At 35.1% G+C, this 288,358-nt stretch overlaps 2 protein-coding genes across 5 annotated transcripts; both read left to right on the forward strand.

Annotated features, from left to right (window-relative positions):
• Positions 1–26,159: 26,159 nt before the first annotated feature.
• LOC149543615 (uncharacterized) lies at positions 26,160–128,355 on the forward strand. 3 transcript variants are annotated; one of them, XR_016355668.1, is made up of 11 exons: positions 26,160–26,683; positions 27,733–27,887; positions 79,333–79,515; positions 124,837–124,908; positions 125,033–125,212; positions 125,319–125,453; positions 125,578–125,664; positions 125,803–126,028; positions 126,211–126,770; positions 126,905–127,333; positions 127,961–128,355. XR_016355668.1 is itself a non-coding variant. In XM_089798401.1 (10 exons), the coding sequence occupies exons 1-10, from the start codon at positions 26,392–26,394 to the stop codon at positions 127,217–127,219; spliced, it is 2,205 nt and encodes a 734-aa protein (XP_089654527.1). In that variant the 5' UTR covers positions 26,160–26,391; the 3' UTR covers positions 127,220–127,337. The 3 variants fall into 3 exon arrangements, 1 of the variants encoding a protein (XP_089654527.1); XM_089798401.1 differs by lacking the exon at positions 127,961–128,355 and having other exon boundaries at positions 126,905–127,337; XR_016355669.1 differs by lacking the exon at positions 27,733–27,887 and having other exon boundaries at positions 26,496–26,683.
• Positions 128,356–261,510: 133,155 nt separating this feature from the next.
• On the forward strand, positions 261,511–265,073 carry LOC149543616 (uncharacterized). 2 transcript variants are annotated; one of them, XR_016355670.1, is made up of 3 exons: positions 261,511–262,375; positions 264,447–264,731; positions 264,766–265,073. XR_016355670.1 is itself a non-coding variant. In XM_089798402.1 (2 exons), exons 1-2 carry the CDS (start codon positions 262,266–262,268, stop codon positions 264,655–264,657), a joined length of 321 nt encoding a protein of 106 aa, XP_089654528.1. In that variant the 5' UTR covers positions 261,511–262,265; the 3' UTR covers positions 264,658–265,073. The 2 variants fall into 2 exon arrangements, 1 of the variants encoding a protein (XP_089654528.1); XM_089798402.1 differs by having other exon boundaries at positions 264,447–265,073.
• Positions 265,074–288,358: the final 23,285 nt, after the last annotated feature.

Raw genomic sequence — 288,358 nt, forward strand, 5'->3', positions numbered from 1 at the left:
AGGGGTATTGCTAGGAATCTTGTTTTGTTTAACTTGACTTAAAAGATACTAGTTACATGTTCCCATATTAGTGATCTCCACTTAAAACATATACTAGGATTCATTTATTTGTTTTAATGATGTAATAGATATGACCTTAGTGTTTCATGGTTATGATACACAAGTAATGTAATAGTGTTAGAACGGTAATTTCATTATGTTAAGAAAGATAAATGTTGATACACATAGTTTGATATTGCAATGTTTTGAATATTTTATGGAAATGATTAGATTAAAGTTAATTGTATATGCAAATTATGTGATATTGGATCATTCTGCACTTATCTGTATGTATTCTATAATATTTCATTGGGCTACTGATGGTTAAGTTAAGTGTGCAAGAAATTTGAACCATGGAAATTATTCAAGGAAATAAGGTTCAAACCTATGTGAATATGGTAATGCCAAGGTGAATCTTTGGAAGATTCAAAACCTCATTGTATTGTGTTTATTTCGTAATGTGATTGTGCATGGGTGTTATAAGTTTAAAGATCATGATTAATTAGCAGCATGTCATCGTGATGTGTAAAGTATTTAATGTGTGTGTGTCATTTGACACTTGCATTGTCTATGTGTAAATGACATGTCATATAGGATTTTTGGGCATGAAGTCACTCAACCTAAACTTAATCTAATTATGAAATTAAGCTAACCCACCTTGGACAGTGTTAGGATGAGTCACCTTCATGATGGAATTCAAATTAAATTTGATAGGAACTTTAGAGAGCCTAAAAGTGGTTCCCAAGTGTTATTTTGGTGAAAATAAGTCACTCACATGGTAGTAGTATAGGTCGGGGGCCTAAATATAACCATAAGTTGGCCTAGTGGACTTAGGAGACCCTCTAAACTAGTAATTTTCAAGCCAATTCGAAAAATAGAGTGTCACATGACTTCTGTTCTCATTCCTCCACTTGGATAAATTCTTATTGGTAGAAAGGTAGAAGGGTGTAAGAGGGGTAGGTGAGAATGGAAGTGGAGGTCTTTTTAGGGAGCTTGTGCTAAAATTAGTGGTTGTTCACCCACCCTCTAATTATAGAGACACCTAGGGCTTGAGGGAAGAATCTTGGAAGCCAAGGAAGGAAAGCTCTTCATCACCATTCTTAACCATTACCTTGGAAGGAGGTTAGTGCTTCATGCCATGTTTTCTCTCATCTCATGAAAGTTGAAGATGGAAATTGCAAGAGTGTTTCTTGTAGGATCTATGTGTTTGCATATGGTGCATGTTGTAAATGTTTGTGTATGTGAGTGAGCATGTTGAATCTATTTGCATCTGGTTATGTTTTCTTGGATTGTGGTTGTGGAGTGAATGTTGTGTTGGGTGTGAAGGCTTCACTCACCTTGGGAGGGAAGAGAAGCCTTAGGGTGAAGGGGTTAGTTGGGGCTCAACATTGAAGTTGAGAAATCCTTCTCTTGGAGAGGGGATAGTTTTCATGGAGTACGGGCTCCATTGAAAATCCATATGCCTATATATTGTTCTATGGGAGGTATAAGTGAAGATTTGTGAAGAGGAGTAAGTGTTGATAGCCTTGTTGAGAGATGTAAATATTGATAGCCTTGGATAGCATATTTTTCATGGAAGCCTTGTTGGGCATATTGCAATTGTAAGATTTGTTAATGCATAAGGATATGGCATTCTCCTCCTTGGAGAACCCACCTTCACCCAATGTTTATGATTCCATTAGTGAATCATTGTGCAAACCTTGGTTGGGGTTGTAAAGGTGTTGTTAAAATGTTGTTTCATGTTGGTTCTTGTCTTGTGATGATGTTTGAATGTCTCCTGTTTGAGCCTTGTTTCCCCTAGCTCAGTGGGTAGTCTCCTTGAGGCCTAGGTTGGGAGGTGAGCCTCCATGGTTCATCATTTTTATTCCTCATTTGCAAGTTCTTATTGAAAGATCTTGGAAACTTGGAGTTCTTGTTGTCTTCCATGTGCATAGGAGGAGAAGACATTATTGCATTGAGATGAGATGGAAAGCAAACTCCATCTTGTTATGTGAGAATAACTGTATTGTAAGAGGATGTTATTTTCTTAGTTCAACTATCAAATGGGAGGGATAGGAGTATTCATGTGTAGTAAAAGGTATTTCCATTGTGTATATTTGATACGTTGGTTCTACCACCCTTTGTGTATCATAAAAATACCATGGAAGAGAAATTCATTGTAATAATATTGTTGTTTTATTGTCTTGGATAGGAATACCAATCAGGGATTTAAAATACTTGATGTTCTTGAGTGGTATGCAAAAGGTTGCCAAACGAAATTTGATATCATAGAAGAGTTTGTATTGATAGGAAAATTATCTTTGTTGAATGTTATTATCATCTTAGTTCTATTGCATACTAGTTGTGTATATATATTCAAATTGAATCTTGCATGAGAATACAATGTTAGTCCTTGAGAAATGGTTTCTAAACTTCATAAGTCATAGCTCAAAACAATTTAGTTAGTCATATATAACCTTGTCATGAAATGTATATCTAATGCATTAAGTTAATGTTTAAATGCTAAATGAATCATTAATCTAGACTATACTTAGCCTAATCAGTAACTCCAAATTATCATTGCAATAACCTATCATGAGTACCCTAGACTATAGAAGAAGAAAACCAAATAGATGATATAGAATGTATAAGATGTAAAATATAAAATGGTCATAGCTGCACATTTTATTCATTGGAATTTGTATGGAGAAATGGAAATATTACCCAGCTAATACAGACTATTAAAATAGTAAGGGAATATGCCAAAGTATATCCTGAATGAAAAAACAAGTAAAAAAAAATCCAAGGTAATTATCTTATGTACAAATCAATATCATTTTAAAATATAGGTAGTTAGAAAAGAATAAGGAGTCAATCCCCAAGTCAAGGTCGATGAGGTACTTGAATGAGATATAAATGATAAAAAAAAAAAAAAGAATTGACATCTCAAAATTCGCATAGCATAGTATCACATAATACTTAGCAAAAAAAAAAAATAGTGAAAGGGCTAGGGAGACTTCCCGAGGCTGACCACCTTGGAAGCCTCCCCAACACACACCCCCATCCACTCATGTGGGAAGTAAGGTGTCCAAGGGTTGCCTTGGGGTTTGTTTCCAACAAAAGGTACTTCCTTTTTAAAAAAAAGACAAAGTTTTACCTTTTTAAACCAATTCATTTATCAAAATTGCAACAAGGAGAATTTTTAGCCCATGTCACGTGGACCTAGGAAGGAGGTGGGAAGCCTTGGAAATGGGAATTAGGTGCCAGATTTGGGGGGGAGAAGAATTAGTATGGTGTTAGGTAGATTTAGGGGAAAAGTAATTGTTTTGAGAGAATTGTACCAAAAAGGGAATGTCATTTTGTTTTAGAATTAGAGTTTTTAGCTTAGTTGGTGCATGAGTTAGATATATATTAATGTAAGTTAGTCTAATTACAAGTTAGCTTGTGAATAAGTTAGAGAAAAACTTCAAGGTTAGTAAGTGGTAAGTATTATAAATGTAGTATGCAATTATAAAGGTTAGTTGGTGCATGAGTTAGATATATATTAATGTAAGTTAGTCTAACTACAAGTTAGCTTGTGAATAAGTTAGAGAAAAACTTCAAGGTTAGTAAGTGGTAAGTATTATAAATGTAGTATGCAATTATGTTCTTCTTAGAAATAATAGTGAACTAAAGAGTAAATATATTGGTTTAGAAAAAAAAAAAAAAAAAGTTAGAATGAAGTCATTGTCAAGTAAGGTGGGAATGTATTTTACTAAATAGGAATACTAAGATTTATTTAATAAATTATAAAGTAGTTAAGTTATAGAGTTTAGACAATTGATTTATAAGATAGATTTTGTGATTTGACTTAACTTATATATAGATACTAGTACATGTAAAAATGTCATGCCCAAATTATCTTGAACAAGACACACATACAATAATAATATTCAATTTTATTTCTTGGCAACAATTTAAGAAATAATTAAACTAAAATATATATTCATAATGTTGAAAATTTTTTTCAAATATTACAATCATAATTGGATCCTTTCATCAATTTACAAATTACATGAAGATCTACTTCTGATATTTTACATTACATAACTTTTACAAATGTGCATAAATAAATCATCTTCAAATCTTCAACAAAAAATGAAAAACTTCCAAGTTTTTCTTCAACACAATCCATATAGAAAACCTATACAAAACAACCTTGTAAACCATGGAGAGCTCACCTCCCAACCTAGGTCTCTAAGAGACCACCCACCGAGCTTGGAGAACCAAGACCAATCGGGTAACAATTAAGCATACACATATAAATCAACAATACAAGATACAACATTTAACACCCTTTTTGAGCTTACATAGTAGGTTACCAGAGGAACCAATAGAATGGGTGAAGGTGTGCCTAAAACCTCGAGGAGAAGCCAAATACAGAAAACCAAATTTGCCTTCACAAGGCATACAAAATAAATACCAACTCTCACAAACATTCTCCCCTTATCACCCCCAAAGTGTATAATAAAGTACTGGCACATGCAACCCATACTAAATGCTTATCCCTCTTCCTTCCAGGGAAGAGACTCTGCACTCAGGGGATAGGCCCAACTAACCCCTTCACCTGAATGCCACTTCTTCCCTCCCAAGGGTGAGTGATGTCCTTCCACACCCATAACATCACACTCTCAAAATTAAATGAAAATAAGGCAATAGAAATTCATCCACACCTAGCAATACCGCAGGGACAATGAACAACACACACATGCATCTATAGCAAAATTTACACATCTTTTATTTAGAAAAACAATACAACACATAATTTCCAAAACATGGCAAAAGCTCCAACCTTTCTCCAAGCCATGGTAAATGACCCAATTTGAGAAGAGCCCTCTATCCTCCCTTCATCCAATCTCCAAAACCAAAAATCTCTAAAACTAGAGAGTAGGTGAATGTCCCCTCTATTTTCCAATTTCCCTCTAAAAGGAGAACATTCCTAATTTTTCTTCATCATAAAAGAGAAAAAACACTTCAACTCCACCTAAGTTTCCCTATTTGGTTGGAATTATCAACTCACTAGAGATAAGGTAGGAATTTTGGGTAAGACTTCATCCATTTTCGCAATACTTAAGAAATGGGATTTTACAAGTGTTAGAAAAGAGATTTTAACTCTAGTAAAGCCAAAATTTAAGCCCTAACATATAGTACTAACATGTAGGTAACTTAATTTCACTAAAAGAACACTCTAAGACTCAAACAAAGCCCTCTAAAGTCACCCTAAACTTGGAATCCGAAATTTAATTTAATTAAAACCTTCATAAGATATTTGTATCCAAGGGTATGAAAACTTAAACATTTCTAACTGTTTAGAAATAAGGTTAGGGGTCTTTTGCCAATGACTCACTCTGACTTGCCACTAAACACATAACAACACAAGTGTCAAGTGACACTATAAATATACATTTAACATTACGAGTGGCAAATCAATTTTCACAAAATAAATATAATCTAAGAGATCCATTCACATTACATTCACAAAGTAAAATACTTAACAACGAGGTTAAGATCGCTTCATTAGATCTAACCTTGGCAATCTCAATTAGTACAAAGGTATAGTCTTGGTTCTCTATTTTAGCATGGATATCTCTTGCACACTCAGACCACATATTAGTAGTCCAAGATAAATAAAACATATGCATATATAAATCCCCAATCAATTCTATAGTCATAATTGAATCAAAACATAAGGCATTCTCAATTAAATAACATTTTTCCATTTCTAACCATTGTGCATATATAATATTACCATTATTGAACTAAACATGACATAACTGTTTTGCAAATTTCATGATTTTCATACACATATATAATCCATCTAACATTTATATTCAAATATAACTTCCTACTCATTAATAAAATAATCAACCAAGTACATGAATGTAACTAATCATTAAGCATCATAAATAAGTTCTAACATCCTAAATGATTATCATAAAATAAAGTATCCAATAGTCCGAGTAACAGTCCAAAATAGTCCAACATATAACAAGGTCTCAAAAATATAAAGTATCTATAATACAAAATATAAAGTATATAAAATGCAAATAAACTACTATGATATGCTATGACGGGCCAGGGTGAGGCCTCACATCCTCCCCCCTAGTCATGAACCTCCTCCTAGAGTTCATCAAAGAGGTATGGTTACTAATCTCTCTCATTTGTTTTGTGTCCTCCCATGAAGCCGTGACCTCATCATAACAATCCCACTGGACTCTAACCTGGTCCAGCTCCCTGCCTCGAAGTGTTAGGGCCCATCGACCCAAAATACAAATGGGCTTCAGAGCTATGTGATATGCTGGCTGTACTGAAATTAATAATAAAAAAAAATACAATAAAATAACAAGTCTAATGGATAATTAATATTTGGGGGCCCAGTTGGAGCGACTATTTAGTAAATTTCTAAAATGGTCAAGTGGAAAAAGAAAAAGGATAATACATAAGAAGTTCATTAAGAGGATACCAATATACAATTAAAATGAATATGAAAGATAAATAGAAGGGGAAGAAATGTATGAGGTAGATCAATTTGTTTTGAATGCATCATCTCCACACTCATAAACCCTAGAACTTTTGCTACTACATCAATACAAAAAATTAAAAAGAAGTATGTCAAGTATAGAAATTTAAGTAATGAGATATGATGGGATTAGAGGGTTCAATAAATAGTTAGGAGGTTCAAATAATAGATGGTTATGATGATACTTATATGTAAATTTCACATTGTAATCAGATTGTACATAGATATATTCAAGTAGAGTCCTAGGTATGTTCCTAATAGAGCCTTAAAAGTATGTTGGACATTATGCATATACTTGTAATTTGAGTAAGCCAGGTACATCTCCTTCTTAAGTCATCGAGTCTAAGTCATTTACATTGTTCCAAAATTTAGGAGTATAATGTATAATTATAATAGGATAAGGATTCGAACTTCATTTGATGGACAATCGAAAACAAAGGATCAACCATCCGTTACCAAGTTATAGATATGGTAGCAATTAGTAAGTAGTGACATTATTGACAAATGAATGAACTTATCCTCATTAGAACAAATTCAAAAAGTACCATACAAGAATTTCCTTGCTATCATAGTCATATTTAAGGAAAGCATTTGATTCTTTGGTGAAGTAATTGGTAAAGATCCTTACCACCTAGATTGAGATATAGAATAATTGTGGTCTTAGAAGACGGTAGATCAATGACTGGTGAGTCTTCAAAAAACTTGATATGCACACTTGGTCATAACAATCATACCTTTAAGATAACATTAACCTAATACCAGTATGAACTTCTTTGCTAACTATCATTGCCGTTGAAAACCTCTAAGGTATAATTTAATTGTTGTCAAAAAAAAAAAATTGTAGTTGTGTTTTTGCCCTATAAGATTGGGCATGACACTTACATTTGAGCTCCATAAGTTATTTCCTACCTCTCTTTTCCTATTTTTGAGAGATTTTGGGTGTTTTCAATCCATCTTTTATTATTGGTAGACCAAGCAAACATCCTCTACCATTTTCCAACATAATGTCAAATTCATCTTTCCCACAAATTTATATTTCTTCTAACCCCTCCCTTATTGTTTTTTCCACTACTCTATTAAAATGTGTTATGTCTTCCATTGATTTGTTTGGTTCTTCTTCTCCCCTATTGTCTCGTTCCATCCCCTATTGTGGATCTAGCTGTGGAGATGAGGTTGTATCCTCTTTGTTCCTAGAATTTGCTACTAATGGTTTGAACCTTCCTTCTATTTCCTTTCCCTGTATGTATGAGATAATTCTCCTTTCATTGGTACCTTTAGTGGATTTATCTTTATGTATATGTGAGAAAGGAATTTCATTACATTCTATATTTACTATTGTGCCTACATCTACAAGTAAGTTTGCAGGCTCTATCTCTTTTGTTGATATGTGCTTAATGCTTGAACTAAAAGTAGTATATTCATCCCTTGGTTGTATATGAGAATTGTGATTATCATGCCATAATGTGAGTTGATCACAACTATCATCACCAATTAAAGTGACATCATTGATCAAATAATTGTATGTCCTCGTGCTTTCTTGGAACTCTTCAATATAACCTTGATGTTGTATATATTTTTTACATTGTTCTACTCTATTTAAGCTTTGCTCTTGTCAATTGATACCTTGAATGCATGCAAATGCATTCTTTATGCTTTCAACATCTTGTGCTAAGATTTTAACTATCTCTTTTTCGTTAGTGGTCTCATGTTTATGGGTTTAGTGTTTCATTTTTACTATATCCTTTTGAATTCAATCTACTTGATTGAAGGTCTTGTTCTAGATACTAGTTTATATCCTCTTCTAAAATGTCTCCTTCCTCAAAATCCCTACTAGACATGTGGATTTTACTGGCTTCTCATGTATTAGGTACGTTGAATCATATCTTCTTCGTATTTTGATGTAACTATTGAGTGTTCTATCCTTTGTCCTTCTTTATTATGTGAATGACCACCTTCTATATTTTGGATCAAATATTCCTTTATAATTTCTCCTTCTTCCACACCCCTGGTTGGTATGCGAATTTTACTACCTACCCATGGTTTTGGTGATCTATTGCTCACCTTACCTAAATCTCCATCTGACACTAAGTTTTGAGGAACCAAATTCTTATTGTAGTAGGCCTCCCTCTAATTTTTTTGTTTTGTTGTTATAGGAGACATCTTATGAGGTTTGATTTTTTATGAAGGTAAGAAATAAAATCATACCCATAGTCTTTTCTTGATTCTAAATTATACTTGGCTATGTTTCAGATGTGACCATGAAAGCATGTGACTTGAAGATTATATATTGATCTATTAGTGATCATTTTGATGGGTTCAAACTCCTGAGTATGAGCCCTAATATTGACTAAAATTTTGATTTCATTGGATTCCTTATAGTAGGGATCAATTCCTAGGATTTCTCATATGCAATTTTCTATTTGTTTCACTATTTGATTATGAAATAATTCTACTAGAACACTCTGTAGCATTAACCATGTAGTAACCATTAGTTTATTTACACTTTCTACATAAAAATTGGGTGCTCGCTCTATAAAATTAATGTTATAGCCTTTATAGAAACAAAGGGGTTCATTGATTAATTCATTCCTAACTACTTTGCTATTACAATATAAGTAAAATGAATAATCATAGAGGGTGGAGATACTTATATGGCTTCCAAATGTTGTTTTTAATCCATTGTAAAATTTGATTTCTTTTCCCTGGGAATATTCTAGTAAGCAAAGAGGCCTAATGCATTACAATCAAACCAACAATCTTCACTAAAGGGATTGCTAATAATTATTGTGTTTTCATCGTTCTTTTTCCTATTGTTACTAATTAAAAATAAGAGACTTGATTCATTGTTACCCTTAATAGCTATATTGGACTTTCCATCGAGGTTTCCTTTGCTTTGTACCACTTGTGGTGCTTTTTTGCCATTATCATTTTGTTATTTTTCTTTATTATTCCCCTTAGGGTGTCCTTATATGACATTTCTACCACTAATATTTTGCTTATTATCTGCCACTATTACTTGGAAGCCTTGCTCACAATTAAGTTTAAAATTTACCTCACCCTAAGGGTCCATTTGGTTGTTGGAATAGGACTGGAATAAGAAGAGAAAATTAGAATATGTTTTATATTCGTTGTTTGGTGCACTCAATCATAATTGGGAATAGGAAGACACATTCCAAATTTGCCCCTAAAATGAGCATATGTCTATGCCAACAAATATCTGTAATTAGAATAGGCCATTTTTATTCCCAATCTGATTTGCCAAAAAAAAAATTAACAATTTTTTTTAAAACGATTTTAAAATAATTTTTATATAACATTTTTAAAAATTATATCTATTTGTTTTAAAAAATGAAATAAATTATATTTCTCATTAACTTCAATGAATAAAATAAAAATGAAAATAAATTAACCTTTGTACCATTATTAAAAAATTAACCAAAAAATAATAAATTAAAACAAAAAACTTTATGGAAAATATTTTTAAAATTACAAAACTTAACCTTATTCCTATTCCATTTTTGTACAACCAAACAATGGATTAACATATTCCCAATCAAATTCCAAGTGAACCAAATAGGATTGGAATTGTCATTTTCTATTCCCATTCCCATTCCATTTTTCTATTCTGATTTTCAATTCCTATGCCAGCAACCAAATGGACCCTAAAGGATGAAGACTTTGATTTGTGACCATGAGAATAGAGTTGTCCTTCCAAATTCCATAATGCTTATTCTTCCAATATTTAGTTGGGCTTATTCTTCGATTTGGGGTTGGAGATATTTGTTGGGCTTTTGTATCAATAATAAATGTATCTTGGATTCTAATAGATGAAGCAACCATAACAAGATATCTAGTAGTACAATTTGTCACTGCTTTGTGATAGTAGAGCTTAGGGCTTCACATTTATTTGTAGTTGTAAGTGGCTCACTATTTCTGCAATATTTTATTTTGCCAAAAATGAATGCTTGACTATTTAGGTTCACTGAGAAGTTCATTATGTTCGATGGCAGGGCCATTTTTTTATCAATAGCGTGAGGATGTTTTTTTATAATTTTTTAATTTAATAGATAATAAATAATAAATAATAAATAATATAAATACATATTTTATTTATATAAGTGAAAAATATAGCACACTTTAATACTACAAAGTTAAATCTTATTTTTAAAAATGATTCCATATTGAATATTTATGTTTAGATCTAATAGAAATTAAATTAAACATTAATTAGCACATTTCACCTCTATAAATTCGATGTATATAACCTTTATATTTTAATATAACATACAATCTTTATATATAATAGATTAATATATACAATAGATTATGTATCTAGAAAAAAACTCATAATTTCCTTAAAGCTCTTTAAGGCTACAAATCTAATAGGCAATCACCTTCCAAAAAAATAGTTTTTATGATAATGTAAATTTATTGCATGTGTATACTTTGGAAAAATCCAGGAAAATAATTAAAATATAAATACATAATTTTAATCGGTCTAGATAAAATAATAATTAATAATTGGTTAAGCAAAAGTGATTGCATTAGTATATAGCCTATGCCAAATACTAACAAGTGCCACTGAGTGGCTAAGTACTTCCCTCTAGTTATTTAATTAAGCATAGTTATATCATTTGAACTGATGAAATGTGCAATAACGATATTTTATTATATTTAGTTAATAATTTTTATGCTAACATTGATATATGGTGATAGTTAATTTGCAATGTTGTCAACATTTCAATTTGGTGTTTAATCTCATCTTTTATTTTATCATTTGAGCTTATGTAATGAATAATTTTATATTATAATTATCTCAATGTAATAATTATAGATTTACTTTGTGTTAGATAGATGTATTGAATGTTTAAATTATTTTTCACCTCGCCCATTCATGCCTTCAAATCATAAATACTTTATTGGACATCAAGATTTCACTTTGGTGTTTAATCTCATCCTTAATTTTATCATTTGAGCCAATGTAATGAATAAGTTTATATTATAGTTATATTAATGTAATATGTGTGTGTGTGTGTGTGTGTGTGTGTATTCTTGGTTCAAGGGATCCTTAGGGAAAGAACCAATAAAGAAAACCCTAATTCATCACCCAGATACAATGTTATATAAATCTCTAAAGTAAAACCTAACCTTGGTAATACAATACAATCACAAGCTTTGTAGCACCCTAGTCACATAACGTTATGAACGTAGTACCCAAAACCCCCAAATTGGACATACCTTTGTGAATTTGAATATCAAATCATGTTGCAATTCCATCGAAGAGATGATGAATTGTTGTGAGCCACAAACAACCCACAACATGGCATGATAACCATTGTGGCAAACAATGGATTAGTAGTCATGTGTATAAGTTGCCTCTGATTTCACCAAGCTACATAATTAATTAAAGTTTGACACAAAAATATTCATACTTGTTGAATCAATGTCAGGACCATCACTTCCCCATTTGGATACAAGATCTACCACTTGGTTACCCTCTCTGAATGTGTGTGAGAAACAATAAGATTCAAAGAAATACAATGATTTACAAACATTAATCATAATGTACTTTAATTTCCAATTTGTAATTCTTTTGTGGATGCATACATTTATGATTATCAATGAATCTCCTTCCATATGGAGTTTTGTAAGACAAAATTTCTTTGCAACAACCAAACCATGATGCAACCCATATGCCTCTGTAAGATTGTTCGTACCAATAGGTAAAGAGACACACTTGAAAGCAAGAATTTTACCCCACTGATTTGTAAGACATACACCATAGCCTAATTGTCTAGGATTACCCCGAGAAGAGTCGTCAAAGTTCATCTCGATGCAATCAAATGAAGGAAGCAACCATTTGATATTTGATCTATCCAACCTAGGCTGATGACATGCATGCATCATGAAAGGGGGAATTTTAATGTTGCTTCAAACATTTAACAACTTACCATCCATTGTGTGAAATTGTAATTGTAAATTTATCTTTCACAATTTCATAAATAGATTTTTCTATTCATGTGAGAACACACTCTATTGACATTTTCTCATTTCTAAATATTTGTGTAATAATTATATTTTTACTTTGTGTTAGTAGGAATTTTTAATGTTAATATTGATATATATTGTGATAATTAAATTTTAGTGTTATTATCAATTTAGGGTAAAATTATTTTTGTGTAAATAATCATATAATATCTTTCTAAAGAAAAATATGTGCACTATAACAAAAATTTGATAATATTTCTTATAATCAAATGACTTTCATAATTTCACAATGTGTCAACCACTAGGTAAATTTAATTCCCTTTATAACTTATTTAAATTAATGAGAAATTAATAACCCTTAAAATATTTAAATTATGAGATTTTTTTTCTTAACAATTCTAATAATAATATTTCATTATATAGTGGTGTCCTATTATGGTAGTGTTAGTGAACAAATTGTCTTTTCCTACTAAAACAACAATTCAATATATCCCCAAGGCTCAAAAAATCCAATAAAGTTCATAACAGTTGGGTAAACATTGTGTTATTCGTTTCCCTCTAAATTTCACAGTACAACTCGCTTTACAAAATATTTATCAATAAACTCAAAGGATCAAAATTAACTAAATGCACACTTTTGCCAAATAGTGCATAAGGAACGCTCATGTACTCTTGGGTACTAAGGTAATGATTTACATACTCAAAGATTCAATGAATGAAAAGCTCATAGTCTTTCTACCAACAAGAAAGATTTAACTAAGGAATTTAAACTTTACAATAATTCAAACTAATTTGGAAGAAGATAAATGAAAATGAACAATAAAGAAATATCAGTAGATGTCACACAGAACCAATCATCACAACTCACAAAGTAGCCATAATTGAAAAGTGTTACACACCAAGTTTTATGGCATGACAAAATGTGATAGATATATATTCAAAAAGACTTCTTTAGTACTAAGTCATTTAAGAAAGCATTTCAAAATATATGACTATCTGTCTATCGCTACTTCCAAATAATTAACTTAAAACAATACTAACTTTATCAAAGTATATTTTGGCTTCTAAAAATCTAACCCCTAACTAACTAAATGCTCCAACATTTATAATTCATTACAAACCCAAAAAGGCCTCCATTAAAGCCTAGCCTTTTGGTTGTAAATAGTTGCAAGGACAAGAAACAATTTTAAAAATAGCTTGGAAAACAGAATAAAAAATAACTGCTCCTAACTAAATGCCATCGCCAACATTCCCTCCATTTGCCATAGTCTGCTTCACTAGTTTCCAACTCCTGAAGGCATTTGTGAATTTCTAAATTGCATGGGAGTGAGGATTATTTAGACTGAGTAACTTTGATCTTCAAGCATCCTTTTTCCATTTTAGTTCTTTAATTCTTTGGCTTTGTCTTGGCATGAGATTCTTGTTTAGATATAACATCAATTTGATGTTTGCTAAGGTAGTGAAGTCTCTGGGGGTAGGTGTGTCATTTTCTTTGATCTATGTCACAACATCATTGAAGTTCTTGGTCAAAACCTCAAAGTCCATGTTACCATCTTCGAATTGCAAGATTTCAATAGGATTGACAACCTGCATGTCCTTTAGGAGTTCTTTGTGCATTCTTGCGATTTCAGTTTCCACTATTCACATTTCTTCAGTGGCTCCTTTGAAAACTAACTCCTTCCATCCCATATTGCTCTTAAGAATGAAAAAGCATCCATGAATCCATAGTTTTCATGGGGGTTTCATTTAGAAACTCTAATACCCTGTATTTTTCAACTTCATGAACCTGGAATAGAAAGGCTTGGCAGCGATTTTGGTTGGCTTCCCAAATTGGCACGAGGGTTTGAATTTCACCCAACAACTCTTCTCCTTTAATGAATGTGGTGGTAAAATCTAAAATGAATTTATTGCCTTCCTTTACAGTGGATGCCACCCATTCCTGTATTGCATCTGAGAGCAATTTACCCCTTTGCATCTATTTAACCAACTGTTGGCTATCTGAGGAATTGGGATCAAAAGATTGTGGGGTTTGGACCAGTGGAAGGGTGCCTAAATTCATCAGTGAATATATATAAGTTGCCATGGTGATTACCAGTGCCTTTAACTCTTTCTTCTCCTTGTTGTCCCTTTCTGATTAAGTTAGCATATGGTTTGTAGAGAATTTGAAGAAATGATTACTAGTGTCTCTGGTAATGGCCCCTAATTCTACAGTGGTGACCTTAAAGTCTTTGACATCAATTTCTCCAGATCCATCTTTCTATTTGTATGTGGCCACTTTTTATATTACCCTTCCAATCATTAGATCTTTGATCAACTATGCATCACTCTTCATCTTTTAACTCTTAGAACCATGAGTCACATACTTGGTGACAATATCTTTAACAGATGTAGACATAGGCTATAGGGTTTGCTTCTTGCTAATAGAATTAGATAGTCATGATGGAATAGTAGGAGTAGTGGTCATCCCCTAAATTCCCCTGGGAGGAGTTATGAACTTAGGCTAATCCAACCTAGGAGCTTCTATTAATTGTACATCACCATCCTCAGTATCTAAGAAGCTGAGTTCTTCTCCCAAGCCTTGTCCTTGATACATCATTTTCTCTTTTTGAATCTCCTGTTGCATGAGTGGCTTAGACTTAGTCTTTGATCTGGTTCTAGGGGTTGTACTTTGTTTAGGGGATGGTGTTCTTTTCTACTTAAAGGGAGCCGAAGTACTACCAGCAACATGAGATGAAATTGATATGTCAAAGGTCAATGTTTCAGAGAAAAAAACTTTCTTTGGAGATTTTCTAGTTTGTTTTTCATTGATAGCCTTCATGTTTCTTCTTCTCAACCAATTATGTATGTGAGTAAGGATAGATCTGGTTCTCAAATTTATATCATCTTCTTCCCCTCGGTTCTAGTCTACCTCCAACTGTTTTAGCTCACTTGCTTCTTCCCATCCCAATTCAAAAATATCCAAACCATCCTCAACTACTCCTTCCAACTGAAACTTCAATTTGAGAGAATTTATTTGTAGGAGTGTTAATCTTGAATGGTCTTTCTTTATCACTTCTTCTTCATCATTAAAATCTTGCCATAAATCTTCTAACTGTGGAATCGTGGGTGATTGACCCTTCAAACTAAGTAATTTAGCCGCAAAACCTTTGCTATCAAAATTTCTCCTTCCTTGGTAGGATCCAAGATTAAAACTGAGCAAGTTGCTTCCAACGACTAAGGCATTAATCATGTTCTTGCAAGTTAAGTGACCAAGCTTAATAGGGAAAACATACTCCCAGTTTTCCTGAGGTAGATTATCTTTAATTACTAAAAACAACTATTTACAAATTTTAGCTACGACGAAACAATCTAGAGCATAACGAGGCAATTTTACTGGTTCTTCTTCAAATGCTCCTATTCTTAAGTATGTGAATTTAAGAAATTGGATAAAATAGCTCCCATAAATCTGAACTAGCTTTTGGGCCTCTAGGGATAATTTGGGCATGGGTGCCTTTTTGAGGTTCAAGTGCACACTTTCTATCAGCACATCATGTGTTTTCTTAAAATCCTCCAACACTCTATCCCTTTGGAGCAAAGGACAATACTAGTAGACAATTACGTCTAAACTCCAAGTTTCATGAGGGAGGGAAGTAATATTGCTAACACAAGCAATGCAATAGGTCAAATAGGAAGATATGTAAAAATCTTCTCTAGACACTTTAGCATGTTTTAGCTAATTTCTCATTGAGTTGGCTATCAATTATGCTCAATCGAACAACTATTCTCCCTTTAGAATGATTTCTACATAACGATACATCCAATCTTCAAAGAGAAAAACATCTAAAGGACCCTTAACCAGGTGCAATAAGACCATGAGGTCATGAACATGAGGTTTTATATGATCCCTAGTGATTATTTTGGTGAGTCTTGAACTGCCTTTAGAATTTGTTTCTGTCCACTTCCTAGCCAACATGTTATAGTATTTGTCTAGGCTTTCCTGATACTCAACTAAAGACTGGGTAGGATTAAAAGCAGCAAAAGTACACTCAGACAAACACAAGACTGATGAAATAGTCTCCCTAGATATGGATAACACTAGTTCTCCATCTTTGTTCAAAATGCTCTTAGTCCTCACATCATAGTGGTCAATACATAACTAGAGTAACTCAGGACTCAAAAGGGCAGGGGGAAAAGTCACAACTTCAACCAAACCACTTGTTAAAATCTCTAACCAATCATTAACTTCGTCGACTTGTTTAAGAAAATTTCCTTACAATTTCTCAACCTTGACACCCTCCAAATTAGTATCAGAAACGACATGCCTCCTACACTCCAAACTAGAAATGTTTCCAAAGAAATGTAGAACAAACTTCATTTTAAGCAAAGGAAATAAAAACCCAACACTACCCTTGTTCTTCGAAATACACACACAGAGAGGAAAGAACAAGGCGTTTCTTGTGTTCTCACCTATGATTTGCTAAGAGAAAACTAGACCTTTTTCCTTCACTTATGGCTGCTCCTCCTTCAATTCGCACTTTCGCATGATAAAACAATGAAATAGGAAACTCATACTTTAAAAGGAAAGGGGACATACTAGTGAAAGTACTACTCCATTATGAGGCATTCATGGAAATTTCATTGCGGCTTGATTTGCACACTCAAAAATGTGATAAGACACCTTCATTAAATGATCATCCTTCACAAGTGTCCTGGTAATAATTACAAATTTTTGACAAATAATCCAACCCCCAGACGAAAGATTTGCCTTTTTCAATCATGATGACAACCAATCTCATGTCTCAAACAAAAATTAAATCTGACACGATCACCAATCATTACTCCTGACATCTCAATTAGTTTCTTGGGAATCGGTCATCCTTGGAGAATCATTAATGCTTGCTCAAAAAATCTTCAACAATTGAACTACTTTGAACCACTTCGAACCGAGGTTCGAAGAGGTTCAAACAAACATCTTCATTATGCTCAACGGGTCCCACTTGCAAAAAATAGTTAGTATCAAAACCTTTGGTTGAATTACTTTGAACTACTTCAAACCAAAGTTCAAAGAGGTTCAAGATACGAGAGTTGCGATGGACATCACAGGATTATTCCCTATATGCAAGGATCGGTGAGATTCATAAGATATGAGACCGAGAAAGGCTTGTTCAATGTATGACCTTGGGCTTCAAAAGAAATCGGAGAAAGTTTAAAATATGGCAACTCAAATTAAGGCTAACAGGTAGTATTATGCTAATATATGTAATATTAATAAAAATACATAAAATAGATTATTGATAATCAAAATTAAATATTAATATCACTTATATATATATATATATATATATATATATATATATATATATATATATATATATATATATATATATATATATATATATATATATATATATATATATATATATATATATATATATATATATATATATATATATATATATATATATATATATATATATATATATATATGTATATGGTTTTAAATAAATATTATTTTAAATTTTTATTAGACCATTATAATTTTGTGGAAAACTCATTCAAAATCATAAGCCTAGAGTAGCTTCGAATATTTATAATTATGATAATGTGTGAATTGCTAAGTATAAGGCGATAATGACAGAGTTATGGTAAGAGGATTAATTTTTAAAAAAAATCTACATTCATAAATTGATGTATAAGAGTTTGATTGAACAAACTAATTAAAACATATAAAAATGATGTAACAAAATTATAAAGTTAAAAATTGGTACAACATTTTTTAGAAAATGTAATATTTATATAAAAGAACCAATAAAAAAGAAATTATAATTGGTATATCAAAGTTCATTTAATAATGTGTTAACGTTACGAATTCAAAATATGTCACAACAATACTTAGCCTACTGGTAGGAACTAATAAATGCCAAGTCAAATAAAATATATAATTTAAGAGCTAAAAACCAAGGTGAACATGATTTCCAAGAGGTATATTCAGCCATAAAGCAATGAAAAAATTACAAAACCCAGTTCCTTAAAAAGAAGTTGTTGTTCCTTTTGTAGTTGTCAACACACAACTAATTAAATAAATCCACAAATCTATCAAGTATTGGCTTTAGAGAAAAATGCAACTTAAAATTCAATCCAAAAGAACAACAAATGCAAGGACAAAATGTAACTAAGCATAGGAAAATGCCACCTTTGGGAATATACAAAAAACAACATCTAAGGCCAAAACCAACATTAAAGAAATCATAACTAAACTCGAGTCTAAAAGCATATATTGAATTACCCTTATTTTATATTGTTTTTGTTTATATGTTTCTGTAGCCCGTGAATATGCTTGTGAGAAAATACATCTTTTGTTAAGTAGGAGGAGCTCATTTACACATATAGTGTGTGATTAAATTAGCCCCTCTAAGCAATTCATTTCATTGCAGTTGCTAAATTAGTATGAATCAATTTGAAAAGTTTCTATTATAGTTATGTAATATTAAATCAAACACATTGTTATCAGTCCTACTCGCACACTATGAACAACTTACTTATACCTTACATAATTGCAATCTTACCTTGTTAATAATCAAGAAAGAAACCCAAAATACCTTTTTATGGTTTTATGGGTTTACCATTTAGATTTTAAATTATAGTACAAAACATCAAACAATTTTTAAAAATATGCTTGACTATTGAAGCAGTAAAACATATTTAGCAATTGAAAGGGTAATAGACTCATTGACCTATCCCTATGGTTATCCCTTACCTTTTAGAAACTATTATGTAAGGTGGGTGGGATAGGTACGATATATTTCTATAAGTTATGTTATTGACATGATTTGTTTCTAAATGTAATTTAAAAATATTTATAATCAATCATCAATAATTGATAAACAAATTATTGTAAATTTTCAATAGTTATTGCATTATCATTCATATATATATATATATATATATTGTTTCTGATCCTCTACAAAATGGTAAATCGATCGCACTCCAAGTTAGTTCCCTAAGACAATACTAATGCAAAGCAAAAAATGATGCTTCGAGACAATGTTAGACAAAATGGAAATGACTTCCTTGAGGAAGTTGAACGTATGATAAAAGTAACTTGGGGATCTTGACCAAAGATAGTTACCTATCCATAAATGCCAAAAATATGTCCAAACGACCCAAACATTAGCGAACATAGTAATTTAGCATGTCCCAACCCATGGGGGTTCTAGGACTTAGGATTTATGCTTACAACTTACCAAAAATAAATGTACTTAGAGAATAAAAAGCCTTCAAAAGATCTCTTCAATCTCAATAAGTATAATTTTTTCCCATGGGAACTAGCAAAGGTCTGGAAAGTGGCTACCACCCCCTTAAATTTGGAACATATATGTAATCCCTCCATGTAAATTCACTAAGTGGCAACCAAGATAGAGGGTAGTATGAAACAGAACACAACTTCAAGCAGGCTTTAATTTAAATCCTTACCATATGATTTCCAGTTCGGTTGATAATTGATGAGCTAGATATAGACATATCATACTTACATTTAATAGGAAGACTTATAAGCACAAACTGTTTGAAACTATTTTGCAATTTGTTTATGCAAATGAATATACATATACCAACATGAAAAACTTGCCTATATTTGAGTTGCTAAGAGATATAAGGAATTAAACACTACAAAAGATAATGATATAGAATAATTTATAGTGTTATTATATAGAAAATACAAATATTTATCCTAAACAATTGTAAATGAAAAGGCCAGATCACAACACCATTATTATTATTTTTTTTCCATGGGAGTTGAGGCAACAAATCCCTCTTATGTGGTTTAATACTTCATATTAACCTATAGGAAGAAAGCTAGCTTTTAATTACCACTGAGAAAACCCTTTCAATGCTCTAGTCCAATCTCCAAGTGTTTGTCATCATGAGTTGAAGTGATCAAGAAATGATGTGCATATGTAATGTAAGACTTGGAATGAAATTAACAAAGATTCTTCTTTTCTCAAAATACAAAACTTGACTCTCCCACTAGAATGGACACATTTCATCACATTGTATATTTAGTATTTGGTTATAACTATATGTAGCACACAAACAACACTAAATATTACGATTTTAGTAGTAGTAAATATTTGGTAGAAAATAAAAGAAGTAATGAACCTAAAAATTTAAGTAAACCTACTGTCACAAAAAAATAAAAAGAAGAAAAAAATGACAATTTTTTTATGTGAAAAAATTCTCAAGCTCCCACAAATAACCTATCAATTAAATAAATAATAATAATTACACCGTAGGCGTTCCCTATTTGAATGTGAGGAGCAAAATTTTCCATCTGACAATCAACAATCGTGGAGAGACAATGACTACCATTGAAGTATTGTTAAGCGTTGATCGATGTGATTTGACACATGACTGTTCCAAAACAAAGAAATAATCTAGTCCGTTCATATCTGATCAGATTTTATTAAACGTTTGCTTTCTATCGCGAGCTCCACAAGACGATTGCATGTCTGTTGAAGACTTCTTTTTGCAAATTTGACAAGAGACGGTGATCGATAAAGAAAGAATACTATCCAAACCATCTCTTGCGTTTACATTTTATTGGTTTTGATTGGGCATTTGTCACAGACTTTTTCCTATCATCAATGTGTTTAACACAATGCCTGAAAGAAGTTTCCAATCATGGACTGAAATTATTGCAGGATATACATAGAGTAATGGATTTGATGAAAAAGATTTAGAAACTTTCAAGAAAATTTAGTTACCATGTGTAAAGCCAGACTCTACATCCTTTGTCATTTATCCTCGTTGCCCATACTAAAATGGGAGATTTCGAAGGGGGGGCTAAAATGGGAGATTTCAAAGGGGGAGTGAACATCCATCGAATAGAGAAGTTTTGTCTGCTTTGGTAGGCATGTAAGAGAAATGTGGAAGGATGAGAAGCATATGAATAGTTTGCCAAAATGCCTCATGATATTTCATCTCATGGAATTCTATGATTGCAAAATATATACAAAATGGATTTGTTGAAAGTCTTTAAAACCAGTCAATACAATGGAATTGGAAGGCATAAGGATACATTATGTAATATCTATTCTGGCATCCCATGCCTATTCCAAAATGGGAGCTTTGGAACAGGAAATGAGGATTCATTGAAGCATAGAGGCAAAAAGAATGATGTCAGATGTCATAGTTGCAACTGCCCTGCTAACCATGAATGCAACAAATTTTAGGTTAAATTACTAATTGTTGAATCTTTTCTTAATTTACAACTGGTTAGTGGACTAAAGCCTGTTAACTTCTAGATTATGACAATCGAAGAAATCATTATTTTTATTGTTGTCATAACTATATTACAAATTAGTGAAGTTATAAGTTAAGTGAGTAGATTTTCAAAACCCATATTAATTTTTTTAAATTTTTAGGATGTTGATTGTGTATTTGGTTTAGGTAATCATTTTGGTTAACACTTTAAATCATTATTACTAAAAATGAGAGGACAAGAAAAATATACGATGATTTGTAAAGTAGGTTTAGTGATTTTTTATTGGAAATCAATTCTCTATATTTGTTCAAAGTTCCTTGAATGAATTATAATGTGATCCTATTGGAAATAATTTATGTCAGATGCATTGAATATGAGTTTATATTTTGACTGTTTATGATGAGATAGGTACTTTGCAACGTCAAGATCGCCATGAAGAAAGATGGCTCAAACACTAACTCCACCACTAGAGCGTGCACCTCATTTTACATCCCGATAAACATCATCGCAACTGGTGAGGACCTAATACCCCTACTGCACGGAGCTAATTTCATATATCAATGGTTGAAATCATTTCATAGCGGTAGATGACAATCAGAGTCATTTGTGTCGTTAGATGGGATAGACGATTTCAATGCTTTTTAAAAAGTGAATCCACATCACTGTTCTCAATGCTTATCCCCTGAACCATGTTCCCTCCTTCATGGATGTCTTCTCGTTGCTCCATGTACGCAGCCACAAATATTTGATGTGCTACAGAAGATTAGGCCCACCGTAGTTCACAGAATTTAGTATTTTGTGGAAGACCAATACAGAAAAAAAACCCTCATCAAACCATGAAAATATAACATATCTGTAGATATTTTGTCTGACTGACTTGAGGTACGTGGCAAGTGAAATTTTTCATTCCAACACACTCTTTCACTTCACTTAAACTTTTTTAACTTACAAATCTGTGGGTCTTTCTATTGCTTTATACGCTTGTTGTGATAAGTTTTTTGCAGCTTTAAATTTGGAGTAATGAGAGAATCAACAAATCAGGGGCATCTGGAAATGTTTGGAAAGAAGACGTAGTAGCAACAATAAAGGCATGTTCACACTTCGGCTGGGTCTCAACGCCCTGTCAAGAGAGAATGTATAAAACTCCCACTTCTTAGAGAGAGTGACACAAATCCTCAACAAATTATATCAGCGACTGTATATTTTACTTCAAAATTTTGGACTTCAAATAATTAAAGTTCTGGTTTGATTGTTTAGTTGATCAGTAAATTTTATCTAAGAATATAGACATTTAGTGTACTTTAGAGTCCTTTATAAGGACGCTACTCTCTTTTTGTCACGCAGTTTCCTATAATTATCTTAGACTTACGATTCTCTATTACTCAGACCTATGCATTACGAATTCCATTCATACGCAAGTGGTCTTGCAAATATGTGTAAGTGAAATTGTGCTTATAATCTGGCAACAAAGAAGTTGACAAAGACAATTCATTTATGAGGAAGAAGATAAATATTGGAGTGGACGAAGGTTGAAAACAATTGAAGCTTCATTTGAGAGAATATTGGGAAAAAAAATTACAGTTACAAATTTCCATTTCTGGCATTATTCATTTATTAATACAATAGGATAAAGAAAGTTACTGAAGACCCCTCACTTTCCATAATCTAGAGAGGGATAGTTATAGAAGTAGATAAAGAGACAAACATATAGAAAGAAGATAGAGACAAACACGTATAGATGATGAGAAGAGGAGATCTAGAGATGGAGGTAGAGATATACAAAATATAGAGGGGAGGAGAGAGAAAGAGTGAGATATAGAGATATATGGAGAGCCGGATAAATATGCATGATAAATATGTATGAGAGAAGAAAGAGAGAGATAGAGAAATAATCCTGTTAACTTCTAGATTATGACAATCGAAGCAATCATTATTTTTATTGTTGTCATAACTATATTACAAATTAGTGAAGGCATAAGTTAAGTGAGTAGATTTTCAAAACCCATATTAATAATTTTTAATTTTTAGGATGTTGATTGTGTATTTGGTTTGGGTAATCATTTTGGTTAACACTTTAAATCATTATTACTAAAAATAAGAGGACAAGAAAAATATATGATGATTTGTAAAGTAGGTTTAGTGATTTTTTTATTGGAAATCAATTCTCTATATTTGTTCAAAGTTCCTTGAATGAATTATAATGTAATCCTATTGGAAATAGTTTATGTTAGATGTATTGAATATGAGTTTATCTTTTGACTGTTTATGATGCGATAGGTACTTTGCAACGTCAAGATCGCCATGAAGAAAGATGGCTCAAACACTAACTCAATCACTAGAGCGTGCACCTCATTTTACATCCTGATAAACATCATCATAGCTGGTGAGGACCTAATACCCCTACTGCACAGAGCTAATTTCATATATCAACGGTTGAAATCGTTTCATAGCAGTAGATGACAATCAGAGTCATTTGTGCTGTTAGATGGGATAGATGATTTCAATGCTTTTTAAAAAGTGAATCCACATCACTGTTCTCAATGCTTATCCCCTGAACCATGTTCCCTCCTTCGTGGATGTCTTCCCACCGCTCCATGTACGTAGCCGCAAATATCTGACGTGCTACAGAAGATTAGGCCCACCGTAGTTCATAGAATTTAGTATTTTGTGGAAGACCAATATAGAAAAAAAACCCTCATCAAACCATGAAATATACCATATCTATAGATATTTTGTCTGACTGACTTGAGGTACGTGGCAAGTGAAATTTTTCATTCCAACATACTCTTTCACTTCACTTAAACTTTTTTAACTTACAAATCTGTGGGTCTTTCTATTGCTTTATATGCTTGCTGTGATAAGTTTTTTGCAGCTTTAAATTTGGAGTAATGGCGGAATCAACAGATCGGGGGCATTTGGAAATGTTTGGAAAGAAGACGCAGTGGCAACAATAAAGGCATGTTCACACTTCGGCTAGGTTTCAACGCCCTGTCAAGAGAGAATGTATAAAACTCCCATTTCTCAGAGAGAGTTACATAGATCCTCGACAAATTATATCAGCGACTGTATCTTTTACTTCAAAATTTTGGACTTCAAATAATTAAAGTTCTAGTTTGATTGTTTAGTTGATCAGTAAATTTTATCTAAAAATATAGACATTCAGGGTGTTTTAGAGTCCTTTAGAAGGACACCACTCTCTTTTTGTCACGCGGTTTCCTATAATTATCTTAGACTTATGATTCTCTATTACTCAGACCACATTACGAATTCCATTCATACGCAAGTGGTCTTCCAAATAAGTGTAAGTGAAATTGTGCTTATAATTTGGCAACAAAGAAGTTGACAAAGACAATTTGTTTATGAGGAAGAAGATAAAGGTTGGAGTGGACAAAGGCTGGAAACAATTGAAGCTTCACTTGAGAGAATATTGGGAAAAAAAATTACAATTATAAATTTCTATTTCTGGAATTATTCATTTATTAATACAATAGGATAAAGAAAGTTATTGAAGACCCCTCACTTTCCATAATCTAGAGAGGGATAGTTATAGAAATAGATAAAGAGACAAACATATAGAAAGAAGATAGAGACAAACAAGTACAGATGATGAGAAGAGGAGATCTAGAGATGGAGGTAGAGATATACAAAATATAGAGGGGAGGAGAGAGAAAAAGTGAGATATAGAGATATATGGAAAGCCGGATAAATATGCATGATAAATATGTATGAGAAGAGAAAGAGAGAGATAGAGAAATAATGTGTTATATATAGTAGAAATGAATATGGGACATATAATGTTAATATGTATAAAGAGGAGGGTGGCGATAGATAGTGAGATATAATTAGAGTGAATATGTGACGTAAAATTAATAACATATAGATGGAGAGGGAGAGGGACAATGAGAGGGAGAGATAAAAAGATAGAGGTAGAGAGGGCGAAAATGAGAGATTAAAAAGGTGTTAAGAGACAAGTAATAGAAAGACGAAGAGGGGGATAGATAGATATACATAGAGATTGGGTACATATGTAAAGAGAGGGGGTAATGAGTTGGAGATAAGGGAGGGAGATAGAAAGGATACATATGTAGGAAAGGGGAAAGGGGGTGAGAAGAGATAAGGAGATAGAGACAAAGGAGGGAGAAAGAAAGCCCCATAGACTACTTTAGCCTCGTGCACCCCATTAAAATCTGTCACATCACATCACATCTATATATTTTGGTCTATATTTCATATTTTTCAGCAAAAACAAATATTGTAAAAAAACTTCGAAAAAAAGCCAAAAAAATCTCAGTGGACGAGAGGCGACGTCAGTACAGCAGAGGCGGTTAAAAAAGATGATTGCTTCCAACCATTATGGTCCTAAAAAATTGTATAATTCAAAATTATCAAAAACCACAAGGAGATATCTCAAAAATTACTGAAACGATTTTTATTTCTTTTAAAGACTCTCGAATCAGTCTTTCGATTTGAACATCATCCAGTGGGGATATCCACAGAGATTCACGTATTTGCCCGGTCGCGGTTGTAACTGATAAATCAAATGACTAGGAAATGTTGAAAACAGAGGGAAGCTTCCCCCGCTTCAATGGCGACTGTCTCTCGTTTTCAGTCACCATTTCAAATTCAAATCCCTTCAAGAAACATTTCATGCCAATTGAAAGGAAGAGGCAAAGGAAGCTGCAGATTTCAGAGCCAGGATAGTAGTGCTGTAAATGTGGAAGTGGGAAGAACGGATAAAAACAACAAAGACAGGGACAGAGACAATTGGGATGTGAAGGATAGCGCAGAGCATTATAGAATAGAATTATGGGGCGCTCCGTATTTTGCTATTAATCTCCATGGAAATGTCTGTGTCCGCCCTTCCGGCACTTCAGATGGTAGGAGGATATTTGTTCCCTTTACTTTTCTTTTAATTGTAGACAGATGGTATGCCTTATTTTTTAAACCTGTGTATTCTTGGGGCATGTTTTGGATAAGCATTTTGGAACATACCGTTTTTCTAGTAGCCATTATACTCATGCCCAGGTCTTTATGGCAATGAAACTGCCCTAGCCCAGGGACACCAAAACCTTTCGATTTGTAGGTTTAGTTATGTACATCTTTATTGCAGTAAGAATTGGAACTTGGGTTATTTTCTTATTGCTGTGCGGAAATAGAGGACGCTTTAACGTTTAACTATTTCAAAAATTTGTAACCTTTTAGGCAGCTGTATTCCGTAATATGACGAATATTTTTTGGAAAAACATTTTAAAGTTTTTAAGCAACGTTCAGCTGTTGAAAATTTTATCGAGTATTTTTCAGAAAATTTCTGTTTAAAGAGATTCTGCAGGGTTATGTAGCTTGTACTAGCGTGCCCAAATAAAGGTTGGTTCTATTTTGAAATATTTAAAGATTCTTTACTGGGTTATGAGCAGCTCAATTAATTGCACTGGGAAGGATTTGAATTTGGCTTATGCTTTTACTAGCGTTCACTATTAAAGGAAAATTGTGTGTCTCAATTATTTCACGAATCTCTACTGTTTTATGAGCAATATTATTCTATTGGCAGGAATTTGAATTTAGGTAATGTTTTACTAGTGTGATTGATCAGAGCTTGGTTCTATATCGGAACTATTTAAAAGGAGTCACATTAGAAACGACAAGATTTGATGTTAAAAATTATTTACAGAAGACTTATTCAAGGTTCGTAGAGCGTTTTTAACTTTCTTGCTACTCTTGTTACCTTCTGTTTTCCTGAACATGTATAAGAACATATATACAAGGGTCCTTTTGTAACCATGCGGTCCTACAGATTGATTTTGCTCCCATGGATAGAATTGAAGCAATCTTGTTTCATTTGCGTTGAATGACAACTTTTCAGACATATGATTATAGTCCATTTTGTTGTTATTAATTGTTTAAAGATTATTTGAACTGACTTAAGCAGGTTCAGATGAAATTGACATTATGAATTTAATTGATTCCCTACAAAGATTGGATGTGAAGCCGCCCATGGTTATCAGATTTCCTGACATATTATTTCATCGAATGAGAACATTGCAAGAATGCTTTAAGAAGGCCATTTCCAAATATGATTATCAAGTAAGATGAAAACCTTGTATTTTTCATTTATTTTGGGAAGTGAAATAAATTTCTTTGTGAAGCATGCTTGTTCAATAATTTTTGTTTTCCAGGCAAACTTTGGTTGAATTTATGGGCCATCTTTTTGATGTCACTGACACTGAAATTGATACAAACATGTTACATTGTAGCTTTGCTATATGTCTGGTGGAAGTTGATTTATACTTTTATGAGTACCTCCCATTACATTGCACTAAATTCCTTCAATATTTCATCATGGCTAATTAATATTTATAAAAAAGGAATTGAATAAACAAAAGATGATGCTTCAAGCATTCTCAAACCCTTCTGCAAGGTACATAAAGGTTAAACAATTTGGCTTACCATTAGCAATGCCAAGAAGAATCCTCCTTTCATTAGGTTTAAGCTTCGAGTCAACATCCAATTGCAATGGGAAAAGCCCTCTCCCTAGGATGGCAAAGTTAAGACTGTTGGGCTTAAGGTGATTGCTCTGAATGGGATTGGTACATAACCCCAGTTGTGGAATTTAGCAGCAGTTGAGCCTTGACCTAGCCTGATTACCCTTTCTCATGGGTGTAGTTGTCATTTATTTATCTGTACTTCATATGTAAGTTTCAATTGTCTTCTAACTTATTTTCTTCATGTAAGCTACTTTCTTGAGTCTCCTCATTTGTTTTTAATTAGTATACCTTTTATACAATCATTGTATGTTTCCTACTACTCAAATAGCGTTTGAGCATGCATCATCAGTAATTACCTTTCATTCCAGGCTTCTGAATTTTCTTCTAAAGCTTGTAGCCCTGCTCCATAATAGAATAGCCACCAGCACATAAATATTGTCAGAAATAAGATGGACAAATTACGAGATGTCAGTGTATACCCAAGGCTTAAAATAATGCCATATTAAAAAAAAAGATTCTAAGAGAAATCACCACATTGATATGTGAATAATCAGTAAGATGGGTTCAGGTGTAAAATTGGTTATACTCTGCTCTGCACTTATTCATGAACCAAAATGGATTCAGGTGTACACAGAAAAAAATGGAACCAAAGATTTAGGCAAGTATGGCAACCCAAAACTATTGACCACATACCTACCATACAGCTAAATCTGTAAGGTGAGTGTGTTGTTCTTAATCAATGATTACTCCATTTTCAAAAATTTAAATGTTGGTGCTATGTATCAGAAGATTTTGCACTTTGTGGACAAGGGCATTATATTTAAGGGACTCTATATGAATTACCAAATTAATGAAATGTATTGGGTTCACCATGTTTTCCCCTTTCACTGATTGACTGGTCTCCAACAAATCAACATAAACAATGATGGATGCTTTGTTACATTGTGTCCTTCCCAAGAGGTGTCTTTTTTTGATTGTAGGCACTTAAAGTTTTCTTTCTCATTTCAACCTAACATCATCACACTTCCTCTATCCTGCATCATTCCTTCACTAATGAATTGAATAACAGTCATATTTCCTTAAATAGTGTTAGGATTAATAGGACAAATAATAATTACATGCAAATATAACCAATATCAAAAAATAATAAATTGCACAAAAGAAAACACAAGACAAAGATTTAACGTGGTTCACCCAATCCTTAAGCTATGCCCACCAAACAACGAGTCCAATATTCTAATTATCCAGTGATTACAACTTGATTACAATACGTAATCCCTTACAGCTCAATAATGCCACAAGAAGCTACAATCTCATCATAAATAATGAAATCCCTAACCCTAAGCCATTTCATACAAGATTTTTTGCCGCTTACAAAATTAGGGCTAGAATAAGTCATCCAATAAAAAAATAGAAGCCGATGCCTTTTACAATAATAAAGTCGGTCAAGCTTTCAACCATTGTGGTGGTGTTGCCCCTCGACCCCACCCTGCACTTGGGGCTCTGCACCAAGACCTTGCAAGGGGCGCTGCCCCCAAACCCCCGTAGTAAAATTTGGGGGAAAATTGTGTTGAATAAAGTGGGGAAAAATTAACCTCTGAGTCTGATTAGGCTCCACATCACAACAAATAGTTAATTAATTAAAGAATACACGCACACACACACACACACCTGCACCCACCTACACACTTGCACAGATGCGCACCCATACCCACTCCTACACACATTGCCCCCCACACACACATGTGAATTCATCCTAGCTGTCTTTCTCATGATCAAATCCCAGCTATCCATGCCCATGGCCAAAAGTCTATATAAAGCTATCTCTCCAAGGGCAGCAATCCTTAAGTAGAAATCCAAGTACATGTTAAATTGAGGAATCTTAATATCTTATACTTGAGCAACAACATACTGCCAAATCTCTTTCTCTCTCTCTTCTTGAGAATATACATAAATCAAGGAGCTTGGGAGGAGTTTAGATATTTGTTTGTTCTTCATTATGTTTATGTCACTTCTACTCAATTGGAGTTTGTTGTAGTTTGTGCGTGTTTGAATGCATTTTTCATGTTTAAGGCTTAAAATTAGCTCTTACATTGGTAAACCGTTCCATTGCTCCGAATGCTTTGTAATAATCCAACCTCTTAGTATTCCATCTTTCATAGTTATAATGTGCCCAAATAGTAGTAGTGTTGATTCTCCTTCCACCTCAATGGGGAGACAAAGCTGCAAAAGTGGTAGAACTGTCAAATTTCTTTAAATTGGACCTATGTGCTTTGGAGAAGGCACATAAGTGTATAGTATAGTATAGTTGTCTATTTTGAAGTGACCTATTTAATTGGGAGAGAGTTTTTCTAGCATCTCTATCTATAAAGGAATCTCCTTTAGTGTCTCCTTTAGACTCTTAGAGTGACCTCCAATTGTAATTGTGTGTGAATTTTTTTCTTGACTTCATTCTATCTTTGATTTATTTCAAAATTTTCTTTCAATACTTATAATCTTCTTACTGTCTGAAAACATTTCTTGAAGCATCGGTAATATAACGTTCTAGATGCCCTAATTTATGAAATATGTTGGAATATATCTCAGCAAACCCCTTAGTGGAATATATATGTATCTATACTATTCAACGTACAATGGGTGTTATAATAACAAGTTTCTTCTGTATCCTACTTAAAATGAATAATATAACACTGTAGATGACCTTCAAAGTTCTTATTGGCAGTTTTTGTTTATCCATCATTCCAAGGTTAGTAATTGTTGGCCATGGATAAAGTAGTATCAATCAACTCAAAAGTTCATTTAAAGTATACAAATGATCTTTGGATCCCCATCCCTCACAATTGTTTTGGTAGTCAACATAGCTTAACTTTCAATTAATTTTGGCTTCATTAATGATATCAATAGGGACAATGTAAATAAGCTAATCAGTCAACAACCATGGTAATGCAATTCATTCTGGTCACTTGAGGGAATAAATGATGAAGTCGATGTTGATAAATTGCCATTTTCCATCGTGATATAAGTAATGGCTGAATAAACTTGGAATTTCAAGTGTTTTTACTTTGTAATTCTCACATACCAATACAAAATTGTGATTATCATTTTCAAACCATTTTGTTTTTAGGTCTTTCCTATTTTATGCATGAGTTTTTGAAGAATGCATCATGCTACATGGATAGAGACGTGAACTTGGATCATTAACTTCATCTTAAGAACTAATTGGTTCATTAATCTTATCCATCTCCTTAAAATAAATAATAACTTATCCTTTTGATCTTGCTTGGACCTCTCAAAGGCAATCTGTGTACCTAGTGTATCAAAACTGCTCTAGTTGCTGATCTTGAGGCAACATACTCAAACATTGATGACAAGGAAACATATTGGAATAAGTGAGAAGAGACAAGCAAGCATAATCCCATAGGGTTTTTGTGTAGGAGCACCCCTCCCATGATGTAATAGAATAGGTTTGATTAAGCCTAGGATTTCTTAAGGGTCATTTGATCCATTTGATGTAATACAAGAACCTATTTGTAAGGCCACTCGGCACAAGTTATCCTTATAAACCTTGGAGTCAAGTTTGGTCAAAAGGCTCACAAAGAATGAATTTTATGGTTTCTAGGCATCCTAGGATGTTTAGGGTAGAAATAAGTTTAGTTTGAGTCCTTGTGAAGTCATAAATGATAAGTTGCCAAAATATTGACAAAATGTACATAAGTTGCATAGCAACTTTTTATGCAAAAACACAAACCTTTTTAATGGCCCATATGGATTCAAAAGTTGGTTGTAATGGTTGGGATAGGTATAAATAGCCTTGAGAAGGTTGAACCAAGGGAGATTGAAGTATTGTATGAAGTTGGTGGAGTTTTGAAGCATTAAAACAACGAATTTCCTATGCACTTCTTTGTTTTTCTGTACTATACGGTTACCCCTGGATTGACACATGTGATCAATTGGCATGGTTAGATAGAGATCTATTTAACCTTTCTATTGCATTTGGTTTCATACCCTGAAGTGAAGACATAAGGAAGATATTGTAAGTTTTCTGAAGGCTGCACTAAACCCTCTCCAAAATAAGGGTTTCTCAAAGATGACCCCCTAACTTCCTTTATCACCATGGGAATACGATGGCTCTTGGGGTGAAGCAAATAGGGGATGTGTTGTAATATCCTTGTCATTAAATAACATAAAATAATATCTTTATTTGGGGTCCCGATTGATTTATGTATATCTCAAGCCCCTCTTTAATTTTTTATAGGTGTAAGTGTTTGTCATGTCATGTGTTGGCACATTGTTTCTCCCTCAGTAGTTTTCCTTTGACGGGGTCTATATGTCCGTTAGATTAGTTGTTGTAGGTATGTGATCTAGATTATTTTCTTTGTATTGCGAATTCGAGTTGAAGTTCTCTGTTGTTTTCCATTTTAGAAATGAAAGATCTTACCTACTTGGCTGTTTTGGTTTTGGTGGGATTCATCCCTCACCCTATTCTGTTCTTGTATTACTTTGCTTGGATCTGGCAAGTTTGAACACCATGTATAGAGATTCTGTTCCAGTTTGGTGTATATCGTTGTAAACATTCTGTGCATTGGGTATATTATGAATGGTTGGAATTGATACTGTTGCGAATATAATAATTGCATTCAACATTCTACATATTTTCAACACCTACTTGTTTATCTGTATTGCATGACTATTTGACACACAACATTGACTTTTTCCTTTCCTCCCCATATTGTACAACTTCTATACATTCAATAGACCCTCAATTTTAGTTTATCTTGTACAACCGTATGGTCACCTAGTTACTCGTATTGCCTCACACTGCACGACAAAGTCAATATTGTACGATAAAGTCAACCTCACCTTTAGTACCCCATACCTTGCCAACCGTACTGCCCATGCCTCCCACCATACGACCAAATAGACTACTGTATAGATTTGATATTGCTATCGTACGACCTAGATCCACTTGCCCTTTAGACTGTAAAACATTTTCTATTGCTCCCTCACTTCTGTATGACACCAACAACTTGACAAGGGTGGAATAAGGTATACAAACTACATAGGAGGACCTATGTCTTCCATTGCTAGGAACAAAACATTACAGTGATATTAGAGCCAGTGATTCTGCCAGCTTGTGGAAGTGAATGCAAGTTTATACTTGAAGGAGAAGGTGAGATCGCGTCGTTGGTAGAATGGTAGATTCTCATGATCCTATGACAAAACTCATGAATCTTTTAAGAGAGCTCAGTGTTGGGTGGATATTTTGCAACCGATAGTTTTGTTAAAATCTAGTCACAAAATAGGTAGACCAACCACAATGTATGAGACAAAGTCTCCTACCTTAAGGAGAGGCTCCCCCATCTCATCATTCCTTGGATCAACTCAAGGTAAGCAAGAAGTTGAGAGATTTTTGTAAGGTGTGTTACCAATATTCTTTCCTCTCAACTTTTAGGAAAGAATCCACTTACCTGCAGAGTGAGTAATTGGTAAGATTAAATCTCTAAACTACACTTCTATCTAATATCTAGAAATGGTGATACTGATAAATCAACACCAACTCAAAGGCTGATTGGAAGCACACCGACTTGGCTCAAAGTCCTGATTGTCTAATTTATAAGAAAAATCACTACCATTGGGGTGCAAAGACTTCCAGAAATAGATGATTTCTATTCAATAACTCATTTTTAGTTTTAATCTATTCTATAAGAAAAACCTCTACCATTGGGGTGCAAAGACTTCCAGAAGTAGGGAAATTCTTAACTATTTTTCATGAATTTGAGATGGTAATACAAGCTACTGTTAGAGTTTCTAGTCTATGTATTACCACAATCACTCCCAGTCAAAGTTTCGACTTCGATTGATTTTTAACTCGCTATGCTCTATTATTTAAACATACAATAAAACATGAATCAAAGACAATAAACACAAATTATAGTCAAAGCTTCCAGTTTGTGCTATCACAATTGCTTCCAGTCCAAGCTTTGAATCCAATTTTTTTATTTTATTCACTTTTCTTCTAAATTGGTACCACACAATCAAAGTTATGCTTGCACAAGTTTGGCAGAGCTTTTTTTTGTATACGATAAAAGATGATTTTTACAATGGGGGGTGGCACTTCTTATGTAGGAAAATAAGTGAGAGAAAGGAGGAAAAAGTGGGAGCAACTCAACCACTTTGTCCTGGCAAAACTAGGTGAGAAGAATTATTGGATTACATGTGACGAGGACATGCAATCAAATTATATGTAATTGCATCACATGCAATCCATCTTCTGCAACTACAAAGCTGAAAAACAGTTAAAGAAAATGTTGAAGCTATTGATTTTGAATGAATTAATCCTGTAGGCTATTAGCAAAAGCCTTATTTTTTGTGATAATCTCAGGATCAGGGATTTCTGTACGTGCCATCGCATTCTCCTTGATGAATTTCTATTTGTCATTTGAAAATTTGATGTGATCAAGCTTTTTCTCGTTCGAGTTGTTGTGAATTCTCCTCTGTAGATTGACACATTCTGGAGTCTCTAACACTTTGAAAACCTTCTTGATGGAGTTTGGGTGTAAACTCAGAACAACTTTCCATCAACACCTTTAACATTTTTTTTGAAGCATAGTGCTTGATGCATGCCCACACAAACTTAGGTTCTTGGACAACCATTGGGAAAATTGAGACCAAATGATTACTGCTTCTTTGGATTTGACGCATATCTTCTTGACGAGATGTCTTTGTTCTTTGAGGGTATTCTGACATATCTTTGAAGAGTGGGCCACAACATGAAGATGAGAACATCTTCCAAGGAGATTAAGTCCTTGAGAACTTTGTGATTTGAGTGTTGATGATGGGTCTGTGAAAGGTGAGTGTTCATAATATGGATTACATACTTATTGAACACATTTGGTGGATGGAAATGAATGAGGCAGCTTATATTTTGCGCAAAAAATGGCCAAAATCAGGTTTAAGAGGGTGGATTGCATGTGGGCAAATAAAGGGCTTTTGTTGGGATGACCAAGAATGCAAGTTGGAAGCATATGAATATGGGAAAAATGATGATTTTGGTATTTAAAAGAGTGACCTTTCACCAAAATCGGGTTCTCTAGATGGAATTACATGTAGTAATAATGGATCATTTTTGCTTGAGGTAAATATGTAATTGGGTTCAAAGGATGTATGGTGAAGGCATGTAGATGCACTTGCATTCTTGGATAGCATTCTTCAACTTTCTTTCAAAAAAGTAACCAAACAAGCAACCAAACAAACAAACAAAACTAAGAACAAAATAGAAACATACCTCTTGCTACTGACTCAAACATGACAAACTTTAAGATGTTCTTCTACATGCAATTTTGTTTTTGGAGCTTGGAAGATTTTCAAGCATTTGTAATGAGAAGATTTCAACTTATATAAAGAAAAAATGCAAAAGATATGGCATGCTTTTGAACAAATGGACAAAAACAAGCCAAATAATGCAACATAATAACAAAGCAAACAAGAAATGCAAGCAAAGCTGAAATATTTTACTTGGAGCTCAATGAGTCAAAAATGGAGGAAAGAGAAGTTGAAATGAACAAGTCTTCTCCAAAATCGGGTCCTCTAAGTGCAAATGCATGCAACAACTGAATAGCTTTTGACCAATTCAAAGTTGCAAATTGTAATGACCCTGCTCAAATCTGATTGAAAACTTCTGATTGAATGCTCAAGAAATTTGTCAAACACTTTGCATACAAGGGTCATACGACTGATATAACTTTTCAGTTTGCTAAAATGACTCTTTTCTTCAATTTGCATCAATAAGAATGCTTGCAAGAAGACTCCAGATTGTCTAAACCATGACCTAACATGAATGTGCAACTAGTTTTGGCAATATTCAATGCATATATATGATCTAAGCATGAGAAATGAACACCTACAGCCAACTGACATTTTTACAAACAGTTGGTATGCAAACTAACTAGCTGATAATAAATGATATTGAATTGCTCAAATGACACCAGCAACTATTATCTCCTTAATTGCAATGAAATTTCTAATACAATGCTAATGAAATATGGCCAAGACTCTTGGCATTTACATGGATTACAAAATATGATAATGTTGGTATAATGCACACCTACAGCTGAAACTTATAACACCTAAAATGCAATGTTAACATGAATGATAAACAAAGGAACTTGGAGAAATGATGATGCCTTCGAAAAGAGCTGATGAAAGAATCAAGTTTCAAGCAAAATGAACTTCTCTTAAGCCCAATCGACGCTTTCACCTAGCCGCTCCCGTTCTTGCCTGACAATACTTTAGAAAAATAAATACAGCCTCTAAGCTCCTCGAATTTGTCCTTGAAATGATTATCTCAACGATAGAAATTGAATGCAACAATACCTAGAACCATTAAATACCTCTAAGTGAAGATATGAACAAAAATATGTTTCCAATGATGCCTCGGCAGTAGTATATCAAACTTCTAAATAAATTGTAGATGCTGCAAATCACCTCCTCAATGCAAATTCGTTGAAGACTATGAACTCCAAAAAGTCTCCAAAGCAAACACCAATCAATATTATACAAAACTTGGCCAAAGGCTCCAAAGTTTTAACCAATGAAGCAGAAATAAAAGTTTGAAGTAACTTTCTCCCCAGCTGCAATAATTCAAGTGATATTTCACACCCTCAAAATTGCCTACCAATTGAGAGTTTTCATTCTCAATGGCCAATTGTGACTATTCCAGAAACCCTAGGCTCCACAACCATCAAACATCAACATCAACAACAACAAATCTGCCTATTGAGAATGAAGCTCTGGATGCCTATTTATTCTTTTTTCTCCACTTTCTCCAGAAACTTCTAGAACATTATTTTATTTATTAAGTGACTTTATAAAATATTTTATAATTCAAGTCACTTTATTAAATTAATTAAATATAAAGTTACCTTTTAATATTTGTTTATTTGATAACTTTATAAATAATTAACTTAATACCACTTATTTATTTAATTAAAACTATGTTCCCCGGGGACGCGTCCCCCCCCAAAAAAACCAGCGTTTTGAGGACGGGGACGTCCCCGTCCCGGAAACTTCATTGGGGACTTGCATTTGTCCCCAATTTTTTAACACACAAAAAATTTAAAAAACTAAAAAAAATGTCACTTTTGCCGTCCCCATTTGCCATCCCCTGTTGTCCCCAAAATCGGCAAAAAAAATTGCCGTCCCGGAAACCCGTCCCGCTGTCCCCTACCGTCCCCGTCCCGGAAACTCGGGGGAACATAGAATTAAAATAATTAATTAGTCATCCTCATAAAATATTCATTATTTTAGACAACTTAATTAACTTAATTAATTAAATCAAGTTACCTCCAAAAAAGGGGACATGACACAAATGGTAATCTCCAAGGTCAAAGACATAGGCATTTTTGCATGTATAAGGCAATATGCAAGTTAGAGAACCCATCTTTGCAAAAATGTTTTGATGTAATGCATGTAGGACATTTTTTTGGAAAAAATGTGCCCTCCAAATGCACAAGTATGGGTTGTTTTTGATGTCCTTGGTAAAAAAACGTGATTTTCACATGCCAAATCTTGCAACAAAACTCCAAAACACTTTCTCCATTTGCAAATGTATGGGCTGGAAGTGTAAATTTCTGGGCGTTTTTGACAAAAACGTGCCCTTTAGATGCATATACATGAGCTGGTTTTGGTGTTCTTGGTGAAAAATGTGATACTCACATGCATATAGATGCATTAAAACTCCAAAATGCCTCCTCCAAATGCAAACGCATGCTGGAAATGCAATTTAATGGGTGTTTTGATAAAAGCGTGCCCTTGAGATGCCAATGCTTGAGTCGTTTTTGGAGAAAAACAGCAAAAACATGGTCTCCAATGTTATTTACATGCATATCTTTGCCAAATCACACTCTTAGTGTGCTATTGCATGTGTTATTTCTATTTCAAATGCACTTGAAATGCAAGTTTGAGTCAAATCGGACTCTTAGATGGCGATTGCATGTAATGTTTGGAGAGAAATGCATGTCTTTGGTGTAAATCACACTCTCCCAGCCTCATTACATATTTAAAATATGTAATAGATGTTAGGCCTTGGGCGTTTTTGGCTTGGGACTGCAAAAATAGGGTCTGAGAGAGTCATTACATGTGCATGTAATGCAAAATTGCACTCTCCAAGGCGCATTACATGTTACATGTTTGGCTGGAAATGCATTATAAATGTAAATCAGACTCTTAGAAGTCCATTACATGTTTCAAAATATACTTCTTTATTTGCCTAAGTCCACAACTTGGCTTCCTAGAGAAAATCACACTCTCCAAGTGCTATTACATGTGATGTTGCATGTAGAAGGGAGTTTTCATGTAAATCGAACTCTTGGAAGTCCATTTCATGTTTAAAAATATGCTTTACTATGTCAAACACATGTACTTTGAAGCCAAAATCGGGCTCTACAAGTGCATTTGCATGTAAACATGTAAAAAAGATATGTTATTGAGTTGCACAACTTAAATGACTAACTTAGCACATCACTAATTTTTTTTTGAGTTAATATCACTTAAAGGAGTAAAAAATAATACTTACATTATATAGTTTATGTATCATGTGCAAATATTATTAAAAAAGTAATATTTCACTTAGATGCTTTAAAATAAAACATAAAGTAAAACTCAACATTAAATTAGAACTATATAGTGATAAAGTCACTTAAGTGAAAATTAAAAGCATAAAGTGCACTATACTCAGTTAAGTGACAAAGTATCTTAAAAATATAACATAAAGTCATTATAAGTTATATTTTTCAAAAAGTGAATGTCACCATTAAAATATAACATTTATATTTTAAATATGCAATTGTGTCTAAGAGTCCACTTTTGGGCACTTAAATGGTTATATCTTTTGACTACTAAATCCTATTAACCCTAAGATATACCAAATCGAAGGAAAAATCGAAAGCAAGAGATTGGACGAACAAAAAGACTAAAAGCAACTAAACATATTCAAAAACACAAAAAAAGACTTTGAAGGCTTCAAAAATCAAGCGTAAGCATAATAAAATGAAAAACAAAAAGGATTTGATGAAAGCCTTTAATAAAAGGATTCATTACATGAATTGGGAATAATCATTTGATCAATCTTGGCCAATCAAATGGTGAATTATCTCATAGAAACGTGAAACTCTATTGAAAAAGTTTCGTATTGTTATCTACATTTTGTAGTGACAAAATGCAGGACAACACTCAACAAAAACCAAATGTAGATCAATGAAACCCAATGGCTTATGCAAAAAGCATTACAAAAATTGGCTGAGGGAAAAACTGACGCAAGGAGGGCATAGAATAACTAGGGCGAAAGGCCCACCCAACAATCCAAACCAACCTTGCAGAGTTAACACAACGGAAGCAAACACACAAAGAGAACAACACCACAAAGAGAGAACAATATTCTTTTATTGAAACTTGAAATGATCAGCATACATGCCTAGCTGTAAGGCCTTCTGGGTTACGACCAGATACAAAATATATTCAAGATCAAAGATCCAGCTTCAAATTCGCACATTCCAGTTTTGTTCTCAAATCATCTCTCAAAACTTGCTTAACTCTAAGCCTAAACGCTCTATTTATACTTGCCAAAATGGCTTATAGATCATTCTAGAACATTATATAATAGCATGGCCAACCCAACAACGGTTAGGAAAAATCCCAAGACAAGATCTTAGCATAAATGTCACGAACAAAATAAATCCCGCAAGTTGGCTTGCACCAAAACGCAGAAATCACGTCCAAAATGTTGACACTCGGCATAAATAGGACAACTCGGTACATGAAGAATAGCTCAACACACACTATGGAACTCGACACATGAAGAATAGCTCAACACACACTATGGAACTCGACACACACTGCAATGGTGAGATGGGATAACACGTGAACCCGAGTGTTAATATGACGTAGGATAACCTCAACTCGGCTTAAACTGCAAAATTACTGGCACTTGGCAATTGCTGCAACTCGACAATGATTGAAACTTGGCAATAACTGGCAGAATGAAAACAAATGAGTAGGATAACACGTCAACCCAAGATGCTCTTGCATCAGACAACCAGGGTAGAAAGAAATGATTCTCTTGAATCATGTAAGTGTTACAACCTGAGTTGAATCCAACTTAGATTGAGAAATCCATTTAGCATCTTCAACTAGTCTGTTTTTCCACTTCACCAAATATTCATAGTATTCTTTTCCTCTTGTGCTTTTACCAACTCTCTGATCCAATATCTGTTCAACCACTTTAATCTGCTTCTTAGGATAATCATCAAGTACGACAGTTTCATCATCTAACTCATGGTACTTATACAAATTAACAACATTGAATGTAGGAGATATATCCATGTCATCAGGTAACTCAACTTCATAAGCATTTCCATTGTCAAACTTCTTCAAGATCTTACAAGGTCCAAACTTCTTCATCTTGAGCTTACTGCATGTTCCAATCGGAAATCGTCCTTTCTTCAAATGAACCATCACCTCATCACCAACTTCAAAAATATGATGTCTTCTAGACTTATCAACATTCTCTTTGTATTTCTGATTACTTTGTTCCAATTTCAACTTCACTTCCTTATGCAACAACTCCATAAAATCAACAAATTCTTCTCCTGCAACACTTCTTTTCTCTTTACTAGCAACATCTCTTAAATCTGATACACTCCTCTAGGCTTCATTTCGGTAACAATCTCAAAATGTGTCTTCCCTATACTTCTATTCACATAATTATTATATGCAAACTCAGCTTGCGCTAATACCATCTCCCAATTATGTGTTTCATTTCCAACAAATCATCTCAACAAATTACCAAGCTTCTATTCACAACCTCTGTATGTCCATCAGTCTGCAGATGGAATGTAAAACTAAATTTCAGCTCAGTGCCCATTTTCTTCCACAAAGTCTTCCAAAAGTAACCAATAAACTTGCTATCTCTATTAGAAATAATACTTCTTGGTAATCCATGCAATCTAATAATCTCTTTGAAGAAAAGTTCAGCAACATGCTCAACATCTAATGTATTCTTACATGGTATAAAATGAGCCATTTTAGAAAATCTATCCACAACAACAAATATAGAATCATGGCCCTTTGCTGTTTTAGACAATCCAAGAACAAAATCCATACTAATGTCACTCCAAGGTTTCTCAGGAATAAAAATAGGTGTATACAATCCAATATTCTGACTTACTCCTTTTGCATCTTGACAAACTTCACAACTCTTTACAAATTTTTGGACATCTTTATAAATCTGTGGCCAATAATACTTCTCTTTCAGCAAACTCAATGTCTTATCAATTACAAAATGTTCAACCAGTCCACTACTATGCTTTTCCTTAATTAGATTCAACTTCATAGAACTTCTAGGAATACACAACTGAATATCTTTGAACAACATACCTTCTTGAATGAAGTATTCATCATACTTACTAATGTAATCTGTCAGATTTGGTGCTTTGCACTCTCTCCGTGCCTTAGAAAAATCAGGATCAGCATCATACAACTCTTTCATTTCATCAAAACCAAGAACTTCAACCTTCATTTTAGTCAATAAAGAACGTCTTCTACTCAATGCATCAACAACTTTGTTAGTAACTCCACTCTTATGCTTAATCACAAATGTAAAACTTTGCAAATACTCAACCCACTTCATATGTCTCTGATTCAATTTATGTTGACTTCCCAAGTACTGTAAAACTTTATGATTAGTATACAACACAAACTCTTTAGGAATCAAATAATGTCTCCACTTCTTCAAAGCTTGAACAAGGAGCTGACGATCGATAGCTGTTCCAGTTTATTGCGATGCTTAACAAGTAGTCTTCATGCATGCAGAGTTGCCTAAATAAACTATAGCCCTTCTAGAGATATCGCCCTACAGGCCCTCAAATTCTATGGGCAGCTATAGCCGCAGGAGAAGGCAGTATTGGTGCAAACTCTGCATGCATGCATAAATCACGTCTAAAGTCCCAGAGCAAAGATTGTAGGGTCGAGTGCCTTCGGTTGGAATAGAGAAAATCCTTCCAAATGCTGCTAGTAGGCAGTCCTTCAGAGAAAAACTTATTCTCTTTTCCCGTGCAGTCTCACTATATTATGGACGTAGTATGATTGATGGATGATGGAACAGCATAAAACTCTTGATCATACATAGAATACTTCCTTTTAGCATCATTCAGTTTCTCACTAAAGAAAGCAACAGGTCTACGTTCTTGACTTAATACAACTCCTATTGCACTACCACTTGCATCACATTCAATTTGAAATACCTTATTGAAATCAGGCAAAACCAATACAAGTAATTCAACAACCTTTTGTTTCAAAGTCTCAAAACTCTTATCAGCTCCATGTGTCCACTTGAATTCCTTTTTATCTCCTCTCATTGTCTCAGTCATAGCATTACAAACAACACTGAAATTTTTTATAAACTTTCTGTAAAAACTAGCCAAACTATGAAATGATCTTACCTCACCCACATTCTCAGGTGTAGGCCATTCCAAAATTGCTTTAACCTTCTTTGGATCCATTCTCAAACCATCAGCTGAAATCACAAATCCCAAATACACAATCTCGTCGTGCATAAAAGAACACTTTTTCAGATTAATCATCAACTTTTCCTCTTTCAATCGTTGCAATACTTGCCTAACATGCTCAAGATGTTCTTCCTTAGTCTTGCTAAATATCAGAATATCGTCCAAATAAATAATCACAAATTTACTCAAAAATCTTTTAAAAACTTCATTCATCAACCTAATGAAAGTACTTGGTGCATTAGTTAAACCAAAAGGCATAACCAACCATTCATAAAACCATCTTTTGTCTTGAAAGTAGTCTTCCATTCATCACCTTCTCTAATTTTGATCTGATGATAGCCATTTTTCAAATCAATCTTGGTAAAATACTTTGCTCCACTCAAACAATCCATTATGTCATCCATCCTCGGCATAGGCAACCTATATTTCACTATGATCTTAATAAGAGCTCTGGAATCAATACACATTCTCCATTCTCCATTCTTCCTCGGTGCTAATACAATAGGTATAACACATGGACTCAAACTTTCTCTGATTAATCCCTTTTGCAGCAAGTCGTGCACTTTCTTGTTAAGTTCTTCATTCTTTGTAGGTGTCAATCTATATGGTGCTTTGTTCGGCAAACTAGCTCCAGGAGTCAGATCAATACAATGACTTATGCTTCTCACTGGTGGTAAACTGTCAGGAATATCCTCAGCAACAATATCCTTATACTCGTTCAACAATTTTGTAATTTCTATTGGTACTCGGCTACCACTAGCTTCTGTCACTAGGTCATTACCAACTTCTGTTGCTCGGTCATTACTACCAACATTCGGTCCTCTAGGAACTACAACAAAACAGACTTGATTCTACTTCTTTTTCAAATTGTTTCCCATTAACCATACAAACTTTTATTGCGTTACAATTAACCTCATTTGGACTTTCAATCAAAGGCAACAATATTTGCTTCTTCCCATTCACCCAAAGAGTATATTGATTCAATTTTCCATCATGTATAACATATCTATCATATTGCCAAGGTCTACCCAACAAAATATGACAACAATCCATAAGCATAATATCACACAATACTTCATCAAAGTAATTCCAATCTTGAACTTCACAACACATTGCTCACTTACCAATATCTTATGCTTATCTTTGATCCATGAAACATGATAGGGTTTGGGATGTTTCAGCCTCTGCAACTGCAACTTTGTAACCAACTCTTTTAATGCCAAATTTGTTGAACTTCCACTATCAATGATCACCTTGCAACATTTTCCAGCCATCTTACATCTGGTTTTGGAAAGACTTCTTGAAAGGACAAGTTCTTCATTCACTTCCCTTATTACGTAAGGTTTTCACCATTAGATTTTCTCCAGCCTCAGGTCCACTTAGTGAACTCTCAATGTCTTCTTGTATCACAATATTTCTATTACCTTGCCCACTTTCAGAAGATCTACATTTAAAAGATCTATGCCCTTCTTTACCACATCTAAAACAATTACCATGAAAACCACCTCTAGAATAAGAATTTCCTCTTCCTCGGTAAGAACCAGTACCACCTCGGTATGAACCTTTCCACTCGGTTTTGTCTTTGTCATCATTCTTCCATTCATATTTGCTTTTATCCTACACAAAATTGTCAGATCTGCCACCTTCACCATAAGATCTTCCTCTGCCTCTGTGGAATCTACCACCTCTACCTCTTTGTCTTTGTTCATGCTTCTTTGTCAAGATCTCCTCAGCTTTCAAGGCATATTGATAGGCTTTTTCCACGCTTTCCAATTTCACAAAACTTATTTCATCTTGAATTCCAGATCTCAATCCATTTATGTACCTTACAATATTCTCAACATCATCATCTACATGTCCAGATCTGATGTCCAATCTATAGAATTCCTCAGTATACTCCTTCATAGTCATGTGTTTTTGTCTCAAATTCTGCATCTTTCTCAACAAGCTAACTTGGTAATCAGCAGGAAGGAATTTGTTCTTTACCTTGTTCACCATTTTCGGCCTTCTCAACATCATCATCCACATGTCCAGATCTGATGTCCAATCTATAGAATTCCTCAATATACTCCTTCATAGTCATGTCTTTTTGTCTCAAATTTTGCATCTTTTTCAACAAGCTAACTTGATAATCAACAGGAAGGAATTTGTTCTTTACCTTGTTCACCATTTTTGGCCAAGTTTTGATCTTCTCCTTTCCTCTCCTTTGTCTATCAGTTTGCAAATTCTCCCACTATAGTGAAGCATGACCTTTTAGCCTGGTAACTGCAATCTTCACCTTCCTATTATCATGAGTGTTTTCATACTCAAAGAACTTCTTCATATCAGAGATCCAATCCAACACAGCATTGGTGTCCAACTTTTCATCATATGGAACAACTTCTACAATAGGCTTTGAATGTGCCCTAAACAATACTCTCAACAATCTTTCCTCATCTTGATCTTCTTCAGGTTCTAAATTAGGGTTTGGTACTACTGCTTCATCATCACTCACATCCTCAAGATGCGCTCCTCTCCTTTGGGCTGTCTCGACAACATCTAATCTGGCTGCAATTTGTCTCAATGGATCTAGCACGACATTATCGACATTTCCTTTGCCACAAACCATCTTCATAGATCAGGTTCCTATAAGATCATAACCCTCTACAAGTTATAGGTCAAATCCACAGATCTGTAACCTACAACCAAATCCGAATCAGGGTTCTACATGACCCAATCTCCACAAGGATGAACCTCAAACTCTAGTACCACTTGACGCAAGGAGGGCATAGAATAACTAGGGCCAAAGGCACACCCAGCAATCCAAACCAACCTTGTAGAGTTAACACAACGAAAGAAAACACACAAAGAGAACAACACCATAGAGAGAGAACAATATTCTTTTATTGATTCATGAAATGATCAGCATACATGCCTAGCTGTAAGGCCTTCTGGGTTACGACCAGATACGAAATATACTCAAGATCAAAGATCCAACTTCAAATTTGCACTTTCTAGTTCTGCTCTCAAATCATCGCTCAAAACTTGCCTAACTCTAAGCTTAAACACTCTATTTGTACTTGCCAAAATGGCTTACAGATCATTCTAGAACATTACATAATAGCAAGGTTGACCCAACAACAGTTAGTACAAATCCCAAGACAAGATCTTAGCATAAATGTCACAAACGAAATAAATCCTGCAAGTCGGCTCGCACCAAAAATGCAAAAATCACGTCCAAAATACTGACACTCAGCATGAATAGGACAACTTAGCACATGAAGAGTCACTCGGTATACACTAGGTAACTCGGCACATGAAGAATAGCTCGAAACACACTGTGGAACTCAGCACACACTGTAGTGGCGAGATGGGATAACACGTGAACCTGAGTGTTAACATGATTAGGATAACCTCAACTTGGCTTAAATTGCAAAATTACTGGCACTCAACAATTGCTGCAACTCGATAATGACTCAAATTCAGCAACAACTGGCAGAATGAAAACAAATGAGCAGGATAACACGTCAACCCAAGATGCTCCTGCATCAAAAACAATGAGAGAACAAAATGGGCATAGTAACAACTCTGTTACAAGAAGGACAAACCCTCAACCCTCTCGCTCTCAACCTTCGATGCCAATCTTCCTTCCAAGGACAGAAGCACCACACAATGAAAGAGATCCTACTTTTCAGGAAATGCAAGAACAATTTTGAGAAGATTGGAGGAACGCCAATATGGAAGGTGATATATCCTACAAAGATTACGTTGATCTAAGAATGAGATATTCAAGTAGGGGAAATCGTGGTTATTTTAATGATGATCTCAAGAGAATGATTGAAAAAATAAATTTATGACCATTTGATCGATCTAGAGCCATCACTACACAGGCATAGGTTCTGAAGTAGACACCTATTTTCAGCTCAACACAATTTTCAAAGAGGAAACACTCAAGTTCGTAGGACTCCATTTGGAAGGAGTGGCACAAGAATGGTGGCACCATGGATTGGTCGCTCTTGCTCACGACCAAGTGACCTCTTATGTCGAGTTCATTGGGAAACTCATCGATCATTTCGATGGTAAGGATCTTGAACTAAACTTCAAAGATTTGGCGTAGCTAAGGCAAACAAGTATGGTAGACAATTACATCACAGAGTTTCAAAGTTTATTAGTATTGGTCATAGAGATCTTTGAGAGATGTTGAATCTTGTTATTCATGGATGGGCTGAGGGAACCCTTGTGAGGCTGGATCAAAGGGTTCAATGTGTCTACACTCAACGAAGCTATTAAGAAGGTACATGACATGGCTGCATCTTCCTCCAAAACCGACATAGCTACTCCAACACCTCCCCTACAAGAAGACAAATATAAGGAGCTAATTCAAAAAAACCTCTGTTGGATGAAGACTCTCGACAAGAGTTCCAGAGGAGAAAGCTTTGTTTCACTTGCAAGGAGCCACGGGAACCAGGTCACTGTTGTGTTGGGAAGGGGAGTATTCATTACATTGAGGTGTTTTCGATGACGAGGAAGGTCAAATATCTAGAATAACTGGTGAATAAACTAACTAGGTAGAGAGCATAAATGCACTTGTACGAAAAGGTGGTTCTATTACTACCCTCACTACAATAGATCTTTAGGGTCCATAGCACACTTCACGAAAAATGAGTCATAGTCATGATTGATAGTTGCGCCACACTCAATTTCATCAATTCATCACTGGTCACTAATAAGGCCTTGCACGCAGTAGAGCATGGAGGATTTGAGGTTAAGGTTGTTGGAGGGACCTTGTTACCCTGCATTCATGTGATTCCACAACTCAGCATTGCCATGGGAAACTATACCTTGACAAATGATTTCATTGTCATAGATTTGGTTGACAATGATATTGTATTGTGCATCTAGTGAATGGAGACCCTTGATCAGTATACCCAAAGCTTCAAGAGGGTGGACTTTTCATTCAAGACAGATGGCAAGAAGGTGCTGCTAAGAGGAATGTCAAATAAAGGACTGAGGGAAGTCACAATCAAGAAGGTGGAGGCCATTTTTAAACAAAATATGATCCCAAGATGTAACTTCAACACTGCGGTGGCAAATAAAAATGTGACAGCCAACACTTTACCCCATTCCTTGGATGATTGGCAGGCCCATCTGTTGGTTGAGTACTCCAAGAACACTTTTGCATGTCAGTTGATGAATGGCTATTTACAGGATGAAAGATATAAAGTGATTGATGATATATTTTCTACGGCGATAATATGTATTTGGTGCCTAATTCCAAATTGAAGAAGCTGGTTGTAGAAGGCTTTCCAGAATCAGATGTACAATTGCTTGAGGGCAAGCAACTTTTGGGATAGGAGGATTGTAATAACCCCATCATTAAATAAAATAAATAATACCTTTATTTGGGGTCCCGATTGATTTATGTATATCTTGGGCCCCTCTTTAATTATAATAGCTCCGTAATCAAATAGAATAAAATAATACCTTTATTTTTGGTCCCGATTGATTTATGTATATCTCGGGCCCCTCTTTAATTGTAATATCCCTGTCATTTAATAAAATAAAATAATACCTTTATTTGGAGTTTCGATTGATTTATGTATATCTCAGGCCCCTCTTTAATTTTTTGTACGTGTAGTTGTTTGTCGTGTTTTGTGTCAGCATGTTGTTTCTCCTTTGGGAGTTTTCCTCCGATAGGGTATATATGTCCATCAGATTAGTTGGTGTAGGTATGTGATTTGGATTATTTTCTTTGTACTACGAATTCCAATTGGAGTTCTCTGTTGTTCGCCATTTTGAAAGTGAAAGATCTTCCTTGCTTGGCTATTCCGGTTTCGTCAGGATTCATCCCTCACCCTATTCTATTCTTATATTATTTTGCTTGGATTTGGCACGTCCGAGCACTATCTATAGAGATTCCATTCCAGTTTGGTGTATATTGTTGCAAACATTCTCCGCATTGGGTATATTATTAATGGTTGGAATTGATACTGTTGCAAATATAATAACTGTGTTCAACTTTTTACATATTTCTGAAACTTACTTGTTTATTTGTACTGCATGACTATTTGACGCATGACATTGACTTTTTCCTTTCCTCCCCATATGGTAGGGCTTTTATAAATTTCGTACACCCTTAGTTCAGTTTAGCCCATATAGCCATACAGTCACCTAGTTAGGTGTACTACCTCACACCGCACGACCAAGTCAACACCGTACGACAAAGTCAACCTCCATCTTCAATACTCCTATATCTCACCTTGCCAACTGTACTATCCACGCCTCCCACCATATGACCAAATATACTACCGTACGGCCTAGATTTACTCGCCCTTCAGACTGTACACCATCTTCTATTGCTCCCTCACTTCTGTACAACACCTCCACGTACTTGACAAGGGTGGAATAAGGTATAAAGAGTACATAGGAGGATCTACGTCTTCCACTGCTAGGAACGAAACATTCCATGTGTATATTAGGATTCCTAAGTTTCAGAATAGAAAGTTAATGTTTTCTATTTTTCCGACAAGGCCCTATGTTAAAGTGTATATATATATATATATATATACATACATACATACATATATATATATATATATATATATATATATATATATATACATACATACATATACATACATACATACATACATACATGTATGTATGTATGTATGTATGTATGTATGTATATATATATATATATATATATATATATATATATGTATACATATATATATGTATACATATATATATATATATATATATATATATATATATATATATAAGTACCATTCATGTATCTGACCATATATATATATATATATAAGTACCATTCATGTATCTGACCATAGCTATCATATATATATATGTATGTATGTATGTATGCATATAAGTATAATTCATGTATCTGACCATCATATATATATATATATATATCAGTGTATATACTGGCATACACACACACACATATGTGTTTGGACAGATTAAATATGAATATTCATGTTCTATATTTATTTATTTATTGATTGTAGATGATACACACACACACACACACACACACACACTGACATGCATACACACACATATATCTGTTCAGACAGATTAAATATGAATATTTCATGTTCTATCTTTATTGATTGCAGATGATATTAAATCAGATTAAGTCTGATTAATCTCTCCATGTTCGGCAATCATATTTATATAGTATTTAGTTAATAATGAAGTCTTAACTAATCCCAATTAATAATCATGGTTCTTCTTGGTAATGAACCGATGCATATTAGAGACATGTCCTGAATGGACTTGTCTCCACCATGTGGAGACATGCCCATTCGAGGACATTCCTATTCAAATATTATATATATCCTTGAAATGATCTGCCTAGCTGCGTAGAAATATCGAAATTCATAAATATTCATCTAGAGCAGATTGAGCATTATCAGAATCATACCAGACTTGAGATATTCAGTATTTGTAAATACTAAATACTAAAATTGTATCCGTTCTACATTTGGTATAAAAATCAAGATCCACATTTTCTGATATAAATCTGCATATAACAAATCAGAGATTAGTAACCATTCTATTCTGAAATACAAAAGGTATTCATCACTTTAAATCTAATAGAAATCTAATCTACATTTACATGGTATCAGAGCTTCGTTAAGGAAGATCTGATTAGATCTGAGAATTCAGATTACTCAAAACGAATCAAGTAACCTCTTGGGAGCAGATTGAATCTCCCATGATGCTGGAAGATGGATAGTCTGCAATGTGTTTGGTGCGAGTCATAGTGACGTCTAAATAGCAAGTCCTCTTGCTGTCGAGGAAGTGAGGAATATTGGCAGGTTGGTACTTTCACGATCCTTCCAAGTTGAAAGATATTGCTGAAGACAAGGACTAAATTATTAGTGACTTCCAATGTCGTACCTGGTATCATCGATTCATCACATGGCTGATTACGACCTATTGATACATTCAAGATTTCGATCATCTCTATTCATGATCTGAAATATACAAATGTCTGGTGCAACTCCACAACTCAACTTCCATGCAGATATATTCCCATGATGGAACTGACAGGGATGTACTCCTAGGACAACTTGCACCATTGTTGATCTCTTCCACGTTGTGTATTTTGCTTTTGAGTATTAACTAGAAGAAAATGACATCAACGACTTCAATACAGTTTACACAACTCAACCAAAGTGTGGATTGTTCATTTCAATAAGAAATGGAGCCTAGTTTCTGTCATGAAGGACTCTACTGTCGTCATGGTTTCTAACTAATTCACTATGCTCATTGTTGCTTTACATATAGACGTTCTCTATCGAGAGGTCAGAGTTACCATGTATAGGAACTGGTTTAGAAATTCTAACCAGTGCAGACCACATTGTAGGTACATCAGATCAAATGCATATGATCATTGAAATGATTTTATGAGATTTCCAAAAGAATTGTGTTAAGGCCTGTAAATTGATGCGGTGGCAATTCATGATCAATACTTGCAGACATTCCTTGGAAAGTGATATATGGGAAGGAGCCTGTGCAGAGCACTTAGTTGCTGGGCACAAGTGTTTTGCTTGGTACATACAGCAAAATTTATTTGGACCCCAGATATTATGTCTTGGTCAATGAACATGGGAGCATTATCTTTGACTATATTGTAGGCGATTCCGATGATACTCACTATGCCTTGCTTGATTATTGCAGGAAACTATTTTGCTAGGTGTGAGAACTGTTGTTCTGCTGATACTACCAGCTAGTTCGAAGGCTAATGGTAGATTTCCAAACATGCTCATCATCAAGAAGCCAATTTGGGATGAGATTGTTATTGCTAGTATTAGTTTGTATATCTATTAGAGAAGAGAACACAAAGATATGTTGTTATGATTCACTATGGAAAAGGAAGAGCCTATACAAATTGTGATAATTTTTCTCAAGACATGGAATTAACATTCAAAGGGAGTCTGGAAATCCATTAGAAACATCCTTGGATGAAGAGCAAAGCGGTCAGAATGTGGGCTTTAGAGGGAGTAGGTGGAGGACCCACTTTAATTTATGTTTGAGGCAATTAGTGAAAGATATGAACCAACATTTCAGCAATGTGAAAAGGTGGTAGCATCCATGGATAATAAGGAAGATAATAAGGCTCAGGATTTTGTCAGGGAATTTGAAGAGTCTCAGACCGGCATACATTTTATCTATCAGATCAAAGTCTTAGATCTCATCACAGTCACACTTATTTATATGGGCTACACGGATGACTAAAATATCGCTTTGTTTTGGCAAATCTTGGGTTTGCACCACTATGATTTGATGCAGTAGTGGTTTTCTCTTATTTGGGTCTGGGCACTCACCATTAGCAGCCCATGTTCATGCAAATGTTGGATAATTTGGGTCGACTTCATAGTTGATATCCTTATTTGCAAACTCTGTTCATTGGCAACAGCTTATACAATGCATTTAAATGGAGATGATGTTATAAGTTTGCAGCTCTCGTATTTTGACTAGGTCTTCTAATTTTGGCTGAAGATTTATTTGATTGATCTTGATCAAAGTCATTGACTGATTGGAATTTGCATAACTGAATTTGTGTGGGAATGAACATGCCTGCCCCAAGGAAAGCAAAATGATTGGCACATATAATCAAGTCTGACTTCTATGTTCCTAGATGGTTACATCCGTTGACTGGGGATGTACTACAAGTTTAAAGAGATAAGTATTCCTTATGGTTGAATAATGGTCTTCTATCCTTCATGCTGTTATTAATTCATGTTATATTATTTAGTGAATCATGTATGATTCAAGCATTGCTATTTCTCTTGGACTTTTATTAATCTCTGTGAAAAAGATTTCAGGATGATACCAAAGTTCGATTACTAGATGTGTCTGAGATTCCTTCTACCAAGGAGTAATTTCTTTTCATAAGAGGGTTCATGTAGATCATGTAGATGGAGATCATGCAGATTGCTTCATTGATACACTTAATTGTCTAATGTTCTTGACTTACTTGGCTACGATTTTACTGTCCACGCAGTAGGTGGTCGTACGGTGGGTGGGAAACTGCTTCAGATGTTGTATAGTGCAAAGGTGTTGGGCCTGCTCAAGATGTCCATACGGTCCTTTGGATATCCATACAGTGTAGGGATGTGAAGCCATATGGCTGGAAGGGGAAGGCCATATGATATAATGGTGAGGGCTGTACGGTTGGGGAGGATGGCCTTACGGTGCAGTTGGAAGATCGTATGGTCAGGGAAGGATGGTTGTACTGAGCAGTTGCAAGACCGTATGGTTGGGGAGAACGGTCGTATGGTGCAGGAGGTAACCATATAGAGTGCAATCAGGGGGGATGTACGATGGTGTACAATGGAGTCAAGAAAAAAGAACAAAACATGTACGAATGGATGCGGAGATGTTATTAGCCTTAGTTCTGCCAAGTAAGATACACAATAAGATTGAATACGCTCAAAACATCAATTTGGAACCAAGACTCTATTATGCTTACAAATAATGATAGCACTCTGATTTGCCAAATCCGAGCCAAACAATACAGACAGAATAGGGTGAGGGTTAAATCCCATCGAAACCGGAGAAAGCCAAGTAGGGAAGATCTTTCACTTCCGAAATGGCGAACAATATTGAACTCAAACAGGAATTCGCAGCACAAAGAAATAATCCAAATCGTATACGAACTACTACCTACATGCCGTGCTTAAATACCTTTTGGAAGAACTTTCCAAGGGTTTGCAAAGATAGTCGATGGCCACACCTACAAAAACAATTAAATAAAAATGGGCCCGAGATATACTAAATCAATCGGCCCATACACAATTTTGGTTAATTATTTATTTTATGACGAGAACATTACAGTCCTTCCGTCCTAAAATTTGCTTGTTGTCAAGCAAATGCAATGCCAGATGCTGCAGAATGCGTTCACCTTCCCAAGTTGCGTCGTCCAATGGCAAGTGTTTCTAACATACCAAGTATTCCCTTATGGTATGGTTTCGTAGAGTCTTCTCACATATATCGGTGATCTCGGCCGGTTCCAATAGGAGCTTCCCTTCTTCATTGAGCGGTGGAAGATCTATGGTTACTGCGATGTTTTGTCCCACAACTTTCTTTAGGCAGGAGACATGAAAGACATTATGGATGCGATTTCCTTCCAGAAGTTCCAGTTCGTAGGCAACTTCACCGATGCGGTAGGCTACACGATAATGACCATAAAAACATGGCTTCAATTTTTCTTTCCCTTTTACCTTCAATGAGGATTGCCTATATGACTAGAGTCTGAGATAGACCAAGTCTCCCACTTCGAAACTTCTTTCAATCCAGTGTTTGTCGGCGTACATCTTTTGTTGATTCTGTGCCCTTTGTAAGTTCTCCTTCAAGGATCTCAGGATGTCTTACCCTTCCTGAAGCCTGTCCCTCGCCTTTGGTGCGTGGCTGTCACTCAGTACCATGTTGATAAATGAAAGGGGTTTATACCCGTATAGTGCTTTGAAATGGACATGTGATAAGTGGTATTGTAACAATATTCTCCCATATGCATCCATTTGACTCATGCCTGTTGCTGTGCCGAAACGTAGTTCCAGAGGTAGCCTTCTAGCCACTTGTTCACAGTCCATTCGTCTGTTTGAGGGTGGTAGCTAGTACTTGGCAACAATTCTGTTCCTGCCAACCGAAACAATTCTGTCCAGAAAATATTGATAAACCGACCATCCTTGTCACTAACAATGTTTTGGGGTAACCCATGTAGACGAAATCCTTCTCTAAAAAATAAATTGGCTACCTGCGTAGCCTAAAAATCGAAGGAGATGGCGAAGAAGTGTGCATACTTCATCAGTCTGTCAACCACCACAAAGATACAATCCTTCCTGTTTACCTTTGGAAGTCTGGTGATAAAGCCCATAGAGATACTTTCCCACTTTTGTTCTGGTAAAGGTAAGGGTTGTAGTAACCTAATAGGTAAAGTATGTTCGGATTTGTTTTGTTGACAGACTGCACACTCTTGTATGTACTGCAACACATCCCTTTTAAGTCCTTTCCATGAAACCTCTCTCTGAGTTGTCTATAGGTTTTGAGAAAACCCAGGTGTCCGACCAAGGGTGAGGCATGTATTTCCTTTAGGATTTTTTGCTTTTGTTTAGATTTAGGCACCAAGTATATCCGATCCTTATAGTAAATGATGTCATCCACCACCTTGTATTGGTCATTCTGAGTGTCACCATCCATTAGCTTACATGCAAATGTGCTTTTGGAATATGCCACCAATAAGTGTACCTTCCAGTTAGCTGAAATTTGAGATAGTAAACAGATGGCAGGTTTTGTTGACAGGGCATCTGCAACCACATTGTTCTTTCCCTTCACATATTCAATGTCGAAATCAAAAGCCTGAATCTTACTTACCTATTTTTGTTGCCTCTCGTCCAGATCCCATTGCTCTAGAAAATATGTTAAACTGTTATGATAGGTACGAATGACAAACTTGACACCTACCAAATATTGCTAGAACTTTGTTAGTGCATGCACAATGGCCAACATTTCTGTCATAAATGGAATATAGACGCTCTGCTTGTGTAAGCTTCTGACTCTCATAGGCTATAGGGTCTCTATCTTATACTAATATCGCGCCAATGCCTTCTCCGGATGTGTCACACTTTAGAATGAATGGTTGTGTGAAATTGGGTAAGGCGAGAACTGGGCAAGTGCTCATTGCTTCTTTTAACTTATCAAAAGTGTGTTGCGCTCTTTCATTCCATTGGAAGGAGCCTTTCTTAGTCAGCTTTGTTAAAGGTGCACTGAGCTGAGAGAAACCATTTACAAACCTCCAGTAATAACTGCACAGTCCCAAGAACTCTCGCAACTTAGAGAGCGATTTTGGTGGGGGTTAATCCAGGATAGCTTGAATCTTCTCTTGGTGGACCTGCACTCCATATTTACTGACAACGTGCCCTAGGTAAAATATTTCTGTCATTCCAAATTCACATTTAGATTGCTTGGTGAACAAGGACTAAGTCTTCATGATCCCTAGGACTTCATTGAGGTGTCTCAGGTGTTCTTCCCAAGTTTTGTTGTAAGTAAGAATATCATCAAAGAATACCAACAAGTACTTACACAATTGTTTGTTGAAGATGTGGTTCATGCAAGATCGGAAAGTAGCTGGTGCATTTTTTAATCCGAATGGCATGACTAGGAACTCATAATGCTCGCAGTGACAATAGAAAGCCGTCTTCTCCACGTCTTCTTCCCACATGTGGATTTGATGGTATCTAGAATGAAGACCTATTTTAGAAAAATAAACCACACCATGCAGCTCATCCAACAATTCATTGATTCTGGGAATAGGGTATCTACTTTTAATTGTCTTCTTATTCAGTGCACGGTAGTCCACACACATGTGCATCGTCCCATCCTTCTTTTTTACCAATACCACTGATGATGCAAAAGGGCTAGAGTTGGGATGGATCCATCGTTTCTCGAGCAACTCTCCAATTGTCTTCTCGATCTCATCTTTGAATTTATTGGGGTGACGGCATGGCATGGTGAAAATTGGTTTGGTGCCAGCTTCTAACTCGATGGTATGCTCAAACCCGCGACGGGGGGGTATGTCCGGAGGGATGTCTATAAAAACTTTATCATGGGTAAGATATTTTGAAGATTATCATCTTGGTTGGGTGTCTGTTGTCCCTTTATAGGTTCCGTCGAAACGAAACAATGTGCAAACTATGCAATGTCTTTCGGTCCCTCATTGGCCATCCCACGAAGAACAACTTTCTTTCCATCAACAACAAAAGTGAAGGCCATCCACTTGAAACTTTGTGTGTATTCATCAAGTGTCTCCATCCACTGTATGCCTAGAATAGCTTCCATATAATCTAGGTCCACTATAAAGAAATCCTTTGTCACTGTGGGGTTAGCCATGGTGATACTTAGTTGGGGAACAAGGTGCATATAGGGTAAAAGTGTTCCTTTGGTGACGACCTAGAATCCTGCATGTGTCTTAGTAGGTAGACCTCTTCTTTTCACCAAAGATGAGTTTATGAAGTTTAGTGTGGCTCCGCTATCGAGCATCACAATGACCCTCTGTCCTTGAAGAGTTCCTTGTACACAAAATATCGTACATCTCGGGCTTCCAGCTAGGGTGATGGTTTCCCCACGCCGTACCAATGAGGCGATCCTCTCCGTATGATTCAAATTAACCATTTTGGAGTCCTTGTGGGGTGGTTGTCTTGTGTGGGTAGATCCTCCTGATCGTCCTCATCATCGGATACAACTTCAATGTAGTGTATTTTCCCTTTATCGAGGCATCTGTGCCCAAGTTCCCATGGTCCCTTGCAATTGAAACATAATTTCTTCCTTCAGAGCTCTTGTCTAGTAGCTTTGTCCAACGAAGGCTTCTTCGGCAGAGGTTTGTTATCTTTGTCCCTTGGAAATACTGGCAGTTTGTAGTGTAACCTCAAGAGGATGATGTCGATGACGATGCCATGCTTCATGACTTTTTTATAGCCTCCAAAAGGGTGACAGGATTGAAACTTTTTACCCAACCCCTCAATGGTTTTGTCAGTCTGTCCATTAACAACACTATTCGTCTCCTTTTGGAAATGTCTGTAACTAAAATATAGAGTTTCTGAAATTCTGTGATGTACTAGTCGACCAATCCAATTTGCCTCAATTGTGCTAGCTCTTTGAAATTAAGTTTTGGATCTTTACCATCAAATCGATTTATAAATCTATCAGTGAATTCTGCATAAGTATTTACTTGGTCATGCCCCAAAGTGATAGTGCCATGATGCCACCATTCATGCGCCACTCCCTCCAAGTGGAGTGCTACAAATTTAATTGCTTCTTTTGGCATTGGATTAAGTTGGAAGTAAGTGTTGACCTTCATTATCCATGCTTGGGTAGATATGGATCCGGATCCATCAAATGGTGACAAATTTACTTTACTCAACTTTCTTTTGAGATTGTCATTAAAATATCCTTGGTTTCCGCTTCTGGAATATTGAATTCTCAATTTTGCGTAGTCTTTGTATGATATATCCTCTTCCAAGTTTGCATTCTTCCAGTCATTTTCAATTGTTCTTGAATTTCCTCAAAGGTTGGTTGTCTTCCTATGTGTGGTACCTCCGTCCATGTCGGAAAAATCGACATGGAAGGTTGAGAGCATGCTGGATGAGGTTTCAAATTTCCCAAAACCGAGTAAGAACTATGACCATTTTGTTCCCCAGATATCTTATTGTCTACCAGTTTTCAGAGAGTTTCTTCCATAAGTCGCTGAGTGTCATTGATCTGTGCCTGATTCCTCGAAAGATCCCTCAATAGTGCCATGACTTCCGCAAGAGTGGGTTCTTGATTTGCCATTCTATCAATTGAGTGGGACCTTCTGTTTCGGCTATATACTTTTATTCACTGTCCATAGGTTGGCATGATCTTTGGCTCTGATACCACTGCAATGTTCTTGACTTACTTGGCTACGATTTTATCATTAATGCAACAGGTGGCTATATGGTGGGTGGGAAATTGCTTCAGATGCCGCACAGTGCAAAGGTGTGGAGCCTGCTTAGGATGTTCGTACGGTCTTTTGGATGTCTGTACAGTGCAGGGATGTGAAGCCATATGGACAAATGGCAATCACGTTATCATTGCGACTTGTTCCTATTAGTATCCTGTCTTGCCCGACTGGAATGAAGTTACTCCGCCATCACTCGTATTCCAATATGAAAATGCCGGCCAACATTGTCTGCCATTAATACTCAGCTTTGTCAAGCATCTAGAATGTCTCGTACTCTATAGAATTCAATACCAAAGCTTGCTACTTGCCGTGGAATTCCAACAATTTGAAAATCAATGCATGAACTCAACTCTTATCTCTGAATATGCAACGTGAGTACTAGGTTTGCATCTAGTCTCACTACATTCCCTAAGAAGTTTTGTCCTTAGGAAAAATCCAGTCACATTTAAGAAACCATTAGGATTTTGTAGGAATATCATATATTCGTGGTAACAAACCCAACGCAAATGCCTTCCTTTATAACTTCAAAATGAGGAGAGGTATGAACAACTTATCGATGTGGGATAAAAGACTATTTCATCTTTTAGTCACTTAAATCATTTTGTCATAAAGTGACTTTAAATAATAAAGTACTTTATATTTCAACTTAATAAAACAATGTGACTTTAAGCTTAGAATTTCTGCTTTAAAATCTCTTCAATTGAAACCAAAACTCTTGTGACTGGCTGACATCCTAAAACTTATGCCGTTAGCCTAACTAGATGGAAAGATAGACCAACTAGGCGCCATTATGGGTAGCGCGTAGAAGGGGACATTACACACTAGAATGTAAAACCACCCTGGACTTTGCTTTTCTTTTATTTTGCTCAGTCTAGAAGACATCTAAAGGTGAAGAGGAGTTTAGCGTCTCCCTTGTCACTGCCTTTATAAACATTTCTCTTGGATTATTTTCTGTATGTATCTTTTCCAACTTCAACTGTCCATCATCCAAAACTGACTTAATGAAATGGTACCAAATTATATGTTTTTTGTGTTTGAATGTAGAGAAAAATTCTTTGCAAGATGAATGACACTTTGGCTATCCGTAAACAAATAATTGTCCATTTGTGGGTGCCCCAACTCTTCCATGAAAAATTGAAGCCACTCATCTCTTTGGCTGCCTTTGTAGCAACAACATACTCTGTCTCTATAGTGGATAAAGTATTCACCTTTTGTAATTGAGAAATCCAACTCATTGCTGTCCCACAAACATTAAATACATATCATGTAGTACTCCACCTGGTATCTAGATTGCTTGTCAAATTTGAGTCAATATGTCCCTACAAATCAATAGTAGAGCCCCCAAGATGTAAACATTTACTGGATGTTCCTCTAAAATATTTGAGAATCCATTTGATTGCATTCCAATGCTCAATCCCAATGACTCACATACCTGCTAACGATTCCTACAACATGTGCAACATCTGGTCTGGTACATACCATCATGCATTAAGCTCCCTACAGTTGAAGCATAAGCTACTTTGGACAATTTACCTGCCTCTTCTTGTGTCTTTGGACACATCTCGTTAGTTAATTTCAATTGACCAGGCAAAGGTGTGCTGACAGCTTTGACATTCTCAATAGAGAAACGCTGCAACACCTTCTCAATATAATCAGCCTAAGATAATGTCAATGTTCTCTTTTTCCTATCTTTGTGAATTTTTATACCAAGGATTTGTTTTCTTGCCCCCAAATCCTTCATAGCACATGAATGTGCTAATTGTTGTTTCAAGCCCTTCATGTGATCCATGTTAGACCCAAATACAAGTATATTTTCAATATATAAACATAAAATAATGTAGCTGTCATCATCCAACCTCTTAAAATAAACACAATGGTCTAAATGACGCCGATTGTAACCATGCTCAATCATAAAACTATCAAATTTAATATACCATTGCCGAGGTGCTTGCTTCAAGCCATATAAACTTTTATTTAATGTCCACACTAAATTCTCCTTAGCCTTGACTTGAAATCCTCATGGCTGTTCCATATATATTTTTTCATCCAAATCACAATGAAGAAAAACTATTTTAACATCAAGCTGTTCCAAATGCAAATCTTCAGCAATACTTAAAATAGTACGAATAAAGGTCATTTTAAAACTGAAAAAAATATCTCATCAAAATCAATACCCTTTTTCTGTGAAAATCCTTTTACAACTAGTTCGACTTTAAATCTTTTCTTACCTCCATCTTTTTCTTTCATCCTGTAAAGCCATTTACTTTGTAAAACCCTTTTACTTGTAGGTAACTTACATAAATCCCAAGCCTTTTTTTTAGCAAGGAGTCCATTTCTTCTATTTTTGTAGATTCGCACTAAATCTTTGAATCCACATGCATAGTTTCATCATATCCTTTAGGTTCACTAGCATCTGTTAAAAAAATATAGAACAAAGAAGGAGAAAATATTTCTTGAGGTTTGTTAAACCTTGTTAACCATCTAACATTCGCTGGGGTTTGTGGTATTTGTTGTTTCAGTTGTTGCAGAGTATTAGGGACTGTTGAAACATTAGTCGTTTGAGTATTATCCAACACTATATAATCATTTTCTTTCTTCTCATGCTACTGCAACAAATCTTTGTACAACACTTTCTTATTGAATATGACATCCCCACTTCTTACAATTTTATAATTTTCAAAATCCCAAAGTTTATAGCCAAATTCATATATGCTATATCCAACAAGTACACATTTCTTCCAGCTTGGTTCTGTTTTTAGAATCTATATGTGCAAACGCTTCACAATCGAAGGTTTTGAGACAAGAATAACTCACCTTCTTACTAGTCCATGCTTCCTCTAGAACACCACAAGCCAAAGGAGTAGAGGGACCTTTATTGATCAAATATGCAACAGTATTTGACAGCCTCTGCCCGCATGTTTATGGGTAGCCCAACATGCAACCTCATACTCCTTGCACTTTACATTATTGTCTTGTTGATGTATTCAACCACTCCATTTTCTTGTGGATTTGTTGGACCAATTTTCTACCTACGAATTCTTTTATCGGAACAATAATCTTCAACTCTTGGCTACAATACACACCACCTTTATCAGATCTGATACATTTTAATCTTTTACCAGTCTCACTCTCAACCAAGTTTTTCCATTTTTTAAAAGTTTGAAATATATTAGATTTTTGTCTAAGGAAATAAATCCATATTTTCCTAGTTACATCATGAATGAATGTAACATGATACAAAGAGCCACCAAGGGCAGATACCTCGGCTGGTCCCTATATAGCTATATGCACAAGTTTTAACTTCCCATTTTTCTTTTCCTTCCCACTCTTCATAAAAGTAACTCTCTTTTGTTTTCCATACACAACTTTTACAAAAATCCATATTGACACATTTTTGACCCTTGTAAAACTTTCTTTGAATGAAGTAATTTCATCCCCTTTTCAGTCATGTGCCCATGTCTGTTGTGCGATGGTGCTTTTTCAGTCCACAACAACTGTTCGATGTTCTTGCTCAATTGCAACAATTGATCCCGAACACCGTTTTTCCTTTGAAACAAGTAAAGTAGAAGGAACAATATTACCTATACATAGATATAAGGTGCCTACTTTCACATCTTTTGCTATTACTAAGGAACGTTTTGAAACCTTCCAATTTTTATCATTAAAAGTAACTATGCAACCCTCGTCACCCAATTGCCTTACTGAAATCAAATTCCTAACCAACCTTGGAACACGTCTTATCTCTTGTAGTAGCCAATGATTCCCATTCTACAACTTAATCCGAATTCTTCTCTTTCCAACAATCTGATAGGGATTATTATCTCCCAAATAAAGTAGCCAAAAATATGCTTGAACATAATCAACAAAATAACCTATATGGGTTGTAGAATGAAATGAAGCTTCTGAATCTAAAACCCATGAATCATCAACATTTTTTTAAGAAAGAAGCAAAGCATCCTCTTCGGATTTATTACTCACCACATTTGTCTCTTTGTTTCCATCTTGTTTGTCGCCTTGTTTCCATCTTGTTTGTCTCCTTCATTGTTCTTCTGAGACCAACAACCAATATCTTGGTCCTCCGGACTGAGACTTCCTTCACTTTGATTTTCCTCTTGATTTCCCATGATTTGCATAATAATTTCCTCTCATTTGTTTTGCTTTTTCTTTGTATGTTCAAGATACTTCCTAATGTAGATCCATCTGAGCTTTTTCTATGAGTTTCCTCACTTAAAATCACACCAATAAGATCATCGATTTTTAGGGTATGAGAACCAGAAACAAAATTACTCACAACCATGATCAAGCCATTCCAACTTTCAAGCAAAGAACACAAAATCAAGAGAGCCCTAGTTTCTTTGTGATGATCTTGTTCCATTATGCCTCTCAGGAAACTAGATGATGGAAGGAATTGTGGAGGCCGTACAATTTGAATGAGAACTGTATGGTTAGGTGTGTAGGTCAAAATGTCGTACGGTTAGAACAATAGGCTGTACAGTTAGGACAATAGGCTGTACGGGTAGACAAGAGACTCTACGGTGAGCTATTGGGTGTGTGGAAGTGTACGAAAGGATGTCGTATGGTAGTCACAAGGCCGTACAATATTGGGTTGGTGAGGTGTACAATGGGGATGGAATAGATAGGAGCGGTTGTAGGGTGACCTTGATAGGTGAAGAGCGTGGCGTGAGGGATGAAGAGTGAATCAACAATAAGATGTACTCGCCAATAATGATAACGCAAATCATATTATGCACTCAACACGAAATGAGAAATTAGTACTTGCATATACTAGAAGTTGCAGCCTTGATCACAAAATAATTGCATACAAAGATGGTGCTCTAGATGTTGCACACCCGAAGCAAAGTAATACATAGACGGAATAGGGTGATGGTTGAATCCTATCGAAATCGGACTAGCCAATTAGGGAAGATCTTTAATTTTCGAAATGGTGAACAATACAAAACTCCAATAGGAATTCATAGTACAAAGAAATAATCCAAATCGCATACCAACTACTACAAACATGCTGTGGTTAAATACCCTTCGAAGGAACTTCCTGAGGGTTTACAAATATAGCTGATGGCCAAACCTAGGGAAATAATAAAATAAAAATGGGTCTGAGATATACTAAATCAATTGGCCCGTGGACAAAGGTTTTGATTAATTAATTATTTTATGATGGGAACATTACATTCTTCATCAAAATTAACATTTATAGAAGATAATTGATTTATAACTTTATTAAACTCATTAAAATGATTAGCAATAGATCCACCTTCTACAATCTTCATATTAAATAAACGCTTCATGAGAAATACCTTGTTTAAAGCGGAAGACTTTTAATACAACTTTGCTAGGGTTTGTCAACTCTTTAGTCTTCTTTGCTTTCGTGATATTAAATGCCACCGATTATGCCAGAAATAAACGATTACTTACAAGTGCCTTTCTATCAAAAATATCCCAGTCCTCATCTGTCATATTTGCATCTTTCTTGGCCTTTCCTCCCAATGACCGTCATGAATCCTTCTAATAAAGATAGTCCTCCATTTGTATTTTCCATAACTGAAAGTTCTGCCCATTGAACTTCTCAACTTCAACTTACCCTTGTCTCTCATTGCTTCCACTCAATCAAGGATAACCAAAACAACCTCGCTCTGATACCATTTGTTTGGATTACAAAGACACAAATAACAATTGTATGTAAATATAACAAATATCAAAAAATAATAAAGCTCATAGAAGAGAACACAAGAAACAATGATTTAACGTGGTTCACCAAATCCCTCGGCTACGCCCACCAACAACGAGTCCAGTATTCTTATTATCTAGTGATTACTACTTGATTACAATATGCTATACCTTGTAGCTCAATATTGCTGCAATAAGCTACTAAATCGTCATACTTCATAAAATCCCTAACCCTAAGCTATTTTATACAAGCGTTTGCAACTTACAAAATTAGGGCTTGAATATTGTGACCAATAGAAATTTAACTCTCGATGTGTTTTACAATAGTGAATTCATTTTTGGCTTCTAGGATGCAACCCCTTAACCTCGCCTTGTGTAACATACTATTTTCTTGAAGTCCTTTTTTTTAGTACTATAGTTCAAGATATATTTATATTCATAACCGAATGACAAAGTGACAATTATAACAACTACTTCACATGAAAGAGAAAATTAACGAACTTATTTAGATACTTGCAATTCATAATTAAAGAGATCAATATTGAACTAATCTAATTCACATGAAATACAGTTATGTCTTCCACATCTATTTCTCTTCCATTCCTAATACAAATTTTCAATGATAACATAAGGAATAACAAACTTAAGTATCATGATTACATAATAATATGTCAAATGATAAACGAAAAATACAAAAGAATCATGTACCAGATATGAAGTAGATGACAGTTACTGTGTTGAGCAAGCCTCGACGTCTGGTGGAGAGAAGAAGCATTGCCATATATATATATATATATATATTCCTTATTCTAACTTTCATATATATATCCTTTCCTTTTCTTTATCACGGACTCAGTCTTATGTATTACTTCATCACTTCTCACTAGTCCCCTTTAAATCCATATATTTCAATCTCCTTTTTTTAAAAGTTGATTTGATTGAACTGCTTTAAGGAATAACTGATACATGAATTCAGTCTAACCTAAGTTGTTTATCTTCATTACTTGATTTTTCATAAGTCACGTCATTTAGAGACACCATGTCATGAACACAATATTCCTCAACATGCTACTGCGTGGTTATGATTTTGTCTTTTATTTGATCTGCTATGACTAACATCTCTGACAATGACAAGGGGCCCACAACATCTTCCATACAGTCCTTCATATTAAACATTGCAGTTTGCTAGATGTTGATTCCTTCCAAACCATTAGCAAATTTTGCTAGTCATCGACCAACATAGAATGAGATTTCTGTTATTTGTCAATAATTATTTTTACTTTGATTTGAATTCCAACCGATGCTGAAGACTTTCGTCAATACTCTGTTTAGTGTTTTACTGTTAAGACTCTCGCTAGGAAACCGCGATGACTTAGCAAGTTGTATCCATTGAATATGTATTTATAAAATGGCACATGACGTATAGGATTTCAAACTGTATTCTAGTGGCTGACTGGGTGTCTTATTTTTTTATATCGTTGATTTGCTTTTGACGTATGAAGTCTCCCGATAGCACATGGTTCTTATTAAATTCAGAAGTTAGTCGTTTCATCATTGCATAACCACGATACTCCTGTGATACGGATTTTATTGTTTTAAGATTCATGGATTCTATTGCTCAGTATAAACTTTTACTAATTTATGGAGTTTGGTAACGTTTTTCTGTGCACCTGTAGACCTCCGTCGTTCCTTATTTAATCTTTACTTACCTCAATTTTCCACGTAGGTGAATAGGGTCTATGACTGTAATTAGTAATATATATTTTATCGAGCCATTCTATCCATTGCTTGGCATTGCTCCTACACTCCCATTGCTGTTGTGGTGTATGTTTCTTTGTGTCCAAGTTGTGATATCAGATTGACCTGAGATTGATTGGTTGATGTTATAACATATTCATTTATAACTTAATGATGACTGTGTATTCCTCCATGGCTACTGAGTACGTTCCTTCAAATCTCCTGAGTGTTGTTATCCTTCATCTCTAATAAATCCTTTCATTCAATACCTTTGTTTGAAGATGTCACTGCATATACACATGTTGTTGTTTCTTCTTTCCACCATCATACCCTCCATTGCTGTTCATATTCAGTGTTGGGCAAATATCATTTCATGATGTGTTGACTGGGATAATTGTCTTCTGTATGTTATATTCTTCATATCTCATATTTTCAGTTTTATAAATATAACAGATAAATAAATCTGTATATATAGATGGCATTGTTCTTCCAACGCCATCTTGACTTTATCCATACTGGTTGTATATAACTATTAAACCTGCCTGAATAGTTAATTTCTCCATAAGATATGCATATGGTTGATATGCATATGATATCCATCCATCGTTGTTAATGTAATGACAGGACTTGTATTTCTCGCTGACCATTTCTGCATACTTGATGATCATTGGCAACAAAGTCTTCATCAGAATTTGTTACTGTTGTATCTTCTATGTAACTATCTCAGTCATCAAATCTAAATGTCTGAATGTATATTTTCCAAATCTGAATGTGTGAGAGTATATTTTCCAGATCAGTATATATGCCTATTATTTCTATACTTATTAGCTCAATTAGTATCATTCATTATCTTCAATATGTAGGTTTCACTATTCTATGACATTGACTAAGTGTCTTGTCCCCTTTGACATCAATGACAACATCTCTATCAGTTCTGTCCTCCCACCCCTTTATCTTTACCATTCCGGTCCTTATGGGTGCTTCCTAGGAGATCCCTTAAGTAAGTTCAGTTCAGGTATCAATTTGCATTTCTAAATCCAAATCATTGTACATAATTCTTATCATGCATCCAATGCTGTACTTATCTCAGAGGCATATTGCCAACACCTCTGTATAAGTTAGCGTATTTTATCAATATGCACAGTAAGTACTTTGGTGCCTTGAAACATCATATCATAAACAGAATTTTGTAAGTAGCATATGCTTGGCGTATTACTTGCAGTAATTATTTGACAACATAAGAAGTTCACATCTATGATATCATCATTCAGTCCTTCTGCAATAATATAAATGCTGGAATAATATAATGCATAACTTGCTTGAAGGATGAGTGCTGCCTTGTGCGGATAGAGATTGCTATCCTCATCTGGTAGATGTAAAAGAAAGTCTGCAAAAATGGATGCTAGAAAGGACCCGAGGACTCCGATACCACAACGCTTGGCTTTTAAAGAATATGGAGCTTGTGCACAATGCTAACTGCTGCACTCGCTGTATATGGCTTATGTCTAATGCTGTGAGAATGAAAATGAATTGCAAAGCTCAAAAAAATTGGAAGAAGAATGTTCGAAGATTATGGCAAGAGATATATATTAAAGAATTCGTATATGCATGCTTGGTTACAAGAAAAGGCTGAGGTGGTGGACACATAGCTAGGGATCGGTTCCATAAAGAATTGTATTTCCATTGACTCATCAAGTATAAATAAACTCCATCGGTTATAATATATGAAAAGAACATTTGAAAGATATAAAGCCCGATGGAAAGTTAGGAAATCGTGCAAATCTATTGGAACAATAATAATGATAATTATAAAGGTTCTCCCTCCAAATGATTTTTAAATATATCGGCGTCATGGTATCTTTGTCACCTCTATTTGTATGTACACATATTCATACATGTGCAAAGATTTATTCATTTATTTCTTTTGTATCATTATATTGATTTACGCGCGCACACACACACACATATACATGTGTGCAAGTATAGATGTCAGGATATCATGGTGTCAATATAGGAAGTATAACAAGAGGCTCGACAATGATCTTAGATAGAAAAGATAACAAATCTATATTATTATTTAAATGCTTATTGTTTTTCTTGATAAGCGTTATGAATTGACATGTTAGCTCATGGTCGTCCATGGTATACTCTTACTTGCCTAGTTGTTAAATCCTTATAAGATGCTTAGAATCCACACCTGATGGCCTATTGTGGACCTTTAGTGCCCCAACCCTAGCTCCCGTTTTGGCAATACTTCCCCCCCTTTGTTGTGTTTTGCAACCAAGAAGAATTTCCACGATAGTAACATATTACTTAATATAAATCAAGGTAACTATAATCAAAAATCATTTTTATAATCATCATAACGGCTAACCACCATTTCAAATAAGCAACTAACTTTTAAAAAGATAATAAATATTTACTTTTTGTTAAAATTGTAACCAATAACTAACATGTCATCTTCACATGAATTAAAACAAACAACCATATTTCCATTTCACATGATCATAATATTCAATTGATTCACTAGCCAACTGACATTCACATGAATTATGTAACGGCTACATGATTATTTAAATTGGGAAAAAATCTGGGATGTAACACTTTGTATTGCGACAGGGAGTGCACTTGGGGCCACTGACCCCAGAACCTTGGAAGGGGCTTTGCCCCTTGACCCCAGCTAGGGCTCTGGGTTTTGGGGGGGCACTACTCCTAAACCCCCGTAGAAAAATATGGAGGGAAATTGTGCCGAATGAAGTGGGGAAAAATTAACCTCATAGTCTGATTAGGGTCCACATAACGACACCCCGTAGTATTTTTGAACAACATTGTGAGAAGAGGAAGAGGAAGATCTTTGATAAAAGGACCTTCTATGCTGGCTCACTGATCTAGAGTTGCTAGAAGAGGGGACCAAGCTAATGCTTAGCACCATGGGCTAGTTGAATTGTGTTGAAAGAAGTAATGAGATGGGCGACATGTGGTCTCAAGGGGAGCTGGTGCTGAATGAAGTTGTCCTGAAGTCTCAAAGCCTCTTGAAGATAAAGCGCAAGTCATTACTCATCAATGTATTTGAAAAAGGTGGAAAGGGACTCAACTCTTTTAAACAAGCAATGGAATCTCTCTCTAATCTCATAGTAAATAGGGCAACAAAAGATGAAGTGGAACTCAGTCCCAACATCCCCCAAGGTACAATGCTGACAAATCTTGACCTCTCTAGCAATCTGGTGGGCAGTCTGGATGCAGAGCTGATGAGATCTCACTCTGAAGGAGCCAAGAGAGGTGCAGAGAGCATGCAATCAGCAATGGGACAGATATGATGAAGGGACAATGATCCTATCTTGGACCTTAGGAAAGTGCTCCGCATAGAAGGTGCTGAGGCCTCTACTGGAACAAACCTAGGTAGTGCGGGCATATTGTCTATAAATGTCCAATCTAATATTTCTGTTGAGCTCCTTTCGTGAGGGAAGAAGATGAGAAAGGGCATACAAAGAGTAACTGAGCAAGAGGAGCCGGTCAAGCTAGATCTTGATCAAGCCAAGGAGAGCCGCAATCTGAGCATACCAACACCTAGCCCTACTAGAAGTGTCAAATGCCATAGTAGCTTTTGAGAAGTGGTAAGCAAGATAAGAGTACTTGTCTCGCCCCGCTGAGGAATCCACAAAGCACTGAAGATGGTGTAGGAACCAAACCAGGTCAAAGATAGTGTTAAGCCTGAAGGGGTGGGCACGAAACTCAGCGAGGACAATATTGTGGGGCGTGTGCTGCTTGCACTTGATTATGTGCCTCAAAAGAAGGCATTGCGCTGTCCCAACCAATGCCTAATCTAAGTCCAATAGAGAGGGCCCCCAAATGATCGAGCTATAGAGTACTCTTAAGATAAATATCACATTTCTGAATTTTTCATAACCTATTAAATTTTTTAATGTCAAAAAAATTAACATTCAAGGTTGATTTCAGCTCTAGGACTGCTATCTCTTACTTGCAGCATATAGAAAAGTTGTAATTCAGTTGTATAGGCTGTCCATAATGGCATATTCATAGAAATCCATAGGCCTACATCTTGGACAACTTTCTAAGATGGGACTGTGCACCTCAATAGATGGTACTCTGCTGAATATCCTCCAATAACTATGTAAAGATATAAAGCTATGCGAAGCCTAATTTGAAGAAGAGGATCTATTTTTCAATTGAGCTGTAGTTGTTGCACAGTTTGTGTATTTTTCTCACATCTTTGTTCATGTTGTCTCTGTGTGTGTGTGTGTGTGTATATATGGCATGAAAATCTCTTCTATAGCTGGGTATTGTATTTTTCTCCAATCAAGTGACATTACGTGTTGGAATCTAATGAATCAGGAAGTTGGAGGCCCTGGATTCTGTGGATTACATTGTTTGCTGAAGATTCTCTAATGTTACTTAGTGTATATGTAACTATTATGATCCATATCACATAATAAGTGTCACGTAAACTTTTAAATGAGTGTAATCATTAAAAGCAGCAGTTGCATGTCCAGAGAAGACTCTTATTGTGAAAAGGCACATTGTTTGAGAAGAGGCATATGTGATTTAGAAGACATATCAAAATGACTCAGAAATATAAGACGGCAAACCTGTTCAAGATTGTTCTCTGGACACAAAGACACTCGTCATTATTGAATGACTACTAGTCATCTTTCATATATGGGTTGACATCGTTTTGTGGTGATGGAACAGTTATGACTAGCTTCATTTTAAATACATGTGATAAGTTCTGAATTGATGAATGGTATTGGGTGGAAACCAGCAAATGGAGGAATATTTAATGGACAACCTCTGACGGGCCCATCAACTTATATAAGATCCACAAGATTCTGTGCTTTCCGTTGAAATATCCATGAATATTTCAGAGGATCCAATATGTCTGAGAATCTTTAACTGTCAACTATAGCTCAGGTCCAAACCATCAAACTTAAAAATCCTCTTCTTAGATCTATAATCATATATAATCACATGCTTCACATTCCCTGATTGGAGTCATACTTCTGAGACTCACTCAATGTGTAGTCAAACTAATTTCATTCGGATCCAAATAAGAATACCAATATCAGAGATTGGGACATATTAAATGGAATTTATAAGATTTACAGCATAGAACTCGTTATCAAGACAATCATTAAATCATTAAAAAGAGATATTATATTGAAATCCATACAATAAGTAGGGTATTGAAGATTAATTAGATGCTTTTAACTTGGAGCTGCAACAATATGATAAAGATATAAGACTATTTATACATTGCCAAGCGAGCAATTGAACTCTAAGTAAAGAAAAAAAAAAAAAAATAAAAGGGCCAAAACTTTCATAACCGTATGCGGGATTCATAAGTCAAAATGATGTTGGCTTAAGTTTGGGTAGAATCATATTCCTTGATTCTCCCATGAATACTCAGTACTAACCCAACATATCTAGAACAAGTTATCTATATTTCAATAGGGCCAAATGCATTAGGTAGTCACAATTGACATTTATTGAGCATACCCTGTAATGTTTGGTGTAACCTGGGGTATATCTTAAACAATTTGAATATTAGTTGACATGATAGTTCCTTCAATGCCTTATCAAAAGTTACAGTCTTCAAGCTACTGGTATCAGGCAGAGATATTAAGGGTATATTGCAGAAATAGCTATGTCATTGGGTTTACACAGTAAAGTATAATGATTCAACAACCATAAGAACATTTTCATGCAAAGATCAGAAGTTCATATACTGTATTCTGATGAATCCTTAGGATGCTGCAACTTGTGTTCGTAGCTAAGAGACCATATGAAGGGATATTGCTTAGGACTTCAAGGGAGTCACAACTTCAGTGATCTCTGTGAGATTATTTGTGCTAAATTCAACATCAATGCAATCATGAGAGTTGGAGGTTTGGAGGATCAAATTAGTTAGTCAAAGGATTAATCATTTGAAGGGTCCGATATATGCATACTCTATAATTAATTGATTGAAATAATTAAAAGGCATATTAAACCAATGATCATAAGAAACTAATTGATGATTCATATGAAAGATGATCATGAAATATTGATTATTAAGAGAGCCTATTTAAAGATCAAAACGCAACAAATTCTTTATGATTGTGAGTAACTGGAAATACTATAAACAATGGAATATGTGAGAATTTAACATTGTTGGGGGGAATAATAACTAATGTTACATTCCCATTATTTGATAAATACTTATCTGGAGGCATTTTCTGATTTGATGCATATAGATCTTCATTGAAGCAACTTGTATCAAGGATACAGAGATAAGTAATCATTATCTTTGAGTATTACATTTACCTACCCACTGTTGTCTCTCTCTTATTTGGAATTCTATACATACTATAAGATCTACTTGCCTTGATCTTTTTCCTTTGTCTTTGGAGATGTTCTTCCAGGAAAAGGAGGTTGGTACTTTACACATGCTATTGAATATTGCACAAAACTCAATCTTATGACAGTGGCTCCAAAGATGTTTTCATCTAGAATTTATTAGTCATTTGATGATCATCTTAAGTGAGGCTCTTGAGGAAATCTTCTATATCAAGAGGGAGAATGATAGTTCATTAAAGACAACCTTGAACAAAGAGAGGGAGCAAATGGAAGATATGCTTTAGTCAAAATTTTGATGATCTTGATCGTATTGATTTAGATGAAGTAGACCATGTCGAGATGGATTCTCTAGTGATCATGTATGTAGGATGGAAGGCCTTATGCTATCAGGATACTTGTTGAACTAGGTAAGCATGACACGACTTGCTGCCAGGAGATTAGAAGGATGATATCAGATTTAGAGGGAGTCTGACACTTTATTGGAGACAACCTTATAGGAGGAGGTCAGAAGGTTGATATCAGATACAGAGGGAGTTTGACATTCCATTAGAAACAATCTTGGACAGAAGAAATCAACAAATTGAGAGCGAGAAGTTTGAGATGAAATTCCTTGTAATGCATTCTTCTTTGTGGGAGATAAGTTTGAGGTGAAAGCCCTTGTTCCACGCTCTAGGATTGCTATGGTATATCCACCCTCTAACTTGGTTCATGGTCGATATCACGAGAGTTATTGTTTTGCATATGTGGATTTTGTCATGAAAGGTGACGATCTTTCATTGATGTATTTGTGAGGTCGCTATTGTAAGGTGACGATCTTAACAATGGCTTGACTTGTTATCATGATAGACTACATTAAGTTGTTTTCCTAGAATGTGGTGGAGATCATGATAACAAACATATTTTGATAGTCTACATTAAGTTGTTGTCATGGAATGCACCAGAGATAATGATACTACATTTTTTGTTCTTGAGTTCTTGATCTATTATTATGATAGACTTCATTAACTTGTCCTGGAATGTGCCAGAGATCATGATAACTAACATATCATGATAGAATACATTAAGTTGATATCTTGTAGGGTGTTGGAGATCGTCATACTTGTCATAATGGAGACTACTTTGTTGTCCTTGAGATCAAGGTTGTTATCTGATAGTCTACATTCAGTATTGTCCCAGAGTGTGTCGGGAATTAGATAACTAATATCTTTCTAGGATATGATATTCTTGTTGATAGACATCTTGGTGTTGATGCTAGTGCTCATATCACAAGAATGTGAGATTGATAAGATTGTTCAGAATTAGATCACCATTTTGTCAGATTGTTGTGTTGTTTAAATCCTCCCTCGCTAAGAGGGAGTGTTGGTGAAATAGCATCAGTCGAATTATATCTGATTTGATGGATATATGTTGATATCCTTAGATATGCCATTCCAAGAATATCATATTGAGATGATATCTCTCTATATGCTTGAGAGTATAATGTGTTCTAAATGTGTTCTATAACAATCCTCCCTAGCTAAGAGGTGGTACATTGATGTTGTAGCTTAAGTCAGATTGTATTGATATGAAGTTAATCTCCAATGGTTAGTGGTTAAACATTATAGCATTTGATTAATCATCAATCATATATATATACATTGTTGTTAATAATGTCTAATGGTTATTAACTTACAATAACCAATATTGATTTACATAGAGGCATGTCTATTCATGAGGCATGTCTCTTCTACTCCTATATATATGCATTTGGATCTGCACTTGTAACACACAGAAATATAAAAGTGTTATTACATTTGCATTGATCCCGTCTTTCAACATGGGCAAGGCCTGTTTCATCTCCTTTCTTACTCCACAACAATTTTAATTACATATATCATTATGTTTGCTACTGTTTTACAAATTTATCAACCCAAAACCTAATCATCATTGATAAAATGCCATTGAAGTATAGCCTATTTGCTAAAAGCTTAAAACTATCAGCACAACACTATCTTAGTATTTACATTCATTGTAGTGCTTTTCTATTAAGTCTCCTCATAATTCATTTGTGCATTGGAGGCATCATATTTTGTTGTAGACAATGCACCGCAATATATGATGGACCTTTGTTTACTGAGATGGAGGGTGAGCTATGGTAATTGTTTTGTTATTTACATGAAGGTGGCCAAGATGATGTTAGTGGAATCTAAAATGCAGATTTACCAACCTACTATGTCTTTCTTTAATGTACTGGATAGTCTATTTAATCCAAGTCACAATTTCGTAATGTCTCATATGAAACCTCAATATTGTTAAAAAATAAGATAGAGAAAACAATGCCTTTGCAAATTTTGTTGCTTGTTTGCAATTTATTTGATGCATGTAAGAGATGTTCTATTTTGTAAGATATTTGTTGAAGTCTCTTAGTTCAATCAGTTTGGTTTTAGGCCTGTAGCTTTTTGCATTTCCAGCTCTTCATTCATTCATTTTGTGGGATGTTGTATTTCATAGTCATCCTTTCAAATTGCATTCTAGTCAATCTTTGCAGTTTTTATTAACTTTGCTACAATTGTTTTTGTCTTATGTATATTGTAATGTCCTCTCTTCAAGATCAAGAAATGGATGCTGGAACCTGTAACAAATAGTTAGTACAATATAAAGAAAGAAAATATATTGAACAAGTTAGTAATGCTGAACTAATTAAGTACAAGTCTATATACTACCCTTGCTAACACCTCCTAATCCTTCAGAAGAAACTCTTCTCAAATAATCTAACCCTCTAGTGAGAATTGCTTCTTAGTTAGGTAATCATCATGTGAAGAGCATCTCCCTAAGGCCTCTTGGGATCTCTTTTATAACACTACTTGGTAGAGATCCCACCTCTAACCAAGTCTCTTATCTTTGACATATGCATATGTTTAACCAGATTTCCTATAAATCTCTCTCAGAGACCTTGGTCCGACATTCATTTGAATGTCCTCTAATTCTCTGGGTCTCTTCATGAGAACTTGATATTCCTTATATGAATACCCTCTATTCTCTAATAGATCTCTTATGAGAGTTATTCTACTCTCATCTCTATCAATGAGTTAATTAGATACCTTACCTCCGTAGATGAGATTGTGTGCCTTTGGAGTTTATACACTGACGAGCTCTTCAATTCTCTTTTTTATTAACACTTCATTGATATTACCTCTGTACTCAGATGAGGTTACTGCAGATTCAAGGGCAATGGATATCGTTATTCTCTGTTACTTATGATGGCTATTTAGTTGAGGTTATTGGTTGACCAGCTACGTTCTCTATCTCCTGTTGTTGATGGTTTATAGTTGTCTGTTCAACAATGATCGACTCTTCCTCTCCTGTGATGTGATGCGATAAATGGGAATTGATTTGGTGTTTTAATGAACTCCTATGGTTGGCATTTGTCATTTTATATTATTCGTTGGAGTTTGCGGTCCAAGTTTTACTTCGTTTTTTTCCTTGTTCAATATCGACTTTTATTATTTGTCCTTTCCTGAATAATTTTCCTCGATAACCGTAGTGTTGATGATGAGTATTGGAAGCTTATTGGGAGTTATGGACGCTGACGATAGTAGTATTCTGATTGCAAGTGCCTTTTCTTCCCTCCTTATCTCATGGTTCCAACCTCCCTATATAGGTAAGCGTATAGATGCTCCAAGGTTGGTCAGTCACGTCACATGGCATATGCAACTATTTGTTTATATGGGGATTTAATTTGCATATTTTATAATATTTGATAATTATATATTATGGAATGAGATTTAATTATTTGTGCTAAGGATGGGTTCAATTCATTATTTAATTGTGCATTATAATTGTATTATTATTATTAATACTTTTAAACATTGATAATTTTTATTATTAGGGATTCACATATTATGTACGTATCTCAAATATATATAAATGGGATTCCTTGCATTTATCTCAAATTGTTGTAACAGAAGGGAATGTAATCACAATCCATTCTAGGGTCAAAATTAGAGATAGTTAGGATTATTAGATTTAGTTGTCTTCGATTGAGTTAGGGCAGATTAGTAGAGTTTCAGATAACTCCAGATAACCTCAAATTCCAAGCTAGTCACTGTTTTACAGTGCAAACACCCACAAAACCATTGAGTCTTATCAAGGATCCTTATAGCAGATAGTAGCCTTGTACACACCTTGGCTGACATTTGGTTTAAATTAAATGATGCAATTTGAGAAAGCAACGACATTGCACATCATTTGGAAGGGTGGAAATGAATGGAACAACTTTCTTTTTGAGCAAATTGGCCAAAATCGGGGTTTAGATGGGGGATTGCATGTGAGCAAAATAGGGCTTTTACTTTGGATGGTTTAGAATGCAAGTTGGAAGCATATGGATGTCTATAGGAAGAGAGTTTTTATGTTAAAAAAAGTGAACCAAAATTAGGTTTAGGAGATGCAATTGCATGTGGTAAAAACTCATCATTTTACTTGGTGAAAACATGTAATCGAATTTTGGAGATGATTTGACATATTTAGGAATATGGAGTTTTGGATGTATTTGGGTGATGGATGAAAATGGAAGATGAAAGCATGGAAATGTACTTGTATTCTTGAGGGAAGATCTCTAACTTCTCTCCAAAAATAAACCAAAACAAGCGGCAAAATATATACAAGAACTTAAAAACAAAAAGAAAAACATACCTCTTGCTTTGACTAAACTTGATAAACTTCAAAACATCACTTTGCATGCAGTTTCATTTTTGCAATGAGAGACCTTTTGCATATCCAAAGAATTTAAGTTTCAAACTTTGTTTAATAAGTTGAAGCAAAAAACTAGGACTGCATTTGAACAAATGGATGATAAAGAGCCAAAGAATGCAACAAAATAGCGAAGTGATGAAGAAATGCAAATAAAACCGGATTCTTGCACGTACTTGGAGGGAAAATACCAAAATTTGGAAAACGAAGAAGTTGGAATGAACTTATTATCTTGAAAATCGGGTTCTACAAGTGCATTTGCATGTAATGATCAAATGCCTTTGAAAGATTCAAACCTTAGCTTCAAATCGGGTTTAGAAGATACAAAATGTTGCCAATGTTGTTGAAAATGTCTTCCTAGGTGCAGATCACACTTTTTGGAGTGATTTCCATGTTTGAAAACATCTCAAAGCAAATCGGGTTCTCCAACTTACATTACATGTGCAAGTATTTGATGCAAATGCTTTGAAATTTCCTTTTCTTCTAACATTTTTAGGCAAAACCAGGTTTAAAAAGCCTTATTGCATGAAATGCCTTTTCTACAAGGCCAAAATCGGATTAGAAACTCTTTTTGCATGGACATTTTTGCCTTGGAAGAGCTAAATCAGGTTCTCCAAAGTCAAATGCATATTTTAAATATGCAATGAAGATGCATATAACTCATACCCATGTCAAAATCGGGCTTAGAAGAGTGTATTACATGCAGTGCTTTTGATGTAAATGTATTCCTAAAAATTTCTCTTTCCAATGTCCAAGGCAAATCGGGTTTGGAAAGAGCCTTTGCATGCCGCATTTTTCATTGAAAGAGTGAAATCGGGGTCTCTAGAGTGAAACACATATTTATACATGCAATATAGATGTATGTAAATCACTTGAAAATGAAAATCGGGTTCTCAAGAGGAGATTACATGCAGCGTTTTAATCTTGAAGTCCAAAATCGGGTTCTCTAAGTGAAATAACATATTTAAAATCTGCAATGAAAACACATGTAACTCATCCATAGACCAAAATCGGGTTCTCTAGAGCCCATTGCATATTTGAAATATGTGTTGTGAATGCATAAGTCCTAACGTTTTTCCTCTTTACCTCAAATTGGGTTCTCCAAGCTCTTTTACATGTTTAAAATGTGCAATGGAAATGCATGTAAGTCAAAATTGGGTTTAGGAAAGCCCATTGCATGTGACGTTTTGTATTGCATTTGACCAAAATTTCATTCCTTTGGAAAATCAGGTTTAGAGGAAGTGATTGCATGTCTTAAATAAGCAATGCACTTGCATGCATTTGGACACCCAAGCGAAAATTGGGCTTGGAAAGGATCATTGCATATTTTCATGACTTGCATTTACATGTAAATGAAATCCTTTGGCAAATCATAGTTACAAGATGCCATTACATGTAATGTATTTACTGTCAAAGAGGAAAATCGGGTTCTAGTGGATGTATTACATGTATTTCATTTCAAAAATAACATGTAAAGGTGTTGCATCACTTAAGTTTTCTATTCAGCACAGGTCTATTTGATTTTCTTAAGCAAATATTACTTAAAGGGGTTAAATACACATCTACACTATATATTTGACATATTATGTGTTAATAAGCTAAAAAAGTGATATTTCACTTAAATGTTTTAAATTAAAACACTAAAGTAAATCTCAACATCAAGTTAGATTATAAAGTGATAAAGTCAATTAAGTTATAAATTAAAAAGCAAGTCAACATCAAATTCTAACATAAAGTGCACTATAACTTTAATCATGTAAGTGATAAATCTAAAGTGCTAAAGTAACTTAAAAACATAACATAAAGTAATTTTAAGTTACATCTTTCAAAAAGTGCAACTCAAGATTAGAATACAAGGCCAATATTTTAAATATGCAAGTGAACTTGATAATCACACTTTTTGGGCACTTAATCTTTAATATCTTTTGACTGACAACTCCAACTAAGTCCCAAGATATCTCGAATCGAAGGTAAAACTGAAAGCAAGAGATTGAAGGAAACAAAAAGATAAAAGCAATCCAAACAAACACTTAGAAATGCAAAAAGGGACTTTGAAGGCCTCAAAAATTAAATATAGGCTAACAAACTGGAAAAATGACAAAGACTTTACGAGAAGCTTCATCAAAACATTTTATTATATGAATTGGTGATGATTGTTTGATGAATTTTCACGCATAAAATACTGAATTACCTTGGAGAAATGTGAAACTTAATTGGAAAAGTTTCATACTGTATCTCCATTTTGTGCATCACAAAATGGAGCACAACACCTATCACCAAGTTGCCAGTACCATACCTGCTGCCTAAGAAAAAAACATTAAGACAGTGGAGGTAAGTGTGTACCACCTGCTTTGTTGATGCGAGCTGTCTACTTTCCATGCATGATAATATATGTTTTTAAGTGAAATTGATAGTTATTATTATAATACATCTTGAATTGTAACAGACTGGGAGTGGGTTTGATATATTTTTCTTTTGTTGTGCAGCAATCTTTTCAAGGAATCTTTCCAATAAAGTGTAATCATGATCCCTTTCTTTTAGATAATATTGTTGAGTTTGGGGATCAATTCAAATTTGGGTTGGAGGTTGGGTCAAAGCCAGAACTTCTTATCGCTATTTCCAAAATATGCTGCAACAGAGATGGGCTTCTCATCTGCAATGGATACAAGGTATTGTTTCTTCCCTCACTACAATCATGAAGGATAATTTCATGTTTGCATATGTTTATAAAAAATTTGAATTTAAAAATTTGAATTTTTTTCTTCCCATACTTTTTTAGGATACGGAGTTTAAAAAATACTGTCTGTAGATAGTGCTTCTTTTGTGTGGTCTTATTTTGGTCATCTCTCTCAACTATTAGACATTGACATGGCTGCTATATTCTTGGATCCTATTTACTGATTAATCAAGGTTCAAATCAGTGGAAACTTTATTGATTTACTAAAGTGGAACTAATTTCTCAACTTGTTTAGTGTGGGGTGTTTTGTTGCTCATTGAAATTAGAGGGATGTAACTAGCTGTTTATAGTAGATTCCCTAAATCACGTCTTTGGAGATGAAAATACGAGCACCATACATGCATACATGCATACATGCATACATACATATGTCTTGAACAAGAAATGTCCCCAAAACAATAGATATAACAATTTAGAACTATTGCGAAGCATTTTCTGATTCCATGTTATGGAGCATTCTCAGAAATGCCTATACTACATTATTTACTATAATATCTGTGTAGATATTCAAATCGGTTTAATCTGCTTAACCTGAGAGAGTCAGTCTTGTTCAGTTCAATTTTGTCCACTTCAAGTGACACTAGAAATAAGCGAAAATGGGATCTGACAAGGTATTTGTAGGAGTCGATAATTTAAGAGCTCAGAAACATACTACTTATTTATTATACCAAGGCCTAAACATGCTGAAGACCATTTTATCTTCTTAAGGATTGATTTATTCTTTGGCCAACAATGAAATTCCAAGTTGGAGAACAGTATACCTAGAAATGCTTAGGTTAAATCTTGTTTCCTAAGGCTTCACATTCAAACATGAAATAATGGGCAGGTGACTGGCTGTTTGCAGAATGATGGAGTTAAAATGCAGAAGAAGTGAATGCAGAATTCTATTTTTGGGAAGTAAGTACATGAGAGAATTAATGTCTTTAAAGACATTTTATTTGACTCATGATAGGCTTGACGATGGTGCAAGATATCTTGATGTTTCATTACTCCATAAAAATAGTTACCGAGTCTTTGGAGATGCAAGTATCAACAGCATAAATCAATGATGAACTGCTTTGAAGCATTTGCTATTGTTTCTAGGATTCGAGCCATAGAACATTAAACATTTGTTTATTGAAAATTAAAGACTTTCAGGTATTAAGGGATTCTAGCTCAATCTACCTAACTTGATGGACTTGGTCTTGTGGAGGTTAGTTTTGTACACTAAGTATGAAAACAAGACAAGATCTATCATCAAGTCCTTTCTTGCATCACTATATGTACATTTAGGAGAGGATCTTTATGCTAAGGTCTATGACATGTAATGATTGAGGAATTGATCCTTGAGACATTTTTGGAATTGGAATTTCACAGTTGCAAGTTGCAATTCATTGTACCAAGAAACACTTAATCATGTAAAATGAAAATCCACAACTTCTAGACGCGTGGATGTTGCAATTCATGAGTATCAATAAGCACTTAGTGAACGTCAAATGAGTTGACATTCACGAATGTCAAAAGAGTTGGCATTAAAATATCAAATGAGTTGATATTCAAGGTCAAATGAGTTGACATTCTAGAAACCATTTTTACATTGAGGTAATATGTTGTTAATATCCTTGTTTATCCTCCCTAGCTAAGAGGGAGTGTTGATGTTTGGTAGCTTCAGTGGATTAAACCTATGAGACTAGTATAAATATACATATATAAGTGTGATATATATATATATATATATATATATATATATATATATATATATTTAATATATGAGATATTATATATATTTGTTATTTTATTAATTATAATGGATAGACATGTCTCATGAGGAGACATGTCTCTCCATGTGTCATTTGCAATACATATAAAAGGAGATCAATGCATTTGAAAAACATATACCAATATGGAAATGCAATTACATCTTGAAGCGATCCTCATTTATCAACAATTACTTTATATTTTCAAGTGTTCCATGTGTAGATATTTGTTGATCATCGTCAAGATTGTGCAAGAGAATCCATTTACATTGATTGCTTGAGGACAAACAATTTGGGGAAGGACGGATTGTCATGTCCCCATTTTGAAATAAAATTCAATAATAAATATATAAAATATGAATAAATAATAATGATGATTAAATATCAAGGTTGCATAGGGACATGGGTTCTTGGGTACTTAGGGTACCAATACAGGTATATGTACGGCTGTTTTTCATAATAGGGGACGGGGGTACTTGGTTATGTCAATCTTTATTTTTAATTACACTTTTATATTCATAGAAAATCTGAAATTATGAGTCATGACAATGGTTTTCAAAACAAGAATAGTGATAAAGTTTGCAAATGTAATGTATTGTTTTCAGTTTCAGATTTGCTATATGTTTGTAATAATAATATATGATAAATGTTTAGATGCATAATAGTGAAGACAGACTTTAAACATGAACAAGAAGATTATAAATCATATGGTAATGACATATTGCAAACAATAAGCTTCTAACTTGAACAATGAATTATTGTTAATCAATATTTTATCAAAGTTTCAAACTGATTATGTATTGAATTAAGCTTGATAAACAACTGATACACAAGCAAAAAACCGTAAAAATATCAGAAATCTTAGTCAAAGTCTTTAGCTAAGATGCTCTCCATTGAGTACTTGGTACTTGACATATGTGTATTTGGTACTTGGGTACGTGGGTATGAGTACCAGGGGTGTGGGTATGAGTACCCATGCAACCTTGTCAAATATTACAAAGAAAAAACATAGAAGGTCATTAAAGATTACCACTATTACACGTAAAATAATATTAATATATTACGATTACATTTTTAATTAAAATAATTATAGTATCACAAAAAGAAGAATTAAACTACTTAAGTTCTATGATGTATCTTGGGCCCAAAGGCTGTTTACCTATCAAAATAAAATAAAATAATTATAATAATTTAATAATATATTACAATATGATTAATTAATAAATAATAATATTAAAGTAAAATATAATCTATAATGATATATTTGGAATAATTTATTAAATATGAAAATATAAAACAATCAATACAATTAAATATAATAATATTACAATATATAAGTTTTACAAATATAATAGTATTAATATTAATAATATAACATAATAATACAAAGAGATTAACGAATGAAAAAACACAACCTTTCTATGGAATACTATAAAGAGAAAGATACTATCACAAAAAAAAGGCATTCATAAACATTTTTATATCCGAAATCTTGTAAAAATAAAAATGGTCTAGAAGGATCATTACATATGAAGCATATTCAAGACACAAGGCATACATTAGGAAGGCACACATGAAGTAGATATGCTGAAATTATGATAGACATGTTGCAAGCACATACATATAAATAAATATGAAGCATAGACATGAATACATCTAAGACATGGAGTATATATGGACATCTAACATCATGAAACACACAAATAAATGCATGTAAGACATGAATACTGTCATGCCCAAAATTTTGAACAAGACACACGCATACACATTTACATAATATTCAATTTTAATTCTTGAAAACAATTTAAGAAATCATATCAAATTATTAACAGATTATTTTGCTACAATTTTTCAAATACTTTTACTCATTTTCAAGAAATATTTAAACTAAAATATATTCATAGTATTGAAAATTCCTTTCAAATATTATAATCATAATTGGATCCTTACAACAATTCAAAAATTACATGAAGATCTACTTCTGATCTTTTACAATACATAACTTTTACAAATGTTCATAATAAATGATCTTCAAATCTCCAATAGAAAATGAAAATCTTCCAAGCTTTTCTTCAACACATATCCATTTATAAAACTTGTACAAAATAACCCTGAAAACCATGGAGAGCTCACCTTCCAGCCTAGGTCTCTAAGAGACCACCCATCGAGCTTGGAGAACCAAGACCAACTGGGTAACAATCAAGCACAAACACATAAATCGACAATACAGTATACAACATTTAACCCCCTTTTTGAGCTTACACAGTAGGTTACCAGAGCAATCAATAGAATGGGTGAAGCTGTGCCTAAAAACCTCGAGGAGAAGCCAAATACAGAAAACCAAATCTGCCTTCACAAGGCATACAAAATAAATACCAACTCTAACAAAATTTCTCCCCTTATCAACCCCAAAGTGCATAACAATGTATTGGCACATGCAATCCATACTACATGCTTATCGCTCTTTCTTCCAGGGAAGAGACTCTGCACTCAGGGGATAAGCCCAACCAACCCCTTCACCCTAAGGCCACTTCTTCCCTCCCAAGGGTGAGTGATATCCTTCCACACCCGTAACATCATACTTCCAAAATCAAAATGAAAATAAGGCAATAGAAATTCATCCACACCCAACAATACAACAAGGACAATGAACAACACACATGCATCTGTAGCAAAATTTACACATCTTTTATTCAGAAAAAACAATACAACACATAGTTTCCAAAACATGGCAAAAGCTCCAACTTTTCTCCAAGCTATGGTAAATGAACCAATTTGAGAAGAGCCCTCTGTCCTTAATCCAATCTCCAAAACTAGAGAGTGGGTGAATGACAACTCTATTTACCAATTCCCCTCTAAAAGAAAAACAACTCCTAATTTTTCTCCATGATGAAAGAGAACAGACACTTAAACTCAACCTAAGTTTCCCTATTTGGTTGGAATTATCAACTCATTGAAGATAAGGGGGGAATTTGGATAAGTCTTCTTCCATTTTCGCAATACTCGAAAAATGGGATTTTAAAAGTGTTAGAAAAGAGATTTTACTCCAGTAAAGTCAAAATTAAAGGCCTAACATGTAGTACTAACATGTAGGTAACTTAATTTCACTAAAAGAACACCCTAAGACTCAAATAAAGCCCTTTAAAGTCACCCTAAACTTGAAATCCGGAATTTAATTTAATTAAAGCCTTCATTAAATATTTTTATGCAAGGGGATAAAAATTTAAATATTTCTCATTGGTTAGGAATAAGGTTGGGTGTCTTTTGCCAATATCTCAACCTAACTTGGCATTTAAACACATAACAAAACAAGTGTCAAGTGACACTATAAAATATACATTTAACATTACGAGTGGCAAATCAATTTTCACAAAAAAGAATCTAATCTAAAACATCCATTCACATTACGTTCACAAGTTAAAATACTTAACAACGAGGTTAAGATCTCTTCATTAGATCTAACCTTGGCATTCTCAATTAATACAAAGGTATAGTCTTGGTTCTCCATTTTACCATGGTTATTTCCTGCACACTCAAACCACATATCAGTAGTCCAAGATAAATAAATCATATGCATATATAAATCCTCAATCAATTCTATATTCATAATTGAATCAAAACATAAGACATTTCTCAATTGAATTACAAATAACATTTTTCCATTTCTAAACTATTGTTCATATATAATATTACCATTATCGAACTAAACATGATATGACCCTTTTGCAACATTTCATGATTCTCAAATATATATAATCCATCTAACTTTTGCATTCAAACATAATTTCCTACTTATTAATAAAATAACCAACCAATTACATGAATGTAACTAATCATCAAGCAGCATAAATAAGTTCTAACATCTTAAATAATTACCATAAAGTGTCCCATAGTATTAAATAGTCTTAGTAACAATCCAAAATAGTCCAACATATAACAAGTTCTCAAAATATAAAGTATCTGAAATGCAAATAAACTGCTATGCTATGCTATGATGGGCCAGGGTGAGGCTTCACATCCTCCTCCCCTAGGGATGAACCTCTTCCTGGAGTTCATCAAAGAGGTAAGTGTACTATGCTCTTATTTGTGTTGCGTCGTCCCATGAAGCTGTGACCACATCATAAAAGTCTCATTGGACTCTAACGTGGTCCGAAATCTTGTAAGAATAAAAATGGTCTAGAAGGATCATTACATATGAAGCATATTCAAGACACAAGGCATACATTAGGAAGGCACACATGAAGTAAATATGCTGAAATTATGATAGACATGGAGCAAGCACATACATATAAATAAGTATGAAGCATGGACATGAATACATCTATGACAAGGAGTATATATGGACATTTGACATCACAAAACATACACATAAATGCATGTAAGACATCAATACATGTAAGGCATGAAGTGATACACATAAATACATGTAAGACACATGCTTGTAAGGCATGCAACATACACATAAATACATGTAAGAAATGGAGCATAAATACAGTTAAGGCATGAAGCAATACACATGAATACACAAGGCACATAAAACATGTAAGGAATGATGCAATACACATAAATTCACATAAGACACTTAAATACATAAGACATGAAACAAATACATAAATAAATACATGGAAGACATGAAGCACACACAAGATGTGAAACACATGTAAGTATTAAAGTAATATTGTAATATTCAGTATAATGGTCATGTAAATAATTTTCTTCTAATTTAGCCAGTTTTTTTAACATTCTATTATTTAAGTTGTTATTTTAGTGACTTTCTATTTTGTCCTTAGTTCTCAATTGTTTTTGTTATGGAAAGATTTTGTAATTGCTTATTTAATATCTCACTCAGTCATAATTGAATATCTCAGTCAGTCATAATTTCTTGGTTTTAGAACTGATATTGGTTTTTGGTAAATTTTTCATTAACATTTGTGGTTTGATTTCCTAGAAAATTTGAGGAAATTTCTAGAAGTCTTTTGCCTAATTTTTTTAAAAGAAAATTAGTGGGGGTTTTTTTGGTGGAATTTTTTACAGAATACAATTTGTGGTTTTTCTTGAATATTTCGTGAGATCTTCAGTTGATTTTTTGCTTGCTCTTTTAAATAAGATTGACGAAAAATTGTGGTTTTTGCAGAATTCTATACTGTTTTTTTACCAGAAAAGTGAAGTTTTTTAAAGATTTGAAAGGATTCTTTGTTCTTGTGACTGAGGGATGCTAGTTTGTTTTTATCTCAATGGGTTTTGCATGTGTTTTTCCTCATAAATTGTGGATTTTTTGATCTAAAAGTTATTTTTAACGATTTTCTCACAAAATAAAGTGTGATCTCAGCATTGCATCTAGGATTTGACTATTTTCCACAAAATCATGATGCTGTTTTGTAAGAGCTTTTGATGATTTTTGGCAAAATTGTGGTTTCAAGTGTTTTGCTGATTTTTTTATCAATGAAAAACAAGGTTTTTGAGAAGCTGATCACAGTTTCCGTGTTTTTGGATAACGAGGGGGATGGCTTCGTTACCCAACATTAAGCTGGAAGACACTAATTTTGTTTTTGTTCTTGGTCATATTAGGAAGTTTTGTAGAAAACGGTTGGCTAATTAGAAGTCCAACCAAGGAGGGTCTCAAAAGTAGGCTCATATTGCAATGTTCTGAAGACAAGGAATCATGGCCAAATGACTTGCAAATAATGCCTAGTCTTTTGTAGGAATTGTAGCCAAATGAAAAACTCAAACAATAATTTGGTTGGTCTTTTACAACCTCAAAAATTGCAAACCATTGAAGAATTTTCGTTCTACATTGAAGATAATGACCGAAACCTGAATCTCAAGCTCCAAACTGCAATCTTCACCATAAACAAAGTCAAATTCTTACAAGCATAATGGAATCGATCCTTCTCTTAGATTTTTGTAAGTCCTTTACAAAGTCGATCATGAAGCTTCTTAATCACCTTTCACATAACTAAAAACATATTTGTGTTTGTTTCTTTGGGTGTTGACTTCGGGAAAACTTTTAATGAGCTACTTTATAATATATTCATTCAATGCACTTTATAATTTGACTTTATAATCATTATATGTCCTCTTATAATAAGGTCATTAAATGCTGTCATTTTATAGTTTGACTTTATAATATTAAAATCCCCTTTAATTATAAAGTGTTAAAGATGATGCTAAATCGATATTGAAAAATACTGAATATAGATTTACAGGTCTGAATCTGAACTAGTGTTTATTCGATCAATGTATTGCAGTCTTGATCTGAAGAGATATAATCATTTATTGATTTCGATGATTATGATCTCTTGAGGTAGATATATATATATCCACACCAATAGTCAAGACATCGGTGGACATGTCTATTCATCCATGAAGAGACACGGTCTTATAATTAACAATTCACTAAAGGACTTGATCGTTTAATCAGTAGTGATTAGTTAATAAACAAATCCTAATATGATCTCTGATCTGTATAAGGTAATTGATTATTTGCTCGATCAATACATGATCGATATTATAGCAATAATATAATGCTCGATCCAAGAGAAATATAATTTGATGTCTTAGATTTTCATACTCAGTTTGATAATGATAGAATCATATTAATAAAAGGATGATCGCTAATGCTGGAGTTCCTTTTCAGCTAAGGCTTCATTCTCTAAGGCTTCATTCTCCAATATATTAAGCTTGTCCCAAAGGTACACACAACTTCTCTTCTTACATGAGGCTTGGTGAGAATGTCGGTTATCTATTTTTTTAGTGATCATGTACTTTAACTGAAAGTTAGAGAAGCCATCTCTGTTGATCAATTGTATATTGTCTTTGATGTTACACAAAATGTCATATCTTTACCAGTCAGTTATGCTGAGCTCACTTGAGCAATGAAGACAGTTTCCTATGTTTGCCAAGTTCAGAGGATAGTGTCTACCGAGTTCACTCGGGTGTCGAAGAGATGTTCGTGGAAGTTGAGTGTTAACTGAGCTCACTCGGGTAACAAAGGAAAGTTGGATGGAACTAGTGTTAACCGAGCTCACTCGGTTACCAAAGGAGGTCTACGAAGATGTAGTGTTAACTGAGTTCACTTGGTTAACACAGGAAAATCATTCTAGTGTTAGTGTCTATCGAGCAGGGTCGGCTAACAAAGGATTTTCTTGTTTTGGCATATTGAGTTTAATGGATTTGTTTGTTGGTTCTAGTCGACTGAGGAGATGAATATTAATTATTCAAAGTTGTATTCAAGACGACTTGACAATGTCTATGGTATAAGTATAAGGTCAAGTTGAGGATTTAATGAGAGAGTGTGAAGAGAAGAAGATGCTTAGAGGAAGTGAATTCAAAGGATAAGCAAAATGTTTACCGTACAGGTAAAGTAAATGAACGCATACAGAAAATAACAGCAGAATAGTAGCATAATATTCGCAATAGTAAGTCAATGATTTACAATGATACCAGACGGGATATAAATACTATTGCCGAACCTTCCCGAAGGAGTCCGTCGGCCACAATTATTCTATCCGTTACAAACTATTTACTGCCGGACCGTTGGCTACGGAATACTGAAACACCGTCGGACCGTCGACTACAGAAACATCGCCGGACCATCGGCTACAGAAACACCGCCGGACCGTCAGCTATAGAAACATCGCCGGACCGTCGGCTATAGGATACAAAATACCGCCGGAACCATCCAGTCGGCTAACACCATCCCCCCCAAAAAGAAAGGTTGTCTCCTGACGACTGACAAAATATCTGAGACAAATTAACAAACAATATACATTAACATAGTGACTACAACAAGAGAAATCTGCTTCTGTCACATCACTTCCACATTCATCCCGTTTCATCTGTAGCCTTTGCTAACACAATACTGTCTCCTGAAGCTGACCTTGATAGCCACCTGTGCTGCTTTCTCTGTTTTCAAATCCTCGGTACCCTAAGCCAAGTGTCGCTGCACTGCCTCCAACCGGATGATCAGCTCCTCCTGAGCTCTCTACGCATCCACCAAGACAACCTCACAGCCAACACCTGCTCCCACTGCCTCTGGTACACAGAAAGTCCATGCCTGTAGCAACTTCAACTCTGGTCAGACTCCCACGACTGATATCCACCACGACTGGGGGTCCAGGGGGCAATGCCCTCGGCAGGGTCGAGGGGCAGCGCCCCTCGCCGCCAAGACCAAATTAACACTTCGCAACCCACACAGGAATGCACGGATCACACCATTTTTGTCATTCTTTGACGATTCTGCACTCTTTTTGGCAACCACGGATGCGTCCCCTTCCCTTTGGCATCATCTGTCACTCATTCTGAAAACTTGATTTTGATAGTGGTGAGTATTCCCACCTGTCACGCGGGTGACCCGGGTTCGATCCCCGGCAACGGCGCGAAATGTTTACCGTACAGGTAAAGTAAATGAACGCATACAGAAAATAACAGCAGAATAGTAGCATAATATTCACAATAGTAAGTCAATGATTTACAATGATCCCAGACGGGATATAAATACTATTGCCGAACCTTCCTGAAGGAGTCCGTCGGCCACAATTATTCTATCCGTTACAAACTATTTACCACCGGACTGTCGGCTACGGAATACCGAAACACCGCCGGACCGTCGACTACAGAAACATCGCCGGACCGTCGGCTATAGAAACACCGCCGGACCGTCAGCTATAGAAACATCGCTGGACCGTCGGCTATAGGATACAAAATACCGCTGGAACCATCCAGTCGGCTAACACAAAATATCCTTGTTGAGTGTCAAAGATTAATCTGATCAGAAATGATCAAGTATTCAAGCTAGAATTGAGATCTGAAATCAACAATATAGTTGCATCAGCAATCAAGTTATATCATTGTTACTCTCTAACCATTGTAGCAGTGTATCAAATATCTTAACCAAGTTGGCTTAACAAGTATTTGCCAAATCCTCTAACAAGGTGGCATTTCTAGATTGAAGTGTCTAAAGACCTCTAGCAAGGCCACTCTTGATAGGGTGATTAAATCCTCTTACAAGGTCACACCTAACAGTGTGTTTTGTAATCTTTAACAGGGTTGGCTCCTAACAGCGCTCACTTTAGAAGAGTGAAAATCAGTAACTAATTGCAATTGGTGATTTTTTCCAAATTGAGTTTTCACATTAAATCTTAGTGTTACTTGTGTTCATGTTGTTTCTTTTATGTGTATGCAACTAAGTTAATTAAGGTTAATCACAGTTAGTATCTTAACATCTACATGTTTAGTATTTGCTGAGTAATAGTTCATAGTGCTTGTCGAGTTGCCACATATTGTTAGTGTTAATCGAGTGCCTATGTGTTAACTAAGTAACAACAGTTTCATCAGACTTGATGTTTTGTATTGACATCTAAGGGATCTGAGATTTATTTTAGTGGTAATTGATTCACCCCTCCCCTCTCAGTTACTCTTATATTTCCAACAATTGGTATCAGAGCTTTTTTTGCTTGCAGAGAAGGTTTCAAGGACCTAAGCTAAAGATCGGGATGTCTTACATGAGAGAGATTTCCAAGTTGAATAAAGATAATTTGGAGTCATGGCAAGAACTTATGAAGCTACATCTAGCAACCATTAGTGATTCATGTCGAAAATATTTGAATGCTAAGTATAAGGCGCCTACTGGAACAATGACTGTAGAGGAGATTGCTAAAAAGAAAAATCATAATATCATTATCATTGACATTGCATCAACTCTTAACTATGCTGAATTTGATGAGGTCAAAGGATGTTCTACTGCTCATGAGATGTGGACAAAGCTAAAGGACATCTATGGAGGTGATGATAATGTGAGAAGAGCCAAGGCAGAAAGCTTGAGAGGTTAGTTTGATCAAATGATAATGAGAAAGGATGAAAACATTGCAAAATATGTTGAGAGAATCAAAGCTAGTGCCAATGCAATCAAAGCCTCTGGAGGGACAATTGAAGATGTGACAGTGTGATAAGGTACTCAAAACCTTTCTTCCTATCTATGCAATCAGAGTGTCAGCTATTCAAGAGATGATATGTGATCCAAATAATAAGACAACCTTGGATGCTCTAGTGGGAAGATTGACAACATTTGAGCTAGATAACTATGATAATTGTGTTCCTAGTTCTAGTAATCTTGAGTCTGCATTTGAAGCCAAGTTATCACTCAAGAAGAAAGTTGCAAAGTCGAAAGGAAAACAATTTGAAAGTGAAGAGGAAGACATTTCTGGCAGTGATCTTGAAGCCATTGAAGCATTGCTTGCAAGGTGGTATCCCAAAGGCAAAGGAAAACACAAAGGTAAAAGTCCTCTATAATCTATTTTTCTTGTGAAGAAGTTGGTCACATTGCTGCAAGGTGTCCAAACAGAGAAGACAAAGATGAAAAGAAGAGCAAGTATAAAAGAAAGAAGGATTTCAAAAGTTACAAAGACTACAAGGACTAAGGTAAGAAGTCTTGTTTTATGGCTAAAGATTCAAATAGTAGTGATGATGATGAAATGGTCTATATTGCTGTAAAAGATGAATTTGATAATGAAGAAGATAAAATGGCACTTATCTCTCATGTTAACAAAAATGATACATGGATTATTGATAGTGGTTGTTCTCATCATATGACTGGTGATAAGACAAAGTTTGAACATATGGAACACTATGATGGTCGAAGTGTAAGATTTGGAAACAATGAGCCATGTTGCATAAAAGGAAAAGGTTGTATTTCTCTAACCAATGAACTCAAATGTGATAATGCTTATTGGGTTGAACGATTGAAACATAATCTACTGAGTGTGCCATAGTTGAATAACATTGGATTCAAGGTAGAGTTCATGAATGGGAAGGCCAAGCTGCTAGATGGAAAAGGAAATCTAGTTGGGTTCGGTAAGCAAACAAAAGGTAACTTATTCTACCTAGATCTTAGTGAAAGTTCATGTTTCATTGCTTAAGTAGAAGAAGGCTAGTTATGGCATAAAAGGTTATGTCATGTAAACTTTGATAACCTGATCAAGATAAACAAAAACAAAAGAGTGAGAGGTATTCCTAGTTTGAGGAAACCTGATATGGGCCTATGCAAAAAATTGTCAAATTGGTAAGATGGGCAAGACAAGTTTTAAGAGCAAGGACTATCATTCTGAAGAAGTCTTGGAGCTGGTTCATACAGACTTTTGTGGACCTATTGGCATTGAGAGCTATAGTGGAGATAAGTACTTTATTTTATTTTTTCATGATTACTCTAGAATGATGACAGTAATGTATCTAAAAGATAAATCTGAAGCTTTTCAAAAGTTTAAGTGGTATTTGGCAAGAGTAGAGGAGACATGAAAGAAGCTGAAATGTTTGAGATTAGATAGAGGAGGTGAATTTATTTCTAATGAATTCAATGAAACTGCACTGAAAGGGGAATCAAAAGACAAGTATCAGCCTTTGGTACACCTCAGCAGAATGATATAGCAGAAAGGAGGAACAGATAATCATGGATTGTGCAAGAACTTTGATGATAGAAAAGAATGTTGCAATCAAATACCGGAAGGAAGCAATCAATACAACAGTTCATACCTTGAACAGAGTACAGTTGAAGAAAGATTCAAATCAGATTCATTATGAACCTTGGTATGGCTACACCCCTAGTGTAAGTTACTTGAAAGTATTTGGTAGCAAATCTTATATTTTGAAGGAGACTAGGAAACGTAAATTTGATGTCAGTGATGAAGGCATATTCTTAGGATACTCCAACAAAAGCAAGGCATACAAATTTTTGAATCTAACCACTCATATGATCATAGAAAGTGTATATGTGAAGATTGATGAATTTGTAGGAAGTAGTGAAGAAGAGAGCAATAAAGAACCTGAAGATTACATAAAGTTTATTTACTTTGAACCCAATAAATTGCCTAATCCAATTGGAAGTCAGCAGACTTCACCTCTCGAGTCCCCAAAATCTCTAGAAGCACCCGAGTCACAGTCTGAAGGACCCGAGTTGCAGTTAGAGGTTACCGAGTAGCAACCAGTGCAACCTGAGTTTGAATCTGAAAGACCCAAGTTACAAACAGTGGGACCCGAGCATGATGTAGAAGATCATGGTGAGCCAAGTGGAACAAGTTCTAAATCCAAAGTACCTGTATTAGCAAGATATGTTAGAAGGCACCATGCACCTGAGCAAATCATTGGAGACAAGTCAGATGGTACAATGACAAAGAATAAATTGAAAGGTACATGTTTGCTTATTGAATTTGAACCTAGAACAGCTAAAGATGCTTTGGATAATGAAAGTTGGATTGAAGCAATGAATGAAGAGATAGAATAGATAGAAAGGAATAAGATCTGAACTCTTGTTCTTAGACCCAAGGATAAGAATGTAATTCCAGCACAAAGTGGGTTTTCAAAAATAAGCTGAATGAAGATAGAGAAGTTTCATGAAACAAAGCAAGGTTAGTATGCAAGGGTTATTCTCGAGAGAAATGTATTGATTATGGTGAAACTTTTGCTCCTATTGCAAGATTAGAAGGTGTTAGGACCTTACTTGCTTATGCTGCATATAAAGGATTTAAAGTATATCAGATGGGTGTTAAATCAACATTCTTGAATGAAATTCTTGAAGAAGTTTACATAGATCAACCTAAAGATTTTGTAGATCCTAGCAAAATGGATATGGTTTGTAAAGTGCACAAAGCATTGTATGGTCTCAAGCAAGCTCCTAGAGCTTGGTATGAAAGACTTCATAATGACTCGATGAAGATTGGTTTTCAAAGAACAAATGGTAACAATAGCCTTTACATCAAAGGACCAGACAAGAAGATTGTGTTGGCAGAAATCTTTGTGGATGACACTTTGTTTACTGGAAATGATGATTTATGCAAAGATTTTTCAGAAGAAATGAGTAAAGAATTTGAGATGTCAATGTTTGGAGAAACCAAATTCTTTGTTGGCTTGCAGATTCAACAGAAGAAAGATGGTATCTACGTTACTCAATCTAATTATATCAAGGAGATACTAAAGAAGTTTGGAATGGGGGATTCAAGACCAGTTGGAACACCTATGTCTACTGGACATAATCTCTCCAAAAATGATGACTTCGAGGAGGTAGATCAGACCACATACATATCAATGATTGACAAACTTCAATATGTTGTACATACTAGGCCTGATATTACTCTTGCAGTTGGTGTGGTGGCAAGATTTTTAGCTAATCTTAAAGAAAATCATATAATGGCAATAAAGAGAATCATGAGGTATCTGAAGTGTACTGAAGACTATGGATTATGGTACAAGAAAGGAGACAATTTGGATTTGAAAGCCTTCACTGATGCAGATTGGGCAGGAAGTGTTGATGACAGGAAGAGCACCAGTGGTGGAGCATTCTTTCTTGATAAGAGACTAGTGTCTTGGACAAGAAGCAAAATTGCATTTCTCAGTCTATAGCAGAGGCAAAGTATGTTGCGGCAGCATTTAATTGTTCCAATATTGTTTGGTTAAAGGAACTGTTGGCAGGTATGGAGGTAGAAATCAAGGATCCAGTGGTTATCTTCTCTGATAACACAAGTGCACTTAATATATCAAAGAATCCTATGATGCATACCAAGAACAAACACATTGCAATAAAATATCATTTTCCGAGAGAATTGGTGCAAGACAATGAGGTAAGATTGGAATATGTGAATACTAAAGAACAATTTGTAGACATATTCAAAAGCCATTACCTAAGGATGCATTCTTGTATCTAAGAGGTAAGTTAGGGGTTATTCCCCTATCTAAAACTCACTAAATGAAGTTTAGTGATGCATCAACCGGAGCATGTTGAAGATTAGTCAAGTTGATGTAGTAATGAAAAGGTAGAATGCATATGAATCTGTACAAGTACATTGATATTCACTGAAGATGTCAAAGAGGGAGAGTTTGGCTGTCATATCACAGAAATTTTGTTTGAAGATGTCAAAGTGGAAGAATTTGGTCTGAAAGTTTGCTATCAGAAGATGTTGAAGATAGAGTTTTCTGACAGAGGAAGAAACTGAAGTCAGAGGGAGTTCACACTGATAGAGGGAGTTCTCATGGATGAGAATCAAAATGAAACTAATGATATTTTCCTTTATTTTTCTCTAAAATTTCATTGTATTATGACATTTGTTGCCATCAATGCCAAATATGGAGAATGTTGATCAATTTTATATTGTCTTTGATGTTACACAAAATGTCATATCTTTACTAGTCAGTGTATGCCAAGCTCACTCGGGTGATGAAGACAGTTTTCTATGTTTGCCAAGTTCAGAAGACAGTGTCTATCGAGTTCACTCGGATGTCAAAGAGAAGTTCATGGAAGTTGAGTGTTAATCGAGCACACTCGGGTAACAAAGGAAAGTTGGATGGAACTAGTGTTAGCCAAGCTCACTCGGTTACCAAAGGAAGTTTGCGAAGATGCAGTGTTAATCGAGTTCACTGGGTTAACACAGGAAAATCATTCTAGTGTTAGTGTCTACCGAGCAGGGTTGGCTAACAAAGGATTTTCTTGTTTTGGCATATCGAGTTTAATGGATTTGTTTGTTGGTTCTAGCTGACTGAGGTGATGAATATTAATTATTCAAAGTTATATTCAAGCCGACTTAACAATGTCCATGGTATAAGTATAAGATCAAGTTGAGGATTAAATGAGAGTGAGTCTGAAGAGAAGAAGATACTTAAAGGAAGTGAATTGGAAGGATAAACAACATATCCTTGTTGAGCGGCAAAGATTAGTCTGATCAGGAAGGATCAAGTATTCGGGCTAGAATTGAGATCTGAAATCAGCAATATAGTTGCATCAACAATCAGGTCATATCATTGTTACTCTCTAACCATTGTAGCAGTTTAACAAATCTCTTAACCAAGTTGGCTTAATAGGTATTTGCCAAATCCTCTAACAAGGTGGCATTTCTAGATTGAAGTGTCTAAAGACCTCTAACAAGGCCACTCCTAATAGGGTGATTAAACCCTCTAATCGAGTCACACCTAACAGTGTGGTTAATAACTTTTAACAGGGTTGGGTCCTAACAGGGCTCACTTCAAAAGAGTGAAAATTACTAATTAGTTGCAATTGATGGTTTTTCCCAAATTGGGTTCCCACATTAAATCTTGGTGTTACTTGTGTTCAGGCTATTTCTTTTATGTGTGTAGAAACTCTGTCTAGTTAAAGCTAAATCTAGCATAAATTTCTTTCACATTGAGTGGTTTGACAATACATCCAACACTTTCCAAGCAAGCATCTGATACCACTGTAAAAATTCTATGTATGCTCTGATAGAATTATCTATGTGAATGAACAATGTTACTATGTCTTTTTGTTTTTATTAAATTTTCAGAAGATATACTAACAACACATCTCCAACATTACTTATAATTTTAAATGGAAAAGGAAATACAATTTACATGTATTGAATTCCAATTTTAATTTAATACTAGAACCTGATTTCTTCCATAGCATAATCCTTGATGTTGCTAGCTGAATGGAGAGTCCATAATTAAACTAGAGGCAACTACATTACTCCCTATCCCATCAACGCAAGCCAAGACTCAATTGCACCAGTCTGCTACGATTGGTATTGCTTTGAATGCCAATCACAAGCAATATATTCAATAATGTCCAGGTGTAATGCAGATCGCAGACTACACAAGTTGGCCATAGGTCAATTCTAGTGTGCCAGGTCTGCGGTAGATACTTGCCCAACCTATTGTCCTTTTCAGCAACCCGCCAATTCGAAGATATGTCGTTCATACAGAAATCAACCCCACATGCTACTCTAGACTTGAAATGAGTCACAAATATGCCCCAAATTGAATCTTAATTTCAATTGCTAAGTTTGTAACAAAAATTCAGTCAACTTCCTTCAGAATATTAATCTTCGTAGCCAGAGTGATTATAGTTGGAGAATTCGACAACTGTATACTCAAGCACAATTGCCAATGAGAATCTCAGAATTATAATGCCAATCTCCAAGACACAGATTGTGACAGATAGGAGATTTGACCAGTGAAACCACTATACATCAGCAGTGACTTCAAACATTAGAAACTCAGAGACCCTTATACTTCAGCAAGGGCTCACAATTTAGAACTCAGGAAAAAACCACAAAAGTGATAATTTTTTTTTTTTTTTTCAACTGTGCTTTTCCCAATGAAATGAGCTCTCATTTATAATCTTTTGTTGGCCAAAGTTTCCTAAAAAACTCCACTTTAGAGATTGTGGAAGTTTCCCAAAAGAACTCAACACTAGAAACTTTCCAACATACTTTTTAGAAATATCTCTTAATGTCATTATTATAATAATATAAATATTAATAATGCAACTTAATAATCATTGAATAAATAAGAGCTCATGCAATTATTAACCTGATTTATTGTAGGTGACAACCAATTGCCAAGCCACCCACTGTACTGCCAAAAATAGCAATTGCCAATAATAGACTTTCTAAAAATAGTAAGTTTACAACTGAGACCCCCAAAACACCCTGTTAGCTCGCGCGGGTCACTATGATGAGCTAACTCCATCAGTTGCGTAGACCTGCCAAAAACGAGGACATTGCAGTCCTCCCTCCCCAAGATTGCTTGTCCTCAAGCAATCCGGCATCATACAAAAACCTCCACCGGGATCCCATAAGAAGCAAGTGATGTCCCTGCCCTCACTGAACAAACAAAATGCCAAAACCATCAACAGAACTAGTAACATGACCTGCAACACAACACCAAGTACCTGTGCTAGTGATGTAAAGGTCAGAACATCATTAACAGACAAATCCTTAGGAGATCAACACACTTTCCTTCATTATGCCTACACAATCATCTTGTAGACAATCCAACTTAGGCTCAGACCAACTCTATACCCAATGCAAATCCTGAACATGTGAGTCAAATACCAACCTATAAATACTCATCACAGTATAAACTTTATCATCAGTATGATCATCTTCGTCGACATCCTCATGTGGCTATGATGACTGATCTTCAATCTCATTAGTGTAAACCCACATACCATGATTTGCTGCTCCCTTTGGCCTCAACGTGCAAGTATGACCTTTAGAGAAAGGCCCCTTGCACCAATAGCAAAGCTGACGCCTCCTCAAATCCTCTCTCAAAGTGACATCTAATCTCTCCACTAACTTGCCCTTGTTCTCAACAATGGGTGGAGGCTCCTCATCCTTAGGCAGAAGAGCAAAAGATTTCGAAGAAAACTTGCTTCAAGAAGAGGACTCCAAGTCTCGTGCCTTCCACATTGCTACCTGTAGAGAAGATGGGTCCAATGACTTCACCCATCCACAGAGTGGCTCAGACAATCCCTCCATAAATAACATTACTCGATTGTTAGCATCCTCATACAAGTGACATCTCTTTGTTTATTTCATTATGTAGTATGTGGGATGGAAAGAAGTTCGTGTATGAAAATTGTTGTTTTTTCAATACATTTGCGTTTTTGATACCAACTCATCCTCGGTAATCTCATAGTATTGGAATGGCTCCAAATCATTGCTGACCAAGGAAATGTTGCCTCATCACACAGTCCATAGGCAATTGAAGAGTTGACAAGGTCAGCCCACAAAATGAAAATCGCACAGAATTGTTCCAAGGCTATGCAAGACTATCTCCCTCTAACTCAAATACGAGATGTCAATTGAAATATTAGTTGCAAAGAAAAAAAATTGTTATTCATCCATCTATGACACTTCTGTAGCTGAGAAATTTACAATGGTGTTGATCCCATCTTCAAGCATCATCATCATATACCTTCTATGACATAGATCACATATCTCTCTAGGCTATTGCATAGAGTGGTGTTGATGGATTCCTTATATATCATTGGGGGTGTATTTAATTTTCCCTTCGAGCGGTCCGTCTATTCCTATGGATAGTAGAGGAGCTACAAAATAATGGATTTGGATATTGCATATCCATGAGTTTCCCATACTCTGCGACCATTCAACTTCAGTGACAATACCTTTCCCTGTACTCTTGTGTTTTCACTAAGCAAAGTTTGATTAAAGGATTTGACTTGTGTTCTATTGCATTCTTCTTTTGTAGCCTTCTGTGGTTATCATTATTGGTCAATTATAATTGTTATTAGTTCCTTCAATTATTGATTGCTTAATATACAGAGAATTAGTCTAGATTGATAAATCACTTAGTCTATTCAACCATCCCAATGCGATCAAATTTGACATTGGTCTACCATCGGAACTGCTGAAAAGATTTATCCATTGCACAAACAAGACAACTCACCCCATTGTAGAATGGATACCAGACAATATTAAAACATGAATTCAACTTTACTAGTATAAACATAAACATTCATTACCATAAGTATACCAAAATTGGTGTAATGTTCCCTCTTGGGTTCACTATTTAATTCGCTATGGTTCCCAAAATAAACCTTCGAATAGATGTTATTTATAAATATTGCCGATTGTAATAAAAATCGCAATTATAGTAGTTTATTTATTTATTATAAGATATACAAAGTTTATCTCCCGACATAATATGTTCTCCTTCAACTATATAATAGAAGATAATCACTTCACATATAAAACAAACGTTTTTTTGATGAATAGTCCTTTTCTTTTAATAAATAATATACTTAGTTACAATTCACAAAAAAGGGCCGAGGGATACAAGATCACCCCGTGAAAGTTCACCCGGTTGAAGTCGGAATCAACAACTATTCATCAAAAAAAAACATATAAGAAGCAACCCTCAGGTAGCTAAAGCAGTGCTAGCTAAGGGGGGTGGTTCATCCCGATCATGAAATCCCCAGTCATCCTTGGGATTGGCAGCAGGCTGGGAATAGTCCAGCCGTTAGTAGCATCGTCGAGGGCCTGGTCAACATGTTTGGTAACAGGCTGTCGAGGTGAGATAGCCAAATCCAAGCGAAAGGGCCATTTACCAGAAACAACACGCCGAGCACTAGGAGGGGGAGCCATCAGGCCCTGTGACCAGCCTATGCCACCACGGGGCGGGGAAACCAAGCGGCAAAATCGACCACCATCGCCATCGTTGGGAGAGCAGTGGCGGGAAGCTTGTGAGCGTGGCGTATGCGAGTGGCGGCCAAAAGAGCTGTGCCCCCGACAGTGGCCCTTGGGTGGCGTAGTATCAACCGAAGCATCAAGAGGCACTTTGGCAACCGTACAAGGGGCATTACCCCAATGATTGAGAAGCTCCCGAAGGTGGGCCACTTCCAGAGCCACCTTGTTGGCTTGCACTTGAATCTGCATCATTACATTGTTACAAATGCATGCTTTAGTGTACATAGCAACATTTATGTCAAGAAAACTGTGAGTGAAAAGAACAACATTTTTATCTTTCTACAGAGTGAATAAAATCTCCATCTTGAAAGTATGCCAGATTTGGGTAAATTTTCTAGGGAACCTGGGAGAATCACCCAAGATAACCATATGCCAAGAAAAGGGTCTAGGTTGAAACAGCTTAAAGAAATCATGAATCTAATGCCAATAGTTTTGAGCACGTCTAAAGAACCAAAAAATATGCAAAAAAGACTTTGGTTGCCCACAAAATGGACACCAAGGATCCGGAACCCCAAAATGCTTGAGCTGAGGCCCAAGGGGAAGACCTTGAAAAGCCAGGGACCAAGCAAAATGTGCAATCCTGGGTTCTGTAATGGCACTCCAAATAGTATCAAAGCGCTTTCTCCACTGAGAAAGGGAAGACTGCAAGTGCTAGCGTTGGTTGAGGGTATCCACCATCAACAGATGGGGAGAAAGCCATCGATACCCCAAACTTGGCTTGCAGTTGGTAAAGGGAGTGGCAGGATACCACTTCCAGTCTGTACACCAAGGTCGAACAGACTGAATACCCACCTTTTGAACTAAGTGATTTGGAATTGTAGACAACAACAAATCGAAAGTCTGCCGATCTGAATGGGCAAGACGGAATTGGACTTGCATATCTTCTCAGGATCTGAGACTCATGGAGACCCTGGAGAAAAGGTCTTTAGGAGTCTTGACGCCACATTTGGAAAAACACAGAGCACTAGCACCTTGAGTCTTGGCTCGAGGAATATCCTGGATGGAAAATAGAGGAGACCACCAAATGTTCTGCTGGTTCAAAGAGAGCCCATAACGGAACCCATCACCAGACTAGCAAACCCAAGGCTTGATAGCTTCCCAAGCTTTCCATATGCTCTTGATAACAAAAGAGCCCTGTATGTGCATGGGTTCTCACATGATGAGATGGGTTTGAAAGCCAATCCCCTTCCATGCAGGCTTGTTAATAGGGACCCAGAAGAAATGCAACGTCGAACTAGAGTCTTCCAAGCTTCATCTCCAGTAATGGCACATATAAGCCATTTTGCACAAAGAGTGAGGCTTTGCTTCTGTGTGGAGAGAAGGCCAAGGCCTCCAGACTCTTTGGGGAGACAACAAAAATCCCAAGCAATTCTATGAAAGACATGATGGTCGAAACCAGAAGCCCACAGAAAATCACAGAGCAATTGCTCTAATTTCAGATAGGAAGCTTTGGAAGGAGCCCACTAGGAAGAATAATAGACATGCGTAGCCGCCAGAACTTTAGAGCAAATCTGAATTTTTTCTGCAAGAGAAAGGGGTTTAGTAAGCCAATAGTCCAGCTTCTTTGCAATCTTGACAAGCACATCGTTCCACAAATCAACTGGTGAAGCTTGAGAGGAAAAAGGAATGCCCAGAAAGTGGAAAATCTCCCTGTGCATGACCCATTTCCATTCAAACTGGTCAAGCTAAGGCGGAGTTGGCAAAAAAAAATTGACGGTAACAGAGCGTTTTGTGCCATTGAATAGTAGAGTTAGAGGCTTGACAAAAAGTGTCCAGGCATTTCAAGGCATTGGTGATGTTTTCCTCATCCTCCAAAAGAGTGAGAAAGGAATCATCAACAAAATGTCTATTGACCAAATGGGAAGAGGAATCTGGTAAGGAAATGCCACGAACCAAACCTGAAGAAACGGAGTGGGCTAGCAACCAAACCCTTCAGCAAGAAGAACATATAACGCTGGAGCCAGAGGGCAACCTTGCCTAGTGGAATGAAAGAGCCCAATGGCTTCAGATCAGGAGCTATTGATAGTAATACAAGCATTAGCATCTACAAAAAGTATCTCCATAGATTGAAGAAAATTGGGACCGAAACCTAGAGCTTGGAACATAGCCAAAATGAAAGGCCATTCAGTCTGGTCATAGGCTTTGGCAAAATCAATTTTCAAAAAAATAGACGGCTGATTAGACTTGCGAGCCCACTCCATGCCTTCCCAGACAACAATGATATTGTCAAGAATATACCTGGACTTGATAAAGCCAGTTTGGTCTGGCCGCACAATTAAAGGAAGGAGATGGCGAATTTTAAGAGAAATTGCCTTAGCAATGATCTTATAGGACACATTAAGCAGGGTGATGAGACGCCAGTTACAAATATCCTCAGGATTGCTACCTTTGGGTATGAATTTGATCTTTCCTTTGTTGATAATAGCTCCTAAGCTTTTAGAATGATAGGCTTCAAGTTAAACTTTGTGCAGGTTGGGACCAATAGATTCCTAGAGGTGTTTGTAAAATTCACAAGGAAACCCATCACACCCAGGGGACTTGTCATTAGCCATGGAAAAAACTGCCTCCTTGAGGTCTCGGATGGTGAGAAGCTGCTCATAGAAAACACGTTGCTCAACCGCTAGGCGGTTTGGAGTAACAAAAATACACTTTCTGAGGGCTTCTCTCGAGCAACCGAATTTCCCTGCGAAGCAAACACATTTTCGTAATGGTGAACAAAAGCTTGCAGGATGTTAGGGAGACTAGAGATAACAGAAGTACATTGTTTGATTTTTTTAATCCCAAAATTGGTATGACGAGCTCGAAGAGCTTGGAAGAACTCCTTCGAAGCCTTATCGCCAATCTCCAACCAACGGAGGTGAGCTTTGATTTTGGCCCCTCGAGTAGCATAACTATCCGCAACTTGTTTGTCATGACAAAGTTTGGCAAGCTGAATTTGCAAATCAACATCAAAAGGGTTAAGGGTGAGAGCCTCAGAAGCTTTCTTGAGAGCCATGGTAGTGGACTCATAAGATTGCCTTCCGAAAACTGCCAACTGCCACCCATAGATGTGCAGACTTTGAGTGGTTGTGGTAATGGCATCATTCCACCACTGAATCCACCCTATCTGAGATGCGGACGTGGCTCCAAATTCCAGACACGTAGGATATGAGCAATAGTGGAAGCATGCATCAACACTGACATATTGAGAAAAAACTGAGTCCCGACAACCTGCTGGACAACTGTGTGCCACGAAATAGGAAAATAAATGGGATAGTGGTTTGATAACGTCACATCTGGCAAAGGAATGACAGGTAAATCTTGATCCTCAAAAAAGAAGAAAAAAGATTATGCAGTAATCATGGCACGATTGAGATGTTTTAAAATGTGGTCAAAGTCAGTTCGAAAGTTGGACCAAGTGTGCCAAACCCCACTATGATGGCGGCGGTTAGTATTGGGATTAAAAAGGTCCAATTTATTATGCATGTAGTACCAGGCTTCCCTTTCTCCAGCTGTCCAGTGAAAAGGCAAAATGCTGTCTTTGTCAGAGGCCAACTCAACCATATTGAAGTCACCACACATAACCCAAGTAGCTGGAGGCAAGTTGTTAGCCAGGCAGCCCCACAATTGAGATCTTTCCATAGCATCATTGGAAGCATAAACATTAACTACTCCAAAAGAATGTTTGTTGATAGAAAGCAAAAGCCAAATTATTCTGTGCATGGGGTCATAACCATGTGAAATAATAGCTAAATGAAGACGAGGCGATAGAAGAGTAACTATACCACCCATACCAGATTCGTGCTGAGAGGAAAACATAATGCCATCCGGCCAAATGATGCAACATGCAGAAGAAAGCATGAAACCAGAGATTTTAACTTTTTGCATATAGAGAAAATCTAAATTACCAACTCTATGATGGGTATCCTTGACATAGTACTTTCTGGAGAGGTCGGCAAGACCTCGCACATTCCATGATAAAAAAATCATGAAAATTCTTCCATGTCTTCCTCGTCCTCGAGAGAGGAGTAACTATTTTGCAAGAAAGTTGAAACTTGGTTAAAGCCATAAGGAAAATCCTTTGGATAAATAGCCCGACATTTCTCCTTTGGTTTCTCAGCACGTCCGGGAGGACTAGAACGCCGTACATTCTGAGTCGCAATGGAGGAAGCAACAAGAGGAGTGTGAATCACAACCGAGGTGTTAGCCCTTGCGGTTGCCTTGATCCCTTGGGAACTACCAAGGTTTGAAACCTATGAAACACCATGGTTTGGTTCCAAAAAAACCGCTTGCATTCCTACAATGGCTAGGGTTTGCGCTCCTGTTGAAATAGGAGGAACCGAACCGATAACCGCATATGACTGTTTAGGAGCAGAGGGGGCCTAGTAGAGGGGGCCTCACCCTTGCGCCCAATAGTGGTCCATGCTTCTTTTTGCTTCCCTTCTGCTGGTTTGATAGGGGCCTCTTTAGGCCGGGGTTTAACTTTGGGCACAACCAAACGGTAATTCCTAATCTTGTGTTCTGCTGACTGGCACCTATAACAGGTGTTGTTCTGAGAGAATGTTTGAGAACCAATCTGTATCTTCACAGAACCCTTGAGATCCTTGGAGAGATCAACCTCAACGCATACACATTTCTGAGGACGAGCATTGAAAAAATATTCATGTTCCTTTGCAATAACTTTGCCAAGAGTACTGGCAATGGACTCAATAAAAGGCCAGCACAGCAAGGGTAAACCCGAGAACTCAATCCACATAGGAACCATAAGCTTTTTGTCGTCAGAGATAGTGAAATCTCTTGACCATCTTTGGAAAACTAGTAGGGATGAACGCATTGACCAAGGACCATTGCTAAAAACCATGTTTGCCTGAGACGGGTTGGCAAAGCAAAATAAAAAAACCTTTGGTAAGGTTTTGCACAGCGTCAAGGCGGACTCCACTAGGAGTGTAGCTCTTGTTAACCCATTCTCGGAGCATAGCTTCAGGAGGAGTCCTAAACACAAAATACCCTATTAAGGTATGTTGTTCTACCCAATCACAGGCAACATCAAATTCTTGCAAAGAAAGGATAATATTAGGATTACCTCGTGAAAGACCTTCGGGACGAATTTGCAAGGACATTTGTTCAATAGAGGCACCATTGCTTTCCGAAGTAGCAACGTGAACACTAGTATTAACAAATGGGTCACCACTGGATGGTACAACTATAAACTAGCCTAAAAACTCCCGCAGTGAATGTGGTTTGACAGGTGGAAAACACAGAAGGAAAGCTTAGACAGAGAACCATTTGCAAGGAAACTCAAAGATCGCATGAAACCCTAGCAGAGCCAAAAAACCCCAACAATTACAACTTTTCCAACAACAAACATTTTCAATATTATGCTCCCTCTATAATAATAATAGTTGTTGAACTTAAATAGATGAATTGTCCTTTTATCCTCTATTTGTCTTAGATGTATTTGTATTGTGCATAGACCTCTTACTTCACTTTAATCTCCTAACTTAAATCTTCTTATTCTCTTGCAACCTGATTATTTGTTATTGCTGCACTTTATTTGAATGTTTTATATGTTCCTTCTCCTTTATGGGGTTGTTCTCTTTTAAAAAAAAACCAACTCTCATGTCCCTTTTTTCATTCCATCGAGCTTTCTTAAATATGGCTCCAAACGGTACTTTCATGCACAACCGACACCCTTAGTACATGGTGATTTAATAAATTACATTATGTTATATGGTTTCTTCCTTTTAATATTTAGGATAGTTTTTTAGATTAATAACTATTTTTAGATATTATTATTGTTAATATCTATATATGGAATTGTAATGGAGTATTATTATTATTATTTTGAATAGACAATAATATTTACTAATTATTATTATTGTTAATAATAATGCTGTTCAATTATTAAGTATTATTATAATATAATATTATTTCTTTTTTAATAATATTTATTGTGATTACTAAATGTCTACAATTATCAATATTACAACAATTCTTTGTTTATCCTATTTATTATAAGTGTTCTTCACTTCTATTTTTATTAGGTATATATATTTATCATAATCAATTTTTAAAAATTATCTCATATATCTATATGAGATAATATTAATATATTTTAATATTTCTGATCTTATATGATTCAGGTGGGTCATGACAGTCCAACCTTCTCGAGATTGCTTATTCTCAACCAATTATAGTTAACGCAAACCTTTTTATGGGGTGTTTTTATATACAATATGACTTGAGGAAATGCAAAGCATACAAAGGTAAACATATGAGTACACAAAGCATGCCCACATTATACAATTAAATGCATGAAAAAATGATGTGAAGAGCACACGATTATACTGAGGAGGGGTGTGAATCAACATAATAACAAATTTTCGAATTTAAACTTTTATCCAAGATTCCAAACAATTAACTTCAAAATGCTGAAATGAACAATTATGCACATGAACACTATAACACAAGATTTATGTGGAAACCTAATGTGGGAGAAAACCACAGCTAATAATTACTTTCTTATATAAACTGTTCTTTTACAATTGTTTTGCAGGCCACAACCTATTAGAGGGTATGACCTCTATGTTTATGAGCAACGACTCACTGAAAGCTCCAACTCTCACACTTTGTAGGCTCTGACCTACTGGAAGCTCCAACTCCCACACTTCACAGGCTCCAACCTACTGGAAGCTCCAACTCCCACACTTCGTAGGCTCTGACCTACTGGAAGCGCCAACTCCCATTGTTTGTCTTTGTGAGCACCGGCCCACTGCACACAAACTTCTTTTTCACTTTGCCAATGTTGCTTACTCAATTGATGATGGATCTTTATAAGTCTCTTCACCGAATCTGCTATATTTCTTCCACTAATATATGAATGTCCTTTATATCTTCTATAATGTTTCGTTCTCGACTTCACTTGCTTAGTACAAAAACCTAGAAGCAAGTTTGAGAAAACACGAAATTGGCTATGTGGTATGTTTAGATAGACTGTACGGTAGGATTAAGAAGAACAAGTTGGTCGTAAGGCCTGAGAGGGATGCTCGTAGAGTAGAGATGAGTTGGAGGTAACCGTACGACATGAGCATGTACAGTTCGACCATACGGTCTGTGTGCAGTGTAGTTGGCCGTATGGATTGGATGGTTGTTGTGGTCATATGGTCTGAGAGTTACAGGGCCATGCAGTCCGAGAGTCGCAGTCAGGTCATACAGTAGAGTTGGGTGTTGTATGAATGATGGTTATGGAAGTCAGTTTGCCAGGAGTGTCGTTAGGGTGATTTGCGTCTTGGTAGGAGGGAGGAGGATGATTGAGAGTTTTTTCACCACTGAGTGAGCTACAATCTCAGATGCTAGACCAATGTCAATATATTCTCCAGACACCAATAAATGCCTGTACAAGTATTTGCAATCCAATCCTAGATATATAGATATATGTATTTGCAAACAAAGATGGTGCGCGGATTTTCCAGATTCGAGCATGTAGTACAGAGACGGCATAGGGTGAGAGTTGAATCCGACCGAAACCGAAGTAGTAAAGTAGGGAAGACCTTTCACTTCCGAAATGGCGAACAACAAAGGATCCCAATTGGAATTCATAGTATAGAGAAAATATAATCAAAATGCATACCAACTACTACCTACATGCTGTGCTTAAATACCCTTCGGAGGAACTCTCGAGGGTTTACAAAGATAACTGACGGCCACACTTACAACAACAATTAAATAAAATGGGTCTGAGATATACTAAATCAATCGGCCCATAAACAATGATTTGATTATTTATTTATTTTATGACGGGAACATTACTGTCCTCCCATCCCAAAATTTGCTTGTCCTCAAGACAATGCAATGTCGTATGTTGAAGAATGTGTTCACCTTCCTAAGTCGCGTCGTCCATAGGCAAGTGTTTCCAACGTACCAAGTATTCCCCTAAGGTACGGTTCCGCAGACTCTTCTCCTGTACTTCAATGATCTTGACTGGTTCTAACACAAGCTTGCCTTCTTCATTGAGTGGTGGAAGATCTATGGTTATTGTGATGTTCTGTCCCACGACTTTCTTTAGGCAGGAGACGTGGAAGACATTGTGGATGGGGCTCCGTTCTGGAAGTTCTAGTTTATAGGCAACTTTATCGATGCGGCGAGTTATACGATAAGGACCATAAAAAATGTGGCTTCAATTTTTTTTTTTCCCTTTTGCCTTAAAGGAAGATTGTCTGTATGGATGGAGCCTGAGGTAACCAAATCTCCCACTTTGAAACTTCTCTCTATTCAGTGTCTATAGGCGTAGATCTTTTGTTGATTCTGTGCCCTTTGTAAGTTTTCCTTCAAGAATCTTAGGATGTCTCTCCCTTCCTGAAGCCAATACCTCGCCTAGGTGCGCAATTGTCACCCAAGACCATGTCGATAAATGAAAGGAGTTCATACCTGTACAGTTCTTTGAAGGGTTACATCCCAATAAACATGTGATAAGTTGCATTGTAACAGTATTCCCCTTGATGCATCCATTTGACCCATGCCCGTTGTTATGCTGAAACGTAGTTACAGAGGTAGCCTTCTAGCCACTTGTTCACAATCTCCGTCTGTCTGAGGGTGGTAGCTAGTACTTGGCGACAATTCCGTTCTTGCCAATGAAAACAATTCTGTCCAAAAAATAAAGAGAAACCAACCATCCCTATCACTAACAATGTTTCAGGGTAACCCATGCAAACGAAAAACGTCTTTAAAAAATAAGTCGGCCACCTGTGTGGCTTGAAAATTTGAGGAGATGGCGAAGAAGTGTGCATACTTCATCAATCTGTCAACCACCACAAAGATACAATCCTTTCGATTTACCTTAGGAAGTCCAGTGATGAAGTCCATAGAGATACTTTCCCACTTCTATTTTGGTATCAACAAGGGTTGCAACAACCTGACATGTAAAGTGTGTTCGCATTGGTTTTGCTAGCAGACTGCACATTCCCGTATGTAGTGCAAAACATCATCTTTAAGTCCCTTCCATGAGAATCTCTCCTTGAGCTGTCTATAGGTTTTGAGAAACCCTAGGTGTCTGACCAAGGGCTGGTGTGGGGTTTTTTGTTAATGTGGGTTGGGTGATCCTAAAAATCTTTATCAAGTTTATGATTTTAAAAAATAATATTTGTACTAACTGCATTCCCAAATTTTGGTTTCAATGTATATACAGAGTTATTAGTAATGATTTTTAACGGTTTTGTAAGAATTTGGTATAGCTCTGATACCATGTAAGAATTTGCCTAAGGCAATAATTCAACGCCAAGATCAAGAAGCTCAGTAGACAACACAAGAGAGACAAATGATGATCAAATGAGAATGGATATCAGATGATTGGATATCAGATAATTGGATATCAGATAATCGGATAAATACGTTATAGAAGTGTCTTGTATATAAAGGCAACTGATATGACTAGGAGTCAGCAAAGAGATAAGCATAATAACTAAGCACATGTCCACCAAGAGTGGAGTATCCTCCATTGTGCATGAATGTACGTGCAACAATGAGAGGATAAGAATGCAAAGGTGCATCTCATAAAGAGATGTAGTAGACAACATGTGCTCAATTGGAGTGCAAACTATTGTGTTGTCTACATAACAACTCATATGAATATGCAAACCCCTAGGTGTCTACATGACAACTAATATGCTAATGTATTAACCTAAGTAGACTTAAGTAAAGTGTAATTAGTAAATACTTAATTACACCAACACCCTCCCCTTAAGTGCAACTTAGGGGAATGCACTTAAGCTCAGAAAAAACTAGATGATAATGCAATATGGGTCTCGGCTACTAGGCCATGTTAGGTACCCATGTAAAAAATTTAAAAAAGAATGCAAGCTCTCATAAAGCGAAGAGAGAGAGAAAACCTCATGGGAAAAACCCTCCCCCAAAAAGAGATGAAAAAACAAGATGCATGGATGGATGAAGCAATTAAGACCCTCGCATTACAACATACATCATGTATCTACAATAGAGAAGTATGAGAAGAAGAAGAAGAAGAAGAAGAAGAAGAAAGAAGAGAAAGTAGTCCTCCCTCACTACAGAATGCCCATCAGTGATAGCTGCTCCAAGATGAATGTAGAAGCTGATCCATGACTGTTGAATAATGTTCCTCCCCTTAGGAAGAAACATTGTCATAGGTACATATGAGATGCTTCCCCCAATGTGTAGAAAGAATCCTCAAGATGAATGGTCTCTCTGAAAATTGCTCAATTGTCCCTGTGCCGATACTAACGGTCACTCTTTCCAACACTGTTGAAACGAACAAGTTCGGATCTAGTAAGGATGGATGTAGAACATATCCCAAAGAACCAATTGTCTCCGTAAATGATAAAGAGACCTCTTGCAACTGCTGTACATAAGGATCCACAATCATATCAACCTTGTAAGACTGATCATGTAGAGAATGGACAAGAGGGTCAGAGTGTTCCCTCGCAACAATTGAAAAAGGATCTTCTTCATCAAAGAGAAGATGTATATCATCAATAATGTCTCCCAAATCTGCTATGTAGGACTCCACAAACAAACCTGAAATATCTGTCAAGTAGTCATCCCCTGATGCTGCAACTGGAAGACAAGGTGTACCCAATTGTACTGAATTACATGTACCTATCATTGGAGCAATGTATGCATGTGGAATTTTCTGATGTTGTGACCTCATCCTGCATCTGTCAGAAGGATCCCCCACAAGTGAACCTGTTGAATCACTATCACTGTTGTCACTATTAGTTTCCACAATGTATGAAGTATGGAGAGGATTAGAAGATAAGCTAGGTGAACTTTCCTCAAAGTGAACATTCCTCTCTACGAAATCTCATGAGTCTCAGGATCCATAAGTCTATATGCCTTAACACTTTTGTCATATCCCCATTTTAAGATAAAATTTTAATAATAATTAGATAAGAAAATGTTATTAAATAAATAATGATAATAAAGTTATACTTATTAAACTAGGAAATAATAATAATTTAACTTATATTATTAATAAAATAATATTTAGTATGATATTTTAAATAATTAAAAAATAATAAATTTTCAAAAAGTAAATAAATAAATAAAATTAAATACAGGAGACAATATTATAGAAAGAATGTTAATTTTCTAAATAGAATTTCATAATAAATAATAATAAACACAAACAAGTAAGTAAATAAATAATATAACATAGAGTAATATAAATTAACTAAATCTAATGAAAAGTCAAGAGAGATTTAATAAATAGACACGACTTCTTAAAATTAAGATATAAAAGGGAGGAGAGTTTATTTTAGAGAGGGGAGAAAAGGAAGAGAAGAGAAGAGGAGTTCAAAAAGGAAAATGGAAAAAGAAAAGTAATATGAAGAAAATAAGGAAGTGACTTTCTAAAGAGGTATCAATGACATTGAAAGGATGTGAGTCTTTGATGGGGTCATAATTATGAATAGTTGTGACTCTTCAAAGGACTTGTATTATGAAAGGTTGTGACTTTTGGAAAAAGAGAAATAAAATAATATAGTTTTTCCTTTCCTTATAATTAAAAAATGAAGAATTTTGGAAAGCAAATATAGAGTTGAGATAATCTAGAAGGAATAATTCAGTAAAATTCCAACTAAGGATAGAGCCACATGGACCAAGAAAAGAAGAAGATAAGAAAGGTTTGTTTATGAATTATATTTGTTTAATTATATTTATGAATTTTTTTATGTTAATGAATCGTACTTGTGGATAATATAGTGTTAACTTATGAGGTCAATACTATGGTTACAATGTTACTTGTAGCATGGAGCATGCGAGATATTTAAGATCTCCATTGTCTGCCATGGCCGAGTGTCGATATCGTAGCATGGAGCATGTGAGATATTTAAGATCTCCATAGTTCGCCATGGCTGATAATCAACCTACTAGAATATTCTGAAGTCGTCAACATATGCATATGTGAGTAGCCTTGGACAGAGGATGCCTATCCAAGAAAAATCTTAAGGGGTGCACTCCCGAAAAGACGACAAGGTAGCTATGAGCTAGGAACCTTGACTTGGAGATGTCCTTGAGATTGGGGTTAAATTAGAGGGTAGAGTAATATAGTTAGTTTTGTTATAATTGTGATTCTAACATTTATTTTGTAGGTATTACTTGTCCCTAACCCACCCTAATAGTGGGGATAATAGAACTTTCTTCATATCCAATGAAAATACTAGGCCTTAGCGGTGGTGCCTTGCATTCCCTTGAAGATATGTATTCCCATGCTAGACAACCAATGACTCTGAAGTGTTTCACAACTAGTTTTCTTCCGCACCATGCCTCAAAAGGAGTCATTCCATCTAAGACATTATGAGGAGACCTATTAAGGATGTGATTGACACTACTTATAGTTTCTACCTCGAGTGATGGATCAAGAGACTTGGCTTGAATCATACAACTTGCCATTGACTTAAGAGTTCTAATCCTCATTGCTGCAACACTTGTTTTTTGTGGACTAAATGCTACAGGATTTTGAAGATCAATACCCTCAAGTTCACAAAAGTCTCTAAGTCTTGAGTTCACATATCTACTTTTATTGTCCATATGAAGAACCTTGATGGCTTTACTTGATTGCTTCTCAACATGACTCTTGAAGGCTAGAAACTTATCAAACACTTCATTCTTGTGATCAAGAAAGTAGACCCATGTGTAGTGTGAAAAGTCATCAATGAAAGTGAGGACATAGAGACCCTTGCTAACTGATGTCACTAGAAAAGGGCCTGCTAGAACTGTGTGAACTGACTCAAGAACAACTGATGCTCTCCAAGACTTCCCTTTGTCAAACTTCTCTATTAGATGCATATCCATTGAACAAGTCGAACATTCACCCTTATAAAAGTTGATTGTAGGTAGACCTTTGACCATATTTTTTGAGCCAAGTTGATGAAGATAGCGGAAGGCAAGATGTCCATACCGCTCATGCCATAATTTACTTTGTGATTGTGAATGTGTCAACAAGGCATGTGAAGGAGACTTAGGAACAAAGTGGGAGAAAGAATAAAGCCTTGTGGCATGATTAACTTTACCCATTGCAACCAATGATCATGCTTAATATTTCGCACCATTACTGAATCAGGAAGGAACTCAACTTTATTTCCACCTCCGCAGTGAATGATTTGGTAAATTAAAAGGAGATTAGTGCTAAGGTGTGGAACATAGAGAACATCTTTGAACTCTCCATTTTCCATCTCAACTTGTCCGTTCCATTCAACTTCCACTTGTGTATCATTCCCTACAAAGATGTGAGGTACCTTAGATTGCTCCAATGAAGAAAAGTGTCCTTTTGAAGACCCCATATGATGCGAGGCACCTGAGTCAAGAATCCATTTCTTTGAAGAACTTGAACATGCCATAAGCGCTTGCCCTTTTCCCTTTGAAGTGGATGGATTCGAATCCTTGGAAGCATTTGGCACATTGATTTTGGTCTTCCTAAGTAAGTTTTCCAACTCTTTTATCCTCTTTAGTCTTGCAATGATGCTCATCATGATTTGGTTTCTTGTAATACGTACAGAATAGTTTATCCTTCTTGTTTTTGTTTCCCTTCTTATTGGAAGAAGAATTGCCTTGTTGTGAGGAGGAAGGTTGTTGCGTCTCTGATTATGATTTTGGCTTCCACTGCTTTTTCTTGTTGTTGGTGAAACTTTTGCCGCCTTGATTTGGTTGGTTCTCATTACTAGCCACCAATTCCTTGGACTTTGATGACTTGAGGATTCCCATATCTATCAACTTGGATTGTTTCAACATTAACATTTCTGCAAATGCATCAAATGAAGACTTAGTGAAGGCACTTCCCATGGTCAACTTGTGAGTGTTGTAACTCGAAACAAAAGATGCATACTCTGAAGGTAGCCTTTTCAAGATGTGATGAATCAATCTACCATCCTTCATGGGATTACCACAATCCTTAAGTAGTGCTCTCAACTCATTGGCTTTGTTGACATAGTCTTGAATTGTGTCAAAATTCTTAGGATCCAAGAGAAGTAGATCATTCTCAATTTGGAATCCCTTTTCCTCATCCACCTTACCATACAACCCTTCAAGTTTGTCCCAAGCACCCTTGGCATCCTTAAAGCTAGAAATGTGGAAGAAAAGATCTCTATGAACACAACTCCTAATAATTCCTAAAGTGTCGTTGTCTTTAATTTTCCAGTCAACTTGTGCATCAACATTAGTGGGTTTTACAATTGTACAATCGACATATATATTTAAACCATTTTCCATTAGTCTACTCCATACAATATCTTTCCATGTAGTATAATTGTGTGAAGTTAAAAGTGGAGTTTTAGGTGAACCCATGATGCAAAAAAGAGCACAAAAGAGAAAGAGAGACACAAGAACACAAGACACCCCCCCCCCCAATCACTCAATCAAAGAATCCCCACCCCCATAAAGATCATTTGGCACTTTATATTTAGTGCGGGTACAATAGCCACTTGCCAATTTTGGGCCAAAGTGGAACTCTGATTTTTGATATTTACAATTGAAAAGATGAAGCTATAGTGGACTCAAGTACATAAAACACCAGATCTCCCAAGGATCTAAATTAGTTACAAGTGCAAAAATAGGCCAAAAATGACCAAATTTTGAAAATACTATGTCTACCCAAAATTACTCTAAATTGATACTAGATCTGGAAAGTAGACAAAAAATCATACACTTTAAAAAAAATAGCACCTGAATATGTGTCCATATGAGCCCGAATGAAGCCTCTGAAGTTGTAAAAATTGGAATTGGTAATTTCCAGAAAAATTCAGAATCAGAGATCACAAACAACCTGCAACAATGTGTAGATCACGAAATTCTACCCCAAAACAAAAAAAATTTGCTCGAAAAAAGGAGTCCGTATGAAGGAGATATCGTTGTTTGAAAATCACCTCTGTAATTATTTTTCTTGAATCGCCGCCATCGCACCTCCAAAAATCAAATGACTCTAGATTTCACATCAGATGTTCGATTTTGATGAAACAAAAGTCAATTGGGGTTTTTTTGACCTTCTGAATGTGATACCAATATCTGATTTGCACTAGCAAGCTTCAATCTTGACCTGCAAAAATAAATAAAAAATCTCTCCAATGGTTATGCAATGGAACTTCTATGGCTCTGATACCATGTAATAATTTGGTATAGCTCTGATACTATGTAAGAATTTGCCTAAGGCAATAATTCAACGTCAAGATCAAGAAGCTCAGTAGACAGCACAAGAGAGACAAATGATGATCAAATGAGAATGGATATCAGATAATTGGATAAATACATTATAGAAGTGCCTTGTATATAAAGGCAACTAATATGACTAGAAGTCAACAAAGAGATAAGCATAACAACTAAGCATATGTCCACCAAGAGTGAATTATCCTCCATTTTGCATGAATGTACATGCAACAATGAGAGGATAAGGATGCAAAGGTGTATCTCATAAAGAGATGTAGTAGACAACATGTGCTCAATTGGAGTGCAAACCACTGTGTTGTCTACATGACAACTCATATGAATATGTAAACTCCTAGGTCTCTACATGACAACTAATATGCTAATGCATTAACCTAAGTAAACTTAAGTAAAGTGTAACTAGTAAACACTTAATTACACCAATAGGTTTCAACTTTTTAGGTAAAGGAATCCTAACCAAAATTCTAAGGTTATTTTTTGCTAAATCTTTTTCCACTAGTCCTTCATATTTTTCGAGAGTATTACCAATTTGAAAGATAATCTTGCTATGCAAGAGTTCTAATGGGAATTTTGGAATAACAATTGATTTGAGAATAGAGACATGTTGAAGGAGGTGATGCAATGTTAAGAGTTGATGCATCAACTCTTAACTCATAATATCATGATGATTGACATTGCATCAAAAGATTCCATTTGGAGGGAGACTCCTAGATAGTGATTAGTGAGACTCCCAGATAGTGATTAATGGTAGAGCAAAAGGAAGCTTGGATGCTTGGTATCTCGATAAGTACATCAGGCAAATCAGAGACTTGTTGGAGGAGGTTGATGAATTTAATGTATCTCTTGTGTCTAGGAAAGCAAATGAGCTAGCTGACAAGCTTTCATATATTGGGGTGGCATGTCACATGATTGACAATCTGGCAATCATTGAGTTTTTCAATGACATCCCTTTCTGCGAGTTAGCCTCAACTATGGTGGCAAAAGTTTGTACCCGAGGCAATTATTGTTTGGTGATGCTAGCTCGTCCTAGGTATCCGGTACCAATCCTTGGAAATCTACTTTTATGGGAATAGAGGCGATGTATTTCACTGGCATTATGTGAGTGGACTAGTGGGGGGTACGACGACTGAGAGTATTGTATGTCTCAATCTCTCTAAGATTTGTGCTTGCATCTTCTAGAGGCATCCATGGGTTATTTAATAGCTCTCCCACACATGCCTTTGGCACCCATTTCTGCCACTAGCTTTTGTTTACAGAGTGTCATTTGTAACCTATGGAGGCCATATTCTCTCTCGCGAAGGATGGACAAATCCCTTCCTTCAAGGGTTCCATTTCAGTTACCTAATTGCGGCACATTTTCAAGCTTGATGGGGAGCTTTTTTGGGAGGCACTAAAGCTTATGTTCAGTGAGCACTACATGGAAGTTGACTGGAGACCGAGGTCCAATTTGGACATGTCTTCTCTATTCTTGGCCTTAGCTCTCATGGTGGGGTGCTCAAACGCAGAGGCGGTGTACGTGATGAGGGAGTGCGTCAAGCCCAAGTGGGGGGTGGTTTTGAGGGTGTGATCAGCAGGTCTGAGATTGGCATTGGCATCCACATGGAGAATCATCCGTGGAGGTTGATTGGGGGCGGGCCAAGTGAACCGTTGTTGGTTTGGTTATCCACGGATCTTGCTGAAGTTCTTCTTCCTTCTGTTTTTTGGGGATGTCACAAATTGCTTCTTTTCCTCCACTACCTGAACCTAGAGCGGGCATTGGTGGGAGACTGAGTGGTGAGGAAGTGCAAGAAGATACCTATGTGACTTAATGCACCCAATGGTGAGGATGGGTGGCCGCTGATTTGAAGGAAAATTCCCCCTCAGCAAAGCAAGCAAGGCTCCAACACGTTTGGTGGGTTTCTTGTGGGTGATTGGGTGTGGAGGAAGCGGTGGGTACTTTTGGTTTGCTAAACACGAGTGGTGTGGTGGCTAGTTCTCTTGCTCATTCTGTTCAGATTCCTATAGTGGGGGTGGATATATCTGTGATTCCACAACACACTCCATCTCAAACTGGAAGGCTCGTAGTCGCGCGATTTCTTTGCCAGATCAAGGAATCCCTAGCTTCTCAAGGGAGGAAGTTGCTTCTTGATTCAAGTGAGCCTATTCTAGTTTCTTGGGTATATGTTTGTGGGCATTTTTGGATATTGATATGTAAAATGTAACCCAATATATGGGGGTTTAGTTGTTGTTGCATAGGTAGGGGTTTTGTTTGGGCTTGGGAGTCTTTTGTGGATAGCCCGATTTTGTGGTGCATCCTTGATATTACTCGTAAATTTTTTCGAATATTAATACAATTAACTATTACCGATAAAGAAGAACCAATCAAATCAATATTTGTAATTAATCATTGATATTAATATCAATTTATTAATGAAATAATTATTTCTATTTATAGTGCTAAGCGATGCCATTAACATTCAATTATAATATTTATAACGTTAATATAAATCAAAACATAACTTAATAAACTAAATATTATTAGTGAATAAAGAGCTCTAGAGAGCTTGAGTCCCTGCCCCGTGGAAGGGTTAGAAGGATCAAGACTGCATTGTGTGGATATATGTGGAAGATCTTGGGGAGACTCTAGTTTTTAGAGGGAATTACTCCTTTCTTGATAACTGGTTAGCTCTCTTTGATGATTTGTTGATGTTGAAACATATGGTGATAAAATGACAAAATGTTTGTTGGTAAACTATTATAGTATGGTGCTTATCAATATATGTTGTAACAACTTTTTATATTGTTATAATAAAGTGGATTCAATAGTCTAGACTGTCTAAACATGATTAGTGACTTAGGGTTATATTTAAAAACAAGATTCTAGATGTTGCATTTGAAATCTTAGAAGGTTTTAGATGTTAAAAGTGTATAATTTGAGAATTTGTATTCATATATTTTTAGAAAATTAAATATATAAAAACCAAAATAATATTTAAACAATCTATAATAGAAAAGCATAAAATTATTTTTTAATTTAACTATGTAATAATTGTCAGCAATACCATTTTCGATCACTACACTCCATTCAAATAAAAAATATTAAAAATAAATAACTAAACAAAACAAATTAAATAAAGTTATTATAATAAAGTCATCACAAACATTAAAGATTCTCTAATCAAACAAAAGTCCTGTAATCAAACTCTTAAATAAATAAAGAATACAAACAGAAAATAATAAAAAATATCAAATTTTAAATTCAATGAAGAACACTGTATGATTTGAGTTGGGGAAATTAAGTGCGTGGACAATTTTGATTCGTGCATAAGTCAGAAAAGATTGATCCGGAATTTTTCATTTTCTATATAGACAATAATGACTTGAGGTAGAGAATGTTTGGGTTAAATAGTTTTGTCATGACAAGGGAGAAATCACTGTAAAATAGCTCCTAATTTGAGGTGAATAATTTGACTATGTTGCGAGTGCAGAGCATCGCCATTAAGGCCTGGTCAGCGCAGAGAAAACCTTTTCCGGCTTCCAAGTTCCTGTAGTAGTGCGGATTGAATGATGAGGGGCTTCCATGGTTCAAAGCCATAGTTGGATTTTCCTCTGTGTGCTTGCTGCAGATGTGGCTTAGATGTCTGAGGAAATGACCTTCCATAGTGGGGTCGGGTCTCTTAGTGTCATTAAATTGTCAAATGTTTCCTTAAAAAAGTTGCATTGGGCTCTTCCGATGGCTTAGCCCCCAACAGACTGAGCATTTCCTTCACTGTAAACTTTTTTTTCCCTAAATCTGTGGATCATGCTATAAATGTCAATGTTCGGAGAAGGAAGATTGTTTCTGCCTGACTAACAAACAAGGTCATATTGTCTTTGCACCTTGTTTTTACAAGAATGAAGGGCCCTTTTGCTTGCCATACAAATCATATTCCAGCTTCACAAACCAAAAAATCAGAGAAATTAAGATGTTTCTAAAAATGTTTGGCGCTCCTTTTGGGATAACACTCGGCTTAATCACTTAATTGATCTCCAATAGGCTCAACTCCAAGCCCATCCATCAAGCAATGACATTCAAAATTCTCTTAGTCACAATTTATTAAATTCTAGAATTTAGAATAGAATTTCAATTAGAAGGTCTAAAATTGATGTTACCATGGTTGTTAGAGTCAATCAATTTATGCCTATAAAGGCTAGTCTGAATGGCATCCCTGAGATCTGAATCCGACAATTTCCCAAACTCTTTGGCATCTAATGACAGCCTAGGATGGACTAGACTATTGACGCCTTTCCATGGTCTTAACACATTTTGAAGCCTGGCCAAAATCTGCAGAGACTGCTCCAAATCCATGGCGTCTTTCAACAATCCCTACTTCTGTTACCCTGTTTGCTGCTTTTTTTCCTTTTTTCATTCCAGCAAATACGATTTTTGCCTAGGAAATTGCGCAGGGGCCAATCAAAATCAAGAAATTAGACTGTTTTAAATGAATAAAAAAATATTATGTCCAAAACCTTAGGTTCGAACAATATATTTGTGGCTTGGGGGGCTAATGGGAATATTAGTTCCATGCCTTATATATAAGGGGGGGGACTAATAATAATTAGAAGATATGATTCCAATTTAACATGTGGAATCTATACAATTTGACACCTTACATGTCACAACCTTTTGCATGGTGAACTGAATGGTATAGAATATTATGTCCGGATATTGAATACGACACTCATCAATGGGTAATACAAATAAGTCACCAAACAACATATAAAAATAGTCTTAAATGAGCGACTGATATTTAACTATCCACTGATTGATGCACAAAAACTTAAATAAAGGGGATCTTAATAAAAGCAAAGAGGGTGGCCTTCTCATTGGCTCAACTCATTATTGAAATGATGACCAAGTATAATTCCATACTCTGCCACCATGGAATTTCTGTAGACTCTGTGGAATACAGAGCGATAAGGAGGAAACAAAAATACATCAAGTGAATTAAGAAAACCCACGAATGGGAAAAGACCAAAAAAGATATGCAAACCAAATCATATAAAGAGAGGGGACACATCAGCACCAAGACCCCTTAATACATAATGTAGGACAATATTGTAAATTATATTCTCCTGAAAGGTAAACTAGCCAATCAATGAAATGATCTAACTACTCCAACACTCTTGGCTGTAGGCCATTCAACAATTGCTTTAACCTTCTCAGAATCCATCTTCAAATCTTCAGCTGAAATCATAAATCCTAGATACACGAACTCCTTCATGAAAGTACATTTCTTGATATTGATCAACAACTTCTCTTTCTTTAATCTCTACAATACTTGTGTCGGATCCAACAAATGCTCCTTACTCTTACTGAAAATTATAATATCATTGAAGTATACAATCACAAATTTAACTAACAATTTCTTCGATACCTCATTATTAGCCCCATAAAAGTACTAGATGCATTGTTCAAACCAAAAGATATAACCAACCACTCATACAAACCCTAATTACTCTTGAAAGCAATCTTCCATTCATCATCTTCTCTGATTTTGATTTAATGATAACCACTCGTCAAACCAATTTTGGTAAAATACCTTGTCCCACTCAAATAATCCATTATGACATCCATCCTAGGTAAAGGAAATCTATATTTCACTGTGATTTGATTTATAACTTTGGAATCAATAGACATTCGCCATTCTCCATTCTTAGGTGCCAATACTGCATGTACTACACAAGAACCCAAACTCTCTTTCATCAATCCTTTTAGCAATAATTATTGCCCTTGTCTACTCAATACTTCATTCTCTACATGTGTCATCCTATGCAATGCGTTATTTGGCAAACTTGCTCAAGGAATTACATCCATACAATGACTGATAGTCCTAGCAAAGGGTAATCCATCAAGTACATTATCCGGAATCATGTCCTCAAATTCTGTCTGTCTGTAATTTCTTTTATTCTCAGTGGTTGCTCATCCACTATTCCCAAATTAGGTTTCTTAGGAATCAAAAGAAAACACACATTCTTTCAAGCCATCTATGAATGTCCTTCCCTCAACTAAACAAACTCTTATTGTGGTACAATTCACACTCTTAATCTTCTACAAAAGGTAACAATACTTGCTTCACCCCATTATCCACACTAGTATACCTATTCACCATCATGCATTGCTTGTCTATCATACTTCCATGCTCTACCCAGCAAGATATGACAAGAATCCATTGACATAATATCATAAAGAACTTCATCATGATATGACCTAATCTTCAATTTCATGTGACATTGCTCACTTGCTAGAACCTTATGCTCATCGTTTATCCATGCTATTTGATATGGCTTCGGGTGCTTCATTCTTGGTAATTGCAACTTGGTAACCTACTCCTATGATGCTAAAGTAACTTGAACTTCCACTCTTAATTATAACTTTGCAACACTTCCCTGCAAATTTACATCTGGTCTTGAAAAAACTCTTTCTCATCAACAATTCTTGATCAGGTTTCTAATTACATAGGGCTTTCCTAACCATTAGGGCTTCTCCATCTTCCAGTTTATTCATTGATTCAGGTAACTCCTCTCTCACAAATGCATTTCTGCTACTACTACTGATCTTCTTTCTTGAATTCCCACAGGTGCCCTCAATTGCTCTATGACCTTCTACACATTTAAAGCAAGTTCCTTTAAACCAATTTATGCCCCCTCTTTTGTAACCAATACCTCTATTACTGACCTCCTCTTCGTTAGAATGAAATCTCTTCTTTCCATTCCAAGTTTTCTTTGTTTGAATCGGAATAAGATCTAGCTCCTTTTGCAAAGGATCTACTTCTGTCTCTCTGGAGCACGCCACCTCTTCCTCTCTATCTATGTTCATGCCTCTTGTTCAACTTTTATTCTGCCTTCAAAGAAAATTGGTATGCTTCCTTAATTCTTTCCATTTTGACCAAACTAATTTTATTTTGAATAGATGTCCTCAAACCATTTAGGTATCTAGCAATTCTTTCAATCTCATCATCCATATGTCTAGGTCTAATATCCAACCTATATAATTCTTTAGTGTATTCCTTTACAATAAAATTTCTTTGCTTCATGTTTTTCATTTTCCCTAAAAGCTTACTTGATAATCACCAGACAAGAATTTTCCTTTCAATTTATTCACCATCTTATTCCATGATTTGATTTTGTCTTTTCCTCTCTTTTACCTTTCTAACTATAAGTGTTCCCACAATAAAGTTGCATGTCCTTTCAACTTAGTGCTAGCAATTTTCACCTTCTTATGTACGTTTGTACTCTCATACTTGAAATACATTTCCATCTATGTAATCCAATAAAGCAAGTCATTCGAATTTAGCTTATCATCATAATCAAGCATATTGAAATGTGGTTTTGCGTTAACCCTAGTTAAGGCTCACAAGAATCTTTCATCCCCTTAGTCAAGTACATGGTCTTTGTTTCTTGTAATTGTTTCTTCAGCTTCTTCATCACTTACATCTTCAATTAGGCTTCCTCTTCTTTGAGCAGTCTCCGCAACTTCTAATCTACTTGCCATCTATCTCAACATGTCCACCACACTTGTATCTGCTTCTCTCCTTCCTCGAACCATTTTGTCAACTCTCTACAATTGTAGGCCAGATCTCTACTTTGCCACTCTACAACCAAATCAACTTAGGGCTTTGTAACAATAGGTTCAATAATCAGCTCCACAAGGAACACAACCTTTCTCTGATACCACTTGGTGCAATCACAAATGGAGGGACCTCAAAGAGATGTGTTCAAATGTGTAGCAAGGGTAAATACAATGGAAAACAGCAAGAGATTGAGAGAAAAATGCCAGATATGCTTTCATTAATTCTTCAGCGTATTCCTTTACAAGAAACTTTCTTTGCTTTATGTTTTGGATTTTCCCTAACAAGCTTACTTGCTAATCACTAGAGAAGAATTTTCCTTTCAATTTATTCACCATCTTATCCCATGATTTGATTTTGTCTTTTCCTCTCTTTTACCTTTCTAACTATGAGTGTTCCCACAATAAAGATGCACGTCCTTTCAACTTAGTGCTAGCAATTTTCACCTTCTTATGTACATTTGTGCTCTCACACTTGAAATACTTTTCCATCTCTGTAATCCAAACAAGCGAGTCATCCGAATTTAGTTTACCATCATAATCAAGCATATTGAAATTTGGTTTTGCATTAACCCTAGTTAAGGCTCTCAAGAACCTTTCATCCCCTTATTCAAGTACATGGTTTTCATTTCCTACAACTGCTTCTTCAGCTTCTTGATCACTTACATCTTCAATCAATCTTCCTCTTCTTTGAGCCGTCTCCACAACTTCTAATCTCGCTTCTATCTATCTCAACATGTCCACCACAGTTGGATCTGCTTCTCTCTTTCCTCGAACCATTTTGTCAACTCTCTACACTTGTAGGCCAGATCTCAACTTTGCCACTCTACAACCAAATCAGCTTAGGGCTTTGTAACAATAGGTTCAATAATAAGCTCCACAAGGAACACAACCTCTCTTTGATACCACTTGGTGCAATCGCAGATGGAGGGACCTCAAAGAGATCTGTCCAAATGTGTAGCAAGGGAAAATACAATGGAAAACAGAAAGAGATTGAGAGAACAATGCCCGATCTGCTTGTTAATTTTATAGGATCTCTGATAGAAATGATAACAGATCTATATCAGACATTACTTACTCTAGGTGACTTGAATGCGACAGTAGATGCCTTCAGAATGCTTCTAATATGCTGTGACTGGAATGTCAATTGCTGACAGGAATGTAGTTTGTAATCTGCAATGTTACTTTGTTGATTTTGGGACTGCAAGTATGTTATGTCTTTCATATTGCCTTGTCCACCAATGAGAATAACTATATATACAAGTGTGAAGAGTTATGACTCCGTAGGGGCATGACTCTATGTGGTCAAAGGCCACGTAGGGTCATGACCCTACGTGGTCATAAACTAATGTTTGTTAACCATAAACATACAACGGTTTAATCATGCCTGATAACATGTTCGATAATGATCTCAATGCTTATTGAATGAATTACCTTCATTAAATGATTTATCTGTACTTATGAAGGTAATTCATTTAGAAAAAATTAAATTTTGGCTCTTTAGATTCAGTGAATTCTCATCAAGCATTACTAATTTGCATTAACCTGAATTAGTTCACCTTTTCTTCAGTTTTTCCCGTAAGCTTGTTCTAATATATTGATGTATGCATTTTAGTTTATTGGGAGGCATGCAAAATTTGTTATGTAATTCTGTTAAATTGTCTGGGCCCGACTCTGACCTATAGGTATTATTTCAATTTATTAAACATCTATTTGTCTTCAACTTTGTTAATTTGTGAGCATCATGTGTGCTTTTGCAGGACAGGAGTTATATTGAAACTGCTCTATTAGCAATGCGATTGGGTATTAAAGTTGTACTAGTTCTTGAACAGGTCCTTAGCTTATCTGTTCTTTTACTTTTTGATAAGTTATCATAAACATTTTTAATTTGGTATGATAGGTCTTATTGATGTTCTTTTTTCAAGGATTCTTCTTTTTCATTTGTGTATTGATCAGATGGAGGAGCTGAATCTGGTGATCAAAACCAGCAGAGCAGTGAAGGTTCAACCAGTAATTGGACTAAGAGCCAAGCTTAGCACCAAGCACAATGGTCACTGGTCTGGAACTTCTGGTGATAGTGGGAAATTTGGACTTAGCATCAATAAACTTGTTCAAGTTGTGCACAAGCTCAGAAAAGTAGGTTTCGCATCTTTTCTTCTGCTTCAGTTTTCATAATGTAAGTGTATGTTCTGGTAAACTTATAAGATGTTTGAACAATCATGATTGTTATCATGCCCTGCAGGAAAACATGTTGCAATGCTTGCAATTGCTTCATTTTCACATTGGTTCTCAGATACAATCCATTTCAACTATAAAAGATGCCATAGATGAAGGGAGTCAAATTTACTGTGAATTAGTTCTGATGGGTGCCCCTATGGTATGGCCCTGGCTTTAATTAGTTAAATATAAAAATGATATCATCTGAAGATATGTAGTATCATAAAAAAAAAATGTGATAGACTTTTCTTTTCTTATACAGTGCGTTTATCTGATTTTTGCAGCATTACATTGATGTCGGAGGTGGGCTTGGGATTGACTATGACGGTACAAAGAGCCCATCTAACATTTCAATCAACTATAGCATGCAAGTGAGAGACATTTTGTTTACTAATTGGTTAAGCAAGACTGGAACTTTTAAAAAACAATCACAGTCCCAATCTATATAGTTAACAGATCATTATGTTTCCATATAAGTAACATTGTGATTGAACCAAATTTATTTGTAGGACTATGCAAACCACATCATAGCTGCTTTACGGGATGCCTGTTTTCTCAAAGGGATTTCTCAGCCAATAATTGTAACTGAGAGTGGGAGAGCTTTAGCATCGCATCATTCAGTCATTGTGTTTGATGTATTAAGTGTCAGCCAACGGATGCAACCAAAGCTTATTAGTAAGAAAAAGAGTTTGGACACAAGTAAAGTGCAAAGTGCAGATAAAGCAGATTATTCAGGTATGATTACTTTCAGCTAATATAAAACTTCTGGACTAGAAATTTGAACTTGTGCATCTGTATATTTTGATTGAGATATGACTTACTGGAGAGGATCCATTATGATTAATTTTATCAAGGTTGATTTAGTTGTTCAAACTTCAAATGCTAATGAAATGACAACTTTTATGAGAATTATACAGGTTCAGTTATGCATGCAAGTATCAATTGTCAAGATGACTGCAACCCTGTGTATGATCTACTGTCAAATTTCCATGAAGTCTCACGAAGTATGTGCAATCAAAACTTTTGGGAAGCTTTTAATGATGCAAAGCAGTTAAAACAAAAAGCGGAAAACTTGTTCAAACTTGGTTTCCTCAGTCTTGAGGACAGGGCACAAATGGAAACTCTCTATGATGCAATTTCATATACGTTGTTGTACAATTATAGGGACTCTGTTTTGCCAGATGAATTAGAAAAGCTTAAAAAATCGCTGGCTGCAACATATCATATCAACTTATCCATTTTCCGATCTGTACCTGATTCATGGGCCATAAGTCACGTTTTTCCTGTCATGCCTTTACATCGGCTGCAGGAGAAGCCAACTGCACAAGCAACCTTGGCTGATTTGACATGCGACAGTGATGGAAAGATAGAGCACTTTATAGGACCTAGTGGGGAAGTTGAAAATGTGCTTTCTGTGCATCATTTAAGTGAAGGACAACAATACTATATGGGGTTATTTCTGGCTGGTGTTTATCAGGTCTTCTTTAACCCTTACATATTCTTCTCTTCTAGCACATTTCTCGAGTCTACTCTTTGTTCTGGAAACATATTTCTTTCACATGGAAGGATTATTTTTGGTGCTGATTTGATCTTAGTATAATTCATGTTCAGGAAGTGATGGGAAGCACTCATAATTTATTTGGAGGAATAAATGTCATTCATGTGAGGTCAAAGGCATTAAACAATATTGGCAAAGCTAATGATAGCAAAAGCAAAGGGCAATATACTTTTAATCAAATAGTGGAGGGCGAGACAACTCAAGAAATATTATTTTCTGTCCAACACAGTGGAAGCAAAATGATTGAAGATCTGCAGAGGGAAGCTGAAGAAGCTGTTAGGAAAGGCTGTTTGTCTATGGAAGAAGCTGAGATACTTATAGAAAATTACAAGTGTAGCCTTAATTCTTATCCTTACCTCACAAAATAAATGGATGTGATTTAACCCCATTTCACATATTTCTATTCTTGTGGAAATTAATGCTACTTCCATACGGTGAATAATTCGGCATTTTCATGTGGCAGATTGTGCCATCATTTAAAGGTAATTTTTGGACAGCCCTCAATTTTTCATCTGAGCATTTTATAATTTAAAATTTAAAAGTAGGATTTGTTTGCAGAATTGTGGATTCTTGGTTGCCATGCATCCATGGTCACCTATTTCCTGGCAATTCTTATCTTTCTTTATACTTCTCTCTCATATCTTATCAGAAATTTGCTTGTTTCTTCTCATGTTTGGTGACAAGAACAGAAATCTCATCAACGTGATTTGTTAATTATTAAAACTGTTTTCGATTTTATTAGAAATACAAATTGCATACCTCATATGCATTGCCAATGTGTTCACATTTTTTTGTTAATTGGAAGGAAGCCAACCCATATACGTAAATGTAATTTGGTAAGCATATTAAACCGCTTAAATGCTGAACTATTATAGATTTTATATTTTAAAAAGGTTAGAATGGAAAACACTTTGACAATCGGATCTTCTTTCATTTAAAAAATCATAGCTGAAACTACGGAAAGTAACTTATACTGCCTTAACATAATGTGCTCTTGAGCAAACTCATGATGCGATATACATACATAAAAAACTAGAAACAACAAATGAAAATTTCATCATGAGTAGATAATGTAGGCTAAAGCTCAATTTGCTTGCTGTTTGAAACAGAGATTCTAGTTGCTGACTGGGATTGGAAAGCCCTTACGGGGTTCTCTTCACTGGTGCGTATGTTACATTCTATTTCTGTCCATTCCACTTTAAGGTGACATGTACTTGCTTCCAAATGAGGCAGTATATTTGCCAAAATATGAAGGAAGCAGAGAAGATGTTATAGATTGCAGAAGTTGACAGGAAAATGCGTAGGTGGGTGGAGGAAATCACACAATTGTCGATCTAAAGGTAAGTTTCAAGTCTACTGGTGACACAATTGTTGATCTAAAGATAAGTTTCAAGTCTACTGCTGATCAGGTTTATGGAACCTTACTATGCTCAGCTCCATGTTTCCATGTAACTGCATCTACTTAAGAGGAAAACAATCAACTTATAAAAATTTTGCTAGCTAATATGGTTTAATATCTATGCCTAATTATGTGCACACTGGTTAATAACAATGAAGTTAGACATGTCAGTTAATAATTGTATTCACTACTAACAGATAGCTAGGAATTTCAGAGAAGAAAAGTACAGCAGAGTATAAAAGGAAGAAAAAATGTTTACTCTTTTTATATATTTTATGTTCTGGAATTATTACATTCTAAAAAATTAGAACCCGAGAAGCCAACTGAAGAGCTTTCTAAACTTATGCTGTGTGACTTTTGTGCCTATTCTATTTTAACTATAATTCGAGTGATCAGACTATGTACGCTTTTACCATTCTTCCCAACTCTATAAAACATTGGAGTTTTTGGGACGGATGTTTTAGCGAATGGGGACATGTTTTTGAGATGGGTATGGGTTGAAGCCAAAATTTAGGGGATGGGACCTTAGGGAACGACGATTAAAAACATAGGGGATATTTTTTATATAGAGACAAAATTCAAATATGCATATCATAGCATTGATAAACCATTCACCATAGACATTTTAGAAGATCAATACATGGAAAATTATCAAATAAAAAATAACTTTTTGGATTGTGTTTTGCCTTTCCCCAACTTACTGGAAAAAAGGGGATGGTCAATAGTCTTTGCGTCCATGTTTCGTTTCTAGGACAGGTACGAGCCCAAAATCACAGGGGACACATCCCCGTGGAACCCTGTTTGAAGATAAGGTTTCCACATGAATGTTTCAATGCTCAGGTTACACCTTTTTGCATATTTTGTCTATAAATTCCAAAAAACACAATAACCATGGCTCGTGGACTCCAAATTTAATTTGAAGCTAAGGTTTAGTGCAGATGTTTGCAATCATATTTGATCTAGAACAATATGGAATTCTCATTATTTTGGATTTCATCAAGAATTAGATTACAATAAATAGGGATATGCTTTGTTCTACCTTGGTATGTTGGGTTTTTACCAGTTTTTTTTTACAGATGGAGTGACGCTAGCATGGAGATGATTTGATATAGAATAATGTTTTGATCATCGTGGATTTCTTTTGGAATCAAATTACAATGAAGAAGGATTTTCTTTATTCTTCCTTCTTATGTTGGGTTTTTGAAAGCATTGTTTGTCTTGGGTACCGTTATTTTATTAAATATATAAATATTTGATTTAAAAAAAAAAGAATTAATTAAAACGACAAAATAAAACATAAACAAATTAAAACAAATTTGAAATTTCAATAAGCACAATAATGATTCACTCCTTTAACCTATGTATTATAAGACAAAAATCGATATAGGATTAAGAGTATATATTCTTAGTTTTATAGTTATAGTTAGGAATCTTAATTTTGAACTTTGCTATTTTTTATTGTGTTTGATGGAGGATGTCAAAAGTTTAAAGGAAAGATAATGTTGAAAATTTTAGAAAGACCAAGAGATTAAGGATTATATGGCTTAGAATTGGATCACATGATAACATTGTTCTTATTGATAGGATTATTATATAACTCATTGCTATTCATTTGGAAAATTTTGATCAAGCTATGGTGTGAATAATGAAAACTATCTTTTCTATGTGAATAAGGTATGCAAATGAATGTATTGTCAATTTGTAAATTTTGCTAGTACGATGCTAGTTTTTCCTTGTTTTGAAAGAGCCTTTGAACATACAATTTTATGATCAAATACTTCAATAATATTCACAATTTGGATTACTTCCATATGAGCAATCTCTCGTTCAGTAACTTTTGAACTTGATTTTGAACAATAGCAATGGGAAGAGTTAAGATTTGTCTTAAATCTCCTCAGACTTCAATTGGCAAGCCCAGTCTCTACTTATAGTATAAGTGCAAAAGCTAGTTGCAATGTATCAACTTGTCATGAAAAGTTAAGTTCTTAGTTTGATTAGTACAATGTCTTGTCTTGTTTGTGGTTTTGCTAGTTTCATTTTGTTTATTTTTTATGTTTGAAGTAAGTATTGATATTTGGTGTAGAACATTGATTGCGAATTGTGTTTAAATGCAAATCTTTTTGGGGATTTTCTTGTTTTATTTAGGTAATTTTATATTCTTTAGTATTTTATTATTTTATTATTATTTTTGAATATATAGAAAAATAGTTTTTGTTTTGAAATGTTGATATTTCATTTGAACTAAATCAATCTATTTTTAAAAATAATACTTAATAGTCAGTTAATACTAATCACACACATATGAACATATACGCATATTAGATTTCAAAGCGTAGACTAGTTGTATTTTATATTTCAATATTTTGATGTTCAATACATCCCACAAATAGAGTTTAATCTACTATACTATAGGAATAACTCTTAATTATATAATGAGTGTTGTACAAATGCATTATCCAATCCCAATTAATTTAAAATCTATAATAGCCAACACATTATTATTTTAATACATGCAAATCACTACCATTGATTCTTAACTACTTTGGCTGACATAAACATATTCTCTCCCTCTCCCTCTTTCTTCTCTCCTTATTTTAACACAAAACATCAATTGAATTATAAAAGTATAAACTTTTAAAAAACCATGAGGAGAATTCTAAACAAATTAAAATTATATAAGTAAATTAAAATATGTTAATAATGCTAATATTCTATTGAAATATTATATCTTAATATAGCATATAATTTAAACAATAAATACATAAATAATCATATTAATATTGTTAGCTAATAAATGTTAATAATTAAGATGACTGTATATTTTAAGAGTTGTTTATTAATTAAGTTGATAGGCTTATATGTGGGAGCTTTGTTCTTAGATTTTACAATTTTTTGTAGGGAAATTGTTAGCCCTAATCGTTAAAATTTATTTTTGGCTACATTAGAACTGTTTTCTAACTATTTCAGTAGTTTCTCACATTTCCATTTATTTATTTCTATTCTTATACCACATAAATTATAGAAATAAATTATTTTTATCTTCTTCCCTTTTTGTTTTCATTGAATTTGTTGCATCACATAAATAAATTAATTCTTTTGTCATTTTACTCAATGATGTTCTGGTTGTAATGGAACCAACACAAGAGAAGACATTGCAAAGAAACACTAGTTTAGAGACATATTCTGATACACTCAAGTATACATCGAAATAAATATGGGTTTTCCCTTTTCAAAAGTGGCTATGTATTCCTCGAATTTGTCAATATGCATATTCAAATTAGAGAAGATAATTGCTTATTTTGTTTTTTATTTCTTAATTAATTGGGAGGAGTTGGCAGTAAATGTAGTTATATTCATAGGGAGATGAAGGAACTAGATAAGTTGTAGCAAAAATATTGCAAGAAACGGGGAAGGTGTAATTTTGGGTAGTTGCAAGGTTGTTGGTTGTAGCTTTCTTCCTTGACTAGATTGATCAAATCTCTGATAACGAGAGTTCATTCATAGATGCCTCAAGACAATAAAAAAGCTTAGGTTGAGCTCTATTGTATTTTAATAGATTGTCCCACTCCACTACTACCATGTGAAATAGTTTACTATTATTTTGTTTGTAACACAAAGAATCATCCCTTTTTAAAAGTTGTCAGATGATCTTATAAAAGCCAAGATTATATGTCCAATCTATCCATGAGAAGGAACTGGAGAAGATAATGCAAGCATGTGTAACATTGTTCGTCCACACCCATCTATTTCTTTGTTAAGCTCAGGTCTGTGTTTTAGAAGCGACACCTTAAAAAGTATTAGGTTGAGATTTTGCAAAAAAGTTGTAGGAAATGTCATAGAAAATCAAGAATAGAGGAAAGCCAAACCTCAGTGTAACACTCAACACTCAACAATCTTAAATATCTTTGATATAGTTTGTATGCATTTTCTTTAGATCAAATTGAAACAAAATTATATGAAATTTACAAACATCTTTTCTAGATAAATCTTTACTATTTACTAATATGATAATACCCAATATTTTTATATGATAAATACCATAAATATTTACTATTTATATATCCATGTGAGAGAAACACCAATTGTATGATTTTCAATTATGTAACAAGAAAGGATTGCCTATCCTAGACCCTAAAATTAAGGGGTGATTGTATATTTTCTAAAACTTTGTAAAGATACTTGTAAATTGATTTAAATGTAAGGGATGATATGTGTTACACCCAAATTTTTGGCTTAGTTAAAAAATGTTCATATAGTCATTGAGGTTTCATGTGAATTTAGTTGACAGGTAAAATTAGTTATGATTCATGTGAAGATAACATGTTAGTTAACTGTTATGGTGTTATTATATCCTTATCTTGAAAACTTGGAAATTGTTTATTCATTATATATTCATAGGAAGTGATATGGTGGTTAGTCGTTGTGTTGGTTTACGAATAATAAATTGTTAAGGGAATTGTGATTATATTGAGGAATATGATAAAATCACGGAGAATTTCATTTCCTTGCATGAGCACGTCGAAGGTGCGAAAGCATTGCTAGAAAGGAATTAAGCACATGGGGCAACACCATCATTGGCCAAATAGGTACGAGTTGTGAACTACTATAGGTAAGGGAAAATGGCTAGACAAGCAAGAGTGTACATTGGTCGACCATGAGCTAACTAGTTAAATTATATATATCACTTGATAATAAATAAATCATTGAGCATAAATTGAACTATGAACAAGTTGGTACCTTTGTAATTGTGTTATCTCAGTTGGAACGTCCTGGAGTTTAAAGCATGTCCTAACATATTGACACCATGATACCTAAATATCTACACATGTACATACGTGTCTATGTGTATATATGTAAACCAATTATATACAAGGACATATACGCATACCTGATATTTGGCATTTATGTAAGAAATATATGGTTGGGGTTTACACATGTACATGTATATACATACACACAGGTATTTTAGATACCATGATATTATACATTAAGACAATATTATTGTTTCTTTCATCCTTAGCCAAAGTCTTATGTTTTTTTTTTTTTTTGCCTTGAGCGACCACCTTGCTAATTATTCCTTTGGACTTTATGTCATTCAGTGACCTTTATTATATTTATATATGTGCCACATGTTCGACTGGTCTTTGTTTTCTTTTATAACTTCTTCACCGCCATCTTTCTTGTTTTAATTTATCGAAGCTTGAGGCAGTTTATGGATATGATGAGACTTACACCATTGGTATTACATATCTTAGCAAGTTCTATATATGGGGTTCTTATTGCCGATGATGGGAGTTCGATAGCAATATTTTTTCCAATCCTTTATGGCTTTGCAAATTAAATCCTTGACTCAGTCACATATTATATTCACCTTGCCCAACATATTGTAGTCGTACACTACTATTCACATTTGCATATCAAAGGCATAGTTGCATGTTGTAAATCCATTTGCATATTGAATGCACAGTTGTACATTGTTAAGAAGATCAATTCAGTTATAGCCATAGTCGCATTTGCCTGCAATTTGTACCTTATTGTTTCATAGGTACATATGATTGTAAGGATCCATTGTGATAATTGCATATTTTAGCAATGTTCTTCAATGTTAATGTGCTCTATCTTAGACAGTGCCATGGGCTGGTTTAGAATGCTTCAATATTTACCTTCTTTCTTGAAATCTAGAATCGGGGTGCTTCTAGCCTGGACATTCTTCTTTCTTTTAAGATCTCATTATGATGTAAGAACCACCATCTTATCAAAAGACCTTCTTGTGATAGCATTTTAAATGTGAATGCATTTACGGTTCCACCATGCATATATTCTTTACAATTTTGTGTATGTTTTGATACTTGATGCACCAAAGTGTCTTTACTGCACACATCTATGTTTGTCGGCTTATATAGAGGCATTGACAACATGCCTTTGAGATAAGTACAACATATGTCACCATGATAATCTACTTATGAAAATGATATCAAAACTGTAACTAGAAACAAAACTGGAACTTTAGTCAAGGGATTTCATAGTAAAGCACCCATAATGACCAGTATGGTTGAGATGAAGGGTGGAAGGAGAGAATTTCCCTACAATAGCAAGAACAAGATGAACTAGTAACTTATAATGGCAATAAATAACTAAGTCATCTCATGGTAGTCCAATGTTTAGATCTTGATGCCTAGTCAAGCGATGGGTTGAAACTCTAGTACTAGGATGCTCGGTGGCTTGACAAGGTGATCCATATCTATTTTTGGGTAGGGAGGGCCTTTCTCAATTGAGAATGTGTAGGGATACGTTAATGGTCTATGGTTGGGAGGTTAAGCCCTTGATAATATTGATTCTCCTCTCTACCAGATGTCAAGGCTTGCACAAGACAGAGATACGATCTACATTGAATATCTTATGGTAACATGTATTTTACTTTTATGATATTTGAAATTACAAGTTAAAGATATGTTAGATTGATTAATATCGTTGAATCAGACACCCCCCTTCAATGAAATAAGCTTTTCCTCTTTAATATAATTGGTAAATAGTTAGATTAGTTAATTCTCCAATTGAACATGAAATATATCTGTATGCTTGAGATATGCCTACTTGATGGATGTTATAACTGTCCTTTATGTGAATAACGAAAATGAACATATCTTTTAACTATATGTTATTTCCATAGTTAGCAATAGGAAAGAAAATGAATGATACAATGGTATTTGATACCCTAAATGGTAATAGTGATTATGATACATTGGTTTAACTATTTTTGCCCTAAGTGGTATATGTGGACTAACTTGAATTTTGCAAATGTTGTCTTGGGCAGATTCCAGTTTTGGAAATTAGGGTATTGAAAACTTAAAATCCTTAACTTAGTTTTATTTGATATGACCTTCAATTGTTAGATATGACATTTTAATTTAACTAATTATAACCATTAATCTCTTTCATATGAACATGTAAGATAGCTTCTATAACTTCATTCTCATGAATGTGAAGTAATATTTGTATTTTTGATGTTATGCTAGTTGTTAGTTATAAGGCCCGTGAAGAGGGGGATGTTATAGTATGCCCTCCCAAAGACCTCTGTTAAGTGACTGGGACATAAATGTCCCAGGCTACACTAGGGATCTCCTTCCCTGTTCTTTTCCTTCAACAGGGATAATTGGTAAAATATTTTGAATATAATATATAGGGTTCTTTCCCTTTTACAGATGGAAAAATTAAAAATAAATTATATCCATACTATTTTTAGCTTCAAAATGTTTAAATTACTTTTCATGAAAAAAAAACAAAAAGGTTTGAGGAGACTTGTGGTAGAAACAAACAAAATAAACAATTGAAAGATGTACATGCAAAGATTTTTAGATTTTTGAAATGTCAATGATTTAAGAAATCCATTTTTTATAATATTTCGTTGGGATGGTTTCCAATCGTCCTAAGTTTTAATAAGGTGAAGCTTTCTATCATTACCATGTCCACACACAATGGACTTGGTACTTTCCGCTGAAGTATACACATTTCTTAAAATTTAATTTAGCTAATTGATTAAATATAAATTAATTGTGTTTAAATTAATAATTATATACTTGACAAATTATAAAATGATGTGCTAAATTATGGAGGTAAATAATGTAAGTTTTGTACAATTTTTGTTAATGGTCCTTAGAATATTTAGGACAGAATATTAATTGCTTTGGAGAATAGTATATTGTTTTGAAAATTGTTTTATATCCTTGCTATAAATCGCCCAAGGTAGATATGCTAGAAGTGTAGACTTGTATATTGAATGTGTGCCTTCTATCCACTTTCAAACCCCTTATTTATAGTCTAAGGGGCATGTCCTTAGAAGGGACATGACCATGTCTAGGTCAGTCTCAAAATAGATTACCATTCAAAAATTGACACCCCTATTTGATGACTAATAGTTAGTAATTATCTAACTACAATTAGGCAGTTGAACATTAGTTTAATGTTCCCAAATAGATGTCGATGCATATGAAGTCATAAATTTATTTAAAGGCTAATTTAGTTTTGGGATATAACACGCTTAATCAGATCTTTCGATCTGAAGAAATTGATAAGTATATTATCAGAGTTATTCAAGGATTAACACTCCCTCTTAACTTGATAATCATACTGAGAAATAAAATATCTAGCCCATCAATTATGATGACTAAGCATAGATTGATACTCTATATCTATCTGAATCTTCTAAGCGTGTGGTATCATTGAACACATGATACTTTGTCATATTACTATACCTGTAATATGACTTATTACCTACTCTTGTGATAACAATATTGCATGGAATGCAATACACATGATAAAATTCGGAGATATTAAATTCTTCCTTTATCTAAGTTGTGACTCATAGGTACTGACAAGCCTATATCACAATATGATCCTGAGTTAAGATCTGCCAATACACAGGATAAAATCAGGAGAATGATTAAATTCTTCCTTTATCCAAGTTGTGGCTCATAGGCATAGAAATGTCTACATCACAATGTGCTCTTGAACTCATCTAGATCTGCCAATAATTTCCTACTGTTATAGAACATTATCTCAGAGATCATCATCTTATTTAATGTCTATTTATTATCATAGAGAACATCACCTCTTTAGATAATAAGTACAAATGGTGAAGCCCATAATAGTCAATAGCTTGACAATAATAATTTAACACAAAATTATTTTATTAATAATCAAAGAATACGAATGAGTTATAATTCAACCATACCAAGTCCTTTTCTGAAGTGATCTATCTTCACTCAAGAGAGAGATTTGGTAAAAATATTTGCTGTCTGATTTGTAGTACAAAATGTATCTTAATTTGATAATATTCTTGCCTACCATGTCTCTTACATAATGGTAAGGAATTTCGAATATGCTTGGATCTGTCATGGAAAATTGAATTCACAAAAAGCTTGATACAACTTTGATTATCACAATGAATGATAGTGGGGTTCATGGGTTGATTAAATAATCCCACAAGTAACCTTCTAAGCCAAACTTCTTCCCAAGAAGCCATTGTAGCTGCAATGTATTTAGCTTTTGTGGAACTTTGTGCTATCGATGCCTGCTTTCTGCATATGCCTTATATCATTGTTGAGCCTAAACTGAAACATCCTGAAGTTCTTTTCCTATTAGTAACACTTCCAACTCAATCTGAGTATGTGAATCCATGTAAGTCCAAGTCAACTTTCTCATACTTGAGCCCAAGGTTAAGAGTGCCTTGTAAGTATCTCATAATTTGTTTGACTACAACCAGATGAATCTCCTTTGGCTCACACATAAATTGACCTAAGGCATTAACAACATAGCAAATATCAAGTCTTGTATTTACCAATTACATAAGAGACCAATCATCTATCTATAAATATTAGAATCTATGGAGGGTAATTCTGCTGTTACTTCCTTAAGTTTGTGTAGATTAGTCTCCATTGGAGAAGACATAGGTCTACAATTCTACATTCCAAATCCCTTCAAGATTTCTAATGTATACTTTCCTTGATTAAGTATGATGTTGTCAGAGTTTTGTCATACTTATAGTCCTAGGAAGTAATGAAGGAGTCCTAAATATTTCATCTCAAATTCTCTGATTAGATCTTTCTTGCATTGATCTATAAGATGATCATCACATGTTATTAGTAAATCATCAACATATAGTATCAAAATTATCATATCATCTTTATCCTTTTTATAATAGAGATTTGGATTAGCTTCATTCTTGGAGAATCCTAAATTGGTGAGATACTTATCAATTCTTTCATACCATGCTCTTGAAGCCTATTCTACCCCATAGAGAGCTTTCTTGAGCCTGCAAACAAAGACTTTAGGGTTATGAGTTACAAATCTTTCAAGTTGTTCCAAATATACCTCTTCAGTAATCTTTACATTCAAAAATGTTGTTTTTACATCCATTTAATGTACTTTCCATCCCTTCGATGCTGCAATAGCTAGGACTATTCTTACAGAGGTGTATTTGGGAACTAGAGCAAATGTTTCTTTATAATGAATTCCCTCCTTTTGAGAGAATCCTCGAGCTACAAATCTGGCCGTAAATTTTTCAATGCTACCGTCAACAACATGCTTGATTGAAAATATCCATTTAGAGGAAACAACAAATTTTCCCTTAAGCCTTGGAACAATTTCCCAAACATCATTCTTAATAATGGATTGGTATTCTTTTGTCATAGCATTCTTCTAAGCTATATGTTTAATAGCATTTGAATCATTGGTTGGTTCTGATTTAGATAAATCACTCATGTTTGCAGCATAGTTGAAGAATCTTTTGGGTCTTTTACTTTATCTGAAGGTTCTAGATGGTGCAACAAAGTCTTGTGCTTCCTCTACAGTCTTAATAGACCAAAGTGGTATTTTCTTAAGATTTTGAGTTTCCTCGATTAAAATTTTGAATTTCACCTTCAATTTCTCCAATGTTCTCCCTTTGAAACTAAGGTTCATGATTTTCTTTACAACTAGGTATATGTGAAGGATCTTCAAAACTTAGGGCTCTTTTGAATGGTAAATCTTCTTCAGATATTACATCCCTACTAAGTTCAATGTTTTTCTGACCAGATATGTAATTTCTATATGCTTTTGATGTTTCACTGTATCCAACAAAAATACCTCTTCTTCTTTAAGGTTCAAGTTTAGTTCTTTTCCCTTTAGGAATATGAATGTAAACATGACACCCAAATATTCTAAGATGACTGATATTTGGTTTAAAATTAGAGAAGACTTCCTCAGGAGTTTTATCTCCGAGGTGGGAGTAGGGGCATTTGTTTTGAATATAGACAAAAGTAGATGTGGCTTCTGCCCAAAGATAGGATCCTAAATTTTGGTTAAGTAACATAGTCCTTGCAGCTTCCACAATTGTCTTATTTTTTCTTTTTGCTACCCCATTTTGCTAAGGGCTATAAGGAACCATACACTCCCTCTTAATCCCTACTTCTTTACAAAAATCTTTAAACAAATCTAAAGTATATTCCCCCCCATTACTAGTCTTGAGAGTTTTAATTTTGTGCCTTGATAAATTTTCAGTTAAGGATTTGAATTCTTGAAATCTTTTAAGGATTTCTTTTGATTCTTTACATTTCAAGAAGTAAATCCATGTCTTCCAAGAGAAGACATCGATAAAGAGTACATAGTACAAAAATCCTCCGAGAGAAGGAACATGCATAGTTCCACATAAATATGAATGGACTAATTCTAAGACATTGTTAGTTTTTCTAGTGCTATTTTGAAATGGACTCTTGGTGTTCTTACCTAGTGTACATCCTTTGCATATGCTTGAATGATCTTTATTTAATTTAGGTAAACTAGTAACCATCTTCTCCATAATCAATAAGGCTTTGAATTTTAGGTACTCTAACCTTCTATGCCATACTTCATTTATATTAGCAGCTTCATGGACTAAGGCTTGAATAGGTTCAATATTTAATTCATACAAGTATCCCTTTCTTTGACCAATCAACTTTGATTTCTTGAATGAAGAATTTTTAGACCAGGTCATTACTTTACCGTCCATGAATGCAACCTTATGTCCATCATCTTCAAGTGTTGTAATAGAGATTAGATTCCTCTTGATTCATGGTACATAGAGTACTCTTTTGAGATGAAGAGAAATACCCAACTTTTGTTTCAAGGTGTGGTTCCCAATTATGGAATTATCTATAATGTTCCCGTCATAAAATAAATAAATTTAATTAAAACTTTTTTAATGGGCTAATTGATTTAATATATCTTTGATCCTTTTTTAATTTAATTTTTTATGTAGGTAAGTATGGTTGATAGCTATCTTTGTACACCCTTGGAAGGTTTCCTGACAGAAATTTAAGCATGACATGTAGGTACTCATAGGAATGTGATTTAGATTATTTCTTTATTTTGCAAATTCCTGTTGGAGTTATGTAGTGTTCACCATTTCAGAAGTGAAAGTTCTTCCTTATTTGGTTATTCCTGTTTCGGTGGGATTCAACCCTCACCCTATTTCGTTGTTTATTGCTTAGCTTGGATCTGACAAATTAGGGCATTATTTTTATGTGGAAATACCATTATTATTTGGTAAGAAGTGTGTATCTATTGGCACTTTGGCTTCTGCAAGTTATTTGTGTTTGATATATTGCATTTGCATTCTAAGTGGCATTGTTGAATTCCTTGCATCACCTTAGCCTTTTCGCACACCATCTGTTACACACAACACACAAATTACCCATTTGTACAACTATCAAATTGTCCTCGTGCTTCACTCATCCATACCGTATGGCCAAGCTTTTAATCACATTCACCATAGGTTGTCCCTCCTTCCTACCGTATGGCCAGTTACATACCCCCTCGACCGCACGACCCACACACTTTGTATGGTTATCACCAAATTGTCGTACGACCTTCAAGCCCACCGTACAACCTCCATACGTACCATACGACCTCATTCATGTTTGCTACCTGTATTTAACTGCCCATGCCAAACACTGTTTAGACGTACTTTTTGTTGTACAACTTCCTTGCAACCCCTCCCATACAACCATCAGGAACTCAGGCAATCAGAACATCACAGTGGTATCAGAGCTATTGATTCTGCCCACCTGTAAAGGTGAATGCAAGTTTATACTCGAAGGAGAAGGCGAAATAACCTTATTGGTAGAATGGAAGACCATCAGAATCCTAGGACAGAAGTCATGAATCTTTTAAGAGAGTTGAATAGAAACCAAATGTAAATCAACGAAACCCAAAGACTTTTGCAGGAAACTCTACAAAAATTGGTTGAGCGAAAGACAACAGGAGAACAAAATGGGCATAGCGATGATTCTATTTCAGAAAGGACGAAATTTCAACCCTCTTGCTCTCGACCCTCGATACCCATCTTCCTTCCAAGGACGAAAGCACCCCACAAAGAAAGAGAGCACACTTTTTGAGGTAATGCAAGAAAAACTTTAGAAAGATTGGAGGAACACAAATATGGAAGATGATATATCTTATAGAGACTATGTTGATCTAAGAATGAGACATTCTGGTGGAGGAAATCGTGGTTATTTTAATGATAATCTCAAGAGAAAGATTAGAAAGGTAAACTTATCACCATTTGATGGATCTGGAACCATCACTACATAGGAATGGGTTTTGAAGGCAGACACCTATTTTCAACTCAACCTGATGCCTGAAGTGGAAACAATCAAGTTCGCAGCACTCTATCTGGAAGGAGTGGCACAAGAACGGTGGCACCATGGATTGGTTACTCTTGGCCACGACCAAGTAACATCTTATGTTGAGTTTATTGAGAGACTCATTGACCGTTTTGATGGGAAGGATCTTGAACTAAACTTCAAAGATCTAGCTCAGCTAAAGCAAATAGGTACAATAGACAATTACATTACTAAGTTCCAAAGGTTATCAATATTAGTCACAGAAATCTCTGAAAGACGTTGAATTGTGTTATTCATGGATGGGCTGAAAGAGCCTTTTAGAGGTTGTATCAAAGGGTTCAACCCGTGTGCACTCAATGAAGCTATTAAGAAGGTGCGTGACATGGTCGGATCCTCCTCCAAGACTCACTTAGCTACACAAACACCATCCCCAGAAGAAGACAAATACAAGGAGCCAATTTAGAAAAACTCTCAGTTTGATGAAGATTTTAGGGAAGAGCTCTGGAGGAAAAAGCTTTTTTTTTTTTACGTGCAAAGAACCATGGGGGCCTGGTCATTGCTACCTTGGGAAGGGAAAGATTCATTACATTGAGGTGATGCCTGATGATGATGAAGGACAAATACCTGCAGTGACTGATGAAGAAATTACCTAGTAGAAGAGAATAAATGCCCTGATACAAAAAGAAGGTTCCATTGCTACCCTCACTACAAAGACTGGAAGTGGTATCTTTAGGGTTCATGGAACACTTCATGGACAATGAATCCCTATCATGATTGGTAGTTGTGCAACGCTCAATCTCATAAATTCATCTTTGATCATTGGTAAAGGCTTTCGCATAGTTGAGCATGGAGGACTTGAGGTTAAGGTTGCAAGAGGAACCTTGTTACCTTGCACTCATGTGATCCCACGATTACAAATTTCAATGGGAAACTATACCATGAGAGATGATTTCTTTGTTATAGATTTGGATGATACTGATAACATTTTAGGCATCTAATGGTTGGAAACTCTTGACCAATACACCCAAAGTTTCAAATGGATGGACTTTTCATTCGAGATGGATGGCAAGAGGGTACTGCTAAGAGGAATGTCAAATAAAGGATCGAGGGAAGTCACAATCAAGAAGATGGAGACCATTTTTAAACATGATTTTATCCCAGACTCTGCAAGTAAAAACAGGTCAGTCAACACCTTACCCCATTCCTTGGATAATTGGTGGGCCCATTTATTGGTCGAGTACTCCAAAAACACTTTTGCATGTGAGTTGATGGATGACTATGTACATGATGAAAGATAGAAAGTTATTGATGAAGTCATTTACTTTGGCAAAAAGATCTACTTAGTACCTAACTCATAATTGAAGAAGTTGATTACGAAAGCTTTTGTAGACCTGGATTTGCATTTGCTTGAGGATAAGAAAATTTTGGAACGGGAGGACTGTAATGTCCCCATCATAAAATAAATATATTTAATTAAAATTTTGTGAATAGGTCGATTGATTTAATATATCTTGGACCCATTTTTAATTTAATTGTTTTCGTAGGTTTTAGGATTAAACCATAGACGTAAATAACAATTACATGCAAATATAAACAATAACAAAAAATAATAGATCACATAGAAAAGAACACAAGGCACCAAGATTTAACATGGTTCACCCAATCCTTGGGCTACATCCACCAAACAACAAGTTCAATATTATTACGATCTAGTGATTACAACCTAATTACAATCTGTAATCCCTTACAGCTCAATATCGTAGCAAGAACCAATTTTTGCATCACAACTTAATGAAAATACCCAACCCTAAGCCCTTTTATGTACTTTCTTGATCAACCACCACAAATTAACAATCTCCCAATTGGGGTCTGATCAAACTCCACACTAGACAACAATCTCCCACTTGGAGACTGATCCTGTAGCAATATCGGTACGACATGGGGCTCCCACTAGATCAAACCACCCTGGACTCTATTGTTCTTTTATTCAGGTTCAGTCTAGAAGACCAACCAAAGCTGAAGAGGAGTTCAACTTCTCCCTTATCACTATCTTTGTAAACATATCTGCTGGATTGTCATCTGTATGTATCTTGTCCAACTTTAACTGTCCATCCTCCAAAATTGATCGAATGAAATGGTACCACAACTGTATGTGTTTGGTCTTTAAATGCAGAGTTGAATTCTTCGCAAGATGAGTGACACTCTAACTATTTGTAAACAAATAATTATCCTTTTGAGGGTGTCCCAATTCTTCCAAGAAGAATTGAAGCCCTATCATCTCCTTGGCTGCCTCTATAGTAACAACATAATTTGCATTAACCTTCTGTAACCTAGAAACCCAACTCACGACTGCCCAACCAACACTAAAGACATAACCTGTAGTACTCTGCCTGGTATCAATATCCGCTGCCAAATCTGAGTCAACATAGCCCTGTAAATTAGTAGTAGAGCCCCCAAAGTGTAAACACTTACTGGATGTTCCTCTCAAATATCTGAGAATCCATTTGACTACATTCTAATGCTCAATTCCTGGATGACTCATATGCCTCTTAACAACTCCCACTGCATGTGGAATATCTAGCCTAGTACATACCATAACATACATCAAGCTGCCCACAACTGAAGCATAGGGTACCTTGGACATCTTATCGTCGTCTTCTTGTGTCTTGGGACACATCTCTTTAGTCAACTTCAAATGACTAGGTCAATGTGTGCTGATAGCTTTAGCATTCTCCATAGAGAAACGTTGCAACATTTTCTCAACATAATCAGCTTGAGATAGCATCAATATCTTGTTCTTCCTATCTCTGCAAATTTTCATACCAAGGATTTGTTTTGTTGCCCCCAAATCCTTCATAGAAAATGCATGCGCTAATTGGCATTTTGGCCCCTTAATGTAATCCATGTTAGACCCAACTACAAGCATATTATCAACATATAAACATAAAATAATGTAGCTATCATCATCCAACCTCTTAAAGTAGACACAATGATCTGAATGATACCTACCATAACCATGCTCATGCATAAAACTGTCAAATTTCAGATACCACTGCCGAAGTGCTTGCTTCAAGTCATATAAACTTTTTTTCAATTTGCTCACTAATTTCTCCTTACCTTTGACCTCAAATCCCTGTGGCCGAGCCATACATATCTCTTCATCTAAATCACCATGAATGAATTCTATTGTAACATCAAGTTGATCTAACTTCAATAGCCACAATACTTAAAACAGTACTGATAGAAGTCATTTTAACAACATGAGAAAATATCTTATTAAAATCAATGCCATTTTTTTATGCAAATCCTTTTACAACTAACCTAGCTTTAAATCTTTTTTTACCTCCATCCTCTTCTTTTAACCTATAAACCCACTTATTCTGTAAAGCTCTTTTACCTTCAAGTAGCTTGCATAAATCCCATGTCTTATTCTTCAACAAAGAGTCTATTTCATCTTTCATTGTAGACTCCCACTGAATCTTAGTATCCACCTACACTGCTTCATCATAACATTTAGGTTCAACAGCATCAGTAAGTCAAATTGAATACAAAGCGGGAGAAAATCTTTTTGGAGGTCTAATTTTCCTTGTTGACTATTTAACATGCACTAGTGTGTGGTATTTGTTGTTGCAGTTGTTGCACATCATGAGGAATGGCTGAAACATCATCTTTTGAAGTATCATGCAACACTACATAATCAACTTCTTTTTCTCATGTTGCTGCAACAGATCTTTGTACAGCATTTTCTCATTGAATATGACATCCCTGCTTCTTACAATTTTATGATTTTCAAAATCCCAAAGCCTATAACCAAATTCATTAATGCCATATCCAATAGATACACATTTCTTTGACTTAGCTTCCAGCTTGGTTCTATTTTTAGAATCTATGTGAGCAAATGCTTCACAACCGAAGGTTTCGAGAAAAGAATAACTCACCTTCTTACTAGTCCATGCTTCTTCTGGAATACCACAACTCAAAGGAGTAGAGGGGCCTCTATTAATTAAATATACAACAGTATTGACAACCTCCGCCCAGATGTGTAAGGGCAACCCAACATGCAACCTCATGCTCCTTGTATGCTCCATTATAGTCCTGTTCATGCGTTCAACCACTCCATTTTCCTGTGGAGTCCTTGGAACAATTTTTTGTCTACGAATACCACTAGTGGAGCAATAATCTTCAAATTGGTGACTGCAAACTCACCACCATTATCAGATCTGAGACATTTTAATTTCTTACCAATCTCATTTTCAATCAAGCATTTTCATTTCTTAAAAGTTTGAAGTACATCAGATTTATGTCTAAGGAAATAAACTCATACCTTTCTTGTTGCATCATCAATAAATGTAACATAATACTGAGAGCCTCCAAGGGAAGATGCCTGAGTCGGTCCCTATACAACGGTATGCACAAGCTCTAATTTCTCCTTTTTGTTTTCCTTACCAGTCTTCACAAAACTCACTCTCTTTTGTTTTCCATACACACAACCTTTACAAAAATCTATATTAACACATTTCAGACCTGGTAAAACATTCTTTGAATGAAGTACTTTCATACCTTTCTCACTTATGTGCCCAAGTCTGTTGTGCCACAACATTGTATTAGAATTTACAACAGCTATTTGTTCTCCCTGCTCAACTGCAGCAATTGTTTCTAAACATTAATTTTTCTCTGAAACAATTAAAGTAGAAGGAACAACATGACCTTTGTGATATGAATATCAGGATTTAACATGACCTTTACAAAGATATAAGGTGCCTACTTTTACACTTTTTGCTACTACAAGGGCACCTTTTGAAACCTTCCAATTTTTATCATTAAAAGTAACTACACAACCCTCATCACCGAGTTGCCCTGTTGAAATTAAATTCCTACTCAGCCTTGGAATATGTCTAACCTCATGTAGTAGCCAATGATTCCCATTTTGCAACTTAATCTTAACCTTTCCATTTCCAACAATCTGACATGGTTCATTATCCCCCAAATAAACAAGCCCAAAATCCCTTTGGACATAATCAATAAAATAACTTCGATGAGGTGTAGCATGAAATGAAGTACCAAAATCTAAAACCTATGATTCATCAACACTTTCTAAAGACAGAAGCAAAGCATCCTCTTTGGATTTGTTACTTACCACATTTGGCTCCTTGTCTCCATTTGGTTTATCTCCTTCATTTTTCTTTCAGTTCCAACAATCTTTCTTTTTATGCCGTGGTTTCCCATAGTACCAGCAGTCGTGTGGTCCTCTCGAGTGAGACCTCCTCCCCTTTGACTTTCCTCTTGATTTCCCAGGATTTTCAAAATTATTTCCTCTCTCAATCATTCTGTCTAGACTTTGTGTGTTCAAAGCACTCCTTGATGTAGACCCAATTGAGGATTTCCTACGAGTTTCTTCACTCAAAATAACACAAATCACATCATCATATTTTAAGGTACTAGATCCAAGAATAAAATTACTTACAACCATTACCAAGCCATTTTAGCTTTCAGGCAAAGAACACAAAATGAAGAGTCCTAATTTCTTCATCAAAATTGATACCCACAGAAGATAACCGACTATTAATAGTATTAAAGTCATTTAAATGATCTGCAATAGATCCACCTTTTGCCATTTTCATATTAAATAAATGCTTCATGAGAAATACTTTGTTTGAAGTAGAGGGCTTTTCATATAGCGTCGCTAGTGTTTTCATTAACTCTTTTCTTGTCTTCGCTTTTGTAATATTAAATGCCACCGATGGTGCCAAGCATAATCAAATGCTTCCAAATGCCTTTCTGTCTAAAAGATCTCAGTTGTCATTTGACATAGATCCCTAATTCTTGGTTTTGCCTTCTGACGACTTCCATAAATCCTTTTGATAAAGATAGTCTTCCTTTTGCATCTTCCATAACTGAAAGTTTTGCCCATTAAACTTGTCAATTCTCAACTTACCCTCATCTGCCATTGGTCCCACTCGACTGTGAGACTCCCACTCAACCGTGAGACTTTCTTGCAGAGGATAATTGAAAGAACAACCTCGCTCTGATACCACTTGTTAGGATTAAACGATGATTAGAAATAAAAATTACATGCAAATATAATCAATAACAGAAAATAATAGATCACACAGAAAAGAACACAAGACACCAATATTTAACATGGTTCACGCAATCCTTTGGCTACATCCACCAAACAACAAGTCCGATATTATTACAATCCAGTGATTACAACTTGATTACAATCCATAATCCTTTATAGCTCAATACTGCCACAAGAACCAATTTTCGCATCACAACTTAATGAAAATACCTAACCCTAAACCCTTTTATACAAGTTATTTTATGTCGCTTTAGGGTTACAACATGTTGGCCATATGCACAATACAATACTTTATGAAGTATGTAAAGTATTTTCGTGATCAATCACCACAAACTAATAATTTCCCACTTGGGGACTGATCAGACACCCCAAGGAATTTATGAAGTATGTACAATACTTTCTTTGTTAGTCACCCCAAAGAATTTATGAAGTATGTACAATACTTTCCTAATCAGTCACGACAAACTAACAATCTCCCACTTGGGGACTGATCAGACTCCTCACTAGACAACAGTAGGTAAGTATGGTCATTGGCTATCTTTGTACATCCCTGGAAGGTTTCGTGGTGGGTATTTAAGTATAACATGTAGGTAGTCGTAGGTATGCGATTTGAATTATATTTTTATTTTGCAAATTCCTGTTGGAGTTCTGGAGTGTTTGCCATTTCGAAAGTGAAAGATCTTTCTTATTTGGCTATTCCAGTTTCGGAGGGATTCAACCCTTAGCCTATTTCGTTGTGTACTGCTTAGCTTGGATCTAGCAAATCAGAGCATTATTTTCTTGTGAAAATATCATTATTATTCAGTAACAAGTGTGTATCTATTGAGATTTTGGCTTTTGCAAGTTATTTGTGTTTGATATATTGCATTTGCATTCTAAGTGGCATTGTCGAATTCCTTGCATCACCTCAACCTTTTCGCACACCATCTGTTACACACAACACACAACATTACCCATTTGTACAACTATCAAACCATCCCCGTGCTTCACTCTTCTATATCGTACAACCAAGCTTGTAATCACATTCACCACAGGCTGTACCTCCTTCCTATAGTACAACTAGTTACATACCCCCTCCACTATACGGCCCAGACACCCTGTACGACTATAACCAAACTGCCATATGACCTTCAAGCTCATCATATGGCCTCCATACATAATGTATGACCTCATTCATGTTTGCTACTCATACCTAACTTCCCATGCCAAACACCTTACGAATGTACTTCTTGTTATACGACTTCCTTACAACCCCTTCCGTACGACCATCAAGCACTCGGGCGATCAAAACACCACATTATCACGTATGGTAACTTCATCATTAACTTCTTCTGATATTGAGTCTAGTACTTCTTTGTATCATGTAATGTGTTGAGATGATCCACTATCAATTACTCATGCTTTGCTTGATACTTCATTTGATAGCGTTGAATATAGTACATAATTTTCAAGATCATAGTCTTCTTTTGTCTTAGTTACCTCTGTGAAATTTACTTCTTGTTTCATATTCTCTTGACAGTCTAACTTGTAATGTCCAAGTTTCTCACATTTGAAGCATTTGACTTCAGATATGTCCCTCTTGGATTTGTTATTGCCTTGAGGGGCCTTCTTCTTCTTAAAGTGTTTCTTCTTTCCCTTGTAGGAATTTGTATTGAGAACATGAAGTTCTTCATCTCCATTTTTCAATTTCAATCCTTTCTTAAGTTGCCTAGATTCTTCTTGAAGGCAACCTCTTTTAAGTATATGGAAGTCTGGGAGTTTGTCTCTAGCACTTACTCCTTGTGAGAACGTTTTCCATGAATTCGGTAACCCATCTATAGCCAAAAATGATAGCTCTTTGTCTTCAATTATGGTCCCTATACTTGCAAGTTTATCTCTTAGACTAGCCAACCTTAGGAAGTATGAATTCGTAGATTCTCCCTTCCTTATTTTTATATGATTTAGTTGCCTTTTTAGTGCAAGGGTTCTAGTTGCACTATTAAACTCATATGAATTTAATAATGCACTCATGATATTAAATGTTGTCTGATGTTTTATTAGCATGGTACAATTTCATTTTAAACTCCATCTAATATGATTTTCATGGCTTTTGTGTTTCCTTTAATCTATATAGTTTTATGAGAATCAACAACAGGTTGCTTGGATTCCTTATCAACAAGCTGTATTACATCAGTCTTGAAGGTCATCATAATTCTGAATTTCCATGCAATGAAGTGTTCTTTTCCATCGAACTTGTCTTCAAGTCTGATTGCGTTGGCCATTGAAGGTAGAAGGATGTTTGCTTAGATATGTTTTAAATCTGATTATCAATTTGCATAGCCAAGGTTTGACTACTAGAGCTTTGATACCATGTAAGTTTTTTGCAAATTTTGATAAAATAATATTGATGAAATATCATCTTCTTGCTGGTAATGATCCTTGTAATATTTAGGATAGAATATTAATTGCCTTGGAGAATAGTATATTATTCTGAAAATTGTTTTATATCCAGGCTGCTATAAATCGCCCAAGGTAGATATGCTAGAAGTGTAGACTTGTATATTGAATGTGTGCCTTCTATCCACATTCAAACCCCTTATTTATAGTCTAACCAAGGGGCATGTCCTTAGAAGGGACATGGCCCCGTCTAGGTCGACCTCTTTGCAAAATAGATTACCCTTTAAAAATTGGTGCCCCTATTTGATGACTAATAGTTAGTAATTACCTAGCTACAATTAGGCAACCAAACATTAGTTTAATGTTCCCAAATAGATGTCGATGCATATGAAGACATTAATTTATTTAAAGGCTAATTTAGTTTATGGATATAACATGCTTAATCAGATCTTTTGATTTGAAGAAACTGATAAGTATATTATCAGAGTTATTCAAGGATTAACAAATAAATGTATTTCATTTTTATGGTAAATAATACATTATTTTTTGTTAATTAAAATTATTTATGTATTATAAATGCAATTTTTCTATTAATTAAATATTTTAAAATTTATGTTGAATTTATACTTTATTTATCAAATTTTATGTCTAAGATAGGTTTTTAATTTGTTTTATACATGTATATTTGAACCTACTAAATGTAGAATTTCTTTTAATTATTTTCCTAACTTATATTCATTTCTTTCACTCTTTTTTGATATTTAAAGATAATAGTATTTATAATTGCGTCAAGAGGTTGATACCAACTGAAATGATGTATATAAACGTTATGTGAATAAGACATAAATGATGAGATCCTTGGTTAATAAAAGTGAACTAAATGTCATAAATACTAACACATATCATCACATTTTATAAATTATATATTTAATCAATTCACGGAAAAAATATAAGAGTTGAGTTGGCTAATTTTTAATTTAAATATTGTCAATGTGATGGTCAAGTCTACATCAATAAGGTCATCTTTATCATTGTACTTTTCTACAATCAATTTTGAAATAAAATTGTTACAAATGGTTTTGGAGATAATATACCCACACGTCTAAAAATGCATGTTGGATTATGTTGCTTCTCTATACTATTAAGTCGAGATATTTTTTTCAATCATGTAATATTTCATTCTAAAATGTTTATTGTTCTTCATTTTAGGTTTTTGAAATTCAAACTATTATATTTTATGTGTACACTTCTATTGGCTTATTGTTGCACGAACAAAAATGTGCAACTGCTACTAATGTTTTCTTTTTAATGGTGAGTAGAAGTAGAATGAAGAAGAGCATAACTGCAAGTGGTGAAAACAAAGCGATAAGAGACCATCCTAAAACAATATTTGAGTTACTTATAGCAAGGCCTCATCAGAATGAGAACAAGTGTTCTAAACAAGTGGTGGAAATTGTAGTAAGTTATAACAAATAAATTCAAGTGATTCAAGCACAATAGAATTATATGACAAAAGATTTGGTATAACTCATACTTTGTTGTCTCATTGTCATGACTTTGGTTAGACATTAAATATTTTTTTAAGGAAACAGGTTCCAAAGGGCCCTTGAAACCCTATATATAGACACGAGATTAAACCACTAAGTCCATATCAACTAACAAAGACAAAACAAGATAGGGGCAACCACTAAATAAAGGCCAACTGCAACAAGACAAAAGACAACAACTAAAGACCGACTAACAACAATAGTAGGAAATATAAAAGACAACAAGCAACAGAGAGACCAGAGGGGACATTAACCCATGTTCTTAAGAAGCTCTACATGTTGAATTTCCAGCTGATCCATTTGACCAATAGGTTCTTTGATTTGCAGAACCTCAGTTGAAGCAAGAACGACCATCTTTCTAGTATTTGACCTAGTCCTTTCCTTGGACTCTATTTACTATCAGTAGGAGCATCCAACTCCTTAGGGCCTTTGATGATGGCCTTCTTACTAGGAGAGTTCTCCAGTTTTCTAATGAGAATCTTAGCATGCCGATTAGATGGCTTAAGAATATTATAACTTTGATCAACAATGCTAAGGAGTACTTAATACTATTTACGTTGTTATCCAACTCTAGAACTTTAGCCTATATATAGCCTGTAGAAAGCCACCATGCCCATTACAGATCTTGCACCAAGGCTCTCCTTGTCATCAATAGTTTCTTTTATGATTATATTCTTTTTCCTCAATGGACACCATCGTATCTTTTATGTCATTAATCTCATGAACCAACCATTTGATGGACCTAAACTTGTCCAAACAACTATTGCGAGCATTTTTAAGAACATCCATGTTCACATCTTTATTGGACTCACTTAGAATCAAGATCGAGCACTAAATTAGTTCACTTAAGTCAACCTTACCCAACTTCACTTCCTTAACTATTAGATCAATTTTTTCTCTTGTGATACCAAGCCTCACTAATTTCATATCGATGTTTTTCCAGACAATCTTCCTTCCTTTGGGAAGAGAACCAAAACTATACAAGGCGTAAGTGGATCAATAAAAGGAGGTTGATCTTGTATCTAAGGAGAAGAGTTCATATCCTATTTATCCTCTTCACTAGGAGGGGAGTCAACCCTATGCTGATACTTGAAATTCAGAGGAATAACCAATCCCATATTATCACTCTTACTTCTTTGCTCCTTTTGTCTTATCCTAGAGGGAAGGAACGTCTTGTCAGTTCCCACATGTTCAATATCCATGTCCATCTCAACATCATCATCCTAATAGTCGTCATAGGAAATGACAACTTTAGTTTGTTTCTTTATCACCTAGGTTTTCTTTCTAGCAGGAACCCCTTTGCCTTTTTTCTTCTTGTACTTTTCCCCATTTTTCTTCTTACTAGAACCCACTTCATCTTCTTCATTTGTATCCATATCATCTTCCCCCTCCACATATTCCTGATCAGAGGAAATATCCATATGGATTTTCTTCTTAGTTGGGGTGATTTTCTTCCCTTTTGTAACAGAGCCTATAGGGGTTTTTGAAATTGGGCCCTTTTCCTTCCCCTTGGATTTGGAAATCTTCTTTTCCTTTGAATGCATGCCCACTGTCTTCAGTGTCAGAATAACCTTGAGAGTCCTCAGACCCTTCCTCCTCATCACCCATCGCACCTTTCTCATCAATGAGTTTTGCAACAAAATGAGCCTTAATATACTCATAAATGAGTAACATCATGCCATCATGGAGAGGAGGGTTAGTGAGCTCTTTATCTCTCAGACCATTAATGCTAGAATTCATGAAAGAATACAAATATAAAGGAATTGAAATCTTAATGTCATGCCTAAAGTGGTTCGGCAGAGCAGAGTTATATGAGCAAAACCTAGAAAAATGATCATCCAGATTGACATAGTAAACAATGGCATGGAGAACGAACCTCAAAAGATTCTTAATTCAGATGGGTTCAAAGTGGGTTTTACCTTCAAGTTTGGCAAGGGCTTCACACTCACCCGACTCCTTAGGGAATTCATCAATACTAGCATCAAAAAATTTATGGTCCCTGTACAATTTCCTTTCGACAATTAGAATGCCCTTGACTTTGGAAATAAGCTCCTCAATCACATTAATACTATGACCACCCATATTGAGTTTGGCTTCATCCCAATTCTTCAAGAGCAACTTTGTGACATCCGGTCTGCCACCATGAAGCCTCTCCGTGAACGTAGTCAGGCCACCTCTTTGTAAAATACTCCAAGCCTTCGTGCAATTTCTCCTTTTTTGACAATTAGGCAGTTCCCTCCTTCGACACTGACCATCAATCATTTTCTATCAGTTAAATCTATCACATAGTAGGCAAATCACACCAAAAACTACAAGCAGTTAGATGAAAATGAGAAGATGAACGAAAATAAATGTCTAGGCTCTAAAGAACATCTAGAAAGTGTGCAAAGAAGTGGAGTAATTAATTTGACCCTCCTTACACCCCAATGGACATCTCGTAATCAACAAAAAATTCTTTCTAGGTACTTCCATATTTGTTAATAATGACCCCTACTTTACGATTTATTATATTATACTCAATGCTTGGCATGACATTCGTAGGCAAACTCCTTTCACCTTGCCACATCAACTTTGAGTCACTCTTCACTGCCACATTGGCAATTGAATCAACAAACATATTTGATTCCCTATAAAGATTAGATATGTGAACTCCATCCATGGTTCTAAGGATATCTCTCATTTCCTTTATGACATTTTCAATAGTCCATGAAGGAATCAACAAAACTTTAAGGCATTTGATTATATTCATAGAGTCTCCCTCTAGCCAAAGCGTAGTAACACCAATGTCTTTTTCCAATTTGGTGACCTGAAGGGCAATCATTTCCTCAACAAGGTGGTTAGTCTAAGTAACAAGTAGGTTGTACATTAAATTTTGCTTGTTAATTATTTTCCATTTTGTGATTGAATTTTAGGGTTTTCATATTTAATCTAATTTCTCAATTTGGATTAAAGGTTTTATTTATTTTGGATTCAATTAAGTTTAGAGGTCATGTGGAAGGGGAAGTGGTTGAAATTTTTGAGCTTATGGAATAGTCTCATATTTCAATTGAAAAATCTAGATATAAAATTTAAATTATCAATTAAAAATATATGTATTTGATAAATATTTTATAATTAGAGAAATTTGTGTCACTTTAAAACATATTTTGGGTTGGAAATTTGTTTTTATTGGCTAAGATATGTATTTTCTATTTTTCATCTATGGATTCCATTTTTTTGAAGAAGAGGTTGGAAGATTTTTACCCCTTGATCTAGCTTTTCGATTTGATATGATATTTTATGGGGAAACACCGCACTATTTGTGTTCATGCGTGAATAATAGGGGCCTTGATACTTCTTGTTCTATACGTAGATATGTAATACTTGAAATGTTGATAATTAAGGTGAATGGACCTTAACGATTCTAGAGCATTTATTGATTATTATTTTATATTTTCTCATAGTTTTTTGGTATTTATACTATGAAATAAGATTGCTCCATCATAAGGGTTGTAAGTCTTAAGAGTTGGTACTTTTTCCTTGTTGACACCTTTAACATTAAGTTATTAGTTGGACAAAAAGATGACGATCAAGCGATATAACATTGAAAGACTATTTTTGAGAATGTTAGGATAGATTTTATGATACCTACAAAGGCTAAAAATGGGGTGGACCATTTTGGACGTGTGCATAAGTTATAATGACATGTGTACAAGAATCCTTAAATAATTTATTTATAGTCTACAATGCATTTAAGACTATTTCCTATTTTTGTGGGGATTCTTATCACAATCTATAATAAAGTGTAGCTTCATGTTAGATACTATGTTTGGAATGTATGGGTTAAAAGCATTTTTAGCATGATATTTTGGAACTTTGTTTTAACCCATCGTAACGTTTTATGGTCATGTCTTGAGCTCCCATGAGTCTAAATATAGTGAGGGGTTGAGATGGAAATAAAATGAGCTATTTTGTAGGTACGCAAATGTTGCTGAATTGAAGCAAGATTGATGAAATTTCTATGTGATATAATCTCCTTGACTAGTAATAAGAATTGTTTTCTTTTCTTGGCGGAGCTTATTCCTAAAAGGGTTTCTCCATATAATCACATTGTTATGCTCAATTGTATATGGTGTTCTTCTTTTATTATTATAACTAATTTTATTAATGTATTCTAAACATTGTTAGATCTAATTTCACTACTACATTTGGGCCCGACTCATGATGGCAAGCTGTCACAATTGGGATAGTCACTTGTCGCCTAAGCGAAAGTACCATGAATTGGCTCTTGTCGAATAGGCATCGAAATTTTATTGTCGTAAATTGTGATGGCAAGGGCATCTGTTGCAATTGTAATGGATAAAGTTGTCGTAACTTGGAGGAAGGAAATGGCAAGAGTTCATCTTCACATCGTCACAATTGGGATAGTAAATCATCACAAAGACGACGCTTTAGGACTTTAGTCTGTCATCCCAATTGTGACAACAACGGTGTGGGAGTGTGATGCAGGAGCATCCAGAGGTATAAGGGCAATCCTGTGTCACCCAAAAAAATGTACTTAGACTTAGTTTCTGTTTCATGTCTTTACATTTTTGGATACCCATTTGGCTCAAATAAAGGTTCCAACTCTCATAGTTCAACTATCAGTGCGTTTGAAAATCTCGAAAAATAGGAGCATGTATTTGGGCCATCATTTCGGTAAACTAGAAGGTGTGAATTGGCTAGATGAATGTAATCATGATTTAGAGCATTCCAGAAAAAGAATCAGGTCAATAGGCCCCACAGTTTGAAAGTTATTGCAGTTTTTCGAGTTTTTGAGACCTCCTAAGAATGCTTCAAAGTCAGGTTTGGGGCATTAAATGACCTCAAAAAGGGTCGAAAAATGGGGGACGAGCGAAGCTGGTTCATAGGGCTATAAAGCGCTTCGAGAGCTTTTCGAAAATGTAAACGGTTCGTCAATCGAAGCTACGGTTCAAAAGTTATGCCTCCCGGAAGTTCGGTTACCGTTTCTGGATTCTTCTAGATTTGCACCGACTTCTAACACAGCTTTCAGAACCTTCTAGTTCGTCGGTGGATGCCTACTAGCACTTTCTAGAATGTACTCCTAGTCCTTAACCCTCCGGGGTCTATTTAAGGAGATTTCTGGCATTGTAAAAGGCAGTTCGGAGTGGAGTTTGAGAGGAGGTGCTAAAAGGAGAAATATTCTCCAGATTTATGCTATTGTAAGCCCTTAGGGCATGTTCTGAAGTTTATTTTCTCTGTACTATTTGTACTAGCTTAATTTCTCAGTTAATATAATTTCCCTTTTCTGTTGTGTCCATTCTGTTCTTGGGTTGTGTCCCCATCAAGTGGTATCAGAGTGGGTTTTCCTGAGTGTGTAGATAGAGCGCCGACTGTGAGGCAATTTGCACCAGGACTGTGTGGTTGTGGGTTCGAGTTAGAAGATGCCTCCACGAAGAGAGCGTGGCGGAAGGGCCAGAGCTATTGATCCTGAGGAGGTTAGAGCCCTCCAGAGGCAGGTACAAGCATTGCAAGAGGAGCTTCGTAGAGGAGCAAATGTTGCCACAGGTGACAATAGTGAGGATGACAATGAAGAGGAAGTAATGGGACCAGAAGAGGAAGTTGACGGGGAAGTTCTGAATCCTGTAGAGGAAAGGCTTTTTAGGGCCATTACTAAGTTTGGGAAAAGACCTACAATTGAAGTGGGTATATTTTCAGGAAATCTGAAACCAGATGAGTTGATCGATTGGATCAATGAACTGGAAGAATACTTTGAGTATGAGGATATAAGGGACCCAGATAGGGTTAAGTTTGCAAAGGCCAAACTGAAAGGCCATGCCAAAATCTGGTGGCAAGAGCTTCAACTGGAAAGACTTAGAAGAGGAAAGGAGAAGATCACAAGATGGGATCGCATGGTGGACAAATTGAAGAAGCAGTTCATTCCTGTGGACTACGAGCTTGATCTGTTTAAGAAGATGCATGGGTTAAAGCAAGCAGGAAGATCAGTCCAAGAATATACAGAGGAGTTTTACCGACTCTTGATTAGAGCGGGGCATGCAGAAGCAAATAAGGAGAAGGTTGGTCGTTATATCAGTGGGTTGCGACCTAGCATCCAGGAGGAATTAAGTCTGGTAAGAATGACCAGCATTGAAGAGGCATACCAGTTTGCCCTACGAGTTGAAGAGAAGCTGAATAAAAGGTTTGAAGGAAGACAAAGAGGGCGCGGTCAAGGAGGAAGGGGAAGTGGTAGATCATTTGGAGGCCGCAATGAAACCCAAAAGAAAAATGAAGATGTGGGTACTAGCAGAAACCAGAGGAATGAGGGTTACAACTGCTCCCATGATCAAGACTTTGGAAATCAAAGAGGAAGAGGTAGAGGACGTGGACAAGGAAGAGGAGGCTTCCGTGGTACCTGTTTCCATTGCAGTGAAGAAGGTCATCGTGCCTTTGAATGCCCTCAACGACAAGGAAGGACAGATAGGAGAGCTGAGGGCCAAGCTAGGGTTGCTCATGTGGATGAGGATGCACAATCATCACATTCAGAGGATGCAGAAAGAGGAGAGACCTTGGTAAATGAAAGAGTCCTACTAAGTGGTGAGAATAAACCAGGACAACGAAGGAGTTTGTTTCGTACCAGATGCAAGTGTGAGGATAAATGTTGTGACGTGATCATTGATGGTGGTAGCACTGATAACCTGGTATCAGAAGAGATGGTCTCTAAGCTAAAGCTCAAGAGGGAGAAACATCCCCAACCCTATCGGATTTCTTGGGTAAAAGATGATCATAAGGTCCTGGTAAGTGAACAATGTTTAGTAAAATTCAAAATTGGGAGTTACCATGATGAAGTTCTCTGTGATGTTATTTCGATGGATGTTTGCCATCTATTGTTGGGTAGACTATGGCAGTTTGATAGACATGCAATACATGATGGACATGCAAACACATACTCTCTGACAAAGGATGGGGTTCGCCACAAATTGAAGCCCATGAAAAAGGAAGGTGAAAAGGTATGTAGCAGTGCTAGGATTTGTCTTGTTGATGGAAGGAAGTTTTTAGATGGCATGAAACATCAGCATATGTGCTATGCTTTGATTCCTAGGAAAGATAAAGAAGGTAGTAGTGAAATACCATTTGAAGTTTCAGACTTACTAGAGGAATTTGGAGATATTATCTCTGATAATGTTCCAGATGGATTGCCACCATTAATGCAAATCAGTCATCAGATAGATCTGATTCCAGGAGCTAGTTTACCTAACAAGGTTGCTCACAGGATGACTCCTACTGAAACAGAGGAGCTAAATAGACAGGTTCAGGAGTTGTTGAGGAAGGGCTTGATTCGAGAGAGCCTGAGTCCATGTGCAGTACCTGCAGTACTTGCACCAAAGAAGGATGGAGAGTGGAGGATGTGTATAGATTCTCGAGCTATAAATAGGATAACCATCAAGTATCGGTTTCCTTTACCAAGGATGGATGATCTTATGGACTGCTTGAGTGGAGCTCAGTACTTCACAAAGATATATCTGAAGAGTGGCTATCATTAGATACGGATTCGAGAAGGAGATGAGTGGAAAACAACCTTCAAGACCAAGTAGGGTCTTTATGAGTGTTTAGTCATGCCCTTTGGATTGACGAACGCCCCAAGCACCTTCATGCGGCTCATGAATGAGGTACTTAAGAAGTTCTTGGGAAAATTTGTTATTGTCTATTTGGATGATATTTTAATTTTCAGCAAGACTTTGGAAGAACATTTACTGCATATTCGTAGTGTCCTTGAAAGGCTAAGGGAAGAGAAACTGTTAATTAATCTGAAGAAGTGTGTCTTTGCAAAAAGGGAGTTAGTCTATTTGGGATTTGTTATATCACCTGAAGGTCTCAAAATGGATCTAGAGAAGGTAAAAGCCATCTTGGAATGGCCTACTCCAAGGTCTGCTACTGAGGTAAGATCATTTCATGGTCTGGTTAGTTTTTACAGGAAGTTTATTAAGAATTTCAGTGGCATATGTGCACCCCTAACTGATACAATAAGAGGGGATAGAAAAGAGTTCAAATGGACTGCAACAGCTGCGAGAAGTTTGGAATTGCTGAAGAAGAAGGTGATTGAACAGCCTGTGTTGGCACTTCCAGATTTTAGAAAAGTATTCCAGGTGGATTGTGATGCTAGTGGTAGCGCTATTGGGGCTTGTATTAAGCCAAGAAGGTAAGCCTATTGCATATTTTAGTGAAAAATTGAATGATGCAAAGAAGAAGTAATTTGTTTATGATCAAGAGTTCTATGCAATAGTTCAGGCCTTAAAAAAATGGAGGCATTATTTATTGCCAAAGGAATTTGTTTTGTATACTGATCATCAGGCATTACAGTACCTAAATAGCCAAGGTAAATTGAATCAGAGGCATATGAAGTGGGTAGAATTCTTGCAGAGTTATACATTTGTGTTGAAGCATCGAAGTGGAAAATCTAACAGGGTTGCAGATGCACTAAGTAGGAGACAGTTGTTGCTTACAACAATGCAGGTTGAAGTAGTTGGGTTTGATGAACTCAAGAATTTGTACCCCAAGGATCCTGATTTTGCTGAAGCATGGAAAGCTTGTAAAGAACTTGTTGCTGTAGATAGAACCAAGTGGTTAGACTATTTGATTCAGGATGGCATGTTGTTCAAAGGTAGTCAATTGTGCATTCCAAGGAGTTCCATGAGGGAAAATCTGATTAAGGAGAAACACAGTGGAGGGATGGCAGGACATTTTGGTTGGGATAAGATCATTGCCATTCTTAGAGAACATTATTTTTGGCCTCAAATTACATAGGATGTGAAGAAGTTTGTACAGAGTTGCCAGGTTTGTCAAGTTGCCAAGGGGTTTAGTCAAAATACTGGCCTATATCAGCCATTGACTGTTCCATCAAGGCCATGGGAGGACATAAGTATGGATTTTGTTCTTGGATTGCCGAGGACACAAAGGGGTAATGACTCAGTATTCGTGGTGGTTGATAGGTTCTCCAAAATGACACATTTCAGTCCATGCCACAAAACTCATGATGCTGTCCATATTGCAGACTTGTTTTTCAAAGAGGTGGTAAGACTACATGGTCTTCCAAGGAGTATAGTTTCTGACAGAGATACTAAATTTGTGGGGTATTTCTAGAGGACATTGTGGAAGAAGTTGAGAACAAACTTGAAATTCAGTTCCACGCATCACCCACAGACTGATGGCCAAACAGAAGTGGTAAATAGAAGTCTGGGCAATTTGCTGAGATGTTTAGTTGGAGATAAGCCCAAGGGATGGGATTTGATTCTACCACAGGCAGAGTTTGCTTATAATAACTCTATAAATAGGAGTACTGGAAAATCACCATTTCAAATTGTATATGGGAATAGCCCAAGGACTGCACCAGAATTGAGGAAGATAGAACAAGGGGAGAGGACAAGTGCTGAAGCTGAGGAATTTGCTGAACACATCAAGCGTCTACATGAGGAGGTTCAAGCACACATTATCAAGATGAATCAAGAGTATAAAGCTAGGGCTGATCAAAGGAGAAGACATAAGGAATTTCAAGTAGGGGATCTAGTCATGGTGCACTTACGAAAAGAAAGATTTCCAGTTGGTACTTACAACAAGCTGAAAATGAAGAAATTTGGCCCCTGCAAAGTTTTGAAGAAACATGACTCAGGAAATACATATGAGGTGGAGCTGCCATATGGTATTCACATTTCTCCCATTTTCAACATTGCAGATTTAATAGAGTATCATGATGATGGTGCAGATGAGGAGCTAGTTTTAGAGCCATGTCCAATTCCTGCTTCTAAGAAGGAGGAGATAGAAGACATTCTAGATCATCGTGTGGGTAGGAGTACCAGAAACAGGCAGTATGAAGAGTATTTGGTCAAATGGAAAGGACGACCGATCGAGGACTCAACTTAGATTTCAGCAGCTGAGGTTTCCCATTTGGGATTTCCTCTACCATCTATAAAGTGACAGGGTCACTTTTCAATCTACCCTGGGTGTCTGATGCAGGAGCATCCAGAGGTATAAGGGCAATCCTGTGTCACACAAAAAAATGTACTTAGACTTAGTTTCTGTTTCATGTCTTTACATTTTTGGATACCCATTTGGCTCAAATAAAGGTTCCAACTCTCATAGTTTAACTATCAGTGTGTTTGAAAATTTCAAAAAAATAGGAACATGTATTTGGGCCATCATTTCGGTAAACTAGAAGGTGTGAATTGGCCAGATGAATGTAATCATGATTTAGAGCATTCCAGAAAAAGAATCAGGTCAATAGGCCCCACGGTTTGAAAGTTATTGCAGTTTTTCAGGTTTTGGAGACCTCCTAAGAATGCTTCAAAGTCAGGTTTGGGGCATTAAATGACCTCGAAAAGGGTCAAAAAATGGGGGATGAGCAAAGCTCATCCATAGGGTTATAGAGCGCTTCGAGAGCTTTCCGAAAATGTAAACGGTTCGTCAATCGGAGCTACGGTTCAAAAGTTATGCCTCCTGGAAGTTCAGTTACCTTTTCTGAATTCTTCTAGATTTGCACCGACTTCTAACGCAGCTTTCGGAACCTTCTATTTCGTCGGTGGATGCCTACTAGTACTTTCTAGACTGTACTTCTAGTTCTTAACCCTCTGGGGTCTATTTAAGGAGATTTTTGGCATTGTAAAAGGCAGTTCAGAGTGGAGTTCGAGAGGAGGTGCTAAAAGGAGAAATATTCTCCAGATTTATGCTATTGTAAGCCCTTAGGGCATGTTCTGAAGTTTATTTTCTCTGTACCATTTGTACTAGCTTATTTTCTCAGTTAATATAATTTCCCTTTTCTGTTGTGTCCATTCTGTTCTTGGGTTGTGTCCCCATCAGTGTGACAACTATTCATCATAATAGTCTGTTGCAATTGTGAAGGGTATGTGATAGAAATGTTGTAGGAGTGATGACTATCCATCAGAACAAGTCATCGCAATTGTGACAACATGTTGAATTATTAAAAAAAAAAATATTGGTGGCAAACATTGAATAAGTAGTCCGAAATTCCCCATGAGGACATTACAAAGAGGCACACAGTCAGCTATGATGCTCTAGAGAAGAAAGAGAAGGCTATGTTCTTGGATGCAACATGTTGCTTCATTGGAGAAAGAAGTGTGGCCATTGCAGCATGGGATGCTGAGTTTTATGGAACACTTGGTTGGGGAACTCTTTTCAACAGATGTCTTGTTGAGGAGGATGAAGATGGTTAGATAAGAATGCACGATCAGTTGAGGGACATTAGGAGGGACATTGCAAATGGACAACCACCATACCGCCTTTGGTTTCCAAAGCAGCTTATCGAGGTGATGTCAATGCCTTCTTGTATGGATTTATTATTCATAGCATGGTCTCAAAATATTCCTCCTCAATAGATGAAGTCAATTCCTTCTTTTTATGGCTTTAATAATCATGGATAGGGCACCCACCTTCTCCAGTTATAATGAGCTCTAAAATGTTTCTTATGTTTACTTTGATAATTCAAAAAGCAATACAAGTATGAGGAATAATAATAGATTCACACAGTTAGTTGTCATGCAATCATAGGTTAATGTTGAGCTTCACTTAGTTTTGAGAATAGTTTAATATTCTCTACTAATTAGGGCCAACCATGTGACGGTGGAAGCTCATTTGGTTGCACCCCCACCCCGACCACCCAGCCCCCCTCCCCAACATCTAAATTTCCTGCTAACATCTAAAATTCATTCATTCATTACTAAAATTCATTTTTTCCATTAATAAATTCCCCGTTAACATCATACCATTGATTTGATAAACTTGAGGATGCCACTCTGAATCAAGTATGCAAGTGCAATTGCATTCTATATGCATGGACAATTCATAAAATCTAAATTCTCACTTAACATTTAAATTCTGCATTAACATCTAAAATCATTAAGAAAGGATCAATCTTTAAAGTACTTGGAATGTCCTCATCACCTCCTATTACTCTTAGGAGAACCCCATATTCATTGCTCACAAGCAATTCATCACAATTCTTTAGTGATTCTCGTACATCTAACATGGGTATATCCAGGAATGTTCTTGTCGCATCTTGCATAAAATGAATCTAATATTACAAAATGTCACCTAAGAAATAATAGTTCAAGTGAAATAAACACATGAAAAATAAGAGAGAAAATAAGGAATCTACTTACCAATAGGTGTTGTCATTGCATTTGTGGCCATGCTATGTGTTGAGTGAGTTTTATTAGTTTTCTCTTGTGCCAAGATCTCTTTGTTTATATACATACATACATACATAGACACACATGTATGTGTGTCTGTATGTACACACACACACACATGTATATACATTTAATACATACATATACAGAGATCACAAAGGCATGGCAATGAGATGTAGAGATCACAAGGATATGATAATGAAATGCAATGATCACAAGGGCACATACATACATATACACATTTATACATACATGTATGTTTGTATGTATACATACAAATAGATATTTTTTAAGGTGCTAGGTGACTTACCTCAAAATCCTGCACACAAATAATGCAGACCAGGAAAAATGGGCAGAGTTTGCAAGAATTTTTACAAAAATATATTGAATAGGATGGGAATAGGCTTATCCTCAACCCAAATTTCCAATAAGAATGATCCAAATTGATTAACCACAAGGAAGTGATCAATGCACAAATGGATCATGCAAATGGAGAATAAGGAGAAAGGAGGTCCCATGGTCTTCCTATTTGAGAAGTATGTGCTTAAATCTTTAAACAGATAAAAGACAATACTAACCTTGAAGTAGGATAAATCTGGAAAATGTTGATTTCTAGTGTCTGTGTACAGTTTCAGGGATCTCTGCAATTTTTTCTAGATTGGAAATGTCGAGACGAAGAAACCCCAAAAAAATTTTGTCGTTTTGAAGGGAGGTCGACCTTGACTCTGATAGTAGAGCACAATCTTACCCTAGGGCACAATTGTACCCTAAAAAGTTGACCTTAACTTGCAAGCTCCGACAAAGATTCTATTCACGGATCCCACAAGTTTGATGAAAAGGGTATCAAAATATGCTCTTCAATTCGTTGTTCCACACTTGTATTTGCAAGAAAAATAGTTTTTTTGTTTGGATGAGTGGTTTGTCTTGGTCAAACCCTAGCTTGGAATCAACCTTAATAATGGAATTGAAATAAGGAATGATAGCAAGTAGTAGAAGTAAATCTAACAATGAAGCTATGCAATTGTATTTGAAATGTAAACAAGTATATTGATATGAAAGCTTGAACATAACATTAGCATATGTAAATCAAAACCTCAATGATTGTATGCTTTGAATCCACCTTGATAGAAGAATGAATAGATCTTGAAGACAAAAAAAGGATTTTGAAGGAAGATCACACCACCATGATGATTGGATCTAGGGTTTCAATGACAAATCTTGAATGTTTGAACCAAATCCATTCAAAGGCATGAATGCTTCAATCCTTGATCTTCAATGGAAAACTTAAATGCTTCAATGATAGAGTGCTTGATAATATTGTCTTATGAAAAGTAGGTAATTGCTCATACTAAATCGACAACTCCTAGAGAATGTCGACATGGGAGCATTAAATCCCAATTAACCTTAACCCTTAGAAATGAACCTAGACTAAATGTAATTTAAGAGTCTAATATTTCAAAACCCAAAATAGTCAACCCGAAAGCAGGCAAAATAAGCTTTCTAAAGCCCGATGTCCCAAAACTCTCAGAAATTGAAAAATAGACCTGGGGTCAAGGAGGAGGTCGACCCTTCCCTAGGTCAGGGTTGAGGTCTTCCTTGACCTAGCTTAGGGTCAAGGTCAACCTTGACCTAGAAAGTTAAAGTATTATGTTTCATAGAGAAAGTTGTCAAAAATAGGCTGGAAATAGAGAGAAAGAAGTAGAACATGGGGAAAACTACTAGATCCATGAAAAAAATCTATTTAAGGTGCTTGACATGACTCTAGACCACTTACTCAGAGGGCTAAACACTCTTAACATCGAAGTGCTTCTATTTTAAGATGATACATTTAGCCCCCACTTTAGCAAGAGTATGAACTCAATGCAAACTCTTAGTAAATGAGAAGAAAGAAGAGATCCAAGTGGATTCACAATGAGATAAAATAACACTTATCTAAGGACACAAGCCCTTGGGTTAAGGATTCTAGCTCAACATACATGCACAAGGGTGTGAAAACAAAAATAATATAAAATAAAGAGATAGCACTAAACAAACCCAAATCAACTGGCATAAGAAACCCTGCTAAGAAATATTTCTCATACTAATATCATATTTAGAAAACTGTCATAAAAAAAAATGGTTACATAAGAAAGACAAGAGCAATACTATAAATAACATAGCTTTATGATCCGGTCCTACTAGCATGAAAGCGAAAAGAAAGAAAAGAAGAAGTGATTGCCTTGTCCAGTAAGATGCCCACCTTACCATGAATCACCAAGGGAGAGGGAGAGCCCAATAGGTCGCCAAACTTGATAGTTCACCCTTAAAATTGTGCTTGCAATTGTAATGCGTTTGCTGACGACTTCTAGAACATTCATAGATCTACCTTCTTGTATCACTATGAATATGAATTGTGTGTCTCCTCAGGATTTAACAACTTATTTGTGTTACCTTTGAAAGATTTAGCATATTGAAAAATTGAAAAATGTGTATCTCTTCAGGATTTAGCAACTTATGTGAGTTACCTTTAGAGGATTTAGCAGTGTGTGTCCCTTTAGGATTTAGCAACTTATGTGCATTACCTTCAGAGGATTTAGCACACACACACACACACACACACACACACACACACACACACACACACACACACACACACACACACACACATATATACAATGAAAAATGTGTGTCCCTTCAGGATTTATCAACTTATGTGTGTTACCTTCAGAGGATTTAGTATAAAATAAAAAACTAGAGTACAAGGGAGACCCTATATATGCCCCCCTCTTTATCGTGGTTGTCTATGAGACATGATAAGGAAGAGTAAGAGGATACCTACTTCACAAGGCAAGGAGATATCATGTTTAACAACAATGTATATAATATTCCTAGCGATGAATATTGATCCTGACAACCAAGAACATAGATAATCATGAAAGGGATATGTCACATATGGAAAAAGGATCCTCAAAGAAAGAGATCATATCATCAAGACCCCCACCATAGACGAGTGATTTTAGATAAAATATCATCTTTCAAAGTTAAACCAAGCTGGAACAAAGATTCAATCATCAAGCCCCTTATAAAGAAGAGGAAAATGAATCTTTGGAATGCGGAAAACAACTCTAACACCAAAGCAAGGGTAAGAGTTTATAAAGAATCATAATTTGCGACATAGAGAAGAGGTGATGACCTAGGACACTAACCTCTCATAAAAAAGACTATCCATAGTCAAAACATCTATCAGTATGATGAAATAATATTTCAATAGAAATAAGTACCACTAAGCTAAGGAAAGAAATTCCAAAGAGAAAGAGAAAGAATAAATAACCTTTCCCCCCAGGGAGGAATATAAGGGATGCCTTTGCAAAACAAATGTCTTAGAAAAGAAATCTTGAGCATAGCATGATATAAAATAGGAAGAAAGAATACCAATTAAGCCAAATGAAAGGCTTAATGGATCCTAGGAGACTAGATGAAAATACACCTCTTGCCCCCCAGTCCAGAGACGAGGAGAAGAAATCTATATTATATCAGAAGGAGGAGAATACCCTATATCAAAATTATGAAGGAATTGTAAAAATGCACAAGAGTGAGATATAATTTCAAAAGCAACTCATTCAAAAACATACAATTTGAAATATCTACAATTAGAAAGTAAGTGCATATTACAATAATGGAAAGGAGATTTGTACTTGGATAAGGCATCTTTCGATATAGGTTTAAAGATTTCCTTTTTAAAATTCATTAATTCAACATACACCTATGTATCCACCTCTTGACGAATATCAAAGTTATCCAAGGTAGGTGTAGGGAGAGGTTTATGAAGAGGAGGATGATTATTAGCATCACCTTCCTTAACATGAGATTTTGAACAATCAACACCATGCAGTGTCAGTTTAGACGGTATATGAACTGGATACTCAATACCATATTCATTAACTCCAAGTCCTAAACATCTATAACCATGTTTAGTTATCATATCATATCCTATAGTGTACATATCATTTAAATCTTCTACAAGAGGTAATTTTTTATCATGCTCATAAGTAAAGGTTGTATAAGATGGAATAATAGGTTTTGAAGAAGTGCCTTTAACCTTTCCTTTAATACCATCATGAATCAGAGGACAAGGTAAATCAAAGAAGTCTTGCACATCTGCATACTGAACTATAGCTTGAATTCCATCAAAAGAATGAGAAGAATGATGATTAATAGATGGAGAATTAGGCATCAGATTAGGAATAATAATATTAGGATTAGGAAGATTAAGAGATGGTGTATCATCTACCAAATACTTCACATAATCCAATAGAACAATAAGTCTACCACATGAGTCCTTAATGGAAGTTTTGGATGTAAGAAGACTAGTATTAGTTAAATTCACAAAAGCATAAGTGAGATTAAAATGAAAGATCATAAACATCATAAAATGAATGATACTCCCATAAACCTCATGATTATCGTAAAGAGGTGCTAAAAGAAGGGTAATAAAGAGCATAACCACACACCAAATCATCTTAGTAATCTTCATAGCAAATGCAATAATTTCTTTTGTATTTTTTATGAATATATAGATTTATTTGTATTTTTGAATTGAAAAATGTAGGAGTATAAACTAAATCTAATCTTAATGCAAGAAAAGATTTAACAAATATGAAATGAAATTTAACACCACAAAACACAATAGGGCATCCAATTCTACAAAAGAAAAGAGGGTAAGTGTGTCAGGTTCACCAAAATGAATAGGATGAAAATAAGGCCTACCCTCACCCTGAATTTACAATAGGAATGATCCAAATTGATTAACAACAAGGAAGTGACCAATGCACAAATGGATCATGAAAATAGAGAATAAGGAGAAAGGAGGTCTTATGGTCTTCCTATTTGAGAAGTATGCGCTTAAATCTTTAAAAAGATAAAAGACAAATACTAACCTTGAAGTAGGATAAATCTGAAAAATGTTGATTTTTGGTGTTTATGTACAATTTTCGGGGATCTCTATAACCTGTTCTAGACCAAAAATGTTGAGATGGAGAAAGCCCATAAAACTTTGGTTCTTTTGAAGGGATGTTGACCTTGACCCTGATAACGGGGCACAATTTTACCTTGGGGCACAATTGTACCTTAAAAAGTTGACCTTGACCTGCACAACTTTGAAATTTTTTTTGTTCATGGATCCCGCAAGTTCGACGAAAAGGGTATCCAGATCTGCTCTTTAATTCAATGTTTCACACCTGTATTTGCAAGAAAAATGGTTTTATTTTTTGGATGAGGGGTTTTCCTCGTTCAAACCTCAGTTTAGAATCAACCTTAATAATGGAATTGAAATAAGGAATGCTAGAAAGTAGTAGAATTAAATCTAACAATAAAGCTATGATCTATTCAATAGATATGTAGTTGTATTTGAAATGTAAACAAGTATATTGATATGAAAGCTTGAACATAACATTAACAAATGTAAATCAAAACCTCGATTGAATTCTTTGAATCCACCTTGATAGAAGAATGAATAGAGCTTGAAGATGAACAAAGGATCTTGAAGGAAGATCACAGCACCATGATGGTTAAATCTAGTGTTTGAATGATGAACCTTCAATGCTTGAACCAAATCCCTTCAAAGGCTTGAATACTTCAATCCTTGATCTTCAATGGAAAACTTGAATGCTTGAATGATAGAATGCTTGATAATATCTCCTTGTGAAAAGTAGGTAATTTCTCATAGAAAGTAGATAGTTGTTTGTGTGTGACAGATCCTGGATAATAGATAGATTGTAGATTTCAAAATGAGGGAAGAAGCCTTCCTTATATAGAGATCTAGGGCACAAACTCCTAGAGAAGGCCGACATGGGAGCATTAAATCCAAATTAACCTTATCCCCTAGAAATAGACCTAGATTAAATGTAATTTAAGAGTCTACTATTCTAAAAATCGAAACAGACGACTCAAAGGCAAGAAAAAGATACTTTTTGAAGCCTGATGTCCCGAAACTCCTACAAATTAAAAAATGGACCTAGAGTCAAGGACGAGGTCGACCCTGCCCTAGGTCAGGTTTGAGGTCATTCTTGACCTAGATCAGGGTCAAGGTTGACCTTGACCTAAAAGGTCGTCCTTGACCCAAAAAGTGAACGTTCTCAATTTCATAGAGAAAGTTGTCAGAAATTGGCTGGAAATGGAGAGAAAGAAGCAGAACAGAGGGAAAACTACTAGATCCATGAAAAAAGCTATTCGAGGCGCTTGACATGACTCTAGACCACTTACTCAGAGGGCTAAACACTCTTAAGATGGAAGTACTTCCATTTTAAGATGATACATATATCATAATAGATATTTTTAGAAAGAAATAAGTCATAACCCAATTAAATGGGTCTAGTTTTTGATTAGCTAGGTTGATTAATAATTATTGTAGAACTGTCATCAGATTAGGTACAATAAAATGAATGAGATGCAAAGATCACAAGGGAACGGTAAAAAAATCCTAGATCTCCACTGATCTCCACAATCCACAAGATCTCTTTGTATACATACATACATAGACACACTCATATGTGTGTGTGTGTGTGTGTGTGTATGTATATATATATGTGTGTGTGTGTATATATATATATATATATATATATATATATATATATATATATATATATATATGTATGTATATATATGTATATACATACACACATACATACATACATATACATGTATGTATGTATGCATGTATATATACAAAGAGATCTTTTTTAAGGTGCTTATTATATTTTAGCACAATAGAAAAATTGATCCAGATGCATACATATTCCAGAATCAAATAATAAAACAATAAAACTCACTCAACCTGTGCTAAGTGACTTACCTCAAAATCTTGCACACAAATAATGCAGAGTTTATGGGCAATATGTGTGTGTGCGTGTGTATATATGTATGTATGTATGTAGGGGAAATGTAATGCCCATTGACAATAACATTAACTTTTCCCATTTTTCTTGGTCTGTATACATACATACATACATACATATATACATTCATACATATACATATACATACATGCATAGATTCATACATACATACATACATATGCATCTTTTGCATGGTTTAGAGGTAATGTCATTGTGGTAGAGGCTTCTGCAAGGGAATGAGCCTCGTGATTATGGCATTTATATATAAGCAAAACTTGCTTCTTCAACTCCTTACACTCAGCTCTTCATTGAAGTTATTCTTCTAGTAGTGAGAATAATTGCTACAAATTCTTGGTAGCCAAGGGACCCCGAACCTATGCTACATTTTTTGGAGACATGGGAGAAGTTACTACCGGCTTCAGTACTTCATAACATTTTGGATCATATAGTGATGCCCAAATTAATAATAGCAGTAGATACTTGAGATTCTCACAGGGAGACTCTGCTAATACATGCATGGTTATATCCTTGGCTTCCATTGTTGGGCCAGTGAATGGAGCCTTTATATCCAACCATTCATTATAAATTGGGGAATGCACTTCATGCTTGACATGCAAGTGATGCATTTGCATATGTAATTTTATCATCTTGGAAAACTATATTTGATCATTGGATTTGTTCAAGTTCTGATTTTAATGAAGTAACAAAGTGGTTTTTAGGGTGGAAAGGACTATTTCGCCCCACGCTTCTTTTTAATGAGAGGATAAGCATTTAGCTAAATGTAGCCCTCGAAATGATAAATCAATCTATTGAGGGTACAACTGTGGAACAACCTAGGGCTAGAGAGAATGTAAGCTATCTTAGGGTGATAGAGCAATGCCAATTTGAGGCACTTCAATAGCAACAACATATGCTCAACAACAAGCCTCATCTTCCATGGGCAATGGGATTCAGTTGAATAATTTCATGGGTGCACCTCAGTTGAATTTGAAGGAAGTGATTGAAATATATGCACAAGAACATGACATCCAATTTTTCCCTAAAGTGGGACACACAAATGATGATCTTTAGGTTTATGGCTTTGGAACTCTCAATATCTATCTATATTCCTTAAAACAACAAGTGCTTGCATAATCTGGAGATAGATGGGTGACTACATCATTGAAGTAGCTAGTTGAGATGCATTGTAATTGAACTGGAGGAAATCATTGATAAACCAAACATATAATGAAGAGGAAACTTGAAAATGTGAATGCTGAAATGAAAGCTATTGGGGATCAAACACCTATACCAAAGTTAAAACACAATGTGAAGTTGATTTTAGATATTAAAAAAAAAAAAACATGACATAAATTATTCTCCATTTGTTTTGATTGTGAAGAGTTGCACACGAAAGAGGGTGGAGAGCTTCAAATGAGGGTGGAGAGCTCTAAGCTTTGAACATTGGTGGAGCTTTCATTCTCATGCCCTTGTGATCACTGCATTTCATTGTTGTGCCCTTGTGATTTTTGCATTTTGTTGTCGTGCCCTTAGTGGAGATCAATGGAGATCTAGGATTGTGTTGTCATGCCCTTGTGATCACTACATTTCATTTTCGTGCCCTTCTGATCTCTGCATTTTGTTGTCGTGCCCTTGTGATCTTCGTGCCCTTGCTCTGTGATTTCGTTGCTATGTCATGCCCTTGTGATCTATGTGTCCTTGCTCTGTAATTTTCTTCAAAGGGAGAAGAGGTACCTAGGTAAATGTTCTTTTCTTTTCTTTCTAAACACATATCTCTTTATATTTCCCCCAACAGGTGATTAGAGAAGATTTTCTTTACTTATATGTATGTGTATATATACATACATACATACATACATACATAGACACACACACGTGTGTGTATCACACACATATGTGTGTGTATGTATAATATATATGTATATACATACATACATGCATATATAGATATCACAAGGACATGACAATGAAATCGTAGATCTCCACTGATCTCCACAATCCACAAGATCTCTCTATATACATACATACATAGATGCACACGCATATGTGTATGTATATTTATACACATATATATACATCTACATATGTATCTATATGTATATACATACATATACATACATATATACATGCATACATAAATATACACATACATATATATATACATACTGTTAGTGCCCGATATGGTCACAGTTTCAAAACTTCAAGGTCAGAGTTTTTGAACCACTTCAAACTTTAGTTTGAAGTAGTTCAAAGTGGTTCGGTGGTTCAAAAATGTTCATCTTGTGAGCTCATGATCGATGGAAGTTGAAGTGCAGATCCTAGCTTCCGATACGAATTGAATTTTGACATTTGAAAGTCCAACATTTGCAAGATCACATAAACAGATTCAGGAGCTTACAGTGTTGAGTTTGAGATATAGTTCAATACTTCAATTTGCAGTTTCAAACAGTTCAAATTCAGGATAGAAATCCTGAAGTTCAACATTATTGGACATGTGGCATATACAGGGAAGGACTCAAAGCTCTTAGACATTCATACATATGGACTGTGATTAAAATATCAGTTCAATGGAGCTAGAGAAATAACTATTGAAGAAGATAATATTGAAGTTTGTATAAGTCATCAATGGATAACTAAATTCATCATGTTCGGAGCCTACATATCATGAAAATTGGTGATATCCGAGTTGAGGACAACTGCCTTGTCATAAAATGGTGATTTCTTCGTCATGATTATAATGTTTCAAAGGAAATATAGATGGATAAAAGAAAGGTATCAGATGCAAGATGAATAAATATATCATTGTCAAATTTTCAAATGTTTACTCATAAGGCTCTTGCATTTACACAAGGATTATGATGGTATTCTATGTATAAGATATTACAGGCAGAGATACTGAAATTCTTGAAGGATCGAGAGCAAAACCCATGCAAGAATAATATCAAAGCAAAAAGGGTAGCAGTATGATGTTTGCAAGTTAAGATACCTTTTCAAATTCAAAACTATTGAACACAGAATGCATAAACCCGAATCCTCTTCATGGAAATTCGCGGTTATTGACAAGATTGGCAGTCTGCGTGAACAAAGTGTCACCCAAAAGAATGGCAAGGAAGAATCAATGTCATTATCTCAACTCCAGCGGAAGCAATCTGCCAACAAACAATTGGGTTATAAGTTTTATGAATGACATATTCAATCGAGTCTATTACGCACTGTCAAAGGTATGGTACGAATGCATAAAAGATCATCTTTCCATCTCGAGACTTTGCGTTCAATGAGATATACATGCATTTGAACGGTCTTGGAAGACTTTTGTATCTATGCTGCTACATTCATTTGTGGGTTCTGGGAATATCTTATCAGATCTTTTCACTCAACAACATAAAAGAGGTTGATAATAATACTATTCTTTCATTTGTAAGCAATGCCTCTAAGAATTTTCTTAGGTTGGATATGTCTTGGTGCCGCCAATTGACTAATGAGAATTATGCCATTGAAGAGAGATCCTTGTTATAGACCAAAGATTCATGCAACAAGTGTTAGTTCTTGGCATTGTGAGAAGTCACAATTGATCGCATCATGGAACTCATGCAGACTCACAAGTTCAAAGATGAAGTCAATAGCCGAGAACACCCATCATGCAAAAGTGCATGAAAATCCATGGAAGATGTGCATATGTATTGGGGGTTGTGTGATGAAAATCTCTACATCTATGAAGGAAATTTTAGTTTGAGCTTTGCGTGGGCATAAAGGAAATTTATGTTACTGTTGATAAATCCCAAAACCTGTGCCTTTTCGGGTCCTTATGATAAAAGCCACGAATCAACACATTAAAAGTTTTCCTTGCAAGAAGATGAACCTATGCCAAGATGAAGCCTTCACGCTTCTATGATCAGTTGGGCACCAACCAAAATGGAAGAAGAAGCGATAGCCTTTGTAATCTGCAGTGATCCCAAATCCACATTTGCGGTGTCAAATACTGGTGTAGATGATTGGCAGAGGGTATCCAAGATGACACACAGTCAACTGATAACCTTCATCATTAAATAATTTTCAGTGGTCCCTCTTGAAGGATGCTCGGGCACGGGAATTGATTATTAATTTCAGAGGTTCTTATGCCTGAGCCTTTCCAATCTCCCCAAAAACAAGATGCATTAGAAATAACTTCTAGAATGAAGTGGACAAAGTAAGATGTTGTATGAACACAGCTTATTGCTCTGAATGAGAATGGATGTATGTATTGGAGACTAAAGGGAGAATGGGCCGCCGGGTTTGAAAAGCTCTTTGATCATAAAATCCGTAGGCTTCATCAACTTTGAAGAATGGATAGCCAGCGGCTCATGTGCAGGTGTAAGCCGACTCATGTAAACATAATGAAAGACTACGAACACACCAATGGTGTGTTGTATGATTTGATGATTCATTTTGAAGAAACACTTCAAGTGCAGCAATTAATACGACGTAACAATTCCCATTCAAAGGTTGCCCAATGATGCATAGTGACAGGTGTCATGCATAAAAACTTAGAGAGAAGCAATGATATTATAATGTTTTATAAAAATTATATCATCATTAGTGGGGAATGATATTTAAATATCTTATAAAGATAGGAAAAGCCGACGACAATCTAGCAGTGGAAAAGGGAAATTTCAAGAATTAGTCTTAGTAACTGAAAATGATTTGATCTTACGAGGATAAAAGTTAAGGAGTCATCAGAATGGTGGGGGTAAAAAAAATATAAACTTTAAATAAAGTTTATCATTGAAAACCAAGGAGGAAGGAAAATTGAAAAGTTTCCATGGGAATGATTTGAAATAATATATTTTCAAGAATCAGTTATGAACTAAAAAGTCTCGGGAAAAGAGCATGTTAAAGGAGCCAGAAAAGAACAATGTAGGGGTTCCAATTTTCAGAGTTTTGGTTGGGAGACTTTGGGCTACAGTAGAACAGAGGTTGTGAATACAGTGATAGGAGGGAAGATTGGATTTCTCTGAGACTTTGTGCTACAGGAGGTCCCATTCTTTTTCTGGTTCCATTCTAGCTTCTTCCGAATTGCAGACTTTGAGCTTCAGGCAGGGAGCAGATCTTGCAAAACTATTCTATTTTTCTTGAGAGGCCGTGAGAGGCAGAGCATGGGCTTTTTCCTTCTTTTCTTTTTCAAAACTGTGTGCCTGAGTTAGAAATAGAATTTTGATAGTTGATGTAATATTGTGAAAGGAGTTTATTTCTTTCTTGAAATAGTGTTTTGATTGTAATGTGTAGAAGATATTTCATGATCTTTTACAGTCAGGGAAGGGAGACTGAAGGTTAATTATATCAGAACTTTGACTATGGTGTATTTTCCTTCCACTGATTGTGAACTTTGCATCATCCTCAGTTTTCTCTGAATTACATTTCAATACCGTTGTTTTCTTGTTACATCATCAGTTCAAACATCTTTAAAGGCTCTGAGTTTTATTTCTCTCAAGAGAATGGAAGATATATTTTATTTCATTACACAATGTAGTGTTCAACAAATGATCTTTGTGTCACTTGTTGTTCTTTGCTTTCTTTCTATGCAGTAGTATAGGTTTTCGTATCTACGCTGTATTTATGGGTAGATATTTGATATCCTTTTGTGCTTTCTGGTAAAATCACCCACATTTAATTCATTGAACATCTTGTATGGGGAGCTGTACCCGATAATAATTCAAAGGAAGGTTATCAATCCATGATAACCTATCCAACTGTTGGTGTTAGTTTGTCCTCTCACTTGGGCATTCAGGGTCAGATTTGCACACATTTTTTTTGGAAGACAATCTGTTCACTAACACATACATACATACATACATATACACATACATATATACATGCATACATAATATATACATATATCAACATATGCAATTTTATCACCTTGAAAAATTATATTTGATCTTTAGTCAATCACCAAGAGATAATAATCTGTAACTACAGATTTATGCATACTTAGTTTGGTATAAATAGTTTCAATTGAATTCGTCTAAGGAGAGTGAGTCTACTCATGATCATAATGGCTCTATGTATTGGGTCTTAGAGGAGAGAGACTTACACAACATTAAATGTTGTTTCTAGCTCAAACGTTCCTAATTTTATGTTCACAACTCAAATGCTCTCCCATGGCCTAAGCTAAAACCCTCATTAATGCATCCAAAATTAAGGAATAAAATACGATTATGTCCCCAGCAAAGAATTGAAATGCAATTTTTTAAGATTCCACTTAGCACTGTGTCAATAAATTCAAGAAATTCTACTACCATGCAAATTAACTTACATTGATTTTGAAGCTTAGGCCCTAATAACAGTCAAAAGGTAAATTGTTGTCAAACAATGTGCTAAAAACAAGCAAGAGTACATATTTAGAATGAACATAGGCATTGGCAACATTGAAGAAACATATAATCCTCTTATAAATAATTATAATTATGTCAGAGATGAACTCAAGAAATTGAGCAATTGAGTAATTCAAATCTGACCTTTCTGTAGACACCTAAAAACTTTTAGAAAATAAAGTATTTTTATTTTTTGAAAAAGTCTTGATGACATCATCATTTATTAATTAATTAATTTATTTTTATGCCATTAAATCCCTTTATCTTAATTAAAAATATTTAATTAAGGAATCCCTCCCAAAAATGTTTAAATCTTATTTAAACATTATTTCCTTATTTATTAATTATTTAATTAATAAATTGACCAAAAATCCCAAAATAAATAAAAAAATTTATTTTTTGCCCAAAACTTGGCCAATTTCCTTATGACCAATAACCTCTTCCAAAATCTTCTAATCCTTCTTTAATTTCGATTAAAGGCTAATCTCATCATTTCCTACCCCTAATCCCAACTCAAAATATTTAATTAAGATTAAATATTAATCCTCATGTTTATTAAAAAAGTTTTAATAAATATCTCCTCAACCCAAACCCTTGAAATAAATAAAACTTTATTTATTTCCTAAAAATCTAATTTATCCTCATCCTAAGAAATTCTAGACTATTCTAGAAAGTCTTTATCCTCATCCAAAGTCTAGACTCTTCTAGAAGATGTCTTTAAACCTAATCCTAATCCCCTCCTAACCTTGTAACATTTCCTAAACATGGGTTAAAACTTACTAACCCAAGCCAAAGTTAACAAATATCTCCTCCTTCACCCACCCTCATTAAATGCCATCCACTTGCCTATCCCTAAGCTAATCTTAAACCATCCTAATCCATCCTCTAATCATTTGCACAAGCCTAAACAAGCTTAAAACATTTCTAATCAAGTCCAAGTCGAAATTGCTCTCATCACCCTCAAAATATCTTAACCATAAAACTTTATGAAGTCCACTAGGCCATAAATGACTCTTACAAGCCCTTTTATTGCTCTTACAAGTCATTATGAGGGTTTTTATGAAGATTTTATCCCTTGAGCCTCCTTTGTTGACTCATCCTTCCCCTTTCCTCCATCCTCTCACCATGTGACATGTGTCACTCCTTGATGGGCTATAAGGAAGCACAATCTATGTGCTCTCTTCTCATGCAATCTGAGCCCTCCATAAGCTTTTTTCCATCCTTGCATCTCAGCCCTCAATCCCTCAAGCCTCTTGCCTATAAATTGGATCCTTCCCCTTTGCAAAATAACACAATCCATGAAGTAAAGTTATAATGCTATTTTGAGAGCCAAATCCATACTAAAGCCATCTATCCACACCAAAAATCCACAATCATCCATTGAAGCCTTTGGAAGCATATTGAGCATACATCCTATCCATTTAGATAAAGCTACTCAACAAGAGAGCTTCTTATTGAGAGAGTCCATTAATGGCTCATATTCTCAATTGAGAGCTCATCTTAGTCTATCTTGAAGTTTATGAATTTTGTTTAGTTTGTAGAAGCTTTATTCAAATTTGGTTTCTATTAGCATACTAACATTGCTCATATACATTTTGGCAAGCCCGGTGGGACCCCGCATGGGTCATCTTCATTAGCTTTTTTAGTCAAGTTTTGTATGTTATTTGTTGATTTTGGCTAATTTTTCTTGTTTTTGTGATTCGTAGGATTGTATAAATTGGTTTTGTAGGTCCACATGAGCATGAAGAAGACAAAGGAACTCATAGTCTATCTCATAGTATTTGCAGATTTTTCAAGCTTATAGGTGGACAAAGCACTTGGAATTCTTCTTCCTCTTTTTGTCTATATTCTTCTTATTCCATCTACTTCTTCTTCTTCTTGTGGGAGATCTTGGCCATTTTTTTTTTAAGGAAGCAAAATCATACACACTTCTTTTTAGTGCTTAAAATGAACCCCCAAATCATACTTAAATCCATTGAAAAATTAAAAATTTGCAAGAAAGAAATTTTTTTTTAACAAGTGAAACTAAACCAATCTAATCATTTGCATCCTTGCAACATCAAGGTTTTAGATGCATTCATGCAAAATTAGGAACACTTTATTTTTGAGAATTTAAAAAGAACTTCAAGTTTCCATTTCAAAAGGTTCAAAATCAACACTAAGTGCACACTAAAGTTCTTTTAAAAAATCTTACGAAAACTAAGAGTCCTAAATGGTTGCCAAAAATTGTCCTAAAAGCTTTGTTATTTGTTCCAAACAAATGTCTTATTGCAAAATCTTGAATGTTTCTTAGGATTTTCATGCATCAAAACAATCTAGGAATATCATTTTTGGGCTTAAAATATGCAAACTAGAACACAAAATCTTGAATGAAAACCAAAGTCCAAAGAGTCATTTTCACTTTTGAGTCCAAAACAATCTTGAATGATCTAAGGTTAAAACAAAGCACTTCAAAGTTCTTAAAACAACACACAAAATCTCAATCTTGAATGCTCAAAAGAAAACACTTGAATGTTTAACCACTTTTCTTTGAATGCATATTGCTAAAATCACTCTTGAATGCCATGGATTAAAATCAAATTTTCCTTGAATGCATGATTAAAACAACAAATCCAATCTTGAATTCTAAGGATCAATTAACCATTGCAATATCAAACACTTCATTTGGAGCTTCTAAAAATTGAACAAAACAAATCTCTTTTCCACATGCAATCTAGGTAAAGTTTGATTTTTGGACATTTAAGAAACCTTGTTAAGTTAAAATAAAAATTTGCAAAAATCAATTTGATTAGTTCCTTGGACTCACCTCTTTTCTAATCACCCATCAAATATTAACCATTGGTTGCAATCTCAGCGCCATTTATGGGGATGAGTCTACTTGAAAAAGGTGTTAAATGTTCCACAATCTAACTCACTCACTTGGTCTTTGAATGTTTGCTTTAACTTTATCAAAATTTTTAAATGATCAAAACTCTAGATTAAATCGATCACACTTCAAGTTTGGGCACTAAAATTGAACAACAACTGACGTGGAGAGCCTCCCGGCGCGCGCTTGAAATCGAATCTCACACACTTTTGTTTTGGGCTTAAAACAAACTCACACTCAATCTTGAATGCCTTAAAGAAAATTAATCGATACTTGATGTGGAGGGCCTCTGGGCGCGCGAGTTTGCTTTTGTTGACCCTAACTCTTCTTATTGTTTGCATTCTTCGATCGATTTACTTTTGTTGGCGCTTCAAGTTGGAATAAACATTGTATCTTAAGCATGAGTGCTTGCAAAGTCTAGATCAGAAAACTTAAGCGTCAGTTGGTAAAAGAACAAGCGTGTTTTTTAGCCCAAGGTCATCCAAGTCTTCTCTCCCCTTGTCGTCTTTCGAGGCCATCTTGGGTGCATAAGATTAGGATCCAAAACCTTGTTTCTTTTTAGGAGGCCTGCTTGGGGATTTCATCACCCCTTGGGATGACCTCAACTCCAGCGATCCGACAGAGTATAAAAATTGAGAGGTGAATCCAAAGACACCTCTCTTGGAATCAAGATTTTGTCACTCGGGCTAAGCCTCAAGGAACTTTATACCCTTGAGAAGTGAAAGAGGAGAAGTGGGTTACCGCTCCTCTCGGCTGTGTGACATCTTTTTGATTTCATCTACGGATTTGGGCCTCACGTACCTTGCGTATATCGAGGACTCCCTAGCTATAATAGATTTCATCCTTGTAGAAAGCTTCCTTGTATGTTGGTGTGTTTGATGTGCTTGCTCAAAACTTTTGTCTGCTTATTGGTTCATAGCTTTTGAATGAATGTTTGCCAACTTTGGTCAAAATCCCAAAAAAGCAAAAATCTCCCAGCTCAAGGCATACTTAGCGTAGTCACTGCCTCATCAGAAAATCATCCAAGCTCCCTCGCTGCAACCAAATCTATCTAGTTCCTTGCTTTAGAACAATCTCAAATCCAAAGTCTCTCCAAATCATTCCCCCCCAGCCAGCTAGAAACCCAATCCAAAATCACACCCAAGCCTTTAGAGAGTTGTTGTCATTCTGCTAGAATTTGTTATCCAATCAATCTGACCAATCCACCAGCCTCACCAAGGTTATCCTTTTGACAGAGCATTGTCTAAGGTAATCTAGCTTTGTCACTTGCATCCCTCATCACCTTGAGCTAAAGGTTGGGATCCACAAGTGGTCAATCTCGTGTCATGCCATAGGATCACTAGTCTATCCTTAAGTTGACACAATCACCACGAATCCTGCACATAGGAAAGCAAAACTCTCACTTTTTGATAGCATACCCTTGAAGTCTTCCACCCACAAGAAAGCCAAAAATCTCTAGCCAATCCTCCTTAGGTCTGTCATACAGATTTGACTCTCCCTAGGAAATCTTTCATTAGCCAATCCAAAATCTGTGCTTAATCCAAATCCAACCATGAGCTCCCGTGTTCATCCATATGCAAGATTCCATCCCCATCAAACTCATCATCAAAGCATGAAGTACCAATCCTATCATGATGTGTTTGGTTGCATTGTCCTTGCTCCTGCCACCTCCTATTCCAATGATGATGAAAATCTTGTTGACTATGAAGGGTATATTGAAAGCCTTAGAAACATTCCCCCAAGCATCCCCCAAAATCCAAGAGTTATTCCAAACTATCTAGTCATGCCATCCGATATTCCAGCTTCCCCTCCATCACCCCATCAACCAAACTTCCAATCTTCCACCCCCATCACACTAGTTATTCCTGTCAATCCACCTCCACCTTCGACACACGAGTCTCCAAGGAATCTCCTAGAGGAAATACAAGAAAAGTCACCTCCAACAGTCGATAATCCATGTCATCTAATCCAATCATGTGAAGTAGTCAGTGATGAAGCTTCCCCATCTATAATATCACCTCCATCTCCCATAGCTATCATCCCCATACCATCCATCAAATTGCTTAAAATCCCTCCACTTCCCGCAAGCATCAAAATCCCACCACCTGTCAAATCCCTCCAAATCCTATCCACATCGCCTCCAAGCATTTCCCAAATCTCTCGTAATGACCCTTATGCATCCATCTTCTACTCACCCATCTCCACTACTGAATCTCCCATCTATCCATCCGCTGCCTTTGAAGAATCCATCCCTTCACCTCCTATCGCACCATCCACTCCAAACCAATCCTATCCAGATCCTGCCCAAAAGCATGTTGACATCCCCCAAAGCATAAATGAAGATATCATCGTACCATGTCTTCCATCCATAGTGCAGTCACCATCTCCTCCATCTCCAAAACCTCGAGCCATATCTCCTCTACTACAAGATATCTTGTCATCCCACCAGCTACATCAAGATCCTATCCTTCCATCTCCCCCGCTCCATGCTTCCATCTTACCACCTATCCAAGCTATTCCACCATCTATAATCTACCCTCTTGGTTCACTTACATTCATCCACGATGACCCTCTCTCAGCAGAAGAATTAAGAACAGTATCTCCCCATTGCAATACACCTAATAAATCACTTCTACCATTTTCTGCAAGCAAAAAGTTTTCTCAGCTTGTTCAAATGCTCAATTGATGGCATTATCAAGGTCAAGGTTTAGGACCACAAGAGCAAGGAATCACAGAGCCTATTATTGCACAAAAAAATCTAGGATTTCATGGTCTTGGATATGTATCCAAAGGCTCACCATCTAAAGGTGTTGGTACACCACACCCCCAAACCAAGCCTATCTCCAAGCCCACCATGCCAGCCTCCCATCACTCCTTCAAGAAATCTTATGTCATCCCCCCTCCACCATCTTTGCAACCCAAAACAACCTACCATATCCCCCCTTCATCCGCTAAATCCATTTTGGGTCCCTATGTCCCAAAATCTACCATCCTCCATCCTCCTATTAGCCATCATAAAAATCCTATTCCATCCATTCCTATGCAAGATCAACAAAGGCACATATCAGGGCACATCATCCATCATCATCCCCCTACATGCTCTTTCATATCCTCTCCATCTCACAAAGCTTCTCCTAACCATCTTCCCAAAGCTTACCACAGCAATGTGAATGTCAACTTCAAAATGCATAAAGCTAAAAATCCACATCCTAGGAAATCATATGTCTATTCTAAAAGACATACTCCAAAAAGGCAAAATCCAATCAAAGAATGCAAAACAATGCAACAACCTATGAAAAGAAAATCCAAAATCATGTGGATCCCCAAGAAAAAATTTGAAACCCAATGCATAATGGCATCCACCTTTGCTAATCCCCCATCTAGTGACTCATGTCCCCCATCTCCTAACTCCATCTTGGGTGCCTATATCCCCAAGCACGCTTCCACAAATCCTCCATCACGCCTGCATCTACCATCTATCCCCCATATGCTCTTTTCACACCCGTCCCAACATGTGCCAATGTTGCTCTTGCAAGCGTCCCCATATCATGCTCCTTTCCGACCTTTTCATCCCTCCATCTCCCACCATCAATCCCATCTAATCCAATCTATTGCATAAATCACACATCCGGTGTACCAACAGCTAGCAAAAAAATTGAACATTCCAACAGCCAGTGAAAAATCCCAAAAAAGCCAAAATAGCTGAAGAAAACCAAAATCATTCCAGCTAAGTCCAAAGTCAAAAAGTCAAAAAAGAAAAGAAAAATAAACCGTCCACTGGTGAAAACTTGGCAATTCAAGCACCTTGGACAAGTACCATGATGAAAACTTGGCAAACAAGCGTCATGCGTAATCCTACCATCCCCAGCTTAGCCTATCACCCTCATGCTTTTGGTCATCTCTTGACATCCAACTCCATCTTCCAATCTATCCACCTATCCTCCATCCTTCAGCTTCCATCTCACACCATCCACTAATCTTATGCAGCTTTAGGCAATCATCTCAGCTATCATCCATCTCCCTAGCCCCTTCAGCTTTTTCCATCCTAGCTTCAATCCTATCACATCCATCATAAGACCTCCTTCCGCATGTTATCTTCTAATTGGGGGCACTATATTCCTTGGAGATCTTATCTTGTCCATCCTCCCTTGTCATTGGTATCTAGCTCTAGGCTATCCTCATGCAAACCCAATGTCATCTCTTTATATCCATCATAATCCTAGCTATCTACCATCCTATCCAGCCATCTCATCCTGCTCCTCTAGCTATCCTTGGTCACAAAATCTGTCATCATCATTGGATGCATCCTGCCAAATCCATATCTTTTGCTATCACCCCACCCTTAGCTTTCGCATCTTGCACAACATCGAACCATCCCGCTATCCTATCATCCTAAGCTTTTGCCTACTTGTAACTATCTTGGTCCGTTAGCTTGTACCATATCTTGATTAGCTCACTTGTAAATATCTTGGTCTGTCAGCTTGTACATCCTCTTTAGCTTAGTACCATTGTATCTATCCAGCTTTCATGTTCGTTCCTCCTTGATTAGCATCTTGCACACATCGCACAACCCTTGGTTAGCTATTCCAATGCATCCTTTAGCTAGATTTCCTATCACCAAAGTGTTATCTTTCTTAGTTCAGCTTGTCAGATGCATCACTCATCCAAATCCACCAGCTTAGGTGCTCTCCGATAGGTCCTTGCAGGATATAGCTTTCCTCATGTCTGATCTTGGTCCGTTAGTACCTCAGCCTACCCATCTCGTTGGCAAACGGTTCTCTTTTGGATTTTCACTTTCTTTTGATTTGGGATCTTCTCTTTTGGGTCTTGAAGTATCTTTTCCAAGAAATCTCCTTGTTCCCTCCTCAAGGTTGCCATGATCTTCCATATCATGGTATGCTACGAATGGGGCAATTAGAGCGTAAGGTCTTGATCAGGTCTTTCATTTGTTTTTCTTTTCTGCTTGAGGGTTCTCCAATGTCATTTCCACGCTGCTTCCTCTAAGATTCATATGTGATGTTGGGGCAATCCTTGCATGTTTGTTTTGAGTTAGTTTGTCAGTCCTTTGGACAGTTGGTGAAAAGGCCTTGATGTTCTTGGTAACCTTGGCAATTAACCAATAGTCCTATAGCAAATCTAGTGCTCAACTACATGGTGGTACTTCTCTTTGAAGTATCCCCCCGCTCAAAAAGCTTCAATGGTTTTCCTTCATCTCCATTATCCCCCATCCATATCCAGCATCCATCTCTCCTACCCCAGCTTATGCATCAGTATCTCTTTGAATCACTCATCACTCTTAGCTTTAGGGATCCACAATCCTAGTCTTAGGGATCCACCAATCCAAATCAATCCACCAAGCCTCATCTTTCGAGATCCACAATCCTAGTCCTAGGGATCTCCGAAACCCATCTTCCACCAATCTGACTCTTTGAAATCCTGTTGCATCAGCTTTTTAATCCCCTCATCCATCTCCCTATCCTGGACTCCTTTTTATAGCGCTCCGCTCCTTCATCCTCCACCTTCCCTAAAGTCTTAAGCTTGCTTCCTCTTGTGCATCTGATTCTCCTTTATCATTCTCCCATAGTGAGAGTTTGAGCTAATTCAGCCCCTTCTCTTTGCCAATCTGAGTTTCCTTGCTCATCCGAGATTCTTGTACTTTTCAAGAAGCCATCGAGCCTCGCTTTCTTTCCCCGCTACCTTCTTGAGGGGGCATCTTGTAGTCCATTCTCTCCTCTTCTGCTCTAGCCTTGGGCATCTTATTTTCTTATCTTTGATGCCATGCCACTTGCAGCATCACATCAAAGAGGGGCAAAATGTAGACACCTAAAAACCATTAGAAAATAAAATATTTTTATTTTCTGAAAAAGTCCTGATGACATCATCATTTATTAATTAATTAATTTATTTTTATGCCATTAAATCCCTTTATCTTAATTAAAAATATTTAATTAAGGAATCCCTCCCAAAAATGTTTAAATCTTATTTAAACATTATTTCCTTATTTATTAATTATTTAATTAATAAATTGACCAAAAATCCCAAAATAAATTAAAAAAATTATTTTTTGCCCAAAACTTGGCCAATTTCCTTATGACCAATAACCTCTTCCAAAATCTTCTAATCCTTCTTTAATTTCGATTAAAGGCTAATCTCATCATTTCCTACCCCTAATCCCAACTCAAAATATTTAATTAAGATTAAATATTAATCCTCATGTTTATTAAAAAAGTTTTAATAAATATCTCCTCAACCCAAATCCTTGAAATAAATAAAACTTTATTTATTTCCTAAAAATCTAATTTATCCTCATCCTAAGAAATTCTAGACTATTCTAGAAAGTCTTTATCCTCATCCAAAGTCTAGACTCTTCTAGAAGATGTCTTTAAACCTAATCTTAGTCCCCTCCTAACCTTGTCACATTTCCTAAACATGAGTTAAAACTTACTAACCCAAGCCAAAGTTAACAAATATCTCCTCCTTCACCCACCCTCATTAAATGCCATCCACTTGCCTATCCCTAAGCTAATCCTAAACCATCCTAATCCATCCTCTAATCATTTGCACAAGCCTAAACAAGCTTAAAACATTTCTAATCAAGTCCAAGTCAAAATTTCTCTCATCACCCTCAAAATATCTCAACCATAAAACTTTATGAAGTCCACTAGGCCATAAATGACTCTTACAAGCCCTTTTATTGCTCTTACAAGTCATTATGAGGGTCTTTATGAAGATTTTATCCCTTGAGCCTCCTTTGTTGACTCATCCTTCCCCTTTCCTCCATCCTCTCACCATGTGACATGTGTCACTCCTTGATTGGCTATAAGGAAGCACAATCCATGTGCTCTCCTCTCATGCAATCTGAGCCCTCCATAAGCTTTTTTCCATCCTTGCATCTCAGCCCTCAATCCCTCAAGCCTCTTGCCTATAAATTGGATCCTTCCCCTTTGCAAAATAACACAATCCATGAAGTAAAGTTATAATGCTATTTTGAGAGCCAAATCCATACTAAAGCCATCTATCCACACCAAAAATCCACAATCATCCATTGAAGCCTTTGGAAGCATATTGAGCATACATCCTATCCATTTAGATAAAGCTACTCAACAAGAGAGCTTCTTATTGAGAGAGTCCATTAATGGCTCATATTCTCAATTGAGAGCTCATCTTAGTCTATCTTGAAGTTTATGAATTTTGTTTAGTTTGTAGAAGCTTTATTCAAATTTGGTTTCTATTAGCATACTAACATTGCTCATATACACTTTCAATTACCACAATTTGTCCATCATTATCATTTTATAAAACTGCATAGTACTTCCAAAGATTTATCCAAATAATAAATTAAACACATACAGAAAGCTCATATCGTGAGAGATATCCAAACTTGTGGACTATTTGGAATTAATACTACTTTACGAGTAAGATGACACTATAATGGAGCCATATAGATATACATCTATCCTGTGTGTCATTCTTGAAGACCAACTGATATCTCCATTATCAAAATTATAATATCCCTACTCACGCAAAATCCCTACTCGCTTAGAAGATAAAATCTTTGAGATGAGATTTGAATAAAATTATTGTGTTTTTGTTTTGCAGACAACTTATATATATTCATATCTAATGATCATAGGCCAAAGGTATTCATGTGTATCATACACTTTTCATGAAAAAACCCCTAGTTACAGAAGTTGCTTCTACCAATGGAGTAAGTATTCACCCTTGATTGAGCAACTATATGCCATCTGTAAAAGCCATTTACTACTTTGGGACATGGAGCACATTCTATGTTAGCAAAATTTAAGTTTGTAGTTATTTGCATATTTTTTTCAAAGATATGAACAATGGTTGATTATAATTTCTTAGATTTGTTTCTAAATATTACCCTCTAGTATTTCCTTCCTCTGGAAATTATTGTCATCTTTAATTTCCCAAATCTATCCATACACACCTTCCTTCTACCCCACCATAGGGAGGGACTAGAGTTGCATGCAACCCTTATTCTCTAACATGCATATGGTCAAATATATACATGAATTACATAGGCATTATTTGTTGACCTACATATGGTCTTTTATTTTATGCAGTCCTTCATATGGCCTATTACAAATATATAGTCTAATTTTAAGAAAAATAATAGTCTTAAATGTATATGATTAAATAAAATAAACGAAAGTACTAGCTGTAGTTGTATATTTCTAGTATTACTACTTATGTTAAACAAAATTTTCAATAAAACAAGTATGAAGTAACATAAATGGATCATCTACTAGATCCTATTATGACTTAATGTGAATGCATCTGATCGTTACCTGGAGGATATTATGCACAAGATCTTTACTTAATCACCAAGAGATAATATAATATGTAAGTACAGATTTTTGCATACTTAGTTTGGTATGAATAGTTTCAATTGAATGCAAGGATAATTGCTTGTGTGAATTCAAGACATGAATGATTAATTTAATTTAGCACAAGCACTATGCAAGTGTGTGTGTATGCATGTAAAGAAGTTCACATAATGAACTGATATATATACATACATGCACATATGCATACAATCATCATAATTAGTTATCCTTGAATCTGACCAAAGCTATTATTATGAACAAGAGATACATGTTTAGAAGAAAAAATAAAAACATTTACATAGGTGCCTCTTCTCCCCTTGAATAAAATCATAGAGCAAGGGTACAAAGATCACAAGGGCACGAGATGATAATGAAATGCAACGATCACAAGGTAATGACAACAAAATCCTAGATCTTTACTGATCTCCACCAACATTCAAAGCTCTCCACCCTCATTCAGAGCTCTTCACCCTCTTTCGCATGCAACTCTCCACAATCAATCAAAACAAATGGGAAATTATTAATGGCATATTTTCTTTTCTTTTTTTGTTTATAATCCATAATCCAGAATTCACAAGATCTCTCTATATACATACATACATACATACATACAGAGACACAAAGATATGTGTGTATGTATATATGAACATATATATACATATACATATGTACACATACATACATATATACATACATACATGAAAACAAGAATGCACTTTCTAAGAGTTTACAATTGTTCAACAAAATCAATATTTTACAAGAAAATGTACTTGAAGAACTATTAGGTTAGAAGCAAGAACATGGTGTTGAAATAGTACAAAAAATGCTTGACATGAGAGGTCCATAAGTGAGGGTGTTGACCAATCTTGAAAACTTGAATGCTGAAATAAAAGCTATTGATGATCAAACACCTATGCCAAAGTTACAAACAATTTGAAGTTTATTTTACATATGGTAGAGGTAGATATTCATAAGTTTGGTAATCAAAATTGAAGGCACAAGAGTGAAGGAGAAGGAGCGGCTTTAGAAAGAGAAGGAGAAGGAGTGGCTTTAGAAAGAGATTGCACGATAGAAACAACTAGACAACATAGAGGATATTATGGGAGCCACTGGATAGAATCTAGGAAAGTGTTGTGGTAGGTACTATGACATTGGAATCACTTGCAAGTATCTTTGAGAATTTACAGTCCAAATATTAGGAGGACTATAAGTTGTGCAATTTATCATGTATTACATCTGCATTTGCTTATAAGAGTGTTTCAATTATTGACACAGTCTCCCTATGATGATACCAAGTATTAAATTCTTATAAGAGTGTTTCAAGGTTAGGAACCACTTCAAAATCCTTTGCATGGTTTAGAGATAATGTCATTGTGGTAGAGGCTTGTGATTATGGCATTTACACAAAAAAAAAACTTGCTTCTTCAACTCCTTACACTCAACTCTTCACTGAAGTTATTCTTGCAATAGTGAGAATAGCTGCTAAAAATTCCTAGCAACCAAGGGACCCTGAACCTATGCTACATTTTCTAGAGACATGGGATAAGTTACTACCGACTTCAATACTTCATAACATTTTGGATCATATAGTGATGCCCAAATTAACATCAATAGTAGATACTTGGGATCCTCACATGGAGAGTGTGCCAATACATGCATGGTTACATCCTTGGCTTCCATTGTTGGGCCAGCATATGGAGCCTTTATATCCAACGATTTGTTATAAATTGGGGAATGTGCTTCATGCCTGGCATGCAAGTGATGCATCTGCATATGCAATTTTATCACCTTGGAAAATTGTATTTGATCCTACTAGCTGAGAACATCTAATTGTTCATTTTATTGTACCTAATTTGATGACAATTCTATAGGAATTTGTAACCAACCCAGCTAATTAGAAAATAGACCCATTTAATTGGGTTATGGCTAGTTTCTTTCTAAAAATATCTTCTATGATATGGTTTTGTAAAATTTCTTGTGAACTTTGCCCATTTTTCCTGGTTTGCATTATTTTTGTGCAGGATCTTGAGGTAAGTCACTTAGAATAGGTTGAGTGAGTTTTATTATTTGGATTCTGGAATATGTATACAATTGGATGAATTTTTCTATTGTGCTAAGATGTAATAAGTACCTTAAAAAATATCTCTAAGATATACATGTTTAGAAAGAAATATAAAGACATAACTATTTAGAAGGAAACAAAATGAACATTTACATAGCCCTTGAAGAAAATCGCAAAGTGCGCGGCACGACAAAAAAATTGTAGAACAAGGGCACAACATGGCAACAAAATCATAGAGCAAGGGTTGGACAATGAAATTGCAGAGCAAGGTCACGACAATGAAATGATGAGATCACATCAATGAAATCACAGAGCAAGGGCACGACAACAAAATGCAGAGATCATAACAATGAAACGACAATGTTCAGAGCTCTTCACCCTCGTTCGGAGCTCTCCACAATCAAAATAAATGGGGAATGAATTATGTCATGTTTTCAAGCGTCACAATTACGATGCCAACGTTAGTATTGTGACAACGTCAGGGACAATTGCAAAAAAAATATGAAAATCACCACAAATTACACCACTGTCACAAATTGCCATTGCAATTTGACCCCAAATGTTATAGTGTTTAAAGTTAATTTTATTTTTCTTATATTATTGTCAACCTCTTAGTTTCTAACATTTGGTATGGGAGCCTAGTAAGTTGTGTGTCTTGGGTGGTAGTAGTGAGGTGTTTTGAGCTTTGTGGGAGTTTCAATTAATCTTTTCTTTTTGGTAAATTTATGCTGTCTTTTTTGGACACAAAAGATCAAAGAAATGAGTTATTTTTTATGGAAGTTGAAAATGGAGGATATCCTTGAAGAATGTAGCCAATGGGTGAGCATGAAAAATAAAGAGAGACTCAAAAGCTTTCTAATTAAGTTTAAGAGAAGGTGGATAAAAGGCACATGGTACTATCAAGTTATGTTTTTTTAGATTTGATTCTCCTAAATGTGTCAAAGGAGATACTACATATGCTTTATGAAATAACATTGTTGAGATCTACCAAGTAAAAATTATGGTTAACAAATTTCATTGAAATGAAAATTCTTTTCCCTTATGGTTATAATGAATTAATAGTCGACCGAGCATTTGAATTCCTTTATTTTAGTGATAGATGTACCACTTCAGGAAGATGATAACTACACCAAAATTCTTTTTTCTTTACTTAACTTATGGGGTGATTTCATTGTTGCAGTAACAAATCTAAGAGTACATCAAAAATTGTCCATTTAAAAAATAATTAAATAACAAATATTAAATCAGTTAGAAGATCTACATATTTTGTTTCCTTCATTGTTTTTTTTTCTAGACATGCCTAGTTATATTTTATAAGGAATAAATTTGAAGATTTCAGAGAGTTTAAAGAGTTTAATGGCTTAGTTGAAATTCAAACATATTACAAAATTCAAGTTATAAGAACTAATAATGGAAGGGAATATTGTTCTATGGAATTTAATGAATTTGTAAGCATGGAGGAATTGTTAGAGGAAAAACTACTCTATATACTTCTCAATACAATGGAGTAGTAGAAAGAATAAATTTGACAATAATACAAGAGCTAGAAGTATGCTATGTTATTCATTACTTGATAGATGATTTCTAGTAGAAGTTATAAGTACTTCTCATTACTTGTTAAATGGATTTCCTTGTAAAGCGCTTGATGCAACACCTTATGAGGTGCAAATGGGTAAGGAACCTAGTATTTTATATTTGAGGTTATTTGACTATGAGACTTATCTTCATGTGCCTAAAACAATGAGCCACTTTGAACCCAAAAAATGAAAAGTATATTTTCATTAGAATGGTGATAATACAAAAGGATATAAGTAATGTAATGCACTACCCAAGAAAATTATCTTTTCTAGTTATATGATTTTGAGGGAACAAACTTGTTATTTTTGCTCTTGAATAGCTAAAAGAAAAAAATAAGGTAAGGAGAGTGCATTTTAAATCAAGAAAGAAGTGTGCAATGAGCCCTAATTAAGATAAGAATGTAATGTATATAGTTGAAAATTTAATCAATTCTAATAATTATGTCAAGATATAAGAAATTATATATTAATCGTTCATTAAAAAAACTCATCATTATTTTTCAATATTAGAATATACAATGCTGTAAATAATAAGATCAAATATATTGAATATATATGTTATATGCTAACCATTATTCAATATCAAAATAAATAATATTATGATAATTAAAATATATTGGTAAGATAGTACTTATTAGAGTAGTTACCAAGTATTTAACATGGAATGTGCACAATAGAGAAAGACTATGATTCTGGGATGATTCGTGGAATGACCATACTCTTCTAAACTATTTATTTGCACGGGAAAATTGCATTGAGGTTTTTACAGAGTGTTGGGGTGAAAATCTAGTTGATTATATTATCTACGTGAGCTCACTTAATGGAAATGTTATATGAAAGATCCCAATGATCTCCAAATTTCAAAAGATCATAAAGTGACATTTCATCAACAAATGCTTGCTAGAGAGGTAATAATTTCAAACCGGTGGGATAAGGTTATATGGGCTCCTAAAAAGGATGATTAGTATTAAATTCAATAAGGTTATAATGCCATCAAGACATCAGAGGATTCTTGGTCTAAGTGTAGGGCCTTTTATTTTTTCCAAGACCTGTCTATATTGCTCAAAGTTGGCTATTTCACATGGTTATCTTTGAAAAATCAAATTCTGACAAGTGATAGACTCTCAAAGCTTAATATTGCACAACCTTTTCAATGTGTACTATGCAACGAGGCCACTTAAATAATTGATCAAATTTTTCTTAGGTGTGAATTTTCTTAGCCGGTGTGTTAGTTTGTTATGAACAATTTGTATTTAGTCATGCTTCTTCCTACAATCTTGTGGAATTTGCTTCAAAGTTGGTTAGTTCTATTCCAACACTCATACTATGTTTTTTTAAATTTTATTTATGGCTGTGCTTTCCTACATCAATAGTTTGGGCTATTTGTTGGAAGCACAATAAACAAATCCTTAGAAATTCTCCTTCTTCGATAAGTTCAGTTCTTTTATCGATCAAAAAGTCTATTGCTGAAATGGCGACAACATATGTAAGAAAATCTCCTAAAAAGATAGTGATTACTTCTTGGCATATTGGAAATGCTAATAACTGGGAAAATTTGCTTTCCCTAATTCATCAACTTGGCAATCATTCAAGAATTCAAGCTATTGATAGATCAAAGGTGTGATGGACTCCTCCAATAAAGGGTTTCTTAAAATTAAATTTTGGTGGCTTCTCTTGTGGTAACCTAGGGACCTTTGGCATTGGAGTCTACATTTATGATTTTGAAGGTAATTTGATTGCACTCTTAGCCCAACCAATACCTCCTGGTACTAACAATTTTTCTAAAGCGCAAGCTTTGATCTATGTTTTATCACTTGCTAAAAGGATGAAAGTAAATAGAATTCAAATTGAAGGGGGTTCAATGGTGATTATTAATGCTTGCTTTAATTAATCTTTAGATAGTTAGAAAACATATTATATCTTGCAAATTTCTTGGAATCTAATGAATTCTTATGATGAATGTTCTTTATCCCATACACTAAGGGAAGACAACTTGGTTGTAGATATGTTATCCAATATGGACTGTGACAATTTTAATATTAATGGGTTCCCAAGATTAGTATCGATTATTGAGAAGGATAAATTGAATTTGGAGATTTATAAAAGGTAATTATTGGCATGGAAGTGGTCAATAGCATCGTTATATTTTATTAGATGTACATGGAATATATTTATTCTTTTGGTACTCAATGAAGTTTATTAGAGTCAAGTGTGAGAAGGTTAAGTTAGGAAGGTACTTAAAAGAAGCTGGGAAAATGTCAGATGCCTAGCTCATTATTGATTATAAAAGTGACCAATTTCAAGGGGAATAATGCAAAGCTAATTAATATCCTATTGAACTTGCTTACATATTCTTTCTTCTCATGTGTCTCGATCAAAAATGCATTTAATCTAATAGTACTTTATTTGGGTATCGATACCAAGTGGGTAGTGTGAAGTATGAGTTCTTCACTAAAAAACTTATTTTTGCTACAATGCCTTCATTTTTAATTTTTGGTGTAGTTGTATCTTTCACATGCATTCTTCTTCATCTGCTAATGTTTCCTACTCATAAGAATGGAATATTTTCCAAGAAACTCGTAAGAGTCTGGTTGGATATTACTACAAAGGAGAGGCCCTTTGAGTTTAGTATTTTAGATGACTGGTTAGCACAAGTGTTCAAACCTTCTTGCCCACGGTGCTTTTGGGCTATAAATAAAATTATAGGGAATGGGATTATTTTTCCATTAGAATGGCATTTTATTTCCCCTCTGTGGTTTATTATGGATGGTTATCAAGTATCTGGCACTATCAGTTTATACTCTCAAAGGTTATCAGTTAAAATTGTTTAGAGCTTGGATGTCAATAAGAAGAAATGGTTGCAGATTGTATGGTTATCGGGGTTTAATTCTATTGGTGCCTTCATATAGTGATTATCACTAAGGAGGGTGTTGAGTGCCAATTATGGGGATGTCATTATGGCTTTCTATCACTACCAGTTGACCAATAAAAATATTTGAGCTCAACATGCTTTCTTTTTTATGTTTGCTATTATCGGTATACACAGGCTATTGGTAAGGAAAGTTTAGTGCATATGATTTGCAAAGATCTGAGTGTGTATGTGTGTTTTACTGCTTTTGAAGGATTGTCTGACATAGATGCAATCTTTTCTATGAAGTTTTTTGTTCCTTCATATTTTTCTTATATTTTTCTGTACTTAGTGATGATTGGAGGTTTTCTTTTTGGTTCTTTTCTCCATGAACCTTTGAAAAAAATTATATATATGTTATTAAAATATTAGTGGCTTGCCACTTCCCAAAAAAGGGGAGTCATTAATAAGTGGAATAAAAATTTAGTAATTAATGCAACCACTTAAAGGGGTCACAACCTTAGATGAACATGACTATTTAAACAAGATCGATTAGCAAGGGAGCACATGGGAAAAGAAAAAGAAAAGAAAAAAGAAAATTATCCATTCTCAATAAAAGTTGCAACATATAAATGAGAGAGGAAAAAAGGAGTTAAAAAAGATTAATAAATGTCAAATCATCACCATTTCCTCTAAAGGAAAATAAATAATATTATGCATTTCTCCTTTGAGTATAATGGTAAGGAAGTAGGTAATGGCTTTGTAGCCATGAAAACTGTTATGCGTACCACTTGGGGAAACACTTGGTTTATTTTCTAAAAGCAGTGGTATGTTAAGCCAATAAAATAGTTTTCATGGTTGGATAACCATGACCTAAGGAAGAATAAGATGTGGAGCCTTCCTTATGTATTCAAAATAGGGAGAATAAGAATTATAAAACTAGAATATCCACATAAGAAACAATTAAAATTAATAAAATGTAGCAAGGATTAATAAAGTGCAACAAAAAAGTTGTGGGATAAGATAAGAGGCTAGAAACTTGGAAGGATAATATCTTTGGTATAAGGTATGTTATATTATTAATGTTCTTTTAGTAATCATTTTTTCTTATGTAAATACATATTAAATATAATATTATAATTGTAAAATATGTGTGATTATATGTATATAGGCATTTATTTATGGAATTAATAATTTAATGTGATAAATTATTATTCATGGTTATAGATAATATTAAAAAAAGGAATTTATTATATAATAAATTTCTATTACATGATTAGATATTGATTTAAATTTTAAATAGTGTTGGTATGAAAGATTGATAATCTCCATCTAATTGACATGAACATATTTCTATAATCTCTATAACGTCTATATGTTAGATTGATGTAATCTCCATCTAACTAACATGGTTGAGACTAATGAATCTCCATAATATTGGAATGTGAGATTAAGAATCTCCATGTATCCAACATTCTTGAGATTGATATATTAGTGTTGGTATGAGAGATTGCTCTTCATCTAACCAACACGACCATGAGAAAGAATATTTTTTTGATGTTAACATTAGCATGTGTGGCAAGAGCTCTATACATAGGTTATCACTTCTAGAAAAGAACTTAGAGGGAGAACTCCAAAGAATATGGTCAAGTAGTTGAGGATAGTACTAGAATTGATATTATATCATTTAGGACCTAGAGATATTCAAGAGGGTTAGTAACCCCATTCTGAAGACATTTTTAAGGTTGGGGTTAAGATAGAGGGTATAATAGTAAAGTTAGATTTGTTATTATATACATTTTGACATTTATTTTGTAGGTATTACTAGTCCTAGCTAGTGGGGACATTACAATGGTATTAGAGTATAATCTTGCCATCCTATGAGGATTTCAACACAAACCTATCCAAATAGCGAGAAAAAAATAGAAAAACAATTAGTACAAGATCTAAGAAGTTTCATGGAACAAACCAATGAAAGGTTTAAAAACACCAATAAGATGATACTTGAAGCCTTACAAAATCTAAGCAATAATAGTGATAATAAAAGGACCAATCCTAATACAAGAGGGGTGATCATTCTTAAAATGAACATTCAACACAAGATTCATTTCCCCAAGATACACTTCCTCCATTACTTTCAAGTAAACAACCAATTACAGAGGAAGGAGAACCATATAGGAATAGTGTGGAAGAAATTGCACAAATGTACATAAGGGTGGGTCTAAAAATTAGAAACCTTATTCCCTTTATGGAGTATAACAAAATCAAAGCATTGACAAACAAGAAGAAAAACTATGTAAACAAAGAACTTAAAAAAAAAATGAAGTACCAAATACCATGCTTTGATGGGTTAGGGAAAGAAACTGATCTATGGACCCATACCTATCTCTTAGCCCCATAGTGAAAGAAAATGCAATGAAATTTTCTATTCTCCATTTAACAAGGCCAACCCATGATTGGTGGCACTATGGTCATAAACCTCTAGGCCATAAGAAAACCACCACTTATAATGAAATTACCCAAAATCTTATTAATAGATTTGATGATAAAGATTAACAATGGTATTTCCAAGAGTTAACTTACCTCAAACAAACAAGAAGCATAGATGAATTTTCTCATAGATTTTTAGAATTGTTAATTACGATTCTCAATCTTCCTCAAAAAAGGCTCACCTATATATGTTTATGGAAGGACTAAAAGATTATATTAAAAGCTTAGCAAAACCTCTTGAACCCCAAAACATGGAAGACTCCATTCGAAAGGATTTTTTTTTTTTATTCTAATACACTTACAAAAAAACCGAAGAACTCCACATCTAAAACATCTTTTCAAAATAAAGGACCAATAAAAAATCGCCAAGAGAGACCATGCTACACATGCAAAGAACCTTGGAGCGAGGAACATCGATGTCAAAAGAGAGAGGAGCTAGTCAAGAAAACCATATGTTTTTGTATCGTCCTAAATTGGGAGCACTTTGTATGACTATTTAGCACCTATTCAATATAATTTAATGATAAAATTGCATTTAAGTATCTCACCTATCCTCCTCTTAAATGGGATCTAAGTAAGATCTAATAATTCCTCCTCATCATTTCCTTTCTACACCACAAAGCTAGAGATATAATCTATTCATCTAGATCCTCCCCTTTCCTTTCTCTTCAATTAAAATAATGCCTTTTTGCACTGAAATATGATTTCCTCATAATCTGGACCTGTTTTCTAGATTCAGGGACCTAATTTGGAGTATTGAGAGAGTCTCAAGCATTTTTGCACCTGATTATTAGGGGTGTAGTGTACTTGTGATAAGTTATAGGCATAATGTACCTCAAATGGGCTTAGCAGAGGTCTATTGTGCCCCTAATTTGGTCCCATTTTGGGTCCCAATAGGTGGAAACTTCTCAAGGTTGGGTCTAGAATTAGATTTTTAAGCCCAGTCGGCCTATGGAAGGAAATAAATCCAAATCCTATGTAAACACCCTCAATTTCTTCATTTGGCATAACAAAAGGATACATCATATATCTGTGTGGACTATCAAGCAAGCAAATATACTTACAATCAAGAAAGTGTTCTCATGTGGACAAGCCATTGTGAACATCCTAATTTTTATTAGCACATTTGCAAGGTCGAACCAAGGAGGCTTGGAAACATCCTTTGAAGCAAGAGAGTTCTTCACATTCCTCTTCACATCCAATTCAAGCATTCAAGATTCTATCATGAAGTATTGAATACAAATCATGATTATGCCCTAGAGCACTTTAGCCTTCAAGGCTTGGTACTATTTTTATATTTTCCTCAAATCTATGCATTACTATTTCATCCATATTCAAGCACAATAATATATGCTAAGGTTTCAGATCTAAGGATTTGGATCCTTGCATTTTCACATTCAAATTTCATACACGAGCATAACAAACATTACATTTCAAATCGACTATTGATGGAGGTGGAAACCACCAAGGTGGGGGGTTGACTAAGGAAAACCCCTACATAGCCACCCAATACCCCATAATTTAGATATAAGAAGATCTCAAAAAGGACAATAAGTCACGGATTAGATTACCATTTTTGTCATTTAGCATATTTGTGAAATTAGAATCAATGTCAAACACCTTTCATCAGGGGTGCACTACATCCTTGATGCATCAGTTCACCTCTAATGCACATGTTTCCCCCTGACATATCGCCAAAATATTTTTGGGTTTCATTGTCTCTCAGTTTTAGGTTGAGTTATGGTTCTGTTCACTCCTAACAACAACACAACACTTAGAAATTAAGGCTCAAAATCTCAAAGATAAGTACCTTTCTATCATCATTGGTCAATTCAATACTTTAATTTAAGCATTTATCTACTTTACATTCTGTATCTTAGATTTAGAAGTAACTAGTTTAAATCTAAAAAAGTGTCATTCTTTTCCTTTATTCATAATCATTAGATCTTAGCTTGAGTCGATGCTCCTTTATCCCTTGGATTGCATTAACTTTCTAAGACCTTGAAAGAATCTATTTCCTTGTAACTTTATCCTTTTGAGGTGTGTGTGGTTGTGTGATTAACTTAGGGCTACTTTCCTTGATTCACATTTCCTCCAACATATTTTTGGTGAACTCGAACTATGACATTTCTGCTTGTAATATTGATGTTGGATCTCATATTGCATGCTCTTTTGCATATCTTTAATTCAAAAATACAATTTGTTTTTTTGCATTGCACATAGTTTTCATTCAAAATGTTTGACTTCTTTTCTGAGTACTTTGATGATATCTTTACAAATAAGACCTTTGGTAAGGAAGATGTGTTGGATGCGAAATCACATGATATACCTTCTCACCTTTCTGAACCTTCTTCTAGCACTTTCTTTTTAGTTTGTGATGATTGGTCATGGAAGTATTGTCCACTCTCCATAATTCCTTGATGGGGTTTGGGGTCGGGCCAAGCCCCAAGCGGTGGTTTGGGGGCGCAGCCCCCAATTTTTTTTTGGGCTTATTTTATCAACAATTTTTGGGCCAACATGTTGTAACTAACTATTACCCTAAATCAAAAAAAATCTTGTATAAATGGCTTAGGGTTAGGGATTTCAGAATAGGTGTAATGTGATAATAGTTTATTGTAGTAGTATTGAGATGTAAGGGATTACAAATTGTAATCACAGGATAATAAAAATGTTGGACTCACTGTTTGGTGGGCATAGCATGGGGATTGGGTGAACCACATTAAATCTTTGTGCCTTGTGTTCTCTTATGTGTGCATCTTTATTTTTTGTTATTAAATATATTTCTATGTAATTGTTATTTTTGTCTCTTTAAATCCTAACAAGTGGTATCAGAGCCTAATTATTTTAGTTAACCTCTACAGGAAAGTCTCATGATTGAGTGGGAGTCTCATTGTTGAGTGGGAACGATGGTAGATAAGGGTGAGCTAAAGGCTAAGAAGTTTAATTGGCAAAATTTTCAATTATGAAAAATGCAAATGGAGGACTATCTTTATCAGAAAGATTTATGGTGGCCATTAGAAGGAAAATACAAGAAACCAACCACTATGACAGATGAGGACTAGTATATTTTGGATAGAAAGGTAATTGGAAGTGCTACCCGACTTTTCTTGTCATATTGTTAGATTTTTTGGGCCTATTTTCTGATTATGTTTATGATTATCAGTATTTGGTTACAAGATTAGATTAAATGTATTTTATATTTAGTTAATATATGTGTTGAGTTCTTAGTTATTTCATGTGTTTAGGATTATTCCTACCATAATATATGTATGTTCATACATCGATTTTAGTTATTGCATGATGTTAGTTAGATGAATGATTTATATATAGTTATATGGATACTTACCCCATACTTGCATGTGTATGGTGTATGTGTATGTTTTGCTTTATGATTGACATTCTTGATGTGGTTGAAGGAGGGAGTTGTAGTCACCTACTAGTCAGGATCTACATGATGTACCACTCCCTACCATTGCATGTTTAGTTTAGAATATGTGTATGTACATGCATAAATTTTATATAGATTTTATGTCCATGCGTGGATTTTATGAAGTTTAATTTAGACATATTTATATTTATTTAATTTAATAATAATTATTTTGGAGTTTTATTTTTAATAATAAACTCTAAATAATATTATTAGTTGAATTAATAAATATATTATTAAAATGTCTCGTAATTAACTAGGGAGAGAAACCATAAATTTAATAAAGTGATTTTAATTAAATTGCATAAAGCTTATGCATAAAATTAAAACATAATAAATTAATTAAAGGGAGAAAGAAAATTAATTTGATAAAGATAATTTGAATTGCCAAAAAGTGTGCATGAATATTTAAAATATAATAATATAATAAACAGATAAAGATCAACGAGTCTTCGCAGGTGATTGCACAATTGAAGCCCTAAATTTAGGGGAGAACTGTTTATCATAGATCTAGAGCTCATTTTGCAATTATACAAATTTTGGGGAGTTGATTGCCAAGAAGAGTGTTTTCGAAAGGAAGAAAATTATTTTGTGTTTTGTGTGTTCATCGTTTTAGCATCAGATCAAGGTAGGATCTTGTGGGTTTGCACAATAGTTGCTCATTCTTGAATTATCTATCTTCTTCGTGTTTGCGAACCTATTTTCATAATCGAATTGAATTTGAAACCCCTATTTGCATATTTATTGTTCTTTGTTTTAGGAAACCTTTGTAAGCATTTTGATAATTTGAAACCCTTGTGTGTGAATTTGGTTGTTCATTGTTTTTGGAAACATCTGTATACAAATTAGAAATTTGAAACTTTGGTTTGTGTGTTATTGTTCTTCATTTTAAAAAGACATTTGTAAATGAATTTCATTTTGAAACCCTTGTTTGATGGACTTGAAGGGTTGTTTTGAATTGTTAAATCGAGTTGTGGGTTATGCAAAGAAAATAAATTTTGTTTTATGGATTTCAATTGTTTGATCTAGATTTCTATACCAGGTTTATATTAGAAAATTAAAAAAATATAAAAAAATATATAATTACGTACTAATTGGTAATTACTATGTAATTACATTATTAAATATAAAAAATGGAATTGTTTGTAGGAGACTTTTATTTTATGTTTCACAAAACATAATTTTAAAAAATTATAATTAAGTGGGTGGGGGCCACCGCCCTCACACCCCCTACCTTTCTCCTCCTTGCATTTTTTTTTACCTATCAGCATTCTTGTTTTAGCTGTTGCACAACAAGTACTGTTGTAGTGGCAACAGTCTACTACGGCAGACTTTATTGCATGGTCGCATGGGCCAAAAACCCATTTTATTTTTTAAAATTTTTTAAAATAAAATTTTAATTTAATAAATTTTGTTTTGATATAATTTAGTGTTGGAAATCTGACTGAAAAGATCATTGATGAAGAAGATTGATCAAAGAGGGAGATTGTTGTTAAAAGAATGTTTTCAATAATTGTTTTGTCATTGATGTCAAACTTGCTACTTGTAGGAATGACTTTTGCTTATAAGATCCAAGTACTATCACTTAGTTGATTCATGAAGAGGATTTGATCAACAAGATGTAACAAGAGCACCCAAGAGAAAGGTTGAGTTATGATATTCTAATGAAGTGCAAGAATCAGTTAAGACAATGGTTAAATGATGTATTGATAACATACTCAAAGATACAGAGGTTGGTCACACTTAGAAACATTGGAAGAATAAGTTGTAACAAGGTCGACTACAAAGCTTAAACTAATTTCATCAGTGGGTGCCGAGAAAGCTAGTTGAAGTCGAGAAAATTCTCAGTTGAAGTCAAGCAAAAGGGAAATCCAGTGTGTGCCGAGTAATCTTCAGGTGTCGAGTGAAGTTCAAGTGCCGAGAAAAGTATCAGGTGTCGAGCATCAGAAAATCGTAGTTGGTGCCGAGTGAACTTCAGGTGCCGAGCATAAGTAAAAATGTAGTTGATGTCAAGTAACACAGTATGTGTCAAGGATAAGGATTTCAATATTGTCGAGCTACTGCATTATTTTAAATGATGATTAATCACCAAATCAAAGCTGACATAGTTGTTGCCTAGAATTTTTTGAACTAGTTGGAGGATAAGAATGATGAGTTGGTGGTACAGAGTTCTATGTAAACCATTTTTGGACAAATTCAAGAGGATTCTTCAAGAAGTTTCTAGAGGAAACAAAATATGGGTTAGATACAATGAATCCTACCTAATTCATATGAATTGAAATCAAATGATAGAAGAATCAAGTGAGAAAGGAACTCTAGGACTTCTATTTAAGGAGTCACAGACCAAGAAGCAAAGTTGCTGCTGCTGGAGTGCCAAATTGCGAAGTGGTTAGAAGGGTGTCAAGGAGAAGACATCTAGGAGAAAGAAGAATAGAGCATAGAGGCTTTGCTTCTACAAGTGGTCAAGAAGAGATGATTGCACTAGTACATTGAGCATGAAGACTTAAGGGAACTAAGCTTGAAAGGAGGGCAAGCTGACAAAGTTGGAGAGATATAAGGCTAGGCAATGTGAAGAGCTAAAGAGTGATCTAAGATCTGCAAGTTAAGTTGTATATTGTGATCAGGTCAAATATTTTCTAATACTCTCTAGCAATTGTATTAGATATGAAAATCCTATGCACTTAGGTTGGTTTAATAGCTATTTGTAAATCCTTTAATAGGGTGGCATTCCAAGTGAATGTTCTAAAGTCCTCTAACCAGACCCACTTCTAACAGGGTGGTTAAATCCTCTAACAAGGTCACATTTAACAGTGTGTTGTAAACTTTTAACAGGGCAGACCTTTCATAGAGCATCACTTTAGAAGAGTGAGAATTGAGTAGCATGTTACTGGTATTTTTCTCAAATTGAGTTTCCACGTAAATCACTATGTTATGTGTTGTTCTTTTATGTATTATGCTTGCATATTGATTTACAGTAATTTTCTGAATAGGAATATTAAAGCTTGGATGAATGAATGGTTGAATGAGCTCACTACACTTGGTAAAAAGTTTGAATTGGACATGTCGGACCTTGAATAATTGATTCACCACCCCACCCCCCCCCCCCCTTCTTAGTTATTCTAAAACATTTCTAACAATTGGTATCAAAGCCATCTACTGATTTAGTTTCAAGGTACTAGAAGCAAGAAGATTAAGATGTCCAAGAGAGAAGTTCCCAAGCTCAACAAAGATAACTTTGTTGTATGGAAAAGTCTAATGAAATTACACTTTGGATCAATACGTGACTATGCACAAACTTCAATTGGAACAAAATATGTAAATCCAGCTGGATCTCTTATTGCATATGATTTGAGCAAAAGGAAGGAGCACAATCAAGTAATGCTGGAGATTGCTTCTACACTCAGCTATACAGAATATGATAATATCAAAGAAAGATGTCGAAAGCTCTAATAGATATCTATGGAGGAGATCAGAATGTACAAAGAACAAAGAAAGAAAGCCTCAGAGGAAATTTTGATGACATGAAAATGGAGGAAGGAGAAAATGTTGCACAATATGCTACTAGAATGAAAGAAGTGGTAAGTGCAATAAGGAGTCTAGGTGGTCAATTGGAAGAAGAGATTGTCAATAACAAATACTTAAGAACTCTGTTCCCTATCTATGCTATTAGAGTTTCAGGCATCCAAGAGCTAAGGTGTGTACAAGGAAACACACTAACCTTTGATAGCAGCATAGATGAGGAAGATGTGGAACAATTGGAAGCATTACTGGCTAGGAGATTCTATAGAGGCAAAGGTAAATTCAAAGATAAGCTCCCTATCATATGTTTTAATTGCAATGAAGTAGGTCATATTGTTGCAAGGTGTACATAGAAAAACTACAAAGAAGGAAACAAGTACAAGAACAAGAGAGAAGATGATAACAGAGATTATAAGGACAAAGGAAAAAGATGTTACATTGTTGAAGAAGATTCTGATGAGAATGATGATGGAGTAGTCTATGTGGCCGTGAATGATGAATCAGATAAAGATGAAGATGAAGCAACAACATTGGTTACCTGTGTGAACAAAAATGACAAGTGGATCATAGATAGTGGATGCTCACATCACATGACAGGAGATAACAGTAAGTTCATTACCTGTACTCAATATGATGGGAATAGTGTTATATTTGGTAATGATGCTCCTTGTCAAATCAAAAGAAAAGGCTCTATTAAACTTACAGAGAAATTTTTTTGTGATAATGCATACCATGTTGAAGGATTGAACTAAAAATTGTTGAGTGTATCATAGTTAGGCAATGTAGGTTGCAAAGTAGAATTTGGAAACAAAATTGCCAAGATCTATGACATTGATGGAAATCTTATAGGAAAAGGTGAACAAACTAAGAGTAACTTGTTTTATTAGATATGGAAGATGCAACTTGTTTTGTTGTTAGGATTGATGATGTGTGGTTGTGGCATAAAATATTGTGTCATGTTAATTTTAACAATCTAATTAGCATCAACAAAAAGAAAAAAGTTAGAGGGTTGCCCAAATTGAAGAAATCTGAAAACACAATGTGCAAACAATGTCAACTAAGGAAGATGACTAAGTGTAGCTTCAAAAAAAAAATGTACACTTTCAAAGAAGTACTAAAGCTAGTCCATACATATTTATGTGGTCCAATAGAAGTTCAAAGCTACCTAAGAGACAAATACATAATGCTATTTGTAGATGACTATTCAAGGATGATGACTACTATGTTCTTGAAGAAAAAATTTGATGCATTTCAAATATTTAAGTGGTATTTGGCCAGAGTTGAGAAGGAAACAGGAAAGAGTCTGAAGGGCCTAAGATCAGACAGAGGAGGTGAATTTATATCAAAAGAATTTTAGATATTCTGCAATCACAAAGGTATCAAAAGGCAAACATCAGCACCAATAACTCCACCACAAAATGGTATTGCTGAAAGAAGGAATAGATCAGTGATAGACTATGCAAGGACCTTGATTATGGAGAAAAATGTTGCTCTAAAGTACTGGAGAGAATCTATAAGCACTATTATTTACACCTTGAATAGAGTCTAAGTCAAGAAAGGTACAAATGCAACACTTTTTGAATTATGGTACGGTCACTCACCTAATGTAAAACATTTCAAAGTATTTGGTTGTAAATGCTATATTTTTAAAGACACTAGAAATGGCAAGTTTGATGCAAAAAGTGATGAAGGCGTATTCCTTGGTTACTCTACTAGAAGCAAAGTATATAAGTGTTTGAATACTAACATTAATAAGATTTTAGAGAGTGCAAATGTAAATTTTGATGAGCATGCATAAATTTAGGTTGATAGAACTAAGCAATTAGAGGATTATAGATCCTTTGTATACTTCTATGAAGTAATGATTGTTGAAGACAATGCTGCCAATCAAGTTGGGAATCAACAACAAATTTCAGTATCAGCCGAGTCATAGCCAGTGAATGCCGAGTTGCATTCAAAAGTCGAGTTGCAGAATGAGGGAAATGCACATTCTGATTCTAAGAATAGTACACATGAAAGAAATGATGAAGTACAAGATGGAGAAGAGCAAAATGACTCTGAAGCTAAAGGATCAAACTTGGAAAGGACAGAATCAAGATTAACCAAGTATGTGAGAAGACATCACCCTATAGATCAAATCATTGGTGACAAGGATGCTAGACCAATGACAAGGAATAGACTAAGGAATGAATCATGTCTGTTGAGAAAAGTTGAACCTAAAACAGTGAAGAATGCACTACAAGATGATGACTGGTATAAAGCTATGGAAGAAGAGATTGAGCCAATTGAGAAGTACAAAACCTGAACCCTAGTTCCTAGACTAGCTAATAAGAATGTGATTGGTACCAAATGGGTGTTTAGAAACAAACTTGATGAGAATGGTGAGATAATTAGAAACAAAGCCAGATTAGTTTGTAAAGGTTATGCACAAGAAGAAGGACTGGATTATGGAAAAATATTTTCCCCTGTTGCAAGAATGGAAGGAGTAAGAACATTACTTGCATATGCTACATATAAAGGTTTCATAGTCTACCAAATGGATGTAAAGTTTGCTTTTCTAAATGGTATACTGGAAGAGGAAGTCTACATTGAACAACCTGAGGGATTTTCCAATGACAACAAAGATATGGTCTGCATAAAGCACTTTATGGATTGAAGCAAGCACCTAGAGCATGGTATGAGAGATTGCACAAATATCTTGTAAAGATAGGATTTGAGAGAACGGATGACAACATCAACTTGTACATCAAAGCTGAAAAAGGCAAAGACATTTTGATATTAGAAATCTTTTTTGATGATATAATATTTGGAGGAAAAGATGCTTTATGCAAAGATTTTGCTGATCAAATGAAGCATGAGTTTGAAATGTCAATGTTTGGAAAAATCAAATTCTTTGTTGGTTTACAAGTACATCAATTAAAGCATGGAATATTTGTGACCCAATCAAAATACATCAAGGAGATACTCAAGACATTTGGATTAGAAGATTCAAAAATAGTCAACACACCAATGTCAATTAGACATAAGTTATCCAAAAATGATGAATCAACTAAAGTGAATTGGACATTGTATAGATCAATGATTGGAAAGTTACAATATGTTGTACATAGTAGGCCAGACATTGCATTAGTTGTTGGAATAGTGGCAAGATTTTTTGAAAATGCAAGAGAAAATCACCTGATGGCAGTAAAAAGAATACTGAAGTATCTAAAAGGAGCTGATGACTTTGGTTTGTACTAAAAGAGGAGTGAAAAGTTTGAACTGAGAACCTACCCTAATGCAGATTGGGGAGGTAATATTGATGATAAAAAAAGCACTAGTGGAGGAGCATTTTTCTTAGGAAAAAGATTGATTACATGGACTAGCAAAAAGCAAAGTTGTACCTCATAGTCCACTGCAAAAGTTGAATATGTTGCGGTTGCTATAAATTGCATCAATATTGTATGGATCAAACATTTGTTGCAAGGTAAGAAGTGGTAAATGAGCCTGTGATACTTTATTGTGATAATACAAGTGCTATCAATATATCAAAGAACCATGTAATGCATGCTAAAACCAAGCATATTGCAATCAAATATCACTATGTAAGAGAATTGGTGGAAGATAAGAAAGTGAAGATGAAATATGTAAGCTCAAAGGAACATATTGCTGACATCTTCAAAAAAGCACTACCTAAAGGATCTTTTGAGTATCTTAGAGGTAAGTTAGGGGTGATACCCCTACCCAAGGCTACTTAAGAATAAGAAAGATTGCCCTACATCAAATGAGTTACTTATTGAAGATTTTACACATTGATGCAGAGGATGTTTACTTTAAGATTCATGCTTGAAGTAATTGAAGTGATGAAGTTCCAAATCAGTCACAAGCAAGGTGATAGAGGGAGAAATTGAAAGAGTATGCAAATGCTACACTTGTATATTAAGATGTTGAAACAATGTCTTTGGCATTGTTTTCAAAGAGGGAGAAATGTCAAGAAATTGATCAACAACTATTGAGTAGATCAAAAATGAAGAAAGAGGGAGAAAATGCAGAAACTGATCAAATGAAGATAGAGGGAGAAGTAGAAAAAAATGATCAACAATTGAAGGAAAAGATGGAGAAGCTAATCAGAATAGAAAATATTAGAAGATGAGCAATGCATACAAAGGGAGAAAATATAAGCAAAGATACAACAACTAAGAGGGAGAAGTAGAAATGAAGCAATCAAGATAGTAGACCAAGAGAAGGAGATGTGAAAACTGATGGTTACACAATTACTTTTTGGCATTTGACTTACTGTTCTAATCTAGTTAGCATTTGGTTGAATAGTTTAGTCTAATGGTTGATCAGTTTGGTTTGCCATCAATGATAAAGAGGGAGATTGTTGAAAATCTGATTGAAAAGATCATTGATGAAGAAGATTGATCAAAGAGGGAGATTGTTGTTAAAAGAATGTCTTCAATCATTATTTTGTCATTGATGTCAAACCTACTACTTTTAGGAATGACATTTTCTTATAAGATCAAAGTGCTATCACTTAGTTGATTAATGAAGAGGATTTGATCAACAAGATGTAACAAGAGAACCTAAGGGAAAGGTTAAGTTATGATATTTTAATGAACTGCAAGGATCAGTTAAGACAATGGTTAAATGATTTATTGATAACATACTCAAAGATACAGAGGTTGGTCACACTTAAAAACATTAGAGGAATAAGTTGTAACAAGGTTGACTGCAAGACTTAAACTAAGTTCATTAGTGGGTGCCAAGCAAGCTAGTTGAAGCCAAGAAAATTCTTAGTTAGAGCCAAGCAAAAGAAAAATCTAGTGTGTGCCGAGTAATCTTTAGGTGCCGAGTGAAGTTCAAGTCCTGAGCAAAGTATCAGGTGTTGAGCATTAGAAAATCTTAGTTGGTGCCAAGTGAACTTCAAGTGCCGAGCATTAGTAAAAACGTAGTTGATGCCGAGTAACATAGTATGTGCCGAGCATCAGGATTTCAATAGTGCTGAGCTGTTGCATTATTTTAAATGACAAAGAATTGCCAAATCTAAGCCGACATAGTTGTTGCCTAGAATTTTGTGAACCAATTGGAGGATAAGGATGATGAGTTGGTGGCACAAAATTCTATGTAAACCATTTTTGATCAAATTCAGTAGGATTCTTCAAGAAGTTTCTAGAGGAAACAAAATATGGGTTAGATACAATGAATCTTACCTAATCCATACAAATTGAGATCAAAGGATGGAAGAATCAGGTTGGAAAGGAACTCCAGGACTTCTATTTAGGAAGTCACAGACCAAGAAGAAAAGCTGCTACTACTGTTGCAGTGCCAAATTGCGAAGTGGTTAGAAGGGTGTTAAGGAGAAGACATCTAAGAGAAAGAATGATAGAGCACAAAGGCTCTGCTTCTACAAGTGGTCAAGAAGAGATGATTGCACTGGTAAATTGAGGATGAAGACTCAAGGGGACTAAGCTTGAAAGGAGGGCAAGCTAACAAAGTTGCAGAGATTGAAGGCCAGGCAATGTGAAGAGCTGAAGAGTTATCTGAGATCTGCAAGTTAAGTTGTATGTTGTAATCAAGTCAAAGATTTCCTAATACTCTCTAACAATTGTATTAGATATGAAAATCCTATGACTTAAGTTGGTTTAATAGCCATTTGTAAATCCTTTAATAGAGTGGCATTCCAAGTGAATGTTCTAAAGTCCTCTAACCATGCCAACTTCTAATAGGGTGGTTAAATCCTCTAACAAGATCACATTTAATAGTGTCTTGTAAGCCTTTAACAAGCCAAACCTTTCACAAGGCATCACTTCAGAAGAGTGAGAATTGAGTAGCATGTTACTGGTGATTTTTCTCAAATTGGGTTTCCACGTGAATCACTTTGTTATGTGTTGATCTTTTATGTGTTATGCTTGCATGTTGATTTACAATAACTTGCTAGATAGGAATATTAAAGCTTTGATGAATGAATGGTTGAATGAGCTCACTACACTTGGTAAAAAAATTGAATTAGACATGTTGGACCTTGAATAACTAATTCATACCCCACCCCCTCCCAGTTATTATAAAGCATTTCTAACATTTAGTTTTAAATTATTATTAATTAATTTTTTTTATATTAATAATGTTTGTGAATATTAATAGTTATTTATTATAAATTATATATATATATATATATATATATATATAGATCGGTAATAAGATATATTTTATTAATATTTAAAAAATACAGGCTCCTTTACATCGTTACAAAAAATTTCTTCCTGACTTGTTATCTCTTTACATCTGCCTACTATGCTACACCCATACTTACAAAAAAGAATTCCCAAGGCTAGCTTTTTACAATTTGATCTTTCAAAAACTTTCTCTTAATCTGAATTACAAAAACCTGACAAAAAATTTATCGCTTATGATCATATTTTCTAAAGTTTATCAACTTTAACCCATTCAGAGCTCCTTCCACTTCGCTGATCCCAACTGCTTCATCAGCTGACTTCCATTGAACTACTACTCCTTTTTTGGAAGTTGGAGAAAGGATTTTAAAAATAGACTACCATTTCGCAGCTTTCATATTAGCACGAAAATCTATTTAAGGGTGAGAGTTCATCCTGCTATCATAACTACCCCAAAAAAAAAACTCACAACCTCCATTCCATTAGGCTCTGTTGCCTCCTTTTTTCAAACGCTTCTTCTTTGGAAGAACCTAGTTCGCTATCTCTCGGTGTCCTTGTGTGTTGAAATCTATGATGGCGCTCTTTAGGGTATTCCATGCTTCTCGACATTCATTAACATAAGCCTCTTTTTTAGAAAACCCTTTTGGCCAATTTACAAATGGGATAACTCCTCTCTCTCACCCTTCTGCCATATCTTCATAACCTTCGCTATAGTCGAAGGCCCAGCCCGGGTACGCCCACTCCAACATGGAGTTCATGTTCGGGATGAGAGTGTCTTCGAAGAGTTGATTCATTACCCATTTCACTATCTGTTCATGCTCGCCTGCCTCTAGGCCCCACGCCATTGTCATTGCCGCAATGTCGACCTAGATTTTCCATCTATGATCCGCATTTTGAAAAAGAGGACCCAATGTTTGCTGCAAAGCCTTCACCATGGCTTGAGAGGAGCATTTTACCATCTTTTTCAGACGAAAATCTGCAACACGTCTGAAGAGAGCCTTCTGTTGATGTTCTGTTTTGAAGGTGAATGAGGGTTCCATTTCTCTCTTCACCAAGCTGATCAAATCTTTTGCCCTATCTGTCTGTCGCCCTTCTCACTTATTAAACTCCAATTTGTGCAACTCTTAAAGACTTCATAAATGTAGTTTATCTCCTTACAATAACTTTAAAAGGGAGTCTGTGGCCTCTTTAAATTTAGAAATTTCACATGCTTATATGGATTTGGTGCTTTGTTCATTATGCCTTCCATCTATCACATTATTTGCTATTTAATTCATCCTCCCAATTTTATTTGCTTAGCCATTTAAAAAGCTCTCCTTGCGTGGAAGCTTTCTCTACCCTTACTTGCTCATCATTCATTGTTAGAGACTATTTTGATAAGATGTCCACCTCTTTATTACCTGCTCTTTTAATATGGGTTATTCTATAGTCTTCAAATTTTAGTAATTCCTATTCTATGAGATTTATAATATTTTGCAGATGCCAAGCATTTACACTTAGTTTGGAGATTGCTTGCACTATAATTAAAGAGTCTCCTTCTAAATGTATTCTTTTAAACCCCTCTTTATTGGCTAATTGAACTGCTATCAAGGCTGCTTGACATTCTACAATGTTATTTGTGCCAATTGGAAGTTTTTTTGCTCCTACCAGTAAAAATTGCCCAGCACTGTCTCTGAAGACTACCCCAACTCCTGAAACTCCTGGGTTACCTTTTGCCGCTCCATCAAAATTAACTTTCACCCAACCTTCCTATGGTTTTTCCCATTCAATCTGCTCCTGTCTTTCTACTTTATTGCTTGTAACCAATGCCCGTGAGGAAGATTTAAATCTAATCCCTGGCCACAATCTTTGCATAAGTCTGTCTGCTTTTGTGAACAGGACCATCATTCCTTGTCTCCTTGTTGCTGCCACACTTGTTGTTTCTTCTATTGCATTAATTATTCTGTTCAAGCATCTTCTTATGCTCTCCTTTTCACCCTTGAAAATTCTCTTGTTTCTTTCTTTCCATAACTCCCATATTATCAGAGACGGAGCTATTAACCAAATACTCGACAAGGTTGATTTCCCATGTCCTCTTGGCCATTCATCAAAGACCTCCTTTACTGAATGTGCTCTTGGGCCTTGCCATTGTAATTTGAATTGAACTAGATCCCAACACTTACTAGCATATTGGCATTGGATTAATAAGTGATCTAGTGATTCTTCTTGTTTTTCACATAAAGGACACCTCGATGGGCCTATAATCCCTAGTCTCCTTAGTCTTTCTGCTGTTAAAATTCTTCCTCTATAAGCAAGCCATGCAAAGGCCCCTGCTTTAGGTAGTGCATCCTTATTCCAACAGAGGTCTTTTGAAAGGAAACTTTCCTTTCCTATTTTTGCTAAAAGGTTATATCCAAGTTTTACTGAGTACTTACCTGATAAGGATCCACACTATACAATTTTGTCTTTTCTATTAGTGATCAACACATTCCTTTCTTTGAAGATAAGTTTCATCTGCTCCTTTTGTTCTGTTGTTAAGTCCTCCCTTGACACATCCCGCCAACACCATTCCTTTCCTTTCAAGCTTTCTTTTTCATTCATATAATCTCTAACTGAATTTCCCCATATTTCTTTAAAGTAGGATTTTAGTTCATTAACCTCAATTGAGTTTCCAAGAACTGCCATTCCATTCCACGAGTCCTCCCAGAATTAATAATAGTTAATAAATTGTTAATAATAATAGTTAATTATGAAGTTAGTATTATTTTTATTGATAATTTAATATGTTATAATCGTTAATAATTATTATTTAATTTTAATAATAATTATTAAGGGACTGGTTATAAGTTTATTCTTAAAATTAAAAAATATAAAATTTGGAGAGTTTTTTTTCTATGGCTATTGGTGTTATTAATTTGATAGTTCATTTTTTATAAAATAGTAAAGTTTTATATTTAAATGACTTCTAAATGGGTTGTTAAGTATTTTTGAGATTTTGTAAACTCGAGAACCTTTAACAAATTTATCACTTTGAAAAGATGGAAACTAAAACCCAACTTGTTTATCAAATCTGAGACTTGAAATGAAAATGTGAACCCTGATTGGAATTAAAAATGAAAATGAAAATTGAAACCTTGATGGTTTATCAAACTTTTGTGTTTTGAAAACCAAAAGATCTACGAAAACATTTGTTAAACTTCTGATGACATGTATGATGTATCTTGTGTTGGTTTCGGGTTTAACTTAGTATTTATGACACTTGGAAATGAGAATGAAAACTTGAAATGCTATAAGTGAAAATTGAATGTTTATGTTTTCAAACCTAATGAATTATGATAATGACTTTTGTATGTATTATATGCAATGTGTGATTTATTGATGTTGGGTTTCAGGGTTGACTTAGCTTGGCTAGTCATGATGTTTACCAGAGTCTTGGGGGTTTGTTTTGTGATGTCATGATAATGTTTGTATATGATCTTTTATACCCAACCTTGGTGATGTGTCGTGTGTGTGCTATGATGAGTTTGATCAGATGTTTTGATGTGCTTTCTAGTTTAATGTGTGGGACTGAGGTGAATGGTATGACTTTTCTTGATATAATCTTTGAGTCTTCGATCAGTCATCTTTGAATTGCTTCCCAGTCGCTTGCATAGGACTGAGGTGATAAAATAAATTTTTTTTTGGGTGATGTCATATTATGACATGGATTTGATGTATGTGTACTTGATTTTGGATTAGTCCTGTTAGGATGATCATATTAGTGGAATCTATGATTTTGATTAGTGATGTTTTCAGTACGTTCCAGTTGCTTGTTTAAGAATTGATGTGTAGTTTATGGTCAATTGTGATCTTTTTCTTTTGCTAAGCTTAGGGTAGGTTATCTATATGTCATGTTGGGAAGTGGCTTACAATGGACGTTGAGGTCCTAAAGAGGCTGGCAGGTAACCCATTGTAGGTCATTTTAATAAGTGATAACATTTCATTAAATGGGTTTAAAATAAATTAATAAGATATTGGTACCACAAAAAGTCACTAGGGGGTCTAGAGTATTAAAAGACTACCAAGGTATCCTTAAAGCTAACTTGTTAGTATGCCTTGTCTGTATGTAAGGACATTGATGCCACATAGAGACACTAAGGGGTCTGGAGTCCATAGTGGCTACTAGGGTAACCTTAGAGTTGGCTCATGTGATGACACTTACCCACTTACGTAGTAGATTTCATATGTGTCTGTGTTGCCTCTAGGTTTAGTTGATACTTGTGTCTTGGTACCCTTTGAGATAGTTTTCTTTTAGGTGTTTCCTTGACTTAGATGTTTGTTTTGACTTGTGTTGTTGATATCTGTATGGGACTTGAGTTTATCTCCTTTGTGCGGCGGGAGTAGACCTTTTTGGATTTCATGAGGTCGGGTGGTAGTGTTTTTTTACTTTTACCATTAAGATCTGACAATTTCATGTTGTGGCTAGAGTTCCTTGTTCTATATTTTCTTTCATTCTGTTTCTTATGTTCTATGATGGATGGTTGTACTGTATTATATTGTATTTGATTTCATAGATCTTATGAGATGATGTAATCTATTTTTATGATGTATATTCTTTCAGCCTCTCATACCCTGTGACTTGTACAGTGGACGATTGTGCATTATGTTTATTTACAAGTGGCATCCTATAATTGTATATTATTTAAATGGGTTCATACTTGTAGTTATTCCATGATGTGGAATTGTTATGTGTTAGATTTATTATTAATTAAACTTAAATGTTATTCAACATCATGGGACCCTTAGGAATTGTAATTTTTTTAATGGTATGTCTATATGTGTATGTTAATGCTTCCACTATATTATATATGTCGTTGTTAAGTTATTCTTTTTATATAAAAAAAAAAATGTTTAGCAAACTTAGTGAAACCTTAGGTTATTTTCTTTTGGGTTCCCTGGTAGGGCATTACAAAAGTATTCATTTATGCTTGACACAATCAATGACATTTAATATTATAAAAGTGAAGATGATGGAAGAGTTGATGCAAACCCTAGAAATGTTGTATGAAAAGCCCTCTGCTTTGAACATGGTATTTATCATGAAAAATTTATTTAATATAAAGATGTCAGAAGGTGGATCTATTGCAGATCATTTAAATGAGTTTAATACAGTTATGAGTTAGTTATCTTCTATAAATGTCAATTAAGATGAGTAAATTAGGGCTCTCTTGATTTTATATTCTTTACTTAAAAGTTGGAATGGCTTGGTAATGGCTGTGAGTAATTTTATTTCTGGATCTAATACTCTAAAATTTAATGACGTGATCACTGTTATTTTGAGCGAGAAAACTTGTAGAAAACGATTAGGTGGATCTACATCAGGAAGTGTTTTGAACACACAAAGTAAATGCATAATTAATGTGAGAGGAAACAATTCTAAAAATTGTGAGAAATCAAGAGAAAAATCAAAGGGGAAGAGTTGTCAATCAAGAGGACTAAGAGATTGTTGGTACTGTGGGAAACTAGGGCATAAGAAGAAAGATTGTTGGACTCAAAAGAACAATGAAGGAGAGAAACAAGAAGGGAACAAGGATGAAAATGTGGTAAGTAATAAATCTGAAGAGGATGATTTTCTTCTTTCTTTAAAAAGTGTTGATGATTCATGGGTTTTAGATTCAGGGGCTTCATTTCATGCTACTCCCCATAGAGGTTATTTCCTTGATTATGTCCAAGGAGATTTTGGGCTTGTTAATTTGGGGGATATTAAACCCTGTCAGATTGTTCGAACGGGCCAAATTTAGATTAAGTTGCAGAATGAGAATCCTTAGCTACTACAAGAGGTAAGACATGTTCCAAGGCTAAGTAGAAATTTAATTTCAGCAAGGCAGCTGGGTGATGAGGGTTGTGTAGTTATATTTAATGATAAACTTGGTGTAGGGCCCATTTTCTGTTGCGCCAAAAGCCATGACTGTTAGTGAACATGGAACACCACATAATTAACCACCTGTGGACAGGGAAGTGTGTCGCATCACCCAACAATCTCCCCCTCGACGCGCATACTAGGTGCTTACGCAGGTCGGGAAGGCACCGGGGAGATTTGAACCCATGACCAAGCCAAAACCAGGCTCTGATACCACTTGTAGGGCCCATTTTCTGTTGCACCAAAAGCCATGACTGTTAGTGAACATGGAACATCACATAATTAACCACCTGTGGGCAGGGGAGCGCGTCACATCACCCAACACTTGGAAGGTTTCAAAATGGTCCCTTATATTAGCAAAATGTGTGAAAGTAGACACCTTATATCTTTGTACAAGTCATATTGTTCCTTCTACTTTAATTGTTTAAGAGAAAACTGAATGTTCAGGAACAATTGCTGGAGTTGATGAGGGAGAACAAATAAATGTTGTAGATTCTGATACAATAGTATGGCACAATAGACTTGGGCACATGTGTGAGAAAGGTATGAAATTAATTCATTCAAAGAAAGTTTTGCCAGGTCTAAAATGTGTCAATATGGATTTCTATAAAAGTTGTGTATGGAAAACAAAAGAGCTTGTTAGTTTTGTGAAGAGTGGGAAGGAAAAGAAAAATGAAAAATTAGAGCTTGTTCATACAAATGTATGTGGACTAGATCAAGTATCTTCCCTTGGTGGCTCTCATTATTATGTTACAAGTATTGATGTTGCAACTAGAAAAGTATGGATTTATTCCTTAGACAAAAATCTGATGTATTTATAACTTTTAAGAAATAGAAATGCTTGGTTGAAAATAAAACTGGTAAAAGATTAAAATGTATCAGATATGATAAAGATGGTGAGTATTACAAAAATGAATTCAAGGATTATTTTTCCACTAATGGTATTCATAGGCAGAGAACTTTTCCATGGAATCCACAAGAAAATGGAGTGGTTGAATGCATGAACATGACAATAATGGAGCATGCAAGGAGTATGATGTTGCATGTTGGTCTACCCTTAAACACATGAGTTGAGGTTTTTAATACTACTATATATTTTATTAATAAAAGTCCCTCTACTCCTTTGGGATGTGTTATTCTAGAGGAAGTATGGAATGGTAAGAAGGTGAGTTATTTTTTTCTCAAAACCTCTAGTTGTGAAGCATTTGCACATATAGATTTTGAAAATAGAATGAAGCTGGAAGCTAAGTCTGAGAAATGTATATTTGTTGGATATGGCATCGATGAATTTTTTTATAGGCTTTGGGATTTTAAAAATTATAAAATTGTAAAAAGAAGAGATGTCATATTCAATGAGAAAGTGTACAAAGATTTTTTGCAAAAACATGAGAAGAAATAAAATGATTATGTAGTGTTAAATGATACTCAAAAGGATGATGTGCTAGCAATCCATCATGTTATACAAAAGCTGCAACAACAAATATCACACACCCTTGTGAATGTTAGACAGTCAACAAAGGTAAGTAGACCTCTAGAAAGATTTTCTTCCTCTTTATATTCTATTTTATTAATAGAAGTTGGTGAACCTTAATGTTATGATGAAGTTATACAGGTGGATACAAAGATTTAGTGGGATTCTGCAATGACAAAAGAAATGGACTCCTTGTTGAAAAAGTAGACTTGAGATTTATGTAAGTTTCTTGCAAGTAAAAGGGAGTTACTGAATAAATGGGTTTATAGGTTGAAAGAAGAGGATGGAAGTAAGAAAATATTTAAATCCAGGTTAGTTGTAAAAAGATTTGCACAAAAAAGGGCATTTATTTTGATGAGATATTTTCTCCCATTATTAAAATGACTTCTATTCGCAGTTTTGTAAGTATTGTGGGTACTAAAGATTTACATTTCGAGTAGCTTGATGTTAAAACAACCTTTCTTCATGGTGATCTGGATAAAGAAATATATATGCTACAACCACAGGGATTTGAGGTCAAAGGTACAGAGAATTCAGTGTTCAGATTGAAGAAAAGTTTATATGGCTTGAAGAAAGAACCTCAACAATTGTATCTTAAATTTGACAGTTTTATGCATGAGCATGGATATATTAGGTGTCATTTAGATCATTGTGTTTATTTTGAGAGGTTAGGTGATGAGAGATACATTATTTTATGTTTATATGTTGATGATATGCTTGTAGATGGGTTTAACATGGATCACATTAAGGGGTTAAAATAATAGTTAGCACATTCATTTGCTATGAAGGATTTGGAGGTAGCAAAACAAATCTTTGGTATGAAAATTTTGCAGAGATTGGAAGAACAAAAAATTGACATTATCTCAGGTTCATTATATTGAGAAGGTGTTGCAATGTTTCTCTATAGAGAATGCCAAAGCTATCACTACACCTTTTCCTAGTCATTTGAAATTGACTAAGAAGATGTGTCCAAAGACACAAGAAGAGGAGGATAAGATATCCAAGGTAAGTTATGCTTCAATTGTAGGAAACTGATTTATGCCATGGTATGTACTAGGTGAGATATTGCACATGTTGTGGGAGTTGTTAGCAAGTATATGATTTATCCTAGGATTGAGCATTGAAATATACTAAAATGGATACTTATATATTTGAGAGAAACATCCAATAAATATTACATTTTGGAGGCTCTACTACTAATTTACAAGTTTATGTTGACTTAGATTTGGTAGGGGATCTTGATATTAGGCGGATTAAACATAGGCTATGTATTTACTATTTGTAGGACAACAATGAGCTAGGTTTCTCAATTAATGCTCTATCCACTATAGAGGCAGAGTATGTTGTTGTTGTAGAAGTAACAAAGGAGATGATATGGCTTTAATTATCTATGGAAGAATTAAGACATCCATGGAGGGGTAATTATTTGTATATAGATAGTTAGAGTGCCATTCATCTTACCATGAATTCTTCTCTACATTCAAAGACAAAACACATATAGTTGTGATACCATTTTATTCAACCAATTTTGGATGATGGACAGTTCAAGTTGGACAAGATACATACAAATGATACTCTAGCATATATGTTTACAAAGGTAGTTAAAAGGGAGAAGCTAAACTCTTCAGCTTCACTTGGTCTTTTACACTGAATATAATAAAGGAACAAATGAGTCTAGTGTGGTTCAATCCATTGGAAGCCTCATGGAGTAGTGGTATTGCTACAAGATCAGTCTCCAAGTGGGAGGTTGTTTTCTAATGTGGAGCTTGATCAGTCCTCAAGTGGGATATTGTTAGTTTGTGGTGACTAATCATGGAAGTATTGTACACTCTTCGTAATTCATTGATGGGGTTCAAGATTGGGTTAGGAATTGAGTGGGGGTTTTGGGGCGATAACCCTAAATTTAGCCATGGTTGATAGGCCACAAATATCGGGGGTTCAAGGGCATAGCCCCCCAAATAAATAAATTTGGCCCTATTTTATTGGCAATTTTTGGGTTGACATGTTGTAACTAACTATTACCCTAAAGTGGAAAAAATCGTGTATAAAATAGCTTAGGATTAGGGATTTCATAAGACGTTTGATGCAATAATAGCTTCTCTTAGTGGTATCAAGTTGTAAGAGATTACAAATTGTAATCAAGTTGTAATCACTGGTTAATAAAAACATTGGAATCCTTGTTTGGTGGACATAGCCTAGGGATTGGGTGAACCACATTAAACTTTGTGTCTTGTGCTCTCTTCAATGTGCATCATTATTTTTTGTTATTGAATATATCTGCATGTAATTGTTATTTATGTCTCTTTAAATCCTAACATTTCTATGATAAGTTGTTTACATGGTTTCCCTTTTCTACAATTGTTTTTTCTATTGATGCACCTTTTTTATGCTATGATAATCCTTTGATGATTGTTAAAGGTTGTCCTAAACTTACTGTTAAGGGTAAATTTATGAATCCTTCAAACTACTTCATCAATCAATATTCTATGGCCCACTCTTATTGAACCAAGAAAAATCCTCAAACTATTGTTCCTACTTCTTTTCCACCTTCTCGCATTCTGCTTCCTCAAGCACCTTGATTACCAAATTCTTCTTTAAAAGATTATGATTTGGTGGAGCAATTGCATGCTACTCTTGCTAAAATTTCTCTCTAGAAATTATTGCAAACTTCACCTACTCACCATGAAGCTTTACATAAGGCTTTATCTAATCTTCATGTTCATCATCTAATCTAGGTACTATTACTTATTTCTTAGATTGTATGTAGATGGTGTCATCTCATTATTTTATTGTCTTCATTGAAGATGATCTTCCCCTTGTAGAAATTTAGAACATGTATGATGCTCTTATGGTCACTGTGTCTATTAATTGACACACTATACATCATACCTTAATCGATAATGGTTCAAGCTTGAATGTTTGTAGCATAGACATGTTAAAATCTATACAAGCCTATCTTTTGACTATTCAACCTGATTTTGTGCCTATTTGTGGATTTGATAACATTGCATATAACTTACTCTTAGGGAGACCTTGGCTACATGATATGCATGTTGTTCCTTCTACACTCAACTAGAAGGTGCATTTTGTTTATAATAATATTATGTATACCCTGCATGAGGATGATGAACCTAACCCTTTCTTAAATGTTGAATATGTTCAAACCTCTTCTACACAAGAATTCACAAAAACATAAAGGAAGAACCATCTAAAATAGAAAACTCTTCTTCTTCTCTTTTTAAGGATGATTGGGGAACTTTGGATTTTAGTCCCAAATTTATTGGAGAATTTAGGGCATCAAATTTATCATTATTGAAAACAAGATGAACCTGAAAAGAAAACATTGTCTCCACTTATGAGTGAATTGAAAAATATATTCGTGTGTATTTCTACCAAAGAACTTGTGGAAGCTATTAATCCTGAATATTATTATATACATACTTATGAAGGACCATTAACTCCTAAAAAACATGGCTGATTCTTATGGTATTGGATATAGTTTTCTAAAGAAATCTAGATTTAATGGGAAAGGTTGTGGAAAATTTGAACAAGGAATACAAGTCCCTGTGGATAGTGGCATTCCTTAACATACTTGTGGATTGGGATTTAATTCTTATAAACAAACTTCACTATTCCATTTGCACATTAATCACATTTGCAATGAATCTATTAAGTTGATTAACCCCAATCTTTTGGATTTTGAGAAAAATAAAATGAATCTCTTTCCTAATGATGAAGCTTAATAGATTTCTTATAAGTCTATGATAATCCTTTTTCTTTTCATCATAAAAAGTGAAGGCCATATTGTTTAAACACTGATGGTTATTTTGGAAATGACACAAATTATGAGAACAAATATAATGAAAATCTTCCTCTTGAGGACCCTATGAAAAGTAATTTTCTGATAACATAAACTATTGATCTTCGAGTGGACTCTAGGGATTCTAAAAAGATGATTAGAATTGGACAATACTTGACTCTTGATGAACTGGAAGAATTGAGTGAATTACTAAAAGAATTTAAAGATAATTTTGCATGGTTCTTATGTTGATATGCCTAGAATTGATCCTAAGATTGTAACACATAATGTTGTTTTTGAACCTAATGCTAAGCCTATCGAACAAAAGATTTGAAAGATGAATCCAAGTATTGCACTTTTAGTTAAAGTAGAAATTGAAAAATTACTGGATGTTGGCTTCATTTGCGCAATTGACTATTCTCCTTGGATATCCAACATTATTGTTGTCTCTAAGTGAGAAAATAAGATTTGTATGCGCACAAACTTTCAAGATTTGAATAAAGCTTCTTTTAAATATGACTTTCCTTTGCCTAATATTGATATGATAGTAGATTCAACTACTGGACATGCTTTTCTATTTTTCCTGGATGGATTTTCTTGTTATAATCACATTTTTATTCCCCCTGAAGATCAACACAATATTATGTTTATAACACCTTAGGGAACCTTTTGTTAGGTTATGATGCCTTTTGGATTAAAGAATGCAAGTGCAACCTATCAATGTACTATGACTCTGATATTTCACAAATACACACATAATATTCTGGAATATTATGTTGATAACATTATTTCTAAATCAATAAAGCATAATGAGCACGTGGTTATCTTGTCAAAAATCTTTAAATGGATAAGAAGTTACAATATACAATTAAATCATCATAAGTGTGCCTTTAGAATTGACACTAGAAAATTACTAGGAATTATAATCTCTAACCACGGTATTGAAGTTGATAATGAAAGATAGAGATTATTATTAATATGCACCCACCAAGGAACATATCACAACTTCATAGCCTACAAGGAAAGATACAAGCCATTCAATGATTTATTTCAAACTTTCTTGATAGAACTATTTGATTCACATGCTTGCTCAAGAAGATTCTATTTTCTCTTGGAATGATGAATGTTAACAAGCATTTTAACAATTTAAGGATTATCTCATTAATCCTCCTATCTTGAAGCCTTTGCAACCTGATAAACCTTTCTATTTATACATGTCTTCTATTTTGAATGTGTTAAGGTTGATTCTTATTTAACATGATGGTAAAGAACATTCAGTGTATTATATTAGTCATACCTTAATCAATTATGAGACACAATATACAAAAATGAAGAAGCAATATTTGGCTTTAGTTTTTGCATGTCAAAAACTTTGACATTATCTTCTTATTGCGAAAGTTAGCATGAGGGTAAAATTTGATCCATAAAAACATATTTATGTTAAGATAGTCTTATTAGGGAAATTGGAAACATTGGTTATGCTCTCAAGACAAAGTTTGACTTGAAGTTTATATCTCACAAATCTATTAAAGGGAAAGCATTAACTGATCATTTAGCTAAGGCTCCTTCATATATAATAATCACTCTAATTGAGTTTCCTGAAGCCTAAATTTATTATCTATGGATAAGGATGAAGTTTGGGAAATGTATTTTGATGGTTCTAGATGAAAAACTAGTGCTAGAGAAGGTGTGATACTTGTTCCTCCTAAAAAATTGATTCCTCTGTCATATAAACCAACATTCTTGTGCACAAACAACATTACCGAATATGAGGCCCTTATTGCTAGACTACAGGAAAATTTATCCCCTCAAATTATGATACTGAATATCTTTGGTGATTCTTAATTGATTATGCAACAAATAAAGGGTCTATATCAAGATAAGAATGAAAACATGAAAAAATATCAATAATTGGCTTTGGAGTTACTCAACCAATTTTTATCTTACGATATCCGGTTATTTCCTCACAAATATAATAGACATGCAAATGTTATGGCTAGTGCAACATCTTTCCTATGTCTCAATGATAACAAATATTTTTAATTTACTATTCACACCCCCTTGGAACTTGCTATTTCTGAAGGTGATTCTGTGATAATTCAATGTTGTACCCAAAGTTTTGATGAATGGTTTTCTAATATCTTCCAGTATTTGAAAGATTGAACATTCCATGTGTCTTCCTTTTAAAACTCTCATGCTCGTATCCAAAAATTGGTCGTTGGTTATATTATTTTTTCTAATACTTTGTACAAAAGATCTTACGATGGTCATTTGCTAAGATGTCTAGGAAACATTGAAATTTTGGATGCTTTACAAGAAGCTCATGTTGGATCTTGTTGTGGAAAATAATTGGTGAATAAATTGCTACAAATGGGATATTATTCGCATACAATGGAACAATATTCTTTTGCCTTTATTAAGAAATTTGTGTAATGTCAAAAATATGGCAATCTTATTCACACTCATGCCACAATGCTTCGTACTCAAATAACATCTCAGATTCTTAGTATTTGGGGTCTTGACCTCATTGGCATGATATCTCCTTCTTCTTCACAAGAACATACCTACATTTTAACTTCTACCTATTACTTTACTAAATGGGTTGATGTTGTTCCTCTTTGATCTACTATAGTACAAGTCATTTGTGAATTCATTCTTCTTATTTATGAATTTGTTTTTTCTTCAACTATCATTTGTGATAATGGAAGCTCTTTTAAAAATAAGGAATTTAAGAAATTTATGGAGAAATATCGTATTCATCAACTATTTTCTACACCTTATTATCCTTAATCTAATGGTCAAGTTGAAGCATCTAACAAAGTCATTGAGATAATCCTACAGAAAATAGTGAATTAGCATGGAAAATATTGGCATGCACAACTCACATATGATTTATGGGCTTATAGAACTAGAGTATGTACTCCTATTGGTACTTCTTATAACTTGGTATACAGTACATATGCTATTATGCCTTTGGAACTAGAAATTCCTTCTCTTCGAGTCTCTTTTCATGGAATTATTGATAATGACGCATTTAGAGAACAAAATTTACAAGAATTGGAAATGTTGGATGAACAAAAAATTCATGCATTAGAACATTGAAGAGTGTATCACAAATCACTTCAAAAGCATTATAACAATAAATTACTTGAACACTCATTTAATGTGGGTGATCTTATTTTGTACAAAAATAAACAAAATGTTAATGCATTACTAGATAAAAAGGGAAAGTTCAATCCTAATTAGTTAGGTCCTTTTGTGATTACTAAAGTCTATGGCTCTGGTGCATATAAGATTTTCAATATAGATGGTGTTCCTCTCAAAGAACCTATTAATATTATGCATCTTTCCCATTACTATGTTCAACTTATTTTCTTTATCTTACTTATTTTTCTCCTAATAGAAGGCTCATTTAATTAGCATGTAATATTTAGAATCCCAAAATATTAATTTAGAAACTTTTGTATTTTCTCAATAATTTTTATTTTTATGCAATTATTGTATAAACATTAATCATAGGAATAACAACTTCTTTTAGACATCATCAAAAGTTGGTATACATTGAAGGAATCGTACAATATATGACTTTATTTATATCATCTATCTATCAATGTATCTCAATGCTCCATCGGAGGATGACTCCTTGATCTCTCTCATCCATGATGAGAAGAAGATGGTCTTTGTGATGCAATATTGCAAGTATGACTCGTAGAGGAGCTGTGCTCCATCATGCACTCTCACATCACTCATAACTAAGTCTCTAGCTCTACTATGCAAGAATGGAGTCTCTCTTCATTCTCTTGTCTTAGTCTCAGTCTCATATGTAGAATGATAGATGCAGATGCAAAGATATTATCATGTCTTCTTGAATCTCTCTTTCCTCTAACCTCATGATGGTGAGTGGATGGTACTTTCAAAGCTATAATTAGGTCCTTCATGACCTCACCCATAAAGCTTCTCCACTCTCTCTATCTATGCAATCATAGAATCATGTCATACTATTCCTCCCTTCTTCCAATTAAAATTCTAAATTCTATAAATCAATCCCTACCAGACATCCCCTTGGAGCTCTCTCTCTCTCTCTCTCACACACACACACACACACACACACACACACAGGTGCTAATGGTGGGGGCATGGACTGAATTCTCTCTCCATGTTCTCACTAACTAGGTCATGGGAGTGGGGGGTATCACTCTGGGATCATGGGTATTTTGATTGCAGTGGTAGGGCATGAATAGTGAAAGCAGGTTCCTCATCCATTGCATGATCTGGCAGAGGCATCTTCTCTTCTCTTTCCTTTTTCTCTCTCTTCTTCTCTCTCCTCTACAGTAGCCTCCTCTGCTGGTGACTCCTATATTTACTCATCCTTCATCTCCTCACCCTCTCCCATGACCTCATCATCACCTTTGATAGATCCTCTCTGAGCTTTGTAGAAGGGACAAGGATTTCCATTGGGGTAGTCTGGTAGGAAGATAGGTTTCATTTTTTCTCTAACCTATTACTTTATGTACTCCTTTGTAAAGCCTACATATAGGTCTATTGCAGTAGAAATTTCCTCTCCATCCTTAAAATCACTACAAGTAATATTGGCTAGTGTAGGTCACTATCTCGCTCATGCCCTCTAAATATATCTTTGAGGATGGGCATACTGTGGCACTGCTCTTAGTACACCCTATCATAAGCCAAACTATCTTAGTTCCTCGTCAAAATAGTATGGCATGATCACATGACTCTATCTTCCCTCTATGAAAACCTCATTTAGTGTGCAATATTAGACCACTCCAACATTTGGAGGTATGGTCTCCACATTATCTCATCACTGTGCATACGATCAAATCTCACTCTCTAGTATAATACATCTATAAAATGCCATTACTCAAAAAGGGGATATCATACACTCTTAGAAGGGTCTGATATAGTGCTTCAGGAACTCTTACTAGCCTAGTGCATGTAAAATACTCGAACAACCATACCTATAAGAGTGTACATGTTGTAAATCTACCTCTATTGTACATGGTGAGTCTTCTTAGCTCTGAATATAAAGTAGCCAATATACTCCTACTCCATGCAAACATGGTCTGATCTATCTTCACTTCTTGTGTTAAGCGTGTAAAAGGTGATAGGAAAATTGTCCCCTTACAATTATAGGTTAGGATGAAGCTCATTACAAAAGATATCCATCATCTCACTAAAGGAGTATCACCTAGAATGACATCATGAAGATCTTTCTGATCTTCTCTATAGCTAATCAATGATCTCTATCTGGTATAATACTCCTCATCCTCCAATATATATATGGTCTATGATCCTCCCAGAATGATGCCCCACTAGAAGCTCTCTGATCATAAGTCAAAATATGTGATAAACATCCTCTAGTGTCACAATGATCTCTCTAGTTATAAGATAGAATGAACTTGCATCCTCATCATATCACTCTATCAGTGCTAAGATCATACCATAGTACAACATAAGATATGGAATTTGGTCTACCCAGTAGAGACCCACATCCTTTAGTAGTCAAATTTCCTACATGCCCATCTTTAGCAGGTTATCTTGTATAAATTTCATCGCATGTGACATCTAATGCTCTCAAAGTGACACTGACACTTGCATAGAACATCATATTTAGCATCAATATTATACTAGGAGTTAATATGATCATATTGTGTCAGGGTCAACTTCCCCTCATTGGGGTTGACTTCCTTTGATTTAGGGTTGACATCACCGAATCAAGGTTTCCCTCTCTTGATTGAGGGTCATTATCCCTCATTAGGGTCAACCTCCTTTGAATCAAGGTTGATCTTCCTCATCAAGGTTGACCTGGCTAGTCAAGGTTGACTTCTTACCCAAAATGAACATCAAATTCACTTAAAAACTCAGATAAAAGTATCAAAATACTTAGAAATCAATATACACTGACACTCACCTTAGGAAGTAGGTCCTTGGCTATGATGAATTCTCTCAAAACCTCATCCCCATGGGCTCAAGCTCCTTCACCTTCAATACTCTTTCACTTCTTCAAATTGCAAAGGAAACAAATGAATGGTAAGACCCCTATATTTGTTGGAAATCTAATAGGTAAAGTAAGATACCGGGGGGGGGGGGGGGGGGGGGGTGAGTCAAGATCTATAAAAATTTTACCATTCAAAAACATAAATCACATCCACTCTTAATTCACCATGCACGTCTTTTCCTTAACCTTAAACTTAATCATGCAACATCACATATCAACATGTACTATCAGATCTAGCATCTAATAACATGAAAGAAACATGTAACCAATAAATCAACACATAACACAATGATTTGGTAATACAAAAAACCTCCAAGGTTAAGGTAAACATTTGGTGGGGATAACACCCACAAAATATTCACTACAAAAAGAATAAAGTATACCTATCAGGGCTACAAAGCTTGATCACTTTTGATGATCTACCTTGTGAGGGGTCTACCCTATTAAGACCTTATAAGACTTATTTAGTCTACCTTGATTAAAGGATTTTAACTATGCAATTAAGTGAGCACTCTATTAGGAGATTTACATAGGCCTATTAGGACTACTATGTTAAGAGATTTACCCTAAAACACCTATTAAAATGTATCAGTACCTTGATCTTTCGGTTTACACTTTGAATGTTGATGACATATCTTCTCTTTACAATCTGATATCACCTCTCTATGATAGATATACTTTATCAGCTCTCTACATTGCCCCATCACCTCACTACTTCTCAACACTTACTTCACTAAATTCACCTTTGAATTCACATCCAACCTTCTAACTCATAATAAAAAATAATTAGGTATGAAATGGTCCTTAAATAGTTGTTTATTGAAGCTTTTAAATAATGATCAACAATCTAGATTCATCCTTTTTGTTGTTTAGTCCTTCTATTTTTTTGATTGGCTAATCACCTCACATAGGGATTGATGATCCTTAATTATATGCGTAATTGAGTACTTAATTAACTCCTCAATCTATAGAACACACTTCTAGCTTGATAAAAATAGTTTACATCAATGTGTTACTCAACACTAATAGCTTCGTAATGATCGACACATACTAATCCTTCTTATTATCCCTTGGCTTCAAATGTACTTAGATTTAATTGAAATGGTCAACCTGTATATCAATTAGTTCATATTTTCCTCTTGTAAATCTTAATGACCACTGGAGTACTCGGCGACACTTGATTTTCTTTATAGTAACTACCGCTTAGAAATAACTAATTATTTTTGTACTTCTCCTTTACATTTCTTGACCTATATATAATCACTTAGTCACAGTGTTAACCAAATAACTCTACATTATTAATAACTAAGTGTTTTTCACTAATTGACAATACTATATATCCTTTAGGGTCAAAATTTATAGTATTTTTCAACCTACACCATGATCAATGATCTAGATTCATCCTTTTTGTCATTTAGTCATAATTTTCTGATTCGTTAATCACCTCACATAGGGATTGATGATCCTTAATTACATGTATAATTGAATCCTTGATTAACTACTCAAAACATTTCCTTAATTGAATCCTTAATTAACTACTCAATCTCTAGAAAATGCTTCCATCTTCCTTGACATTTCCTTTCTATAATGCAAAACTTGAGGTAGGATCTATTCGTCTAGATCATCCCCTTTACTATCTCTTCAATCAATATCATAATGACTTTTTTCACCAAAATAGGATTTCCTCATAATTTGGACCTAGTTTCTGGATTCACGAACCTATTTTGAAGTCTCGAGACAATCCCTGGGGCTTTAGCATCTGATTATCAAGATCATAGTGGGACACTGATGGGAACATCATGGATGTAGTGTGCCCCTAATTTGGTCCCATTTTGGGTCTCGACAATTGGAAACTTCTCAGGGTTGGATCCAAAATTATGTTTTTGAACTTGGTTGACTTGCAGAAGGAAATTAATCTGAATCTTATATAAACACCCACAACTACTTCAGTTGGCATAAAAAAAGGATACATCATATGTGTGTGGACTATCAAGAAAGAAATCATACTTACAATCAAGTAAGCATTCTCATGTGGACAAGCCATTACGAACATCTCAATTTTCTTAGCACATTTGTAAGGTGGAAGCAAGGAGGCTTGGAAACATCCTTTGAAGAAAGAGAGTTCTTCACATTCATTTTCACATCCAATTCAAGAATTCAAGATTCGATCATGAAGTAGTGAATAAAATCATGAGTATGATGTTGAAATTCTTTAGAATAATTGAGAGGGGGGTATATTAATTATCCAAGTTCTAGATGTACAAATAAAATGTTTTAGTGCTTAATCATATCCATATTCATAAAGCCATAACATGCATGTATCCATTATATCATACAATACCTTATCTTAGTAGGTTACTATCCTAGGTCAAAATAACTTTGCAGAAATGTAAACATGAAATACCATAAGCACATTCACATAGTTTGACACAAAGATTTTATGTAGAAATTGAATTTGGGAAAAATCGCCAGTAACATGCTACCCAATTTCACTCTTCTAAAGTAATGCCTGTGAAAGGCTAACCTTATTAAATGTGACCTGGTTAGAGGATTTCAATCACCCTATTAGGAGTGAGCCTTGTTAGAGGACTTTAGAAAATTCCATTAGAATGTCACTTGGTTAAAGGATTTGCACATGACTATTAGGTTAACTTTAATCCAAAGGATTTTATCCACACTAGTACAGTTGTTAGAAAGAAATAGTAGGACTTGATTTGATAAAAATTACAACTCACTTGCATATTAAAAATCTCCGGTTTAGTCCTCCATTTTCTTGGCATTCATACTCTTCAACTCGGATAGCTTGTTCACCCTTCAAACATTCATCCCCTTAAGCCTTCTTGCTTTCTATGCCAACTGCAATCTCTTCTGTTCAGCCACTAGATGAAGCAATACCATAGACTCCATGTCTTCCTTAGGTTCTTGTACATGAAAACCTTTTGCTCTAGCCAACTATGTCTATAAATAGATAGTTTAGATCTTTTTTCGCTTAACCAAAATCATCCATTTAGGGTTAGGTAAGATTCAATGAATCTACCCACTTTTCCATTTGAGTTCCTCTAGAAACTTTCTCTACAATCTTCCTTGAATTTTTCTCAAAATGGTTTACCTTGAATTATGTGTCACCAGCTCATCATAGTCATCTTCCAAATGCTTCAGATAAATTAAATTAGTCGGCTTAGATTCACCAAACCTTCGATTTAACACTATTTTATGTCACTCAACATCTATACTATTCTATCAATCGGCCAACACTAGTTCGCTCAAAAAACACTAAAGTTTACTGATGCCTGACACTAACTAAAATTTACTCGACATATACTGACTTTCACTCCTCTTGCATAGTTTTTCTTCTTTGCTCATCACTTATTGATTTTCACTCAGCTTCTACTTTTTTCTGCTTAGCTTGCACTATTTTCTCAGCAAGGCTTGGCAGACACTTTCCTTACTTGATCTTCTTCTAGTCTTCTCTTGAGTAATTTTTCATTTTCGACTTTAAGTAGATAAACAATACACTATATTATCAATGTCTTACTTGGTCTTAGTACTCTTTTTATACACCAAGTAACTCAACCTTTCTCTAGGTTCTTTTGTAATCTCCTCTTTTCAAATCCTCTTCATCAATCAACCAAATGATAACATTTAGACCAAAAAGAAATTGTCTCACTAGCAATTAGAAAGTTTTACATCATTGAAAAAATAATGATTATTTCATTATAGGTTCTACACTTCAAAACAATCTCTTTTTAACAATCTCCCTCTTTGGTGTTGATGGCAAACCAACACCAACAACAATACCAAAAAGAAAATAATATCTTTGAAATTTCTCCCTCTAATACTATATGTCCTTCCTCTGTATAGGGTAATGTAAGCTTTGTCAATCTCCCTTATCATATACTTATCTCCCTCTTTCTTGTATCTCTATCTCTCTAAACCTCCCTCTTTCTTATATCTCCCTCTTTGACAACAATGCCAAAGACTTGCCATCTTTTCATGTAGATATAATCAATTTAGGTTCTCCCTTAGTCACCTTGCATGTGACTATAAATCTTCTAATTCATCTCCTTCATTACTTTAGGCAGCTCCTAAAGTAAGATCCATTGTATCAAGTTGTAAGATACAACATTAAGTTCAATTGATGCAGGGCACTACTCATGCTTCTTAAGCAGCTTTGGATAGGGGTATCACCTCTAGTTTACCTCTAAGATATTCATGTGCATCTTTAGGTAAATATTTTGTGAATATATCAACTATTTTCTCTTTTGTATTCATATATTCCATTCTCACTTCTTTGTCTTGAACCAACTCTCTCAAGTAATGATACTTGATTTCAATGTGCTTAGTCTTTGTATGCATCACAAGGTTCTTTGATATTTTTATAGAACTTGTATTATCATAATAACGTACTGCATATTTAGTAATTTCTTCCTTCATGCCTTTGAGTAGTTGTTTGATCCATACCATATTTGTACAATTTACTTCAGTAGCCACATATTTAGCTTCAAGAGTAGATTGAGATATACAATTTTGTTTCTTATTAGTCCATGTGACCAATCTCTTGCCTAAGAAAAATGCTTCACCACTTGTACTCTTTTTTTCATCAATGTTTCTAGCCCAATCAACATCGATATAGGCTCTTAATTCAAATTTTTTATTTTTCTTGTAGTATAGACCATAATCTTCTATTTCTTTCAGATATCTCATAATTCTCTTAACAACCATCAAATGATTCCCCTTAGGATTTATAGAAAATCTTGCAACAATTCCAACAAGTAATGCAATGTCAGGTCTACTATGTACTATGTATTTTAACTTGCCAATAATAGACTTGTACAATGTTTGATTCACTTCAACATAATCATCAGTCTTTCATAATTTGTATTCTATGACCATAGGAGTGCTAATTGGTTTTGAATCCTCTAAACCAAACGTTTTCAAGATTTCTTTTACATACTTAGACAGAGTGATGTATATACCATATTTCATCTGATATACTTGCAAACCAACAAAGAACTTGATCTCTCCAAACATAGACATCTCAAATTCTTTATTTATTTCATTTGCAAATGTCTTACATAAAGCATTTTGACCTCCAAATATGATGTCATTAACAAAAATTTATAGCTAGTAAAATACCTTTACCTTCTTTTGTCTTCAAGTTCAAATTGTTGTTATCATTAGTCTTCTCAAAACCAATCTTCACAAGATAACTATGAAGCCTTTCATACCATGCTCTTGAGACTTTCTTAAAACTATATAAAGCTTTATGTAGTCTACACACCATGTTCTTGTTGTTTGGATCAACAAATCCTTTAGGTTGTTCTATGTAAACCTCCTCTTCTAGTATATCATTTAGAAATGTTATCTTTGCATCCATCTAATAAACTTTGAAACCTTTGTATCCAAAGTAAGCAAGCAGAGTTCTTACTCTTTCCAATCTTGCAACTGGGGCAAATGTTTCTCCATAGTCAATTCCTTCTTCTTGTACATACCCCTTGAAAACTAATCTTTCCTTATTTATTATAACTTCACCATTCTCATCTAACTTGTTTCTGTACACCATTTGGTTCCAATCACATTCTTGTTCTCTAGTTTGGGTACTAGAGTCCATGTCTTATTCTTCTCAGTCTGATCAATCTCTTCTTTCATGGCTTTACTCTAGTTTTCATTCTCTAATGCATCTTTCACTATCTTAGACTCGTGCATGCTCAACAAACATGTATCTCTCCTCAACCTATTTATTGTCATTGGTCCAACTTATTTATCTCATTAATTTGTTTAGTAGGGTGATGTCTTTTGACATAGTTTGATAATCTTGGTTCTACTATTCTTTCTTCAATGGGTCTGTCAACTTTAGAATCACTATGTACTTCTCTATTAGGTAGATCAACATTCCTTTCATGTACAATTATCTCAAAATCAAAATGTACCTCAGCTTCATTCTGTAACTCAACTCCTGAATACAACTCGACTCCTAAATGTAACTCAGTTCCTGAATGAAACTCAACATCCATAATGTGACTCGGCAATCACTGATACTTGTTGTTGATTTACAAATTGGTTCACATCACCTTCATCTATAGGCATACCTTCATAACAATATACAAAGGATTTGTACTCTTCAAGTTCCTTCATAGGTTTAGCTTCATGTACCTCTGTATATTTGTCAAACTTGACATTTTCACTTTCAAAAACCTTGCTAGTGTTAGTATTTAAACACTTATAATCTTTACTTCTTGTGGAATAGGCTAGGAATATACCTTCTTCACTTTTAGCATCAAATTTACCATTTCTATTGTCTTTAAGATTGTAGCACTTGCTTCCAAATATCTTAAAATATTTTACATTAGGTGAGTATCCATACCATAGTTCAAAAGGTGTTGAATGCATACCTTTCTTGACTTTTACTCAGTATAAAGTATATGCAATTGTACTTACAACTTCTCTCTAGTATTTCAAAGCAAAATTCTTCTCCATCGTGAGTGTTCTAGCATAGTCCATTATAGATCCATTCATCCTTTCAGCAATCTCATTTTGTGGAGGGGCCTAGGTGCAAAAGTCTATCTCTTGATTCTTCTATCATTATAGAATATCTCAAACTCATTTGATATAAATTCTCCACCTTTGTCAAATCTCGGACATTTCAATCTTTTGCATGTATGATTTTCAACTCTTGCCAAGTACCACTTAAACATTTGAAAAGCATCAAATTTTTGTTTCAAAAATATAACTGTCATCATCCTAGAATAATCATCAAAAAATAGGATAATGTACCTGTCAACTGTGTATCTTTGCACGTCAGTTGGTCCACACAAACTAGTATGAACGAATCCGAGAATTTCTTTAGAGGGGTGAATCTTACTTTTAAAACTAGGAATTTTCATCTTACCTAATTGACATTGTTTGCAAATCACATTACCAAGTTTCTCTAGTTTAGGAAAACCTCTAACTCATTTCATGATACTAATACTAACTAAGTTATCAAAGTTAACATGACATAACCTCTTGTGCCATAGCCACACATCATCAGAATCTACAACAAGAAAAGTAGTATCATTCATGTCAAGATAAAATAGATTACCTCTAGTCTGATCTCCATTTTCAATCAGTTTTCCATCAATGTCATAGATCTTTTCTTTGTTGTTCTCAAATTCAACTTTGCAACCTAAACTAATCAGTTGTGACACACTTAACAAGTTATAGTTAAGTCCTTCTACATAATAAGCATTGTCAAACATGATCTTTTCTATTAGTTTGATTGATCCTTTACCTTTTATCGGATTGGGTGCATCATTACCAAATCTTACACTATTACCATTGTAATAATCAAGAGTAATGAACTTGCTTTTATCTCCAATCATATGATGTGAGCATCCATTGTCAATGATCCATCTATCACTCTTGTTCACAAAAGTTACCAATGCAATTGGCTCATCCTCATTAGAATCATCCTTCATAGAAACATACACAACTTCATCATCATGGTCATCAAATTCATCTTTAGTTTCCTTTTCAACAATGTAGAAATACTTCTTTCCTTTGTCTTTATAATCTTTGTTGTTCTCAATTCTTTTACCTTTGTATTTGTCTCCACTTCTATTGTTCTTCTTCTCTGGACATCTAGCAGCAATATGACCAACCTCATTACAATTAAAGCACATGATAGGTAGCTTACCTTTGTATTTTCCTTTGCCTCTATGAAATCTCCTTGCTAAAAATGCTTAATCTCTTCTACATCCTCCTCATCTTTATCATTATCACTAGAAACGTGTTTGACCTTTTTTTTCTTCTCTTTAGGTTCCTTTAATGATAGTTTAGTAAGTAGATTCAACATTTTTAGTTTTGAAATTATCAAAATTAGAGAGTTCAAAGTGTTAAATATCAACCTGATAGTCATACTAGTCTGAGAAGTGCAGATTGCACCTTAGTCTTCTCTATTATATCATATGTTAGCCTTTATATGCACTAGACTTAGCAATGAGATAGGTAGTGATCCTTGGAAGAAACTACATCTTGGACTAACCATAACAATTTGTTATGTTAGTTAAGAATTTAATTATTTTTCTTGAAGCGTCAATTTCTTCAAGTGGTGTTTAGGTTGACCTAGGGAAGGTCATGTTCCTTTCAAGGACATGCCCTTTGGTCTTGATATAAATGGTAGGTATTATTGTAGTTGGAGGACACACAATAATCACAAGTCTACTCCTTAAAGCAATACTACCCCATACGAATTTATTGTAGAGACAATTAAATTTATAACAACATTCAACATTTTGATAAATCTTTCTACATTCAGAAATAAATAGATTATCTATAGAAATGAAAGGATAATAGAAAACTCTAATTTTTATAATAGAATTTGCAAAAAATTTACATGGTATCAGAGCTTTGGTAGCTGAATCTAGGCTTTGCAAATTAAGTAATCAGACCTTATATATATCTAGCATCATTCTTCTATCTTCAATGGCATACACAACCAGACCTGAGGATAAGTTTGATGGGAAAGAACACTTTGATGCCTAGAAATTTAGAATCATGATCATTCTTGAAGAAAATGATGTAAAACAATTTGTTGATTCAGCCTCCAAACAACCTCCACTTGAACCTCATAAATCTATCTAGAGTAAAGGAAATAGGAAAGTGATTCAGATCATATTAGATGGAGTAAAATTTGATATCATACCTATGCTAACAAAACATCAAACATTTTCTATGCTAAATGCACTACTAAATGTATATGAGGTTAATAATGCAACTAGAGTTCTAGCACTAAAAAGGTAACTAAATTACATACAAATAAAGAAGGGAGAATCGATGAATTCTTACTTCCTAAGAGTTGTCAACCCAAGAGATGAACTTGCAAGTATAGGAACCATCATTAGTGACATGGAACTAACATTAATGGCTATAGCCGAATTACCAAATTCATGGGAAACTTTCACTCAAGGAGTAAGTGCTAGAGATAGAATTCTTGACTTCAATAGACTTAAGGGAGATTGTCTTCAGGAAGAATCTAGAAAACTAAAGAAAGGAGAGAAATTGAAAACAGAAGATGAAGAACTTCATGTTCTTAATACAAACTCCTATAAAGGCAAGAAGAATAATTTCAAGAAGAAAATGGGTAATCAAAAGAATGAAAAATCTAAGAAAGATTAATCCAAAATAAAGTGCTTCAAGTGTGAAAATTTTGGACACTATAGCTCTAACTACCCTGAGAATTCTAAACAACAAGTGAACTGTACAAATGTTACTAGGGAAGAAGATAAATATGACCCTAAGAATTGATTATTGTATTCATCACTATGAAATGAAATCTCAAGTAAAGCATGCATAATTGATAGTGGATCATCTAGACATATAACAGGATACAAAGAAGCACTAGACTCTATATCAAAAAAGGTTAATGGTGAAGTCACCATTGGTGATAATTCAACACATTCTATCGAAGAAATTGGAAATTGAACCTTGAAACTAAAATTAGGAAATTCTCTTCTTCTCAAAGGAGTACTCTATGTACCAGGAATAGAAATAAATCTAATCTCAGTTACAACACTTGAAGATGATGGCCATAATGTTGCATTCATAGATGGTAAAGTAATAACCTAGACTAAGAACTCCTCAATTAAGAAAGTGAAGTTGATTGGTCATAGAAAAGGGTATTTGTATGAATTAAACTTAGAACCTAGTCGACCTATTCAAGCTTTATTTCATGAAGTTGGAAACATAAATAAAATATGTCACAAAAGAATAGGACATCTAAATTTCAAAACCTTATCAACTATGGAGAAGATGGTTACTGGTTTACCTAAACTAAATAAAGACCACTCAAGCATATGCAAAGGGTGCACTCTGGGTAAGAACACCAAAAGTCCATTTCATGATAGCACTAGAAAAACCAACAGTATTTTGGAATTAATTCATTCATATTTATGTGGATTTATGTTTTTTCCTTCTCTTAGAGGATTCTAGTACTATATTTTGTTCACTGATGACTTCTCTAGGAAAACATGGATTTACTTCTTAAAGTGAAAAGAATCCAAAGAAACCTTAAAGAGATTTAAAGAATTCAAAACATTAATTGAAAACTTATCAAGAGATAAAATTAAAACTCTTAGAACTGATAATGGAGGGGAATACACCTTAGATTTGTTTAAAAGGTTTTGTAAAGAAATAGGAATTAAGAGAGAGTATATTGTTCCCTATAATCCATAACAAAATATGGTAGAAAAAAGAAAGAATAGAACAAGTATAGAAGTTGCTAGAGCTATGATATTTGATCAAAATCTAGAATATTATCTTTGGGTAGAAGCCTCTTGTACTGTTGTCTATATTCAAAATAGAAGCCCTCACTCCTACTTTAGAGATAAAACTCCTGAATAAGTCTTTACTAAAGTTAAACCCAATATAAGTCATCTTAGGATTTTTGGGTGCCCTATATATATCCATGTTCCAAAAGAAAAGAGAACTAAGTTAGAACCCTCTGGGAGGAAAGGTATTTTTGTAGGGTATAGTGAAACATCTAAAGCATATAGGATTTTCATACTTGGACAGAAAAGTATTGAACTTAGTAGGGATGTAATTTTTGAAGAAGATCTAGCATTCAAAAGAGCCCTAAGTTCTGAAGAACCCTCTCCTTTACCTAGTTCTAAAAGAAATATCAAGTTTGAGTCTCATAGGGAGAACATAGAAGAAATTGAAGATGTAATTCAAACTCTTAATCTTGGAGAAACTCAAAATTATAAGAAAATACCACTTTGGGTCATTAAAACAGTTGAGGAAGTGCAAGACTTTGCTGCACATTCTAGAACAATCAAAGAAAGCAAAAGACCCAAAAGATTTTCTAGTTATATAGAAAACATGAATGATTTGTCCAAAATAGAACCAATCAATCCTTTAGATGCTATTAAACATATAGCTTGGAAAGAAGCTATGATAGAAGAATACCAATATATTATGAAGAATGATGTTTGGAAAATTGTTCCAAGACCTATAGGAAAATCTGTTGTTTCTTCCAAGTGGATATTTAGAATAAAGCATGCTGTTGATGGTAGCATTGAGAAATATAAAGCCATATTTGTTGCCAAAGGATTCTCTCAAAAATAAGGGATTGATTATGAAGAAACTTTTTCTCCTATTGCCAGATATACCTCTGTAAGAGCAGTCCTAGCCATTACAACATCGAAGGGATGGAAAGTACATTAGATGGATGTAAAAATATCTTCTTAAATGGAACGATTAAAAAAAAAGTATATTTGGAGCAACCTGAAAGATTTGAAACTCACGATCTTAACATTTTTGTTTGCAGGCTCAAGAAATCTCTCTATGGGCTTAAGCAGGCTCCAAGGGCTTGGTATAAAAGAATTGATAAGTATCTCACCAGCTTAGAATTCTCCAAAAATGAAGCCAATCCAAATTTATATTATAAGAGGGATAAAGATGACATGGTAATTTTGATATTGTATATTGATGATTTACTAATAACAAGTGATTGATCGTCTCATAGATCAATGCAAGAAAAATATAATTAGAGAATTTGAGATGAAATACTTAGGACTCCTTCATTACTACCGTATGACAAAATTTTGACAGCATTATACTCAATCAAGAGAAATATACATCAGATATTTTGGAGAGATTGGGAATGTGGAATTGCAAGTCTATGTCTTCTTCAATGGAGACTAATCTACATAAACTTAAAGAAGCAACAACAGAATCACCTTCCATAGATTCTACTCTCTACAAACAAATGATTGGATCCCTTATGTATTTGGTAGATACAAGACCTGATATTTTCTGTGTTGTTAATGCATTAAGTCAATTTATGTGTGAGCCAAAGGAGATTCACCTAGTTGTAGTCAAACACATTATGAGATACTTACAAGGCACTCTTAATCTTGGGCTCAAATATGAGAAAGTTGATTTAGATTTACATGGATTCACTGACTTAGATTGGGGTGGAAGTGTTAAAGATAGATAAAGTAATTCATGATGTTTTCTTAGTTTAGGATTAGTAATGATATCCTGGATATGTAGAAAGCAGTCTTCAGTAGCACAAAGTTCCATAGAAGCCAAATACATTGCAATAGCAATGGCCTCTTGAGAAGCAATTTGGTTTAGAAAGTTACTTGTGGGATTATTTGGGCATGCCATGAATCCTACAATTATTCATTGTGATAATCAAAGTTCCATCAAGCTTTTGATGAATCTAGTTTTTCATGGCAGGTCCAAGCATATCGAAATTTCTTACCATTATGTAAGAGATATGGTAGATAGGAATACTATAAAATTAGAATACATTTGTACTGCAGATCAGACAACAGACATTCTCACCAAACCTCTATCTAGAGTGAAGATAGACCACTTCAGGAAAAGACTTGGTATGGTTGAATTATAATTCATTTGTATTCTTTAAATTATTAATAAAATAATTTTATTTGTTAGGCTATTGACGATTATGGGCTCCACCATCTATATTCAATATTTAAGAGGTGACAATCTTTGAGGTAATGAATACTTGTATTAAAGACATTATAAGAGATGATGATCCCTTAGTATTGAACAATATAAAACTACTATTAGATCTAGGTGAGTTTAAGATCAGTTGAATATAAGCATTTCCATGTCTATGAATCACAACTTGGATAAAGGAAGAATTTATTCTTCAGAATTTATCCTGTGTTCTGGTAGATCTTAACTAAAGATCAAGTTGTGATATAGCTTGCCAAATCCTATGAATCACAACCTAGATAAATGAAGAACTTAATCATTCTTCAAATTTTATCTTGTGTATTGCATTACATGCAATACTAACATCACTAGTATAAAGTAATAAGTCATATCACAAGATGGTTATATGACTCAGTATAATATGTTACATGATACCATTTTTCAGAAGACTCGGATAGATATAGAGTATCAATATATGCTTATTCGTCATAATTGATGATGCTAGATATGTTATCTCTCAGTATGATTATCAAGTTAAGAGGGAGTGTTAAATATTAACCTGATAGTCATACTAGTCTGAGAATTGCAGACCACACCTTAGTCTTCTCCATTATATCATATGTTAGCCTTTATATGCACTAGACTTAGCAATGAGATAGGTGGCAATCCTTGGAAGAAACTACATCTTAGACTAACCATAATAATTTGTTATGTTAGTTAAGCATTTAATTATTTTCCTTGAAGCATTAATTTCTTCAAGTGGTGTTTGGGCCGACCTAGGGAAGGTCATATTCCTTTAAGGGACATGCCCTTTGGTCTTGATATAAATGGTAGGTATTACTATAGTTTGAGGACACACAATAATCACAAGTCCGCTCCTTCAAACAATACTACACCATATAAATTTATTGCAAAGAAAATTAAACTCAAAACAACATTCAACATTATGATAACTCATTCTACATTTAGAAATATAGAAGATTACCTATAGCAGTCAAAGGATATTAGAAAAGTATGATTTTTATAATAGAATTCACATAAACTTTACACAAAGGCAGTGAGTCTACCCATCAGTTCTTCAAGGGTCAGATTACTACCAGGAGCACACCTTAGATCTTGTATGGTAGAGACTCTACTAGCATAGATGGGCAGTAGTGTTCTTAGCACTTTCCTGATTACAGTCTCATATTCAATTATACTATTAGCTCCTTTGATAGCATTCACAACATCTTTTATTCTTGTGCAATATTGGAAAATGGTCTCACCTTCTTGCATTATCATGTCATTGAACTTTCCTCTTAGAATTTCAACTTTGGCTCTCAAAAAATTTGTATCTCCTCCATAAATTATTTCTATAGCATCCTGCACTTCTTTTCACTGTCACAATCTTTGATGTCATTAAATTCTGAGTAGCTTAGGGTAGAGGCAATCTCTAACATTGCTTGATTGTGTTGTTTCTTCTTTTTCAGATCATCAACAGTTAGGGCTCCAATAGGATCAACATGCTCAGTGGTGATGGTAGATTTTGCATAGTCTCCAAGACCTCCTAGATGTAGCTTCATCAAACTTTTATATGTAGAAATTTTTTCCTTGTTCAGTTTGGGCACCTCCTTTCTGTACATCTTGATTTTTAGCTTTTAGTACCTTCAAACTATTCCTCACAAGCACCAATTCTTTGATACCAATTGTTGGAATTCATTTGAATAATTGAGAGGGGGTTGAATTAGTTATTGAAGGTCAAGATGTACAAATAAAACTTTTCAGTGCTTAATCATATGCATATTCATAAAACCATAACATGAATGCATCCATTAGATAACAAAATACCTTAACTTAGTAGGTTATTGTCCTAGGTCAAAATAACTTTGTAGAAATGTAAACATGGAATACCATAAGCACATTCACACAATTTGATACAAGGATTTTATATGGAAACCCAATTTTGGAAAAACCACTAGTAACATGCTACCTAATTTCACTCTTCTAAAGTGATGCCTTGTGAAAGGCCAACCCTGTAAAGGTTACAATACACATTGTTAAATGTGACCTAGTTAAAGGTTTTCAATCACCCTATTAGGAGTGAACCTTGTTAGAGGACTTTAGAACATTCCCTTAGAATGTCACCTAGTTAAATGATTTACAAATGAATGTTAGGTCAACCTTAATCTAAAGGATTTTATCCACACTGGTACACTTGTTAGAAAGCAATAGTAGGATTTTATCTGATAAAAACTTGCGACTCACTTGTAGATTAAAAATCTCTAGTTTAGTCCTCCATTCTACTTGGCATTCATACTCTTATGCTCTGATACCTTGTTCACCCTTCAAACATTCATCCCCTTAAGCCTTCTTTCTTTGTATGACAGTTGTAGTCTCTTATGTTTGGCCACTAGATGAAGCAATACCCTAGACTCCTTGTCTTCCTTAGGTTCTTGCACATGGAAACCTTTGCTTCTAGCTAGCTATCTCTATAAATAGAGAATTTAGATCTTCTGTTGCTTAAACACAATTGTCTATTTTAGGGTTAGATAAGATCAAATGAATCCACCCACTTTTCCATTTGAGTTCCTCTACAAACTTCCTCTACAATCTTTCTTGAATTTGCCTCAAAATGGTTTACCATAAATTTTGTGCCACCAACTCATCATCATCATCTTCCACACATTTCACATAATTCAAGAAATCAAATTAGTTAGCTCAGATTCCTCAAATCTTTGATTTAACATTGTTTGTTGTCACTCAACATCTATATTGTTTTTTTGTGAAATCTTCCATTCATCAAGAGACCTACTACAAGGGTAACAATTATAAAAATCTACACATAACAATAGCATTAAGTATTTTCTCTTAAGAATAACCCAATTCATGATAGAATATCTCTCTAACATTAATTTATGTATTTATTTATGTTTTAGGACCATTTAAATTTTGACCTACTAGAAAGGGTCATTACAAGTGGTATCAGACGTTGACGTTGGTATAGATGCTAAAGGGTCATTACATTGGGGTTGACGTTGCTTCCAAGTAGTGTATTTGCTTTATCATGCACGGTTACAATGCAAGGATATTAACTTAAATTCTTTCGTTGGTATATCAACTGTTTTTTATAACTTTATTCACCAAACGCTTTTCAAACTACCAAAACTTTCCACGCTACTCCTCCTTTTCGATGGTCAACTTAATTTATAATGTAACAAGCAACCCGACACACCCTTTCTACCTTATTCTCATATTTTTGAATAGACATGATTAATATGATAGTTGACAATATGAGAGTTGATTAACAATATGATGTCTTATAAGAGCTGTTAATATGTGAGTTGTTTAATAATTAATACCAATTAATAGTTAATGAAATATGAAAGTTGATAACTAATAATTAATATCAACTAATGATTAATTTAATGAATAATTAATCAATTTAATTAATAATTAATTAATTTTAAATAATGAAGATTTGAGATTAGTAGTTAATATCAATCATTTCATCAAATTAAGTTTTTGATAATTAAATATCAAATAATTAATCTAATAATAAGATTTTGAGATTAATAATTTATTAAATATGTCATTCTATACAAGTACATAATTCAAGGGTTCATGACATGTTTTGTCACTCGACCAACACTAGTTCACTCGAAAAAACACTAAAGTTTATTGATGCTCAACACCAACTAAACTTTACTTAGCATATACTAACTTTCACTCGGCTTGCACTGTTTGTCTTCTTTTCTCAGCACCTATTAATTTTCACTTTGCTTCTACTATTTTTTGCTCGGCTTGCATTGTCTGCATGACAAGGCTTGGCAGACACTTTTCTTACTTGATCTTCTTCCAGTCTTTTCTTGAGCAATCTTTCATTTATAAATTTAAGTAAAGAAATAATACACTATAGTGTCAATGTCTTACTTGGTCTTAGTACTCCTTTTATACACCAAATAACTCAACCTTTCTCTAGGTTCTCTTGTTATCTTCTCTTTTCAAATCCTCTTTATCAATCAACCAAATGATAGCATTCAAACCAAAAATCAATTGTCTCACCAGAAAGTAGCAGGTTTGACATGATTGACAAAATAATGATTGTTCCATTACAAGTTCTAAACTTCAAAATAATCTCTTTTCAACATATGGCCTTGAGTACTTTAGCCTTTAAGGCTTGTGTATGCTTTCTATGTTATCCTCAGATCTATGCATTATTATTTCATTCACATTCAAAAATACATCATGCTTGGGTTTCAGATCAATACATCATGCTTGGGTTTTAGATCTAAGGGTTTGGATCATTACATTTGCACATTCAAAGCTCATACAAGAGCATCACACACATTATATTTCAAATCGACTATTCGTAGAGGTGGAAACCACCAAAATAGGGGGTTGACTAAGGAAAATCCCTACATAGCCACCCAATATCCCACAATTAGGATATCAATAGATCTTTGAAAGAAAAATAATTCACGAATTGGAATATCCTTTCTTCAGGGGTGTACTCCTCCCCCAATGCACTAGTTTGCTCTTGATATAACTTTAAAGGATTTATGGGTTCCGTATGTCTCTTAGTTCAAGTTGAGTTCTAGTTCCATTCACTCCTAACAATAGTACAACACTTAGAAATTAAGCCTCTTCTCAAAGATAAGTACCTTTCTATCCTCCTTTGTCAATTTAGTACTTTCATTTAAGCACTTGTCTACTTTACATTTTGTATCTTAGATTTAGAAGTAACTAATTTAAATCTCAAGGGCAAGTTTCTTTCTTTTCCTTCATAATCATGATCTTAGCTTGATTTGATGCTCCTTTATCCCTTACATTGCATTAGCCTTCTAAGATTTAGCACCTTTGAGGGTTAGCTTGAAATAATCTCTTTCCTTGAAGTCCATCCTTTTGAGCTATGTATGGTTGTGTGATGAATTTAGGGCTACTTTCCTTGATTCAAAACCCCCTCAAAAAAATTTTAAATGTAAGGAACCATGGAGTCATGACCATCAATGTAAAATAGGATGAACAAAGAAAATAGAGGAGATCGATTATAATAAGAATCCTAGTAAAAGAACAAAGATCACTAACCAAGAACATGTTATTGCCAAAGAAGACTAGGCCCTTTGAGTCAAAATAACACTTAAGGGACAAAATGGTAACGGATCTGGTGGATAAGGGAGTATCCCATGAGGTCATCAACAACATATAGAGGTTATCAAAATGCTTAAGGACAAGAAAATTTGTGACAAAGGGACTACAATGAACCCTTATTAAGATAAGAATGTAATGTATATAGTTAAAAATTTAATCAATTCTAATAATTAGGTCAAGATATAAGAAAATTACATATAATAGTTATAAAAAAACTCTTATCATTATTTTCCAATATTAGATTAAACAATGTTATAAATAATACGATCAAATATATTGAATATATATGTTATAAGTTAACCATTATTCAATATCAAAATATTAAAATATATTGGTAAGATAGTCATTATTAATTGAAATAAAAATTAATTAATTAATGGGCTCACTTAGAGGGGTCATGACCTTTGATGAACATGACTATTTAAACAAGACTGGTTAGCAAGGGAACACATGGGGAAAAGAAAAAGAAAAGAAAATCATTCATTCTTCAATAAAAGTTACAACACATAAAGGAGAGAAGAATCATCATTTCCACCAAAAAAGGAGTAAAAATAATATTAATAAATTCCAAATCATCCATGTTTCCTCTAAACGGAAAAGAGAGAATATTCTACAATATTCATTCGAGTAAAAGGGTAATGAAGTAAGACTGTGAACAATAATTTGTGAGCCTCTTATGTGGCAGGTCTTGGGTTCAAGTCTACTCGAACATAATACATAATAATTATTAATTACAATAAATAATAATTAATCTAGGCTTTGGCCCATTACCAATAATAATAAAAAAGGTAAGGAAGTAGAAGATAGGGAATCTTCGTTATGTATTCAAAATAGGGTGAATGAGAAAATATGAAACTAGAAGTATCGATGTAGGAAACAAATAAATTGATAAAATATAGCAAGGGTTAATAAAGTGCAGCAAGAACATTATGGAATAAAATATGTCAAGGCTAGAAATTTCAAAGGGGAATCTATTTTGCTATAAGGTATGTTATGTTATTGTTGTTCTTTTAAGAATCATTTTTTCTAATGTAAATAAATATTAAATAGAATATTATAAATACAAAATATATATGATTATATATATAAAGGCATTTTTTTATGAAATTAAAATTTAATGTGATGAATATTTATTGATGGTTATAGATAATATTAAAAAAATGAATTTAATAAAGAAGTTAAGTATGTCACACCTACATTAGATAGGAAAGAACAACTTGACAAAACTACAAGCAATAAACATAGGAAAAGAACAAAAGAAAAATAAATAAACTTCACAAATTTTGGCAAACACCTGAAGGAGGAAGAAATCCTTTTGATGACGACAATATTCCACTTAAATACTAGGTAAAAGGAAGTAATAAGGAGCAAGTATCCAACCATTGTCCTATAGAAGTTGAGACATATATCATACATAGTGAGATAACTATACCAACATTCTAAATAACTATAATTCTTCTACTTTAATAGATTAAAATCAAATGAAAAGTACAATCCCTAAGATAATAACTTCAGAAGATAATAAGAATTAAAACAAGAATTTTTCTCTAGAATAAATTAAAATAACACTATTTAGCCTTAATCTAGATAAGTCTCTAGGACCATATGGCTTTCAACCTTTATTCTTCTAGAAATGTTGGAATATTGTAGGACATGATCTCTGGGAGGCTATTGAGGCAACTAGAAATTCAGTAGTCCTATTATCTGAAATTAACAATGCCTTTCTAGCTTTAATACTCAAAAATGCTAACCATGAGGAGCCTCGAGATTTTTGACCTATAGCACTATGTAATACAATATATAAAATTCTATCTAAAGAATTAGCTAATAGATTGAAAAAAGTTATATCAAAAGTGATCTTAGAAGAACAAATAGACTTTAAACCAAGAAGGTCAATTTTGGATGATATTATAATAATTGAAGAACTTATTCACTCGGCTCACGTAAATAAGATTTCTTGCATATTAATGAAGTTACACATTCAAAAGGCCTTTGATAAGGTTGATAGGTAATTCTTATGCAAGGTTATGGAAGCATTTAGTTTCTCACACTAATGGATTAATTTGATATATAATTGTATTACAACACCCAAAATCTCCTTACTAATTAATGGTATGGCTAAAAGTTTTATTAGTATATCTAGACGTATCAAGCAAGGAGATCCAATCTCTCCTTTTCTGTTCATCATAATGGCTGAAGCTTTTGGTAGAGCTATTAAAAAGGCATAGATGGATAGGAAAATCAAAGAATCCCTATGAAAAAAGAAAAATTGAAAATTACTCATCAACAATTTGCAAACAACACAATCCTTCCTAAAAAAAGCTCAATGAAGGAGGCAAGGAATTTTAAACACATTATTAAATCATATATGGAAGCTTTAGGTCAAAAAGTTAATCTAGATAAATATGAGGTATCTTTTCTAAATACTCCTGTAAAATTAGAAAGGAATATTTTAATTTCATGGGATATTGAAAAGGTGATTTCCCATGTAAATATCTGGGAATGCATCTAGAAAAAGGAGAAAGAGATAGTAAATCACAGATATTTATATCAGGAAAGATAGATTAAAAAAATTGGGGAGTTGGAAAGGTAAATGGTTAACTAAAGTTGGTAGAAAAAAAATGATCAAATATGTCTTATCATCCATTCCTACATATCAAATGTTGTGTCTCCCACTACCTAAAGGAGTTAAAAAATAAACTTGATAGTAAATTAAGAAATTTCTTCTAGAAAGAAACAAATGATAAGAAGAAAAAATCCTTAATTAAATGGGATAAATTATGTCGTCCTAAAGAATATGGAGCTCTAGGAATCAAAAACTTGAGCTGGCAAAATGAAGCTTTAGGAGAAAAAATAGTTTGGAGAATGTATCAAGAACACAAAATAAAGTGGGCAAAAATACTATATCATAAGTACTTAAACAACCCAGACCCATTATCATTATTTATAACTAAAAACCCACCCAAAGGATCTGAAACTTGGAACTTTATGGTGCATTGTCAACCCCTTATAAATACCAATCTAACTTTGGATATTGGACAAAGATGAAAGGCACTTTTCTAGGTGGAGTCATGGAATGGGCTTCCTTCTCCAGACAACTTTATTCTCCCAAGTAATAATAAAATTATTTAACTAATCTTCTGGGTCATCATGTTAGCAACTATATACAAACAATTAATGATAATCAAAATGAAATAAGAAAATAAAAATATGTTGAGGATATTAACTTATCATTGTAGGATAAACATATATACACATAATTCTTGAATAATAGATAAATCAATCATAAAGAAAGACAGGATAAACTCATTTGGGGAAACTAAAATGTCAAAAAAGGATACAAGATGATAATTTATTCTCATCAATTAGAAAATATTGATATACCTATAAATCTTTTTTGGAACTCAACATGTTTACCTAAGGCCAGAATCTTCCTATGGACAACACTTCAAGATAGAATTTTAACGATGGATTGCTTCACCAAAATGAGTTTTGATAGACCATCTAGATGTCCTTAATGTTAAAAAGAGTTAGAAATGATGGATCATTGCTATTTCAATGTCCCTTTTGTTAGAAATGTTGGAAATGATTATGTCTAAAACTTGGTTAACAACTTTTTCGAAAAACTTTACAAGTTTTCTTTGTAGTTGGCCAAAATGTGGGTCCTCTAACGTATATAGTAATCTTTGGAAAATATCCCCTTCCATTCTTGCATGGAAAATTTGGAAGGAAAGAAACAATAAAATATTTTTGGATAAAAAAATGGAGCTAACCTCTTTTCTCAGTAAAGGAGAAGCTTACATAATTGAAGTAGCTAATAATCTTTTAGAGACTCTAACATAGTAGAAGGATCACTCTCAGATTGGGATGCTGACATGCATAAGAATTTATTTAATCTCATCAACCCACTGATGACCTATCTAAAAATTAATAAATGAGCTAGGGATAAATAGTGAAACCTCTCATAAGAAGGAATTTAGATTTCTTGATGCACTTTATGCATGTTAGATACCCTCCTTCCACTGATTGTATTGATTGATTTATGACCTAAGATCACATTGGTTTATGCAAAGACATTGACAATATTAGCCACAGATTCATAACACCAAATGACCCCTTTGATGAGATTTCAGATTCTAGAGTGTCCTCTTCTCCTAAGTAAACTCTCAATTTATGGATTGTTTAGGATAGTCCATATTTAGATAAATGGATAACCCATATTTTCTTTCAAATAAAAAAGGTTGTATTGTCAAGTTTGAAAGTAAATATTTTCATCCAGGTTTACTACTTTTTGATAATCTATTATTTTCTCATTCAATTTCCCATCCAATTATCATTTATAAATATAAAGATGATGTCTTATTTTACTTACTTTGTATTTTCTGCAAAAAATAATTTATTGTACATGATTTTTATAACTACTAATATGTTTATAGATGCTAATTAAAGATCTTAGTCAAACGTGAGGCTCAAAATATGCATTTATGGGTACTAAAGATTCAAGGAGCCAACATCAGACAGTTCCTACAACAATTCAAGAGAAAAATAAGATGAAGAATACTTAAATTATAACTCATAACTCAATCTGTTTGGGCAACACCATATATACCTACCCATCTCTTATCTTCAATGCCTTTTTGAGATGGGGCAATTTATATTCAAAATTTTAAAATTTTCTTGAGGTCCTTTTGTCGATCAAACAAAAAAATGAATTTACAATGTAATAAATTGAGATGAAAATAATATAAATAAATATTAATATTTCATAACTCTTTAAGGAAAAGAGATTGATTTAATTTCTAAATAGTGTCAGAATGAGAGATTGATAGTCTCCATTTGATTGACATGACCATATTGTTATAATCTCTATAATGTTGGTATGTGAGATTGATGAATCTCTATAATGTCGGTATGTAATCTCTACCTGAGGTCAATTAATCTCTATAATTTTTGTATGTGAGATTAATAATCTTCATCTAACCAACATACCTGAGATTGATATAATATTGTCGATATGAGAGAGAGAGAGAGAGAGAGAGAGAGAGAGAGAGAGAGAGAGAGAGAGAGAGAGAGAGAGAGAGAGAGAGAGAGAGAGAGAGAGATCCATTTGACTAACGTGACCATGGGCCAAAATATACTATTGATTTTAACATACATGTATATGTGTTAAGGGCCCTAGACATAGGTTATCTCTTTTAGGAAGGACTTAGAGGGAGAACTCAAGAGAAGACAAAGAAGTAACCAAGGATGGTATCAAACTTGATATTATATCAATTAGGAAATAGAGATCCTTAGGAGGGTTAGTAATCCTAACTTGGATATGTCTTTAAGGTTGGGGTTAGGGTAGATGGTAGAAGAGTAAAGTTAGATTTATTATTATATAAATTCAAAAGATTTGTTTTACAAATATTACTTGTCGCAGCTAGTGGGAACATTACAAAGTGTAGTTGGAGAATAATAGAGAGATGGCTATGAGGATGGAGAAAAAGAAGGTGAGGGTTCATATGTGGTTATCAATTAAATCAATGAATAGAAAGAGGTTTAGTATGAAAAAAAATAACAAGAGCCCCATACTCCTATTCTTAGAAGATCCATGAGATAATGGAATCCAATTGACAAGTATAGCTCGTCAATATTTCCTTTCTCTATTTTCTTTATTAGCTACCAATGGTAAACCTAGATCCATCATGGAAGCTATTATAAAAGATGATTGTAAATCTTGGGAACAAGCCATGTCACTAGAGATAATGACACTAGAATCACATGATACCTAAGGTCTTGATTTTTTCCTGAGAGAAGAAATGCCATTAGTTTTAAATGGTTGTACAAAAATAAATTTTGAGTAATGATTCATTAAAAAAAGTAAAAAGCTTGATTGGTAGCTAATGACCACTCCTAGAGAGAGGGGGCTATATTGGTGATACTTTCCCTCGTATTTATAAATTATTCTCTTGTAGCCTTTTTTTAAATCAATTGTTGTGGCGAATGATTTTGAGTTTGAGCAAATGGATGTTAAAAATCTTATTTTTCTTGGAGACTTGAAAGATAGAATTTATATGCAATAACTTAAAGGATTTGATGTCATTTAAGGAAAATAACACTTGGGTTTTAGGTCAAAATAATTTCTTAATGGTTTAAAATAATCTCCAAAATATGGTATAAAAAATTTGATTCATTTGTCACAAAATTAAGTTTTGTTAGTCTGAATGAAGAAGATAATTTTGTATACATTAATTGTAGTGATGTTTATATTGTAATTATTATCGTGTACGTGGATGGTATGCTACTTGTAATCAATTAAAATATGATGATTAGTGGGATAACAGCTAAATTCTTAGGGGCATTTGATACGAAAGATTTGGGATCTTTAAGGTATATACTTGGTATGAAATTTTTAAGAGATCTATTAAAGAGAAAAATTTAGTTGTCTCAAAGTAAAAATGTGGGCATTATTTTGAATAGATTTAGTATGCAACATTGTAGACTAGTAAAAATTCCTCATAAATGGTGCAAAAAGATCATCATGCACCTAGTAACCATGCGACCTCTGACTTGAGCTTTGTCTATATAAAATGGAAGTGTGATCTTCACCATAGTAGTGGACCTCACTATCAATATTCAAGTACTTCAAAATGCCAATGATGTTGTGAGACAAAGAAGTGTGAAAAGTATCAATGCTAATACTATCATATGGGTTGTATGATTCAACTACGTGAATATTACGAACCAACTCCTCTTTGATACTAGTCACCTTCTTTCTACTAGAGAGGGTGGTGGAAGTCACAATGGTAGCATTAAGGACCTAAATAACATGAGACAATCTAGTAATAGTATCAGCAAGTAACATCTCTCAATCCCAAGTAGATGATGCAAATATATGAGATGTAGATTGGGCACTAATACCCCCTTTTAACACTACCCTCCCTTTAAGATTTAGGTGTTCCCCTAGTACTAGACATGTATGCTGAAGGTGTCTAAAGTGAAGGTATGTAAAAGTATGTAGACAAGTAAGATTGAAATCTTTGCACATGTGTATAATGTAAGTAAGAAATAATCTTTAATTTAAAGCATACATGTATATCATTTGATATCTATTTTGTAAAAAATACATATAATGTATATATGAATAATTTATATTATCTATTTTCAAGAAACATGTGAACAAAAACCAAGTTAATAGAGCTTATTGAGGTTAATTTATTAGTTTTGAACAACTAAGTTAACTAGGTTTTATGTTTTATAGGTTTGAAGTAGATGGAACTCAACTAGGTGAAAACTAGATTTGAGCAACCAAGATAACTAGGTTTTTAAAGTTATTTTGACTAGGTTAGCTCTTAACTAAATTTTAACAACTAGGTTAACTAGGTTTGAAGTAAATGGAACTTAACTATGTTCAAACTAAGTTAACTAAGTTTGAACAAACTCAGTTAACTAATTTAAAGTTATTCTAGTGAGGTTAGTTCTTAACTAAGTTTGAACAACTAGGTTAGTTAGGTTTTGAGTTTTCTAGGTTTGAAGTAGATGGAACTTAACTAGGTTAAAACTAGATTTGAACAACTAAGCAAACAAGGGTTTAAGACATTTTGACTAGGTTAATTCTTAACTAAGTTTGAAAAAAAAGGTTAACTACGTTTTATTTTTTTAGGTTTGAAGTAGATGGAACTTAATTAGGTTGAAACAAGATTTGAACAACTACTTGTTAACTAGCTTTTAAGATATTTTGACTAAGCTAGTTCTTAATTAAGTTTGAACAACTAGGCTAACTAAGTTTAAAGTTTTCTAGGTTTGAAGTAGGTAGAGCTTAATTACTTGTTAAAATTGAGTTTGAACAACCAAGTTAACTAGGTTTTAACTTATTTTGACTAGGTTAGTTCTAGGATGTTGAAACTAAGTTTGAACAAATGAATTAGCTAGATTTTAAGTTATTTTGACTAGGTTAGTTCCAAGATGTTTAACTAGGTTAACTAAATTTTCATGGCAATAGTTTTCTAATATTTTAAATGATTGGAATTATTTCAAGTATCATTTTACATATTATATGAATATTTAAATCTGTAGGAGTTGATGAAATCCAACTCCGCAGTCGCCAAGATCACCTACATGCAAATAGCTTGCTGAAGAGAAATCGAAAGAGCAAGAGCAAATATTTCACAATAGGAAAATGAAATTGCTATGTGAATGGATTGATTTACAATGAGAGAGAGACCGTTTAAAAAGGCCTCATGGAAGCTTGTAGAACAAGCTGGAAGGAGGTAGAGGACAAAAATGACAACTCAGCACATATCCTCAAAAAGTGGAATATGCTAAAAAAAGGAGAAAACTCCCGAGTTGTCAACAAAAACCACTACATGCATTAAATACTAAATATGCATTAACCTAAGTAAGCTTAAGTAATAGAATAAATAATTAATAATTAATTATTTACTCTAACACCCCCCCTTAAGTGCAACTTAGGGAAATGCCTTAAGCTCACAAAACTAAGATGAAATGCAAAATGGGTCCCGACAACGAGGCCATTTTAGGTACCCATGTACAATGCAACCTCTGTAAAATGGAGAAAGAGGGAAAACCCTATGGGAAAAACCCTCCTCCAAAAAAGAGGTAAAAACAACATGCTAAAAAAACATGAAGTGAAGGAAGGAAGGCCTCAACCAATCCCCCCAAGGACAACTTCCGCCAGAAATGTTTCAAGAGACTCTCTCAAAACCATAAGTACAACCAGCCCCCCCATGAGAATAGACACCAAGCCCCCCCCATAATGATGGAGCTCCTGTAGAAATGATCGAACCAATGAAACTCCAATTCGGAAGGAACAAAGGCACGAAACAAGGAAATCCCTGCGTGAGAGGAGCAATTGGAAAGCCTAGCTGATGTCCAGAAGAGAATGTATGAGGAACCGAAAAGGGAATCCCCAAGGCAGGTGTGATGACATTGTCATGAATGTCCACTGAAGTATCTGCAACAAGTGTACCTGGAGTCTCAATAAATGAAGCTGGAAGATCAGGTAGAGCGGAAGGAGAATCTTGTAGAGAGGAAAAGCCCTCATCTGGTTGTGGTGTGGCAGTCAAAATAGGGATCTCAGGAACAATACAAAGGTTCAAGTGTCCTGACTGCACCACACGATGCTCCTGCGAAAGTGAAGTAGTGTGCTCCAACAATGGAGATGGTGGACCAAAGTGTGAGAAGGTATAGAGATGAGTGGAAGGATCAACTGCCCCTGTAGCAATAAGATCTCCTGTAGCAAAATCTCGAATGAAGACTGAATCAGTAGTGAACTCAACTGTCTTCCCTGATCCATTGCGTGTAATCTGAGAAATTGAGAGAAGGTTGGCAGACAAAGATGGAACATACAATACATCATTGAATATACCATCTTGGATGTGAACTGAACCTTTCCCACAGACTGGTAATGCAGTGTTATTCCCCATGAGAATGTGAGGAATAGGAGAAGCCTCAAGAGTGGAGAAGACACCTTGAGAAGATGTCATATGGTGAGAAGCACCTGAATCCAGTATCCAAGGAACCTGTGAAGAAGATGCAATGGAAGCCTGTAATGCATGACCCTTTCCAAGATCTGATGTAGATGTTGAAGAGGTGGAAGAAGCCTGAAAAGAAGACCCTTGTGAGGTAGAAGAGGATGGAGAGGAAATAGTGCTCTTCTGAAGGAGAGCGTGCAAATCAGCAATCTGTTTCTCATAGCCATCACATCTCTTCTGAAAACAACGTGCCTCATCATGAGATCCTTTCCCACAATAGGAACAGGTAGGAGTTGCGGTCTTCTTTTTCTCCTTCTTGCTAGAAGATGATGAACTAGTAGAAGAGGGATCTGATATCTGCTTCAACTTCTGTTCCTGTGTATCCTTCGAAAGCAATGCCTGTGACTGAGAACTTGAAAGTGAATCCATTTGAGTAATCTTCGACTGTTCATGGGTTAACCGATTACAAAATATATCAAATGAAGGCATCCTATGTCTATCACCCAAGGCATCCATAGTGGAGTAGAAAGTGGAAGAGAAGATCTGATACTGTCCCTTTAACTTTGAGAGTACCAAAAAGATACACTCATCATCTGTTTTGTTCTTCCCACATCCCTGCAAAAGTGTACATAGAGATTTGAACTTCATCAAGAAGTCCTCAATGGTGGGAAAGTGATCAGGTGTCAAAGAAGTCAATTCTGCATCTAGCTGAAGTGCCCGAAACTCATTTACTTGTCCAAACAAAGTCTGAAATCTTAGCCAATAAGCCCGTGGAGTAGTCAAACCATCCAGGTGAAACAACAAGCTGTCTGAAATGTTGAGTGCAATAAGCCCCATGGCTTCATCCATCTTGTTCCTGTGTTGTAGAATCTCATAAGGTCGTTGGAGATTAGGCTGATGCTCATCCAAACAAGACCATAGACCTCTTGACATTAGAAGTCTAGTCATGTGTGCCTTCCATGTGTGGTAGTTGTGTGGTGTGAGACGGGATATAGATGGATCCGCCATTGAGAGAAAGAAGAAGACGGAAGTAGAAGGGTCTTAACTGAAGTAAATTACAGAAAAGAAAGACACCCCCCCACAAACGTACAAAAATATCTCCCAAATACCACAAAAAAACAACTAAGGAAAGTAAAAAACTGGAAAGGAACTTGGATTTGTTGATGCAAAATAGGAAACAGAAGCCTCTACTTTGACACAAAAATTGGAAGATCAAACGAACTCAAAATCATACGAAACTAGCACCAATGTGTCCGTCTCTGAGTCAGCTTTCCGACGCTTCTTTCGGATCGGAAAAAGACCTCTGTATGCTCAAGTTATAGCCAAAAACCCGACTGCTGCTCAAAAAATGCACTTGCTGGAAAATTACAGACAGTGGCATAAATTTGATGGCCGTATGCCCGTCACAAACCTGTCGCCGGCAAAAAAAAATCCGTCACGGCAAGGTGATGTCACACGCCGGGAAAGTGACGTCAGCGGACCGGAATATGACGTTAGCAAATCTGTCAGCAGCCACGTGGCGGTCAATGATTGGTAGTAGACAGCGCCACGTGTCGTCCGGTGGTTGGAGAGGCCGCAGGGCGGCGGAGCAGCGAAAATCGCCGGTGACGGTGGCGCCCGGGAGGAAAACTCAGCGGCACCGCTGTTTGCGGTGGCGGAGACAGCTGTGCCCGGGCGGCGGTTGTTTCGGGTGGCGCCGCGGTCGGAGCCGCTGGCGGAGCGGCCTGTCGGAGGCGCGCGAGCGGAGATCGGGTGGCCCCGCGGTGGTGCGTTGGCGCTGCTGCGGCGGTGCCCGTTTAAATTTTTTTTTTAATTTTTGCACTGTCACGCGTCCGTACGATGGTACGGCCAGACCCTGAAACAAAATTTTTTTTGCCTTCCGGAGCTTTGTCTCCAAAAACAAAAAGTTTTATATGAATTTTGACTGTAAATGGCCTTCCGGATCCAATGGTAATGTCCGTTTGGGCTGAAAGTGCTCTAAAAATTCGCTCTAGCCCTGATTTGAAGAAAAAATGCACAAACAAACTAGGGTTTGTGACTTCAAATCACGGCTTCAAAAATCCTTCAAACAAGAAGCAGCAGGGAGGCTCTGATACCATGTAGGAGTTGATGAAATCCAACTCCGCAGTCGCCAAGATCACCTACATGCAAATAGCTTGCTGAAGAGAAACCGAAAGAGCAAGAGCAAATATTTCACAATAGGAAAATGAAATTGCTATGTGAATGGATTGATTTACAATGAGAGAGAGACCGTTTAAAAAGGCCTCATGGAAGCTTGTAGAACAAGCTGGAAGGAGGTAGAGGACAAAAATGACAACTCATCACATATCCTCAAAAAGTGGAATATGCTAAAAAAAGGAGAAAACTCCCGAGTTGTCAACAACAACCACTACATGCATTAAATACTAAATATGCATTAACCTAAGTAAGCTTAAGTAATAGAATAAATAATTAATAATTAATTATTTACTCTAACAAAATCTGATGCAGGAGCATCTTAAATAAAGGGGAGACATGTTGAATGTAAAATTTAAAAAAAAAAAAATTTTAAAAAAAAAATTAAAATTAAAAAAAATTGTGGAGGAGAGAGAAAGTGACGAAAATAGGAAGAAAAATAATTAAAAATGGAAAACAGGAAAAAAGGGAAAAAGTGATTTCTATTTTCGAGGTGCATAGGTGGCATAATAGAAAAAAATAAAAAATAAATGGTTGTCATTCCATTTATCGAGGTGTGGGTAGAATTCTAGAAAGTTATGAATATTGTAGAAGGTTATGGAAGTTGTAGAAGGTTGTGGATATTGTGTAGGTGGAATTCTAGAAGGTTGTGGATAAGTCATGCATTGGGTGGTAAGTGCCTATTTAAGAAGGGATATGAGCATTTCTAATCAAGTTTGAGAAGTAGAAGCTAGAAGGCGTGAAGACTTCAAGGTGTGAAAACTCTAAAGGTGTAGCTCTTCAAATAGAAGTTATTGGTGAAGCTCTTGGTGTGAAGACTCTTATTTAGGATTTCTCTTATGTTGAAGAAGTCATATCATCTTGTGGGTGTTGTAAGGATTTTTCAAGTATAATAAAATTATTTGTGAAGCATTTTTTTTTTCTTGGTCTCTATATTTTTGCATTCTTGGTTGTGAGTTGTTAGAGTGGTGTGGCCCTCTATCAAAATCTCTAGATCACATGTACATATAATCTAAACATGAGAAAAAATGAATGATATTTATAATTAACTATGCATTTAAATACAACTCATTAATAAAACATAAATATACATGGTTAGTTTCTTTATAGGTGTTAGTTCTACATTTGAAATATGATTAAAATTACATTCACTAAATTTACAAGGTTTAGCTTTGGTTAAGTAGGTTTGAAGCATAGCTCATTAAATAAGTTCTATATTAGATTAGTTTGAATAGGTCAAAATTAAGTTTCACAACGTTAACTGAATTTAAAATGTGGTTAACTAGGGTTAATCTATGTTGACTATGTTTAATCTATGAATATGATTAACTAGAGATAAATGAATATGGTTAACTATGTTTAATCTATGTTAGTAAGCTATTAATATATCATTTAATTTAAAAAGTTACGCTAAAAAACATATTCCTTCATTTTAAGAGTCTAAGTAAGCTAAATCATCCTAAAATTGATAAAATAATACAATATAAATATATATTAACTAAAAAAACCTAAATTAATTAAGGCCTACCTAGTCTAGCCGAACAAGTCAGTTTCTTCTCCATGCTCTTTGTAAGCTACTATAGTGCAAATGAGTCACCAAGGGCTCATTTAGCCTATATATACTGTTAGGGATTCGACCAAAATCCTTTCCATTGGAATCGGTCCAGTCAAAAGTGTTTTGACTGAACCATTTTTCCATGTCTATGCCACATTGACGCCATTTGGCCCTACGTATGTTCGGTCAGAACACTTTTGGTTGGACCCCTTTGACCAGAAACACTTTGGTCAAAATCCCCTTGGATGTCATTTAATGTGACAACTTTGTGCTTTTACCCCCATCAAGATGTTGCACAAGACCATCGAAGCATGAAACGGTAAAATAATTAATTTACAACCAATGGTCAGCTCAAAGATTGATATACATGCTATCAGTGAAAGGTAATCAACATACAACCAATCAATACACTAAACTGTGATAACACAACTATGAATACACTAGAGGTTGAGAAAAGGACATTGGCATCAATTACAACCATCAACCTCACATTCTAACACACTTTCGATAGTGAATTTAGTGACTCAGATGATAAACCCACCTCAATCCTGACTTTCGAGATTATACCTTTCCTTTTTCCAGTTACATTAAGAACACTCGTCCATCTTCTTCCACTAGACCTCTTTGGGTTCAAAAAATTCTCAACTTGACAAGTTCACTTATGGGGGATTCTTCAAAAAGTCTAAGGACAAGGTTTAAAATTTGACATTTCCATATGAATACATTTCTATAGTGATAGATCCATGCAATTTAGTACAGTTGGGTACACCTTGCCTTCCAAATACATCATTAGGGGGTGACTACTTTGCAAACATTGAAAGTTTGTTATGTAGTTCTACATTGTAGATATGGGAGACATCATTGATGACATAAACATTCTCTTTGATAAGGATGATCCTTCCTAAATTATTATGAGGGAACACTCTAACCCTCTTATATATTCTCCATATGGATAATCTTTCAAGGTTGATGTGATTATGGATCCTCGGGTACAATAGTTGAAAGTGGTCTCTTTATCTTTACAGGAGACACTTGGCTCTTTGTAATATTTTCTACATCCATCTTCATTAGATCCCGACTTTCTCTTTTTAGTAAATTCGGAGGGGGAAACCTTTAGTCGATATGATGAAAGTTGAGAAACTTTTAGAGACACCATACATCTTAAGATTTCTTCTAACGTATTGAGGCATTACTTATACACCTATGGTATCACTTCTTCCTAAGAGAAGGAACATTGTTGGACATTGATGAAGTAACTTCTACGTTCATCTTGGAGTAGATATCACTAATGTAAATTCTATATTAATAGGGGGTCACTTTGTCTCTCTTCTTCTCTCTTATGGGGTAAACATTTTCCTCATAGCTCTCTCTCTCTCTCTAGCATTGTTTAGGTGGGGGGGAGCGGGGGTCCAATTTTATCCCATGATGTTTTCTCCCTTTCTATTCTTTATGAGAGATGACATGTTGTAATTTCTTTCACTTGCATATTGTCCATGGGTGCCTAACATGGCCTATTACTCAAGACCCCATCTTACATCATCATCTACCATTGCCATTTAAGTATATTCCATAAGTTACAATTAAGGAGGGTGTTGGTATAATTAATTAATTTTGGTTTAACTTTTCCTAAGCTTACTTAGGATAGTGCATTACATAGTAATTTGCATTGTAGACATCTAGGAGTGCACCAAGTATCTTATTTTAGCACATGGTTTAGGTGAATCCCACTTTAGGTGGTGTTGGCTGTTATCTCATTGCACTTGATGTGTGAGATCCACCTTTATTGCTCTTATCACATTATCATCCTCACATTTTTGTACATACTTCATTGAACCATAAAGGATTATCCACATTTGGTAGACATGGAATTCCACCTAGTATGGTTGATAAGTGATCATAACTCCTAGTTAACATGCATTGCCTATATATCCATGTGTATCTACATCGTACATATTCATTATTCATTGATTATTGATGTATTATTGATCAACGTTGAATCACATCAATCAATTGAGTATATTGTATTTGTCTCTCTTGTTTGTTCTATTATTTGAACTTCTTGATCTCTACATATTCTTTTATTGCTCTAGACAACTTCTTACAATTTGGTTGTACATTTAAGTCCATTTTTTGAATTCTTTGTGTTATCTTCTTTTGAATTTTTTTTTTCTACCAATTAGAAAAAACGTATATTTTCTCTATTTTCTCTATTTTGCATTGTTAATTCATGATTATATGACTAAATTTTTAAAATTAGCATCACTCAACACATCCTCAAATATAAACTTATCTATAAGTAAAAAGAAAATTAAAGATTAAAAAAATATTTTTCAACCTAAATCTTTTCTAAACATCTCATTCCAATTTACAATATGTCACATTTTAATCCTTGAAACAGATAATATTTGGCCCATTTATTTATATATTTATTTATATATTTTATAAGTTAAGGGAGGGAATCAAAATTCTAAGAGAATATATTATTTTTATTTAGTAATGTACACTTAAGTCAACAATAGTGACTTTGGAGGAGGATTTAAGATCTATTCATCATATACCAAAGTTTTGTCATTGCAAAAAATAGTGTCCATGCATATCTATAAAATAAAATAAATATCTTTGTCATTATTGTTGTTCTCACCCCATACTTCCATGTGTCCTATTAAGGGAAGAGATTTGTTCCACAACTAGTGTTTGTATTTAACTATTATAATGTCCCCTTGGATTGGTTGGTCAAAACCACATGAATTATGCTTGCTCCATATATTGCCAAACAAGAACCATGTGAACTATGAAGCATATGGCAAGTCTTTGTCACTTAACAACACTTGTATAGCCCATAGGGCCCCAATTTGTTGCTTTCATGGGACCCTTTTGACAAATTAAGATGATTTAGCATTGGGTGTACTCTTGTCCCATTGGTATCTCTTCTATGGGAGCTCTAGGTCAAAACAAAACTCCACTTCATTGAAAAAGGCACTTGTTCTAAAACCAAAAGGTTAAAAAGCTAAAGAAACACTCACAAAAAAACTCCATAGCCTACACCATATTGCCTAGACTCCCATCATCAAAGGCGTCATCAGGCAAACTCTCAATAATTACCCACCAAACACACAAAAGAACCTTCATAAAATATCAATCCATAGGGTATCCCATGATATAAAAAATGATTAATAGGAGGAGTTAGATGTCAAAGTATATCTGGTCCCATATACGGAAGAGCTCGTATACGGACACCGCCCCGAGATACGCTGACGTGTACCGCTTGAGACCGAATCCCCTCATACGGAGAAGATATTTGCCCTGCGTATGCGCATGCGCAATGCCTGGATAAGCCAAATTAGGTGACGTCATTCTCGGTCAAACCTCCAATCGTGACCACACATCTGCACTACGTGTACTTTTGTCCACGTTCGGTCAAAGGTTTGACCGACCTCCCGGTTTCTTAAATAGCTTGATAGGACCCTCTTCACATTTAGGCTCTCTTTTTCCTCCACCTCTTTTAACAGGTGGTAAATATAGAAACAACGAGAGAAAGATGCCCCTTTCATCTTTTTGTTCATGTGTTTTTTTTAAAGCTTTTTGGGCAGCTTTTTTCTCTGACTCTGTCACCATTAATGGTGACATCCTGGGCTCTGCTGTGGTTTTCTATGGTTTGAAGACAGATTTCTACTCTTTGAGTTCTTCATATTTCCACAATCTATGATAGCTGATTTCATTTTATTTTCGCTGGGATTGATTGTGTGATAGTTTTTAGTATCAACGTAAGTTTTAGTTCTGAATTGGGGCACTTTAGATTATTGAATCTCACCTAGTTTGAATTGGAATTGAAGGATTTGAGAAAATTGGCAGTGGAATTGGGAAAAAATTGGGTTTGGGTATGGTTTTAATGGAGTCTTGTGTTGGGTAAAGAGATTGGTGGTGGGTTTATTTGTTCTTGTGTCATGAGAATCCTATTGTTAGTGGGTGGAATCTGGTTACTTTAATCTGTACTCTTACTGAAGAATCTTGTGTTTTAGTCCTTGGTGGGCTAATTGGGCTTTGAGTACTCTTTAGTACCTCATCAGTTGAAGGTGGAAAAGATGATTTTGTAGGGCCTCAGGGCTGTGGCCCAACTCTCAACTTTTGAGGAGTTTTATTACTGTGGCTGCCATAGGTTGATGTAGTCATTTGCCATCTCTTTGCGAACACCCATAAAAGGAATAAAAGGAGAAAGAAAAAGAGGTTTGGAGGTGATATGGCAGAGGGAGTTAGTGAAGGAAACGTGGAGGAGAGATTTGGTGTGAGAATTGAAAGGCGCCCTTCTCAGTCTCGCTTGTCTGATCTTGACATTCGCTCTTGGCCCAAGTGAGTTCTTTTACTCACAAATAATTTTTGATTGGTATAAATGTTATTTGTTGATGTTTTTGGGTGTGGTTGTATGTATTTTTTCAGATCTATTATCAGAACAAGAATGGTCTATATCATCAGAATATGAACGTTAAGAATTTTGTTTGTTCAAACCATCTGTTATAATTCATCATACAATTTCAAACATCAGATTTTTTATAAAAAAAAATCGAGTTCTTTGATTTGATATAAGCATTCGTGTTTTATTATCATCTTTCAGGTCTTTTTTTTCTAACTTCTTACATTTCTATGATAGAAGAAGCAAACTTTTACTGTGGATTAGATTCAAAAGTTTTCTTAATATCTTTAATTGAAATAGGGCAGCAGGGTAACTAAACTTATGAGAAAATTTTTATGATTAAAAGTACTTAAGTTATAGTAGTACACAATATGTGATTTTTATGGATATCACTCAATTTTGAAAAAAATCCTCTTATAACCCAAGTTGGTCTAGTGGTGGAGAACTTGTACTCTTGAAAGAGAGGTCACAAGTTCAAATTCCACTGGGAAGTAGGGTATGTGCGCCTCATTTGTAGCACCAAGCGCCTCTCGAAAAAGAGTACAAAGTGACATAGTGTCGTGGACTATTAAACCCACTTACTTTTTAACTTCAGAACTACCCAATTATTAAATCTAGAATTTCTTAAAGCACAAGAAGTTTCCGTTTTCCTGCCATGTTTTTGGTGTTTGAAGGCAGTAACATTATTCATTCTTCAGAAGCTCATTATGGGTTTTCAGGTACATGGAATATATCTCTTTCCATTCGTTTCTGGAAAGTGATATACTTATCTGACGTCTTTTTGTTTGTTTATTATTATTTTCCCTTTCGGTGAATCGCATTACACCGGAATTCAACGTAAGTGGATGTATTCTTTTTTGCCTTATTGGACTCCTCAAATTGCACGAATCCAAATCCATAACCAAAAAGAATGTTTTTCATATGATATTCGAATTGGAAGTTGTGGGTTAAATACACTGAACCTACTTCGTCAATGGCATCACAGATTGAGAATCCCAACTTAAATTACATATGAGAAATAGTCTACACCAACCGACTTCACGCTCGGAACATTTTTTTATAACAAAAATACTAGTTAGGTTAAGTCATGAAATCTGTTCACTCTACTACTAGTATAGTCTTATTTTTTACCATTGAATATTAAGGTGTAAGTTCTGAAATCTTTTGTTTATTCTACGAACAGTTTTTTATTGTTCTATCACCAGTAGTAATAACAGTCTAAAAATAAATATCAGTTCTTAATAAAAGTTGTAGATTCTGAAATCTTTTGTTCCCTTTACCACTAATATAGTCTACTTCAAGAAGACCATACGGATGACTTTTTTGAAGAAGCTCTTAGTTAATGGGCTTTTACTGAAAACTAAACTGTGAGAAGCCTTTTTAGAATCACCGGATAACATAGACTTGTGAACTTTAAAAGATTTGTGGAATAAGAATGCAATGGGTATGGATAAAATGTGGTTCATAAGATTATATGTTAGAAGAGATTGAAGCATCATGTTTTCTCATCTCTGATAGATCTTAAAGGTCAGTCTGAGAGTTCAGTCTGAGATGTTAATGAAGAAAACATTATTAATCTATCTTAAAAGTATAACTTCATACATGTTAATAAGAGAGTTAATAATCTAAAACTATTATCAGAAAGGAAAGAAATATGACTTAGATACTTCATCACATCACATCTACGAACCTTGAACCTAAGATCAAATTGCATTGTTCTCCTTTGATTTACTTATTTTTTTTGTGATAATATAATTAAATGGTCAGAATTATGGTATTTTTTTCTACGAGCCTAAGATGGGTTCTATGCTTTGTTTGCATCTGGCTCACTATAGTGTTTCCTTGTAATTGGATGGTGGTCAAAAACTTCATTTTGCTATCTTTTTTAATAACTTACTACCTTACTATCTTCATTGGCTTAGGGTGGTGACACATTGTACTTCTTACATAGTTTTTGAAACATTTTGTTTTTATTATTATCAAAGCTAAAAGAAGGCAATGATATTGTAGGTGGGGTTGTCCTCCAGGAAAGTTTTGTCTGAAATTTGATGCAGAGGAAACATGTTATCTTGTGAGGGGGAAAGTGAGGGCATATATGAAGGGATCCCAAGAAGAGTACGTAGAATTTGGGGCAGGAGATTTGGTTGTGATACCGAAAGGGATGAGCTGCACATGGGACGTCTCAGTGGCTGTCGATAAGCACTACAAGTTTGATTACTGAAAATGACTATCATCTTTAACTTCACCTGAACCCATCATATTACATGTGTGCATACTGCCTTCCAGACTGACATGTAAGGAGCAGAATTCAGCTGTTTCATGTAATAATTAAGGAGCAGAATTCAGCTGTTTCATGTTACCAAGTTTGGCCATTATTCGTGACAGATGGTCCTTTCTCTGTCATAATTTGTAATTATTGTAGTATAGCAGCATTTGAATTCATCAAGAGAAACTCCTGTGTTGTTGGCGCTATTTGATTAGAAGGTACTAGGCAGCATGGTGCATGTGGTGGTAGTTCAGTTAAATCGTACCATCAACATGCTCCATGTGGTGGTTTTCCCTGGATCAGATTCTTGCAAGTTACATCCATCCTCTTTTCTAATAAATAAAAGTTATTTGGGTCATTTTCTGTGGCAATCAAGGGGCAATATCAATTGTATCACTCTTTGTTTTATACCATTTTGAGCACATGTTTGAGCTTATATGATTTTGTTTGTTATTAAGTGTATTCTATGTTTTTTTTTCTAATTTTTTTTTTTTTTTTTTACAAATTAGGGTCTTTTGGCTGCTAGCATTACTAAATGCTACATTTGTCTTATGCTCAATTGTTTAATTTTGATTTAATGTTTCAAACCCAAGACCTCCCACAGAAGAGGCTTACAATTTACCGATGTGTTGTAGGCTCTTGCCTAATTTTGATTTAATGTTAATTCCAATTCCAATTAACAATTCCAACAAGAGGTGGTATTAACAATTCTTCATTTCAATTCAAATTGATGCATCCAAACAGAGGATTAAAAAAAATTAAAAGTTGTTCTACCAATTCCGGTTCAATTCGAAGAAACAAATGAACTAATAGTCAACACACAATCCATCTCATTACTAATTGTTTTACCAAAAATTGATTTTATACTAGGCTCTTGATTTGCAAATATAGGAGAAAATGACCCATTAATGATTAGGGGGTCGAGTAACTATGATCTTTAAGTCATGATGACCACCAAATTACTAATATAAAAGGAGCTTAAAAATTGTAAACTATTTTAAAAATATTTTTATCATGTTGACCTCCCAATTACTAATATACAAGAAGGTTAAAAAATGTTAAATATTTTTTTTTATGAAAAAAATAGTAGGTTAAGGTAGTTTTGAGATTCTAAAGTGATCTAGTCTTTTTAACTTTTTAAAAAAGTATGTGTATGTTTTATAATTAATAAATCAAATACACTTAACTCATTAAAAAATCTTTAAAAAATTATTCGATTAAAATAATCATACAAAATAATGTAATATAAATATATTATAATGTAATGTTATGAAATTGTATAATTATAATGTTAAGTGAAAAATAAAAGAGGTGATAGAGTAATTCAATATGTTTCATTAATTGTGTGGATATTCATCATAATTTAATCCAATAGACTATTGTTTATTTCAATATTATAATATAATTACCTTTCTATTAATATTTGTATTATATAATTAATTCTTTTAAATTTAGATTATATATAATATTAATACATTAAAATTATGCAACTACCCATTAAACATAACCAATGATTTGATCATTAAAATATCATTACTTTTTAAAAAGTAACTACCATATAATTAATTCTTTTGTATTTACATTAAATATATTTATTAATACACCAAAATCATGACTAGTACGGATCAAAAATCTATAACTACTAATTAATTAAAATATCAAAACATATCATTACTTTCTTTTTTATTGATAACTACTATATAATTAATTATTAAATTTATATCTAATATATTTTTGTTTTACACCAAAATTTATGCAACTATCCATTGCTAATATCAAATAAATAAATGTATTGATTCATTCCATGATCCATAGGAGGTTACACAATACAATTATTTTTTTAAGAATAAAATCTACCTATGAATATGTAATAAAATCATATTAAAATATAGACAATGTTTTCAAACCACTATTAACCTATAGGTCAATGGATAAATAGTTGTGTAAAGCTTATGATTATTTAGTAATTCAATATGTTATCAATTTGACATAAATGAAAACTCATATTTATTTATTACAATTACTCAATCACTCACATTTACTATAAAACAAGAGCTATGCTTGAGTTAGAGTTAGGTAGCTCCTGAGAGTTAGAATGTAGGTTATAAAAAATTATTAGTAGATGTAAAATTTTGTATAACATATTAAAATGACATGTTATATAATATGAATATATATTATTTTATTTTTCATAACTCCATCTGGAACAAAGGTCAACTTGTATTGAAGTAAACCTTTAGCCACAAATAAGATAAGGTTAGATGTTAATGTTTGGGTTAGTAATTCTTGACATTGATTTTATAGTTTAATCCTTGCTTCCAACCATTGATAAGATTGGTGTGATTTTTTACTCATAAACATTGTAGTTTTTTTCATTCATGTAAACTTTGTATCAAACAAAACTAATGACTTAGAAGTACAAAAATAACATATTATCTATACATTCTAATATAAAGTAACATCTACTCTAGATATTACTTTTTACCATTCCATATATTTTAAATATTGAAACAAAATAGATTGCAATGAATATAAATTACCATACAATTTTAAAAAGTTGTTGACAGCGATCCAAACAAAATTTGAATAGGTGTATGGAGATTTTCATTGTTTTTAAAAGCTAAATGACTCTATGGACCCCTACCAGTAGTGATTAGGAGGATTCTATTAGGTAGACATAGATTTTTTACATGTGCACCAAAGCCTTATCTTGATTTTCCAATTGTTCAAGGGAAGGTGAAACAATTCAACGATGTTGCCTAATAATGACTCCTTTGGGCTAGCTATGTCTAGAGCTTTTTGTGACTTTGTCTTAAGGAATTTGGTCTCATTGTTATACTGAATATTTCTTATTATCACCTCATTGAGAAAGATTAGCTCATTATACTGGCTAAAGATGACATATGCAAAAACTCTTCTAGTAAGAAATTTGTAAAGCTAATGCTTGATTGTCTAGAAATCCTAAAGAATGATATTTTTATTTTTTTTGGAGATTTGTGATGTGCTCTCAAACAAAGAGGTTTTTTTTGTTTTTGTGGCATCATCACCCACTCGAACAACTATAGTGAAATCTTTAGTGGTTTATGTTGTTCATGTAAAATTTTCTATAACTATAAGATCTAGCTAAAAGGAAAAGAAATAATACTTGCATAATTGAACAAGAAAAAAGAGAGTTGCTCACAATAAAAAAATATTATTGACTACATTGTGCTCTCTCTTATTGATTCATAATGACTACATTATGCATGATTTATATTTAAATTGAAACCATCTTTGACAAGAGAAAATTATGGTGAAGAGTTTTAGTTATCACCAATCATGCATGAGAAAGTGGAGCATACCTAAACTAAACAATAGTTCTCCTTATTGGACTTAACACATAGTAACTAAATCCTTCATAAATTATAGAAGAGAACACAATCTTAACACTAACATCCCCACTTAGGGCTAACTAAGGAGAACAAAAACTAATGAAAGAAAAGATGCAACTAAAAAACTTTTGTGACAAGAAAATTGTAGATATTAATTAAACGATAATCATCATAGTGTTGAATGAAAAGCCTTCTTTGAAATTGAGATGCTGATTAGGATCAATTTGTACAAGTGCCCCTAACAAAACTACTCCAACAATGAATAGATGACCAATGAAGGAAAAACATACGTTAATTAAATTGAAGATACAATAGATAATAATCTGCATAGCTCCTTCAAACAAAGTATAGATGTAATATAGAGGCTAAATAGGGTAAAAATGGATATCTAACAGCGCTTATAACATTCACCACTATTCATTTATAATTTTTGAGTTGATATGGAATAAGTAATAGAAATTCTTGAAATTAGACAAGATAAGATACATACCTTGAAATAGCACCAATCTGGAAATACCTAGTTTTTAGAAAATATGCAACTTGTTCCAGACTAGAAATGTTGAGACAAAGAAAACCCATAAAACTTGTATCCTTATGAAGGCAGGTCAACTTGACCCAGATGGCAAGGCACAATCTTACCCTAAGGAACAATTGTGCCCCAAAAAGTCAACCTTGACCTACACTACTCTAATGAAAATTTTATCTGCGGATCTCAGAAGTTTGTTGAAAAGGCTATCCAAATCTATACTCTGATCTTCAAAACGACACTTGAATATATCTAAAAATGGGGTTTGGGATGGCTATATAGGGTTTTTCCTTAGTCAAACCCCCATTTTGGTGATTCCCACCTCCACGAATATCCAAATATAATAGAATGTGTAATGCCAAGATCTATTCTACTAAGTTAAAACCCTAGCATGAATATATATGAGAAAGAAATGCATATACTTGAATAAGATAAGAAAACAAGCCTAAAGTACTCCTACCAAACTGATAATCCACAATTGCTACCCCATGATTGTATCTTTGAATGCTTGAATATTGATAATGGCGAATCAAGGAAGATTGGATCTCTCTTGCTCCAAATAAATGTTCACAATAGTGTGTAAAAAATGCTTGATATCCTCAATAGCTTGATCTTCTATATCATTCCCTTGCAATCTTGCATCTTCATAGCATTGTCTTGTTATCTCTTGATTCTCATTGTCTAGTTCTATTTGACTCTCTCTAGTTGTAAATAGATGCAAATGAGAGTCTTTATATAGAGGCTTCAAGATGAGACTCCTAGAGTAATGTGAGGACCCATAAGTCAAGTTTCACCTCAAATTATGGTCCAATCACAATAACCAAATAAGGAGGGAAAATAAATAAATGAATCTCAAATTAAAACCCTTTCACATTTGAATCTGAAAGCCCAACATTGATTGTGGGGCCTTCCAAGACCAAAAAATTGAAAAGGGGAATCAAATCCCAAAGAAGGTCAAGGACGACCTCGACCCTGACCTAGGTCAGGGATTACCTTGACCCTACCCTAGGTTTGTCCCTGACCTGGGTTGGTATTGACCTATTTGACCTTTCCCTAGGTCAAGGTCAACCTAGAAGTCAAATCCCAACCAGAGCAAAAAATAGAAGGTCTCGATAATTCCCAAAAGCCTAAAAATGATACTAGACTAGGACTAAATGTTAGGAATAGGCACAAAATCCTGTAATGCATATAATGAAGACTAGGAGGACCTATTCCTAAGTCCTACCTAGAAAATAGAGCCATAGAAGAGGGAAATTAAGGAGAATCTTCAAGATCCTGACCCTAATTTCACCTAGAACGAAGGAATCAAGTGCATAATGCATTCTAAGTATAAATATATCATGATAAATATACTAAAAGAGGGTGTTGAACCTACCAAGATGGAAGTGCTTCCATTTTAAGCCTATAAATTTAGCCCCCACTTTATCTCAAATATGACATTACATGAATATGCAAGCTAAAGCAAGAAAACATCATAGTAAATAAAAAGGATATAGCCAAGTCCTCAATATAAAGATCCTGCAAAATTTTTTTACAACATACAACACAAAATGTTAATGAAAATTCATAAATCACCTAAAGCTTAAGTTACATGATACTTGAGAAGTGCATAAAGCCCCTTATGTCCCCCTTGTTTTGACTTTCTATTTTTGAAGGGTGAAATAAGGTGATAAAGATAACTCTAGACACTAGATATGTAGTTTGTTGAAAATATCTTTCATAAACCACTTAGAATGATTCATAACCTTCCTAAATTGATTCAAGTAGTTAGATATCTGAATCACAATTCCAACCCCACTAATGACATTGAAAACAAAGTTACTAAACTCAAGTTATGATGAAAAGAGTAATTGTCTATCTAAATGCATGAGAAAAGAGGAATCTGAGTTTACTATGGGTAAACCATAAAAGAAACACTAAATTTTACCTATAAATAATGAAAAGGAAGTCATACTTACTCATTCTTACCTTTTGTAGATTCAAAAAGAGAAAGAAAGATGCTGAGGAGAGAAGAACTTTGAGCGACATGCATAGAGCTGCTAAGATAGTGCCTAGCTATTAGACAATCACTTCTTGAGGTGAATTTGATGTTGTTTATTTTCATACTTTGAATTTTTTTTTTAATTTCTATAGGCAAGGTCGACCCTAGCCCTTAAAGGTCAACCTTGATCTAGTACTGTCGACCTTGACCTAAGAAGATCAACATAGACTGACAGGTTTTCACTCATTCTGGGATGAGGTTGTCATGGACCCAAGAAGGTTGACCCTGACCTAGAAAGGTGGACCTTGACCTAGGAAGGTCGACCTTGTTCCAAGAAGGTTGAACCTGACTTAAGCTAGGTCGACCTTGACCTAGTCAAGTTCAATTTGCAGATTTGATGATACAGACTATTGATATGTTGTTCGTTTGTGCTTATAGGACATGGTTTATCTTTAAGAGTATCCCTTCAGAGAGTTACTTGTTACCATTAGAGAGAGACTATTTGAGCTTGATGAGGATGACATATAGCTATTGAGAGATTTAGGACTATATTAGGTAGAAGTCCTACCACAGATTAGGCTACAATAAGCCATGTTATCGGCTCTGATAGAGAGGTGGGATGAGGATACATGATCCTTTCATCCTCCCTCAAGAGAGGTCACAATGATATTAGAGGATATCTATAAGATCCTGGGACTTCCAGTCTGAGGTGGGACCATTAGACCTAGAGAAGAGGGAGCCTATGAGGATATCCTTGTAGGTAAGGAGTATTTCTTGGGACAAGTTCCATAGATGAGGACCCAATTAGATCATGTCCTTCTATCATCCATACTATCAAGCCCTACACCTTTGGTATGGATAGTGATGCTTGGTATAGTATCCTTGGTTGTGTTACCCAACTCAAAGGGTACCATATTTTTTACACCTCTTACCCATTTTATATAGAGGATGGAGAGTGAGAAGACTATATTCTCATGGGTTCATAGCATGTTATCTCAACTATACCATGAGCTATTTCATTTGATGAGATATCAGAAAGAGAGCCTATCGATATGCACACTCTTATAGATTTGGTTGTCTAAGCACTTTACATGTACACATCCACAAGGTATCCTAGTGATGGTAGATGTGAGCCTAGTGAGGTTCTTTGATTATCCACTTAAGAATGTCTGGTAGTTTGGAGATATCTTGTATTGGAGTATCTCTAGATCACATTCTAAGTGTGGATTTGATATGGACAACCTACTGTTAGATGATAGGGTGGCCTGATACTCGATTCCAGATGAGATACTCACTTGGTGAAAGTTGCTAGAGGGTCATCATAATCATATAAAGATGCCATATTATTATGATCGAGTGATGAGACAGTTCAAACTAGCATAGGGAGTCCCTAGAGCAATACCTCACTATGTACATTCGACGAGGTATTATCAAAGACCCAACACCATACGCTGACCATCGGCAACATATATAGAGGATAGTGATGTCAATGATACAGAAGATATAGAGGTACCATTAGATGCGACCTATTCAGGAATGAGCCAAGATTACATTAGGTACTGGAGTTTGCAAGGGTCCCACCCCATCTTCCCTAAGGATTATCCTACAGGTGATCTAGGTGTTTCAAAGAGGAGACATCGAGATGATGGTACAATAGAGGAGGATGAGGATATCAAAGATGAGGAGCACATCTCCAAGGGAGATCTCATGTAGGAGGAGAGAGTAGAGGAGATGCCCCCAGCTAGTGATATTGGTGCAAATGTACACATTTGTCACATTCACCACTAAGATCTTGATGACCCCCACGCACCCACATAAAGACACCATTAGTGAGACCTAAACACAGCAAGTATGGAGTAACTAATCTATGCCCTCACCATCTAGACCTTTTAGTGAAATCCAAGAGGGAGACCTAGGTATGAAATATGAGATATGATTAAATATGCAATTTAATTTTAAAAAGTATGAAATTGATAAATGTAATTTTTGTTCCATAGCTAGCATAGTGGAATGGAGGAGTTTTGTATCTGAGGTTTTGAAGGATACATGCATATCTTATCGACTACCAGTGAGCGAGTGAGACTCCTTTCTTGGCTATGAAGATCCCAATAGGCATGTCGATATCTTTACAATTTTCCAACGAGAGTTAAGGATGTGCAGAGAAAGGGAGGAGAAACTGATAACTAAGCTATAGAGTGCCCAAGAGTGCTCACTGTATATGTGAAAATGTGGCCTATGCTAACACACACACTTCAACACAGTCATTGCATGCAGATTCATCTCGGAATGAACATTGGATTGTTCATCCAAAAATTGACCTGCAAAGCGACTTGTTGCCTTCTATCTAAAGGGATTTTGCCTGTTAATATCCTCAGAATCAAGGTGCAGGCAACCAAACCCTCTAAGAATGAAGGATTTGACAATGGAATTAAGCTAAGAATGAGTATGTAGATTAATCTAAAATGAAAGATGCAATGTAATCTAAGAACAAAATAAAACAAACTAGATTAAGCATATGCATGATTAAACTAAAATGAGATTAAATTAAGAATGAGAATGTATGCAAGAAATGTAAGTAAATGTGAGCATGAATTTCAATAGCAATTCGATAGAAAATCAATTCATCCTCTAAAAATGAAGAGATGAGGGTCTCTTAAATAGACTTTCCTGAAATCCATCAACAGTTGAGATCAATTCGGATCAACGGTCAGGATTGAAGATGAGGTTCAGTCATAAAGGGAGATTCCCAAATTAAAGGGAGTTAACATATTTAATTTGAGTAAAATAAAGAGTTAACTGATTTAATTTGAGTAAAAAAAGGAGTTAACTAATTTAACTCATTTTTGATCAATAGTGAACTGGAAATTTCCCTTTTTGAACTGAAGAGAGATTTTGTTGAGATATTTAATTTAATAAAATGAGATATGCTCTCATAATTACTTTTTCTATTTAATTAAATAATCTTTAATTAATTAGAGACACTTTTCTTATTTAATTAAATAACTTCATTTAATTAATTAAGAATGACTTCCCATTTAATTAAATAACTTTGTTTAATTAATTAGAAGTAAGTACTCCATTTAATTAAATAATTTTGCTTAATTAATTAGAAATACCTTTCCCATTTAATTAATCAAGATAGGCATATTTATTAAATTAAATAAATTTAATTCCATAGTACATTAGCCATTAGGATATAATTTAATTTAATTAAAGTATAAATATTTAATAATTAAATTAAATATTAATCAATAGGTTTAATGTGACTAATATGAGTAAATACTATAGGAATTAAATAATAAGCATGATGAATGTAGATTTAGGTTTTCTGCATCTGACAATTAAGTCAAGTAGCGAATAGCGGAATGAGAATTGCCTATTAGAATAGGACTTAAAAATTATTAGAAATAGACCAGAATTGGTATAATGGCAATGAGCCAATTTTGGGGTATTACATTTTGCCCCTCTTTGAATGAATGTGCGAGCAGGATGTTCAATTCAAAGATAATCAGAAAGCATGATGCAAACATGAGATTGGTTCCGAAGGTGATGATATGTAGACCAATTGATAAGCTTTTTAAGGACCATCTCTAGAATAGAGCTTAATCCTAAGGAATCCAAGCAGAGCACTTAGATACCTAAGATCGATAGCATTTAAAAGACTACCTCCAGAACAAAGCATAATCTTTAAGGATCCAGACAGAACATCTAGATACCTAAAATTGATAAGCATTTAAAAGGTTTCTTCAAAACGAAGTTTAACCTTTAAGGATCCAGATAGAACACTTGGATACCCGAGAGCGATAAAGCATTTAGAAGACTATCTCTAGAACAGAGCTTAATCTTCAAGGATCCAGATAGAACACCTAGATACCTAGAATTGAAAGAATTTAGAAGATTATCTCCAGCACGAAGCTTAACCTTCAAGGATCTAGATAGAACACCTAGATACCTGAGATTGATTAAAAGATAACAAGGTCCAATCATAAGCCATAGAATCATCCCCAGAACAAGGCTTGATCCTCAGGAGTCGGGGTTTAGACTGTCCCAATACTTGTCCATCAAACTCTGAGAAGAGTTGTTATAAGATTGATTAGTTGATGAAAAGATAGGATAGATAGCAAAGATGCCAAATAGAAAGGAACAAGATGCCCCGAGTGATTAGATGCCCCAAGTGATAGATGGAAAAGATGCCAGATAAAAAGGAACAAGATGCCCCGAGCATTAAGTATTCAATGATGTAATCATCCTGCCCCCTCGGGAGCAAAATCGAAAGATGATACACCAGAAATATGATTTGAAGCAGTATATCATGTCAGCAGAATCTAGAAGAGATCAGAACGATCTAAAGATTGGGTTGATTTGAAATGATTGTGAAGTCGCAAAAACCAAGTTTGACCAAAAGTTGACCAAATTCAACCACAGTTGACTTAAGTTGACTATTTTCAAAATGAATTTTGAAAATATGGAGAATGTAAAGTTGAAATGATTCCAAGAATCATAAAGTATCAGAAAGATTTGGGCTGCACAAGCGTTCGATCACGTCGGTCTCCAAAATTTTAAAATGCATTTTTAAGGCTCTTAGGTGTATCAGATTTCAAATTTGATCCCAAAAATGGATCTAGAACGGTCCAATTAGCCAGGGGTGCGATTTTTGCGCAAATTCGAGCACTTTGAAAAATTTGGTCAACACCTATATAAGGGCTCGAAGGTTCATTTTCAATTCATTCGTGCTTTTCTCTTGTAGTGATTTTGAGCTCTAATAGACACATGGCAATGAACGTGAGATATCATCATTTTGAGCGTTCCTGACGACACAGATGGCCAGCAAACTATGGACCACCGGTGATTCGTCGATTTCCCATCTTTGTACTTTTGTTTTCACACATTTCTAGGTCATTTATTGCATGTTTTAGGCTTGTCAATTCTTTCTTCGCGCGAGACTGATCTCTTCTCGCGCGAAGATGTTCTTTCTTCACACGAAGAAATAGGATGCGTTGTTTCTTCGTGCGCAGTCGGAGAATCTTCACGTGGGGCAAATTTGGTTTCACGCGAAGATGGGAATTCGTCACGCGAGGCAATTCGTGTTTCGCGCGAGAATATCTTTTCTCGGGTGGCCAGCTCTATCTTCGTGCGAGGAGATCTTTTTTTGCGTGAAGGCGAGATTCTTTGCATGAAGGAGAGATTCTTTGCGTGAAGAATTAATTATTTTGTGCGAAACTATATATCTTCGCACGAGATTTCATGAATCTCGCGCGAAATCTCGTGACAGTTTTGTGATTTCGCACTTAGAAATTGCACTTTATTTCATTTTGATGCTTCGATTTGACTTGATACTGATCGTTTGTTTGTTGTGCGTGCAAGAGGTCTTCGGAGACATTTCTTTTAGATCTCATTATCCGCCATATGGAGAGTTATTGCAGAGTTTGGATGATGCAGATTGGGCACACATTGCCCGATTGGGTTTGTCTTCACTATGCCGGATTCCAGCCATGATGGTGAATCACGACTTACTGACTGCTTTGGTAGAGCGTTTCCATTCAGAGACGAACACATTTCATTTGCCGATGGGTGAGATGACGATTACCTTGGAGGATATATGGAGGATACTGAGGATCCCATTTCATGGCACCCAAGTCGTCTATGATACAGTGCCTCGATTAGGGACAGAGCCACTTTCCATTGTATTTGGGAGAGAGCTATCGAGAGGCAGAGCCATTAGCTGGGATGAGTTGATGCATACCTATGGACCCACACACAGGTTGGCATTCGTGTTGGGTATTTTTTTGAGCTGCTTCCTATGTCCTGATAGGGGACAACATGGGTTGGAGTGTGGATGGGGTGTCATGCTCCATAGGATGGTTGAGGCACCCAAGATCTTTGGGTGGGGTCAGTGCATGTTGGCCCATCTTTTTCACGAGATGCATGAGGTCATCTTCCACGAGAAGAAGACCATGGAAGCGGGTGTTTATGTTCTACAGATCTGGGCCTGGGAGCATCTCCCTGTATGTAGGCCAATTTTTGAGGATTCTCGGGAGCCCATGGAGCCCTACATCTGTAGATATTGAGGGCATATTACCCAGGCCCACCTGGGTAAGACTGAGCACTGGCGGACACATCTCGATGACTTGGTGTCTGTTATATGGTGACCCTGGAGAGAGATAGAAGACTGGGATGATGCCTCGAGAGAGCTACCCTGGATGTTTAGTTCTCAACCGCTGGCAGGCAGGACGACATCAGTCATAGAGAGATTCATGATCTCACGAGTGTGGCGAAAGTATGGCTGACCACAGGACATTTCAGCTGAGTAATGTGCCTATGCCAGGGTGCAGAGGGATATTGAGCGGGGATGGCCTCCACGGATGGATCCAGGATGATCCATGATAGATATCTGTAGTTTGGCTGCTGTTCAGTGGGACTACCTGCCAGATGTAGTAGATGCAGGGATGACACTGCATATCAGGCATTTTTGATGAGTCATCCATTCCCACGCTTCACAGATCCACTAGGGATGGCAAGGCATGTACAGGGGTAGGGACAGGTGCCCCAGCAGTAGCAGGCACAACCACAGGTGCCACCATAGGTCCAACACTGGATATAGCAGATACCTATTCCCCCACGTCAGATGGGATCAGACCCAGGTACTGGGGGTAGTGGGGCAGGACATAGTCGGCGGAGGAGGCAGAGGATAGAGGAGCAGGCCCCTCAGTAGGAGGTCCCATAGCAGCAGGTGCCTCCACAGCCACAGGTACCTCCACTGTAGCAGGCACGTCCACAGCAGTAGGCACCAGAGATGGTTGATGAGGATATGTCGGATCAGTTGGAAAGTGGGGTATAGGATGCAGTACGGTGGTACTGAGAGTGGGTTCGTGTGGCCTCCTGATAGTTGGGAGAGTTGCAGATTGCATTGGCAATCAGGGATGCGCAGCTGGTAGAGCGACAGCGAGAGACAGATCGTTAGAGAGAGTGCACGGAGACTGCAGAGTGGAGGCTAGAGCTGGCACAGGATGAGATTCGCTTCCAGTCTACTTGGGCTGCATATTATTATGTTTCATACACCAGTGCCGTGCCAAATGAGACATTGCAGGTGTAGTGATTTTCTCAGTATGTGCGAGAGTCTGGGGGCGCACGTCCTCCTGTCAGGCTGGATATGCCACCACCGTCTTTGCCACCTGCTACCCCTACACCTCCTGCTCCTCCTGGAGGCAAGGGTGTGGGATAGAGTTAGATGCTCTGTGTCTGAGTTTTGATTTTGATCTCTGGCTATGTATTGATTGGTGTGCCAGCACCACATGTATCATTTTTGATCGATTGCGCTCGAGTAGCACCCATTTTTGTACTGACCCATTCTTTGATATATATATATATATATATATATATACGAGATTTTGAGCCGAGTATTCCTGTGTACATGTCATTGTCTGTTTTTGTTTTTCTTTGATGTACATGAGATGTATGTTGTACTTAGATAGAACGCATATGTATGAACTGACATCTTACTTAGTGTTGCATGTTATTGTTTGACAGTTACAAGTATTCTATTGAGGAGTGTGAATCGATGAATCAAACACTTGTGCAGCCGTGGAAGAATCTGATGCATGTGGAGTATGAACAGAATTACCATCGAATTGCATGTTAATGCAAATGGAGTATGTAATGCAAGACTATGTTAAATGCAACCCTAGGTCTGGTTACCAAGCCTCGATAATTTATCATCATTGGATATAAAATAAAGCTCATATGTTATGCAATTCTCACTGACATTGCAATCATGAAAATATGAATATAACATACGTTATTGGGATGTTGGGATTAAATGTAAGCATTCGAGGCACAAGAAGCCAGAATGACCAGAACATTTGTCCCTTTTAATGTAGCAAGTTAACATAAGCATCAAAGCATAAATGCTAGGATGACCTGAATGTTGCTTGCATGATAGGCACACCAAACACACAGGAGATTCCTCTTATGCTAAGTATTCAATATTCATTTTGTCTGCAACAACCCTTGTGTTTGTAACCTGAGATAGAAGTGTGCTAGATATACTCGTAGTGACCCGTACATTCACTTAATAGGATGAGTATCAGTATGTACTATAGCACGAAGAGTTCACTCCAACAAACAAGGAGAAGAACCAATGTCATTGATGTATCTATATAAAAAGAGTCGAGGTACACAAGGCCATCCAATACGAGATGGAGGCTCTTATAGTGGACACCCCTCTTATAGGAATAGATCAACTTATTGGAACTAAACTGCAAATAGAAAGCAAAGAAAAAGATCATGCCCCCCAGTCATTACTTCTCTAGTCAAAGATGACATCATCGAGTTGCTCGAGGAGATATGATAAAGCAAAACAAAGCAAACAAAGAAAATGCTCAGCATATCCAAACAAGTATACCATTTTTTTTTTGAGTTCAATGTTTTTCGGGATTGATGTCAAGTGTCAATGTCCAGAACATGTTTGAAAGAAATCTCTTCAGTAGGGTGACAACAGTAGGCAGACACAGTTAGAATGACTGGTGACTAAGGTCAAAGAGGAATCTTTACGATGAAGAACCTAAAGAGGACTAAGCGATAGTAGACAGACACAGCCAGGATGACTGGTGACTGACGCAAAAGAAATCTTCCCTAAAGGAATCTTGAGACATGACCCAAGCAACGGTAGGAAAACATAGCTGAAACAACTGGTGACCATTGCGAAAGAGATTCTATGAGGAGAATCTCGAAAAGAGTGACACTGGCGACAGTAGGCAGACACAGTCAGAACGATTGGTGACTGTCATGTAGGAGATTCTATGAGAAAAATCTCGAAAAGAGTGACACTGGCGACAGTAGGCAGATGCAGTTAGAATGACTGGTGACTATCACGTAGGAGATTCTATGAGGAGAATCTCAAAAAGAGTGACACTGGCGACAATAGGCAGACGTAGTCAGAATGACTGGTGACTATCGCGTAGGAGATTCTATGAGGAGAATCTCGAAAAAGTGATACTAAGGGGGCAATGCCCCCAAGCTATGACAAGACTCAATCCATGGATACATGAGCAAGAAAGCGAAAGCATAAAAGCGACTATACAGAATGGCCAGAAGATGCACTGCAAGATGGAGCATTGGGAATAAGAGGCACCTATTTACCAGGTTTTCACCTTCTTGGCAAAATTATCCTTTTTTTGCTACCATGATGCCTGTTTCTACGTTTTCACCAATGGCACTTTTCTTGTTTTTCAATTTTTTTTTTTTTTTTTTTTTAGGACTTTTTCTGATTTTTAGATTTTTTTCAGGACATTTAGATATGTACAGAGAGCTTGCTAAGATTGAATCAACTGTAAAACCGCTTCAAGTGGAGAATGTTCATAGGCTCTTTAAGCATTTCTCCTTCAGTTGTGGAAAGCTGATAGGTGCCAGATCCATATACTGCAGTAACGATGTAAGGACCTAGCCATTTTGGTTCAAACTTTCCCTTTTGTATTTGTTGTTGTTGATTCTTAGGGTTCTCTCTCAGGACAAGATCACCCAGCTGGAAGTCACGTGGCCTAATTCTCCTATTGTAGCTTTGTGCCATTCTTTGTTGATATGCTCGTAGATGATCCCAGGCCACTTGTTGTTGTTCATCTAGCAACACAAGCTCTTGAAGCCGGGCTATCCTATAGTCATCATCAGTGATAAGACCTTTCATAGAGATTCTCAAGGTAGGAATCTCGACCTGTATCGGAAGCACATCATCCACCCCATATACCAACACAAAAGGAGTCGTTCCTGTTGGAGTTCTAATGCTTGTTCTATATGCCCACAAGGCTGGATTGATCTAGAGATGCCAGTCTCTCCTTGACTTACTAACTGTGCGATGAAGAATTTTGAGGATCGCCTTATTGGATGCCTCAGCTTGGCCATTAGCCTGAGGGTAATAAATGGAAGACCAATGTTGTGTAATCTTGAATTTCTTGCACAGTTCCTTGAGGTCCTTATTTTTGAACTGTCCTCCATTGTTAGTAATGATTGAGGACGGTATACAATATCTACAGATGATGTAGTTTGTGATAAAAAGTACTATAGTTTTACCATCAGCAATTGTGAGAGGGACTGCCTCTACCCATTTCATGAAATAATCTGTAGCGGTGATAATGAACTTATGTCCATTAGAAGAGGTTGGGTGAATTTGCCCCACCAAGTCAAAGGCCCATTGTTGAAATGGCCATGTTGTAGTAGAGGGAATCAACTCTCTAGCTGGAGTGTGAATGAGATTCCCGTGTAGCTGACACTGCTTGCAGGATCTAGCATATTTAACAGCTTCTTGCTCCATTTTAGGTCAGTAGTAACCAGCACGAAGGAGTTTGTGAGCTAGTGTTAGGCCATTGAAATGAGATCCGCAAATGCCTTTGTGAACGTCAATTAGTGCACGTTTGGACTTGTCGGGTTCTAAACACCTAAGGAGTGTTTCGTCGAGACCTCTCCTATACAGATCTTCAGCAATAATGACATAATGTGAAGCATTACGGATTAGGTAATATTTCTCATTCCGGGTCAGACCTTCTGGAATGGTTTGATTACGAAGGTAGGAATAGATGTGATGGTAGCGGGATGATTCTTGTCCTATAATAGAATAGATCATCCTGGAATCAGATGTGTCATAGGCTGGGTAGTGTAACGCTTCCACCAAGAACTCGTGTCGTAGATCATTTTTTGGCATTTGTAGAAGGGAGGCCAGAGTGGCCATGGCATCAACCACTTTATTATCTGCGCGTGGAACCTTTTGGAAGGTTATATGTGCAAAATATTTTGTCAAGTCATCAACCATGCATTTGTAAGCAATTAGTTTTTCATCCTTTGTTTGATACACATCATTTACTTGGTTGATGACAAGTTGAGAGTCACCGAAGATATCCAACTAATCTACTCTCCATTCAGCTGCAATTTTCATACCATTGATCAAAGCTTCATATTCAGCAATGTTATTTGTACAAGGAAACAGAATCTTGTACGCTTTGGGCAATGAGTATCTCTGTGGTGTGATGAAAAGTAATCTAGCACCTGATCCTTGTTGTGTGAAGGATCCATCGAAGAACATAACCCATGTATGATGAGTGAGTGTTAGAATTGACTCATCTGGAAAATCAATGTTTATTGGTAGAAGACTCTGTATGGGTGCCTTGGCCAGCTGGTCTGCAATTGCCTGTCCCTTTATAGCTTTGCGTTCAACATATTGGATGTCAAACTCACTTAGTATCATGACCCATTTAGCCAATCTTCCTATGAGAGCTGCCTTACTGAGCAAATACTTTAATGGATCTATTTTAGCCACAAGCCATGTAGTGTGGGCAAGCATGTAGTGTCTCAACTTTTGGGAAGCAAAGACAACTACGAAGCAAGCTTTCTCAATAATACTGTAGTTTTTCTCACAAGAGACCAATGTTCGACTCAAGTAATAAATAGCTCTTTCTTTGTTATCATTGTCGTCCTGAGCCAACAGGATTCTCAAAGATGTTTCAGTGGCTAAAATGTATAAAAGAAAAGGCTTCCCATGCATAGGAGGCATTAGGATTGGTGGATTGACAAGATATTGTTTAATTTGTGTTAAGCTTTGCTCACAATCCTGGCTCCAATTGAATTTCACACCCTTATGTAAGGTCTTTGTGAAGGGTTGTGATTTATCCACCAATTGTGAAATGAACTTGCAAATAGATTGAAGCCTTCCCTGTAGTCCTCTCATTTGACTAATGTTTCGAGGTGGTGGCATGTCCATTATTGCTTGTACTTTTTTTGGATCTACTTCAATTCCCTTTGCAAAAACAATATATCCTAACATTTTTCCTGATGTAACACCAAATGCACAATTCTTAGGATTGAGCCGAAGACTAAACTTTTCCATACGATCTAGGATTGCTCCCAAATCATGCAAATGAGTATTGCGTTTAGCGCTTTTGACCAAGGTATCATCAACATAGTCCTCCATAGTTCTATGCATCATGTCATGGAAAATTGTAGTAATAGCCCGCTGATATGTAGCTCCAACATTCTTTAAACCAAATGGCATCACATTCCAACAAAAGGTTCCCCATGCACATGTGAAAGCTGTTTTCCCTTGATCTTCTGGCATAATTTTTATCTAATTGTATCTAGAAAAACCATCCATAAGTGAGTACATCTCATAGCCAGCCGTCATGTCCACAATCATATCAATATTAGGGAGTGAAAAGTCATCTTTAGGACATGCCAAGTTAAGATCATGAAAATCTGTACAAACTCTGATAGACTTATCGTGCTTGGACATAGGGACAATATTGGATATCCATTTATCATAATCAATTGCACGAATGAAACCAACCTTCAGAAGTTTCTCCAATTCGGCTTTGACAAGCAATGCAACATGAGGATGCATTTTTCAAAGCTTCTGTTTAACTGGTTTTATGCCTGGTGTTATGGAAAAGTGATGCATAATAAGATCAGGATCCAATCCTGGCATGTCAGAATATGTCCAAGCAAAATTTATTTTCTTTCCCTTGAAAAAGGCAATGAATTGTTCCTTCTCTTCAAGTGACAATGACTACGCCAGATGTATCACATGAGGATGTTCTTCTGTGCCTAGGTTAATTGGCTGTGTTGGCTCTATTAACATTGATGATCTCTCCTAAAAGTGACTAGGAAGGACATCAAATATCTCATCCACGGGCGCCTCAGAGAGGTTTTCACCCTTGGATACGTCTTTTGTTTTTACTTTTTTGGGATCTGACACTGCTACAATGTGGTTTTCACCATCAGACCTCTTGCATTTTTTCTTTTTAATTATGTGAATGAGATATTTGATGTCAGCCTTAGTCATGTTGATGCTCTGCTAATTGGTGGAAGACGTTACAGGTTTGATAGTGTTTAAGTAACAGGCAAGAGCATAGTCATTTTGGAATGTGGGGACTTCGTTAGATGCATTGGGGTTCCAGACTATGAGCTTGGGATGTGCGAGTGAGCGAGTAGTGGTTGGTTCAATTGCGTTCACAGTATAGTCATTAAATGCGTGGACCAGCAATTCGAGACCTACGGCAACCTCACCTACAGGTGTATTCAAACGCCTCGGAGTACGAACATTAGTAATTGATGACTCTAGGACACTAGTTGGATCTGACCCCTGTGACCTATCCCTAGACGTTTCACTCACTTCGATTTGATTTTCATAGACATGCACTTGGTCAATGTCTTTATCAGTAGTCACTTCTGAAAGATTGTCAAATTCATATTCATGAGAATTGGTGCTACATGGTGAGAGACTATAGAACTCCCCAACAGTAATAGGGACATACTCTCCTTCAGCCTCTGGATTCTTACACAAATACTCAATATGGCATGACTAACTAGATTCTCCCTTTTCTGAATGATATTTAAGTTGCTCAACGTTGTCCTTAGAAGAATCACTAGTATCATCCACAGTGCTAACACGTGGCACAAAGTCATCTAGCTTAGCAAAGAATTTAGCAAGATCATAAGGAATAGGATGAGGGTAAGTATCCTCATCATCAGATTCTTCCTCTCAAGTACCTGACTTAGATTGTGACTCATTTTCGGATGAACTCTCAGGTACGGGTATGAATTTATTGGATCCCAAATGGAAAGGCACCTTCTTGAACCTTAGGCCAGTTGTGTCACTTTTGCTTCGAGCTGTTGCTTTGATAGGATCTATTAAACCATTGTTATTGCACCCAATAGGGTCAATTCCCTTGTAGCCAAAACGCTTCATAAGCTTAAGACCAGGTCCATACTTCTTAGGAGTGATTTCTCAAGCTTGTTCTATTAGGTCTACTGGAGACTCTTCTTTGTTAAGCCATGCAGCAATGGATCTGTTTTCGTTTTCATCTTCTAAGGGAACTGTAGCTTTGACAAAAGAGCCATTAAACTTGGTCTGAGGTGTCAACACGAATGGCTTCTTTGACCCAGTTTCTTTCAATTTAAATGACTGCTCAATTTGTTTCAACTTATTGTTGTGACAATCAGTAGACTCACGGTTAGCAAGGACAAAAGAATCAACAACTTTGAGCATATTGCAAGTGTAGCTAGTAGTAGCAGGGATAGTAACTTCAGAGCCATGAAATGGAAATTTAATGCATTAGTGGTATGTGGATGGCACAGCGTGCATCTCATGTATCCATGGCCATCCCAACAGAATGTTGTAGGCTAAGGGAATGTCAAGTAGCTGACAGGTGACATCCCTTTCGACAGGACTGACACGAATTGGTAAAGTCACCAGACCTAGTGACTTTTGTTCTACTTCATCGTATGCTTTAATAGTGATCTTTCGTCGAGGATCAACAAAGTCCTCAGAATAATCCAATTGTCTAAGCAGAGCAGCAGAATCAATATTTAGGCTAGCGCCATTGTCAATGAGTACCCGACGAACACGTGTCTGGTGGATCATAACCTCAATGTGTAGAGGCTGATTGTGTGGGTGATTCAGTGAGTTGTCATCCTCCTCGGAGAAGGTCATAAGATGAGGTGAGGTTAGGTGACCTACCATGGATTGAAATTGCTCAAGATCAAGATTTTGAGGAACGTTTGCCTCAGTGAGGGCTTTGTCCAAAATTTGCCTGTGAGCAGGCGAGATTTTAAGTAGCTCAAATATGGAAATGTGAGCATTGGTTTGTTTCAACTGATCTAGAACACTATAACTGGTTGCATTCAAGTTCGTCGTGTGTTTTGCACCTTTACCGGATGGACCAGCAAGGGCTTTGTCCTTGTGTTGTTGGGTATTTGAAATAGGAGGTGTATGGCCTTTGAGAACCAACTTCGCATGAGAACGAGTAATAGCGTTAGCACAATGTTGTGAAGACACATTATCCATGCTATTGGAAGTAGGGCCTCTCAAGACAAATGGTGTCTTGGGTTTATCATTATCTTGCTTTCCCTTTATGGTAATAACGTTGCAATATTCAGAATCTACAGGTTCAACCATGTGAATGACATTGTCATCATTGGAATACGTATAGTTGACCTTATTGTAGGGTTCTGGTTTCGAAGTCTCTCCTTTTTCATAAGCTGGGAAAGGCTCTTTGAATGCCTTGTGGTCTGAGTTTTTGTTATGTCCATCTACCACAACTTCACCAACATCAATCATGTCTTGGACTTTATGACGTAAGTTTATACAGTTGCTGGTTTTGTGTCCCTTGTTTTGGTGATACTCACAAAATGAGGTCTCATTCCACCATGGTGGACGTGGTTGTGGCTCATAGGGACGAGGGTTATCCATTGGTGAGATAAGCTTGTGTTGTAGCAATGTTTTGTAAACCACATCCAAAGGTTCTCCTAAAGGCGTATACTCTCGCTTGGGTCGTGCTGCCCATGAGTTTCTCAGTTTGTTCCCAGACGCCTTATTGTCAGGAGGAGGCTTCTTAGCACTTTTGGCCGCTTTGAAGTAGTCTATGAGATTAAATGCTGCTTTAGCAGGTTTTGGTGTGACATTATCAACAACCCCATCATGTACAATTTCTTGGTTCTTGTCGACATGTTTGGTTTTATCCCTGTTGGAAGTGGAACCTTATTTTGTGTCTCTCTGAAGAGTGAGCTCACCTTTCTTGACCATAAATTCTTCGATACGGATAACCTGTGTAATCATGTCTTCAAAGGTACGTGGACCTTGTAGTTGGACTCTATACCCGAAATCAGGTAAGAGGTTATCAGTGAAAATGTTGAGCTTCTCCGTTTCTGGGACTTTACAAGAATACTTAGTGTAAAGTTGTCTCCACTGTTGGAGGAAAGTGAGAAAAGGCTCACCAACCTTCTGTTTAAGGTTGCATAGATCTCGAATATTTACAGGATGTTGAATGTTATGAGAATATTGCTGAACAAATGAATTTGCAATTTCCTCAAACGTCTTGATACCAGGAGGTAAATGTGAGAACCACTCCAAAGCTTGACCACCTAGGCTTCTAGGGAATAAACGCATGAGGTACGTTTGATTGTGTATAAACTCCATAGACAAAGCACCAAATTCTCGCAAGTGATCTTGGGGATCAGTAGTACCAAAGTACTTATCATATTTGGGTAGTTTTACGCCTGTTGGGAAAGGCGGCATGTTTATACTTTTGTCAAATGGAAATGAACAAAGAGCATCCAATGTGTATGTCTTTTTGGGTTTCTCTTTCTCATGCATCATCTGAGCCAATTGGTCTTGCATAATTTTCAGTTGTTTTTGGAGTTTAGTGGTTTCAGTTTCTTCTTCACGTGTGATAATGGTCTCCACATTGAAATGTGTGGGCAGTTTAGCTCCCTCTTGGGCGAGTTTGAGAAAGTACTTTTCTTTCTCTTCATGGAGTAAGATTCCCATGACCTTCTGAAAGTTTTTGTCTCTTCGACATTTTTCTATGTGTTCAGGAAGGATTTCCACCTCTTCTTGTTCTTCATCAGTGTCATCTTCTTTCTCTTTCTCCTTGTCATCCCTAGGTTGTTCTTGATATCGACTATGACTACCCCGTTCAGGTTCACGATTAGTCATTATAGGAACTTGTTCAGTTTCCGTATGTTGTGTTTCAAAAGGGTCCGTGGAGAAAGGATCATACATTGTGTTTGAGAATGCAGGACTCCTACCTATCTCAGTATCCTTTTGGTAAAAAGGATTCCTAATTTGTTGCAAATTGGAAAATGTTCGTTGAACTTGAGATGACCTTGCAGGTGAGGAAGACCGTGAAGATGCCTCACTAGCCAAACTGGATATAGATTGTGCAGCGAAAGGTAAGCTACCTCTACCGCGATTACGACCCCTAGCACAACCACGTCTAATGTTATCAGGATAAAACATGTTGCCGCTTCTGGTTGTGACAGTCATAGGCAAGGACAAGAAGCTAGAACTTGGACAAGGACTATACTAAGACTGAGTCTCAAAAAGGACAAGATAGTAGCAAGAATGTTGTTCACTAAGGCACAAATGGTCTGATTAAAAGGCTAGAATAGCCAGAGATTATGACCACTGTGGCACAAAGTATGACAAGCATTAAGACAAGGACCAAAATTACTTATGAGACGAGACTAGTCAAGGTATAAGACACAAGTTTTCAGTTAAGCAAAGTGTCGTTGTTCCAGGACTATTTGCAAACAAAGAGCGATAAACAGACGCAAAAAAGGACAGCGTGCAGGCCGCAGATAGCTAGAACAGATCCAGATTGTTAATGCTGATACAAAGTCTTGTGTGAAAAACTTTTACGATCGACGTGAAGAATTTTTATGGGCCGCGTGAAGATGTTTCTGTCTCGCGCGAAGATCAGTAACAGTTTTTAATTTCGCGCGAGAAGGTTTTCTGGATCGTGCGAAGATGCGCAACAAAAATTTAATTTTGCAAGAGGAAAAAATGGCTTCACGCAAGAGCCAAATGATTTCGCGTGAAAGGACAGAACAATTTTACATCAGCAACTGATTTTGACAAAATTGTTGATCATTCCAATAACCAGGCAGATAAACAGGCACATGGAACAACAAGCAAGTGATTTTAAGCACGTCTGAAAACAATGAGCAAGGGCAAAAGCAACCTTGCGCATGAACAATCAAGTGACTTAGTTTGTGCTAATCCCTAAGAGAGCTATTTGTGTACGTTTTCAAAGAGTTTTGCAATCATTGCACACATTCCTAGAAAATAAAAGTTGGCTTCTCTAAGGTATTTAGTAATGGTTTGACTCTACAACTTTTATGACTCACAGGGGTGACCTCCAATCCCGGCACACTGAGGTTTTGACACAGTCTGAGAACTTAATCTTCAAGAGCTGCTAGGGAGATCTAACAACCCACAATGAACCACACCCGTGGAGA

The sequence above is a fragment of the Cupressus sempervirens genome, chromosome 8 (assembly GCF_028749045.1).
Source record: "Cupressus sempervirens isolate cs-2001-9-10 chromosome 8, ASM2874904v1, whole genome shotgun sequence".
NCBI lineage: Eukaryota > Viridiplantae > Streptophyta > Pinopsida > Cupressales > Cupressaceae > Cupressus > Cupressus sempervirens.

Excerpts from the sequence above, each read along its gene's own strand:
- LOC149543615 (XM_089798401.1), top strand. The coding sequence starts at position 26,392 with ATGGCGACTGTCTCTCGTTTTCAGTCACCATTTCAAATTCAAATCCCT. Across the intron at positions 125,454-125,577 it reads TTCTGATGGGTGCCCCTATG|CATTACATTGATGTCGGAGG; the intron begins GTATGGCCCTGG and ends TGATTTTTGCAG. Across the intron at positions 126,029-126,210 it reads AGATAAAGCAGATTATTCAG|GTTCAGTTATGCATGCAAGT; the intron begins GTATGATTACTT and ends AGAATTATACAG.
- LOC149543616 (XM_089798402.1), top strand. The coding sequence starts at position 262,266 with ATGGCAGAGGGAGTTAGTGAAGGAAACGTGGAGGAGAGATTTGGTGTG. Across the intron at positions 262,376-264,446 it reads GACATTCGCTCTTGGCCCAA|GTGGGGTTGTCCTCCAGGAA; the intron begins GTGAGTTCTTTT and ends ATGATATTGTAG.